Raw genomic sequence first — 288,358 nt, 5'->3', positions numbered from 1 at the left:
TGCTCTATGCCCCATAAGGTTGATATGTATCAAAAGGTTCCCTTTCTAAAATTCAACAATAAAACATTGATGATAAAATGGGCTCAAGGCCTTAAAGACATCTCACCAAAAAAAAAAATATACAGATGAAATACAAGCATATGAAACAATTCTCAATATCATAATTCATAAAGGAAATGCAAATTGAAACCACAGTATGATACTACTGCACAGCTATCAGTATGGCCAAACTTTGGAAACAGCCAAGTTGTCTTTTAGTAGATGAACAGCTAAGTAAACTGTAGTACATCCAGACAATGGAATAGTTATAAGCACTAAAAAGAAATAAGCTATCAAGCCATGAAAACACATGGAGGAAACTGAAATTCATGTTATTAAATGAAATAAAGACACATGCTATATGATTCCAACTATATGACATCTTAGAAGAGGCAAAACTATGAAGATAGTAAAAAGATCAGTGGTTGACAGGGGTTAGAAGGGAAGGAGAAATGAACAGGTGGAGCACAGAGGATTTTTAGGACAATGAAACTATTCTTTATGATACTATAATGGTGTCAATATATATTTGTCAAAATCCACACAAGATACAATGCCAAGAGTGAAACCTAATGTGGACTATGGACATTGGGTGAAGATATGTCAATGTGGATTCATCAATTTTAACAATGTATCATTCTGGTGGGGATGTTGATAATATGGGAAGTCATACATGTATGGGGGCAAGAAGTATACAGGAAATCTCTATACTTTCTGATCAATATTGCTATGAAGCTATAACAAGGGCTCTAAAAAATAAAACTGTTACTTAAAGGGGAAGATAGAAGATAAATATCTATCTAAAAGTTGTGACTGGTATGCCATTTGTACATGAGGACAATGTGCGTTAGTGAAGCTAAGTATCCTGCCCAAATTCACCCATTTAGTAATTGCTGGAACTGGCATTCAAAAACAAGCAGTGAGGCTTAAGAAACTGAAACAATAAAATATCTGACAAATGCAAACAAACAAACAAAAAAAATGAGGTTAAGTATTGCGAAAGCTCACAGAGCTTAAGTGTGGCTCAGTGGACTGAGTACCAGCCTGCAAATCAAAGGGTCACCAGGTCGATTGCCAGTCTAGGGCACGCACATGCCTGGGTTGTGGGCCACGTCCCCAGCAGGGGGCATATGACAGGCAACCACACACTGATGTTTCTCTCCCTCTCTTTCTCCCTCCTTTCCCCTCTCTAAAAATACATAAAATCTTTAAAAATAAATAAATATTTTTTTTAAATTTTAAAAAAAAGCTCACACAGCTTATAAGAAGCAGAACCAGCACCTGAATCTATTTCATCTGGCCCTAGAGCTAGTACCTTAATCCCTTCCCCATAACACTACACCTGCAGCCAGACAGTCATACATGCAGGTATAGAACATCAAAGATGTCAGAAGCCATCACATCTCCTTCCAAGTAGGTACACAGAAGCCTACACACAGGCATGCACAGGAGAACGTGCACATTAGAGGAGATATGCACATTAGAACACACATGTATACAGTTCACATGCATGTGCATGAACATGGCTCCACCCCTGCTGCTGCATGGCCCTAGTTCCCTTCCCAGGTAGGAAGCTATACCTCTGGAGCCCAGGTTCCCCACAGGCTCCTGGATGGAGAGTTACTGAGGGCATCAGAATTATTCTTCTCTCCTGGGAAGACCGCAGGTCCAATGCCCCCAGGGCTCTCGCTTGCTGGGAGGACATGCCCCTGGATTTCCCTTCCTATAATCAATTTCCTCAGTAGACAGAAGAACCAGCACATTTCTGAAGCTAGATGAGCACTACTAGCAGCCTCCGTCCTCAGAGATTCAAAGCCTGATCTTAACCCCCTGGCAGGCACCAAGCATGTTCAGAACTCTGAATCTCCTCTGTCAGCCCCACAGGTAGGCAGGCTGAGAGGTTTGGGGATCAGAGACTGTGGGGTAACATATTCATGTGACCTTCCTCTCTTTTCCTCACCCTATCTTCTCTCCTCCATTTCAACAGCCAGGACACAAGTAAACAAGAAAGTCAGGATAATGTAGGGGTTCAAAGTGCACACTCTGAAGCTGGACTCCATCCCACCTAGCTTGTTGGTTTAGGCAAGTCACTTCAATCCCCTGTACCTCATTTTCATTATATATAAAGTGGAGAGCTGTAAAGACTCAAAGACCTAATGAATGCAAAGTTCTAAGAGCAGTGTCTGGCTTGTGTAAGCACCATGAGAATATGCAGGGAAGGGGCTGCAATGGAGTGGGCATCTCCAACAGGAGACTCCTGGGTGAGGTGCTGCCGGCTCACAAGAGATTAGTTTCCAGCATAAATCCCACTTTATTTAAGCACCTCTCGTTGATCAGATGGAGACTAAAGGTATGTTGAGGTTGAGGGAAAACAGTTATTCATAAAAAGAATTCCAGTGGGCTTACTTGTATTTTAAATGTCCTCTTCCTTAGAATCTAGAACAGTTGGAAAGGGAGAGGTAAATGTCTAATCTGATATAGCTGTGAAACTAGACAAGAAAAGGAGATTTCAGAGAGCTGAAAAAGAGATGGACCAGACTTAAAAGGGCCCTGCACAATTCCTAAGCTGCTCAGTCATTCCTGTTCAAGTGCAAACAATATAACATAAAGTTAAATATCAAAGGGACTCCTCGCTCCATCCCGCCACACACACCCAAATATAAAGGTATTTTTTTACCAAAGTAGGGTTATTCTATAGACATTGTTCTGCATTTTGCTTTTATCACTTAAAAAATATCATAGATAGCTGTGTAACGGAAGTAACATAGCTTAGCAATGAGTAGTTTCCACTCTGCCATCAGACTGCCTGAATTAAAATCCCGGCTCTACCACATCCACACTGTGGGATCTGGTGAGTTACTTAAACTTTGCTAAATTCTGGTTTTTTAATCTGTAGAAGAGGGATAATGATAGCGTCTATCTCAGGATTTGGAGGAAATAAAATGACAAAAGACGTGCAAAGTGCTTAGTTCAGTGTGTGGTATGTATTAAGTGCTAATAAATGTTGGCCAACATTAGTATTTATTTCTTTACAGACTGCGTGATAAATAACACGACAGCACTATAAATTGTTAATAATTTATTTATTTGTGGATGTTTGGATTGTTCCTTCTAGGGGTTGATTTGTTCATTTGTATTTTTTTTTTTAGTGTTATAAGCAATGCTATAATAAAAATGTGTATGCATCTCTGGGCTACACATATATGATTATTTTTAAAGGACAGATTTCTTTAAGAGGAATTATTGTATCAATATACACTGATTTTCAATTCTGATATTGACTATCAATCAGTCTATACTGATTACCATCTCATTACCACTATATGTGAATAAATATTTTTTTTAAATTTATTTTCCCTTTAAATATTGTCCATAAATTGTGTTGATAATTTGATGTTTGAAAATTATATTTAAGTGCAATTTATATTTTCTGATTGTTAATGAGGTTAGACATCTCATTTTTTGGGGGGGGTAATATTTTCTTTGAGTCAATAGTTTACATTTCAGCTTCACTTATTGTTTCTTTTGGTGTAATTTTCACATTTTTTAGTATAGTATTTTGTTGTTATTGCATCAACATTTTCTTTCTTTCTTGAAATGGCATCCCCCTACTGAGACCATTAAAATATGCTCCTTCATTTTTTTTGGAAACTTACTTTATAGTTTGGAATTTTTACTTTTAGATTGTTCATTCATATGGATTATAATTTTATGTGTGGGCTAGACAGAAAACTAGCCTTATTTTTCCAAAGATTCAGCCAATTGTCATAAATATTATTTATCTAATTATCCATCCCCCCACATTGCAATGAAATCAATATGTATTATATATTAGACTCAATATAGTTTAAGATCTTTATATGTGTATAAATACTGATACACAAAATTTATGTTGTTCCATTGATTTGTCTTTCTCTGTGTATTGTTTTTATTCATGTGTTTTTATTTGCTTAAGTATATTTTATTGATTATGTATTACAGTTGTCCCATTTTTTTTCTCCCTTTTATACCCCTCCACACAGTACTCCATTCCCTCTAACATTCCCCTGCCTTCATTCATGAGTCATACATATGAGTTCTTTGGCTTCTCCATTTCCTATACTATTCTTAACCTCCCTCTGTCTATTTTGTACCTACCAATTATGCTTCTTATTCCCTGTAACTTTTCCCCCATTGTCCCCCTCCCCATCCCTGCTGATAACCCTCCATGTGATCTCCATTTCTGTGATCCTGTTCCTGTTCTAGTTGTTTGCTTAGTTTGTTTTTTTAGGTTCAGTTATTGATAGTTCTGAGTTTGTTATCATTTTACTGTTCATCGTTTTGATTTTCTTTTTCTTAGATAAATCCCTTTAATGTTTCATATAGTAAGGGCTTGGTGATGAACTCAACTTTAACTTCACCTTATCTGGGAAGCACTTTATGTGTCCTTCCATTCTAAATGATAGCTTCACTGGACAGAGTAATCTTGGATGTAGGGCCTTGCTTTTCATGACTTTGAACACTTCTTTCCAGGCCCCCCCCCCCCACCTTGCCTGCAAGGTTTCTTTTCAGAAATCGGCTGATAGTCTTATGGGAACCCCTTTGTAGGTAACTCTCTCCTTTTCTCTTGTTGCTTTTAAGATTCTCTCCTTATCTTTAATCTTGGGCAATTTAATTACAATGTGTCTTGGCGTGTTCCTCTTTGGGTCCAACTTGTTTGGGACTCGCTGAGCTTCCTGGACTTGTACGTTTATTTCCCTCACCAGACTGGGGAAGTTTTCTTTCATTATTTTTTCAAATAAGTTTTCAATTTTCTGTTCTTCCTCTTCTCCTTCTGGCACCCATGATTTGGATGTTAGAACATTTAAAGTTGTCCCAGAGGTTCCTTAGCCTCTCCTCGTTTTTCTGAATTTTTGTTTCTTTATGTTGTTCTGAACGAATGTTTATCTCTTCCTTCCGCTCCAAATCGTTGATTTGAGTCCCAGTTTCCTTCCCTTCACTGTTGGTTACCTATAAATTTTTCTTTATTTCAATTTGCATAGCCTACACTTTTTCCTCCATTTTGCAGTCATACTCAACCAATTCCGTTAGCATCCTGATTACCACTGTTTTGGACTGTGCATCTGATAGGTTGGCTATTTCTTCATTGCTTAGTTCTATTTTTGGAGCTTTGATCTGTTCTTTCATTTAGGTCATATTTTTTTTGTATCGGCGCACCTGTTATGTTGTAAGAGGCAGAGCCTTAGGTATTTACCAGGGTGGGACAACCCACTTTGGTGAGCTGTGGCACTGCATGTGGGGGAGGGATGAGAGAGGAAACAATGCTGTTTTATTGGCTCTCACCCTACTTTTAGTCACCTCTGCCACAACCGCAAGTGAATTGCACCCTTCAAGGTGCTGCTCTGGTGCTGATTCCTGGGTGGGTGGGTTTGTGTACATTCTAGGACCCCATGGGCCTCTCCAATGGACTCTCCTGTGAGACTACCAGTTTCTCCTGCTTCCACAATCCCCATAGATTTTTATAGCCAGAGGTTTTGAGGCCTTGTTTGCCCAGCTCTGGAACCCTGGATTGCACAGTTTGTCTTGCTCCCCAGCTGTTCTTCCCAGTTGATCAGCACACAACTATGGGACTGCCCGGTCCACCTGCCACCACCTTGACCAGTGTCCTCTCTGCCCCAGCTGCCTGTCTCTGCCCCTCCTACCAGTCTGGATGAATGTTTCTTCTTAACTCCTTGGTTGTTGGACTTCCATATAGTTCAATTTTCTGGCAGTTCTGGTTGATTTTTGTTTTTAAATTGTTTGTTACCTTTTTCGTTGTGAGAGGAAGCAAAGTGTATCTACCCATGCCTCTATCTTGGCTGGAAGCCTATTTAAGTACCTTGATTTTTTAAGTTAGAAAAGTTCTCTGTTTTTATTCTAAATTTTTTCTAAATTATTTTGTCTTTCTTTAGCCATTTACTCCACTAGATGAATTTCAGAATTAAAAATTCCTTTGGAGTATCATTATTTTACATTGCTTAGATGTATATATGGAGAAATGATGCACAGGATGCTACAATTCAAACTGGCCAGTAACTTTTAAAATACAGTATTATTTTAATAAAGCTAGGTAGATTAGTATAAACTTGTATTATTGAAATGTAGCAAGTTTTTTGTTTATTTTGTAATCAACTCTGAGTTCTTGTGAGTGAAAATAAAGTTTAAGGTGAAGATGATCAACAGGTTGGAAAGTTGTTTTAAAGGATTAATCTAAAATATTCCGATCTAGTAAGATATTCAACACATTAAAAAAATAAAAACCCTTGCAGTGGTATTGCAAGTGCATTAAATTGTATAATTTTTGGTTCACAGGCCGGCACTCAATCCACTGAGCCACACCAGCCAGGCAAATTGTATAATTTTTTAAAAATTGGCTTTTTTCCAGCTTAACTGAGATGTAATTGTGAAGTTAAGGTGTGCAACATGATGATTTAATACATTTATATACTGCAAATGATTATCACAACAGGGTTAGTTAATAACTCCATCACCTTACATAATTATTACTTCTTTTATGTGATGAGAATGTTTAAGATCTACTCTCTTAAGAAGAAACTGCAGTTACCAGGGGCTGGGGAGGGTGAGTGGGGGAAATGAGGAAGTGTTGTTCTGAGGTACAAACTTCTGATGAGTAGATAAATTAATCCTAGAGATCTATTGCACAGCATAGTGACTGTAGACAATTCTATACTATGAACTTCAAAGTTGCTAAAAGACTAGATATTAATGGTTCCCACCGCAAAAAAATATAATTATGTGACATAATATATGTGTTGTTAGCTAATGCCACACTGGTCATTCATACGGCAATATATAAATGTATCAAATCAACATTTTGTACACCTTTAAACTGACAGTGGTATATATATCAATTATATCTCAATAAAAATAAATAAATATCTATCTCTTGGCAAACTTGAAATATGTAATACACTACTGTTAACTTTATTCACCAAGCTCTACACTAGGTCCCCAGAACTTAATCATCATGTAACTGGAAGATTATACCTTTTGTCCAACATCTCCCCATTTCACTCATCTCCCATTCCTGGCAACCACCATTCTACAATCTGTCTATGAGTTTGTCTTTTTTAGATTCAGCCATGAGAAAGAAAATCCTGTCATTTCCAATACATGGATGGATTTTGAAGGCACTATGCTAAGTCAAATAAATCACAAAGAAAAAACTACTATATAAGTAATGCTATTAGTTAAATGACATTCTTTAATACTGAATCCTCCCTTTTTAGAAGTAGAATATCTCCATTTATTCATATCATAACTTTGTATTCTTGTACAGTTTTTTCAGATAGATCTTTCACATTTCTTTTTACTTTCCTTTTTAGGTTTATTCCTAAGTACTTTTTAAACTTCCTGTCATTGTCAACTGAAATTTTTTCCTTCATGCCTTGTCCTAATATAAGAAAAGTATTAATATTTGTATATTTATCTTGTATCTGGCCATTTTGGTGAAATCTTCATATGTTTAAAGTCTTCAGAAGTGTATTAGCACTTTCCTAGATTTACGAGTCACTTAAAAATGACAATTTTTTCTATCTAATGTTTATGCCTATTTGTTTAATTTTGCCTTTTCATTGGCTTAGACTACTATCAGAGCAATGCAGCTCAATAATGGTAAGAGAGGCCATCCTGACTTGTCTTTCCCATGATATTGGTGGGAATCATACTTTTATATTCAAAGTTGTTTTTTTTTGTTGTTGTTGTTGTTTTAAAGTATGAAATTTGTTTGTGAATTTATTTAGGTATACTTTTTTTTTTAATTAATTTATTTACTTTTTAAATACATTTGTCTCTGCCTTCCCCCCCCTTTCCCTTGCCCCCTCCCACTATTCTAGTATTTTGAATGTTTATAATGAAAATTTCATAGTTTTTATCATTAAAATTAATATATTTAAATAATTAATTTCAGTAAAATAGGCTATTCCTGGCAACACTCCTACTTTGAGTGACATCCCTAAACCAAAGCGTTATCATTTAAGTGGCCAGATTATATTGGTCAAACAGAAATATTTAAATACATATTAAGCAGATTTTTTCTGAAGATTTAAAAATTCTCATCTGACTTCTGTGGACATCAGCACCGATTAAATCTGATGCTCACTTGTGTCCTGTCCCAACTCCCATGACTTCTGGAACTATCAGCAGGAGAGGACCCTACTTAGAGGATCTCATTCGCTTGAACTCCACCTTTGAAAGCATCCTGACTAAAGGTGAGACCCAGAAGCCTCTTCCCCTGCAATTAAAAATAAGTGGCTAAGGAGTTGGTCAGAAAACAACCTCAGAAGAATCTTTAAAAAGAGAATGGAAAAGAACTCAAACAAATTAAGCTACATAGAAAGTCCTAAGAACACATGAGAAAACTTTAGTTTCTCACCTAGGAAGCAAGTTTGAATTTTCAAACTTTTCCCTGGTGGGATTTTACTCCCTGTTCTTCTGTAGTTTCTTGAAGTAAATAATCTCTAAAATCCTAACAAATTACAGTGGGCTTTTTTATAGGCTAGAGGTTAGGGAAGAAGCTGTCTTGATCAAATTGCCACTCACGTCACTTCTATTGCTTCTCCAACCCTGTCCAGGAGGCAAGAGACATGGAGACAAAGAACTCCAGCAGCAGCACCTCAGGATTTATTCTCCTGGGCATCTCTTGCAACCCTCAACTGCAGAAACCCCTCTTTGTCATCTTCCTTGTCATGTACCTGGTCACTGTAGTAGGAAATGTACTCATCATCCTGGTCACTTACTGTGACTCCCGGCTCCATACACCTATGTACTTTTTCCTCAGAAGCCTATCCTTCATGGATATCTGCTTAACAACGGTCATTATGCCCAAGATGCTGGTGAATCTACTGTCAGAGACAAAGTCTATCTCCTTTGTGGGCTGCCTGGTCCAGATGTACTTTTTCATGGCATTTGCAAATACTGACAGCTACCTGCTGGCTTCTATGGCCATAGACCGGCTAGTAGCCATCTGCCACCCCTTCCATTATGATGTGGTCATGAACCCACGATGCTGCCTCTTCATGCTGCTGGGTTCTTATACCATCTCCCACCTGCACGCCCTGCTCCGTGTGCTACTCATGTCCCGCCTGTCTTTCTGTGCCTCCCATGTCATCAAGCATTTTTTTTGTGATACTCAGCCTGTGCTAAAGCTATCCTGCTCTGACACTTCCTCCAGCCAGACTGTCATCATGACCGAGACCCTCACAGTTGTCGCAACCCCATTTCTATGCATTCTCTTCTCCTACCTACGAATCATCATCACTGTACTCAGAATCTCCTCTGTAGCCAGGAAGTGGAAGGCCTTCTCTACCTGTGGCTCCCACCTCACTGTAGTAATCTTGTTCTATGGGAGTGCCATCTATGTCTATTTCAGGCCTCTCTCCATGTACTCAGTGGTGCGGGACCGGATAGCCACAGTTATGTACACAGTAGTGATACCCATGCTGAACCCGTTTATCTACAGCTTTAGAAACAAAGATATGAAGAGGGGTTTGAGGAAATTAAGGGACAGAATTCACTCGTAGAAGGAACAAGACAACAGGATATCATAATTGAGAGATGACCTAAGAGATGATAGGTTATCCTCTTTCCTGAGGTTTGTCACATGGCACCCACAGAGATCACGACAGGTGGTGTTGAATAAGCAGGAAGAGCACTGACCAGGAAGCTAGAACACTTGGTGTCTATCAGTGAACTTGACGAAATATATGTTTAATCCCAGACTATGTATTGCTAGGAATCTAGATTTTAGGGAAACAGTTTCTTCCACCCAGATGGTAGAATAAGGCTGTCTCCAAGTAGGTTTTCTGTAAGTTTTACAGCAGCTAGCCCTCAAGGAATTCTAAAGTTCAATTAGTTTTTAGAATAAGAAATTGGGTGGATTTGGTCAGGGACTGGCAGACTCTTTGAGGAATGAACTAAGATTGTCCTTAAGGCTGGTTTGAATTTGTACAGATCAAAGTTCGTTTGACAAGGAAACGGACAGAGCATTTCAAACAGTGAAAGTCACCCAAGTAGGCAGAGGCAATAAATACTGGATTGTGCCCTGACCAGTGTAGCTCAGTTGGTTGAAGCATCATCCTGCAAACCAAAAGGTTGCTGGTTCCTCTCCCAGGCAGCATGTGCCTGGGCTGCAGGCCCGGTCCCCAGTTGGGGCATGTGAGAGAGGCAACCATTTGATGTTTCTCTCATACATCGATCTTCCTCTTCCCCTCTTTCTCCCTCCCTTTCTCTCTCTGTAAAAATAAATAAATAATATATTTTAAAAGAAATACTGTATTGTGTTTGAGAAGCAGTGAAAAGCCCTGTATGCCTTTTTCAATTAGAGAGCAGGAAGAATAACACTGGAAAGATAGAATATAGCAAGCAGATGTAAACTCTACCAAAACCAAAGTAGAGTCACAATGTGAATACTCAGTACTTGACTCCTTTCTCTTTCCTCTAATTCCTCCTTTCTCCACATGGCCAGAATCCTCACTGAAATGACCCTCATAACCTGGGGTAAGCAATGTGTATCAGTCAGGATAGGCTAGGTTGTGCTGTGGAAGCAAACAATCCCAAAAATCTTTGGAACTTAAAACCAAAGGTCAATTTTTTATTCACACTGCATGTCCACCATAAAAAAAATATAAGGATGCTGCTCATTTTAAACACTCAGGGACCAATGCTGATGGAGCAGTCACCTTTGTAAACATTAATCATCACTCTGTCAGGAGCTGTGAAAGGCTCGAAGATTTTGCTGTGAGAAATAAACACTCAGGTTCAGAAGTGACTTATAACACTTCAGACCACAACTCATTGTCCCCAGCTAATCTCATAACCCCGCCCAACAAAATGGAGCCCAAGGCACAATCCAACAGTGTATCTGTAAAATGGAGAGCCAAAGGCATTTGGTGATCAGCATTAATGACGGTTACACAACCCTAACGACATACAAATGCGTAAGTGTAAACTTGTTGCTTAATTAATCCTTCCCTGATTATGTTATTGTCAACAGCAATGGTAATGTAAGATATTATATATGCTCCCTGGAACCCCTTTGCCTTGATTACTACATCAAGTTTTTACAACTAGCAGATTTTATGGATCATAAGGTTGTGGATAGCAGGACCTAAAGTTGAATACAAGTCCTCTAGCTATTGAAATAATAACTCTTGAGGTACCATTAAAATATCAGTAACAGCTCTGGCTGGTGTGGCTCAGTGGATCGAGTGCTGGCCCATAAACCAAATGGTCACTGGTTCAATTCCCAGTCAAGGAACATGCCTGGGTTGCAGGCCAGATCCCCAGTAGGGGGCGCATGAGAGGCAACCACACATTGATGTTTCTCTCCCTCTCTGTCTCCTTCCCTTCCCCTCTCTAAAAATAAATAAATAAAACCTTTAAAAAATATATCAATAATAGAACAAAGAAATGATAAATGATCATTATTGTAGATATGTTCTCTTTAGAGAATGGTTGACTAAAACGTTTCTCCAATTTCCCGGTGGAAAAGTTTTTTAAAGAAGAAATAATTCAGTTTTGGAAGACTGCACATTTCTAGAAATTTGTCCATTGCAAAGGTGGGGAGGAGTTAGAACAACTGTAACCAAATAACAATAAAAAGTAATTTAAAAAAGAATTAGTTTTTTGAAATACAGCAAACTCTGAGTTAAAAAAAAATGAATAACAGAGACCAGGCCAATTTAGTCAAATAACATTTTTTTTATCCTCACCCAAGGACGTGCTTACTGATTTTTGAGAGGGGGAAGGGGAGGGCAAGAGAGGGAAAGAAACATTGACGTGAGAGAGAGAGACATCGATCTGTTGCCTCTCATATATGCCACAGCTGGGAATGGAACATGCAGTCCAGGCATGTGCAAGGAACCTTCAGCCTTTCAGTTTCTGGGATGATGCTCCAACCAACTGAGCCACACTGGCCAGGGCATTTTTTTCTTTTTTCATTTTTAAAAATGAGAATAGGAGAAGTTTTACTTAAGAGAATAAACAGTTCTTCAAAAAAGTGTCAAAAACCTGGCAACAAACTCAAATGTCCACCAACGTTAGAATGAACAAATATACTATGATACAATTCCACAATGCACTGTAAGTCCACAGTGCCATAGGTGCAATCTTAAAATCCAAAAATTGATGAAGGAATTTCAGAGTTTCAGCAAACTCATTTTGTAGCATGTGGAGTGACATGTGGCTATTTAAGAATATGTGTTCATCATACTTGGTATAATATTCATTATGGTAAGGTTTACAGTGAGCTCATTTAGCAGGAAAACATGACCTGAATTTACATGAAGCTGTTAATAGTCTGTATCAGTTGAACTTAGTGTGACTATTCACTCGTTCCGTTGTGGAAATACTATGTGTTTGATTACGGAGAGCTCCCGCAGAAACTGCTGAGGAATCGGAGACAACATACATAGAACCCCAAATCCTAAAAGTTCTGCAATCTGAAATCCTGCAGGGGATGCAAGTTTATAATGAGCAGCGGCGACCTCTACAAGACAACTGTGGACCCAAATGCCCTTCAGCTACGTGTATCCACATGAATAAAGCTCAATGAATAATGTTGAGCAAAAGAAGCAATTTACGGAAGATTACAAAAAGTGTAATTCCTTTCAGAAAAAAGGACAAAAAGAGGCAAATCCAACCACTACCGCGTACACTGTAGACACACACGTGTGTCAGAGGGCAAAGCGTCCCGGACCACGGAGGACGCTGAGCGCCGGCCGGCAGCCAGGCCTCTCCAGGTCGGCAGGAGGCAGATTGAGAAGCAAAAGAGTTTACCAGGCTCATCTCGGGCGCCGCAAGGCGACGGGGTCTCCGCACTTGCCCGCCGGAGTCTTCAAGTTTACCCAGGGGCTTTAATGGGGTTGAGTCACACTTACGGTCCAGATGGTCTCAACACCACGCGGCTCTCTCAAGGCTGCGTCCTTGAAAGGGCTCCCGTGGTGGGAGCGGCGCGAAGGACTTCCGGTTGGAGACGGGGGCGGGGTGACGCGCCGCTGACTGCCCGGAAGCAGCTCTCAGGCCAGCCCTCCACCACGTTCTCCCCGTGACCGCCCCCAACAAGGCAGATGATTTGAAAGAGGACCACACGAGGCTTCTAGAGGGTTGAACCATGTACTGCTTAAGCAGAGTGGCGGAAGAATGGGTATGAATTTTGTTGTTATTCTTTAAACAGCACAAATGCATTTTATACGCTCTTTTGTATGCAAGATATATTTACAGCAAAAATAAATCCAGAATCACACCCCGGGCCTTAGAGTCTACATATTATTCATCTCTCTGTTCTCTGGGGTCATAAAAAAATGAATGTTGTCTCTTGTACATGACATTTGAAGGCAATGATTGTGACCTCTGACCAAGTTTATCTTTATTTATTTTCTAGGACATAATGTATTTCACTCCCGAAGACTGGACTCTAATTAGATAGAGCAGACTTCATAAAAGAGATAGGGCTTATTCAGGGTTAAGGTTGGACGGAGGGAGCCGAACTGCACCTCACCTAAGGGAAAGACCAGGAGCACTCCCGCGGACCCCAGCTCTTATCATTCTGAATGGAGTCATCAGAGTCACTGCTGGAACTCAAGGCCACAGTCTAGAGGAAAGAGTTGGGGGTTGGACAATTGTTTGTTTCTAGCAAGGAGGTCCAAGCATGGGTCCCAGGAGACACTGCCTGAGAAAGTCAGCAGCTCCTCCTGGCTCCTGTGCCTGAGATATCATTGAAGACCTGAGCCTTCAGTCTGAGCTATTCCTACAGGCAGGGAAGGGCTCTGGTGCTCCAGCCATGACTTCTTGGGAAGACAATGAGATAGGAAACGCAGTCTGCTCTTTGGAAGTGTCAGAGGCTGAGTCTGGCCAGCGTTTCCAGGTAAGAACTGAGGCAAAGGGATGGAGAAAGAGAGCCGAGTCTACCTAAGGCTCACATGAGCACATGTGCAGGCGCGCATGCACACACACACCCACACACACACACAGAGCATAGAGCTTCCCCCTTTTTCCTTTTCCCTTTTCTTTCCTACATCCATGTCTGTCAATCATTTTCTGGCTCTTCTGATTACCATGAGGGGCGTCTAGTCCTGGTGTTCATCACATCTGTCTGGTGTTCTGACAGACCAGACAGAAGACATTGTGGAGAATGGGCCTCAGACCACCCTTCCCCAGACCCTATCAGTAACCGGGACATAACACTTGTGCAAAAACAAAGCATAATTCACTCTCAGTCCACTCAGATGGGCATGGTTCCCAGAATCACTCTCAATCACCGCACAAGGTCAATACCTGGTAATCAACTCCTCTACATCCACTTAAAGTTTACTAACCTCATTCACATCCTTTCTTTTTCTTGAAATTTGAGCCAGCACATAAGATATACTTATTTACTCCCATTATATGATTAATAATGTGGGGGAGGGGCTCTTATGAATTTATCCAAGTTTATACTTGGTTTCCAGATGCCAAAACAAAGGTTTTGCCATGGACAGTTTTGAGTAGTCATAATCCGTCAAAGGTGATGTTGATAATGATGATGATGATGACGACGAAGACAACTTTTAGTACTGACATCTCACAACTTACAAGCCCAACCTGCAGGTACTGACGCAATGACAAAGCACCCTCATTTTATTTAAAACAGCAGTAACAATAACAGATCATGTTATTGAGCACTTACTATGTGCCAGCTTGGTCTAAATATTATACGATCATTTTTAAATCTCATTTAATTATCACAACCATTCTATACAGTAAACCCTATTTTTATCCCATTTAAACATCTGTAGAAACTGAATCCCAAAAAAGGGTCATGTGACTTTTTCAGGGTCACATCAAGAGTAGAGTGGGAAAATTCTGTCAGATTCTGGAGGGTGTGTGATATTTTTAATGATGACACTAAACAAACAGGACATGAGCCCACGCTGCCACTGACAGTTCGTCACATTTATTCCTCCACACCATCACACAGCAATGCTGGAATTTCTCATCTCGATTGCACATCATGGTTCATGAATGAACTTCAACTGATTCCAGAATTTGGTTTCTTCCGCAGGCCTATCAGGTTGGGTTATTATCTCTGTCTTACAGATGAGAAAAGCCAGGGTCAGAAGGAGTAAACATTCCCCAAGTTCAAAAAGCACTGAGGAAAAGAACTGTAAAGCAAGTCATCTGATGCTTCTCCACTACATCGTGTGTCCCAGGTTCACAGTTCATCAACTACTGCTGATCGTGACAATCACACCACTCCCCTTAATAGCAGCGTAGTGTGCCCTCCATATGTGTTACTGTGATAATAACTTTCATGATTCTATGAAGTAGTTACACATGGTTACAAACTAGGAAACAGAGATTCAGAGTTAAGTAGTCGACCAAGGTCAGACTGAGAATAAGGAACAGAGGAAGGATTTTCATCCCAAAATCAGGATGCCAAAGCCCAGATACTAAATAAAAGATGTTGATGGTGATATTGATGATTAAAATGAAAATGATATGCCCATATCATAAAGTGCTTTTCAGTTTGCAACATTCTCATAACCACACTAATTGGAATAACCTTCAACACCAAAGGGGGCCAGAGCACTCCCAGCCCACCTAGAGATCCCTAAGTCTAAGCTGGCTCCTGGTTTCATCTCCCCAAATACGCACTCACAAACATACACAATGAGCACTTTGTTTTGCAGAATAAATCCTAGTGTATGCATAACCCCAAAATGAGCTCCCCACTAAGATGATGAAATTAAGACTAAAGTTGTTCTAAAGTTTTTTAAAAAGGGAATTACATTTGTAGACATTCTTTCAGGTGAATCTCAGTTCAGTGTCATTCAAACAATCCATGGGGAAAACCTGCAGGAATCTAGAACCCAAACTACATCTCCACACCGGTGCCTCATTATCATAGTTCATTGCCCTCATATTTGTACATATGTGCAAACCAGCAGTTACAGCCACTACTGAATCTCAGTGACCTCTTCAAGGAATAGAGAAAAACAGACCACAGCCCCTGGACTCTGTAATATCTAGAGCCTATCTTTATTTAAACAAGATCATTCTCTAATTTTTCTGCCTTAAAAGGAAATTAGAAAGTCAAATGGTGTCTCTAAACTTCTTGCTCCTGGGCTTCTCTGAACACCCATGGCAGAAGCCCCTCTTGTTCAGACTCTTCTGGGGCATGTACCTGGTCACCCTGATGGGGAACCTACTCATCATCCTGCCCATAGCTGCTGACCAGCACCTCCGCACCCCCATGTACTTCTCCCTGGCCAACCTGTCCTTCAATACCTGCTTCTCCTGTTCCATTGTCCCCGAGGTGCTGGTGAACATCCATACACAGCACCACTCCACCTCTCATACTGGGTGCCTCATGAAGATGTATTTCTCCATGGCGTTGGCCCTGCTGGATGACTTTCTGCTGGCCGTGATGGCATATGACTGCCATGTGGCCATCTGTCTTCCTCTGCGCTACCCCACAATCATGTGTCTCCAATGCTGCCTGGGGCTGGTCGCTGCATCCTGGCTCTGCTCCCACCTCTTGGCCTTCTCACTCACTCTCCTGATATTTCAGTTCTCTTTCTGTGCCCCCCATTCCATCTTTGTACCCTGTGACCATCTCCCATTCCTCAAACTGGCCTGTTCAGACACTCGTATCTTTCAGGTAATGATGTTCACTGAAGCCGCCCTTTCAGGTGTGGTCTGTGTCACCTGTGTCCTGGTCTCCTATGCCCACATCACCGATGCCATCCTCAGGGTACCCTCTGCTTGGAGGAAGCACAAAGTCTTCTCTACCTGTGGCTCTCAACTGTCAGTGGTCACTCTCTTCTATGGGACACTCTTTCTGGTGTATTTCCATCCCTCATCCTCCTATTCAGCAGACCCTGGAATGGTGGCACCTGTGATATACACAATGGTGACCCCCATCCTGAGCCCCTTTATCTATAGCCTGAGGAACAGGGACATGAAAAGGGCTTCGTGGAGACTCTTCGGTTGGGCAAGATGTTCCACCCCATAAAAATCCTTCCCCAGAGTGGAAGCCAAGTCTTTTTCAATAGGTCTTGTTCCAGGGACTTGACCACTGGCAATTTGAAAGACTCACATTGACGACAGGATGGATGCTTAGCCTTACAAGCAGATGCAATAAAATGAAGATTCTGACTTTGCAGGACTGGAATTGGACCAACAAGCCAAGGACAAGACTGTAGCCTAGAGGGAGTGAGTGACCAGCAGTCCCTATGGGGTGACTTGGTGAGCAGATATATGTTTCTAAGCAGATTCTATCCAGAATTGGGAACACCAAAAATGCCAGCAAACTCTTGGCTTCTAGGAGGAAACCCAATAGGAGCATAGTGTCAGATGATGAAGTTGTCCCTGATAATAAATGATGGCAAGTCTAGGCAGGTCAGGACCTCAGTCAAGTCACTAGGCTTCAGGGACCAATTCTGACCCTGCCTTGAAAGAAACTCACTCATTGGTCTTAACATGGAGAATATGACACCAAGTACGCAGAATCTGTGTGTGGTGTGAAAGGGCAAGAATATTCTAGAAAAGAATCCTAGGCACAGAAAGATTCAGAGATTTGTCTACTGTCACATGTCTGGGATTAGATCTCTGTCTCTGATAGGTGATTTCATTTCTTATTTGTGAGTTGTGACCAGTTTTTATTCTTTACTTTTTAAACTCTTATTTTTTTCTCCAACTGAGAACTCATTCATGTCATTACAGTAAATGTCTAAAATATATTTAAAAAATCCCTTCTTAAAATAAAAGAAAAAAGAATATGTGTTTGTGTAGAAGATAATAAAGCATAATAAAAACATCGAGTCCCAAAGAGTGGGCGGGGAAAGTGAGACAAAGAGACTCCCCTCATCAAGATGCATGACTGTCTTCCCCATGTAGAGCCTGGGGACCCGCTCAGCCAAACTTTTCCATTCTCTCCAGGCACCAAACAGTGAGTCTTCTCTGGCAGTCCCTTGCCACTAGCTGTCATGGAGTCCCCAGAGGATGTGGAGAGAGAGTCTCTATGGAGTTCAGGAGAGAGGGGAGGGAAAGAGGAGTCAGGAGGAAAACAGAAAGAGGCTATTCCCTCAGGGTCCAAGAAGAGTATAAGAACCCCTGTTCATACCTCTGAGATGGGGCATGTCCCTATTGTCTCCCCGCAAAGGCTTGTCTGCAGCTGCTCTTCCCCACCCACCTCCACCTTCTGGGTATCCAACCAACCCAACAACCCCACACCATCATGGTGACAGCAGCTGGTGTCTGGACCAAGACATATCCAATGTCTGTGAGCTGGGGAAGAATGAGCTAAGAACACAAACTTGATAGGAAATGGGCAAGCAACATATTGAGCAATGCCAGGCCAGCCTCAGCAGACTTACATGTGCTCATGAGTACAGTGGAGCCTAGAGAGAAAGGATGAGTCAAAGGAAGATTTCAGCAGAGAGAAAGGAGCTAGCAGGAAGAAGCTCTGAGAACCCTCCAGAAAACTAGAATCCTAAGATGTCAGAGCTGGAAACACTGTCCAATATGATCTAGGGTCTTGCTACTCAAACTGTGGTGCTCAAACCAGCAGCATCAGCACCACGTGGGAGTGTGTTAGAAATGTGGACGCTCAGGCCCCTCCCCAGTCCTTCTGAAACAGAATTTGTGTTTAACAAGAGCCCTAGGCGATTCCCATGCACATTGAAGATGGAGAAGCTCTGCTGCTCAGGGTCTCAAATTAAGCTGCATATCAGAATCACCTGGAAGATTTCTTCAGGCACAGGCTTCTGAGCCCTGCTCTAGATCAACTGAGTAAGAGTTCCTGGCCACTGTGCATGACCAAATATTTTTTTATGAAGCTCCACAGGTAATTCTAATGACAGAAGTCTACAGAGTAAATGGGGAACCACTGATCTAGTCCGTTGTTTTTTTTTTTTCAATCTAAAGGTGAGAGGTCTGAGGCAAGGCAGTGGCAACAACAAGCTTTGTCTCTATTAAAACACCCAAAATAGGGACTTTGCTTAGAGACAAAGAGAATTCAACTTGCAGCCAAATCTGAACTCAAGCCCCAACTCTATCCCTTCATAGCTGTACATCCTGGGACAAGCTCTTCCTTCTTTGGAAAGACACCCTACAATATCAGGATACTCCTGTGGGCAATAAGGAAACAGAGAAATTAAGGGAGAATTAACTCTCTATGTTTTGTGCCTAGGCACAGACTCACTTGCTCACTCACTCACTCACAGCTACTTCACTGAAGTTTGGGAATCCTTGTGCCCAAATTTTTCAAAATAACTTCAAAGCCCTGAAGCTTCACTGTTCCCATTTTACAGATGGAGAAATGGAGAGGCGCTGGAAGCAGCTCCACCCTTCACTTTTGTGAAGGTGAGTAGTGATTGCTTTTCATGTGGACAAACAGAAACACACTGGGGTTTGCCACCAACTGGGTTCTGGGTGGAGCTAGAACCCCACGGTTTTCTCTTCCCCTAGAGGCTGTCTGGCCTCCACCAGAGACCCCACCAAGGAGGAGGGGAGGATCCCTAAAATTCTGTATCCCTGAGGATAGAGGGAAGAATTAAGCATGGTCTCAAATACTTGATTAGGTGAGGGACATGCTTAGAAAGATAGAAAACAAGGGACTAGGGCTATAATACAGAGCCCAGTAAGCCAGGTTCTGACCTGAAAGTTTGGGTGGTTGGGTGTTCGATACAGCGTCCTGGAAAACTGACCCCTGAGCTGAGGCTTAGAAGGTAAGAAGGATCAGCTCTGGATTTGGGGATGGGCAACAACAATGAAACTCCGGGGCCCTTTAGCAGGGACCCTACTTTTGGTTGGAACAACCAGCCATGTGTTGTACATACATACACACAAAAAGGTATATTATGATTCTGTGCTTTTTCATCAACCTGTATATTTTTTCTGCAAATTATGTTTTTATCTCAATATGTTTTTGAGATTTATCCACATTGATACATATAAGTTGAGGCCATCCCTGTTTAGCTCCCATGAGCCTTTACTAAACATTTAGGTTTGGCCAACTTTTGGCCATTACAAACAGACAAGGGGTGCATGCACCCTTGTATGTGTCTCCTTGTGTACATGTGTGAGAGTTTTTAAAAGTAAACACCCAGAAGTAAAATTACTAGGTGTTAGGAACTAAATGTTTCTGCCCTGCCCCCCCCCCCAAATTCTTATGTCTGAGTCCTAACCCCCAGTGTGATGGCATTTGGAAGTGGGGCCTTTGGGAAGTAATCGGGTTGTCATGAGGTCATGAGGGTGAGGTCTTCGTGATGAGATTAATGCCCTTATAAGAAGAGACCAGACAGCGTGCTCGCTCTCTCTCTCTCTGCCATGTGAGAATACAGCAAGAAGGCAGCCATCAGCAAGTCAGAAAGAGGGCCTTCACAGAGCCCAGCCGTGCTGGAACCTTGATCTCATGTGGACAAAAAACACACTGGGGTTTGCCACCAACTGGGTTCTTCCCAGCCCCCAGAACTGCAAGAAATAAAAGTCCACTGTTTAAACCTCCCAGCCTGTGATGCTCTGTCACAGCCTCCCAGGCAGACTGAGACACGAGGGTACGCACAGTCGGGGATAGTGACTGCCAAATTGTCCTCCAAGTGTCCCAGTTTACTTTTCCACCAGCACAACCTCACTGACATGTGATACTGTCAAATTTTTTCATCCCAACTGTGCTCCGTAGGAAGACCTTCATCTTCATCATCCTCACCAGGCACAGTGCATCCCAAACATCTAAACATCCCATAATGAAAGGGGAAAGAACGTATAGCACTCAGCTCCATGCCCTGTGCTGCCGATCTGCTGCCTCGCAGGACACTCCAACTGAGATACTAGTATAGGGTGGGGTAAAAGAAGGTTTACAGTTGTTCCTATGGAAAAATAATACAATAATTAATAAATAATAATGTAAGAATAAACTCTGTGTTTTGTGTGCTCACAACTATAAACCTACTTTTGCCCCCCCGCCGAATGTGTCCTACCTAACAGGGAAAACCAGCAGAAAGAAATGAGGTGATCTGCCTGAAGTCGCACCCTGAAAAGTGATGGAACCTGGGCTCAAAACTAAGTCTGCAGGCTGCTAATGTTCGTATTCTTTTCACTGTTTTATACATTCAACTGGTATTTATTGAGTACTGTTTGTATACCAAACCCTAGAGGTACAAAAATGAATTGCAGGGCCATTCTATAATGCATAGTGCTCAATGAATGTTTGTTGAGTGAATATTGAATCAGGGAGCTCAGAGCCCACAGGAGAGGTGGACACAAAAATATGTGCCAAGGACTGATGACAGGCTGTGATGGATGTGAGTTCCAGTGCAGCAGGGAAAAGGTGAGTTTCCTTTGAGCACATCAGGGAAATCTGTACATTAGAGGTAGTTTCTGTCACACACAAAAGGGGAAATGGGTTCTAGGCAGAGGCAGGAAGTGTGGAAGCCCAGGGGTGTGAAGCAACATTACATGTTATGGAAGTTACGCTACTTTTGATTGCCTTAAAGTTGCTTCCTTCCAGCATCGAAGCAGGACATCTAGTTCAATGCAGTCCAATTCACTGGACCCTTGTTAAATGCCAGCTGGGCGCCAGGCCCTATGGGAGATGCCATTATTGCATTGAATCCTTGCAGCTTTTTTTTTCTCCCAACACAGATGAGAAAGCTGAGGCTCAGAGAGGTGAAGAGCTTGGCCCAGCAATACATGCAAATCATCTGTTCTTTCTACCTCTTGCTGGCTCCCAAAGATATCGGCCACTGCTGCCCTCTTCCTTCCCTAGCCTTGCTCCCGTGAAGGATGTCCTCTCAGTAAACGTCAAGACCCTCAGCTGTGCCCTTTAGAGCAGGAGACTCTTTCTGCCCATTCCATTGCCTCTTTTCCTCCTTGGGGAACTGGAGGGGAGAGTGCACATATAGTCATGGAGTTGTTAGCCCCTGGCCAGACACTATCATCCCATTCATCATTCATTCATTTAACAGATATTTATCGAGCACCTACTATGTGCCACGCAATGTTCTCAGAACTGTGAATACAAAAGTGAATTAGCCCTGGCTGGTGTGGCTTAGTGGATTGAATGCTGGCCTGCAAACCAAAAGGTCCCCAGTTTGATTCCCAGTCAGGGCACATGCCTGGGTGGCAGGCCAGGTTCCTGGCTGGGGACATGTGAGAGGCAACCAATTGATGTATCTCTTGCACATCAATGTTTCTCTCCCTCTCTTTCTCCCTCCCTTCCCCCCTCTCTATAAATAAATAAATAAATAAATAAACAAACAAATAAATAAATAAAACAGGAGACAGACAAGACTCCTGCACTTGTGGAGGTTAAATTGTGTGTTGTCTCAGAGTCAGCAACAAAGGTTTTGGGAGGTTACATTGCTGGTCCAAGGTCACACAGCAATTTTATCACACAGTTAAGACTGAAATCCAGGCGTAGCTGATTCCCAAAACAAAGTGCTTTGTCTTCCAAGAGGATCATGACCTTTCATCACTCTCTTGTTTTGCCTCTCCTCAGCCTCTGCCCAGCAGGATGACTCCAGAGAATGTCACTGGGGCCGGGGTGGTCCCTGCTGAATTCATCCTCCTGGGCATCACAGACCGCGGCGACCTGCGCCTGGCCCTCTTCCTGATCTTCCTGCCCATCTACCTGGTAAGCCTGCTGGGAAACATGGGCATGGTGCTGCTGATCCGCGTGGATGCCCGGCTCCACACGCCTATGTACTTCTTCCTGGCCAACCTCTCCCTGCTGGACACCTGTTACTCCTCGGCCATCGGCCCCAAGATGCTAGTGGACCTGCTGCTGCCCCGCGCCACCATCCCTTACGCAGCCTGTGCCCTCCAGATGTTTGTGTTCACGGGGCTGGCTGATGCCGAGTGTTGCCTGTTGGCTGCCATGGCCTACGACCGCTACGTGGCCATCGGGAACCCTCTCCTCTATCCAACGGTCATGTCCCGGCGTCTATGCCTGACGTTGCTGGGAGCATCGGGCGTGGGTGGCGCAGTGAGTGCCTTCATCCACACGACCTTCACCTTCCGCCTGCACTTCTGCAGCTCCCGAGAGGTCAACAGCTTCTTCTGTGATATCCCTCCCCTGCTGGCCATCTCGTGCGACGACACCAGCCTCAATGAACTCCTCCTCTTCGCCGTGTGTGGCTTCATCCAGACGGCCACGGTGCTGGCGATTGTCGTGTCGTACGGATTCATTGCTGGGGCTGTGATCCGCATGCACTCAGCTGAGGGCCGGCGGCAAGTGGCTTCCACCTGTGGCTCCCACCTCACGGCTGTGGCCCTGCTGTACGGGACCCTCATTTTCATGTACCTGCGTCCCAGCTCCAGCTATGCCCTGGACTCCGACAAGATGACATCTGTGTTCTACACCCTTGTCATCCCCGCTCTCAACCCGCTCATTTACAGCCTCCGCAACAAGGAGGTCAAGGCGGCCCTCGCGAGGGCCTGGAGCCGATCCTGCTCTCATGGGCAGGGGCGCCGGTGATGGGGCGAAGCCACTGTTCGGGACTGACTGTGCAGGGATGCGGAGGGCACTTTCTCACCCTTGCACTGTGGGTAAAGGTATACCTTCCTCTGGCTGGGGCGTCCCTTGTCATTATTTGAGGGGCTGAAAAGGGGGAGAAGAGCAAGCTTGCAGAAGAGTGGTCGGATCCCCGGGGCGATCTAGGGCTGGACAGGGGGCCAGAACCACGACCAGGTTAATGCTGCTACTGGGCTGACTGTTCAAAAGCTCCCCGATGTTACCAGTTTAGTGACACAAGTGTGTTTGCCCCTGTCCTTGTAAGAGGCTGATTCCTAGAAATGCCAGGTAAGAGCTGAGTTGGCTGCAGGTGTTTCTAGATTCTTGCCCTTTTAAGGTTCTTCATGACCTATGAGTCTGCTCCTGCTGTCCTTGATCCCAAGAGAGCACCTCCAGAGCCCACTCAGGCCAAAGAAGGGACTGACTGGTGAGGCAAAGGCCCCTCCCTGTGAACCTATGTCTTGCATCTCTCAGGGAAATGGCTGAACAGCCCAGATTTGGTCAAAGCTGGATTAGGTCAGGGCTACCATAGAGGTCAGGGAAAGATCAGAATTATGGTTATAGTTAGAATAGGTTACGATTAGGGTTCAGGTTACAGCCATGACTAGGGTTAGGGTTAGGGTAGAACCAGGGTTAGGTTTAGAATTTAAAAGCAATTGGGAGGCTCTGGCCAGCTAGCTCAGTTAGCTCGAGTGTCCTCCCAATATGCCCAGGTTGCAGGTTCAACCTCTGGTCAGAGCACGTACAAGAAGCAACCAATGTATGCATACATGAGTGGAGCAGCAAATCAGTGTTTCTCTCTCTCACTCCCTCAAATCGATAAATTAAATAAATTAAAAATAAATAAAAGCAATTGAGAAAACTTGGGATTCTATTAAAATTATGTCCATTTTAGGATTTGGGTTGATTTTCATTTGTAGATTTGGGATACATTTAGGAGTCAGAGTTTGGATAAACTTGAACTCTTATTAGAAATATTTTAGGATGAGTGTTAGAGTGCAGGACTAATTAAGATTGGAGTTCAGGTTTTATTTTTTTTTGCTAGATTAAATTTAAGCTAGAGTTTAGCTTGTGGCAGAGTTCTGCTGCACAGGACTTAAGCTGGTGTGTGGATAATGTTTGTGATAAGTTTAAGGCAGAGTCTAATTATGACAGTTACCCTAGTTTAAAATTAGATGAGAGTTAGGCACAAAACGAGCATTTTAAGTGACAAATTGACATGTTTGTAGCCTTAATTAGAGAATTATTTTAAATTGTGGATAATGGGGAACATTTCTTAAAGCTTGAGGGTAGGAGCTGGTTACTGGTGGATTTGAGTTGCGGAGAGTTCTGAGTATGCTCACATCTGCCGGTGAGCAGGTAGGGCAAACTGCTTTGTGTCAAGATGACAACATCCAGAGGCAGAATTGGGGTCAGGAGAAGTAATGTCACAACCTTGATCACTTGGACAAAGATAACCACAGTGCTCCAGGCCTGGAACCACCTGGGCCTTTCAGTCCTAATGCTCTTAGGCCCTTCATCCACCCCAGTTCTCAATTTTGACAGATTTTGTTTGTCTCGCTGACTCAGTGTCACATGGGCCCAAGGCACTGCATTCTGCCTGAGGAACTCTTCCTTGCAGGACAGGAATGGATCCTGGGGGTTGTGGAAGACATTTCCAAGGGGAGGTCGCACACAGCCAGGGTCAAATTGTCAGCTCCAGCTCTGACCAGTGTGGCTCAGTTGGGTGGGCATGACTTGCCCATGGTTACACCTGTATGTAGCGCCAGAGCTGTCTGACTCCATGATTTTCCTCATGCCAGAAAGCCTTGAGCTATTTAGTAGCTCCTCACCCTTTTCCTTAGACACTGGGGAGATGACCCACTGGTAAAAGGAACCCCACAAAGCAGAAGGTCGTGGGTCTGATTCCCAGTCAAGGCACCTGCCCGGGTTGTGGGTTCCATCCCTGGTTGGGGCATGTGCGAGAGGCAGCTGATCGATGTCTCTCTCACATCGTTGTTTCTCTCCTCTTTCTCCCTTCCAGCCCTTCTCTATAAAAATAAATAGTAAAATCTTTTTTAAAAAAAAATGTCAGCTTCAGTCTGATCCTCTTTCCAGTTCTCCCAATTGTGACTAAGATAAGGCCAATTCTGATAAGTATTTCCCTTTTAAACCTCTTTTCACACCATTTACTGAGACAGGCAATAAAGATGAAAGTGTTTGGGTGGGGAAGACAGGGGTCTGTGTGGGGCCGCCTGGGCCTGCGGCGTGGCCGGGCATTGAGGGAAAGGAGCATTCCGCGGGCAAAGGACGATGTCTGCAAGGGCATGGTGGCCGAGTGAGCTTAGCATGTGCAGGAGACTCTGCGGAGACCCACTTAACGGGCTTGAGAGGGAAAGAACGGAAGGGTGGTTTGAGGATGGAGGACCTGGGACTGGGGAGAACAGCCCGCAGGTTAGATATCAAACACCGCAATTTGGGCTTTATTCAGTAGGTCATGGAGAATCATTGAAAGTCCACATGTTCAAAATCAGCCTTCACGTCTGTTCCAACCCAAGTCAGGCAAAGCCACTTGCAACGCTACACACACAAACACACACACACACATGCAAACACACACACATGCACATTCCCTGATGCCACAAGACACACACAGCAGTGTCCACTCCAACACAGACCCAGGGCCCTGCCAGATACATTCATGCACAGAGAGACACTTGAGGACATGGCCACCCACTCAGACACTCACGCAGGCACATCTGGTTGCACAGAGACACAGTTGCTCTCTCTGCACCCACATGTCCAATCTTACACATACACATTCACGCACACGGTCCCAGTCGTTCGCACAGTCACAGTCACACAGGCATACCTACTGCCCTGTCACTGGAGGCACTATCCCCACCTGTTCCTAGGCTTCTTGCAGGGAGCCCGCAAAAGCTGAGGGCACAGGCGGGTTGGCCCCAGAAACTAGTACTGTAGCCCCTGAGCTTCCCAGAGCCCGGCACTGCCTGGGGTTCAGGAGTCAGCCCGACGCTTCTCCCTGGCCTTCACAAGGCCTGATGAGGAGCGACAGCTTCGCCGTGCATGGGGCTCCTGAATGTCCCCAGTTGGAAGCACGCCAACCACCCCCTCCCCATCAAATTGGGCCCTGGGGAGGAAGGATAACAAGCCTGGGATCCAGGCTGCCTCCAGCCCCAGGGGTGAAGGCCAGGAGAAGGGGGTGCTGCCTCTGGAGAGAAGGCGGGATGCCCCCAAGCCCCCAAACCTGTAACTGTGGCCGATAACTCCCTCCTTGGACCTTCCAGTGACAGGCTACACCAGGCCCCCGCTGCTGTTCCTTCCTGTGATGTGGAGAGGACACAGGGCACACGTGGGGCCAGGGCCCAGGCTGAAGGGTCTGCAGATTTGTCTTCCTGTGTGTGACTGTGAACGCGAGGCATACTGAGTGCGTGGATGTGGTTTGTGTGAAGCTGTGATTGTGCGTTACCATCACTGACTGTACATGGGTGTCGCTGAGCAAGGAGGACAGTGTGCATATGGATATGCCTCTCTAGGGTGGTACATCTCTGCCGTGACCCATCGCAAGCTTAGGAGTGTGAAGGTGCGAGGCTGTGGGCCCTCAAGCGTGGGCACAAAGGTGTGATTTTGGGATCAGCGAGGGAGTGGGTGTGACTGGTGGGCATGCCCCGGCACTGGGAGAGCGCACGGCGGGTCCCAGGAGCTGTCCCGGGGCTCCGAGCCTCTGCGAAGGGGGTATGTGAATGGCTATCACCCCCTGACCTCAAGGCTGTTTTGTGATTGCACCTGGCCATCTGATTATATGCATGACGGTCTGGGTCTGTGGGTCTCTGGTTAGGATGGCTGCTTGCTCAGGGCTCACGGTTTTTTTTGCAGAGGCCACACGGGTTCGCATGCCCACGTGATGTGTTTGTGATTACATGTGAATGTCCTGCAAGCAGCTCAGGCTATTTGAATGTTTACTGGGACCGATTTAGACATGGGTCAGAGCAGCGCCAGTTTTCAAAAGCCATTTTATAAGCAGGCTTTCCCCATCCACCCTGTCCACTCGCCCTGATCCTCTTTTCCCCCAGAAGGTGGAACATGATGGGCAGCTTCGGAAAAGGTGCTCCACTGGGCACCAAGGTCAGAGTCTTCTTCCCACTGGAGGAAGAAACGGAAGACACTGGGGTAGGGAGGGCATTGACGAGGTTGTTTCGTTGTTGTTGTTGTTGTTGTTTTAACAGAAAAGGACATGGAAAGAAATGAGATTATTCCGCTGCAGGGATGGCCTCAGCATAGCCTTCAGCAAACGTATGTCTTAAAACCCCTCTCCTTCTAAGGTCCCCTCTAGGAGAATTGTCCATGCTTCCTGCAATGAGATCCAGCCAGGAAAGGGCGGAGGCATTGCCCCAAGGTGCCTCCATCCTCAGGAGTTCAGCCTCTGTGCTTGGTAGGTGTGTATGGTGTGTATGTCTGTCTGTCTACACCGGTTTCTCAAAAGGAGTTGTACATCTGCTTGATGCTCAGTAAGTGTTTGAGTTCATGGGGAAATTTTTTCCAGGATATGGGGAGTCATCTAGATTCTTTTGTTCTTTTTTTGCCTTTTTTTTTTTTTTGCAAGTCTGAAAATATCTTTCTTCATCTCTCACACTTGATTGATATTTTGCTTTTGTATGAAATTCTAGGTTCAAATTTTTTTTCTTCAGAATTTGAAGATATTTATTGCTTGGCTGTGTTGTATCATCTACTGTTGATGATGAAACACTCGATGGCAATCTTGTTACCTGAATGTCATTAGGTGCTTGGGTTCCCAGCCCCTGGCCTTGGGAGGTATTGGGTTCTTCTCTTCATCCTCAATGTTCTAAAATGGCATGGTTTGGGTGTGTGGATTCATATTCATTTCAATGTAAATGTGTGCCCTTCAGCTGTGGAAATATTTCTTTGATATGTTCCTCCTCCCCATCTTGTTTTTGTTTTTTTCCTCACTCTTACTTTCCTGAAATAAATGTCTGTTGGTCAGATCTCTTACCTGCTGTTTTGATATTCTCTCTGTTTAATCTTTTCATTCCAATTTTCTTCCTTCTCTGGTCCACATCCTGGGCAATATCTTTCACTGTTTTTGCTTAAAATCACAGCATATCAAAGTTGGAAATGGCCCTGAAGGTCACCTAGTGATATATTACAGATGGGGAACCTAAGACCCAGAAAGGAAGAAGTTTTGGGAACTGAAATGACTTGCCCATGATTACACCTGTATGTAGCTCCAGAGCTGTCTGACTCCATGATTTTCCTCATGCCAGAAAGCCTTGAGCTATTTAGTAGCTTCTCACCCTTTTCCTTAGACACTGGGGAGATGACCCACTGGTAAAAGGAACCCCAGGGGTTCGAGGTGAAGAAGCAGCCCTGCCATGGATGCTGCCAGTGGGTCTTCAGAGGGGCCCCACTCATCCTATTGGGACTGACAACAAGTCCTGGACAGTAGTGGCCTCTCTTTGTGCTATTCTTGGTCCTGTATGGGGTGGGCATCCTGGCTAACAGACGCACTGTGGCCGCCCTCCGGGCCAGTCTGGCCCTTCATGCACCCGTGTCCTTCCTCCTGGCCCATCTGTCCTTTGCCGACCTCTGCTTTACCTTGGTCACTGTACCCAAGACGTTGACCAACTTGCGGGTGCATGGCTGGCTGTCGGACCCAGACGGACATCTTCTTTGCCCTGGGTGTCATGGATAGCTGTCTCCTGGCCATCATGGCTTATGACCGCTCCGTGGCCACCTGGCATCCCCTCCACTATGCCACAAGGATGTCCTGGGCCTTATACACAGCCCTAGTGGGGACCGCATGGCTGGAGTCCCATGTTCCCTCCCTCCTGCATATCCTGCTGACGGCCCACCTCTCCGTCTGTGCCTCCCACCAAGTGCCCCACTTCTTCTGTGACCCCCAGCCTCGCTGAGGCTCTCACGCTCCAACACCCACTACACCCAGTTGCTCATCTTCACCAAGGGCACCGCGGTGGGGGCCACTCCCTTCCTGCTCATTCCGGCCTCCCACAGGCCGTCTCAGCCACAGTGCCCCCAAGCGTCTTCCCCACAGCGCTGAGGGCCCCTGACCCAATCCAATCCCTTCGCTTGATAAATTGGGAAAATGAGGCCCAGAGAGGTTAAGGGACCTGCCAAAGTCATGTCAGTGGTAACCTTCAGGCTTCCTTGCTCAGCCTGCCAGTTCCCCACAGCTTGGCCCTGCGGTGACATCGAGACCACCCGTTCCTGACCCCCTCCTCCCAGCCGCAAGCCCATGCTGTGGAGCCAGATCCTGCTACAGCTTGTCCCCTGTCCACAGCCACTTCCTCCCTCTACCTTCTCTAAAGCGTCCCAAACATGCTGGTCATGATGCTTAGCAGCTGCGCCACCCTGTACCACCTGATCTGGCCTACGGGACAGGGCATGGCATCAGTGGACTATCAGGGACATTGCCTGAGTTCTTGCTGCGTCTCTAGCACCTGGCACAGAGAATACACGTGTGACATGCTTCTGCCTTGTCTGTCTTCTGCTCTCCTTCCAGGTGGTATTTCTGCACAAGGGGAGAGGAGCACAGTGGGGCTCAGGGGGTTGTCAATGCACCCTTTTTCTGGGCCACCAGCCTTGACTTGGTCAACTTGTCCAGGAGTCAGCCCCCCAAAAAGCTTACGCCCCTGGAGGATAAACGACGGGACTCTGATCTTGGGGATTGGTGGGTGCCCACTGCCTTCCTCTTCTTTTCTTGGGCCAGCTTTTCTCTCAAATTTAATTGGCCATGATAGGGAAGTGTATATATGTTGTATTTATAAAATAATATTTATTTTTTGTTACTCATTATTTAATCTAGTTCTATTTCCTAAAAACAAATTCTCTAAAATGACTCTTATATGTGGCTAGACATCAATTGTCCTCAGCCCCATCCAGTCTCCGGTTCCACTTACTTAGCAACAAAACTATTCATTTCCTCTCCTTTGCCGCCACCATGTGGTCATAACAGGTTATAACCAGTATTTTCAAATGCTTTGGCAGGGTTTGGAATTTTAACTTGTACTTCTGATCTGGTTCTCAGTGAGCACAGGAAAGTAACACTCCTCTGATCAAAGATATGTAACATTCCTGTCAGAGCAATATAACAGCCAGCCTTCTGCCCTAGGGCGGTGAATTCCAGCCTCCTTAGGAATTCTCACTTCAGCAGCAAACATTCACGCATGTCAACTTAGATCAGAGACCGGAAATGACACAGACCCTGTCCCCAAGGACTTCATAGTCTGATATGTGAACAAACAATTACAATTCATCTTTGGTGACCACATATGCCAAAGATGGGATGGCCCTACATGAAAGGGGGACACGGTCACGCAAGTCACCAGGACATTCACATTGCACACGTAGGGAAAACTACATTTTCCATCAAAGCACTAAGTGCATTACAGGTAACTCGTGGACCTGTCTTCCAACCAACTGTTATCCCACTGTCCAGGTGCGGACACCAAGGCACAGACAGGGCTAGAGCCAGGCTTTGCGCTCTCAAAAGTTTTCTTAACTAATGCCACCATAACCTGTAGGCACACACACAATTATATGATTGCTTCTTCCTGAAGAGGCGAGAAAGACTATAGAGTTCAACGAGGATGTGAGATTTGACCTGAGTTTTGAAGGACAAATAGGGTTTTCCCAAGCAGTCAAGGGAGATCCAGGGTCTTGGATAACGGTCTTTTTTGATGAGTAGATTCAAGGCTCTGGGGAGATGGATAGTAAATAAGCAGATGACATTTATGGATTGTTTACTACACGCCACAACATGTGGAGGACTTTAGCTCACTCAATGAATCCTTGCAGCAACACTGAGACAGCCACGGTGCTTTTCCTCATTGGGGAAATCAGAAGTCAGAGAGACCAACACAATAACAAATAAATTCTTTGGTTGGAAGGAAAAAAGACAGGAGTGAGCCTTCTCTTATACAGTGGTGGCTTCAAACTAGGTAAATGTTTCACATATTCAAAAAACGCTAAATTAGAAGGACAAATAACAGCAAACCCAAACATTGAACCAAGTAGAGATAAATGAATCTACTTCTATATCAAGTCCATAACATAAGTACAGAGGAAAAAAAATAAATTCAAATTTTTTTTCACTCAATATTCCATATATACTTAAGAGGGTACACTATAAATTTTTTTTAAATGGCAAAGAAATATTGAAATTTTTTCATAGCTATTATTGCTAGTGGCATCAGGATAATTATGAAGCTATTATGTGTGTATTGTATGAAAATAAATATTAGTAAGTATATGGATGTTGGGTATTGTGTTTCCATTGGACCATGAGTTCCAATATGAACTCATATATTTTTTAAAAGATTTTATTTATTTATTTTTAGAGAGGGGAAGGGAGGGAGAAAGAGAGGGAGAGAAACATTTATGTGTTGGTTGCATCTCATGCACCCATGACCAGGGACCTGGCCTGCCAACCCAGGCATGCGCCCTGTGCTGGGAATCAAACCAGCGGCCCTTTGGTTCACAGGCTGGCGCTCAATCCACTGATCCATATCAGTGGGGGGGGGGGGGGGGGTGTGTGTGTGTGTGTGTGTGTGTGTGTGTATTTTTTTTAATGTTTTTTCCTGCTCTGTCCACTGAGGGCCTTGAAGCAACAACATCCAGTAGCACCTAGATTTTAGTTCTAAATGCCATTTTCCACAATAGCATCCAGAGGGTCTGGGAAAGTGGCCAATTCCAAGCCCTAAGCAAAGAAAGGACATGATCTAGGAACATCTTGGGCCAGAAAGAAAGGAAGGGCCCCAAGACCAATCAAAAGGATGCAGGAATTGGCTTAAAAAAACTACTACTGGCCAAAAGCACACACTCACACACAGAAAAGATGGTAATAGACATTGAATTTATAAAAACCTGTCAGTCCACAGAGATACTGAGAGAAAGAGAAGGGAAGGTAGGGCTCTATTTTGCAGAAGGCTGCCAGGTAATAACTGTAAAAGAAATGACAGAATTAGAAAATGACTAATGGAATAACTTGGTTCAGGTAAGGATCATCAATAGACACTAAAACTAGGGGGGAAGGGATTCACACAGTCTCAAAGCAGCACATCGCAGATTACTGCTTACAAAGAGGAAAGTAACTGTAACACGGAGAGCTGGCATTCACCATGAACCAGGCGATTGACCTAGGGTCACCAAGCTGGCATCAGGTACCCTCTAACTGACGCAGTAAGAATGATATAACATCACTTTTGGTCACGTTATTGTAAAAAATGGGGAAGCAAATCAGAATGTGGGCCTTCTGTAGGACAACTGGCCTGGACTCTTTTAAAAGCCACTCACATGAAAAGTAATGATAAGGGGGCTATTCTAGGATTAAAGTAACAAAAATTCAATGTGTGAGAACCTTGACTGGATCTGGATTTTTATTTTAAGGAGAAGATTATTAAAGAGATTTTGAGAACAAGTAGTGAAAATTGAATATGATCTGTATTTTGGGTATTGCTGAATTATCATTAATTTTCTTGAGTTTGATGACAGTATTGTGGTTTTGAGGGAGAGTGATCTTAGGAGATACAGTGAAGTTTTAGGGGCAAAGTCAAGATATCTGCAACTTAGTTTCAAAGGGTTACACACACACACAGACTCAGTAAATGGAGCAAAATGTTAACTATTGGTAAAGCTATGTGAAGGATATATACAGGTGTTAATTGTAATTAATATTCTTTTAATTTTCCTGTAGGTTTTCAAGTTTTCAAAATAGAAGGTGAAACTTTTCAAAGTTCATTAGTTCATAAAATTGGAGACCCCCAAAGGGTCTTAAAAGAGCATCTAATTCAACTCCTTCTTTTACAAATGGAAACTGAGGTCTAGAGAGAGGAAGACACCTGTCTGAGGGCACATAGCTGGTTCCCAAGAGCTGGAGTTCCTGTTCACTGTTCTCCCTGCCACGCAGAGGGGGATGTGGGTGGCAGTGTGGTTGGGGAGATAGAGGGGCTTTGGGAAGGACGACTTGGTGGGGTCATGGCAAAAATGGGTTGCCCCTACGTGGGACACGTTGCGGGTCACAGCCACAGTCCAGACGGGAGGAGGTTCTGACATGAGACACAGGCAGGCCCAGGAGACTCAGGGTCCACCCCGCTCCACTCCTTTTTCTCTTTTAAAATTCTCTCCCTTATTTTCTTCCTCCAACCTACTGTACCTTTCTTTAAAAAAAAAAAAAGTATCTCTTTATTGCATTGTCAATGGGTCATTTTGCTTTCTCTCTACCACCAAGATGACATTACACAAATACGAATTTTGGAATTAGACCGACCTCCTTTCAAAACCTGGCCCTGCCCATTGGCTCTGCGACTTGGAGTAGTCACGTAACGCCAAGTTTTGGTTTCTTCATCTTCACAAAATTACTGCTTCCTACCTTGAAAGGATGTGGCAATGAGCCAACATGCTCATTTCAAAATTTTTATTGATTCCTTATCAAGTGCCGAGCAGTTGTGGACACTGGGGACAACAGCACTTACTTGAGGGCTGACTGCATTCTACGTATTCCATGTGAGGACTTGTGTAATTCCTCCCCACCTCACAGATGAGGAAACCGAGGCATGGGGGGGGGGGTCACTTTCTCACCCACAAAGCTAGTACAGCCTATTCCCAGAGCAAACACTGGTTATGCCACACACAGGGAGGAAAACATAGTCCATGTCTCGGTGGGGCTTTCATTCCAGAGGAACATGAAACCCAGAAAACTACTCAGAGAGTTTGCAAGAGACAAGTATTTGTTTCTTTCCTTCCCCCAAAGCCATGGCTGAAAAAGACAGTCATATGGATGAGGAAGAAAAGTGATCTGAGTCCTCTCCTTTTCCAAATCCTCCCCTCCCTTACTCTACAAATAAAGAAGGAAACCCACAGAAGCCAGCCCTTCTCTGACAGATGCTGTCACTCACCTTAATCCATAGGCCAGCGTTTCTCAAACTTGATCCTGCCCCCTGATCACGTGGAGAGCTTGTAAATGTGTGCTGAGCCTCTCCCCGAGTTCCCATGCAGTAGGTCCAGGGAGAGGCCTGAGAATTTGCACTTCCATCACGTTCCCCAGTGAGGCTGATGCCACAGCTCATGGACCACACCTTGAGAAACACTGTCACAGAACCACCCATGAAACAGGTATCATTCAAAGGTGAGGAACCTGAGCTTCAGGAAGGCCGGGTGCCTCACCGGAAGCTATTCTGCTAGTGAGTGCCAGCAGGATTTGAACCCTGATCTGACTCCAAAACCTGTGCTGTTTGCACTATACCTGAGCTGGAGGTGTAACACTAGGATTTCCCCCATTCCATGTCTGTTCAGTTTATTCTAGAATTTCCATTCTTGGAAGGCACAGTCGAGGCTATTTTCATTTCCAGAGAGAACAAACGATGGCTGGTGAAAGCTATTCTTAAATGCTCCCTCTGTTTACTACCCAATAATGCCTCTTCTAGAAATCTATACTAAAACAACTATGGAACATTTACACAATGGAATACTACTCGGATATAAAAAAAGAAAATTTTACCCTTTGTAACAGCATGTAAGGACCCGGAGAAGATTATGCTGCGTGAAATCAGTCAGTCAGAGGAAGACAAATTCCGTGACTTCACTCTACGTGAGATCCAATGAACAAACTCAACTAACACACAAAACAGAGAAAGACTCACAGATGGAGAGCCGATGACAGCTAGTGGGAGGTGGGGGGAGGGATCGAGCGAAAACGCAAAGGGACTCACAGGGATGGACAACAGCGTGGTGATTGCTGGGGCGGGGGAGGGTGGTGGTATAAGGGACTAAATGGTAATGGAAAAAAATAAATAAAAGTTAAATTTAAAAAAACAGAAATCTATACTAAGAGAATGACCAAAAATATAGCCCAAAACAGAAAGATGCTAAGTGTTTTAGCAAAAAACTAGGACTCTAAATTGTACTCCCAATATTAAGGGACTGGTTAATAAATTATGGTATATACAAATGATGAATATTGTGAAGCCATTAAACATGATTTATTTTGAGTTTTTACAGCATGTCAAAGTATTTATGATATAATATTAAATAAAACATAACACACAACTAAATTCAGTAAGTTCTCAATGTTATTAAAAACAATGAAAAAGGAAATAAACTAGTAAAACATTGACAACAATTGTCTCTGATTTTAATAATTTTTTGTACTTTCCACACTTTTACAATGAGTTTTTTAGTGAGAAAAACCAAGCACTTTCTTTTCTGTTGATTAACTACAACAGATATTTTCAAGGCCCATTGTATAAGTTAGTCAATTCCTAAACAGCCAGGAAAAGCTAAACTGTGATTTTTAAAGGTAATATTTAATTCCAAGTTACATTTTCCCTGACCTTCAGGGGGGGAAAAACAGGAAAAAACACAAGTGACAATCATTATTATACATATTCAGAAAGACTAGAAAGATAACTGTAAAAATGGTAACAGGGATTATTTTTGGTTGATAGAATTATAAGGCTTTTTAAATCTCTTTTTCACTTAATTTTTATAACACTTTCTACAATGAACATCTATTACTTTTGTAACAAAAAGTCTGTGCTATTTTTCTTTTTAAGGGACAATCAACGAGCAAATTACGGCATATCCATACAATGAAATATTCACAGCCACTTAAAAAATATTGTAGGAGTATTTAATAACATGAAAAAAAGTATGCTACACTGGCTGACCATACCATAAATAGTACGTTCAGAATGATCCCATTGTTCAACAACAAGATTTCTATGTCAACAAAGAAAGCACCCTGAAAGAAAAGTTGTTTAAAAATCCACAATAAACAAATTCTTTGTTAAACAGAAGAGACAGAAAAGGATTGAGCAGGAGTGCATCACTGAGAGGTCCTCCTTTAACAAGGCTTTCCAGCTCCCCAGGCCTCATCCGTAGCTGGTCTTCCAGCACCAACAGGGCGCTCAGGATGGATCCTTCCTCCTACTCTAGACTCAGTGCTTGAGGGACATATTGACTCCATCAGCAGAGACCACCCTTCTTGATGGGGCAAATGCACATCATCTGGAACCTTAAAGTAAGACCCCCAATAGCAAACAGGTTTCTGGAGGGAAAATTTTAACTGCGTTCTTGAACTATGAATCTGATTACAATTAAATATAACTTACAATCATTTGATGAAGGAAATGCACTATTTATGTTGCAAATAACACACTATCTATAGAATTATACTCCCGGACTGGCAGTGGCCTCTGAGATCATCTTTAGACAATTTCCAGGCACTGTCAATAGGATGTTATGTAAATATTGACTCGAAACAACAAGATGTCACGCTGGAGGATCTGAAGTAAACCGTTCAAAAGCTTGCCTTCCTGTTTATACAATTTTTAAGTCACTTTATTGCTAGTCACAAGGTGATTCGGCATTCTGATTGAATGTAAGAATTTCTTACTTTACGTATAATAAAAGGGACTACAAAGAACTGCTGCAAAGCCTGGAGACACAGGAAGGAATAAAAATAAACACAGAGACTATGTCTTCCAGCCCAAACAATGAGAAATCTATGCCAGTAGATTATCAGTTCAATCTATTTCCAAATCGCTGTCCTCACTGTGACATGTGGCAGAGTTACGCACAGACGTCAGCACCAAGACTTCCTTATCTGGGAGCAATCCAAATTCCTGTAGAAAAGCTTCAAGGTCCACAGCAAAGAAATCTTCACCCAGCTGGTCAGTGACTCGAACAAAATTACCAATCAGTTCGCCCCCCTTGTAGATGAGCAGGGCGGGAAGGGCATTCCTGGTGAACCGACTGCTGGCCCCGATAACGGAGCTCTTCACACGGCAGAATTTGACAGCTGGGTACTCGGCGGCAAGGCAGACCATGCAACCATGCATGGCGTCGGTCCCTGGGAGGCCGTCCTCGTAGATATGGACCATGATGAGGGTGCTTTTCTGTTCTTTATCAATCATGTCCAAAAACCCTTCCCCACTGGGGATCTCAAACACCTGCCTGAACTGCGGCCCCTTGTGAAGCTGCTGCCGCATCTCTTCCATTCTCTGCCGCCGGTACTGCTGCAGAAACTCTTCATCGTCTTGGTCCTCGTTCATCATGGCAAACTCCTTCAGGGCCATCTGAAGGAGGACCAGCAAGTGAGCATCAGAAACACACACTGAACACCTGTGGCAACAGTTAGTATGCATGCGTGCTCACGACACAGGCAGCACGTTGCTTGGCGCTCCGCATGCGTTACGTCTCACTGAATTCTTACGCTAACCCATCAGAAAGGGACCTTTATTACCCCCGCTTTACACACGAGGTTCCAAAACTTAAGATCATTTGTACAATATCATGCAGGTCACAAGTGTACTACGGCCAGGATTCAAACTAGATGATTTTAAAACCCAGGCTTTTAACTACTGTATCAATATTGCTTCTCAATCCAAACAGGCAGCGTTGGATAAGAGCACTTCACTAGCTTTTTCCTTGTTGTCGGTCTTGACAACGGATTAATTATTTTACCCGTGGGTTTATTCCTGCTGACTAGACAACAGGACATGAAGGAACTTCAAAAAGAACATTCATAATCCCTGCCTACCCTGTGCATCACACACATCACACACACAATACAGTCACATGCTAAAATGGCTGTTGCTTTGATAACAGCAGTTTACCCTAAGTTAAAACCTGCTTTTTTTTTTTTTAACCCCTTAGCATTATTATAGCCTAAACATTTCATGTTTCCAAATACTTTTTCTAAGATTAGACGTCATGTGCCACATGCTGCTTCACCACTCCCCTTGCTTCCTGCATCCAGGCTGCGTCCAGCCCTGTTCCCCGGCAGACGGCCCAGCAGGGCGCCTGCGGTCCCGTGGCGAGCTGCTTCCTCAGCGGGAGGAACCCCGTGAGCAGCGGGCACACGGCGCTGCAGCCAGTTTACGTTACAGCAGCGTCTTCCGTCTCCTGCCCTAGAGCAGCAAGCCAGCTGCCCCGTAACGAAGCCTGGATCCAGCTAGCCTGGCACAGATGACAGGGTGGAGGCCGAGGGACCACGAGCCCAGACCAGATGTCACTGCATCATAGCCGGCACCGCCCTGAATTCACTGTTACTTATCATTCCCAATTTTCGTCCCGCCTCAGAGCTCTCCACTCCACCTCAGCCCGCCACAGTGGCTCTTTCTGACCTCTCAGGGTCCTTGTTTCAGTCTAATGCCCTGAAATCATCTTTTGGGTCCAGGTAAATGGCTCTTCACTTCATCCTCCTATACGCTCCCTGGTCCAGCCTGGCACTTCCAGCCGAGAGCTGCTTCGGGCCATAGCCCAGTGATGTCAGGCACTCCTGAACGGCCAACCGTGGTCAGGGGGCATGGGATCAAATAGAGTCCTGATACTCAGAAGAGACAGTCAGTGACCTAGTTCCATGTATCTTTCAGTGTCTATTTCTTTCTATAGCATTGCCTCATTAGCATAAATTCTCATGAATAGGCTCTGGTGAACCAGCAACATCATGAAAATAACAGGAAAATCTGGCTTAGCATCCTAGTTCCTATTATGTTTTACTGGCTGTATGGCTCTGAGCAAGTCCCCTCCGTCTCTAAGCGTTGGTTTCACTCTCTCTAAAATGGAGATAATACCACCAACCTCAGGGGGTTATTTCTGGCCCAAGGTTACAGTTCAATAAAGGACAGGAAACTCACATTTACTGAGCACTTTCAATGGGCCAGGCACTGTGATGGGGACTGTACCCACATAGCCCTGTGAGCAGAGATACTGGCCTCACTTAATCCGAGAAAAGCCAGACTGAGAATGGAAGAGACGTCCCCACAGTCGTTAGTGGCCGAGCTGAGATTCAAACCCATGTGTCTGAGTTGTGACGTGACTCTATACTTCCTCCAACACTGCACAGCTTCTGGGAGGCCTCCTGAGTAGCCAGGGCAGCTTCTGAGAAAAACTTGCATGCTATGAATTACCTTCCCACTGATCTTTTCCTGGAGGTCCTTCTGTTTCTGTTGCTCCTCCTCCTCGTCCAGATGGGACCTGCAGGTCATTGAGAGCTTCTTGATCAGCCTTTCCATCTCCCGACACTGCTCCTCCCTTTGCTCTGTCTCCAACTGCTTGAAGCGGCGCCAGTCATTGATCACCCCCTTTGGACCTGGGTCAGGGGTGAACATGGAGATAACCAAGAAGAATGGGCAAGGAATTATGGACCAACTCACAATTGTCAAAAGCTCGTTCCATCAATTCCACAGTGACACTCACACAGGGCAGCATGGTCTACACACAGTGATGTCCACTGCAGCACGGTCTGCAATACTTAAAGGGCCAAACTAAGGGTCCAACGTTAGGAGATGCATTAAATAAATTATGATTCATCTACTCAAAGGAAAGCATAGGAACTCTTATTAAAAGAGGTGGCTGTTTCCTGCCATGAAAGATGTTCACATATATTAGGTTAAAAAAAATGCAGAGCAATATCAGGATATGATCCTCCAATTTTTAGAAAAAGAATTGTATGTGTATATTACATATTTATGGGTCTCTACATATGGTCATGTACATTTGTATGTTCATAGAAAAAGGCCTAGAGGGATGTGTAAACTGTTGACAGTGGTTGTCTGTAGGTAGCAGGATCTAAGGGCACTGGGGACAGAGAACTTTTACTTTTTTCTTTCTATACTTCTGTATGATCTGAATTTTTATAACATTATGGCAGCTTGTCCTGTTACTCAAGCTACCCCCATACCTCCTTGCGGTGTATGACTGGTAGTACCTCCTGTGGGATCAGTACATATATCCCCAGCCAGCTAATGTTGGGCTCGGCCGTGTGACTTTCTTTGATCAATGGATTCTGACCAAAAGCTTTATGAGCCATTACATGCCTCCAACAGCCCTCTCTTGCTCCTTGCGCTTGGGCATGAAAACGGCATGTTTTTGAGCTCGTTACTAGAAATGAGAAGACACGTGAAGTGAAAGCAGAGCTGCTGCTGCTCCACACAGGAGGCATGTAACATGGCTGAGAAATAAACCTTTGTTACCACAAGCCACTGAGATGTGCAGGTCTTTTGTTATCACAGGAAAAAATAAGAAGAATCTACGTGCCATCAAGCTGTACACCCGAAACCAATACATCATCATCATCATCATTATCATAAAAAGAATCTATGTGAAGAAAATGCTACCAAGAAACATTAATACTTGAACAGATGGAAAGGCAATACCATCTGCTGACTAGGAAGACCCAACATCACGTAAGGTTGTCCATTATCCCTAAATTAATCTATATATTTAATTCATTCCCCATGAAAATATGTGATTACACATGTGTGCATGCTCCTAAAATTTCTTTGGAAAAAGAAGAAAGCACAAGTTAGGACAATAATAACATAGGAGAGTACGGAGGAGGGAGCAACCCTATCAGACACTAAAACATGTTATAACATAATAATTAAATACAGTGTGATATACAGCACAGTAAAAGACAAATTAATGGGTGAAAAAATTTAAGTGTAAATAAAATAAAATCATAAGAACACTAAGAAAAAGGATGGAGTGAAGAAATGTTTTAAGTAAGAAACAAAATTAAGAACTATAAAATAATGCTTGTTAGTACATAAAAACACACAATTCTTACCAGGAAAAGAACATAAAAGTCAAAAGACAAACAACAAATTGGTAGAAATATTTACAACTCATACCACAGATTAATTTCCTTAATATATAGCTCCCTAAGAAAAAGACCAACCACTCAACTTAAAAATGAGCAAAGAAATATGACAGTATCTCTAAAGTTATGAAAAAGAGGCTCAATGTCGCTCTTAAAAAGAGAGAAAATAAAACTACGAGTTACCATTTGTCATCCATTGGATGGCAAAGATGAGAAAGTGTGAGCACACAGTAAGAAGGCAAACATTGGAGAAATACCATGCTGCTGCTTAAACTATAAAACAGTGCCCCCTTCACTTGACAGCGATCTGGAATTCCTAAAATGTAAATATGTCATTTCTAGACATTTATACTGCCAGTATACTCATACCTATGATTTATATGATATCAAACAACTACTAATTTGAGACACTTGATTCAAACCCAACCCAGTCTGAGTTCATTACTGTGCTGCTATGCATGCATATTTGTACTGTACGGAGACAGGGCCAGAAGCACACCCGGTGAAATGGCAACGCCAGGTTATCTCTAGAAGTGGGGCTGGAATTAAGAGAGACACGATCAGGAGACTTCCACCTGATACATATTTAATGGGCATTTCTAAACCCGTTCCCAGAGCTCAGGGATTTCCCGTACCTGTGTTCACTGAGATGCCTTCGCCTGCCAACTCAGCGTCTGCAGGCAGCGAACTGCCGGCCAGGGCACCCCTGCCTTCATCCTTGTCCTCACGGTCGCTGTCCTCGTCCTCACTGCTGCTGTAATAGTACTGCAGCTTCTCTCCCAGCAACTTATCATCCAGGGTCGTCATGGTGCCTGAAAGAGGGCAAGAAACCTCTTAGGCTCTTTGCCAGCTTCAACCAGACAGATTTGACTCTAAAGAGCAGGAGCTCACTTGTGCTGAGATACTACCATTCCGAGGACTCTAAAAGTGATCCTTTTTTCAGCAGCAGGATCTCAACAAATCCCTACCATGACCCTGTGTGATAGGGTCAATCATGCTCTTTCTGTAGGAGGTAAACTGAGGCTCAGATAAGGGAAGTTGCTTCTGAATAAGGGACACTAGTACTTACAAGTGTAGTGGCTTGGAAAAATCTACTTACTGATTGGAAGTTTTATTTGCACATACATTTAGGTTTTCTTAGCAATGAAAACTGCTAGGTAATTGAAATATTGGATAAGAACCCTCAGGAAAAACTCCAAAAAGAAGCATCAAGGGGATACTGCCGAGTCGCTAAATTAATCGCCCGTCTATTTGATGCCTTCGACCCAGGCCGCACACTCGAGGTTTGGATGGAGGGGGTGAGGCCCTACCAACTTTGGTTTAAAAAAAGGGCCCATGACAAGATTTTTCTACTTTCCAAGAATTTAAAGGACAACAGTTAAAGACCAATATTCTGCACCAGAAGCAGCTTGGGACTTTTTGAGAGAAAGGGACAGCTTAGCCCTCTAAAGCCCTACTAGCAGACCCAGCGGGGAGGGTGAAAACGGTAGCACCCACTCCTTCCACGAAGCGTAGCAATACTACGCTTCCTTCCTTGAAGACAACCCCGGGCCTGTTACACTGCGTTACACAGTGACTCTCCCACAGAGCAGGGAGCTCTAGAAAGCAGGGACGTCCACTGTCCAGCGCCAGGCCTCGGCAAGATTTGTAAGTCCAAATGGAGACAGCCAGGATCGGTGGGGGAATGTGGGGATCCCAGCAGTCAGACGGGAAGAGAGGGGTCAGGAGGCAGAGTTAATTAGAGAAATGAGCAGGTACTAAAACGGAGAGTAGAACCAAACAACCCAGAAGGTGCGGCAGGACGCAAGGGCGACCAGGCGGTGACGAGTTCGGCGAAAGCTGGGCCCGCCGCGGACCGGTTTCCGGAGGAGGCGGGTCGGCTGACGGGAGCGCCACAGGGGCGGGGCCGGCAAACGGGTTAGAGAAGAGGGCGGTGCCTGCAGAAGGTACGCAGAGGAGGCGGGGCCAGTGGAAGGGGCTCGCGGAGGGGCCCGAAGAAACTTCGTGGGAGCCCGAAGGAGGTGGGGCCAGCGGAGGAGGCGGGGCAGTGAAGTCGCGGAGCCCTCGGGTCGAAGGGACGCGCGGACAAAGCAGGGTCGCTCATCACCCCTGTTCCACCACATCCCACCCATTCCATGCCTGCTGCTTCTTCCTCCCTGACCCCAACGCAGTTACCCGGCCTACCTCGATCGGGATCCCTTCGGGCTGGCAGCTCCGGGTACTTGGGAAGAAAGAGTGCTCGGTTCGAGGAAGGGAAGTGGGTCAGTGGCTTGAGCACTATAAGAAAAGCCGCCGGAGTCCCGACTGCACGCACCAATGAGGCGGGCTTCCTGCGTAAAGGCAGACACTCGCGGCCCAATTAGAGGAAGCCGGCCGAGGGAGAAGCTATGGGTCCCACTTTGGGACAAAATACATCGGCAGAAGTTATACGCTCCCTGTTTGTTTAATTTCAACGAACAGCTGCATTATATATACCCAGCTTTGAACAGTAAGAGATATTTATTCGGTTACCTGTGAAGTTTCTGAAACTATTCTATATGTATCTTTTATTGTTCTTAATTACATGGCGGCTATTAGGACAGAATCAAAGATTAAGTTCTTTGCCCAAGAACACACAGCTCTTAGGTTAAATTTTTTTTTTAAAAAGCCAGGTCCATGAACTAAATGCAGTGAGAAATCCTAGGTTGCATCCAAAAAGAGGAAAAGGATGGGAATAGGACAACTCACAAATTTGAATAAGATTTATTTAATAAGGGTCTTGTATGAATAGTTTTGATAATTATACTAAGAGTTATGTAAGATGTTAACCTTTGGGGATTTGGCTTAGAGAGTACAGGGGATCTTTACACTATTTTTGCAACTCTTTCAAAACCTAAAATGGTTTTTGAGTTCTTACGGAGGCGTCCAATACACACCATGAAGTACCGTATTTTCTGGTGTAAATGCACATCCATGTTTTTGGCCCAAACTTGCAGGAAAAAAATCTTTCATTTAAATTATTTAATTCAATTATTTATTTATATTTAGAAACAAAACTGATTATCATATTCCAGAGTATTGTTTTGCATACGGATATCGCTATTGCTTTCTAGAGTTACACTTTTAATACATAAACCTAAGTAAAATTAAAAACATTTGTATGAATTGGGAATTAGTACTACCCATGTATAATGTGCGTCCTTATTTTTCCCTCAAAAATTTGATCAAAAGGTGAGCATTCTACACAGCAAAATACAGTAACTCATAGAAAACTTTATGTAACTTGATTCATTCAAAATATACTAAAATGAGATAAACTTTTTAATATAAGTTTCTTAATTAAAGAGATTCTTAATTTATGGGTTCTATGACCACCTGAAATTGTCTGCCAATTTGTCTATGTGCATATTTTTCTGAGAAGTTTTTTGTTCGGGCTATTAAGAGTGAACCCTCTCTTGTTCCCAAATTTAAGAACAATTCATCAAAAAGATCATATGGTGACTTTGTATTTTTGTTTGCACGAACTGCAGACTTGGAAATGCTTGTGATCTGCTTTAGGTGACAAGTCAGCACCCAGCAACAGTGCCTCTTCATGGGAGATTCCCTGTAAGTATTTATAAAATCAATACTAGATAAATGTTTTTGAAATTTATTTTTACTCACGGCTTCCTGAGTCAGGGGTCTTCTTCATCCATGGTGGTTTCTTGTCCTTCAAAATTAATTTCAATCCTGCCATCCTCATACTGCCCAGCAACCCTAACACCTGCTCCTCTCATACTCTCTAAGACAAGCAATTCACATCTCTTCTCCCAGATCTTCAACACTCCCTCCCCTCTCCGACCTTCCTTGATTCCTGTATTGCCTAAAAAATAGAAGCAATCAAAAGAGACTTGAACTTGAGCCCACACTCAAAATGTACCAGTAACCCCTGATCTGCACTTATTAAATGAATCACCAGTGCAGTGGATCACACCCCTCCAGCCTCGTAAAGTACTCTGTTCCTGCAATTACCTTCTCTCTCCCTCTCGCTCCCTCCCACCACTCCTGCCCTCTCTCTGTCCTCCCTGCATATTCAGGCTCGCTTTCTCTTTCTACAGCATACTAATATATTTTCCTAGTTCTCATCTCTACAAATATCCTCTCAAATGCCATTTCCCACTGTTCAGATTGTTAAAAATCAAAAAGTTTGATAACAGTTACACTGGGGAATATATTCCTGGTAAGAGTGAAAATTGATACAACTCTTACGGATGCCAATTGAGGAATATCTATCCATATTGCAAAGAAAACTTACCTTTAACCAGCGATTCCACTCCTGGAAGTTCATTCTACAGACATAATTGCGTGAGTATATTATTTAGTGTTTTTTTTTTAAAAACAAGGTAAAGAACATTATGTTTTAGCTTCCTGTCTTTTGCATAAAAACATATGAACAAATATTTGCTTATATATGCATAAAGAAAGTCATTGAAAAAATACATGTATAATAAATAGAAGGTCCTGGCTGAGTAGCTCAGTCAGTTAGAGCGGTGTCCTGATACACCAAGGTTCTGGGTTTAATCCTCAGGGCACATATAAGAATCTGTCAATGAATGCATAAATAAGTGGAACAACAAATCCATGTTTCTCTCTCTTTCTCTTCCCCTCTCTCTAAAATCAATAAATTTTAAAAAATTAAAGAAATAAAAAGTCATTTTTTAGGGACAGATGAGAAGTATGGAAGGGAGACTTTTTATATATGTGTGTAATTTTTAATCATCTAAAACTATTATCTATTCTGTTCCAAAAATATTGATTAAGCTGTAATTTTTTTATTTTATTATTTTTTTGTAATGTCATTGTGAAGTTTTGGTACCAGGGTTAATATTGGTCTAATAAAACTACTTAGGAAATTCCCTCCTCCTCCATTTTCTGAAATAGTTTTGGTAGACTCATAGGTTTTGTTTTTCTTTTAAATGTTTACTAGAATTCACTTGTGAAACCATTTGGGCCCAAGTTTTCTTTGTGGGAAGGTTTTCATAATTAATTCAATTTCTTTAGTAGATAGAGAGCTATGGCAGGCAGATTCTAATGTCTCCTGTCTCAATCAACAATTTATTGCCTCTCAGCTCCCAATTTAGCTTCTTGCTTTGCAATGATGGGCAGAATTCCTTTAAGCCTCTGCGTTTGCCGTGAGCACTGTGATAAGCTTGCAGGGGGCAATGGAGGGGCAGCGGTCGGTGCTATGGCTATATGGTCATCCAGTGGCGATCTTCCCCAGTCACGTGGCTTCAGTACATGCGGTCCCGTGATGGCCTTGCGACCTCAGTCTGGCTCAGCAATCATTTCTCCATGACCCTCTCCACAGGGAAATCGGGGCCCTGAAGGCCTCCTCCTCGCAGCGGCTTCCCATGGCCTCCAGCCCGCTCTGGTACCAGCTCCTTTCACAAGGTCATGTGCAGCTTGCCTGTGGCCCAGAGACTTGCCTTCCGCTGCCAGCTACCAGTTCCAGCCTGGGAAAACCAGCAGACGTCTTGCTGTCCAGTGGGCTGCACTTCAGCTTCTCAGATGACACCAATGAGATCTGAACCCCAGTCTTGGTAAGTGGACTCCTTTCCGACTTGGTCCCTCCTTAGGTTCTCTCCCTAAGCCACTGGGGGTGGGTGCCATATGGAGTTTCTTTTTACCTTATAGTCACTCATTTATTACACTTCAATAATTGATAATTATTAAATTAATCAAATGATATAATGATTCTTTAAACTTTGCCTGTGTGGTTTCTTTCTCGCAACTAGGAGATAAGGACACTAGGTCCAGCCCACACTCAGAGAGATTACACATGGACTTGGGATTTTTATTTATTTATTTTGATTTGTTTGTTTATTTTTTATAATTATTTTTTGTATTTTATTTTTAATTTATTTTTATTTTTTTATTTTTCAAATACATTTGTCTCCATTTTCCTGCCACCACTGTCCCCTGCCCCACCCACCCCCACCTCCCACCCTCCATCCTTCCCCACTTTGGCGTTGTCCATGGGTCCTTTACACATGCTCCTTGACTTGACCCTTCCCCTTCTTCTCCCCTTTACTCCTCTCCCTCCTCCCCTCTCATTACTGTCAGTTTTTTCTTTCAATGTTGCTGGTTATATTTTTCTTGTTTGTTTTTTTTTCATTAGGGATTTGGGATTTTCAAAAGATCCTGAGGTGATTGTAATGTGCAGGTTGGACCACTGCACTATTAAGTTTTCAATTATTAAAAAGCATTGTAGCTCTGCCTGGTGTGGCTCAGTAGATTGAGTGGCACCTGTGAACCAAAGGGTCCCCGGTTCAAGTCCCAGTCAGGGCACATGCCTGGGTTGTGGGTGGGCCAGGTCCCCAGTAGGGGGCATGTGAGAGGCAGCCACATATTGATGTTTCTTTCCTTTTCTCCCTTCCTTCCCCTCTCTCTTAAAAAAAAAGAAAAAGAAAAAGAAATCGTAGTCCTTGCATGATAATTATTCATTCTAGTATTAACTATAAAGGAAATAAAACTTCCTGGAATTTCATTTCCTTCATTAACCTGCCTCTTCTTTGCCAAGATCAACTATCCATGGTTCTTTGGGAGCTATATCAGGCCTTGAGTATGAACTGGACCTAGTGACTAATTTCTAATGAATAATGACAAAATGGATGGGCTGTTGCTTCTTAGATGAGATTAGACAAGATTTTTGACTTCCTTTTACCTTTCACTCTTTTCCTCTTTCTCTCTCTCCAGCCTGCCTTAGTCTTGGGCTCTCCTTGCTTGCTGCTTAGATGAACCAGGCTGCCACACTGATCGTGAGCTGCCCTTCCAAGGGGCTCATGTGGCAACAAAAAGCCGGGGTCTTCATTCCTACACTTCGGGAGGAGCTGGGCCCTGCCAGCGATCAGGGGCGTGCACTTGGAAGCAGACCCTTCCCCAGGTGAGCAGCTGAGGGGACTGCGGTGCCAGCCAACACCCAGACGGCAGCCCGTCCGAGACCCGAAGTGGAGGGCCCATCTGAGTCACTGCAGGTTCCTGACCTGCAGAAAGGGTTAAGCCACTGAGTTTTGGGGCAATTTGTTATGTGATAATAGGTAACCAATACAGGAGTTATTTCAATTGTTTTTTCATCTTTCATCTGCATTTTTAAGGAATTTATCTATTTCTTAGTTAAGTCCTTATAGCCCACATTATTTATTTCCTTCAGAGTAGACAAAAAACACCCGTTTATTTGCTCAAAAATACATCAGAAATAAAAAAAAACAACTTATGTCCACACAAAAAACATGTATACGAATGTTCACAGCAGCTTTATTTTTAATAGCCAAAATTTTGAAACAATCCAAATGTTCTTCAGCGGGCCAATGTTTTTTAAAAAAATACGGCACATCTGTTACTGAGGAGAGGCCCGAATCAGAAGCCCCCCCACTCCCCCCGCCCAGCCTGTTCCTCAGTCCTCGTCTCACTCACAAGAGAAGGAGTCAAGCAAGAGAAACACGTGTAGTGGAAGTAGAAGTGGAGATAGAAGTTAGTTTATGAGACACATGAGCACGGACCTACAGACAGGTGGCCAGCTCGTCTGCACGCCCCATGTATGGAGGAAATGAAGTTGTAACTTTGTTCCATACACTTGAGCCAAGGCTACCAGTGGGTCCTTAGCTATCTAAGTATGCCAGCTCTTGGGGTTCAGGGGTTACATACCTTAGTCAGCTTCTAGGTTCACCTTCCTTATGCCCCTTCCAAACCTTGGGAATAATGTACAGCTACAAAGGTTTTCTTTCTTAGTAAAGGCTTTCTGTCTAGTTAGTGAAGTTGTTCCAAGGCTCCCATTCCCAGCACAGGGTCTCACGGACTCCCTTCCTCCTGGGCTACCCCTGCTTGTGATGCTCAGAACACCTGGCAGTCTCGGTGAGCTTATTGCAGAAGCCTCCCTTTCTCAGCACAGTCTCAAGGACTTCCCTTCTGCTGCGCTATTTTTGCTTGTGATGCTCGGGACACCTGGCAATCATCAAACCAGACTAGGGGTTGCTGGGGTAATGGGTGAGACATGTCTCCCTTTTGCTCCAAGACTTCTGTGTTAAGTGCTTTGTTAGTTTGTAACAGCGGGGGCCCTGCTTTACTTCCCCTCGGGCTGCTCATTCCTAGCTGCGGCCTAACACATCCATAATCATGGTATACTGCTCAAGCAATAAGACGGAACAACTATTAATATATGCAGCAACTTGGATCTCAAGGGAATTATGTTGAGTGAAAAAAAAGCCAATTTCAAAAGGTTACATTCTGTATAGTTTTATTTATATAACATTCTCAAAATGACAAAATTATAGACATGGAGGACCAAAGAGCTGTTTCCAGGGATTAGGGATGGGAGAATGGGGCGGGTGGGGGGGATGGATGTAAATATAAAGGGGTAGCACAAGGGTCATTGAAGTGATGGAACAGTTGTTATCTCTTTTTTTCAGTTCTGTTATCTTGATAGTAGTGGTGGTTCCCCAAATGCACCTGTGATAAAATTGTATAGAACTACACACACACACACACACGTGCATACACATGCAAATGAGTACATGTGAAGCCAGTGAAGTCTGAATAAGGTCTGTAGATTGTTACTAATGTCAATTTTTTGGTTTTGATATTATGTTATAGTTATGTAAGATGCTGCCATTAGGGAAGTCATGTGAAGGCGACATGGGTCCTCACTGTATTGTTGTTGCCATTTCCTGTGAATGAGTAATCATTTCAGAACATACAGTTATTAAATACTTCAGTTGATCTCCTCCCCCCCAGTTACTCTCCATCCAGTTATGAGGTTGACTTTTGAATAAAGACCTGAAGAGAGTGAGAGATCTAGTCATGAAGATATCCGAAGGGGATGGGAGAAGCTTTCTATACTGTTTTTTTCTTTTTTAAGATTTTATATATTTATTTTTAGAGAGAGGGGAAGGGAAGGAGAGAGGGAGAGAAACATCAGTGTGCGGTTGCCTCTTGTGCTCTCCCTACTGGAGACCTGGCCACAACCCAGGCATGTGCCCTGACTGGGAATTGAACCAGCGACCCTTTGGTTTGCAGGCCTGTGCTCAATCCACTGAGCTACACTAGCCAGGGTAAAGCCTTCTATCCTTAAAGGACATAAGTGTAAAAGCCCTATGATGGGAACATGCCCATTGTGGTGAACACCAAGGCAGTGTGGCTGGAGCACAGTGAGCAAAGTATCAAGGCAAAGACTAGCTTTCACTCTGAGTGATGTGAGAAGCATTTGGAAGTTTGAAGCACACGAGTGAAGTGATCACTGAACATTTTGATGGGATCACTGCAGCTGCTGTGGGGAGACTAAGCTGAAGGGCAGAAGCAAGCCCTGGCTGGTGTGGCTCAGTGATTGAGCGCTGGTTTGCAAACAAAAGGTTCGCCAGTTTGATTCCCAGTCAGGGCACATGCCTGCGTTGCAGCCTTTGGCAGAGGGTGCTTGAGAGGCAACCACACATTGAAGGGCAGAAGCAGGGGGAACGAACAGGAGGCTATCACAACTCGAGTGAGAGAACTGTGACTTGAACCTAGGTGATGAGAAGTGGTCAAATTCTGAATGTTTTTGGAAGGATTTGCTGCTGGAATAGGTGTGAGAGCAAGCAGTCAAATGGGTAGCAACTGAAAAAGGGAAGACAGAGGTGTAGTTTGGGGGGTGGAGGCATCCCAGGAACTCAAATTTGGACTTGTTAAGTTAGAGATGTTTATTAGAGATCACAAAGATGTTCAGTAGACCGCCCTATCGAAAACAGTCACAGTGCTGAGAATTACTACTCCCACCTTACGAAATCTCATCATCTGGTTGCATTATATTCATTCTGGTTGTGTTACTCCTCCTTATCTAAATATACCTTTTACTTATGTCTTGTCTGTCCCTCCAAGTTTCATGAAGTTAGGGGGCTAGTTCACTCCTGTATCCTGTTGTCTAGTACATAGATTCTTAAAAAATATTTGTTGAGTCTCTGAGAACTTACATAGACCTGAAAACATTTGATGGTGGATATGTTTAACGCACCTGGGCAAAGACAGGCCGCAAACCCTTTCCCACTCATGCTGGCAGTAGTTCCCAAACTTTGCTGCACACTGGAAGCACCTAGGGGCCCCACCCCTAGAGACTGTGATTTAATCAGTCCAGGGTGCTATCTGGACTTCGGGATTTTTAAAAGATCCTGAGTTACCTCTGGGCAGGTGACTAAGTTGGTTGGAACATCATTCCATGCACAAGAGGGCTGTGGTTCAAGGCCTTGTCAGGGCTCATACCTAGGTTGTGAGTTCAGTCCCCAGTAAGGGCGCATATGGGAGGCAACCAATTGATGTTTCTCTCTCACAGCAATCTTTTTTTCCTCTCTCCCCCGCTTCTGCTCTCTCTAAAATCAATAAACAGCTTTGGGCAGTGTGGCTCAGTTGGTTGGAGTGTCGTTCCGTAACCAAAAGGTTGCAGGTTCGATTCCTGGTCAGGGCGCATGCCTGGGTTGTGGTTTTGATCCTCCATCCCTGATCCCGACCAGGTGCACACATTCCCCGCGTGATCCTGTCTGGGCAGTACGGGAGGCAACCAGTCGATGGTTCTCTCCCTTGCTCTCTCTCTAAAAGCAATGGAAAATATGTCCTCAGGAGAGGATAAGAATTTTTCTAATAAAATAAAATCAATAAACACATCCTCGGGTGAGGATTTAGAAGATCCCGAGGTGATTGGAATGTGCAGGTTGGACCACTGCACTATGGAGTTTTCAATTTTTAAAAAATAAAATAAACTGTAATCTGTGCATAATTACTACAGTATTAACTATGAAGGAAATAACACCTTCCTGGGATTTCATTTCCTTCATTAAGTTTCCTGTCCTTTGCTTGGATCAACGATATCCATGGCTCTTCCTCCTCATCCTGATCCCAGAGGTCAGTCAAGAATTAAATATTTCACAAATTAAGATTACGTTTCACAAATACCAGTCTGTTCTCAGCCATGAGGTCTGGGATTCTCAGCCAAATTTAACCCACCATAACATGTTGCTGTCTAATACACTCTCTGCAACAATTCGCATCAGTCGCGCTCCCCCGTGTTTCAGAGCTGTGCCTTTTCCTCCCTCTTCGCTTTGGCCATGCTCTCCACCTCTTACCTGCGTGGGCCTCGCCTCCCTGCTGACCCGTCTCCGGCTTCAGCTTGTACTACTGCCACAGTGATCTTCCTAAAACCCTAAAGTTAGGTGTTTAGACCACCTGACTTCCAAGACTCACTAACAGTGTCTTTCGTATGATACTCAATCCCCTTTATAGAGGTCCCTACCTACCTCATCTAGCTGTGTGACCTGGGGAAAAGTCCCTGGGACTATGCCTGGGTTTCCTCATCTGTAAAATGGTGGCAATAATGGTCCTAGATTGTAATGCACCTACGGTACCTAGAGCTGTCTCTGCAACACGTTAAGTGCTCTAGGAAGTTAGGTAAGCCATTGCTTAAATGTTCCTTCCACGGGAACATGTATGGCTAAAACAGGTCCCAACCACCGCCGCCACCACCACCACCCCCCCTTTTGGAAGGTAGAGCAATTCCACTACTTTTCTCATTTTGAGGTTGTGGGCAAGTCAACATCTCAAGTATAAGAGAAGGATCGTAATAGCTACTGTGAAGGGCTGTTTTCTCCCCCTTATCGCTGCTTGGTGAAATGTTACTCAGCCTACCGAGTCTAGCACAAGGTTATTTTTCAAAGCACCTCCTCCGGCTCAGCACCACCCCCATCCACCTCATAATTTCCCTTTTGGAGCTTCTGCACACCCTACATTGGAGCACAGTTCTCTGAGCTGGTTATTCAGATTGGCCTTTCCCATTTTCACAGAGCTTCTAGAGAAAAGGCTCGTGTTTCATTAACCTTTAACCTTACTGACAAGCACAGAGAGGGGCTTAAAATACATCAGCTGAGTGAATGAGTAAAATGTTACTCAAGGCCCAGTGAAAATGGTTTCTAGATTCACTCAGGCCATTTTCTATTCATATTCTGAGATCCCACAGAACTGACTTTACACTTGTGTAACATTACTTGGTATTAGTTATTTGTGTACTTGCCCTATTTTCTCCACTAGGAGAAATACTGTGAGTTCAATACTTTGAACTGCTGGTGTTATCTTTGTCTTCATTTTCCACTGAAGGAATAAAGTGACTGATTAAATTAAGGAATATTTCAGCCTCTCTGGCCTATTGATTTCTTTCAGATCCTTCCCAATGATGTATACATGTATAAATCTCAACTTAAGTATCCGGTAGCTTAGGTAAGCCAAAAAATAGACCAAGGAAATCAAGATAACGAAAATGCACCATAAACTTAATATTGACACTAAACAAACAACTTTTAAGGTGGACAAATAGTTTTATTTTGTGCATGCAAATACATGTCAAGTACTGCAAACTTTTTCCATCAATTTTCTCTCAAACACTGAAAATCATGATGCTCTATTCTGTGAACAGCCAAAGCTACTATCTCTTCACTTCAGTCCTACAGCAAACACACACAGAATTCACTCTTTGCTATTCACTATCATCACAACCCTCATTGTTCCATCTCTGCCCTCCCCCCATATACAGGCCTTATAAGTCCTAGCCTTCCCCCATTTATTCCTATTCCTATAGCACAAAGGGAAACATTACAATTTGGAAATTCAAATCGAAATAAATGGAATAGAATTTATTCCCATATATATCCCCCATTTCATTGTACAGAATTATTTTAAATTATAGTTTTAAATAGAAGCTGAGTATATGCCTTAAAAATGAGCATTAAATCCATCTTAGAGATGGTGCCTGCTTTTTACATGATGGGTGTACACCATCTTTAATTTCATTTACATTTCAATCGAACAATAGATTTGCAAAGAAAATGTCTAATACAGACGTAAAAATATTCACACTAGAGCTTCACAATCGGTTGTACAATTGACAAACAGGCCTCTTTTCCCAAACTTTCCAGCTAAGCAAATTTATAAAATGTAATCAATGCAACAAGAAAAACATTTCTCTTTCACTTCCAGGGAAAAGAATATGCAATAAACAGTATAAATGCAGACAGCAGTTGCTGCAAGCTAACCACGATACTCCCAAGTGGCTGTACAGTGGATATGTGCAGTACAAATAAAAGCCACATGTGTTGTATCACAACTACAGTATAATTGTTTGCCCAGCTAAGAGAATGCATGCACTTCCATGCCTTGGGTTATAAAGTGAGGCCTAATTCTTGACAGATCGATGGAATATATGCAAATGACCTTGGCTTTTGGCAGTACTAAGTGCAGCCAGTGTCTGTGTTCCACTGGTTTAAGGATATTTTAAAATTTTTATTAAAAAACCAACTGCCAATTTCAGACTTGGGGAATTAATTGCTCTTGGAGTAAAAATAAGACTCCACTCAAATGTGGAGTGTTCCATCAGTGGCCTTGACCCCTTGTATTCCCTTGCCAGCAAAGGGATACAAAGAAACCGCTAGTGTAAAGGGGTAACTAGCAAATTTATTTAATTTATCCAGAAAATGGGATACTCCATGAGCATATTCATTTTTCTGCTTGCAGAAGGGGTTCTCATGTAGGAGTTGTTACAGTAAGTGATCCCATCAACACTCTTCATTCACTAAAACACAAGAAAAGTTTTTCCAGTTAACAAATACATAGTTGCAATGTAACTCTTCCCTTTAATGTTTGATTACCACTACTGGTGACAGTCTGCTCAGAAAATGATTCAAAGAAAACTAGGGAAGAAATACTCAAGATTCAAAGCTGAAATCATGAAATCACATGCTGAATTTGATAATCACAAATTCCACCCGTTAACAAGACAACCATGGCTTTAACATCCAAAATGCAAAAGCAAGCTAGATGGTTTTTTAAAACAATGTTTCAAATGTTTAAAATGATCCCATTTGAAATTCCTACTAACTGCTGTGCATCCTGTAATTTTCTCAAGGCAGGATATAAAATTGGAATGTGCTTTGTATAACAGGGTGGGAGCAAAAGTAGAATTTACACTTGTTCAGAGATTTCTATGATCAATGGTGAGCCTACTTTTGCCCCACCCAGTACTTGAGCATCAACTTGAAATTTGAGTGAAAGTGACTAGATCTACACAAATGGAAATTTTCAGTCCTTGTATAGGAAGTTTCTTTTATTATTCCCTTGTGAGAGTAACTAGCTACTAGGAAAAAAATCAGTGCCACTGGGCCTGATGAAGTACCTTCCCTTGAAAAATTACAATGCACAATTCTCACGCCTGACACTGGCTTATCGGATGGTATCGAAAGTTTAAGTCATGGCAGCAAAGGGGTACCAACTAAATGAACATATTACATATGGAACTTTCTCAGAATTTACAAAATGAAATGAGACCACAAAAGAGAACTACTGATGCTACATTCATAGCATCTGAATGAGGCACATGGACTTTAGAATGAGACTTAGAAATTGAAAAGCAAAAACATAAAAAGTGAAAAACCCAACAACAAAACAAATAAAAAACCCCATCATTTCCCACTTTCCAGACCTCAGACTACTTTCTTCTAATTAGAATATAGGCAACATATGCAATTGAGTTACCAACATCACAAATTTCCTTTCCTATTGCTTTATATACTTTGATTTCAAACATATATACATCACATGTTGGTAAAGGGGTCAAAGGACAGGAATTGACCCCAATTTTAATGTCACATCTTGCGTCTGAGTTTTATTTTTTCCTCTATGACATCAGTGGTTACCAGTTTGAAGGAAGATCAGATACACTGAACTCTCTTCTAAAGCGGCAGAGAACCAATGTCTTTACTGCACATTAAATCCACCACGAGAAAACAGAAGATGGCTGCTACATAAAGAAAGCAATACAGAATAACCCCAACACAGAAACAATTCCTATGTTGTTAGAATGAGAGTAAGTTTTTAAGAACAGGGAGTTACTGTTTTATGGGATCACCTGCTGCAAGACAAGCATTATTTTAATATAAATGTTCTGAGACATACCAATAAGGTTGGCAGGTATATACATACACTGATGCAAATGTAATTTCACTGGACAAGTAGGCAAACACCTAAGCAGTTTATCCCAACCCCCTCCAGCAGAGCACAACCACGTTTCAAAATCTCAATTTTAAAATTAAAAAGATATGGTTAAATACACAAGATCAATTTATGTAGTATATATTCACCCTCAGAACGTGCTGAAGATGTTTTGCGTAGTTCTGTTGCACAGAGGGTTCTTTCCCTGAGGGCACATAAGGAGCTCTCAAACTGTTAATAGGTCTCTATTTTGTAACAAAATAGCAATTTTTAAATCTTAAAAAAAAATACATTACCTTCAACATGGAAGATCTCACTATTTAAATATCCATGAAATAGACATTATGGTTTGCATATCCTTTTTGGAAATACAAACAGCAAATAAAGTACATTGGAAGCATTTCAAATGTAATAAGCACATATTTATAGAAAGGTTCTGATATAAATTATATAACAATCATGTTCCTGTAATATCCTAGGCTAATTTATGTCAGAAATAAGTTAACATAACATGGTTTAAAACTCTTGTTCCTATTCATTTCAGGTTACAGAGTGAAATAAATAAAACGTCTGTAGGGATAGGGAGCACTGGCCATGGCAAAAAGGTACAGTACTAACCGAAGGAAACTAAGTCAAGGCTACTGTGCTGTTATGTTACAAACATCTTCATACACTTGAGTATTAAATAAATGTGTAAGATCTTCCATACTGACACCAGAATATCAAAACTACCCCTTTGTTTCTCAGGTATATTTACAACTTATCAGTCACCTTATGAGCATGTTCATTAAGACAGGTATCAAACACCAGTATTTACTCATTCTAATCAAGAAATTTCAGGGAAATGTTAACCCTCCCGCCCCTGGAAATGTGCACAAAACTTTTTATCAAAATCTTATCTGATACAATGCTGTGGTTTTGTAAAACAACTAAATAGCTCAGACGACCAATAACATGATCCTGTTTAAGCATTTTGCTAGCAGGAAAAGCCCTTACAGACAGTACACCTGGTGAAAGATCAGCTTGGCTTAAAATGTTCCAGTACAATTTTCAGAGTAAACAACTTCACAGAAGTTAATTAAAAAAATAATAATAAAAGTCAAACTAATCTTAAAGAAACAGGAAAAAAACAAACTATAGGTAAGATCATCAGGAAGGAATGCCCAGCTTTTGTTTTCAAATGTTGACTGAAATTTAGGTTTCAATAAACTACCTCCAACGAATCTGGGGCATGCCTGGTTGAACATACTGCATACTTTCAGATGCCACGTCAAAACACTTTTCAGTCACATTTTAGCAGGGCAGAAATTATTCATGTTTTAAAGTATGAATAAAGGTTAGCCAATGTTCTATTATTACATGGTTCATAGTCTTATCAACCTAACAGTCAGAAAAAAGGGAAAATTAAACCCCAACATGAAGTAACAATAAACAATATTTAACCAAGATAATGCAATGAACATCCAAAATAATTAGTTTAAATTAAAAACCCAGCAATACCATCTTGTTAGTCAGTGCAAACACTACATACAGGGTTTTCTCAAGAAAGCTGAAAGCACCTGATTCTTTGCCAAGTCATCAGATTCAATAATGTACAGGCTTAAATCTGCATTTTAAAAAACTGCCATTACATTAGTGCATAATTTATCAAAATTGTAAAAACGATTCTGCATAACTTAGGAGAATTTAATATCTAGTACATCAGCTGAAAGACTTAGGCACTTGGTTATATATTTAATTATTTCAACAAGTAGCCTGTATGTAAATATTAACAAAGCAGAAACTATTCTTGAAAAATGGAAAATTAAAAAAAAAATTAAATGCTACAGATAAAAGCACTGCACCACACTCCTACACATAATGCAGTAAAGAAAGCTAGTATATAACCCTGCAAAATTCTATGGTAAGAACATCTAACTCCACTCTTCAAAGTTAAAAAAAAAAAATTCATGCAAAGTCCCATGAAAAAGATAAATAAAGCAGCTGGAATGAGATGGAAATTTCTCTTAGTGAAACATAAAATAGAAATAAATAAGTTAATTAAGTCTACTTTCACTAGATGTATCATTGTAGGATCCTGCTAGTTAAATAACTGAGTTGTTAATTTTCTATAGAAGCCATTTAAAATAGGAAATGGCTCAGTTACTGCACCGGATTGCTACAAACTCATAAAAAGCTGCTTGAAGCTTAAGTTAAATGTCCAAATTCCAATCACTTCTGGAAAGTGAACGTGTTACCCTAGTAAATTTTCTTTTTTTTTTTTCATAATGCTAATGCAAGAGGGCTTGAAGTATCAAAGAGTCCACAGGAACTGGATGCCCCCAGTAATATCTTTTTTTTAAAAAAAATATACATTATATAATATATATATTATATATATAAAAAGCTAGTGTAAATGCTTCCATGGTATGGTCACAAATTTGAAAGATGAACCTCCTTTCAGCTGTTAACCATCTTCCCATTTGCAACAACAGGTTTTAAAAAGTCATTTTTATCTTCAGACACAACATGAGTTTTCAGAATGAGGTCGCCAACGCTGACGGATGTGGTGATGGGGAGGCAGCTCGCACTGCTAATGGACACTGGGAGTGGCTGGCTAAAGCAAGAAGTTACCGGCAGAATTGTTTTTTGCTCCTCCCTGAAAAAAATAAATGACATTGAAAACAAATTAGCTTTTGGTGAAAACTTAAAACAAAGGTAAGAAGTTGTACCAAACTTTAAGAGCCTTTAGCAAAGGTATGTTTTGTTTTTTTTTAACACTAAAAAGTACCAGAGATCACTAAAAAAAGTTCTATTTTCCAAAAATTAAAATAAAAAAACACTGATTAATTTCAGACTAATTAAAGATTAGCCCATATTTTTGGCAGTAATTATACAAAATGGCAATAGTAGAGCCACGAAAAACTCAGTAAGATTTTTAAAAAGGGAAACACTTCAGGTAGGTTTTAATTCTCCATTTTATAGTCTATAAGTTTGACTGATGCTGGAGCACAAAGACTAATTTTTATCTCAAGAAAAAAGTTTCAGGCTACTAAAATGGACCACTTTGTTAGTTCAAATTTAGCTCTATTCTTCTAAAAATTCAGACTGACCAAAACATTGCCTATTACACAAGGTGTTCTCCTCATGGGATAAAAAAGAGCAAAAATTGAAACTAACACTGCATCTATTTTGCTCTAAATATTCGTGGTTACGAATTTTCTGTCTAACACTCACAGAATCACATGGTCTTCACCTAAACTCTGTCTCTTCTGCTCCAGTGGCTCCTTTTGGGGCTGCTGCACTGGATGCCCATTTTCCACTGCCATTCCATTCAGCAGCTGATCATTTTGAGAACTGATACCAAGCTGTATGTCCAGGATCTCCTAGGAAAATAACATGTTAATCCTTCAGTGAGAAAGCATTGTACTTTAGTTGCCAGTGGAATAAAGCCTCCTGAGTATCTAACTGTGGGACTTACTTCCATTTGTTCACTCTGTCCATCTGGTTCATCAGTATCAAGTGCTGAAAGCTCTAACTCAATATCCCTATCAGGCTTAGTATCAGTTGCATCTTCTGTATAATCACTCTGTAATTTAAAAGAAATACTGATTTTATATCTGTGGAAACTGGGGCTTTCCTTTTAAATTAATTAGATTGATCTAAAGAATTATTTAAGAAATCTGGGACCTCCGTTTTATTGCTACTTTAACTTTTATAAGCAAGTATCTATCAGAAAAAGGCACACTAAACTACACTAATGGTATAGATCTACATGCAGCAACAGCACACAACAAATACACTGACCATGAAGCTGATAGGTTCTGTTTCTTTACCTCTCCATTTCTCAATTCAATCTCCTTGCTTAGAAGGTTTAAGGTAAGGTGGCGGCCTTCATCCAGGGAACTCCATTTCTGTTGCATGGCCAGAGCATTGGCCTCCCGCTGAAGCAGCAATGAGTTGCTCTTGGCCTACAAGGAAAGAAAAGTAAAGCTGACTTCCAACAACCATTCTATTTTTCCCTTTAAGTCAAAGCTTAGTGTCACAGAACCTACCTGCTGAAGTTCAATGCTCAAAAGGTCTCCAGTACTGGAATGCTTTCTATGACAAGATAAATCAGTAACAATGAATCTGTCCCTTTAAAGAGAAACACATTTATTGTAATAAAAGTGAAATAAGTGAAGCAACTAAAGAAGTAATGACTACATACTCTATCTGCTTTATGTAACAGATGAACCCTGAAAGTTTCAGTTATTCCAAATGTAAACCTTTTTTCAGAAATTTGTTATATAGTTAAAACTAGCAAAGCACACTTTATGAATAATTAGGTATAGAGTCTGTACTCTAAGGATACATACAAATCTGAGAATAGATAATCCTAAGGAATTAAGGGTAACCTTACCGTTCAATATAGTGGGCTGATGATGTGGACTCATTACCGTAAGAACTCCACCTTGAATCAACAGCACTGACATAAGGGACATAATCTATAGAAATGTAGAAAGAAACAATGATCAGAAAAGTGAAAAATCAGGATATAGATATAAATGGATACTTTTCAAAAAAGATCTATATTTTTTCCAACTAGTCATGTTCTCCTGGCTAAACCATTTAATTCTGAGTTTATTGTAGTTGTTAAATGGAAGGAAATGTTCTATACCTCACAAAATGAAGACTTAGCCCTGGCTGGTGTGCCTCAGTAGACTGAGCGCCAGCCGGGGAACCAAAAGGTCTCTGGTTTGATTCCCAGTCAGGGCACATGTCTGGGATGCGGGCCAGGTCCTCAGTTGGGGGCATGTGAGAGGCAACTGCTGATGTTTCTCTTCCTCTTTCTCCCTCCCTTCCCCTCTCTTTAAAAGTAATTAAAAAAAAAAAAAATGAAAGAGTGAGAAGCGCTGCTCTTTGTAGACCTCATCTCCCATTAAAAAAACAATGAGGACTTAAAAACACAGTGCTAGAACATATCAGGTGAGATATTAGTTAATGGATTACCTGATACGCTGATGGGCTTAGTTGCACTTCCTTGGGAAGCAGTGGCCTGGACAGGATCCGTGGTATGGTAACCTGTACGGGAAGATCTGGAAATTGCACCCCATTTTGAGATGATAGGTCCATCACTAAAAGGAATTATGGGGTCTTCTTCTTTTGTCCTTCTCTGAGTTTCAAATAAATGTACTCTTCTCTTAACATCCCCACTGTCTAGGTCCTGCATAAAGCAAAGAAAATCAGTAAAAGGACTGTTGGCAATTACTTCAGCTAGTACTAAAAGCATGTGCTTTCAAAAGGCATGTAATTAAGTTTTCTGGTAACTTTAACACTAGCTGTAGAGCTTAATGATAATCCAACATCTATCTTAAACCACCGAACTGGGCTCAGATAATTTAAACATTAAATTCTATTTAGTTCAGACTTGCCTAAATATAACTCTGCTGCTTACAGATGAGTTATATAGCAAGAATGAAGGTGAAAGCATCCATTCTAAAACCTGAATCAACATGCAAAATATTCTCCCAGCCCCCTGATTCATACCATTAACACAGCATTTGAATTAGCAATCACATCTCTGGGCTCTGAATCGATGACATTTATACAGGAGCCTATGGTGCCACAAGACCAGGGAGAATAATGGGAAAGATGATCTTCTTCAAATTTTGTCCCACTCACACTTTCAGAGAGCTGATTTAAAAAAAGAAAAAGGCATAGCCAATTAGTAAGAAACTTAAATTTACAAACTTGTAACTACTAGTATAGAATACAAAGGACTGGCACAGTGAACAATTAAATCTTCAGTAACTAATATAAAAAACTGTCATAAATAACAAATACTATTTTTACTGTTTGCATTTATATTACTTATTAATAGAAAATAGAATGCCTTCTCTTTTTACTTTGATATTTAAGTGTTCATAAGGAACCCCTGACTGATATGATTAAAACCAATCAACATATAATTTACAGCATGCCTATAAATTGGTATGAGGTGCTCCAGAAAATGAATTTAGGAAAAAAAAAAAGGAAACAGACATACTCAGACACATGTAGATTACAGTCCACGTCCTAAAGTAGTATATAATTTCGAGAAAAGAGTAATGTGTGTACGTAAGGAAACAACTGATAAACCATACAGCATTAAATAAAGAACAAAAAAATTTTAAAGAAGGCTCTGGAACTAGAAGGAAAACTGTATAAATTTTAAAAAGACTGCAAAAATGACTGTAAAACAAGGATAATAAAGTTGTAAGAATCATTAAATCTAATTTATTAATTATATAGATAAAAATACTCAAGGCCAAAAATGTTTAATTACTTATTCCAAGTCATATTACTAACTAATAGCAGATCTGAGTCTCAGGGAAATACTTATTTCCTAAAGCAAAGCACAAAACATATAAATACAGTTTTCTATTAAGCAAGTGGCAAATCTTTCACTCTGTTGTCAAGATGTTTACCTGGTCTGAAGAAGTCTAAGTTTGATGAGACAAATTTGGATCTAGTTTAAAAATTCAGTGGTTTATTGAAATATTCATGCATGAAAATATTTGATGTCTAGAAATAATCCAGTAGGAAGAGGGGGTACAAATGAAATAAGGTTTACTGATAATTGTGGAAGTAGGTGAGGGAATATGGAAATTTATTATACTATTCTCTCTACTTTTGTTTACAAGTTTTCACAATGAAGAGATTCAAAAAATTTTTTTATATTAGAACTTCTAGGGATGGAGAATAAACTGGAGGAACTGAAAACAAAATTAATGGTGTGCTCTATATATAACAGTACTGAAAACACCAAGGTATACTGAAATGATCCTGGTACAAAAACTTGTTTTGTGATGACAAGGACAATAACTTACAGTGCTTTCAAACAACAGGAATAATACAGTAGGCATTTCTACACCTTTTGTGAAGTAGGGAGGAAATATCTCAGACCAAGATTCAAATCTCAGGTACTTATAGACTGAATTTATTACTTGGGCAAATTACTTAACTTCTCTGAGTAGGATCCTAACCTACACAGTATGGATAACACCAACCTCCTAAAGTTTTTGTGAGAATTAAATAACATTATGTAAACGCTTAGTACAGTGCCTGGCACATGTAGGTGCTCAATAAATGGCAGATATAAATCTTCTTATTAATAAAAACCATAAAAATAATGGAAGCTATGCTGCTGAAAAGATTTTGAATTCTTGGTAAAAAAAGGACTGTGACTTAATGGTCTTCAGAGATTCACAACATCTAGCCATAGTCCTTACAGACTCAGCATTTATTGAACTAAACAGCTGCACACCAAACCACTGCAAAATATCCAATATGGCTAACCCTGGCTTGACTGCGTGCTTTGAAGTCAGCTGTTCGATCTATCCCTGCAACATCAAGAGACTAAAACCTTTCTTACATCAGTGCGAAAGTCTACACTGAATAGAGGAGAAGGTGGTGTTGAAGACTGTGTTGCCACAGGAAGAGTTGAAGAGACAAGAGGTGCTTTCTGAGTGTGGTACTGTGCCCACTGTTCTGGCTTTCTTCTTACTGGCTCCTCGCAACTGGTCTTCAAATGACCACAGGGTTCCTAAGGGGCGATAAAAGAAACAATCTTAATCATAAAGGGGGCGGTTCTGTGCAAATAATGTAAACAATTTATTATCTTTTGGGGGCTAAAAAAACTTACAATAGGGAAGTCATCTTAGCCTACTCTCCACACACTTAAATGAAAGGGTCAAGTTATGTTAAAAGTAAAATATGAGCACTTTTGGGGTTTTGGAAAGTTATTTGTATGAATGCAGGGACACTGAAAATAGATCCTGTTCCCTGTATTTTGATGATTCCTTTTTACCATCCCATCAATTTCTTATCCAAACATTTATTGAGCATTAATAATGTATCAGGTCCAGTTCTAAGAGCTTTGTTTTTCCCTGATTTAATCCTCACAACAGCCTTATGAAGTAGATACTACTATTATTTCCATCAAACAGATTAAAAAACTGACAGAGAAGTCAAGTAACTTCCATGAACCACACAGTTAATAAATGGAGGAGCCAGGATATACCAGGTCTGTCCGGAAAAAGTCCAGCCATTGTTAATATAATGAGAACTGTTTGCATGACATCGATATAACCTGGCAGCCAAGGATAGGAGCCTGGAATACACATGCATGAACAAATGACTTCATTGTACTAGTCAGTGGGGCCGGTAGATGCCATTGATTGAGCATGTGTACTGTGTGGCCATCACATTTAAAATGACTGAGAAGACCAATGAATCTGCATCAAATTTTGCATGAAGCTTGAACATTCCTCCATGGAAACTATCAGGATGATTCAGAAGGTTGCCGCTATGGGCAACTGGTGATTGGTAGCTTCATCACGACAATGTGCCCACTTATACATCACATCTTACGCAGAGTTTCTTGGCAAAACATCAAATCACCCAGCCCCCACTACAGCCCAGATTTGGCGCCCTGAGACTTCTGGCTTTTCCCAAAACTAAAATCACCCTTGAAAGGGAGAGATTTCAGACCATGGATGAGACTCAGGAAAATATGACGGGGCAGCTGATGGCGACTGGGAGAACTGTGAGGTCCCGAGGTGCCTACTTTGAGGGAGACTGAGGCGCCATTGTCCTACGTACAATGTTTCTTATATCTTCTATCTTCTTTAATAAATGTCTCTATTTTTCATATTACATGGCTGGATACCTTCTGGACAGGCCTTGTATACCTGGGTGGTCTGACATCAGACACTGGGTTCTTAACCATTACACTACAGCATTCCTATTTCCATCATCACTTACCCTTGGTAAAGGCACAGTTGTCCTCGGTTCACTTGGTTGCTGACAAGCCACTGAGTAATACCCATCTAAGGAATTATATCTTTCTCGTAAAGAGGTCTGATAGACAGACGAGTGCATCACATCCATTGGAGGTAAAGAATTGCTTCTAATAATGTCATCTCGTTGGTACATAGGTGGGCGCCAGATGCGCCTGCTGTCGTACACAGGAGCATACATTCCAGAAGGTACTGGAGGAACTGGTCCATATGGCTGCGGAGGAGGAGGTTGGTAAGGAGTATTCATTCGCTCTCGAGGGGAAAATGTACTGTAATGATCGGCATATGGCATGGAAGCAGGTGGGAGGGAGGACTCTGGAACATTGTTGGACCTCACAAAGCGAGGAACACAGGGAGCCACACCAGCTGGTACCGTTGGAGGTGGTGGGTAGTATCCTTGAAGATTGGAAAGAGGAATATTCAATGTAATCTTAGTAAAATCGAACATTTCATAATGGTTTAAGTCTAAAGTAGTCTTTAATGTGGGAAAATAAAATGAGCTTTGACCTTACTTTAGTTACCCCTGCTTCTGAAAGAAACTACATCCTTTCAAGACACCACTATATGAAAATCATTCATGTTCATTACTTGGTTAAACTGCTCCCTAAAAACACCTGACAGAGCTATTAACAGATGGTTGGTAAAGTTCCTTCTAGGTCATCTACTGCCACAGGTTTTGAATTAAGTAATTCGAGTTACATCATTGATTCTTAACCTTATTGGAAGCCGAGGTTAAAGCCTCTGTCAAAATTTATGTAAGTTGTGCATTGTCTTTCCAGTTACACCTAAGTATATAAACTAAACATTTTGCATATCACTTCAGAAGATTTGCAGAACTCACTAAAACTCATCCATGGACCCTATATTTGATTCATAAGATTGAGAACTTTGAAACTATTTGTATGTATAATTATACATTCTTAGGGCAGTTTCTCTATGTTAGTTATTTTTCCCTTAGAATTATCTAAAATTACTTACCTGTTTGTGGGTACTGTGGGACTTCAAAGGATATCTGAGTCCTTGGGTCTGGAAAATACTGAATGTTTTCAGAATGCTGAGGATATACTGGTACTCTAGTGATAAATGGGCTGGATTTTGGAGGCACAGAGTTCAGTTCTGTTCCAGCATTAGAGGGCCCAGCTGAGGTAGCCGCTACATTACTTACAGGAGTCTTGGGTGGAGAACCAATTTTACTGGAAAGAAAATTCAACAAAAAGCAAATAATAAATCACTGTCTATAACTCTTCAGTCTTCCTCAGTAGGAATTTTTCATAAAATTACATAGTGAAACTAACAGATATTTTAGATATTTCCACAGTAACAAATAAGGCAATGAATTTCATTGCTACCCTATACTGCTAATTCACAACATCAATAACAGATCTCTGATGAGAGCAAAAAGAAATCCAAACAAATCCCACAAATTAATGTAACCCATAAGTCCCTTTTTACTTGTTCTTTGAACAAAAATTTTTACTATTGGAAATTTAAAATTCTTTTTCAGTAAGTTCTCAACAGAAGCAATATAGTCTACCAATATTATTCTTTGGGACAAAGCAGACAGGCATGTTAAGGGAGGGTTGTTCTAGCAAGAGTTAGGTTAGTTGAAATATAAACACATTGAAAAATGGCCATTTTGTCCATTTTGTTAACTGCTATATCCCCAGAACCTAAAACAGCTCCTGGTACACAGAAGGCACTAAGAAAATATTTGTTGGACAAATGAAATTGTTTCTGCAACATAGTAAGTATCTGTTGGATAAACAAAAATGCCAATGAAATAGTTACTCATTAAATTAATGGAAAATACACACATTTTTATTTTTATTTTTTTAAATATAAAGGATTCGCTTTGTTGAGTCACCAAACAATCAGCTCCACAGGAGGTCGGCATGACTTTTAAGAAGTCAAACTTTTGGTGCTGGCCAGGTGGCTCGGTTGGTTAGAGCATAGTCCTGATATACCAAGGTTGCAGGTTCATTCGCATATACAAGAACCAACCAAATGAATGCATAAATAAATGGAACTTCTAAGAAATCAATGTTTCTTTCTCTCTCTCTTTCCTCCTTCCTCTCTCTCAAATCAAAAAATAAAAATTTTAGAAAAAGGTCAAACTCTCCCAGACAAGACTAAATTCCTAAAGTTAGGAATTCATCACCACCAAAACAGTGTTACAAGAAATGTTAAAGAACTTCTTTAAGAAAAAATAAGATAAAAAATATGAATACTAAAGTAGCAATAACTATGTACCTATCACCAATTACTTTAAATGTAAATAGATTAAATCCTCCAACCAAAAGACAGGGGGTGGCTGAATGGATAAGAGAATAAGACCCTTATACATGCTGCCTACAAGAGACTCACTTCAGATGGAAAAACACACAAAAACTGAAAGGAATGGAGAAAGATATTTCATAAAAATGAAAGCAAACAAACAAAAGCTACAGCAGCAATACTTACACCAGACAAAACATAGACTTTTAAAACAAAGTTTGTAACAAGAGACAAAGAAGGACCTAGCAATTCCACTCTGATGTTATCCAAAGAAACCTAAAAACACTAATTGGAAAAGACATATGAACCCATATATTTGTTGCAGCATTGTTTATAATAGTCAAAATATGGAAGAAACTAAGTGTACATAAACAGATGAATGGATAAACAAGTGGTACATATAGCCCTGGCTGGTATAGTTCAAATGACTGAGTGCCCGCCTGTGGACCAAAAGGTCACCGGTTCATTTCCCAGTCAGTGCACATGTATGGGTTGCAGGCCAAGTCCCCAGTTCAGGGTGTATGAGAGGCAACCAATGGATGTTTCTCTCTCTCTTTTTCCTTTCTTTCCCCTCTCTCTAGAAATAAATAAGTAAAATCTTAAAAAAAAGAAAAAAAAGGTGGTACATATGTACAAAAGAGTATTACTCAGTCATAAAAATAAATGAAATCTCACCATTGGCAACAATATCATTAGATTCAGAAGGTATTATGTTAAATGAAATTAAATTGGATATCACTTATATGTGGAGTCTAAAAAAAAATAAATGAACAAACACAACAGAAACAAACTCACAGATACAGAGAACATGTTGATGGTTGCCAGATGAGAGGGGGAGTTGGGAGGATGGGTGTAAAGGGGGAAGGAATTAAGATGCACAGATTGGTAGTTACAGAACAGTCACTGGCATATAAAGTACAGCAACAGGAAATATAGCCAATAATATTGTAGTACTGAATGGTGTCAGATGGATAGATTTATCCAGTGATCACTGTAAGTTATATAAATGTCTAATCACTATGTTATCACCTGAAACTAATTTAATACTGTATGTCAAGTGTAATTGAAAATTTTTTTAGAATTATGAAAAAAAGTCAAACTTTAGCAGAGCTTAGACATGTGGCGACTCAAGAAAATGATCTTGTTAATGATACAGGAATTCAACATGCTGTATCTAGATTAGAGATTAGAGAGGTTTTTTCAAACTAGAGAAGCTCTTTTAAAGCTGGGGTATAAACAATAAGGAGAATGGGCTGCCTTTAAGTCTAGTACAGTAGACTGGTCCAGCAGATGTTTACTTCTATGTGTAATTGTGTATTAAAATGTAGAAAATGAAGAACTGTGGTGTAATAATATAAGTAGAAATGTACTGGCTTAGAGTTTAAAGATACAGTCACATCTCGGTGCTTGTTGGCTTCAGGACTCATCAAACCCTGTAGTCACTACATTTTGATGAGAAAAAATTGTTTCTGCACTCAGTGCTTGCCCGAGACTTGTTGCACTTGCTAGAACTTGTAGGAGTCATGATGCCGCCCCATAAGAGAAAACGCTTCATCATTCGGCATTCGGTACTCGTGGGTTTTGGCACTTGTCATGAGTTCCGGAACAAATTAATGACAGGTACCGAGGTACCACTGTATTTTAGAGCTGCACTTAGTCTTTGAAGTTAAATAAACGCAACAAAGGAAATCATTAGGATTTCCTTATAACAATAATACTTACTGAGCAATTACTAAGCACATTCTAGGCACTATGGTAGGTGTTTATGTGGTCCTTCCATGTAAAAATATATATACTGCGAATACGGATAAGCACTTCGAGATGACAAACCCTTAGAGATATCAGGAAGAAGGCATCAAAATCCATGACAAGGTTTCCAGTCTTATGAAATCATGCAAGCTATCCCAAAAAGTCAGACTTAAGGGAAAAGTCAACTTTCAGTCAGGCGGCTGGGTCACTACAGCTCTAGGTGACTTACAGGACTGGAGGCTCTCCTTTGCAGCAACCCCTCAAATGTACATGCTTTCACCTGTGCCCCTTTCTCTACCGATGAAGTCCATTCTTCCTAACTGTCCATACTTTTGGAACTAGCTCATCATCTTAACCTCTGAGAATTCTTTCACAGTAACTCCCTGTAGAATTATTCTTTTTTAATGTTCCAAGAACACCTGGAACACAACTTAATGGCAGTACCTTTCAGAATATATTATATGGCATCTGTTTACATCTGTCTCCGAGCTACACTAGAAGACCTACAGATGCAGGGAGTATATCTAGTTCATTTTCATTACTATGCCAGTTGGCCTTATGTTTGGCACTAATAGTAGAAGATCCATAATTCCTGATTAAATAAATAACTTATTTATTTATACTAAATTAAGAAGTTTTTCCCTATCATTTAAAAAATGAGATATTATGTATCCTTTTAAGGTATACACCTAAGTGATTTTTGGTATATCCACAGGGTTGTGCAACTATCACCACTATCTAATTTTTAATACACTTCCATCACCCTCAAGAAAAACCTGTACTCATTAGCATACATTTTTCCATCCCCTTCTCCCCCAAGCCCTAGCCACAGAAACCACTGATCTACTTTCTGTCTACATGGATTTGCCTATTCTGGACAGTCACATAAACGGGATCATACACTATGTGGCCTTTTGTATCTAGCTAGCGCCAGTATTCCCTCATTTATGTAAACACTGTCTCCAAAACTGTATCATCATAAGTTTCTACAAGACAGAGATATCTCATACATATCGTGTGTCTTCAAGAGTGCCAAAAAAAGGATTCAGAATGAGTGTGCAAGTAACATTTGCTAACTAGACTATGTTCTCTGATATATCATTTGTAAAATCTCCCCCAGGGAAGACTGTAAGGACCCTTTAAGAAACAAATTCCCCTATCACATGCTAAATGCAGAAATAAAATATATAAATGTTTACCTACCATATTTATTATTATGGTAGTTCATATTTATTACATGAAATCATCAAAAGTTTGCTGTGTGCCTTTTTTCCTAGTAGGCATATAACAGACACACACTATGGATGACAAAATTTGAACATGCTTTAACTTAGCCTTTAAGATAAAAGAATACCCAAAGCATGAGATTTTAGAGGTGGAAGTGACTTTTCAGGTCATCTGAAAGCTTTAAAACTTTTTTTTTAAAAAAGCACCAAAGCCCCTTTGCCAAACTAAATCTCATGCTGAAGTCCAACAATAATGGAGGTAATAATAATAGCTGATATTTACTGAGTACTATGTGGTAGGTGCTGTTCAAAGCACATTGCAGTATTAAGTCACTTAATCCTCACAATAATAGTAGGTACTATCATTATCCTAATTTTTGGATGAATAAACTGAGGAAAACAGATTAAATAAGTGGCCTAAAATCAAACGTCTAGGAAACAGTGAGCCAGAATTTGAACCCAGACAGTTTGACTCCAAAGATTTCCCTCATAACTTCTACACATCATTAAATAGTATAAAGTACTGAATGGGTCAAAAAGTCTGTTTAATATTTCCATAAAATAAAAGATACATTTTTCATTTTCACCAATAACTTTACGGATTTGGATATTTTGAGGATGTCGGCTATCTCCCATGTGTTATAACGTTGACTGTTCTCAATTAATGTCTCAGTTTGATTCCTATCAACTTCACCTGGTCTACCTAACCATGGAGCGTCATCCAGTAAGAAATCTCTAGCATGAAACTTTGCAAACCACATCTGACACGTTCAATCAGTCACAGCACCTTCTCCATATACTGCACAAATCTTTTTTTTTTTTTTTGCGTCTTGGTTGTTTTTACCTTTCTTGAAATAATAAAGCAGGGTATGCCAAAAATACTGTGTATTTTCTTCCATTTTCAATATTAAAATGGCTACACAAAAAATTACCGATTCTGGTAAGTTTTTTTTAATGCATGCTGATATGAAAGCTGTCACCATACAATCTAACAAAATTGTTTTGAATGAAGTTAAAGACAACTAAGTGTCACTAGAGTCATCTTACGGAAAAAAACAAATGAACCTTTTGGCCAACCCAAAAAAACCTGTTCTGATTAAAACAGGGGCTGGTGCCTTGGCTGGTGTGGCTCAGTCGACTTGAGCACCGGCCTGCGAACCAAAAGGCTGGCAGTTCAATTCCCAGTCAGCGCACATGCCTGGGTTGCATACCAGAGGCAACTGACTGATGTTTCTCTCCCTCCCCCTCTCCCTAAAAACAAACAAACAAAAAACAGGGGATGGAGGCGCAAGCAAATCACCTGCTTAGATTTCTACTTCGTTCCTTTCTGGCACCTCTATGGACTGAATCCTGAAGTTCAAGGAAAGAAGGTGTGAAAAAACTGAATTCTGGTCCAACCCCTTCAGTTTACAGTTGAGGAAAACTGTAAACTTAAAAACCAAGCTTAAGTGACTTTCTAAGGTCACAAAGCTATTCAACTTCAGAACCAGGACTAGAACTCAAATTTTGCTATAGTTAGTGCTTTTTCTACATGAAACGTTCTGCATAAAAATTCTATTAACTGCTTTTCCTCGGGAAAAATAAAATACCTGGGACTTTCTAAAGTCTAAGTAACTCATATTGAGCATTTTTACCTAATACTTACTTTTCAGTTACAGACTCTGAGGAAGGCCCAGCAGCATTCTGACCATTAGTGCTAACTTTCCCCACTTTCTTCACAGTCTCCAGAGCTCTTAATGCACTGTCAGCATTACGTGGGATTAGCTGGGCAACACTGTTTTCTGCATTGGAAATTCCATTTGTACTTGGAACAATTTTCCCCGTTGTTTCAGTACTTCCTATGACAGAAATGACATTTCCGGCTGTGGTTGTGACAGTGTTGTTTACACCAACTTTATTTAGAAGAGGAAATGTTCTTACAGTTGCATTGATCTTTTTGTTCCTTAGTCGATACCTGTTTTAAAAACAATCAAATACACTGGTGAATATTTCATGGAATCTTACCTGGAAAAAAAAAAAACGCTATGGGAAAATATTTAAAAAGGAGGAAACAGCTTTGATAAAGTTTCTTCTGCTAAATATCATACACAGTCTACATCACACTTATGCTGTAAAACATGAAAATACATATATCATTCACTTATGTGTGCACACGCACATATATGTAGGCACATACTTAATATAGCAAGCAAAGTATAGATGTATTCAAAGAAGCTTTCTGAAGGGTTGGGAAGAGATCCTTTTGAAAATTTTGTCTAACTGGAATATGAAGTACACTCTGTAAAAATGAAAGAAACCATACAAAATTTAGTTGGAAATTTACCATGAAGAGAAAGGTATGCAAGAGTTGAAAAAATTCTCCGTTGTTACCAAATTGTTCAAGTATTATATAATTTTAAAGGAAAAAAAACAAAATGAAAACTATGCCCTGGCTAGTGTGGCTCAGTGGATTGAGCACTGGCCTATGAACCAAAGGGTCACCAGTCTGATTCCCAGTCAGGGCACAGGCCTGGGTTGCAGGCCAGGTCCCTTGTAGGGGGCGTGTGAGAGGCAACCACACATTGATGTTTCTCTCCATCTCTTTCTCCTTCCTTTCCCCTCTCTCGAAAAATAAAAAATAAAATAAAAACTAAAATTCATTTCTACATAAATAGATTAGTTTATGAGATGGTATCAGAAAGGTGGGTACAGACTAGAGATGTAGGGTCTTAAGGCCACAATCTAGATTTTATATCTTTATCCACAGGGTAATAACAAAACATCTAAGCTTTTCATTATCTAACAGCCTCACAGCAAAGTTTTCCCTATTTTGTGGGAAATAATGGGGCTGGGAGTGGACAACAGCAGCTTTAAGAAAACTAGCTGGGCAGCAACTATGGATGAAGAACAGAGGATGACAGCTTGGACTATAGGAATGGAAAGATGAAGGAAGAGTTGAGTAATATATAGGAAACTGAATTGATAGAACTTAGTAACTAAGACAAGCAGGTGAAAGAAAGCTGTCAAAGTTAATTCCTATAACATAACATATATTAACTGGCTGGACCATATGCCTCCAAGGCATACTGGGGAGAGCTGGTAGAAGAGGAGGATGTATAAGAGTACAAAATGAGCTCAAATTGCATTTAAAGTGTCTAAAAACAAAAGAGAGAGGTCCACTGAGAGCTGATACACAGACCACTTGTTCAGTAAAAAGGTTGGCATCAATTCTTTAGTGAAATCTCAGTGATGAGTGTTTCGGTTAAAAAACAAAACAACAAAAACTTAGACAATACATAATAAAGCTTATATCCAATTTACTTTTATGTTTGGGATAAACAGACATAGAAAAAGGAACTGCTAGTAGGGGAAGAGAAAAAGAAAAGGAGATATATAAAAAAGAATATTAGAAAGACCAAAAGTCAGCCCTTGTTGGTATGGCTCAGTTGGTTGGAGAGTCAACCCGTAAACTGAAAGGTTTAAACACAGGTTAGATTCCCAGTCAGGGCATATGCCTGGCCTGAAGGTTCAGTCCCAGTGGGTGCGTGGTCGTGAGAGGCAACCAACAGATATTTCCCTTTCCCTCCCATCCCCTGTCTCTAAAATCAATAAGCAATGTCTTCTGGGGAGGATTAAAAAAGACAATGTTGAAATATCTATAATTCCCCTTACACACTGTTTAAAAAAACTTCTTTTAAAGACTAAAAGTCATAAAAATAAAATGTAATTGCTTTACCATTTTACCTGGGCCTTTGTTGTCAATCCTCAACCGAACCTGAGCAAATAAGATTGCACGTAGGGGTATTTTCATTCTACAAAGGTGCTTAGCAGAAACATGTATTTCAGCTGTATAATGATCTAAAATATTAACCCTGAATAAAATAAGCCATTTATCATGTTAATCTTGTTCCCGGAAGCAACAAGTTACTTAACTGCACCTTGGAAATTCATCACAAACTTTAAGATTGTATCTAATTTTCATAATGACCAAAAATTAAACCAGTATCAAAGAGTCATAACTTACTTTTCAAGCTCTTCCTGAGAATGGGCAAAAGTACAATTTGTTCCTCGTGGACACCCTCCTTGCTGTCTTAGATCTCGGCACATGCTAGTTTTATATTTGCTGTTTGGCTGGGGCTACAAAAAGAAAATCAGTGTGTGGCAAGTGAAGATTTCAGGTGTTACTAACTCTTGGGACTTCAAAATTTCATGACTACACCTTCAATTTGTTTTCACACTAGATAAGTAATTCTTGTGTTAAAACAATGACTTATTCCATCATTTCCTGTTAAGAGTTATGTGGCACAACACTGAGTCGGCATTTTAGGCATTCTTCTGAGGCTTTTCTGAAACTGGTTCAAATGCTGTATCTATTTATTTGTCAGGCAACATAATATACATGAAAATAAAATATTTTCTCATCAACTCATTGCTGTGTTAAAATCATGATACTAAAATCAAACCAACAATTTAAAAAAACCAATCAAGGTCATTAGTTTCTTCACTTAAGCTTTTCCCAGGATATGTAAATATGATTTCCCCTGAAAGTGAAAAATTAAGAAATATGTATTTGTCAACTTGAGGGTACAACTCTCTTTTAGGCTTGGACTTAAGTTCACGCAAACAATGAGGCAAAATACAAAAACCTCATCATACCTCTATGATTTCCAACAAAATCTAAAATGTCATTGTTATTTTTGTGACCTGAAGATGAAAAGTTTATCTTTAATATTTGAATATCATAACGTCTTCTAGTAACATAAGAACAGAAGACTGGAAAGATCACTTTGAAGTAGATTTGATCCCTACTCTGTCACTTACAGCCACCATGACTTTAGATATGTCATTTAATCTCTTTAAACTTCAGCTTGGGACTAGGAATTACCTTGCAGGTGACTGCAAGAATCAGAAATAATATATGTAAAATATTGAATATAAAGAACTTAGAAAATAGACATTATCATTAGAATAAATGATTTACACCTTAAATAACTCCTTCTAAAGTACACTGAAAATACTTAAAAATTCAAATTCCACACACGTACAAACAGAAAATCATTGTGTGATGGCAATGAAGAAAATAGTGACAATTTCTCCACATTAGAAAATAATTAGGCAAAATGTTTGGAAGGAATCAGCAATCTATACTTGGTCAAAGACATCTGCAATGAACTTATATTCAAGATACTCTCAAAACTCTTTTTGTGCTATGAATTATTTATCACGTACACTAAACTTGAGTTTCTCCTAAAAGAACAGACAATGAAAACTTATGAGACAGTAGAGTCACAGAGTCCATTAGCCAAACAGCTTAAGTGTTAAGGATGAACTTTTGTTACAGATAACAGCACAAGTACAATAAAGGTGCTTACCTGAGGGGTCTCATGGCCTTTTCTACTATAATTCTGTATGAAGTCCACAAGGCCATGAACCACTGTTTTAACAGCTACCATTGCATTTTCTAGCTGCTCCCAAGTTGGTGAAACAGCATCTAAAACAAGGCAGCAAGGAGAAGGGAAGGAGTGATTTGTTAGCAAAAACTCTCTTTTGTTGTTATGAAAGTATTAAGCAAGCAACTGAGTATTTTCCCACATACCTGGATTGGGGTCTATGTTTGCAAGAAGCTCTAAATGAGGCCTCAGTCTATTTAAGTTAGCTGGGTCACCTGTTCGTTGCAAAACAATGGTCAATTCCTGGACACTCTTTGCAAATGATTCTGGAGACTGCAGCTAACAAACAGAAGACAAAATGGATTTTACTCTGGTTCTTATATGACACAGCTATATTCAAATGCTTTCATTTAATCAACATACTGAATAGGTTTTTCAAGTGTCTTCAGATTCCATAGTATGAGTATCAACGGTGAATCAGATTTTCACCTCAGAATCTGCCCTATGAAATTCATCATTAGACACTCGGAAAAATTATTTGTAAGATGTATTAACTCTCTGGAGTCACAAGAGAGGTAAATGACCGACTTTGTAAGCCTGGCTGCTTTTATGTTAATATCCTGTAGTTGCTTCTCTTAGTTCATTTTGAAAATTAAAAAAAGAATCTATAGGATTCTGATATTTAAAAACACAGGAAATCACCAACTGTTTGTCTCTTTAGTCCCTTCAGAAGATTCCAGTACTCTCCAAAGTAACAATATAAATCAGCATCTCTGAATTCACACACCTTATCAATAATAGATTGCATGTGGGATTTATGCGCCAAGTCACCATATAGAAGTGAGGACCACTGCTCAGGTGAAATACGGAGTCCTGCTTCCATAGCAATATGAACAATTTGGGCATCATGCTCTCTGCGTAATGCCTCATAACTCCGAAATTCCTCCTTTAGCTGCATCAGAGAAGAGTCTTCATCCCTTTTGGTAACCTAAACAATATAAAGGAGAGGAAAAAAAACACCACAACCCATCAGATCTGTTTTCCTCCTCCCCCGCAACTAAATCCTTTTTTGGGGGGTGCAGAGTTGGGGGAACCTACTGCATATCAGATACTACGCAAAGACAATACAAAGAAGAAAATGTCTTTACCACAAATTCTTTTTGGAACAAAGCAGAACACGTAACTTAATACATAGTCATACCTCCTTCCAATGAGCTCAACAGCTGGTAGGGAAGAGATATAAAATTATAGTATAGGTGCTATTATAAGGCTCTGCAGCAGTTTTTCAACCAGCATGCTGCAGTTTTTAAACATGCAATACCTGACTGTTTAGTCAGGGGCACTGATCTTTTTCCTGTAGATTGTTAAATTAAAAAATGACAACAGCCAACACAACGCTAGCCATCCAGTGTAAATGAATCAGAATTATATCTATTTTTTTGGTCATATCGGCAAAAAATATATTTTTTGGTGTGCTGCAGAATTTTAGTAATTATGTGTGCCATGAGATGAAAAAGATTGAAAATCACTGTTTTATGGCAATATAAAGGAAAGGAAATTAAATCTGATTGGTGAGAGAGAGAACGAGTATCAGGAGAAGGCTTTCCCCAGCTGAAACCTACATAAACTGAGTCTCAAAAAATTGAATAGGAGTTCCACAGGCAAAAAAGGGTAAGAAGCAGAATTCTAGAAAGAGTAGCAAGTGGTAAAACAGAAACATGAAAGAGCTGAGCACATAGAATTAAAGCCTAACATGGAGGAGGCTGGAAAAAAAAATCAAAGAGAGCCTTGTATACTATAGTTAGAAATTTGGATATTATTGTGAGGAAAATGGGAAGCCACTGAGGACATTTAAGCAAAGGAACATCATGATCATCCTAGCCAATTTGCACCGCCACATGATGATTAAGAAATTTCCTGCCACCACAAAAATGACCATTAGGATATTTAGACAACATTAATCTATACTTCACTTAAGTGCTAAAATAAATTCAAAAGTTACAGAGTTTCACATGTCCTAGTGAAACTGTTATTATCCAATCAGGTGGGTACATGGCCAAATAATTTCCACAAGAGATGATGCACACTTATTCCTGAATCACTAAAACCTGCTAATGGCCACAGTAAAATTTGAAACTTATGATTCAGAATACCCAGGACTGCTAGTTCAGGGTCTGGAACTTAGACTGGACAAATCATTTATACTTAAAACAATGATATTCTCTTCAGTACAATGGAAATATCCTAGACCACTTCACTGGTTATTTCTATTGCTGTTGTGGCACATGAGACAACAGTAATATGCCCCCCAAAACATGAAAATGGGGCCATCAAGCTATCATCTGGGAGTTAATAGCATTGGTTCACAATTCTTTTTGGGAATATGTAACTATTGTACAGTATAGAAAGTGTGGGGCACTCAGAGTTCTAATCGACATGATCTTAGGAATAATTTAAGAAAGTGCAGAGTATAACTGAGAAGTCACAAAAATCCATACTATTCCATAACCTACTTAAAGAAACACTGAGGAAATAAAAGGAGGAATTATCATTCTGAAAAGTATAAGAAAAGAAACCCAAAGAACCAGAGAATGTTAGCATTCTTCTAACCACCCTGTAAGCACAGTACAGGGTGCCTTCTGGGCAGCTTAAGCATCTGTCTACCTGAATAGTAAATATAAACACAGGTGTCTAAGAGAAACTGGTCTTATTAAAGTTCTATTAAGATGCACCAAAATCAGCCATGGAGTTTTGAAAACTGTAATTTCAGGTCTATTGAATCAGAACCCTTGGCCTGAAGACCACATTAATTTAAAATATATATGAATGCTCAAGTCCTACATGAGAGAAAACAAATCAGAATATCTGGGGATGGGACCCAGGAATGCATACTTTTAATTAAATCTCCATTGGTGGTTCTCATGTGTTTTTTCAGTTGAGAACTAATACATTAAACAGAATCATTAATTCCCCTTATCCTGATTTCATGCTAAAAGCAAGCAAAGGGTTGAGACTCTTTTACAGAAAAATATCTACAACATGAGAATTCAATTAAGAGTTGCACTTCTCAAAAAAAATAAACAAAACAACAACAACAATGAAAAAAGAGTTGTACTTCTCATTACAAATAAGGAAACTGACAATAGATATGTGACCTTAGTTAGGGTGATACTGTTCCTGAGGGAAAAAAATCCACTGTACGCACCAACAAAATTTAGGTCTCTAAGCCTAGAAAGTCAGGAAAAAGACCTTTGATAACAGTGAGTTTACTGGAATAAACGCCACCTGACAGAGAAGACTTCTGGCAATTCAGTCAGTATGATATCCTTGTATCCATCTAAATACTGCTTTAACATTTTAAACCACAGGGCCACAAGAATAAAATGAGAACATAAAATTGAAATAAACTTCTAAACTAATGTTATCCAAATGTCACATATCATTAGCAGCTATAGATGTGTATGCACAACCAAAACCACAAATCAGTATAATACCTATGGGTGAAAACTCCCATTAAATCACTAATACATAATGTGAGAACCTAGTCAGTCACTTCAGGGTGACAAATGATCTCTGTAATTTGGCTGCTTAGCTAAAAACATAATGTTTGAGGAACCACAGATTCATTTCAATGTTGTCCTAAGGACACAAAATCAAGCATTACAATAGCAGGCAGATAGTAGCCAAGCCTCATTAGTGGAGATAAGGGAACTTACTTGAACATATTTCCATAATCAATTAATTATTATCTCAAACTAAATACTCTGCCAAAAACAAAACAAAACTTTTTCTGTCTGTACTGTTTTATTCTTGGGGCTATAAAACCAGCAAAAATAACCTAAGTAAGTGTTGGTTTCAAATTTAGATGTTTCAGTTTCATAGAAGTCAAAGGATCTTTCTACTTCCAAGTCCTTCAGCCTTTCTCAAAATTCAGCCAGCAACCTTTATACTCCTGTAGCAGGCAGAAACTTCAAGGATTAAGCCTAGATTCCACTTCTCTCACTACTTGTCACCCACCACAGCCCCATTTTAGGTGATGAAACTGTGTCTAAGTTATCTTGGCATTCTTCCCTGCCCTCTCCACCAAAAAAACAAAACAAAACACCACCTAAATGCAGAGCGGGGAAATGGGGAAATCGCCTCAACATTTTACTCTCTAGTTGTCCCTAAAACAGCATATAGGCCATCTTCAGATTAAAAGCTTTAATCTCATCACACAGAGACTAAGATAAAAATAGTAACGGGGAAGTTAAAACATTTACTTACTCTTATGAAGTTTTCAGTGTATAGTTCCTTACTCCCTTTTAAGATAGTAAATACAAATGAATTGGGCTTTTTTACTCCACTTTCACTATCTCAAGAGTCATTTCCTATGTTGCATTGTGTTGCTGACAACTTCACATTTGTTCTCATTTCCAACAGGTAGTATCACAGATGCAATCAATGCAGAAGGAAAAGTTTCCCTTCAACTCCTGTAAACAGTCTCCGTTTGTGGGGGCCTCTAAACAGGTTAACAACCATTCCAGGAAGTCTCTGTCTCACATACAGGCATGTAATATTTAGAAGGTTGCATACTACCTACCTTAAAACAAGAAGCTCGATACAGTAATTGCACAACATGACCAATACTTGTTTTGGATGCCTGAGGAAATCTTGGTTCTAGTCTTTGCACAACAAAAAGTACCAGAACTTTTCTTGAGAGAGCAGAACCATCTTCTAAAGCCAGCAACACCAGTTTCAAGGCCTCTTCTTGCATAGCTGGAAGAAACATGAGTTAATGATAAATGAGAAACCCTGCAGATCCTATCTGTCACAGATTTTCTTGGTATTAGTTTACAGTGGTTCATTTTCCACAGTCTGCATTTAATTAGCACAAAAAAAAGACATCGCTACACAGTTTACCTAAAAAATACGTAGTCCCTCCTTACCTGCAGGAGATACATTCTAAGACCCTCAGGTAGATGCCTGAAACCATGGATAGTACTGAATCTTATGTAGAGGGTTGAGCAAAAGTAGGTTTACAGTTGTGAATACACAAAACACAGGTTATCCTTGTATTATTATTTATTATTGTATTATTATATAATACAACTGTATTTTGTTTTTCCTACACAATAAGCCCTCACTTAACACCATCAATAGGTTTTGAAACGTTAAGCAAAACCTAGGATGAAACCAGTTTTACCATAGGCTAACTGATACAAACAAGAGCTACGTTCCTCCTACATCTCATCACTATAATGAAACAATGTTCAACGAAATGTTATTCAAGAACCTGCTGTACATACATACATATCTATGATAAAGTTTAATTTATAAACTAGGTACAGTAACAGATTAACAAAAATAAACAAAAATGTAATATAACAATTAAATCAATATACTGTAATAAAAGTTTTGTGAACATGGTCTCTTTTTCAAAATATCTTATTGTACTATACTCATCCTTCCTGTGAAGATATGAGATGATACAATGCCTACATGATGAGATGAAGTGAGATGGAATGACACAGGCATTATGACAATGTCAGTCTACTCTAAGGATTAACTGAACGCAAGCAGTGAAGACACCTCAATAGTCTAATAACCAAGGCAGTTAATAAGTGACTAATAGACACTTAGAGTATGCAGTGTGGATGTGCTGGACAATGATGAAGGGGAAAAAAAAAGGCCTCATTTATAAAACACACAGAGATACTCTGACAATTAAATAACATGTTAAAGACACACAGTATCTTATAAATGGTAATTTTTTTTAAGGCATGAGACTGTTACTTTGCCTGTCAGAACTATTTTGTATATAATTTTAAAGTGATATTAGCCTCTGGATGCCTTATCTAAAAGTATTAATTTATGTTGCTTTCCAGCCAGGGAAACATTTAGAAAATAAATGGATGAAAATAAATGCCATGAAAGACACCCTTGGGATAACTGGAATATAAACTATAGATTGTAATATTGTATCAATGTTAAATTTCCTGAAATTGATGAATGCACTGTTGTTATATAAAACAGTATCTTTGTTTCTAGGAAATACACTTAAGGATGAATGGGTAAAGGGGCATGAAATATGCAACCTACTTTTGAATGGTTCAAAAAAGAGAAAAGAATGAATATAACAAATACAGCAAATTAAAACTAGTGAATGTGGATTATAAAGTACACAGGAATTCTCTGTATTATCTTTTTTTTAATTATTGATTTTAGAGAGGGGGAAGGAGGTGGCAGGGATCGAGAGAAAGAAAAACATCTATTTGTTGTTCTACCTACTTATGCATTCATGCTTTGACCAGGGATTGAACCTGCAACCCTAGTATACTGGGACACACTCTAACCAACTGAGCTATCCAGCCAGGGCTTCTGCATTATTCTTACAATTCTGGTAAATATGAAATTATTTCAAAATTGGAAGTTAAAAATACATTGGTTCTCTATTACAAGAATGGAACTTTAGAGCTGAGAGATCATCTAGAATCCAGATTAAAACTCAACACCCTTTTTTTCCAAATGAGGAATTGAAGTCCAGAGAAGTTAAGGGACTAGGCCAAGGTTAAAAACTAGGTAGCGGCAAAACTGTAATGAGAACCAAGGACTTTTTAAAAAATATTTTATTTATTCATTTTTAGACAGGGGAAAAGGAGGGAGAAAGAAAGGGAGAGAAATGTTGATTGGTTGCCTCTCGCCCTGACTGGGGACCAAACCTGCAAGGTGAAATTCCTGTAACATAGAGGAAATCATTTTAAATCACAACTTACCATATTGCACAACCATCAACTAATTCTATCTAGTGCTCAGACATTTTCATCACCTCAAAGGAATACCATAGCCATTAAGTCATCACTCCCCATACTCTCTGCCTTCAGCCTCTGGCAACCCGGTAGCCTGATGTGTGGGATGTGTGATTCCTACTGAATTTACTTTTGTGGATGTTTTACATGAATAGAATCATAGAGTATGTAATCTTTTTTTCTGGCTTCTCTCACTTAACATAATATTTTTGATGTTCATCTACACTGTAGCAAGTACCAGTTTTCATTCCTTTCTATGGCTGAATAATATCCTACTTATGGACCTACCATTTTTGTTTATCTGGATTGTTTCCACCTTTGATTATTGTGAATAATGCTGCTATAAACATTTGTGTACAAGTATTAGTTTAAAATGCCTGTTCTCAAATCTTCTGGGTATGCAACTAAAAATGGAGCTGCTGGGTCATATGGTAGGTAATTCTGTGTTTTAACTTTTGGAGGAACTGCCAAATTATTTTCCACAGAGGCTGCACCATTTTACATTCCCAAGTTCCCCACACCCTCATCAACACTTTAATTTTCCATTTTAAAAATTACGGAGAACTGTCCTGGCTGGTGTAGCTCAATGGATGAGTGCCAGCCTGCGAACCAAAGGGTCACCAGTTCGATTCCCAGTCAGGGCACATGCCTGGGTTGTAGACCAGGCCCCCAGTAGGGAGAGCATGAGAGGCAATCACACATTGATGTTCCTCTCCCTCTTTCTCCCTCCCTTCCCCCTCTCTAAAAATAAATAAAAATAAATTTTAAAAAAATAAATAAAATTATGGAGAATCTACTGAGTGTGAAGTGGCATCTCACTGTGATTTCGACTTGCATTTCCTTAACAACTAATGACATTGAGCATCTTTTCATTTGTTTTTGGGCCAACTGTGTATCTTCTTAAGGAAAATGTCTATTCAAGCCCTTGGCCCATTTTTTAATTAGGTTGTTTGTCTTTCTATTGTTGAGTTGTAGAACAAAGGATATTTGATACCTAGTCTAGAGCTTATTAGCTAAGTAATAAACATGAGGAGATATCTGAAGGTAGCATTCTTAAATTATATTTAAATGTGGATTTTAAAAATCATTTTTCAGCCCTTGCTGGGGTGGCTCAGTGGAATGAGCTCCAGCCTACGAATCAAAGGGTCACCAGGGTAGGGTACGTGCCTGGGTTGCGGGTCAGGTCCCCAGCACGGGGTGCGTGAGATGCAACCACACATTTATGTTTCTCTCCCACTCTTTCTCTCTCCTTTCCCCTCTCTAAAAATAAATAAATAGAATCTTTTTTAGAAAATCATTTTCCAACTTAACTTTGTATTATGGAAAATTTTAAACATACACAAAAGTAGAGCTAACACGCACCCATAACATAGTTATTACCAGTAAGGTTTCATGTAACTCCTTACCCATTTTTCTAGTTTGTTTTGGGCTGAAGTGTTCTTAAAGTAAATCCCAGATGACATAGCATTTCATCCTTAAATAATTAAGTATGTATTTCTGACACATGAGGATTTTTTTCAAATTTCATATAACACCATTACCACATCTAAAAAAAAAGTACTGTATTTCCTTAATATCATCTAATATCCAGTCCATGTTGAATTTCCCCCTGTTGTCTCAAAAATTTCTTATAGTTTCTTTAAATATCCAAGTAAGTCCATATGCCTCAAGCTTAAAAAAATAACTTAAAAAGAAGATCTATATCAATTCTTCCCCACACTCCACCCTTCTATTTAAAGGAAAATCCAGTTTATTTGTTGAAAAAATGATCACTTTTCTCAATAAATTCCTACATTCTTGATTTGGCTTATAGTATTTTAATACTTATAGTATTATAGTATTTTAAGGCTTAAAATACTATAAGGCTTATAGTATTTTAAAATGTCCTTTATCTGTTTCATGTAAACTAAAGGCTTGAGTAGGTACAGAATGTGGTTGTTTTTTCAAACATATTTCTTATTCCATGCATCACATCACAAAATACATAAAGCCAGGTTGTCTCTCTTTTAATAATAAGATTGATCAGCAGATTCAGGGCTTATCCATCTATTATACATTTTCCCAGCAACCTTTCATCTCATGGTTTTGACAAGCACTAATAATTCTTACCTACACCCATTAACTCGCTTTGGTGTTGCAAATTGGCGATTTTTCTAATTTTAACAATTTCTTTTTTTTTTTTTAAGATTTTATTTATTTTTAGAGAGGGGGAGGGAGAGAGAAACAGAGGGAGAGAAACACCAATATGTGGTTGCCTCTCATGTGCTCCCCGCTGGAGACCTGGCCCGCAACGCAGGCACACTGGGAATTGAACCAGTGACCCTTTGGTTCACAGGCTGGCACTCAATCCACTGAGCCACACCAGCTACAACTAATTTTAACAATTTCTAAACGTATTAGCTAAAAGAGGAACCTACCCTTCACATCCTGAGAAAATGTCCTTGAAAACAGTTTGCAAAGGAAGAAAAAATGCTTAATATTTTTCCAGGCTTTTTCAAATTTTTAGACTACTGTGTTTGGACCCAGGCAACTGCCAAAGATAACCAATTAGTTTTTTCTGCATTATCATTACAAAATCAAGGATTTTTATATGGGGGGGAAGACCTCCCAAAACCTGGAATTTATTTATAAAAATTTGTGTGTATTTATTCTTACATGTTTAAACTTCATTCACCTTCGACGTACTCTCTATTTGATGCAACTCCCACCTATTTAGACAATTTTTCAACTGCTCAAAAGTTCTCAAACTCATCAATTTTGATGCCTTTTAGTGCTTCTGCCCTTTTTTGTTTCATCTCTTCCACACTGGCCAAACATTCCCTTTGAGGACTTTTTTCAACCAGGGAAACAAACAAAAATCACTCCGGGCAACATTAGTTAAACAGGGAGGGTGGGGCACAGGGGTGATGCCGTTTTAGGTCAAAAACTGCTGAACACTCACCACAGTGTGCACTTGTAAATCACCCATCACGAAATGGGTGAATGCATTGAAAGAGTATTCAAAAAAATTCACCAAGGCCAAACAGCCTCCCCCAAGGCCAGCTGGTACACTGATACAGATGGGTTCCTACGACACTCACCTAGTGGGAGAAGTCTGTACTAGGGGCCTACCATTCAGAAAATAATTCCGGTTTTTTTTTTAGTCCTCCTCATATTTTATGTTTCAAACCTTTTAGTCATTATTCATTCTGATATTCAAATTATCCTGTTTGTCCAGTGGGAGCCCCTTCAAAATAATTTCTATGTCCTTTTGACAAGATTCCACTGGTTTTTTGATAGCTGTTTTGCTTTCCAGCACAAGACTTCCCTGGCTCTTGTTTTTTTCTACCATATCCAAAGAGCCCTGCTTCTTTTTAGTGGTAAATGGTATTTATTAAAGGCCGCAATCTGAGTGGCCTTTTACCCAGTGAATAGCAATGTGGCTATTCATTGCTTCTAAGTCTTTTCAGTGGACAGACTTAGGGAATAGGTTCTTTTTAGAAAAAGAAAAATGAATGAGTCTGTACTTACACTGCCAATTCAAATGTAAAGACTACAGAATTTTTACATAAATTCTTATATTTCATACCTGTACCTTTTTAAAAATACTGAAAATCTTGCTTCCTGATGGCATTAACAAAGTATCAATAGAATTATCAATAGTATGATGAGTGAATACAATTTAGGATTACATATACCACTAGGGATATAAAAATCAAAATGATGTACTCTAAAGTCACCTGAAAGAATTCCTTCCTGGTGAATGTGCTACCAACTAGATGTTTATCTTTTTAATTTTTTTAGGTATTGATTTTACTCATTTTATTTAAATTTTTAAAATGTACTTTTACTAATAGCTAAAATTTGTTTTATAGTTACATAAAACATTTATATGGGTCCAAAGTACAAAACAAGTTACATTCAGTGAGGTCTAGCTTCCATCCCTGTCTACTTTCTCCTGGTTTTTTCCTCCTCTATGTGAGTTTATTATTTTTAATTTTTTCTACCATTGTTTCTTTGGAAAATATAAACAAATAATAATTGTATCTCTCTCACTTTCTTAGGTAAAAGGTACCAAAATAAGCACACTATTTGCACCTTGTTTTTATTTTTTAACTTAATGGATCCAGAGATCACACCCTAGTAGAACATATACGCCTTCTTCATTCCTTACAACAGTGGCACAGAATTCCATTAGAAAGATATACCAGACTATTAAACCAGTCTCCTATTCATAGAAATTCAGGTGGCTTCAGGTGTTTGCTGTTATAAATAGACGCATCCTGTATTTTTTGCTGTATCTTTGGGATAGATTCCTAGAAGTGGGACTGTTGAGGCCAAAAGGTAAATGCATAAGTGATACTGCCAGATATTGCCAAAGTTCTCTAAAGTTTGTACCACTTTGCATTCCCACCACTACTGGATGAAAGCACCCGTTTTTTCACAGCTCTGACAAGAGAGATCTGTCTGGAGAAAGTCCAGCCATCGTTAATATAACAAGAATGGTTTGCATGACATCGATATAATCTGGCAGCCAAGGAGGGTGGACTGGAATGCACACGCATGACCAATGACGACTTCATTGCACTAGTCAGTGGGGGTGGTACAAACCACTGAGTGAGAATGTGTACTGTGTGGCTGTAGCATTCAAAATGACTGAGTATAGCAATGAATCTGCATCAAATTTTGTGTTAGGCTTAAACACTCCTCTGTGGACACTATCTGGATGATTCAGAAGCTATGGCTATGAGCATAGCAGCTAACTGGAGATCGGGAGCTTCATCATGACAAAGCGCCCTATGCATCATATCTTATGGAGTTTTTTGGCAAAACATCAAATCACCCAAGTAATTCAGCCCCACCTACAGCCCAGATTTGGTGCCCTGTGACTTCAGCCTTTTCCCACAACCAAAATCACCTTTGGAAGAGAAGAGATTTCAGACTGTTGATGAAATTCAAGAAAATATGACGGGGCAGCTGATGGAGACTGGGAGAACTGTGTGAGGTCCCAAGGTGCCTAATTTTGAAGGGGATTGAAGCGTCACTGTCCTACATACAATATTTTTTGTATCTTCTTCAAGAAATATCTCTATTTTTCACATTACATGGCTGGATACCTTCTGGACAGACCTTGTATATTGTCAAACTCTTGAATTCTGCCAATCTGAGAGGTGAGAGATAGTATTTCAGTATAATATTATGTATATTTCTCTTAACATGAAACTCAGTATCTTTTTATATGTGTGAGGGCCACTTACATTACTTTTTTCCTATGAATTTGCTATATATATATCTTTTGTCAATTTTTCAGTTGGGTGGTTGGTATTTTCGAGTTTTTACAAGTACCTTCTATATTAGTTTTATCAGTGTTTTTTACATGTGAATAATACAAATATTTTTCCAAGTCTGTCATTTTTAAAATTTTACTTATGATTTCTTTTATGATGTAAGTTTTAAAAAAATTATATATTCAAATATCAATCTTCTCCCCTGTTGCTTCTGGATTTGGAGTCAATAAGTGTTTATTACTCCTAGGTTATAAAGGAATTCACTCTTGTGTTTGTTTTATTTCTTGTATACTTTAATCGTAAGTACTTCTGACCTATTTGGAACTTATGGACCGATGGAGAGTATAAGGAATTCATCCAATTTTATCTTTTCCACATGTTTATTCATTAGTCCAAATGCCACTTATTAAAAAGTTTTCCTTTAAAAAAATAAAGCTTCCCTAAGATAGCACAGGAAAGTACATCATAACCTTGGTATAGGTAAAGATTTTTTAAACAAAATGTAAATGGTAGTAACCATAAAGAAATCATCCTTGATGCTCCTTTAAAAAAAAAATTTTCTATGTTTCCCAATTTTTAAAAACAAGAATTTTTTGTTGGGTTTTTTTTTTTCCATTTAAAAAAGTTTACTTCTCCTTTACTTACCACCTGTGTTATCTTAGGTCTCTCTCTAACTCTGCTTTCTATTTGTAAAGTTGGATCTGTGGCACCTCTTCTTATGGACACCAAGGATTCAATGAGAAATTTATGCTAGAACACTATAGCACTGTCTATCATATAGAGTACATCAACAAAAACTGGCTTGTTTATCTTTGATTATGTCAAGCTTTGTATGTATAAATAAAGATAGGTTGAGTCTGGGGACTCTCACCTACCTCTAGAAATTGGCATCCTCTAGCCTTGATAACCAATAAGAAAGGCAAGATCGTGATCTATCTTACCTGGCCCTAGAAACTGGCATCCTCGAGCCCTGACAGCAGCCCATAAGTTGGCAGACAATTGCTGAGGGTTCTGGTGCTGTAATATTAGTTCCGTTACAGTTCTTTCTCCAAGTGAACGGGCTGCTCGCATGGCTCTTACACGACCTTCTTCCTCTACCAGTTGACAATTTACAAGTGTCACCAGTTTCCTCTGCATTGGACGGCTCAGTGCACTCTGGTTCAAACTAGCTACACCTTTAGAGAAAAAAGGAAACAAAGAAAACTAAAGTTTTTTCAATTAAAAAAGACAAGCCAATTTTTATTATTTGTATTTAACTATTAAGCCACAATACTTAATGAGTCCCCTGTAAGGTAACTTCCTTGCTTTAAAAAAAAAAAAAAAAAATCAATCTGTGTCTGTTTATTACTATTCTGTGGTAATAGGAGCCTAATTCTTAGTCACTTCAAATTGTATTTAGGTATTCTGTTCTCTGAGTTATATGTATCCCTCAAAAGAGAGTACCGTTGGTTTATTTAGTCTGTTTATTTAGTGTCTACTAAAACTACTGAAGGCAAATATAAAGTAGAATGAATGAAAAATTTAATCTGAAAGCAATGATTATTAACAACTCTTTTTATTTTATATACAAGACATTAAGAACACTGCTTAATGGCAAGATCTTAGGTCCTAATACCTTTTCCTGACCCAAGGATACCACTCCAGCAATTCTTGTCTCTCTCCCATATCAATTTTTCCCTTCCCACTTGATCATTTCCATCAGCATTAATAAGAACAAGCAAGCTTTATTTCTTTCATCTTAAAGACAAATCTTTATTTATCCCTCTTCTACCAGCTCTGCCCCATTTCCTTCCTCCTTTTTATATAAAGTCCTCTAAATCATCTATATTCACTATCTCCAATTCCTTTCTCCACAATCTTTAAAACCTATTCCAATTAAGTGTTTGCAATTATCCCTTGACCAAAACTACTTGTCATGACAATTTCTTCTACTTTGCTAAATCAATGGCCAATTCTCAATCCTTATCTTACTTGCAAGGGCACTCAACACAAATATCATTCTTGACTTCTTTGAACACTTTGCTTTGCGTGGCTTTCTAGACACCACATTTTCTTTGTGTTTTTTTCTTTTTCTTTTTCCAGTCTTACTTTCTGATTTTGTGTTTTTTTTCCTGCCTTTTTTTTTTTAAATTCCTCACTGAGGACTTTATTGATTTTGGAGGCAGGGTGAGGGGGAGAGAGAGAGAGACATGGGTTGGTTGCCTCTCGCACGTTCCCCAACTGGGGATTGAACCTGCAACCTAAGTATGTGCCCTGACCAAGAATCAAACTTGCAACCTTTTGGTGTACAGGACAACACAGCACTCCAACCAAGTCACCTGGCCAGGGCGACTTCTTTTCTTCTGAATGTTAAAGGGCCTCAGGGCCCAGTTTTCATTTTCTCCTCTATACTCACTACTTAGGTGATCTCATTTAGTCTTACTGCATTAAATACCATCCATATGTCAATGACTCCCAAAGTTATAGCTCCTATACCTCATTCTTTAATATATACCAACCAGTTACTCAATAGCACTCAAGTGAAGATCTAACACCTCAAACTTAACATGGCCAAAATTAACCCCCAAATCTTCCTATCTAAACCTGATCTCCCTATGGTATCCCTTATCTAAATTGATCACAACCTTTCTTTTCTTGAGCTCAGTCCTCAAACCCAACAGTCATACTTGACTCTACTCTTTCTCTCATGCCCTATATCCAATAATTTAGGAAAGCCTCTTAGCCCTACCTTCAAAATATATCCAGACTATCAAGTCTCACCACCTTCACTGAGTATTAACTCATAACCTTGACTTTTATACTGAATTCTCAACAGAGCAGCTAGAATGATCCTTTTAACATTAGTCAGATTGTGTCACTCCTCTGCTCAAAACTCTGGTGTGACTTGCCAGTTTCACTCAGAGTAAAAGCTCTAGTCTTTAAAATGGCCTGTAAGTCTAAGCATCTGGCCTCACTGTTTCTTTCTTCTATCTCACTGTTCTCTCCCTCACTTTTCTGTTTTGTTCTTTGAAGATACTATGCATGCCCTGGGGACTCTGCTATTCCCTCTGCCTGAAACAGTCTTTTCACAGGAACCTGCATTAGCTAACTACCTCACCCCTTTCATCTCAGGTTCAAAAGCGTTCTTACTGAGGTCTATACTAATTATCTTTTTTCAAATTGCAATCTGTCCTTCTCCCCTCACCCTGACATTTCTGATCCCTCTAAATGTATTATTTTCTTTCCATAGCAATTATAGCAATTATCATTTATAACATACTACATAATTTGTTTTTTTAAACTTTACTTATGGTTTATTATATGTTCTCCCTGTTCTGAACATAACTGCTACGAGGATATGCATATTTAATCATGTATCTCAAGTACCAAAATCGTGCCTGGTACTTACTACATGCTCTTTAGTTATCTGTTCAATGAATGAATGAGACGGACAGGGTAAGTCTCTCAAAAAAATCCCTATGTACAAAATACCAAACAATGCAAAGCATAGAAGAGGTACAAAATAAATGATTGATTGATTTTTTCATTCAACACTTTATTACATCTGTGAATTGCTAACCACTGGGTAAGCAGTCCTATACAAACAGAATTTCACCTCTGCCACAGAACTTAACATAATTTACTGAATTTACACGCCTATCTCCCCCAATAGACTGCAGGCTCTGTGAAGACAGGGACGGTAACCACTGAAGTGCTCAATAAAATTTGATAAATGATTGAATTAATATAAGAAAAATAAAACTATCTTAATAGGGCTTATCAAAATTAATATTCTGCTATAGCACTATTAATTTAATCAATAAATACAAATATTACATAAAACTCAGTATGTTATGTGTCTAATTCTTAAATGAATAACAATATTGCTTATTTTCAGAAAATAATATAATAAATGTTTACAATCAAAATGTTTTCCAAGATCTCTCCAAGCAAACTCATTTTCCAAAACTCAAAATGGTTATCAAGGTATCAGCATCATATCTGTCAAAGCAAACTATTTGTTACCAAGTTCTCTCACCAGTAAAAACACTTTTTAGGAACTTACCTTTACCTCCACTTAGTGGTTTTAAGTAGAGTGCCAAGTCTTCAACACATTTCTTTGCAACTTCATAGTGTTTGTTCTCACCTAGATTACTTAACTTGATTGACTGATGGTCTGGTACCTAAAAAGAAACAAAATAATTGAAGAAATACATTTATCCATTTATGTAAGTATATAAATACAGATATATGTATTTATATATTTGATAATAATCTTGGTGAGGATAAAATTATAGCACAGAGACATACATCAAAGTAGTTTAAATAAAATTAAAGCCAAACACCTAGTCAATCTGCTTTCCAAGAATCAAAAATACCATACTTAATAGCAGGAGCTAGGTGAATTAATGAATGAAAAAAAGAAGCAGGCAGTTAATAGTATTGTATCAATGTTAATTTCTTGGGGTTGATAACTATACCATAATTTTGAGAGATGTTAATATTAGGGAAAGCTCCAGAAAGTTATACAGGTTCTCCACATATTTTTTGCAACTTTTTCTAAAAGTATTTCAAAACGATAAGTAGAAAATAAGGACAAGGATTTTTTCCCCCTTAGCACTTAGTTCCTTATCATGTACTTAATATATTTACTGTCCCCCCTTGCTAGAATATAAGCACCACAAGACACAGTATTCTCAATGAAAGGCCAAAGCTGCAGTTCTGCCACTAATACAAGTCATCCTCAGTAAATTATTTAACTGCTCTAAGTCATGTTTTCCCTATCTACAAAGATAAAAATCCCTATTTTATTGTACCATTATAAAAATTCAATTTAACTCAACAAATATTTATATTTATGGAGTGCCTACCATATGCCAAGCACAGTTTTAGGCAGTAGGTACCTATCAGTGAGCTAAATGGAAAAAATTTCGTACCTTTTTGGAGCTTACATTCTAGCGAATAAGAGAGAAAGCAGCCAGTATATAAAAAATATGTATGATGGAAGGTAATCAGTAAAAATTATAGAACAAGAATAAGGGGAATTGGGAGTGCGAGAGAGAGGCTGCAATTTTAAGGGGATGGTCAGGATAGGCCTTCCTTGGAAATCAGTACATTTGAAGAAAGACTTAAAAGAGGAGAAGGAATGAGCATTCTATGCAAAGATTAACTGTCACTACAAAAGCACTCAGGTGGGAATACTTATGGGCATACTTAACAACTGACTAGGAGGCCAGTGTGGCTTAAGCAGAAAGACTGAGAACAGTAGCAGTAGATGAGCCTGAAGAGATAAATCACACTGTATAACCTACAGCCTATTTTTAGGACCAACCCAGATAACATTTATTTAAAAGACAAAACCCAATACCTGACCTATAGCAAATGCTAAATAAATGGTAGCTGGTATTATTACAAAAAGTCTACGGTATTTTTGGATCTAAGATGCCACTGTTTGCAAAAGGCATCATTAGGAAAAAAATGTTGCCAATTAAATTATGACACACTACTGATTATAGATGCATTTGGATTTCAGAATTTCTAACTGGATTATGAACATTGAGAAGAAAGGCCGTGCTTTAAAAGGAAAACTTCAAATTCAAACATACTATACAATGGGGTATTTTAATTCACTGAATTTTCTAAGACATGATCAATTAGAAAAATCTTTACTTTCTCGCTTTAATATGTAGTGCATGACATACAGAATCTTCTTCCTCACCTGTAAAAATGGGGATAATAACTACCTGAAAAGCCACAGCAAAAATTAATAATAATAGATGTTGAATGCTTATCATTATACCTACACAAAGCAGGCCCACATTAAATGAAAATTACAATAATACTGTAGACTTGTTCTGATTTGATAAAATAATTATAAATAAGGAATAGTAATTTTATAGCACCTGAGCATAAGAAACTGCAGAATTTGACACTGCCGGTCTGGAAAATGGTTTTCAATACATACATCCCTAAGGAGAACTTATTTTCTCACCTATAATACTATCCTAAAGGTCAAGTGAAATTAAAAAGAAAACAAAAAAACCTCCATTTGAGGATTCTATTTGGTTGCTTTCTGGCTAAAACTTTGATTACGTTTCTTCTTATATCACCATCCCTAGTGAATAAATATTTAGGTATGCTTATATAAAAATCTTATCAAACAAACTTACTTATAAGCATAAATTTTGACCACAGCATTGAACACAAAGAAATACATAACCATAATAAAATTAAGTAATGTCATAAATCCTTATGCAAAATCATAAAGAAAATCTTTTGCAGAATACAATCATGAAAATCAGGTACACTGAATATTTTTTATGTCTCAAACATAGTATCATAAAACATACTTTGTCCACCTTAATGAACAAGTTCTATAATTATTACATATACCAAATTAGTACAATCTTGAAAGCTCACCTGGGCTCCAACTAACTGGAGAAGTGCGAAGTTGACAGGAAGCACATCAATGTCTGTGTTGATGGCAGTCTGGTCAAAAGGACAAGCTTTTCGGTGAAGTTTATTCAAGCAAGTCTTGCAAACAGTGTGTGAGCAACCTAAACTGATGGGTTTGTGCACATTCTCATCGAATTCATTATAGCAGATTGGACAGGACAGAAATTCTGTCCACTGAGCTGCCTGCACAGGCATTGTGGAAGCTGGATGCTCGGGTTAGCAGTCTAGCAGATCATTATTTTGCTGTGTAGTGTTTTGTAAGCTGCAAATGGACAAAAGTAAGAATTAATCACATATTACTCATTAACCTTTCAAGAGCTAACTGTAAAGTCAACCATCACAGCCTCAAAACCTAAAACACTTGTGAATAAATTTAAATGTTTTGGGTGTCTTTCTCTTTAAGTCTATTTGCTGAATTAATTTCTGAAATTTTGTCCAGAAACAATATTGTACTAGTGTTCCTTTCAACTAAACATATTTATATTGGTTGCTAAAATAAGTCATCAGAGCTTTCATGTATTTTTAATGACTACATCAAATAAGCAGATTAATGTTCCACATCTCATTTTTAGGAACACAAATTAATGTGCATTGCTGGTTTTTAAAAAAGTGTTTCCCTTGGGTATCTACTACCCCAAAATATATTAAGGTAAGGCCTGAGAGTTAGTGAACTTTGCAAACTATTGATCCAAATAATATCATAGTGAACCAAGTGTGAAGAAACAGCTTTGCCACCTGAATGACCATGTCAGTCAACGATGTACGTTCAACTTGGCAACTTCACCAAAGAGGAAATCTCTGGTTAGGACTTGATTAGGAAGCTGATGGACTGAAAATAAAAGTGTAAAAGAACATCATGATGACAGAGTTGTTTATCCAGAAATTAAAGAAAGATGCTGACCTCTAAATACATTGCCAAAGTAAGAAAAAGAAAATACTGCCTTACAAATGTTGAGTGTGGTTCCCTACAATACTTTTAACAAAAATGTATCATTTAGTGATTAATAAATATATATTACCCAAAACTGTCAGGTCCAATGAGGGAGGTATAGAAAAATAAAACAATAATAGCATCTAATAATTCTAAATTGAAAAATGAAAAATACAAATTTATATTTTTGCTATGATTACAGTGTGAGAAAAATTATACTTGCATATGACTAAAAGGCACGTAGAAAAAAAAAGCCATGAGTTTTATTCTTATTTCCTAAGATCAAATTGTCTGTTCTATAATTTTTAATAAAATACAATACTTAGTATCAAAACTATACTGTCCTCTAATTAAAACTTTTAAATACCTAACTTGAACATTTTACATTTCACAAATTTTCTGTATCTTCCAATACTAAACTTATATAAGTCTGACAAAGACACTCTGATGAACAAGGAATCTAGGTATTTAGGGCAATTAAACAGCCAATGGTTTATTTCATAAGAATGTTTACTAACCCAAATATATTAGTTCCCCAGAAATCACATGTTTAAAAATGAAGTCAGATTCAAGACAGAAAGGTACATAACTGATCCTTCACTATCTCTACATCAAAATGAAGACATTTTATTAGCCTTTATTGTGCTTTTATGTTCACAAAAACTAAGGTTTTTAAAGTACCTTGTTAAAATTAATTATAGGGATTGCTGTGTATAAAGCACCCTATACAAACTTTTCCTCAAACAGCTCTAATGGAATGCACCTAATATACATTGCCACATCTATTAATGCCATCAATTTTAAAACCAGTTAGTTGGCTTCCAGCTTTAGAGATGAGCACAGGTGAACACATCACTCCCTGAAACTATTTAACATTTTTAATGTTCAGCTTACCAGACTGAAGAATTTTACAAGGAACGTGCCTCAGAGGAAGAATAAATTTTATCTTAAATCTACTATGGAGAGCCACGTGAACCGATAAAAATACTTATCAAAACAAGACAACTGCTTCTATTTTTTTTTTTTTTTTTTTTTTTTAAGTAACAGCCACCTGGTTGGAAATGCTAATTTGGGGGGTTAGGGATCAGAGGCCACTTAATAATAAAATAGTAGTAGCAAATACTTTTTCCTGACAGTTTTCCAAGATCATCTCAAATGCTGTAAAGTTAGTGTGGGGCGGGGGGGAGGAATGGGGAAAAAGACATTCATGTTTGAACTAAACAAAAAAAGTTATCTTTTGTATTTTCATCTATTAACTTTGAAGTGTTTCAAACTATTCCAGAATACTCTTATAGTTTTAAAACACCAGATGTTTTAATATTACTTTCTAGTAGAAATTTAATTAATACCTTCAAAAGACAAATTCTGCCAAAATTTTGACAGTAACTCTGTAATTTTCCTTCTGCTATGTGTCAGATTCTAACTTTCTGACAGGAAAATTATGAACTAAATTTCCCTTATATAAGGAATGGTTTGATGTTTTTAAAATGTTTTTCCTCAATTCTATTATCAATAAATTCTAGATTCCTCAATAAAGATAAAGACAAAATATAAATTTATGTAAAATAGAGAAGTTTATGTAGTCCACTAAAATGTTTAACTGGTAATGACAAAATAGGACTTTCATTTATTTAAAAAAGGCATTTTGTAAATATTTACCTAGAAAACATTTTTATAATTATCAAAAATGATAGCCTATTGTCTTTATTTTTTAAAAGCATCTAAATGACCAATGGCAAGCTAAGATTATATATTAATTGTAAAACTTCTAAATTTATAGGAATACATTCCACAGTAACTTACTGAATCTGTGGAAGCCTAAATTGCTAATAACATTTATAGTTAATATTGAAGTATGCATTCTAAAGATGCTCCTAAAACATCCCAAATTGAAATAAAATGGATTAAAAAGCTCACAGCTCTGGATATGTAAAGGGACTACTTAAGGAAAACATTTTAATTAAACTATTTGTATTAAGTGATTTCAGTTACTAGCTACTAAAATTTGAAGAATAAAAAGGTAAAGCATAGAAGTGAGAAACACTAAATTAAAGGTGAGACCTCAACATACTTTTTACTCAAGCAATTTTTCAGACTATAAGTCCCTGCTGTGAATACTAACTCATAAATAGGAAGAGTATTAGATATCTCTTATACGATGCAAGTTACAAACTGCTCTAAGGGCAAACTGCATACCAGCTAAGTACTTTCACTTTCTGATAACAGACCGCCATGATATTATGCAGTTTAGGACTATGACATCTAATTTTAAAATGCCAGAATAAAGCTTACATCTCTTTCACTTTCGTGTAACTTAAATATATATAGTATTTTACAGTTCTCTTTATAAAGATGTAAACATTAGGACCCAGGCCTGTTAATTAATACTCCTTTTCATTCTAGCTCACCTATGTAAAGAATGTAAGCTACTGAAATGGACTTTAATTAGTTTTGGACTTAAAAATTATATTACAACATCCTAAGTATAATTTAGATCTTAAACTAAAAAACAAACAAAACCAATTAAAGAAGTCTGTAAGTTCTAAAACAAGCATTCAAACATATCAAAAGGATTGGAGCAAAAGGAAATGAATTACACTTTTAAAGACTGTTGTCTATGTAACTTAGGGAAGACTTTGACTCGTTTTACTTCAACCCACTATAGAATTGAACTGAGGTTTATATTAAGTATGAAGTTTTTGTTTTGTTTTTTTAAAATCCTCACCCAAAGATATGTTTGAGTTTTTAGATAGAGAGGAAGCGGGTACGGGAGAGAGAAACAATCATCGGCTCCCTCCCGGATGCTCCCGGGGATCCAGCAGGGACCCTAGGTAAGTTCCCTGAGGGGGAATTGAACCTGCAACCTTTTGGTGCACAGGACATCAACCAACAGAGCCACCTGGCCAGGGCTTGAGTATGAGAACAGTAATCAAATAATTTTCTATTTTAATTAATATTACCAATAAAGTTTTGCTTCTTTAGTGACTGACTAGACTTGAAAAATACTTTTTTGAGAAGGAACTTTCTTTTGCCTACCAAATAATGGCTGGTGTATAATTTTTGAGTATTCTGACTTAAAAGGATACTCTATCAGGAAATATTTGGATTTCATGTCTTCTTTTAATTCAGATAATTTATTTCTTGGAAGAGATCCTCTAGAAAAGCACTGTCCAATATAAATGTAATGCAAGCCACAAGTAATTAAAAAATTTCTAGTAGTCACGTTAAAAAAGGGAAAAACGAGTGAAATTAGTTTTAATAATATCTTTTCTTTAACCTAATTTTACCCAAAGTATCACTTCAGTATGTAATCAATGTAAAATATTATTGAGATATTTAAAAAAACTTTGTACTAAGTTTTCAAAATCTAGTGTGCCCTTTACACAGTCAGCACACCTCAATTCGCACCCGCCACATTTCACGCATTCAACTGCTACATGTGGCTACTAGTTAGTACTGGACAATGCAACTCTCCTTAAAATTAGAAAGTAATACTCAAAACTAACTTTTATTGAGAACTTGAGGTGAAAAGTCCCATCTACACCTAAGAAGGCTTTCAGAAAACTAGAAAGCCCTGAAGATCATAAAGAGGTAACTTACACAGTTATGGTACTGGGTGCAAAGCATTATTTTAAATTTTCAGCTAGCTTTATTTTACCTCATGCTTCCTTTTTTTCATCAGCAGAAAGTGAAACTTCAACTCAGTCCAAAATAATAAGTATTTATTATGATAAGACCTTATTGTAAGTTTATTTAGTGTCCTTAGGTATTACACACAGTGTATAAGTTCTATTTTTGAATATAAAATTCTATATGAAGAAAAATGCTTTCCCTCCCAAAAGAATTTTTGCTAACTTTTTCAAACTAAAAGACATAGCAAATTACACAAGCATAAAGTGAATTAATGAAAACATGTGAAAAAAAGGACAAAGTCTTCCTGCATGTCAGGTTAACACAATAGTAATAATAGATCAGGAGTAACGCAAAGGATCCACTAATTAACACGACAGCAATTAAATCCTCAAAGAATAGGAGCCAGTTTGAATTACAACATGTTTTTGCAATATTAACATTTTGTTCTTCTAGCAATTTTCCAAACTCTACAATTTTTAAAACATGAATCTCCAAAAAACTGGCAATATTAAAAAATAGTCTTTGACAGGTTGTAATGGTCTTTGTATTTGTCAGGAATTGAGTGTGTGGAAGTAAACAACAGACAAGGGATGCCATGTTACAACAGTGGTGTAGCTCTTTACAGAGATAAAAGGTAGTAATGGAAGAATCCATGAACGCTTAATGTTTCAAGAAGCCTTAACTAAATTTGTATATTTAACTACAAAAAGGCTCCACGGACTAATTGAAACATTTGTTTCTTCGCTTTTGGGAAATTACAGCAATTTAGTGTAGCACTATTAGTGTTCTTGGGTTAATCAAAAGTTCCTACTGGAACTTAGAAGTTTGACTAATACAAAAATGGAAAAGATTGCTTAAGCACTTTATTTGGGATACAAAGTCATTCTAATCACAGCGGGTGGAAGGGAACAAGGATTAAAAAGAAGGGAGCTGGGTAAGTAGAGAGCAGGAATGAAAAGGGGACGTAGGTGGTTATAAAAAAAAGAAAGAAAGAAAGAAAGAAAGAAAACAGGTTGGGGATCCTGAGATTAGATCCACTTTCTGTCAGTGATTACTTGAGACTATTTTGGTGTCAAGGTTCTGTCTGCCGGTATCTTAAAACTCTTCTGTGATTCCGGAGATGTAAATGACAGCTACCCTCATCTTCTACTTTCCCGAAAGCCAAGGACAGAGAAATGCAGATCTGCATCTGAGAAACAAAGATGCTTTCTACCATTCTTCTAAGATGGTGGCAGAGTCTCTTATAAGAGGCTTCCCCAAGAAGGAAAAATGAAAGAGGGAGAGAAGAAAGCCATAGCAGAATTCCCTGGCTCCGTTTCACGCCAGTGCTCCGTCACGTCCACCGAGCAGCCCCTCCGGCCCGGCTATCTCCCTCCCTAGAGGTTAAGCCCTCCCAGGGCATTGTTTGGCCAGGGTCCCTATTTACCCCTCCTCGCCTCCACCATCCCTGCATCAGGATCTCGGGAAGCCCCCGGGCAGAAACCCGAAAAGCTAGGAGAGTACTTGGATTCGAGAGCCTCCTCCAAACCCCCTCTTACTAACTGGTGTAGAAAGGGAAGGGAAGTCTGGCCTTCGCTTGGGTGGATTCCTCCGGGGTCAGAGACGTCCCCTCGGCCGGAGTCGAAAGGAGGTGGCCATTTGCGCCAGGCCTCGGTATTGAAAAACCCCAACCAAGGCGAGGGGCCTCCTTGGTCCCCGGACTCCCGGTCCGAGTGTCAGGTGCGGCCCTTAGTTCCCAACCCTCGGGGCACCGGCAACGACAGCGCACAGGCCCCGGGCTGAGACCGGTCTCCCGCCCGACCGCAGGGAACCAGGGACCCGGACTGGGGCCCGAGCCGCATCGTGCCCGCCCCCGCCCTACCTGAGGGGGCCCGGGCGGGGTCGCTAAGGGCCGCTCCCGGGAGCCCCGCGACGGCGCGGCTCGGCGACAGAGGCGCCTCGTCTCGCCGGGGCAGAGCTCGGCGGCGGCTTCACGACCTCAAACTCCATCGGGAGCTACAGGGACAGCCCCGTTGGCGGCGGCGGAGGCCGCGACGGGGCCTCCTCCTCCTCCTCCCACCGCCTCCTTCTCCTCCACCTCCTCACCACGGAGGCGGACCTGGAGGGAGCCTGACCTAGCTCTCGCGAGAAGATACTCCCCACTTCACGCGAGATCACGCAGGACCGGCAGTAGGGGCGGTGGAAGAGAGCGTAGTAGCCCCTGCCACCTGGACTGCGCATCAGCTTCCCTCTAGTGGAGCCGAAACACCCCCATCACGTGACCGGGGAGACCCGGAGTACCGTGGGAGGTGCTGCTAAGATGCCTAGGCAAGCCGAAGAGGGTTATGGGAAACTCCCCACACATTCATCTGCGCCTTGAGCCAGCCTCTTGAATATTGGTTTGAATCAGTGTCCGTCTGACTCCCCTCGTGGAAAGCGTGGTATCCATTTAGCAAATCTTATCCATCTGTATTACATTCTATTCACTCTCCCGTAATCAAATGCTGACCCCCCCCCCCCCTCAGGCCCTGTAGCTGACAAGCAACCTGTTTAAAATTAAAAAAAAAAAAAAAAAAAAGCATTTGTTTGGCAGGCAATAACATATACCTACCTCTCTATTAAAAGGAAAACTGAGCTCCTCAGAAGCTGGCCGGCATCAATATTAAAGAACAAACTCTGGCATTAATAGCTCCATAACTATTTAAAGGATTTTTCACAGTAAACTGCAAAGCATAAATTACCCTCATCCTCACTGTTTTTATATCAGAAGAAGTAGACCGGGGATACCAATAAGGGAATTAATGTTTATGGACTACTATGTGCTAGGTCCTGTATTAATAATAATTTCATTTTTACTTTCATGTATATTTCACGTGTCCAAATAATCCTAAAAGGCAGACACTATTACTCTGTGTTCCTGATGAGGTGAAAAACATAGATTAAGAAAGACACTTTCCAATATGAAACCAGATGTCCAACACAAGCATCTATGGAAGTAAACTCGTGAATTAGAAGACATATGAAAAGCAGTTTATAATCTACAATGAGCTTACAAATATGGTTGCTTTTCTTAAAAATTCAGTAGCTACATCAAAGACTTTTCTCCCATACGTTATCTTTTTCATACTCTTCTTTTTATGAAGTATAAGCCAATCCTAGAGAAGGTTCCCAACAGTGGTTCATTTGGTTGTTTTACATTCAACTAGATAGTGTTGGGTGTATGTATGTATATATGTGTGTGTGTATATATATATATATATATATATGTATTTCTCCATTTAACTAGACAGTCATACATCGTGATATAAAATATTTCAAAGGTGGCCTGACCACTGACTATATTGAAAATTACGATCAGAATTCTTCTTTCCTGGCATTCCCTGCTTTATTTTCTCCAACTCCATTTCCAAAATCTGACATATATTAATTTTACTTATTTGTTTACAATTTGATTCCCTTCACTAGAATCTAGGTTTCATGAGAACAAGAATTTTTGTTGGTATACCTAACCTCTACATATTTTAAGGACTCCATTTAGTATTTGTTGAATGAACGATTAAATGAATAACCAGGAGAAATGGTTTCCTTCTTTAAAATTCACAGATGTAGGCAAAACACAAAGCTCTCCATTCCCACCTCCAGTTTATTACCTCTTGTGTAAACATATAGGATAGTTACATCCAAGGAAAAAGGGAAAGGATTTTCTCTTGCACCAAAGTAACAACTACCTTTCCAAGACATTTTATACAAAAACGCAGTAAATGAAGAGGCTGAAGATAAACATATTGCATTTTCCATCATATCAAAACACAACTAAAAGTGAATGTTTTAAATGAATCAATTCAACATTTTACTTTTGTCATACCTGCATTTTAAAAAAGATTTTCCTGAAATTGTTTAAGCACGTCATGCAAACAGACATTCTCCTAGAAATGTTTTGATATCACTCTGTGCTAATTGAACAGGAATAAATAATAATAAATAACAACCAACACTTGCACAAAACACCCCTTCCCCCCACGCAAAATTCTCAAAGTGCTTACAAAAAATTTCACAAGATTTTACCTACAAGGCACACATAAAACTTAAACATAGTTCAACCATAATTTTTAAAACATCAAAGATAGATAATTCCTAAAAAAAAACCCAAAAAAACAAAAAACAGTTTACTACTATCTGTTCATCCACCCCTATCTGTATCCCTCCCCAACAAAATTTCACTCTAGGAAGCAAAAGTAAAAAAAGTCATTTCAATCACAGACTATTTCTGATAGGAAAATGTGTTCATGCCTACAAATGGCCAATCATAGGTCAAATGGGAAAGAAAACTAAGCACTGCCACTATCATGTTCTTCAGTAGAAGAAAAACACTATTTGCTTTAGAAAAATTATGTCTCCAATGGAGTACGCAAATAGCAACATTCATAAAGACACCAAACTCTCCTTTTTTTCTTTCCCCTCTTCTTTGTTGTAAGGAACTCTGGAAGAGCTAAATATAAAATCAGGTAATTTTAGACCTGGAAATGACCTTACAAATTAACAATACTGAAGTTATTATTTTGCATATAAATTTAAGAGAAGTCAAGAAGAGGTGACCTATCCAATGACACTAACTGGTGACCTGGGGGGTCATGAAGTTGGCTTTTTTATCTGAGAGCTGGATTCTTTAAAGTCTCTTCCAGAGTTAAAATTCTATAGAAAATATATTTTTCACAAGTATCACAAAAAAGATAACATTTATAACAATCAACATGTGATTATCACAAAATTCTTATAAATGGTACAAAGTATACTACATATTAAAATATGGAAGGGCTTCAACAGACACTCAATATAGCAGAAAATGTACATAAAGCTGAGGTGAGTATAAGAGGAATAGAACATCCAGTCAGGCTTCTTTACTAAAAGTAGTTCCTGTCTTTTAGATAATATGATTTTCCCTGCAATATATTTTAATCTGTGTTATGACAACAAAAAAGTTTTGTGTTATATGTTGACAAGGATACTAGAGAGCAATGGCTCATAATGCAATCTGAAATATTACTCTTGGTAAAATAACCATAGTCACGGTTTTGCTTTTGGCACATTTCTGGAAATATACCATAAAACTCTAAAGATAATTAAGATTTTTGTCAACACATATTAAATAAAAATCACATTAATGTTGATGAAAAGTTACTATTAAAAAGGGGACACTAATAGCTACCCATGTTTAAACGGTTCATCTAGTGATAGCAAAAAAATTACATATTGACAATTCAAAATACAAAAGGGAATGAACTACTGATACACACAAAATGGATGAATCTCAGAGGCACAATGCTAGGTGAAAGAAGCTTCTCAAAAGGGAGCATACTTTGAGGTTCCACATATGACATTCCAGAAAAGGCAAAATATACCGATGGAGAACTGATGGCAGTTAGGAGGAAATGACTACAAAAGGGCTGCCTAAAGGAGTTTTGGGGGGTGATGGAATGTTCTGTATCCCAACTGCAGTGGTGGTTCCACAAATTTATACCTGTTAAAATTATGAAACTGTATACCAAAAACAAATCACTTAGCCGAGGGCATCACTGTTCAAGAAAGGAAACAAGCAGTGAGAAGCAGCTAGATATGGGAAGTGTTCCTTTGTCTGACAACCTCAGAGAAGTTTGCAAGTGTTTTAAGCATATCATTTCTTTTACATAGATACAGAATTGACAAAGGTCAATTTTACTGTATGTTAATCAAAACAATAAAATAAATTTTAAAAAACAAAGGGTTGAACAAATATCTTTGGTAAAGTTTTGATTTCTAAAAATATTTTTTTTAGAGCTTCATGCCAATGGTTTATTTTACTGGCCACAAAATTATTAGATGCCACTGCATTAAATAAAATCAAGGCATTTAGGCCTAATTAATCATTTATAAATTATGTATATCAACAAACTATGGAAATAATATTTTAAGAATATATAAGAAAATTCTGATATACCCAAGTGAATACGAATTGTGCTCCTTTTAAAACAACAGGTACCTTGGGGATTAGTTTGTAATCCAAAAGCAGTTGATTAAAAAAAAAATTCCTATCCCTATTCCAATTATTCCTATCCTCTGTTCTTAGTGACTAATAATGGATAATAGTATGTTTTATATTTTATTTTGTATTGCCACTATCCTAATTCATGAAAGATATTACATGGGTAGATTATTTTACACTTCCATCAATTATCTAGAGACTCAAATCCAAATATGGAAATACTGCTGGATCCTCTGTCATTAGAATCAAGAATATTTAAGAAAAGAGTATTTCTCTAGGTATACCATGGGGATTTATATATAACATATGAGATGAGATAGCATTCCATCAGCCCAATCATGCCTTCCACTTCAGAACTTATACAGTATAAATTCAGAAAAAAATGTGCAAGCAGACAAAAATAAGACCCAAAGATGAAGAGGAAATGCAACGTTACAAATGATGCATTTCCATAGAAAGACTTGCCTAACAGAATAATATCTGGCTCCCATAGCAAGGTGTGATTCTAATTATAATAAATTTTGCTTTTTGAGATCATGAATGGGTAGTTTTTCACCACTGCTCCGGCCATGGACAGAGGTTACGTGCTTTTTGAGAGCAGATTTGTGCTTGAAATCCATGTCACAACAATGGCATTTGTATGGCCGATCCCCACTGTGTATGTTCAAGTGGTCCTGCAGAGTGCTTTTAGCAGTAAATGTCTTCAAGCACACAGTACACTGGAAGGGCCGTATGCCCATGTGCCCTCGGATGTGTCGGTTGAGATTTTTCTTCTGCGTAAATGTTTTCCCACACTGTAAGCACAAGAACAGTTTATGCATCTTAAGGTGGCGCAGATAATTTTCAACATGAAGAAATCCTCGTGGACACCTGGGGCACTGGTGCCTCAGTGAATAAACATCCTCCAGATTCTGAATCTCATTTGCTGTACTATGACTTCCTTCAGCATTCCCACAAAACGAGCCTTGGTCTTGATTCCCAGGAACTTCTGCCCCTCTGCTCTCAACTGTAGAATTAATAAGTGAATGCTGTGTTTCAGGGAAATACATGCTTGCTTTTGAAGAGGTACAAGGCTGTGAAAACTGCCCATTTTCTACACTGGCGGTACTGATAGATTCCACATGGAGGATACAAATTTCATTGTCTTTAAAACCCATATCGACTGAAGACAGCTCTGGTGACTTCATTTCCTGTCTTTCTGATGTCAAGCTCTCTACAGTAGACTGTAAAGCACTGCTTTCCTCTTCTTTAACATGTAAATCTATGTTTACAGGACTATCTTCTGAAATTTCTATTATCTCACAGTCTTTATCTGCATTTTCTTCTTCATTCTTAACATCTGGGTTAGAGGATTGACAAAGGTCAGTATGTTGATTGTTGTTTTTCATAGAAAGATCAATTTCCAGATATCCTGACAAAGCTTCTGTACACTTTTCCACAATGTGAACCATCTGGAGGTAACTAGCAGCAGTCAAATATTTCAAAAGCTCTTTTCTTTTAACTTCAAGTGCTCCAGTATAGCAAGAAAGCAACAATTTTCTGCCAACTTCTGCACTCTGCAAGATGGTGATTCTGACATGTTTTGACTGTGTGAGTAAAAACTGATCTCTCATGAAAGTGGAGCAAGCTGCTAAAATCACCTTGTGTCCCTGGAACTCAGTGTCATTAATATAAATTGACACATCACAAAATAAATTCTGCTGTCTCAAGAGATTCATTTTCTGCAAGACTACATCTCCTTGCTGTTCAAACTGGAAGTGCAGAACATCAGACTCAGCAGCCATGGTCACAATCTAAGCAAAATAAAATACAAACATTGATGTAAAAATAGGGAATGCTTTGCTACACTGATAGTAAAAACAAACAAACAAAATCCAAAACCTGGATAAAAGATGACTCAAATTATAATCTGGGTGCTAAGAGTGAACCCCTACACCACCAACTCAAAAGCCAGAAAATTAAATTTCTCTATGATCTCATGGCACATTTTTCATATTTTTGTTACAGCACTTATTATATTGAATTGTACTTAACAGTCTTTATGTTTTTCTCCTTGGCTAAATTTATGTGCCTTGTGGTGTTAATGCACACTATTAAACGGATTTAACAGTTTCCCAAATTAGAAACCTTAACGTAATCTCTAAACTTGCAATACCGTTCACAACTGCAGATATTTATTCTGTTCACCCGCGCCACTGCCATGTCTTCCAACAGTTCTCCTTGATACCAGTCTCCTATATTCCAAATTACCCTTCTAAGGTCCTGCCAGAATTGACATTTTAAAACTTTTCTTTTTTTCCCCTTTCTCTTCCGCTTTCCTCTACCTTCAGGACAGTCTAACCTTCTTAGCAAACACAAGATCCTTCATGATTGAGCCCTAAGCACCTTTATAACTTTATCATTCCTCTCTTTCATCGAAGCTCCTTCTATATTCAAATTTTCACCATTACCCAGACGAGAAGACCCAAATGCATCTTTGCACATGCTACACTTGTGCTTCCGGTTGCTTTTTCTAGCTAGTGATTTAGCTCCTTTAAGGCCCAAATCAAGTTAGACTTCTGTGACCCCTCCTTCTGTCCACCGCCCCCGTCCCCGCTCCCGCCCCAAGAGTCGGATCCTTCAAGAACATCACAAAATTGTGCTTAGTTTATCTGAGTTCCTGCAGCGAGCAATGGGGACCGGCACAGAGCAGGAGCAGCTTAGAGAATATCTGATGAACTGAATCGGGATCCCCAGTGGCCTGGAAGATCCGCCGCCACAGGTTTTCCTGAGACAAGCCTGCCATGACCAACGCCCTGTCGGCCAGGTGATTGCAGCACCAGTCTAGCCACTCCCGGGCGGCGCCCGGCTGCCCTCCTCCTCCGGCTTCCCCACCTGTCCCAGTCTCCCTCGCGCTCGCTCACCCTCTCCGAAAACGAGAGCCGAGGTTTCCGCGGCAGGGGCGACCCGGACCGGAAGGTGGACTTATTCTGGGAGGAAACACATCCGGTGTCAACTAGCTTTATTCCCTCTGGAGCGGGCTGGGCGTCCCGGAAGAACATCCTGAGATGTTCTCCGTTCCTCCCTCTCCTCATCCCACCCTCCCGAAAAGACCGAAAGGTGCCCGAGTCCCGGCAAATTCCATCTGACGTGTCCCAGTATGAGTACACGAGCCATTCCCTTTCCTGAGTTCTCCTCGACATCCAAATCGCAGACGGGCTGTGAAGTTGGAATACGAGGCGTCTATCAGAATACCCCGCGCCTGGACTACTGGGGAGGTCCTCACGGATTATTATGGGCCGAGCCCTCGCCTTTGCTGGGACATCTACAATTTAAAAGGTGGCGGAGAAAGAAAAAGAAGACTGCCGTAGGGATCAGTACCCCAGATTTCCTAAGTGCCTGCCCCGTTAGGATTTGGCCCCAACCTCTGGATCTTTCTTTCTTTAGTCTATCGCTTCCTTCTCACCTGCCCCGCCCCTCTTCCCCCTTCCCGGGGAAACCCAGGCCTTCCATCGGAACTGTTGGCCCTCCCGTTTCTCGCAGGAGGCCGAACCTCCCTCCCAGTTATCCCTCAAAATCCCATCATCCTTAAAGCCACCGTGAACTGGCCTGAATTAGCCGGCTGGCAGTAGGGAGCCTGTCAACCCTTTGGCAGCCTTCATTATTACAATTATCATCCTATTATTGAAATCTGTACCCTGTCTAGGCAGAGGTATTTAGGGCAGTGCTTTACTAATCTTTGCATTCCTTAGTAGACACCCAGGTATTTGCCAAATGAAGGAATGTCTGAACCAATTTTCTTTTTCCTCCTGGATTTTAGAGAGGCAGGAAGAGAAACACCCCATCAATTGCCTCTCACATGGCCCGCCTGGGGGAGAGCGAACCAGCAACCCACGCATGCGCCCTGACTAGGGACCGAACCCCTGTCCCTGGTGCACTGGTCGACGCTCCAACCAACTGAACTACCCTGCCAGTGCTGAACCAAGTCTTAAAAGTAGCTGCTCAACCCTGGAGTTCTCATGGAAGTAACTGACCCTAGTAACAATGTCTGGTTAACCCAATAGTTGCTTCTGAAGTCAGGCCCAGCATATTTGATTAATGTGTTTTAAAGAATAGGAATGAAGAAAGCATTACTGTATTTAAGTTCAAGCGATTGAAAAGGAAAGGAGGGGAGAGAAAATAAATCACTCACACCAGAGTGTTTATTGTCACACTTTTATTAAGGAAACTTCCCCATAATAAGTGAAGAGGTAGTTCATAGTATGTCTAACATACAACAGTTTTAGAACAGCTATTCACCAGCTGAAATAAAATGTTCTAGGTTGTTTGTTTAGGACAATATTTAAAAGTAGTGACACTGGTCACCCTCCACTTACAGATTTTCTAAAAAAGAAACTAAAAAAAATTAAAACCACATCTGATTTACCTCAGAGCCGCTTCGATTTGGAGTTTGTCTTTAAAATTAAATAAATAAATAAATGTGATACAGTAACTTTTTTAAAAAAACAAACTGGTAAAAAGAGTGTTCTCCCCTTTTTAGTTATCCTGGGGATCCATAGAATACAAATGCTGAATAACTAAGGTTTTTAAAAATCTTCCTCTATAAAACTTATTTGATATCAATAACTTGACCACTTTGCAATACAATCTAAGAAACGTGTATAAACCAAGGACAAAAGTCAAACCCCACCAAAATCAAGGAAATGTCTCACAGAAACAGAACACCTCTCCAGCCAAGAAATGGAGGAGACTGTAAATCACTTCAGTGGTTTGCAGTTACAAAAGATGAGAACTATAGCTTTTACTGATACAAAACCACCAAGATGCTGATTTTAAGTGATCAAAGAAAGCAAGGCAGTTTCTTTTATTATTCCTAGTATAAAATCAAATGGATACTTTAGCTTTCTAAGACCCCATGAGGCTGTAAGCTCTGTGAGAGCAGGGACCATTGCAATCTTACCTTCATATCCTCTGCATGTAGCATAGTGCCTGGCAACAGTAGGCGCTCAATCAGTGTTTCTTGAATGACTAATTGAACCCAGAAATAGTCTCCAACCAAAGAGACCAATCTAATTTGAACCCATGCCTTTTAGTCTTCAAACCAGTAACAAAAACAGGGCATGAATATAAGCAAAGGAAGCATTCCAACATGAAATTTCTGTGATAAAATGAGGTTCAAAGGAAATAGTGAAATGGTGGTTAACATGGCAGTGTCTCACTGTTGCATAGAATTGGTACTCTTTGGCTGGGTCATATACAAACCAGCATGCTAGGCAGCATCATTAGACCATATAATGAGTGACCTGAGGCATAAGATAACTATTAATCTTATCGCTCAGTTTTATTCTCATTTTAAATGTTTTAACAAAGGTAGAAATTATACCTCAAGTCAGATTCACATATAAATGTATCAAAGTATTAACAACTGTAAGAATTCCCTCTGACTACTCAAGTTAAACCTAATTTTTGGTTTATTTGTACATGCACTCTCATAGCTCAAAAATAAAAATGGAAAATCCTGATGGAAACTAAACACACACTGTTACCAGGTAAAATCAGTTTCACATTTAGATCCTTCTCACATTTATTCTAACTTGTCCTTTCCCTCCCTAACCAATACCCAGCAAATCAATCACTTGCTTGGGAAGAATGTAATATTCATTCTAACTAAATAATAATTAACAAAAATAAATCCTTCTGTGATATTTTGTTTGCAAAATCCAGGCTGTCTCAGAAAGCCAATAGGGATTCACAACAGTGAGCTTTTTCCTAATGTATTCTTCATCATGTACTAAATTTTTTAAGTCAAGAGGAGTGAGAAAAAATAAGAAGACAATAGCTCATAGTTTGTCACTTATCTACTTTGGCCAACCTTGACCAGGCTACCTCTTTGGGCTTTGGATACCCCAACTTAAAAAACAAACAAAAAAAAGAGGTGGAATAAATGATCTCTTAAGATTCTCTAAAGACTCTAACACTCTTATTAACTATATCTAACTCATGGGTCAGAAACTAGTAAGACTCAAAATTTTATTTCTGAACTATAACATGTGCTTTAGGACAAACAGTTGTCCTGTTTTACCATACTGGAAGATCAACTTCGTATTAGCAATCTCTCAAACATGTCAAGGTAGGACTGTGTAGGGATATCTGAATGCAAAAGCCTGATTGCTCATTCCATGACCCACTTTTTTCACCCATTTCTGATATTAAGGTACATGAGAAAATGAGAATTCAGAGACTATTAGAGTACTCCAGACAAAACTCTGAAGGCCTAACATCTTTCTGATGGCTAAACATCTTTCTGATGATTAACTTCCAAAACAGAATCCAAAGACTGATTCCAAAATAGATTCTTTCTAGAGAGACCATTACATTTTAGCACATTTTGGTATGTTGGAGCCATGCTAACTTTTAAAAAAAGCAACAAAAAATAAATTACACATGAATTATAAGCATTTGGCTTCTTTTGAGGAAGACTTCCCATGTAAAACTGTTGTACAATTGTACTTCTATCCTTTGTTGACTATGCTCCACCTGGTGATACGTAACTATGCCTGCAGGTGTTGCCGAAAAGACTGCACTCTGGTCTATGTGAACAATTCAGTGACATGAAATTGGGTCATAATACTGTTGAAAAGGATGCAGAACAACCAAAAACATCTCTTTATAGCTAGCTCCAAGAAAAGTACAAATGATGGGAAGTAGATTCTTCCATTCATCAGACATAGGTAAATTATCAATAGGCAGCCACAGTTCTATCACATATTCAGGCCAATAGGATTATCACTTTATATCTCCATCTATTTCCTGCCAAAGAAAAACATTATTCACTTCTCTGAATAGCATCGATTACTGGAGTGCAGGTGATGTTATTAACTTGTTGGTTCCTTCAGAATGTGCCCAGTGAAAAGCCTAAAATAATGTCAGTCTAAAACGTAAGTCAGTATTAGGTAGACAAATGGAATATTCCTTGGGAAAGGAAAACAGAAGTCGTAAGATAATTCAAAACAGAAAATGGGAGAGGGCAAAAGGAAGGCAAGACCACTCAAGTGATAAATTGCCTGGACTGTTAGTACTTTGATGCCCTCCTACAACCTGCAGAGAGGCTATGGAGAAGTCAAACTAGCAAAATCACTCCTAAAAAGACTCAGACTATTGCCACGATTTCGGTCAGTTCTAGTTTTGAGCATAAAGCCCCTAATTTGTTCAATTCACACAGGTACTATCATTCCTTAAGTTCAGGACAGCTTGGGCCAGTTTACCTGCATCCAGGACCTGTGTTGCATCAGGCTGTGGCTGACACCCTTTAGAGTCTGTGACTGTTGTACATGCAAAAGAATCAAAATCCACTGTGAGGTCTTGCACATTTCTTTCATTGGCATTATCAAAGCTGTTTTTGCCATGCAGTTGTTTAAGGTGTTTCCTCAAAACTGGCTTATGTGCAAAAACCATGTCACAATAGTTACACTTATGGGGCTTATCTCCACTGTGAAGGTTAAGATGATCCTGTAAGGAACACTTCTGAGAAAAGGTTTTCCCACAGATCTTACACTGGAAAGGTTTAATGCCGGCATGCACACGCATGTGTCGATGAAGATTGCCTTTTTGAGTAAAAGTCTTGCCGCAGAGTAGACACATAAAGAGTTTGTGCATTTTTAAATGGTTGGCGTAGTTCTCCAGGTGACGGAACACCCTGGTACACTTTGGGCATTGATGATGCCACTGTAGGCCTTTGTCTACACCTCGAATATTAGGCCCAAAGACATCTTTTGAGGCCATGACGATGTTATCACTGCCTGTGTAAGAGAGGGCATAATTGTGGAGATGGTTTTGTTCTATTTCACTTACTCTGTTTTCCACAGTTGAATTTATCAGGGAGTGCTGGGGCTCTGATGAATGTAAAGCAGTGGGTTCAGAAGAAATAAACTGGTTCTGATCTTTTTTACTTCTAACCTCTGATACATCCCCAATAGATTCTACCTTAACAATCTGAATATCACTGTCCTCCATATCCATACTGTCTTCAGATGGATGAATACAAGGTGAGTCCTGCTTTGGGGAGCCTCTGGCATCTCCCTGCTGTTCTTTTGACTGGGGAGAAGCACTCTGCGGTTCACATCCCTCTTTACTATCCATTGGTTGTTTTGGCTTTATAAACTTCCACAAGGCCTGTGTGCACCGTTCTACAATGTGGCTCATCTGAAGAAAACTCGCAGCAGTCAAGTAATTTACCAGTTCCATTTCAGGGAATTCCAGCACACCACTATAACAGGATAAGAGCAATTGTCTCCCCACTTCAGAACTCTGTAATATGGAGATTTTCACCTCTCTGGAATCATTCAGTAAAAACTGGTCTCTTAAGAAGGGGGAACCTGCAGCAAACACAATTTTATGTCCCTGTACCTCAATATCATCTATGAGAACTGTAACATCACAAAATTTATTCTCTTCTCTTAATTTGTTCATTTTTTGTAACATTGAATCTCCATAATTTTCAAACTTGAAGTGAAGGAGATCTGATCTTTCAGACATTTTGGCAGACCTGAAGAACAGAAATGTAAAAAGGATGAATTTAAGAAAATTCAAACAATGAAGAAACCTGGATTTTTCTTCCAAAAGCAAATTTGTGTTGTCATATCTATTTGTATGTAACCAAGTGAAATTGGCCTTGAAAGAGGAAACAGTGTAACAGCTTTCAAAAGCTGTTAAAAATTACTCCTTGCTAACATCAAGTGTCAAAAGCACCTAAGGAATGGACTTGTATCAGTATAAATAGCTTGGCATTTATTCAACTTTTTAAGAAACTTAATACAAGAATAGGGCTTGAGTTACTCCAAGAGCTTTTTTTTTCCTTCTCAAATAAGAATTCTTTCAGGTTTCAAAAATGAACTAAAACATCCCCACAAGTAATAGTGAAGTAACTATTTTCTTTTGCATGACACTGTGAACCTGATTCTTTGAGGACTAAACACTGTTCCTTTTCTTTGTGTTGTAAAGAACTGCCGTGACATTGCTTTGCCCCATTCCCAGATAAACCTTCTTGTTTAAACTGATGTGTATTTATTCCTACAAGTGATAAAATGAAAGTTATTAGACCTAAAGGGATGTTTATCCTGTGTATTTTAGACAAGTCTAATTCTCTCTCAAGAAACACTTCTTAATATAGAAAGCAAATAAATTATTTGATATAGAAGAAAGTTGAGCCACTTGGTCTGAGTAGGAGTAATGATCTAATTAATCCTTACTAGATTCTGTTCTTTATTCTTTGCCCCTGTGTATCTATCATTACTCATCAACTGGATAACTAGAACTGATTCATAAATGTTCCCTGGCTTCCAGGTTCTATTCCCTCTAATCCAACTCCTACACCACCACCTGACATCTTTTAAAAACACAGATCTGATTATATCCAACCCCTGCCTCATATCCTTCTGGGATTTCCCATTGTTTCCTGGAATAAGACTAATCTCTTGAGTATAATTAACATAAACATTGGCATAACCCATTCAACTATGGAGAAGGTGTCTTTGCCAAAACTTTCTGCATATTTGCCCCTTTATAGATCAATTCCTTTGGAGAAGGTCCCCATATTCCAATTCCATACTTTTCAAATAATTTTCTGATAATTTGACTTCCCATGTGCATCTCTAAAGGAAAGGCTGAACTAGCTATGCCACCATAATTCCAGTCTACCAGCCATTGTAAAATTAATAAATTGGCACATGTCTGTATGCCAGTCTTCTTTGAGATCAGTAGGTATATAAGGTCTACCCTTGAGAAATAGCTCTACAATATCAGTGCATCAATAAATTCACCTTGAATTTTGAGCATTCATTAACTCTGTAGCTGCGAATCATATGAAACAGCTAGCTGGTCCTGGCCACATCTGAACTCTAAAGCTCAATCTTTGTAATCTTATCTATTGTAACACTGACACAAAGGTTCACAGAACACAAGCTCCTGAAGGCAGAGTCCAGGCCTTATATTGCTCAGTGCCTTGCGCACAATAGCACTCTACTGACTCCAAGGGTTAGCACAATTATTTCTTTAGTCTAGAACACTCCTCCAGGCCAATTCTGAGTCCTTTATTTCCTCTGAGAGGCCCTTCCCTGACCCCTTACACTAACAGTTGTCTCTACTGGACCCATAGCATAGTACTTCTACCATAACACTCAAAATCCTTTATTAAATGCTTGTTTCTTGCCCTCCAAACAGCAAGCTTCATGGCATTAGAGGGAAATATCTCCATCCTAATCAATGGGCTAATGCTGGGAATGTGCATCTTCTAAAGCAAAACACTTTTTGCTTTTGCTTCAAATTCTACTTACTGCAGCCACATAACCGGCCAAACCCTCTCCTGTTGAAACCAGCATGTACTCCTGCCACCTAATATTGTACTAAACAAATGGCAGTGCTCAGTTTGTGTTTGTTGAACTTACAGGATTTGTATGGCAGTGATTAGAAGGAGAAATTGCTGTTAGCAGGACCAGCTCAGTGTCTGCAGAAGCATTAAAGGTCTGAGACCGTGAGAGCTTAGAAAAAGGAATGAAAATGGGAACACAGGGCAGGGAAAAATAACAAAATATATTTCATAGCACTTGGTAACACACCGGGTACAGAAAATGAGAAAAAGGAATATGTAGGTTCTGAACTTAGGAGTTCAGCTGAATAAAACCATCATTGAAAGAAAGGTAAAATTTAGTAGGGAGAACTGGTATGGCACAGGTATGTCAACAAAAATATACAGCACAAATTAAAAGCTTTTCCCTTTTATGGCATTCTGAATGTACAGATAATGAAAATCACTATAAATATGAGAGAGAAGGGATGTAGAGAAGCAAATGTTGCATCAGAGAAAAGATGGTGAATATCAGGGAAAAAAGGAAAAAATCAGTGAGAGACAAGGAATATATCAGTAAAGAAAGCAGCAAAACTATACTACCACTGGTCAGTTTTAGCAATTACAGCATCTTAGTATATTCACTCTGAAAAGGGTGAATGTTCCAATTTAAAACAGAATTATAAAAATAGCTACTGTTTCAAGTAAGCAAACAAAAAGGGCATTTTTTTTTTTTTTTTTTTTTTTTTAGAGTTTAGCTTGTTCTTAACACAGCCTCAGGTTAGTTTCCAGCCCCCCCCCCCCCCCCCGCCACACTCACAATGAGCATTAATGGCTTCCATCTAGAGTGTGACAGTACTGACCATGTTTTATTTTATTTTTTATTCTTACCAGAGGGCATGTTTTCACTGTTTTTAGAGAGACAGAGGGGGAGAGAAGGGAAAGAGAGAAACATCGATGCAAGAGGGAAGCATCGATTGGTTGGTTGCCTCTTGCATGCACCCAGTCTGGGATGGAACTGCAACCCAGGCATGTGTCCTAACTTGGAATTGAACCCACAACCCTTTGGACACAGGATGATGCTCCAAAGCCAGGGCCACAGTGCTTTATTTAGGCAACTATCCTAAGGGATAATTGTTCCTAAAAGCTCCAAAGATGAGGAGCTGGAAGTTTCCTTTACTTCCTCCTACCCATTAGCCTCAAGAAACCAACAGGAGCAGCCAAACTGGTATCCCAGGAAAGTGCTTACATTGATTGGTCTGCTATAGTCCAAGAATACGAGGAAAATTTATTCTGTTTAAGAAGTTTTCCCTAATATGTGTCAGCACACTCTATTGTTTCCCCTTGATAAACTCATTTCCAGGCCACACAGTTTATCCCTCAATTGTTTCCTGCCACTAGTTTCCCTTTCCAATAGACTGTTAATTATCTGAGGGCAAGGACCAACTGTTACTTTTTATACAGATCATTCAACAAAACCCAGCAGAATAATGAACTCTGAATGTCTCCTGTGAAATTATTGTGAGCTATGGTAGAAATGCTCTTCATTATCAGGATATCATCTCATGAGTGCCCTGGGGAAAATTTCTTTTCAGGGTTAGTTTTGACAACATAAAACCAATTTTTTTTTTTTTACAGTAGCTTTATAGTTGTGAGTATAGGAAACAGTTTATTCTTATATTATTATTTATTAATTTTTGGATTATTTGTATTACAACTGTTTAAAAATCTTTTTTAAAATAAAGGTCTTATTTATTTATTTTCAGAGAGGGGAAGGGAGGGAGAAAGAGAGGGAGAGAAAAATCAATGTGTGAAAGAAACATCAGTTGGTTGCCTCTCACACGCTCCAAACCAGGGACCTGGCCCACAACCCAGGCATGTGCCCTGACTGGGAATCGAACCGGCGACCTTTAAGTTCATAAGCGTGGTGCTCAGTCCACTGAGCCACACCAGCCAGGGCAAAACCAAATTTTAAACAAACTTTTTCCTTGTTTTAACTTTTAAAAAATGACAAAATAAAATAATTGTCTTTTTTATGAACTGGTTTAATTTTATTTAAAAATTAGAGGAATTATAGCTAATTTTTACTGAAGGCTTGCTATGTACCAGGTATAGTGCTAAATGCTTTACCTAAATAGACCCACTTAATCCTCAAAATCCCTGTCAGGTAGGTATTATTATCGCCCCCACTTTGCATGTAAGGAAACTCAAGTTTGGAGAACATGAATCCTTTTCTCAGCTTGAGAGATAGTGTTCATGTTAAGCTGGAACTTGTGCCCAAGCCTCATGATGCCAAAATCGTGTGTCAAACAGCTAGGCTAGCTGAAGTTCTGTCGTAAGGATAATGTTAACTGTTGAACGGTTCAGATTTCCCTTCTCATATCCATTCAGCTGTACACATTTGATTTGTATGCTTTTCTGTATTTAGTTCAATAAAAAGTTTATGTTTAAAAAGAAAAAATACAACGTAAATCTGTGTCAAGTCTAGAGGATTTTAATAGTAAGTTATTTACGTATTAGTCATATTCCTGATTGCATTTTATTCCCTTTGTTTTACCTTGGTTTCTCACTTATTTTAACTGTTATTTTTCCATCTTTTGTGGATTTATCTTTTGATACTGAAACTTAATGCCATTTGCAAAAAAAAAGAGAGAATAAAAATTACAAGTATATCTGATTTAGAGAATCCCCAGTGTAATTACCATCTAAGTATAATAGTAATTACTCATAATTTTCATTAAAACCACTCACATAATTCTAGATTATAGCAGAGCTTCTAGTAAATTAAAGAAATGATCAGAAAGAATAGCAACTTGGTCACCACATCCTGTTGATTCTTTTCTCAGGATGATTTCCAAATTTTCTCTCTCTCTCTGTCTCTCTCTCTTTCCTTATTATCATTGCCGTGGTTTTGGTCCTAATCACTTATTGCCTAGGATACTGTGATTAAATATGAATTTTGCCCAGTTTCTATTGGCAAGTTCTGAATGACCTATTTTTCAAACATCAATGTAATTCTCACTTAAGATCACTTACTTTCTCTTTGTTTATACTTACACAATTCTTCCATAACTATTTCCATCACAAATGTGTCAACTGAGTTGAAAATGTCCTTTTGTTCAAACATGCATAACCAAAAAGGATCAGTGACTATTCTAGGTTGGTTGGACAATGTTCACTGGTATCCTATGGGCAGTGAGGAAATACCCCCGTTTCTTATCTCAAATACCTCTAATAACTACTGATAAGGAAGACTTTTCTATTCTGTACAATAATCTCCCAAGCTATATGTCAGTCTGTTTCCTCATTTACCTCATAACTTACTACTCACAACTACTTGGGAATCTTTATCTCTCACTAACACCATTTGCCATTTTAAAAAGATGCTGTAATATACTAGTCTGTCTCTCCATAAACCTCAATTCTCTTTCTCTTTTGGGTAACTTTTATAGCACTACATTCTCCAAGTTTTCACTCTCTTTTTTTTTCTACTTATTATTCTACATTATATACAGAAATATATCATTTCTGGAAATATTTTGAATATTATAGATAAAGTAAAAGTCCTCTTTCCCAACTAACTTTCACTTAGTACTCAGTCTGTTGTAAGTTTGGCCCTTGATGACCCTACCTCCTACCTCCCCCAGTAATTTTTTTTTTAAATTTACTGATTTTAGAAAGAGAAGAGAAGGGGGGAGATAGAGAAAGAAAAACATCAATTTGTCTTTCCACTTATTTATGCATTCTTTGGTCGATTCTTGTATGTGCCCTGATGGGGGCTAGAACTCAAAAACTTGGTGTATCCAGATGACACTCTAATTGGGCTAGGGCCTTCCCTCTATTTTAAAAACTTCTATATGCCTACCCACAGATAATATAAAGTAAAATCATGTTTCTTACACATAAACTATACATTTTTTTTGCAACTTTCTTTTCTCATTTATTGTTTTTGAGAGCTGTATATATAAAATAATTATAGATCTAGTTAATAATTTTTTTAAACTGTTATACAAAAGTGGCCAACTTATTTAAATACTGGACTTAGTTTTCCAACATTTGCTTGCTGGTCTGTTCTTCAAGGGTTCACAATTTGTGTAACAGTAAGTATATCCTTCATAGCTTAGCCCTTGATTTTTTCCATGTTTTTTTTTCGAGGCTTACTTCCTCAGAAAGCCTGTCTGGTTTCTCAACGTTTTATTACGACTCTATTCTAAAAGTTCCTAAATCTCCATCCTCATGGCCAACCTTAACCAAACTTAACCTCAGTTGAAACTACCCAAAATACCAGACCTAGGCTACTTATTCTGTCACTTGAAATGCATGATGTCTAAACTATTGCACTAAAACTCAATTAGTCAAAAATTAAAATGTATGGAGAATGGCTCTAAGAAAAGTGGATATAGCCCTAGCTGGTGTGGCTCAGTGGATTGAGTGCTGGCCTATGAACCAAAGGGTCACCGGTTCGATTCCCAGTCAGGGCATATGCCTCGGTTGTGGGCCCGGTCCCCAGTAGGGGGCCCTCAAGAGACAACCACACATTAATGTTTCTCTCCCTGTTTCTCCCTTCCCCTCTAATAAATAAAATAAATAAAATCTTTTTAAAAAATGGATGTAGAGGCAAGGAAGCCTGTTAGTACGCTATTAGTCTAACAGATAAAGATAGAAATGATGAAGGCTTTAATAGAGACTAATAATATGGATGGAGAGAGGAAACAGAATTGAGAGTTATTTCAATGAACTGATGGACTTGGTGATGTAGAAGAAGAACAAGGAAAAAAGGTCAAAATGACTTCAAGATATTTGCATAGAGTCGCTTGGTGTCTTTGAGAGTTCCATTCAATAAGCTAGAGAATATTGGAGGGGACAATCATGGGTTTGGTCTTAAATCCTTTAGTCAGAGGACCTGGAATGACATCAAGGGGAAGACCCATTAGTTGGCTGGATATGGGTCTGAAGTTGAAGAGGAGACTTGATGATAAATAGTAAGTCACAGATGGAAGCATGACATAAATTGACTTAATTGTGAAAGAAACTGACCTAAAATGGCACAAATTAGAAGAGGATCAAAGACAGAAGGAAAGAAACAGAAAGCAAATACTAACAAACATAAATCCATTACTTATCTTCTCAATCTAGATCTCCTTACAAGCCTTTCTTTCTTTTTTTTAAACCAATGAGCCTATCTTTGCTGAAAATTTTCCCATTCCTTTGACTCCCATATGGAGTCACTGCTTACTGCAGTAGTATAAAACCATGGATTCTGGAGACATGCTTCCTTGGATCAAAACCCTGCTCAACCACTTACTAGCTGTGTGACCTTGGGCAAGTTATTTAAAAAATTCTGTGCTTCAGTTTTCCCATCTGTAAAATAGTAATATTACTTCATAGGGTTGTTATGGAAAATTAAATTAATTTTAAAATAAATTAAATTTAAAATTAAGTTCATTTGAAAAAGAGCTTAGAACAATACCTGGAATGTGCTCCCATAAGCATTTCTCCCATAAATAAACAAAACTTGTCAATTTCCTCCATGAAATCCTTCATATGTGGCTCTTTCTCTCCTCTTCTCTCTTTTTGCATTTTATCATTCTCATTAACACCAAACCAGTTGAGGTCTCCATTATTTCATGTATCATCACCTCATCACTATGCAAAATTGCTTTTTAAAAGGTCACTAATGATCTCTTAATAAAAAAATGCAGTCTTTTTATTTTTTCTCATCCCCTCAATACAGTACATTAATTAATTGTCCTAGTGGCTCCTTCTCAAAATTCTCTTCTCTTGATTTCTGGGTCTTTTTGGTTGTAGGAACTCTGCATTATAATATTTTATTTCCTATCTCTGTTTCTGCTATTACACCAACTGCTACCAGCTTCCATTCCTTTCTGTTTCATAAATGCAACCATCCCCCCAAATTATTCCATTCTATCTCAGTAATATCTTCTTGATGCTAACTATTCCCATGGGTTCCACCTCTATGCTGAGGACCCAAACCTTTACCTCTAGCCACAACATTTAGGCTCAGCTGCAGATATGCACTTCCAACTCTACACTGGACAGTTCCATTTGACCTTTAATTAAAAAAAATACATTTGTTATCTACAGTGTGCTTATGGCTCAATATTGCTATCAATGGCATCAATGGTCTTCAAATGCCAAAAGCCTAAAACCTATAAATCAGGTTTGGGACCTCTGTCGCCCTCAACAGCCAATTTATTATGAAGTCTTCACACCATTCACTACAACACTCGTGCCTTCTTTCCAGTAATACTTTAATAACTTGATTCCAGGACTTCATTACCACTCACTAGGCTGGTCTCATAATTCCTTCAAAAAATTCTCCAATAAGCTCTGGCCGGGTGGTTCGATTGGTTGGAGCATTATCCTGTACACCAGCAGGTTCCATCCCTAGTCAGGGCACATGCCTAGGTTTTGGGCTCCAACCTCGGTTGGGTTGTGTATGGCAGGCAGGTGATCGATGTTCTTCTCTCTCTCTCAAATCAATAAACATATCCTCTGGTGAGGATATTTTTTTAAAAAAGGAAGAAACCTCTATTAAGAATATGTAGACGTTAGCTAAAGAGTCCAAAATCAGTTTATAGAAATTCCTATTCTATAGGTTGGCATCCAGAATAGCATGGCTTTCTACAAATATGGAATATTTGACCAAATCGTTCTCCTCTTTAAAACTCCAGAAACTATCCATCTCCTTTAAAATTGAACCTTTCACCGTCTGGACCCTGGTATACTTTCCCAGTCCCATATCTCCTCTATGCACAAGACACCATCCCCTCTTCCTCCTTTTTCCACACAACATATGCTCAGTCATTCTTTCACAGCTCCGCAACTGCTTCTTTGGCCTGAAAAGCCCCTCTCCACCTCATCTTCCTCAAGAAGTGTAATTCAGAAGTCACTTTCTTTCTTCAGCCTTCCCAGCAACTGCCCCTCGAGCAGTTCATACATATATAACTCATACACAATATATTGTAAGAGCACTTATTTGTTTATATCTGGCTCCCATACTTGACCCTAATAATTGAACCGATATAATCCCCCGTGCCTGGCACAGCGCCAGTAATATAAAAGGTGCTATAGCCAGTAACCGATTAGCAGGAAACCCCAGCAAAAAGGTAACCTCATAGCGATTCCCGGGGGCTGGCACTAAGGCCTTGCTGGGGCCTCAGCTCTGGCACTTTTTGCGAGATGCCAAAGTCGGGCGTCCAAACCAACTGCGGGCCCTCGGCTGGGGTCCCAGGGGGAGGTCCCAGAAGCATCCAAAAGCTCCCCACTCCAGAAGAGGGAAGGGAAAGGGGCGGGGCGCAGCGTGGGCTGGGCCAACGGCTCCTTAAGTCCCCCCGGGCCTAGGCCAGCCCCTCGGCCCTGGTCCCAGTGCAGGTCCTGGCCAATCCAGGGCCCCAAGGGGGCTCCATCCTGAGAGACCCCGTACCCCTGCCCGGTTCTCCGGCCGCCGCCACACTTACAGACCCAGGGGAAGGCCGCAGTCAGGGTTCGGCACCGCCAGGAGCTCCGGCCCCTCGGGGCTCCGGAAAGGGGGAGGGGCAGGGAATCCGAGCCAAAGGGGGACCCAACGGAACCGGAAGGGCAACCCTCACCGGACAGGTACAACTTCCTGGTCCCATGGACCTCTCCACCAATCGGAATGCTCGAAGGGCGCCGGGGCCGCGAGAGAGACTTTCCGCTCTGCGGGAGGAGTGCGGACAGAGTCCCTGGGACTCCGGGTGCGAAGATTTCTTAACGTTTGGGGTTCAGGCTTCTCAATATATCCTCTCGAGCTGGGCCTTGGCCTGAAGGGCGCCTCCGCAATGAAGCTTTGGTAAGTTCCTACTAGGGATATGGGCTCACCTCGTTGAAGCCCTGAAAGCGGGTTTACTTGCTTTTGGTGTTGGTGTTTCCTGGGGATCTGGCATTCAGTGGTTTCCGTTTCTTAGAGCGTGCTGACCCTTCACGTATTTCGCTCGCCGGCCCAGACGGCTCTCCAGGGCCAACTGCCTAGAAGACATGCATACATCTTCAACTGATTGTCCTCATGTTTATGTACTTCTTAATTATCTCAGGTTCATCTTCGGACCTGCTTCTTGTCTCCTGTAGTCCCTGCATAGGTGAACGGCATCATCCACGAAGCAACCCTGCGGACCCAAAAACTTAATTATCATTCTAGATTCCTTTTCTTTCTACTTGCCAATCCAGTTGCTCACTGGGTTCTTCCTACTTGGGGGTGGGGGAATGTATTGTGGTAGAATACACAAAGTATTTATCATTTTTAATAATTTGTCAATGTAAAGTTCCGTGGAATTAAGTACATTCACAGTGTTGAGTAATCGTTATCTCTGCACTAACTTCATTCTTTTACATGTGGATAGCGTTTTTCCATCACTATTGGTTGAAAAGACCGTCCTTTCCCATTGAATGGTCTTGGCACCTTAGTTGAAAATTAACTGACTATATACACTTGAGTGTTTATTTCTGGGCTCTCTATTCTATCACACTGACCTCTGTTTCTGTCTTTATGCTAGTAACGTAATGTTTTAATTGCTGTAGCTTTGTAGTAAGTTTTGAAATATCAGTACTCCAATTTTATTCTTTTTAGAGATTGTTCTGGCTATTCTGGACCCTTGAAATTGCATATAACTTGAGGGTCAGCTTTTACATTTATGAAAAAAGAAAAAAGGCTGTTGTAATTTTGATATTGTGTTGAATCTTTAGATCACTTTTGGTAGTATAAACAGCTTAATGTTAAGTCTTCCTGTATGTGAATACAGAATTACTTTCCCTGTACTTAGCTCTTCATTAATTTCTTTCAGCAGTGTTTATTAGTCTTCATGGTATTTAATTCATTTTGATATCATTGTAAGTGGAATTGCTTTCTTCCTTTTTTTTAAACTCTTGCTTGTTAGTGTATAGAAACAATTGGTTTTTGTATGTTGATCTTATACCTTGCAACTTTGCTGATCTTCTTTCTTAGCTCTAGTAACTTTCTTGTGGATTTTTTGGGATTGTCTCTATTTACGATTATGTTGTCTGTGAATAGAGGTAATTTCACCTCTTCCTTTCCAATTTAGATGCCTATAATTTTTCTCCCACCTCCCCTCCCTTCCTACCTATAGCTCTGGTCAGAATTTCCTGTATAATGTTGAATAGCAGCAGAAAAAGTTCATGACCTTAAAGGGGAAGCTAAACTATTGAGTATTGTTGGATGTGGGTTTCTCACAAATACTTTTATCATGTTGAGGAATTTTCTCCCCTATTAACTAGTTTGCCAAGAGATCTTATTATGAAAAGGGATTGTAAATTGTTGTGCCTTTTCTGTGTCAATTGAGGTAATCATGTGTTTTTCCCCTCATTTTTTAAAAAATATGATATATTACATGGATTGATTTTATGTTGAACATCCCTTGCATTCCTGGGATAAATCTTGGTTGTACGAATAATGTTTACAATATGCTGTTGGTGGTGGGGAGAATGTACAAAGTGAACTGGGAAAAAAATATGTATTCTGTTTTTGGGTAGATTGTTCTTTATATTTTGGCTAGGTTTATGTACTTGGTTTATTGTAATGTTAAAGTCCTCTATTTCCTTATTCATCTTCTACAGGTTGTCCTATTCATTACTGAAAGTGGGGTATCGAAGTTTCAACTATTGTAGACCTCTTTATTCCTCCCTTAAATCTGTCCACTTTTTCTTTATATATTTTGATGGTCTGTTACTAGGTGTGTAACAGCTAGTCACAATTTTTATATCACCTTGCTTAATTGAACCTTTTGTTAATATGTAATGTCCTTCTTTGTCTGTTGTGATCTTTTTAAAAAAATTTAAAATTTGCTTTGTATTATATTAGTGTAACGAAAGATATACTTAGTATAACTTAGTGTATCTGTTTTGCATTCTTAGTATAACTCTCTTTCGGTTACTATTTGCACGGAATATGTTCTTTTTAATCCTCACACTTTTCAGCTATTAATATCTTTGGATCTAAAGTGAGTCTCTTCTAAACTGCATATAGTTGGATCATGGTGTTTGTTGTTGTTGTTCTTTTTTTAAAATCTATTCTGTCCATCTCTATCTTTTGACTGGAGAATTTTAGCAATTTACATTTAAAGTAATTACTGATAAGGAAGAACTTATTTTTACTATTTTGCTATTTGTTTTCTATAGGCCTTATAGCTTGTTGCCTCCATTTTCTTTATTACTGCCTTTTTCTGTTTGATTTTTTTTTTTTTTTTTTTTTAGTGAAATATTTTGACTCACCTGTCATTCTCTTCTGTGATTTTCCATAGATATTTTCTTTGTGGTTGCCATGAGAATTACTTTTAACAGCCAAAAGTTATAACAATCTAATGGAATTGATACTAACTTTAATACAATACAAAAAACTCCTATATAGCTCAGTCCCCTCTTCCTGTTATTGATGTTAGAGGATACATCTTTAAACATTGTGAGTCCATTAATACAGATTAATATTTTTATGCACTTGTCTTTTAAGTAATGGAGAAAATAAAAAATGGACTTACAAACTATAATTACAGTAATACTTGCTTTTATGATTGCCCATGTATTAATCTTGAAAGAAGAGCTTTATTTCTTCATATGGCTTCTAGTTGCTTGCAAGCATCTTTTCACATCAACCTGAGGATTCCCCTTAGCATTCTTGAAGGGCAGGTTCATTGATAACTAATGGTAAGAAATCTCCTTGGCTTTTTTTAAAATTAGGGAATTTGTTAATTTCTCCCTCATTTTTGAAGTACAGTTTTGCTGGATACAGAATTCTTTGTCAACAGTTTTTTCTTTCAGCATTTTGAATGTTATCAACCTACTGCTTTCTTACCTCCAAGGTTTAGGATGAGACATTGATTATCTTATGGAAGATCCCTTGTATATGATTAATCAGTTCACTCTTGCTGCTTTCAAGATTCTTTTCTTTAGCTTTCTGCAGTTTGATAATTATTCTTCCTCCCCTTTCTCCCTTCTTCTCCTGGGGCTCCCACAGATCCCTATGCCTCTGTTCATGTTTCTTTCTTTTTTTTCTGTTCCTCAGATGGTGTAGGAAGCACAAGGAACTCATCTCTCAACCTAGACAACAACTGTCCTGGCAGGAACTGAACTAACTATTTTGGAACTCGGGAGTCTATTTGGAAACTTCCATATTCCAGGGGAAAGCTGGTTGGTAAATTAGATTAATTTCAGTCAGTGTCAGCCTTCAGTGTGATAGCACCTACCCATCTCCTACTCCTCCAACCTATGGCAGGCAGCCATGTTTACATTCAAGTGAGCTTGCTGGAGCCAGGATGGGAAATAACAGCCTTGTTCTCTAAATACTGGGGTTCTGTGTTATGATTGCTGATTTTTGCTTTTCAGTTCTGAGGGGCAGACACAGAGCCTGGCTGTTATTCAGTATACTAGCTTCCAGGAGATTTAAAGGAACATAACCTGTTTTGCTCGTTTGGATATTTTTTCTTTTTTATTTCATTTGGGAGCCAGGATTAGGACACTCAAAAGCAACCACTTAATGGGGGAAATTCAAAGCCAAGGAAAGATGCAGGCTGAGGTAAACCTAAGAAGAACTTGGCTTTTGGAACCTGTCTATATAAAAACATAGGTTTACATGGACAAGATCAGTCTCCTGTGTTTAGTTGAGCTGATCTGCCATCTTCATGTCAGAGCTAGAGGAACTGAGCTCCCAGGAGGTTGGGAGACTTGCAGGGCAGAGAGGCCACCCCATTAGAGCCTGCGGGCTCAGAGCTCGAAGGCAAAGGCAAAGAGCGGAGTGAAGGGTACTGTCTCCAGCCCTCTACAAAGACAGTCTTGGCTACAAAGGGTTCAGGGGATTCCCTCCAGAACACTAAACAAGACCGTCTGTCAACTGGTGGCTGTCTTGATAAGCAAGGATATGGAGAAGCTGATGGATCCAGATATTCCAACAGGGATGAAGGAGTGGTTGACTGGGGAGCTTGTTGAGCATGGAACAGCGGAGGATCCTATCCTGACTACTTGGGTCACTGGAGTCATCAGTTAATGTGTTGTTCGCATTTGTTGGACAGGTCTTCAAAAAGCAAAGAGAGTTTGAGTATTTTGCTACTAAGAAAGATAGCCAAGTTTTGAGTGACAGTGTATCCAAGTTTGAATCAGAGCTTAATATAATTGGAAAGACATTGGAGCTTGTTCTCAAGAAGTTAAACTATGTCCATGCCAGGTCAGCCAGTCATGATCCCGTACCCTAGATGTGACCCACAACTAGTATTACTCCAAGTGCCCCTTCTGGGGCACCACTGTGTCCTACTGCTGTGCTTACTGTGGCTGTTGCATCATACTCTGCCAGTTAGTCCTTGATTAAAAAAAAAAAAAAAAAAAGAACTTGGCTTTCACTTCAGGCTGATGCTGATCTCTGGCACAGAGACACCCTTAAAATAATTTTTAAAGAAGGCGGGTATACAGCATATCCTGGGGAAGGGCGAGAATCTGATTGCTAGAGCAACATTTCAAATGTGTAGCTTTCAGTAAGAATTGCAAAGGCATACAAAGAAACTGGTAAGTATGACCTATTTAAAGGAACAAAATAAATCAATAGAAACCATTTTTTGAGAAAGCCCAAGTATCAGATTTACTAGACAATGACTTTTAACCTATCATTAAAGAGATAGAAATTATAAAAAGGAACAAAAATGAAATCTGTAGTCAAAAAGTGTAACAAATGAAAAAAACAGTAAAGGGGATAAAAATACCAGATTTGAGTAGGGAAAAGGAAGAAGCAATGAACTTGAGGCTATTTCTTTTTTTAAATAGCCTTAGAAACCTGTTCCTTTTTTTCCCGTTTCTTTCCCACTGGTCGAAGCCTTTCTCGTCTTAGACAGCCTCCAAACTATTTTATATACACTCCAGCCCCCACCCCCATTTTGCTTCCTGTACTCTACAAGAATGACTTTTCGAAAAACCCGAATCTGACATTAGCACTGCCCTTACGAACCTCTAAGAGTACCCATGCATCTGTATATTGAACTTCATTTTCCTTACGTTAGCGTTCAGCGACCTTCCCATTCTGACTCCAGCTTGCCACAGCACTTTCAGACCATTCCCATATTCCACTGACATACCCTAACCGTACATTCTAAGGGACAAAGTTACATACTGTAAAAAGTTGAGCATATTTGGCCTTGGCCGGTTTTACTCGGTTGATTGCAGTGTCATCCAATGCACCAAAAAGTCGTGGGTTAGATTTCTTTGTCAGGACACATACCTACGTTGCGGATTTGGTTCCCAGTTGAGACATGTAAGGAAGGTGTTCTCGTTGATGTTTATCTTTCTCTCCCTCCCCCTCCCTCTTTCTCTACAGGCAGTGAATGTACCCTTGGGGAAGGATTAAAAACAAAACAAAACATATTTGTAAATCAAAATTAGTTTTCTGTGGTTGACTAAAATATTAAGATACATGGCATTGTTGGGCATTGAGATAGACTATTTAAAGTCTATTTAAAACGTGGACTCCCAGATAAAAACTGTATGTATGCCATCACTAACCCAGTGGTCAACATTACATCACTAGTGGTACTGTATCTAATGTAATGGAATTGTGTCTAATATAATGGAGTATAACATATCATCTGTCATGTGTGCTAGCCCAAAATGTTTGATTTTAATCCACTGAGCCTTGAGATACAAGGAACAAACACAGTGCCCTCTTGAGGAAGCAATTACTTGGTACCAGAAGGTGGAAAATTCATATACAGGGGTCTAATCTCTTCAGTAAGCTAATATCTTTAATTTTTTCTTTAAAAAATGTTTTTTATTGATTTTAGAGAGAGAGGGAGGAAAGGGGAGAGAGATGGAGGGAGGGAGGAAGGAAGGAACAGATGGAGGAAAGACGATATAGAGAACACTTTTGTTGTTCCACCTATTTACGCATTCATTGGTTGTTTCTTGTACTTGCCTAGATCAGGAATCGAACCTGGAACCTGTGACCTTGGCGTATTGGGGCAGCTCTGACCAACTAAGCTACCTGGACAGGGCTAAGTATTTTTTTAAGAGCTAGATTAAAGAATACTTAGGGACATAACAACCAGATGTGGTGTGTTGCCCTAGATTTGATACTAACTTGGGAAAAGTAGCTGTTAAAAAATGTATTGCAGGCAACAGAAAACCTGACTATAGCTAGGTATTAAATGAGAGCAAAATTTACCAAAATGTTACTGATTTGGGAAATCCAGCAGTAAAAATATTGTTAGGTTGATAGAAAACTTGAGTATGACCTAGGAATTAGAAAAGAGGAAAATTTACTGGAATAACATGGGTGCTGTTTTTTGAATAAAGTAGATTTCTAGACTGTAATCTCACTTTGAAAAAGAATATGTTAATATACAAAGAAGGATATGTATTAAAGTATTAACATTGGTGGTGAGAATGTGATGTTCTTATTTTTAATTTTAGCTTGTCTGTATTTTTCATTTTTCTCTAAGGCATACTACACTCATTCTGTAATAAAGTTTTGTTTGAAAAATTTATGTTAAGATCTGCATATTGGGGTGTACATATGAATCAAGAAATACATGAATGTATGGTCACCAAAATATGAAAAGTGGTTTGGTCATGGTGTCAAGAATTCAGGGCATTTTACTTACTAGTACTATACCTATTATTTGTATACTTTTAAATGGGTGTATATTATTATAAGTGTATAAGGAGAAAAGGAACGAAACTTTTTCCTGAGGGAGTTGAGTAAGTCTATTGTAATAGACAAGTCACAAAGAGAACTTAACAGAGCAGTTTTTTCTCTGGTTGTTTTGGATCAGTATCCACAGGAATGAGTCATTCACCAGGAAAAGAACATATGCTATGTGAACGAATAAAGTAAAAGAACAAGGAAGAGGTTGTAGAATGATTTTTACAAATTATTAAGACTTAAGTAGCATTTTTAATAATCATTGTTTTTATTTACAACTGTGTTGTAAATTTAGTCAGGAAAGGGACTTTAAAATTCATTATATTGTCGTTGCTCTGTATACCACTTTTGTATGTTTTGTAAATAAAATCCCAGCCAAATTTTCGAGTAACACTCAACCTTGTGCATTTCTGTCGTATTCTGTGTGTCTGATACAATCTCAAGGCAGTTGTATTGTAGCCAGTGACTCTTCAACTTGAGAGACAGAAGTTACATCTAGACTAAATTCTTTAACTTTGGCTGGATTCCTTAGTAAAACAAGGAAAATCATATTCTCATGTTTGTTGTAAAGCCAAATCAAGATACCCGGGACCCATCACAGTCCTTGGCACATTCGTGCGGCCTCAATAAAGGCCAGGTAAGTTGAGTAACACTGTTAAGTGCTGCTTTTTTAAAGCACTTAACGTGACAGGTGAGCCCCTGGCATAGTAGCTGTCTCAGACTCAACAGGTGCTACCCAGCCTGATCTCCGCCTTCATCCCCAGATGCTTTCAATCCCTGATGCCGTCGCGTAGCCACTACCTGTCTGAGCCCAACCACCGACTGAGCTCAGCGTTGTTTCCCAGTGCAGACTCCGCGCAGGCGCAGATTCCTGATGCGGACTGAAAGCTGAGGTTGGGCCGCCAGGAGAGGAAGTACGCCCTCGCCGTCTGTTGTGGGGCCAATGGAACGGTGCAGCTCAGCCGCGGACCTATAAAATGGGGCAGGAGGCGGGCAGAGGGCGGAAGAAGCCGTCCTCACGTGAGTAGGGGGCGGGGAGGACGGGGGCAGGGCGGCTGGGCGGCTGGGGAGGCCCAGGCGACGGAGCCTCCGGGAAGGCGGGCGGCGTAGGAGACGGCGGGTCGGGTAGGGACGCGTTTTCCCTCCTCCTCCTCCCACTTCCCCTCCACCAAGCTCGGGGGGATCCTCTGACGGCCTCTGCCGGGAGCCAAGCTGCGTGCTTATCCCGCGGGGCTGGGCCGGCGAGACTGCGCTCAGCTCCGTTGATGAGCCGGGTTGTGAGGGGAGCTGTGATTGAGGGGTGGGGGAGGGAGAGCTGCGGCGGAGGGGAGAGGGCGCATGCGCAGGTGGGAACGCTCGTGGAGCCCCTGCCCAAACCGGTTCCCCCTGTCCTGGGTGGGTGTCTGTCTTCCTGAGTCTTGCGCTGGCGGCCGTCTTTCTGGGTCCCTAGCAAAGCTTGTTTGTTTTTTGAGTTTATTGTTTTGCGCGAGGTCCTCTGCGGGAATCTGGCCGTTCCCTCCGCCTCAGTTTCTCCTCATTGCCCGTTGGGCCTGTGTCTGATTTACGCTGGCCTCGGGCTCGGCCTGCCTTACTGGGCTGCGCCTGATTTGAAAGACTTGCTTTCATGTAGTGTCGATCTGCCTTCTCGTGTGGGCCTTGCCATTTCATTTTCCCCGCCTTCTGTTAGAGTGTCCCCGGCATCCCACTCGCCCATCTTTAAATATCTGCTCCCGGTACCTCCTTACTGTGTCTTGATTCTCAGCAACCTTCAGGGTTTTAGGTGCTGAGCCCGAGGGATAAAGCGACTTCCAGGAGTTCGCTGTCCATTGCCTGGTAGTACTTCGGTTCATAACATTCAGACTGTTACCATCTGCTCCGGCTTTTACAGGCGTCTCCGTACTAGGGTTACTTGAGGATTCCTTTATCTTGAAAGCAAAAATGTTCTCCGTTAGTTCAAAATCCTGTACCAATTTGAGTGAGCTCTTTTAGCTTTTTTAGGTCCTTTGTCATTTTTATCAATGGGGAAAACTGTCAGGTTTCAAAATTCATTTGATAGTTTTCATTACAATAAACACCTGTATTCACATATGTGTAAGTGGAGTAATAAGTCCGGAGTGAGTGAGTGAGAGAGAGAGAGAGAGAGAGTGTGTGTGTGTGTAGCTGCTTTATGTAGGAAGTAAAAAACAATGGAGGGTGAATTGAACTGTGTCGCATTAAACTGATGTTTGAAAAGTAGTTGAGAAAAGCTTAAGTGTCGAGGAAGTACACATTCAACTTTTTTTTTTTAAACAAAGGACCTGTTGGCCTTAATCCAAGTGTGTGGAGCGTGCTGTTTTATGTGTATAGAAGGCTTTTAAGTTGGGTTTACTAAAACTGCAAATGAATAGGGGAGAAAATTGTTTATGGTCTTTCACTGTAGAGCTCAATTTGCATTAGTAAAATTTGAATTCATGAGTGATTTGTATTGGTAACATTTAAAATTCCCAAGTCGCTTTTATAGAATTTATCAACACACATTCGTGATTAAAATTGAACCGTTGCTATTTTTAGTACACTTCTTGTTTTAGTTTTATAATTCAGTTTACAGTTAATTAACTCTTCGGCATTAAGGTATATATTTGTCTGGATAGTTAACCTATCTATATGCATTTTGGCGTAGTGTTCTAATAGCAGCTTAAAGGTGCTTTAATGAGACTGTAAAACTGGAGACACCTGCTTCCTATCTTTTTTCACTGCATATTGAAAGAAGTGTATTATGCACAGTAGCTACTTGAGGGGAACATGATTTTCCACAAAATATATCTCTGCATGACAGCTCGGATTCTTTTACAGAAGTCATTGTCTTTTAGTGAGTATGTTTCCAGCTGAAATAAAGACTACTTTGAAGGTCTCATCATTGCACAGTAATTGTTTTAACAAGTGACCTTTGATTACAGCCTTCAAAAAATAATTCGTTTTAAATTGGTGCTATTGTTGAGTGTATCAATGTTCTGACATAGACTGCCCATAATGTTTTCTCTGTAGTTTTCAGTTTTTCAATATAATCAAATATCATCAACCTTCTCAACCACGTGGAATAAATGGATATAAAACATATCATCTTTCTCAGAGATAGAACTCAAATATTAAAAAAGTGCTAATTTAATCAACATACATAGAGTTGTGCATGACCTTTGGGTGCTTTGTATGTAACTGCCCCAAAGAAATGCAAAGAAATAAAATCCAAGGCTAAGGACTCATGTTTATTGGTTTATATGGGGGAAAAAAGTGTATCAGTTAACAGCTGTTTCTTTTTGCAATAACTTGGTTACCCTGTTCTGTCCTTACCACGCCCCAGTTTTCTGATGATCCTCAGATCATTATTCTTTAGAAAACTTCTGAGTCAGAAAACAATACTCGGCAGACATTTAAACTTGTATTGTAACCACTCTTGTTGACCCTAAAAGTCATGTTTCTCTTTGTGTGCAAAGACTGTCTGACCAAATATGGCAGTTTGCAAGTCATGAACACTTTGTAGAATTTAGCCTGGGAAGTTTTTCTCTTTCCAAAGCAACTGTAATACTTTGAAGTAGTCAACAGTGAGAATTTTTGGAAGATTGTTTTGTCATACTAGAGTTCTATAAGGCCTAACTTTCCCCCCAAATCCTCTTTTCTATGGCTCAGGAAATAGTTAAAATAAAACTTGTTTTTAAATTAATGCATGACATTAAATAGTATATATTACCTTGGCTCTAAAACATGAGAAATATATGTTAATTATATGGTTATGCTGCTGACTTTGGAGGTTTTAATCTCTGTAAGAGTTAATAAATGAATATGTATCTCCAGTTAAGGTTGTATCAGTTTATAAATCACTACTCCCTAGTATGTGTTAATCTTTGTGGTAATAAATTTTTCTCCATACTAAAATGTTACATTTCTTAAGGTACATTAGCAAGTTAGATCCTGTGGTAACTTTAATAAAATGTTACTTCTTAAAGCTTAACAATAACTTGACTATTTTTAAACATCTTTTTCCCATTTTTCAATATTTAAAGATTTTATTTATTTTTAGAGAGAGGAAGGGAGGGGGAAAGAGAGGGAGAGAAACATCCATGTGTGCTAGAGAAACATCGATTGGTTCTCACATGCTCCCATCTGGGGACCTGGCCTGCAGCCCAGGCCTGTGCCCTGACTGGGAATCCAATGGACGATCTTTCGGTTCACAGGCCAGCACTCAATCCATTGAGCCATAACAGCCAGGGCCCATTTTCCAATATTTATACATTTTGATAATTATAACCATCACCCTATGGTTATAATCTTGTTTTCCATTTTCTGAGGATGACCTTTGTAACAGGAAAAGAAATTGATATGCAGAACCTTTCTTCTGGGACATATTGTAAATATCATCAAGGGTATTAAGAGAGAGCATTCAAGGCTAGATTGGATTAAATGTTGGGCATTTGTATAATACTAGTGTTGCAAAGAGCCTTGAGTTAATCATTTTAATATTTTTACTATAGTGGTAATAAACTCACATATGCCCTTGAAGTATGCTGATAAATGGATTCTGGCAATGTAAGAATAGGAACATATCACATAAATCCCTTTTGCTGTGATACATGCTTGTCTATGAATAGGCCTCTTGACATATCCGTAGAAAAGAAATGGTTACATCTTTATTGTAGATCCCCAGCAGAAAGTAGTTTGCTTTTGCTTGTGAGTAAAGAATCTTTTCAGATAGAATTAAAAACACCTGTGGGTGTAATTAAATATTTGATTAAAAAAAAAAAGATCTTATTATTTATTTTTAGAGAGAGTAAGAGGGAGAGTAACATCGATGTGCAAGAGATACATTGATCTGTTACTTCACACCCAGCTGGGGACTTGGCCCACAACCCAGCCATGTGCCCTGACCAGGAATTGAACCAGCGACATTTTCGTTTGCAGGCCAGCACTCAGTCCACTGAGCCACACCAGCCAGGGCTGTTTTTAAAGATTTTATTTATTTATTTTTAGAGAGGGGAAGGCAGGGAGATGGAGAGGGAGAGAAATTTCAATGTGTGGTTGCCTCTCACGCGCCCCCTACTGGGGACCTGGCCCACAACCCAGGTGTGTGCCTTGACTGGGAATGGAACTGGCAACCATTTGGTTCACAGGCTGGCACTCAATCCTTTGAACCACACCAGCCAGGGCCTCTTTTATTATTTTTTTTAAATGTTACGTAGTACCTATTCTAGTGCTGTTAATAAAGTGCTCAGAAAATGTTTATTGATTGCCCACGCTTACCAAATATCTCACCATCCTTGTGTAACTGCGGAGCAGGGCCGCTGCCGCCCTTTTTTTTTTTTTTAAAGGATTTTTTTTTTTAATTTTTAGAGAGAGGGAGGGAAAAAGAGAGGGAGAGAAACATTGCTGTGCCAGAAATACATGGACTGGTTGCCTCCTACACACCCTCAACCGGGTACCTGTTTCACAACCCAGGGACATGCCCTGACTAGGAGTTGAACCTGGTTTTGAACCTTTAGGTTCACAGGCTGGCACTCAGTCCACTGAGCCCCACCAGCCAGGGTGACTGGGGCCTCCTTATATTAGAAAGTGCAGAAGATGTGTGTCTTCTGCCAACCATTTCTGGTTTGCCTATATACATTCCCCGGAAAATCAGAGGTCATAGAAAGGAGAACCCATACTTACTGCTTTTGTCTTAGCCTTTGGTCATCTGTCAGATAATTTGCTTGCATAACATTAAATTTCCATAGTTTAAAGAGAAATGAATAATGTAAAAGTTTCAGATCTAAGTGTAGATAGGTAGATATTCTAAGTGGAATAGATTCATTTTCTTCACTGTGGATGAGAAGAAACATGATTACTTTTCTGAAAGAAGTTTTTGGATGATCTTACAGTGCTTAAAAATACTCATTTTTATATTCATAAAACACTAATGTGAATTATACTCTGCTTCAGAAATTCATTCCAGGAAAAAAAAAAAAAAAGACAAAGTTACTTTTCTTAAAAAAAATCTACACTAGCAAGGTCAGAAATAATAATCTGACCTTGTGAATGAGTAGTATGTTACTTTTCCTGTATTCACAGAGATAGGTTTCTATTGTGGAAATGGCATCCAAATAATTTAAATATTTAGTTTCAGAGATACTGTGCTGAAGTGAAGCATGCCTAGAGTTCTGGAAAAAATTACTGTTTCCTGAAGTATCCACAGGAACATGGGGAAACATATGGGTTATTTTTTTCAGGTGTCAACAGTATTGAACTTAACAGTGTAAAGTAAGTTTTATGTGCATTTCATCCCCTTACATCTTTCATTAGAGGTATCAAGACACAGAGAGGAGAGTGTAAAGATACAGACTTTCCAAATCTGGCACTTAACTGAGTATTTAACTGAAGTTAACCTACTTAATGACTCAGACTCAATTTCTTCACTTGAAACTAATTAGGCTTACATCATGGATTAAGACTGGAAAGCACCTGGCATCTCCCAGACCCTTTCTTGGATACTCTTATTCACAAAAGAATAAAATGAGTTAAGTCCCCTCATTTTATATATGAGAAAACTGAAGCTATAACATCACCCAATTCATATAAATAGGACTGAGAAGTTCAATTCCCAGTTTATTATTTTAATTGTTTTTAAAAGATTTATTTATTTTTAGAGAGAGTAGAAGGGAGAAAGAGGTAGAGAAACATCGATTGGTTGCCTCTCACATGCCACCTTGGCGACCCAGCCTGCAACTTGGGGAGTGCCCTGACTGGGAGTCGAACTGGTGACCCCTTGGTTCACAGGCCAGCACTTAATCCACTGAGCCACACCAGGCAGGGCCAATGAGTTTTTTAAAAAATATTATACCAGACTGTTAATTTTTAAAAGTCTTAATGAAGCTCGATTACTCATGAGGCAGTGAGAAATAACTCTGAAAACATTGGCTGTCTTATTTAGACACTTTACCATGTTGATTTTGTGAGTTTTACCCTAAAGAGCATTATTAAATTACAACCAGTCTTAAAACTTGTATTGACCAATGAATGGATAAAGAATATGATATGCAAGGTCCAGCATAAATAAACGCCCCTTTTTTGTTACAAAATTTTTTATTACAAAATCATAAGCATGTAATTCTGTAATATGACAGCATCACACTCAGGTACATCATATGACATTTTAGGTGACATGTTCAAGTTGCTGTCCATCTCGTGAGAGACATTCACATACCCTACCAGCCACACTCAAGTAAGACTGACTTCTGCCAGACCCTTTATATTGGGTTGGCCAAAAAGTTCGTTTGGCTTTTTCTGTAAGATGGCTCTAGTAGTGCTTAGTTACTAGTAGAATGTCTTCTGCTTCATTCGAAATAATTTTGTTAGATTGTATTGTGACAGCTGTCATATCAGCATGAGTTTAAAAAAACATCAAAATTGGTGAATTTTTGTGTAGCCATTTTAATATTGAAGATGGAAGAAAATACTCAACATTTTCAGCATATAATGCTTTATTATTTCAAGAAAAGTAAAAATACAACTGAAATGCAAAAAAAAAGAGTTGTACAGTGTATGGAGAAGGTTCTGTGACTGATTGAACATGTCAAAAGTGGTTCACAAAGTTTTGTGCTGGAGACTTCTCCGTGGACGATGCTCCATGGTCAGGTAGACCAGTTGAAGTTGATAGCAATCAAATCAAGACATTAATTGAGTACAATCAATGTTATACCATGCGGGAGACAGCCGATATACTCTCTATATCCAAATCAATAAAGTTATTAGTGAAAATGAAAAGTGTGTCTTATATTTTGAGGGGAAAAAGTATATGGAATTTTTCGCCAAACTAACACATACATTGGAATGTTATTCAGCCTTAAAAAGAAGAAAGGAAATTCTGACACACACAACAACATAGATGAACTTTGAAGTATGTGAGCCAGCCACAAAAAGAAAAATATTGGTATGATTTCACTACTTATATGAGGTCCCTGGAGTAATCAAATTTATGGAGACAGAAAGTGGAATGTTGGTTGCCTGGGGCAATGGTGGTTACTGTTTAGTGTGTGGAGTTTCACCTGAAGAAGATGAAAAAGAGCGATGGATCATGGGGGTGGTTGCTCAATAATGTGAATGTACTTGACGGCCCAGAACTAAAATGTTAATGTTTTGTATATTTAACAACAATTTTAGAAGATTAAAACGTTAAAAATATTTTAAAACTTAAAAAAACTTTTGTCTTCAGAGTCTGTTATTCCTAAAGTATCCTTTTTAGTTCATCTGGAATTGAACTAAAACAGTAACTTCATAGTTTAAGAAAGTAAATTGTCACATGCATTATAGGTTAAAATTTGCCTAAGACTGACTTAGATAAACTGGTTTATCTTGCCTTTAAGTGCAGTAGGCCCAATATGAATGTTTTGTTTTGTTTTTGCTTTTTTTAAAGCTAAGCTAAAGTTCTTTGAAAAGCTTATATTAATACGGTTTTCTTAGCTTGCTAAAGTAATTCAAAGAAATAGCCCCCAAATTCAGAGTAAGACTTCAAGGGAGACACTATTGTTTAGTAATTAGTATAGTGGTGGAAAGTAATTTATTTTTACAAAGAAGGAATTGTTTTCGACTGAGTTTTGTTAGCTTTGTCCCACCCTTTCCAGGGATAGGCTATGAAAAATTAATGTGAAAGCCAATGTAGGGAAACAAACTTCAGAGCGGGGGGGGGGGGGGGGGCGGCAGAAAAAAGCTGAAATTAACATAGTACAATTTTTTAAAAATACTGTGTCTTCTTTGCATTCCCCTTAATTAATTTTAAAGGACTACAAACCCACAGGAATTGGCCTGCTACAGCATCTTTGAAATTTGATTCTTTTGCCATTTCCGATCTTGTTCTATTTCTGAGCAGAGAGTAATCTTATCAGATCTGTGTTTTAAAAGGGTGCACCTGGGAGCAACATAAGAGAATGGATTTTAATGGGGAGATAATGGAGATAGGAACACAAAGGCAAAAAGATGTGCTCCAGAAAAGGACAATGGCACCTAGATACTAGGGTTTGGATTAAGTATAATACATAATTTTCTTGGTGTATTTAAGCAAGGTATCGAACTAGTTTAACCTCAGCTTGTCCTATGAAGTCAATACCTATCTGGCAAGGTTAGTGTAAAGATTATTATTAATGCATGTAATGTTCCTTAGTATCATGATGGATGTAAAAGCAGAACTCTAGATTTAGCAAGGTGATTTAATTATCTTCCTTATGATTCCCTAACAGTGTACTCATTTGCTCACTGGTTTAGCAACAAAAATGATGGGGATTGGGAGAAGTGATAAGAGAGTATTTTGGTCCACAGGGAATCCAAGGTGTGTTTTGTGGCTCAGTGTTGTTTTTGGCTGTGACAGTGGGCAGCTTGCCGAAGAGTCAGGCACACTCAGAGGTGTTACTCTTTTTCTTTTCATCCTCATGGAAGGATATGTTTGTTGATTTTTGAGAGAGAGAGAGAGAGAAACATTGATGTGAGAGAGAAACATTGATCTTCTGTATGTGCCCCAACCAGGGATCAAGCCTGCAACCTAGGTTTGTGCCCTGACCAGAGATCAGCCCGCGACCTTTTTTGGTGTACAGGACAGCGCTCCAACCACCTGACCCACCCAGCCAGGGCAAGGTGGTTCTTTTTGAGCCTCTTCATTCTAGTCATCATTCATATCAGTATCCCTAATCATGTGCGTGTAGTATAGCATATTTGCCATTTGTCCTCACATTGCTTAGACCTTACCAATTAAACACTGATGAAAGAATATTATTCAACCCATCAGATTTATTGAGTGTTGACAGTAGGCAAAGATAGGATATGAAGATAATATGAATAAAATCTAAGATCCCTGTCCACAAGTAGTTCAAAGGGTCTGTGTGTGCTCATTGTATTCCCAGTTACCACGTGATTTGTACATAGTTGTTTCTGGAATGATCAGCCCGTACAGTGGAATAGAAAAGAGGTACACCATTTTACGATGTGATAAATGCTTTAATTCTGTGGTAGAATTAAAAAGCAAGCAAAAGCCTTAGGAACCCTAAAGAGAAATAAAGAATATCGCAGAGGGAAGTGGGGAGGTTGAATGCTTAATTGTATCACCAGATTGCTGGTGTGGGAGAAGGACCAACTGGGGAAGTGAAGACACATTCCTAGCTTAGCAAACAGCAAGAGCAATGTCTTGAACACATAAAAATGCATGACATATTTAGTGAGTTGTCGGTATGGTTTGATAGAAGAAGATAAGAGTAAAATGATATATTGGGTCCAGATTTTGAAGAGCTAATGATAAAAGTAGTTTGAATTTTTTTCTGTTTTCAGTCAGGAGCAATCAAAGGTTTTGAGGAAGGGCTGGGATATATGATCAGATTTGAATTTTAGAAAATTAATTATCTGTGGGAACTTGTTATATCTAGAGAGTCTAGAAAAGGATACTTAGGTTGTAGCAAAGTTGAAGGAGAATGAAATGCTCACAAATCACTGACATGAAGGAATAGATTTCGGACATATATTTGGAAACTAAAATCTTTTAAAGCTTTAAGGGAGAATGAGAAAGGAGTTAAGGATTTTTTAACATTTCTCTCTTGGATCAGTAGTTGTTAACCGGGATAGGAAACCTGTGAGAAAGAATATGCTTGTGTGATGAGTGGGGCTCTGCGTCGCACCACGTGGAACTGATTTTGAGATGGCCGGCCATGGGACACATGTAGCGGAATCCTATGTGTTTTCATAACACCCTTTGCATTCCTGTGTTATACCAAGCACTATACTGTACTACATTGTAAGAACTTGCTTGCTTGTCTTTTTTTTCCTCTACCACTGTAAGCATGTCAAAGGTAAAGGGAAGTTATGAACACGTGAGTTAGTGAGATAGCTGGGGAAAATGTGGAAAAAGAAGAGGAATGGGATGTAATTGAAAAAAATGGACAGAAGAGGAGGAGCCAAAACGACAGCTGAGGAAAGGTAGTCAGAGGTCGAAAATGGAAGCAAAAAGAAGACTTTGAGGATAAGAACATGGTCAGCACTTTCATTTATTTCAGCTGATAGAAGTAAGATGAGAACTGAAAAGAATTCTTTAGATTTTGAAATTGTGTTGTTGATTTTTAGAAGAAGAGGTTCATGAGGGTGAGAGGTAGTGGGGCCGGGTTTTTGAGAGCGACTACTCTGTGAGTAGGGAAACTCATTGACCTGGTAGAGTTGGAGGCAGTTAGTACTACTCCTTCAGGAAGAAATTTTCAGGAAAACCAAGGGAATAAGATGAACCAGAGCCCTGGACTAGTGGCTGGACTAGCAGAGTTTATTTGGCTTAACCGTATCAAATCAAGTTCACTTAAAAGTACCACTCATACCTCTTTTATCAAGTTGGATAGGTCACTTAATGGGGTGTGATTTTTGCCTTTACTAATTGCACATTAGCAAATATCCATGGCACTGCAAGTTCACTTTATGTTACTGCTCTGAATGAGGGTTGTAACTAGAAACAACACAAATATGCAGTAGTATTTTGTCAAAAAAAAAGTTCCAAGTTTTTAAAAAGTAAACATTGATTATCCAGGAATTGACTGCTTTCAAAGGACTGTAAGAAGAGCTTTTGTCAGCTGGGTCTGTAGTATTTTAGGGGAGACTGAAAATGAAAATCTTCATTTGGCAAGATTGAGGTAAAGTATTTGCTATGACTTTTGCACAAGTGCATAATTGAGTGTAACATTGTCACTTGGCACAGAGTAGTTAATTTGGGCAAAAGTTTATAAAGAGTTTTGATATCATGAGACTCACTATTTTTAATCATAAAATTCCTGTAGTAATCTTTTATGGGTTGATAAGGATACTACTAACAAAAGGATGATGTAATGAACAGTATAACATAACTGAACTTCCAGGTTTGATGTAGGGGGCTGCATAATTCAACAAAACTGCCTATCATTTTAACTTACTTCACTTATTAAAGGAGATGTGGAAAAGGAAACATCCCTGAATTTGCACTGACTAACATATCCCTGTTGGTAAATGGACATGTTACAAGAGTCTAGGTTTATCGCTTGTATAAAAGAAGGAAACAGCACTGGCTGATGTGGATTGAGCACCAGCCTATGAACCGTAAGGTTACTGGTTTGATTCCCAGCCAGAGCACATGCCTGGATTGTGGGCCAGGTCCCCAGTCGGAGGCATGCAAGAGGCAACCAATCAGTGTATCTCTTGCTGATCAATGTTCCCTCCTTCTCTCCTTCCTTTACCCTCTCTCTAAAAAATAAATAAAATCTAAAAAGAAAAGAAATAAACCATGAGTACTTATCAAGTACCAGGGTGTGCATGTGTATATTATCTTACTTAAAATGGTATAAAAATACTTATTCTACCTTACAAAATGAGGTTTAAAAAAATGTACATTTTAGAAATCTGTAAAGTATTATACAAAGATATGACCTTCTTCATTTAAAGTATTTCTTTGTATTTATTTGCATATAAACAAATTAGGATGTGGAATTAAGAAAGCTATATATTTTGGGCCTCATATTTATTTCTAAGTTGGGTTACCTGAAGCAGGTAATAGTTGTAAATTCTTTTAAAATTGAAGGTTTTTGAAAAGCTCTGTGTTTAAGATGTTTTATGTGTACTGATAAAAGATACACACACATATACCTTAGTAATTTTTATGCTAGTTTTATGAGGTAGATAATATACCACTTTCACTTATAGAAACTAAGGCTCAGTGTGACCAAACTCACTATTCGTAAGTAGTAGAACCAGTATTCTAACCTGAGGTTTTCCTAACTCTTATTTGCATGCTTTTCCATCACAAGTATGAGTTCTTATTGTCAGTTTATAAAAGGTGGTCTGGTATGTCTTTATCATTGGGTGGCTCTTGCTTTTATTTTTAAAGTCTCTGTTTGCCATTTATCCTATTTTGTTAGCAAATGTTTGAGCACCTACTATTCCAGGTGTTAGGGGCACAGCCATTAATGAAACACAAAAATCCCTGCCCTCCTGGAACATAGGTTTTAGTTTCCATGATACTTAAAAACATGATTAAAAGGGAAAGTGTGTCAAAGGGTGATAAGTAGTATGAAGAAAGGTAGGAAGAGGGACAGCAGTATCCACGTCTTGGTCCATGAGAAGTTAGACAGATGAAGAATTAAAGTAGAGGGCTTCTTCTGGTAACTGATATTAAGTAGGGATTAGAAACAAAATTAATCCTGATGGTCTTGAGACAGAGGTCGTGAATACTCTAGAATTTTGCCAGGATTACACCAAGTTCTGTGCACTTTTTTTTTTTTTTTTTTTTTTTTTTTTTTTAAATTGAAGAGGCCCAACAAGAGATGGTCTTATCCTGAGCCCTTGGTGCTCCTGGACTCCTCCCCCTTCACTTCTGCCTGTGGAGGACAGAGACAGGGAGTTTTATTATATAACTTATCCTGTACTGCTTAGGGTATTAATAAACCTCATTTCTACTTCAGTTACTTTCAGGTGCCAAAACTAACAGTAAAGTATCTTGCAAAGTCTATTTTCCAGTCACCTACTCAAAGAAAATATGTTGAACTTTGAGCCTTCCAAATCTTCTCAGTTCCACAATGTAAATACCAAAGTATATTATTCTTGAGTCTATTATTTTGAGTCTATTTTTGAGTGTATTATTTTTGAGAAAATTGTCAGTGTCTCTAAGATCATATAGCTTTAGAGGACTTTCCCAGGCCCTCTGCTATCATACTATTAGTCACATTTTTAAAAATGGATAAAAGATTAAACATGGAAGCATTACCTAAAGTACAAGTTCTAAAAAAAGGTAAAGACCTTTACCCAGTACTGAGTGTTTTGGGACAGGGCCCAAATTTGTGGCATTAGAAAGGCATCATAATTTAATGGAAAGATCAGAATCTCTGGAATCATAGATAACTAGGTTCAGATTTTGGCTTTGCCTCTAACCAGTTTTACAACGATTATGTGGAATAAGTTACACCATTTGTTTAAGCCTCAATATGATGTGGTGATTAAATTAAGAGACACCAGCAAATTATATATGATACAACATAATAGGCACTGTAAAAAAAAAAATGTAGAATGCTATGGGAACAGAAATAAGGCGAGTAATTCATTTGGCTCTGGGCTGAAAATCGGCAGGCTACTAGGAAAGTGAGGGTTGGTTGTGAATATTAAGTTGTAATTGATGGAGAAACAAAGGAAACCACTTTAGGAAGAGGATAACTGTTGAGTGCAAATATAATATGTGGAGGTATTAAAGTACAAGTGCTTCTTATGATGGGCTTATGCCCTGTTAAATCCATCATAATTCAAAATATCCTAAACAGAAAATGCATGTAAGATACCTAACCTACCAATCATCATAGCTTAGCCCAGCCTATTTTAAAGGTGCTCAGAACATTTACATTAGTATATAGTTGGGCAAAATTATCTAACACAGGACCTATTTTGTAATGAAGTGTTGATTATCTCACGTAATTTATTATGTGTATTGCTTTCGCACCATCATAAAGTTGAAAAATTGTTAAGTAGAACCATCGTAACTCAGGGACTGTCTGTACGTATCCTTAGCAAAGACATTATCACCTCTAATATACTTCTTAACTCCATGTCTAAGCCCCTCTCCCAACCTGTTCCCTTAGGGTTTCTTACCCTGAATCAGTACCTATTAAAAACCTGTGCAATTTACCTTTGTTCCCAACTAAGCTATAAACTCTTTGGAGACAAGAGTTTTTCGTTTACTGTTTTCTGTTAAACACTAGACAATTCATTGAATGGATAAAGCAAAGATATGTTTTTAAAAGTTTTCAAAAGTACATTTTGGAGCATACTGAATGCCACACTCTGAATTTAGATGTGGTCCTGTGAAATGCAGATCTGTGATAGCCTTTCAAGAAGAGAGTTTAAGTAGAACAGGATTAGAGCCGTAGTTACACTTAGTTAAATGACCTTTTCTTGGGGTTGCCATTTCCTTATTTGTTTAATATTATTGGTGATTTCTAAGTTTCCTTCCAACTATAATATTCAGAGATTGTGTGATTCTTGCTGCCAGGTAGTTACCCAGGTATGAGCCTTTCATGGGAAAATAGTGCTTGACATATGGTATATATCCAATAAATATGTTCAATTAAAAACCCAAAGCATAAATCAGGATTTCTTAATTGAAGAAATTAAACAGACTCCCAGAACCTTTACTTATCAGAGGTACAAGATGAGTGTAGAACTAGAGCTACTCTTGCTAATTGGTTAAAACTCTAAGTATAATAACACTGTATTGTTTGTTTTGTTGCTGTTTTGGCAACCAAATGGGAACATTGCCACAAAGTATGCAGAACCAGGTATTTAAATGGTAGATGAGTTTGAGTTTTATTCCAGGAGTCAATAAATAATTGAATGGCTTTTCATACCTGACACATTTTTATAAACGTTTGGCTTGAAACTCTTTTATTAGTAATGTTCATATTGTGTGGGGTTCTAAGAAACTGTGAGATGGGAAGATTGGTTTTTCATGGACTTCTGATTTCTTGCTATGTAAGGTGGAATTTATAATTGTTCTACCTTGAGTTCATTTCTCTTGGGTATTACTATGAAATTTTCTTTCTTAAAAACATGTTAATATTTAAATTTAAGTATCAATAATGTTTGAAAAACATTAGTTATTGACCTAAGTGCTTTGAATATCATTTATGTGTACAGCTTAACAAATTAAAGAATAGAAAACAGAAGTTTAGTACTCTTATCATTTTAAAGGCCAAGAATAGAGTTGCAACATATATCAAATAAATTATTGTAGGTAGACAAAGTTATTCTTGAGGGAATATGTTTTATTAGTTAAAATCTGAAATAGCTCTGAAGAGCATCACATTCCCTTATTATCTGGAATAGAAATCCTAAACTGTAAGTGGTAAAGTCTTGGGAAAATATTTCAGAAGTGTTTTTTTAAAGTTTTTCCATATATATTTTGTAAGAATTAGAGCATAATTGAATATCTGGCAGACATCTATGTGAGTATCTTTATGGTTTTTGTTTTTCAGGCATTTTAAAAATATTTAATCATTCATGAGTTGAGCTTCATTCTTGAGTCATGGATGACAAGGCTTCTGTTGGAAAAATCAGTGTCTCCTCAGACTCAGTATCCACTCTTAATAGTGAAGATTTTGTCTTGGTTTCCAGGCAAGGAGATGAGACACCATCTACAAATAATGGAAGTGATGACGAGAAAACAGGACTCAAGGTAAAACTCCATAACCAAAGTTTCTGTTGCTTAGCCTTGCTAAGCCCATTGCAAAACTCAGACTTAATGGGAAGGTAAGGTATATGGAGTGCAAGTGTGAACATGGAAGTGATATCCTTTTTAATGCTAAAGAATTTTGTTTATAATTAGTGATAGTGACAAATTTATATTTAAGGACTTTTAATTTGATTGTTTCTAAACTTCTGTTACCCTTATCAAAAGTATTCGTCATAATATAAACATTTGTCATTTTAGTATTGTTTTCACTTTCCCATTGAATTAGAGGTGATTGTTTTGGTTTATGTAATATATGGGCACAGTGGCAGGTCAGTGGTGCTATTTATTTTAAAAAAAACTTTCAGGATTATTGAAATGAAACTTTAAATTTTTGGGGTTTGGCCACTTTTTAAAAAATTTTATTTATTGATTTTAGAGAGAAAATCAAAAGGAGAGAGAGAAAGAAACATTGATTTGTTGTTCTACTTACTTATGCATTCATTGGTTGCTTCTTGTATGTGCCCTGACTGGGAATTGAACCTGTAACCTTGACGTATTGAGATAGTGCACTGACCAACTGAGCTACCAGGCCAGGACCTTCTGTTTATTTATATTTTCTCATCAAAACAACTGTTCTTTTTCCCACACTCTATTATTGTTCTGCTCTTTATGGCTATAAATAAAGTTTAATTGTTGTCATTTATAATGTAAATAGCTTTGAAAACCAATTCCTGTTTACATCTTTTCATTCAACAAGTCTTTATTGAGTGTCAGCTGTGTGCAAAGTACTATTCTAAATACTGGGGATACAGTGGTGAATAAGACAGGAAAAGCCTGGTGTCATCCTAGAAGCTTTTAGACTGATCGGAGTAACAGACTCTAAGCAAATAAGAAAATAACTATAAGGTAAATTCAGGTGCTATGAAGAAACTCAAAATGGAATACATAGGTAAAGAGTGAAAAGGCAGGTACTATTTTAGAAAATGTCTTGAAATGACCTGTGAACAGAGACCTGAACGAAATGAGGAAGAAGACCATGAAGAAATATGGGGAAAAAGAGCTTTCTGCAGGGAACAGAAAACAAAGACCCTGAAGGAGGGTCACCCTTATCAGGACAGAGATAGAACATTGTGAATAAAGTAAGTAAAAATGGCAAAGGATGAGATCCAGTGATAGGTAGGGGCTGGATTATATAGAACTTTTCAGAGCTTAGTAGGAATTTGAACTTTGTTACAAATGTGGAAGGAATTTTTGGAGAGTTTTGAACGGGGACCTGATCTGGTTTACATTTTTAAAAAGCTCACTGGCTGAGACACTTCCAGCATGACTGCATGAGGAGCTCTGTGGACCTGCTCCCCAGCAAAACTGGTGACAGTTACTAAAAAACAACCATTGAAAGTCTATGGAAATGTTCTAAAGGACATAAAGCAAATGAAGAAACATTTATTTGAAGAAATTTACTAAAACTTGGTTAAGAATCTGTGGCATTTGAACCAAGATCCATTTCTTTTCCTCCTCTATCCAAGCTACACAAGATGGGAACTCCATTCCAGGTTGGTGCAGTCAAGAACACAGGGTTCCCTCTCTCCTCCCAGCTCACAGTCAGGTCCGTCTTACAGGGAAGAGCAGGACAACAGCATTTCTCACCATTTCCAGCTACTTTTTGCTGGTCAAGTGTGACTGAGAGGTGAAGGCTCCCTTTTTTCCCCACAGCCCTTGCTCTTGGCCCAGAGGCTATTTTTGGGCATGGTGCTGCTGAGTATACTGGGAGCCCCGTTGCCTTTGCTTTGACTTGGGCATGTAAGGTAGTGGTTCCACGCCTCTGGAGGCAAGCCAAATAGACTTGAAGTTACTATACCATCTTGCATACCCACCAAGTGCTCAGCTTCTGAAGATGGGGGTATTGCTCAGAAGCATGCTGTTTGTCCATACTTTCAGCCTTAGAGCTATGGCTCAGAGGTTTTATCCATAGTGAGAAGTGGGCCATAAAACAGCTCCTAATCTCTTTTCAAAGGAACTGACTTTCTTTACAACAGAGTGTGGAGAAGTTCAGTCCTAAGGGTACTCTTAAAAACGGTGGAGATTGTGGTGAAAGGTAGTTGGGAGGAGATTGGTAGATTGATTGGACAGGTAGACTTAACTGTAGGATTGCTGGGAGGAGACCATCTAGGATCAGAACAAAATTCAAAACATTGACCTCTGGAACTCTCCCTTCAAAGTAACCTCAATTTAATTGGTATATTCTCTAGAGCAGTTTATATCTGAGTGCATTGTTGAAAACTATGGAGCAATCAGCACAGTTGCTGGAGTTTAGCATCTATGTGTGGTCAGAGAAAGAGAAAGAGCACGTTGCCAAAACTACTCTCATCCCAGGATGACTGTGAGGCATATCCAAATCAGAGCGCCCAGAGGGGCAACATTAGAGGCTTAACACTATAGGAATTAGGGGAATGGAATATACTAAAATAAACCAAACAGTCACTAGACAAACAAACATGAGATATACTACGTCCCAGAGTGACCAATACTGGAGATCGGTATATTACCGCAAATACCTTGTTTCCAACAACAACAAAAAATAGTGAGAAATACAGAGGAACATACTCTAACCCATACATCAGAAAAAAAGGCAGCATATACTGTTGTGAGAAATGATATATTGGCTTTAATATGTAAACTCTTGAAAGTAGTTATTAATATGATCAATGAATTGGAATAAATTATGCTTAAAGAAATAAAGGAGAATACAGTAATAGTATCAAAGTAAATAGAGAATATCATTAAGGAGACAGAACACTGATTTAGACAGTCACAGATGAGCGTACCTTTGTGGAGATCCAGGAGTCTAGCAGGCAGGTTCCAGCACAGTGTTGCGGCAGTAAACATCCTTTATTGGATCTATTGAAGAACATCAAAGGAACAGTTTCTATAATATTTTTTAAGTATTAATTTTTAATTGGCTCTTTAAGAGGGGGAGGATGGGAGAGAAAGAAACATTGATTTGTCGTTCCTTTATTTGTATGTATTCATGGTCGATTCTTGTATGTGCCCTGACTGGGATCAAACCTGCAGTTTTGGCGTATTGGGATGACACTCTAACCAACTGAGCTACCCAACCAGGGCAAAGGAACAGTCACTTTAGGTGTGTCATCCCTACACCAAGGTGGCACAGCTCAGTGCTAAGAGAGACTTCCACAGCTTGTGATTCCTCCCCTAGGGTAAAAAGCGAGAGTGTGAGATTGAGCAGCTGGCTTCCCCAATGGTATAAAACACTCCCAGGGAGACACATTTCTTTCTCATCCTTTCTAGAATACTGAGTTGTGAAGTGCATGACCTGGGGGCAGATGGTTCTGAGAGAACAGCAACCAGGGCTGGGAATGAAACACATCCTGGATCATATTAACTGCTTTGGAGACTCCATCAGGGAGCCAACCCATGAGCCACTGGGGATGCCTTCCTGCTGATTCCCCCAGCTGGCCCATGGGTATGTCCAAGTGTTATACCCCTCACGAAACACTGCCCCTCCCCAGTCCGTGGCTGTCTCCTGTGCATGCCTCTGAGGGCAAGAATGGTGAGAGTGAGCCTTTGCAGATGACTGGTAAGCATGCCCAGGAAGTCTAGTTGTGCAGGATTGAGAGAAACCACACATTTGGGCACTCATTACCACCTTAGGGAAAGCAAGTGCAATGGAGAACATCAGCAACAGACTGGATTAAGCAGAAGAAAGTACTCTTTTGCAGTTATCTAGTCTGAGAACAAAAGTAAACATTTAAGAAGAGTGAAGGGCCCTGGCAGATAGCCCAGTTGATTGTCATCCTGATACAGCACAGTCACAGGTTTGATCCCTGGTCAGGGCGCATACAAGAATCAACCAGTGAATGCATAAATAAGTAGAACAACAAACTGATCTGCCCCCACCCCCGCTACGCCACCTCTTCCCCACCCCCTCTCTAAAATCAATACATTAAAAAGCAGGGGGAGGTGCTGGTTTTGGCAGAAGCCACATTTAAAAAAATAAATAACAAGAATGCAAAAAGCCTCTGCAAACAATGGCATAACATTAAAATAGTTTATGCATTATTTGAATCCCAGAAGGAGAAGAAAGAGGAAGGTAAGAGAGCTTATTTAGAGACATAATTATTTGTGAACTTCACAAATTTGAGGAGAGGTTTGGATGTCCAGGTTCATGAAGCTTGTAGCTTCCCCCAAAATTTCAACCCAAAGTGATTCTAAGACTCATTATCATAAAACTGTCTAAAATCAGACATCATTTAAAGCCACAAGAGGAAAAAAAAACCTCACAAGGGAACTGCCATAAGATAATATGCAATACCTTATAGGTGAGAAGAGACTGAGATGACACAAAGTACTGAAAGAAAAAAAGACATACAAACAGCCAGCGAAGCATACTTTCTTCAGCAAAGCTGTCCTTCAGAAATAAAGGAAAGAAAAAGAAATCTAAGTTGAAGTAGTTAATCATCATTAGACCTTACCAGGAAATGCTGAAAGGATTCCTTCAACCTGAAATGTAAGGATGCTAATTACAATCACACTCACTAATTACATCTCATGTAGGCACCGATATAGGGACAGGTGTATAATCACTGGAATACACTTGAGAGTTAAATAGAAGCTTGTTTCTGTGGTCAGCTGATTAAATGGTACCAATACCATTTAGCTGGGATTTTTTTTCCCCCCAACAAATTGTGTCAGGACAACTGGATAGCCTCCTTTAAAAGAATGAATTTGTACCCTTACCTCACACCATATTTAAAAATTAGCTCATAATGTTTAAAAGACTTCAGTGTAAGAGCTAAAATTATAAAACTCTTAAAAGAAAGCATAAGGGTACATTCTCATGACTTTAAATTAGTCAATGGATTCTTAAGATATCACACCAAAACACAAACCACAAAGGAAAAAATTGATGAAATTGGACTGCATCAGTATTATCCTTTCTTCTCTAAAGGATACTGTCAAAGTGAAAAGACAACACAGAATGAGAGGAGATATTTGAACATCATAAGGTATTTTTATTTAGGATATATAAATATATCTAACATAGGTCTGGCTGCCTGCAGCAACAAAAGCCAAGCTCATGAGACAGGCGCTGGTGAGAAGGAAAGGGATTTATTCGAGTGCTGACATCTTGAGAAGATGGGGGGCTCTTGTCTCAGAGCCATCTTAACATCTCAGTGCAGGCAGAGTTTTTATAAGGAAGGAAATGGAAAGCAGAACAAAGATCAATGGGAGGTTGAAAAGTGCTCTGTGTGCAGACCAGCACAGTCCATTCTGAAAAAGATCTCAAAACTGGTCGCGTGATGGCCTGGTGTGTGTCATCCCGGTTTTCGTCATTCTGGTTTTATGTCATCCCGGTTTTATGGTTAAAGGTCAGCAAACCTCCCATCGCTGGGTTGACTGAAGGTCAGAGTCTGTATCTTTCTGAAGTTAGTTCTTAGGATTCTTACACAACCATGTTGTTTATCTACAAGCTACATGTTAGAGGCAGTGCTTATAGAAACTCAAAAGAACGGTGGGGGTAGTTACAATTCCCCACTGTTATATAAAGAGCTAAACAACCTGAATGTTTTATCAGCTACTAAATGGACGAGTAAAAGGTGGTAAAAGGGAATGAAGTGCTGATACATGCTATGGCATAGATGAAACTTGAAGGCATTGTGTTAAATTATGAGTAAGTTATAAAAGACCACAGTTAACCTTTGAACAACATGGGTTCCAACTGCATGTGCCCACTTACATGTGGATTTTTTTCAGTAAATACATAATTGGCCCTCCCTAGCTTCAGGTTCCAACCAACAATGGTTCAAACAGTATTTTTTAATCCATGGTTGGAAAAGCATGGGCGCAGAAGGCTGACTATGCATTGTTCTGTGTCATTTTATACAAGGGATTGACCCATAACAGATTTTGGTATCTGTGGAGGGGTTCTGGAACCAACCCCCACAGATACTGAGGGACAACTATACTTAGGTTTTTGGGGAATTCAAAGCTATACATGGATTTTCAGTTGCACAGGAGTTCAACCCTAGCCCCTCCATTGTTCAGCGGTCAACTTTATGTGGCTCTATAAATATGAAGTACGTAGAAAAATCAAATCTTCAGAGACAGAAGATAGATTAGTGGTTGCCCAGTGCTGGAGGTGTTGGGGGAATAGCTATTTAATGCCTAAGAGGGTATGGTGTTTCTTTTTGAGGTGATTCAAATATTTTAAAATTCACTTTGGTGATGATTTTTCATTTCTGTGAATATACTCAAATCATAGAATGTACACTTTAAATGGGTGAATTGTATATGAATTAGAGCTGGCTACTCTGTGGAGAATTGACAGGAAGGGGCAAGGCTGGTGGCAAGAACAGAAGATAGGAGGCACTTTAGTCACAAAAGGTTGAGGTAATGTTGGTTTTGTACCAGAGGATGAATGTGCTCTGATTCAGAATATATATATTCAAGGTAGAGCTGATGGTATTAGGGTGGGCAAATTAGATGTGGGATTTGATGCAAAGAGAGAAGTAAACAGTGATTTCCTCGATCTGGGCCTGAGCTGGTAGGTGTATGGTAGTGCCATTTACTGAGATGGGAAAGAGATAGGAAGACCAGGATTGGGCAGGGGGGATCACAGTTACAGTTTATATTTGAGATGACTACCAGATGTCTATTTCTAGGTGTCATGTAGTTAGCTGTATGTATGAGACTGATGCTTGGGAGGGATTGTGGCTGGCATCAACAGTATATAGATGGTATTCAAAGCCATGGGGTTAGATGAGATTACCATAGATTAAGTGTAGGTAATGGAAAGATGAATGATAAGAGTTGATTCTTGGGGTACTTCAGTATTTAGAGATTGAGATGAAGAGAAACCAGCAGAGAAGACTGAGAAGAAATAACTAGTGAGATACAAGGAAAACTAGGAGATTGGAATGCCTTGAAAGAGAATTGAAGAAAGTATTTCAAGAAAGGAGTAACCAGTTATGTTTAATTCTGTTGAAATATTGCTTTAGATGTTGACTGAAAAATGATAAGAAACCTTGGTAATCCTTAGGAAGGTTGGTTGGTTGGTTGGTTGGTTGGTTGGTTGGTTGGTTTTTCATTTTAAAGAGAGACGAGAGCATTAGTAGGATTAGTGTGGGTTGGGTAGTAAGTGGGAGGTGGGAAAGAACCAGCAATAAGTATAGACCACTGTTTCAAGGATTTTTTTCTTAAAAAAAAAAAAAAAAAAAAGGGAGTAGGAAATGGAGTAGTAGCTGTAGAGTGATAATGGATTTCAGTGCAGGATTTTATTTATAAAATGACAAAAATGACTCACTAAAGGGGGGTACATTGTTGGTACAAAATACCAGACACCTTGAAAAGATTAGGGAGAGGGGTTTCCTGTGCATAAAGGGTCGGTGAGGTTAGCCGAAGAACAGTTTCTGGGGTATGAAGGAAGACAGCATAAATCTTTCGCATTTCTTCCATTTGAAATCTTTCTTATGAATTTTTTAAGTACTCTTTGACTTACTCTTCCTGTTTCTAATTTGATGAACCGTTTATGCTAAATGGGAAGGACCCTCAGGACTCCCCTGGAGAACTTTTTTCTTGCTCTCTCCTCCATTTTATTTACCAAAAAGAGATACTTCTGTTCTTTAGACCAGGAAATTGAGCAACATGTTCTACAAATTAAAATGTTCCCTTTATATATTTTATGTCCATATAGTTTCAGTATATCTATACAGTGTATCATTTGTTTGTGTGAAGAACTGGCAAGTGAAATAGTAATAAAATTATTATTAGTAAAATCTATGAACTCTATCACCAGAGGAAAATAGAACGGGATTACTGCAAATTTCTTACTCAGTTATGCCTACTCTTTTTGAACTTTTTTCTCAGCCCCTAGTAGATTTTCAAATTACATTGGATTTAGAAAATACGTTTAATAGATCTATCACCCTTCCATCCCAAAGGTCCTAATAGAATGGTTTGTTGAATATTCAGGTGATAGATAGTAATCTACCAAGTAGTGTTTTAGGCATTGAGGATAAGAACTCCTGTTTTGAAAATAGGGTGACCTACAGAACCTCAAAATGCCAGTATAAAATACTTAGCAAAGCTGGATGAAGTATAACGAACACCCTTTTAATTGTGTAGCTGTGTTCATAAGAAAGCAAAGAAAATTTCTAAAGGAACAAAAGCCAAGAGGAACTCAAAGAATATATATGGGCACTGACATTGCTGACATTGGGACTGTCCTGTTCTTCATAACCAGTAGACTTTGGTTTTCGTAGCAGCTAAATTGGGAAGAGATAAGGACTTGGATTTTACAGAGAGATTAGTTGGGACTGAGATTTCCTTATGAAGTACCCTGGCTACTCCTAACTGAAAGGATAGACTGGGAGAAAGAAATCTGCCTACAGTCACAGGAAGACAATAAGGAAGCTTATGTATCTCAGCTTGAACTCTGGTTTGGAGGAGAGTCTTGTTGAGAATTTGTACCCATAGCCTTGCTGTCATACATGTTTGGGGTTTGAATTTACACTCCCTGCATGTTCCTATGTTGGTAATACTCCTGGGCCACCTAATAGAGTCAGTTGCAAAACTACTCGGAGGGAACATACTTGCCATCCAAGCTGCGTGGCATTCCCACAGATAACCGTAATAAAGAAGAGCACATGTTCCAAAATGTATAAATATGTACAAAGAGCAGTTCATCATGAGCAAGGGAAAGCAAACCTGAGCAGGATCAAATCTCACCAAAATTCAGGCATTTGAATGATTAGCTGTAACCTTAAGGTAGGTATGGTTAAAACGATTAAAGATTTAAAGAAAAACTTACAAACATGAGAAAAGAACAAAAATATCAAAAAATTGAAAAGATTAGGCAAACTAAAAATAGAACTTCTACAAATGAAAATTAAAGCCAGTGAAATTAAACGTGCAGCAGAACAGACATGGCTGAAGGGAGAATCAAACTCTTGCAAAGTGTGTCTTAGGAAATTACCCAGAAGATAGTACTGAAAGATGATAAAATATGAAAGGGCAATTAAGAGGCATGAGGACTTGGAGGAGGAAGACCAGCATATAATATACCTAAGTGTTCCTTCAGAATGGGGGAGGGGGAAGTACTTGCGATAATAGCTAAATATTTTCCAGAAGTAATAAAAGACACAAATCCTCAGCTTCAAAACACAGTGACCCCCAAGCGGGATGATAATGAAGCTACAGAACATCACAGCCAAAGAGAAGCTCTTAAAAGGCAGAATGAGAATAGAGATGACTTGAACATAGATCCTGTTCAAAAGATGCTTATAGCTTAGGGTAGATGACTGTTATTAAAAATCTTGTTTCTCTCCTAGTCTTTGCTTTGTAACAAACTATGTTAGAACTCAGTGGTTCAAAATGATGTATTGTTTGTTATGGTTTTGTGGACTGACTGGGCAATGTTGCTGCTCCTGCTTCAGTTCCCACAACTTTATTTAACTTGTATGTTGGCTGGGGACTGGGCTTCACTGGGATGGCTAGGTCTCCATGTGGTCTTTTATCTTAGGCTTCTTCACAGCATAACCGTCTTAGGGCAGATGTGGAAGCTGTAAGGCCTTTATTAAAGATTAATGTTTAGAAATTACATGGTGTTGCATCTAGCACATTCTTTTCATCTAAGCAAGTTACAAGGCTAGTCCAGATTGATGGATTTAGGGAAATAAACTGTACTTTGTGATGAAGGAGCAGTAGAGATTTTATGGCCATGTTTATTTTTAACATCAGTATAGTTAGATAAATGCGATGATAGAGGTTAACAAAAGGTGCCATAGAGCAGAAGGGATGGAAACCTATCTCAGCTTGGGTGAGGAGTCAGGAAAGGCTTCTTGGAGAGGATAATGCTTTAGTTATGGCTTTTGAAGAAAAGCTTTATATAGTGGTGTAGTTATAAAAAACACAGGTATTTTTATTCATCAAATATTTTGACAACTCACATCAAAATCTGAGAACTTTGCATAAAAATTCAGAACATGTGTTTTTGCTATTGACTCCTGTGATGTAGGAATCTTACACCTTTAGGTCTTAGCCAAAGATACTCTATAAATGTTGGCTCGGGTACAATGATAAGCTAGTACTAATCAGGTGGAAAGTTGAGTTAGAGAATTTTTAAAAACTTTTTAATCTTCACCGTTTTCTCCTTAAAAAATGCAATTGACATTATTTTAGTTGGAAAAAGTTACCAGGTTTTATTAAAATAGCAGATACAAAAATTATTCCATCTCCTTAGTATTGCTTAAGCTAATCTTCTGACTCAGTTTCTGATATTCCATGTGTTAGAATCATGTGATCTTGTCCTCTGTAATGCTGAGCTTTTATTCAGCAAGCAAGGTTACTGAACCATAAATGAACAGTTTATTTAAGGGGATCAGGGTGGTGGGGGAGACAGATAAGTAAATATGTCACCACAATAAAATTTATCAAGTGCTGTTACAGACATAAGAATTACATGAGAACATAACTGTTGCCTGAAGAACAAAAGAAAGGTTTCATAGAATAGGCAGCAGTTCAGCAAAGCCTTAAAGAATGATTAATAATTTCCCAAAGAAGTGAATCTGTGACATGTGGAAAGATCAAACAAAGTCTTGAACGGGCCTGGGAGTCAGGACCACTGCATGCAGTAGAATTGTATGTGCTTGCTCTTCTTTTTCTCCCAAGATGCAAATAGCTTTTTGTCATTTGTTTTCTTTAATATAAAAAGAATGTATGCTTAATGCAGAAATTCAGACAATGAAAAAAGTAAAGCCCAGTCATTATTCAGCAAAACAATCACAATTATTTGGGGTATTTCTTTAGTTGACTTTTTAGGGATGAATTCACAGTGTTCTATTCTTCCCTCTTCCTTTTTATTTTAAATTAATGTTAATAATTTCTAACAGTAATTTTAGGTATTTTCTCTGGTCCTTCCTTCATACAGTTAAGATAAAGAGATGGATTATCAGAAGAGCTGCAGTTTATAAATGAGGAACAAAGAGATTTAAGGTTTTATTAAAGATCCCAAAAGGAGTATGTGAGTGGATTTGAAATTAATAACTATACCTTCCAGTGTCCAAATTGGACTTCTGGGTCTTTGTGCCTTGCTTTTGATTATTGTAATGTACATACTTGTTTCGAAATGGCTCAGCTTTTACACTGAAGTTGAGCAAAATTACTCCATTTGAACCATTTTGATTTTTATTTTCTTGCATTATGACACAAGTAGTGGAAAGTGTAGATCATCAGGAAATTGTCTTTAATTTTTTGATCATCTATGGATTTCTTAAATACACATTGCCATTTTCTATTGAAGACGTAAAATCTCTGCTGGCAGAGGGTCCCAAACTGCCTAAACTAAAGTAATTTGTACAACGGGAGGATCAGGTGGGGCCTAGTTTGTATTGTTGCAGTGAAGGGAAATGAGGGCTATAAAGTTAGAACTAGAAAATTGAGACCAGGAAATGACGCTGCTGGATGTCGCCTTCGGGACACTTTGTGCTTTGGTCCCATAAATGTACCTTTTGCTCTCAAGGAAATAGACCTGTTGCCAATTTTATCATATAAGCTATTGCCTTTAGTTGATATATTTAGAAAGGACAGATGTTATTCCAGTAATGCTTCTTTTGTACATGAATAGTAGATGTGTTCTTAGTTTTTCTGGACCATGGAAAGTGAAAGAACTTTTTCAAAAAAAGTCATTTGCTTCTCTGAACCTCAACTCCAGTAGATCAGAGTTTGTTTAGAAATAGCTGAAAGTCGGGTAAGGAAATACTAATTAGATGCCTACTAGATGCTTACTAATTGGGAGGTATTGTGAAGAAATGAGATAATCCTTGTAAAAAAAAATCACAGTGCCTGAAATAAATAATTGCACAGTAATCATATTATTGTATCATTGAGCCCTCATGACAATCCTGTGAGAAACATATGAATATCATTTTAGAGATGAGGCAGTTATGGTTCCTAGAAGTTCATTTGTTCACAACCAACAGAAATAATGTCAGAGCCATGTCTCAAACTCAGATCTGTCTTACTGTGGAGCCCAGGTAGGGCCGCTGAGGGCATTTGCATAGGCTGTACTCCGTACAACCCCAGGAGGGTGCAGTCCACGTGGTTCCTGTTGTGAATGTGTCCCCTGGAGTTGTTCCCCAAGCTGTCTTTTGTCCCCAATATTTTTTCCTACCACCTGCTTTATAAACAATTATGAACAAATCATTTACCATGAGGTCTCTGTTCTTTTAAACATTTATGTGTGCATTTACAATGGCTGTTAAATTGGCTACCTTATACTTGTTTTTTTCTCTCAGTTCATGACTTTCCTAACAAACTGTCCTGTCCTCTTCAGGTAGATAGCATGAAGAAGAACACAAATCTAAATGTGACCCTTAGTTGTATTATTCATACATTTTTGCTTTGCTTTTTTATTTTTATATTTGTGCTCAATTAAGTTAGAAGTCTTTGTTAGACTTCAAAGTGAAGTTTATTGTTTGTGAATTGCAGCATGCCATTTGGTACTGTATTTTTTATTGTAAGTGTTAAACCTTAATGACACTGTCAGAATAATAGGAAATGATGGTATTTGGTTTTGTTTTTTTTTAACAAAGCTAAAATAAATCATTCATTTTAGATTTCATTTTCTGTAACTAAATCAAAATCTGTATCCAAATTGATTAAAATCCTATTACTTTGCCTTCTCTTTTTTACATTTACTTACAAAATTCAATTCAGTAACAGTGTATTGCAGATATACTATGCATCAGACACTTACCTTTGAGAGTATAAAGATAATTTAAGAAACAGACTCTACTATCTAATAATGTCCAGTCTGGTTCAAGGGACTCACTAAATATTCTCTAAATCAAGTCACAATGCTAGAATAGATATAGATATATATAGATATATAGATATATATAGATATACACTAATAACATGGTAGCACTCCCTAAGGAGGGAGCAGTTAAACCCAGAGAAGGTAACAGAATATAAGCTTGGTCTTAAAGAAAACAAAGGAGAAGAGGAGGGTTTTTCAGGAAAAAAGGAAGAGTCCATGCAAAGTCTGGGTGCTTGAATGTTTATGCTGTGTCCTGAGAACGTTGAGTATTTTGATATGACTGATAAGAGATTGAAAAGTAGATTGGGCAGAGTTGTGGAAAAACTCATAGGAAGTAGTTATGAATTTGGGCTTTATCTTATGGGCATTGAGGAAACATGGAAGAGTTTAGATTTATTATGTTTTTAAAGATTTATTTATTTATTTATTTTAGAGAGAGGGGAAGGGAGGGAGAAAGAGAGGAAGAGAAACATTGAGTGGCAGCCTCTCGCACGCCCCCAGCCGAGGACCTGGCCTGCATCTCCTGCAAATGCCCTGACCAGGAAGTGAACCAGTGACCTGTCAGTTTGTGGGGTGACGCCTAACCCACTAGGCCACGCCAGTCAGGCCGAAATATGGAAGGGCTTAAAATATAAGACAATGCTAAATCAGAACTAGAATTTGCGATTATAACTTGAATGGCACCGTGAAAGATAGGTCACAGCAGAGAGAAAGAAGGCATGGAAAGTACTGTCTTAGCAGTAGGGTTGTGTAAAATGAAAGAAGCTGTCGGAGACAGGAGGAGGAAGCACACAGTTGAGCAAGGATCAGTAGGATGTGTCGGTGTGGGACTGAGAGGGGTCAAGGATGATCATGGTCCTTCGTTTGGCCACTGAGTGGATAGTAGGGCAATCCATTGATTTTTTTATTATTTTTTTAATGATACAGGAGGGCAATCAGTGAGTTAAGTTTTGGTGCTCCAAGTTTGGAGTATCTAATTGAAGTTGCCTCTCCAGTAGACAGTTGAGGAAGGGGTTGTAGGCCCAGATTAGTGATTATCTGTGTATCGTGGGGAGAAGGTGAGATGGCATAGGAGAGTCTATAAAATGAGGCTATAGCCAGGAACAGAATCCTGGACGAACACCTTTTGAGCAGCAAATAGAAAAAAAGAACAGTTGTAGTCTTAAATTGCATCTTTTGTAGAAACCACATTTTTTCTATTTCGTAAATGAGTTTTAGATTTGTGGCAAAATTGAGAGGGAAGTACAGAGATTTCCCACATATTCCTGCCCCCACATATGCATAGCCTCCCGCACTATCAATATATTCTTTTTTTTTTTAATTTTGATTTTGAGAGTAGGTTTATTAAAGCTGGGACCGTGAAATAAGGAAGGCGTAGGGTAGAAACAGCAGCGGGGGAGAGCCTAGGCAGGACTGCTTTGGCTCTAGAAATGTTACAGGGAAGAAGTGAGCCTAGGTGGGGCTGCTTTGGCTCACTAAGAAGTCATCAAAAGTGGGCCTGAGAAGACAGTTTCAGGGGGTTAGTCTGGGACAAGCTCCCACTGCCCATTACTCCCCTGATTGCAAGTCTCATGGGGTCCCTTAGAGTTTAGGAGATGTGCACCTGTTGGGGAAAAAGACGGGGAAGGAAAAGATGTAAGGATGCTCCCAGGAGGAAGAACATGCTCAAGATATTCTATTTCATTTCAAGTCAAGTTTATTGAGGTAAAGTTTACACACAGTAGTAGATGTGTAGTTCTATGACCTTTAATGAATGTAAACTCTTGTCACTATCACAATCACAATCAAAATGCAAAATATTTTTATCACTCCAAAATGTTCCTTTGTGCCTTATTTTAGTCAATCCTCTTTATCCTTCCCCAGCCCCTGGCAACCAATGACAAGGTCTGTCTCTCTGCTTTTGCCTTTTCCAGAGTGCCATATAAATGGAGCCAGACAGTATACATAGCCTTTTGTGTCTGGCTTATTTTACTTAGAGTAAAACTTTTGGGATTCATCCTTGTTATTGTGTGTATTGTAATTTATTACCTCTTACTGCTGTGGTATATTCCATTCTATAGAGATGTGTTCTGTTGTATAGATATGTGACCATTTGTTTATTCATTCACTAGTTGATGAATATTTACTTTGTATTCAGCTTTTTGTGATTATGATTAGTGAGTGCTGCTATAAACATTTGCATACAGGTCTTTGTGTAGACATAATGTTTTTAGTTTTGGGGGGTAAGTACCTATAACAAGTCATACAGTAAATGTATATTTAACTTTATGAAATTTACAAAAAAACTGCTAAAGTGACTACCATTTCGCCTTTCCACCAGCAGTGCAAGAGAGTTTTTCAGTTGCTTCAATTCTTGTCAGCTCTTGGTATTGTCAGGATTGTTTGTTTTTTAATTTTATCCATTATATGTGTCTAGAGGCATGCAATTTTGGTTTCAGTTTTCCAAATGGCTAATGATACTGACTTTCATGTACCTACTTGGTATCTTCTTTGGTCCAAAAGACCAAATAAAAATGTTCTTTTTATTTTTAACTAGTTTGCACATTTTCTTACTGAGTTATGAGAGTTCTCTATAGATTATGTATATAAATCCTTCATAAGATATGTAATTTGCAGATATTTTCTGCACATCTGTGGCTTGTCTTTTCATTCTCTTAACAGTATCTTTTGAGCAGTTTATAGTTTTGATAAGGTCCATTTTAATTTTTTTCTTTTATGCATACTTTTTGTGTCCTAATTATTGTATCCCAAGATCACAAAGATTTTCTCCTATTTTTTTCTGTAAGTTATATAGTTTTAGAATTTGTTTAGATTTGTTATTCATTTTGTGTTAATTTTTGTATATGATATGAAGTGTTGGTTGAGATTCATGTGTATGGATGTCAAGTTAATTGTTCTAGCACCACTTGTTTTATTTTATTACCCTTCTCCATTGAATTACCTTGTCAGCTTTGTTGAAACCAGTTGGCCATATATGTGTGGGTCTGTTTCTAGATGCTTTTTTTTTACGTTTATCTATATATGTCTGCACTTCCATTAATACCAGAGTGTCTTCATTAGTTTACCTGCAATTACATTTATTTAGAAACGATTGTGGTATTTGTTAGGAATGCTGTTGACAGCAGGGACTGCAAGCCCTACTAATTGTGGGTTTATTTTCCTGTTACAACAAGAAATCTAGAGCTAAGCAGTGCTGGTTTGTTTAAGCTGCACATCTATACCAGGTGTCAGCAAACTACACTCTGCTGGCTTAATCTAGCCTGCCACCGGTGGAGTTTCATGAAAATGCATTTACCCAGGCTCTACTTCTGAGAATGATTTAGTTGTCCAGGTGAGCGGTAAGGGGACAGAGGGAGGAGCAGGTGTTTGAATTTTAACATGGTCCCTGGTAATATCCGTTATCATGTTTTATAGTCATGGTTAAGAACCATTAATTTCAGGTTGGTGGTTAGAGTATAGTCATCACATTAGCAACATCACCATCTGCTGGAAATTTAAGATGCAGACTGTTGGGCCCACCCCAGACTTAACTGATTTGGAATTCTGTTAGGGCCCAAGAGTCTCTGATTTAAAGCTCTCCAGGTGACTCTGATGCATACCAGTATTTGAAACCTTGAAAACATGTTGCTGAATGCTTCCCAGATAGACCTAGGGAAGACTATCTTTAAAAAAAATAAATAAATAACTTAATGGATTTAAGTATGTATATTATAAGTTACAGATAGTATTTTGAAATTGGATTGAAGCTTCACAAATGATCTAATATGACAATTATTGAGTACTGTATTGGGCCTAATTATTTGACATATGTTAGGTTACTACTTTTTATTTTTATTTTAAATTATATTTTATTGTCTGTGCTATTATAGTTGTCCCATATTTTCACCCTTGGTTCCCCTCCACCCAGCTTCCCCAACCCCACTCCCTCAGGGAGTTCCCACACTGTTGTCCATGTCTATGGGTCATGCATGTGTGTTCTTTGGCTACTCTATTCCCTATGCTGTACTTTGCATCCCCATGACTATTCTGTTATTACCAATTGGTATTTCTTAATTCCTTCACCTTTTTCACCCATGCCCCTGGCGCCCCCCCGCCCACCCCATTCTGGCAACCATCAAAATGTTCTCTGTATCTATAATTCTGTTTTTGTTCTGCTTATTTGTTTTTAGAATCAACTGCTGGTAGATATGTATTTATTGCCATTTTATTGTTCATATTTTTTATCTTTTTCTTAAAGAAGATTCTTTAACATTTCATGTAATACTGGTTTGGTGATGATGAACCCCTTTAGCTTTTTCTTGTGTGGGAAGCTATCTGTCCTTCGATTCTAAATGATAGCTTTGCTGGATAGAGTAATCTTGGTTGTAGGCCCTTGATTTTCAGCACTTTGAGTACTTCTTACCAACTCTTCTAGTCTGCAGAGTTTCCTTTGAGAAATCAACTGACAGCCAGGGTGAGGCAAACAGTGTGAGCCCAGTAGATGAAGTCTCAGATAGCTGTGCCTACCTGCCAGCTCTGTGGCTCTGTGGGGGAAGGGCTCAGAAAAGGAACGATAGTCTCTGCCAGCACTTCTGTCTGGGAGAAAGCTGCCCCCCGGCTCTCACCTGATACCGGACGATTCGGTTTCTCCTTGTATGTCTCTGATGCTGTTCAACCTGCTGCCCCCACCCTGGAGCTCAGAGGGAGTGAGTTGAAGTAAGTCTGTGCACAGTCACTGTCTGAGACTCCAGCAGTTTCTCTCTTCCACCGCCTCAACCCCCACTGTTTGTTACAGACAGAGGTATGGGGACTTACCTTCCTGGCACCGAAACCCTGGGCTGGGGGTGCCTGGTGTGGGGCTCCAACCCCTCATTCCTGAGATATCCCTCTCAATTTTTATCCGCCACACGTGTGTGTGAGACCATTCCATGTCCTCACCTTCCTACCAGTCTTGATGGAGTTTCTTTAATTCTGTAGTTGTAGGACTTTCATTCAGCTCAGTTTGGTTCTGAATGTTGGTTGTTCTGTAGTTTAGTTGTAATTTTTACGTGCTGTGCGAGAAGGCAAGCTGTGTTTACCTTTGCCACCATCTTGACCAGAAGTGATTGTGACTATTTGTCTAGGTTGCTATTTTTAAGCAGCTTTTAAAGCTCAACATTTTTGTGTGTGTACATTACTTTTTTCTAGCCTTTGAGGAAGAGTTAAGGAAACAGAAGGCAGTTCTTATGTTTATAGACTTTTATAAACGAGGGAAGAATGCAAGATAAACATATATAAACACAAAAGACAAATGTATAAATATTTTCTTTCAGGGTTAGGTATATTTTCATGATTGGTGAATGTATTACAATGTAGGCAGCCAGTCTAACCGAAAACTTAAGTTCACTCCTATGTTGGAAAAAAACCCAAAATACTTCATAGAATGTGAAATGTCTACTCTTTAATTCAGTTTGCTCTTTTATTGGCAGTCTTTTCGTTATAATTACTAATTGCTTAACCGTGGAGTCTAATAGCTTTTCTCCACCTGTTTTCAGGGTGATCTTACCTCTCCTTAAGGTTAGTTCTCTGTCCCCTTAGAAAACAGTGTGGGTCCATTTAGACCATCTCTGTTGTTTACTCCAGGTGATACAGTATTTCATCGCCAGTTCTGAAAGAAAAAGGTTAAAAGTTTTTTAAATTTATTTTTAGAGAGAGGAAGGGAGGGAAAATGAGAGGGAGAGAAACATCAGTGTGTGGCTGTCTGTCACACTCCCTCCACTGAGGACCCTGCCTGCAACCCAGGCACGTGCCCTAGACTGGGAATCGAACTGGTGACTCTTCAGCTCAGAGGCTGATACTCAGTCCACTGAGCCACACCAGCCAGGGCAACAATAAGGTTATTTGAAACTAAGCCGTGGTTTGTTTTTTTAGGTGCTTCATAAAACACAGTTTCTGAAACAATAAATTTGATTGCCCTTGTGGAGGTGTAGGATCAGACATAAGAAAGAGTTAAAATTACTTGACTGAATCACTTGTAGTTCCATTAGCAGTAACTGTAAATATAAAATGAAGTTCACAGGAACAGACGTGTCGTTGAAGCTAAGAGGCTGAACATCTGTCTGGCTCTTATTTCCAAGGCAGAAGTAGCTGACATGTCAGAATTTCCTTGGGAAAATATCAGCAAAAAAAGACCTCTAAGACTCTTTGTTTTTCAATCTCAATTTTCAGCCAAAGGGTAAGTTATAAAAGATGTTTGAACTGGGTTCCTTGGTAGTCCAGAGGTGCCTCTGTTTTACTGGACTTCCCAGCTTCTGTGTTGACTCTAGTGGGAAAACCTCACTCTCCTTTAACTCTCGCATAGCCCTACCTCTTGTAACTTTTTGTCAGGTTTTTAGGTGTCACAAAGCCTCCAGATCAATCCCTTTTTGTTATCATTACTTTCCTTTTCACAAATTCTTTTAAATTTTCTAGTATTCCTTAAATAAGCATTTAATGGCCATGCTGAGTTTTGTCACTTGTGGTTTTCCTTAGTATTGGGCAGCCTCTACTTGAATTTCCTCTTGTTTATTTCCTTGTTGAGCAACTAATAATAAACCATCATGACTCTAGAAAAATACTTGACATTATTGAAATGGATTGCATCTGTTCCTCAGAAACATTTTATACATGCATTTCCCCAAATGTATTCAAGTGTCTCAGAAGTTTAAGAACTTGTTCATATCAGAGAAGTCTTACTCAGAAATAAGAGACTTACTAATAACAGGAATGGTAAAATACATGTGAAAATGTATTACCTAATAAGTATGTTTCTATTGATAACTTCTAGAAGCAAACACACTTTTCCTTTTTCTTAATGAAATGGTATGCTGCTACAAATATTCCTCTTAATAGCATTATTTTTCACCAGACAGTAAATTTACAAATATTTTAATTGTTGTTAGTTTAGGACACTGTAGAAAATGTTTAATAACATTGGCAAACTGTCTCCTATATTTCTGGGTATTAGTCTCAAATTTACTATAAACTTTTTCATGGAAAGGACTATGAATTAAGAGAACAGCTGCAGCTCTTATGGCAGATCTCGATTTATTTAATTTGTTAAAAATGTTTAGAATAGTCTTTGTATCAGAGGAAATGCTGACTTTCTCTAGAATGTGGACCCATTCAAATCAGCCTTGGCCTCTCTCTGTCACTTCGCTGATTGCATGTATTTGTGACCCTTAGATTATAGGGAATGGAAGTGAGCAGCAGCTGCAGAAAGAGCTAGCAGATGTGCTGATGGATCCTCCAATGGACGACCAGCCAGGGGACAAGGAACTTGTGGAAAGGTCGCAACTGGATGGCGAAGGAGATGGGCCTCTTTCTAATCCGCTCTCGGCTTCATCCACCATTAACCCTGTGCCGTTAGTAGGGCTCCAAAAACCAGAGATGAGCCTGCCAGTGAAACCTGGACAAGGAGGTTAGGATTGCTGCATTGCTTGCGTAACTGAAGGTTATTGTTTTTAATATTTGAGTGTTTACCCAGTTTTAGGTTTGATTCAGACTGAGAAAAAAACTATTATGTGTTCTCTAGAATCTCCAGGTTCTAGATTTAGGGAAATGTGAAAGAGTTAAATTGATGTATTGTTCTGATTTCCTTTTAAATGTGTGTCCTTTATACCAAAGAAAGAGAAATAGTTAAATGACACTGAGGGAATCTTCAGAATGTTTAAAGGTTCTTTTAGGGAAAAGGAGTTTATATACAGGGTTGGGCACATGGAGTAGCAATGCTTGGTAAAGGGATGTTACATCCAGGCCTGGTTCAGCACTGTGGGCATAGCTGCCAAGTGTAAAAAGAGCTAAAGGAAGAAAAGGGCAATTGGAAAGGTTCACAGGGAAGAGTAGGGTGTTAAAACTATGCATGTTTATTGGGAAAAGTAAAGCAAGGGGATTGAGAAAATGTAACAGTGACTAAGATGATTGATGAGAAAATAATTATGATAGTGCAGATCAGAAAGAAGATACAGTATTTTTCAGAGGGGTGAAATGTTAAAGGTGCTTCTGGGGTTTTTTTTTGTTTGTTTTTTGTTTTTAACCTAAGTGTAAATTACAAAGTTAAAACAAATTAGAAGAAGAAAGGTAAATTGGATCTGAATCTCGGGTCGCCATTTAGATTTGGATTGATACTACAGCAATACCTGAAAATTCTGGTGTTAATGACAGTTATAGTGTTAGATTTCTGGCTTTAGTGGACACTTCTTCTATATTCTCTCATTACTACTTCATTTTAGAACCTAAATGTAACTTGTAGACTTTTACTTGGTTTTAATGTCAACAAAATATCAAATAAAATTAAAATAACCATCTCTATCATTTCTATCAGATTCTGAAGGGTCAAGTCCTTTCACACCAGTGGCCGAGGAAGACAGTGTCATCTTCAGCAAGCTGACTTATTTAGGCTGTGCCTCAGTAAATGCTCCCCGGAGTGAAGTGGAAGCCTTAAGGATGATGTCCATCTTAAGAAGCCAGTGTCAGATTCCACTGGATGTAACCCTGTCAGTGCCGAATGTGTCTGAAGGAACTGTGAGGTGAGACCAGCTTCTTGAAACATTTTGTTAACACTTGATCAGATTTCTGATCTGTAGTTTTAGAAATAAGCAATAGTGAACAAAAGACATAATTACTTTATGTAATGTTTAATTCTTCTGGCACTTACGTTATGCTTTCCACGTATTGTGACCCTTATGAAAAATAGTCATGCGTTTGAACAGTTTTCATACTCTACTCCAGTTGTGTGTGACATATTAGACATGCAAGTGTTTGCAGGATAATTAAAGTATGTTGATATGAGAGTCTGCCTAACAATTTGTATTTTCTGTGTTTCCCCAATACAAATGCTAGTTTGACACATTAGTTCAATATGGAGTTTAACACTGATTTTTTAAATTACAAAAACCTGTTGGGAAGTATTAACTATTCCAGTACAGTCCCTTTTTAGGATGAGGAAGCTAAGGCCCAAAAAAGTCTCTAGAAATAGCTGTTGTTTATACTAACTAGAATCAATGGCAACAATCAAAGGTCTGTATTAGCTAGCTAAATATAGAATTCTAACTAATCAGGTAAAATAACATTTTCCCTTACTACAAAAAGTACATGCTTAATTAAGAAAAATCAACATAAAACAAGCAAAAATTCAGGAAAATACTTAATTCTACTCTCATTGATAAACGTAGCTTATATTGGTTTATTAAGACCCTCTTTATATATCTGTATGGATATATGTTGTGTGTGTATATACCTATTTATGTGCATGTATAATTATATAACTTAGAATCAACATTTTTAACAACAATGGAAATATGCAAACCATCTTATAACATGCTTTTTTCACTTAGTTTTATATTGTGACTTTGTCATATCAATAAATATTAAAATTTTTAATTTATGGTGGCACATGATGGATTATTCAGAAATAACCAATTAGACATTTTAGGGTTTTTAAATGAGAAAAATACTATTAATAACAGCTAATATTAAGCTTTTATTGTATGAGCACATAAGTACTTTATCTGTACTTTTTTCCCCTTATTTTTCTTATAAATAGATCTTTCGGAACTACATATTTTTTTCAATTTCCTGAGACATAGACTTGTAAATTTCTAGAAGTAGACTTCTGAGTCAAAGGTTTACCCATTTTTATTGCTTGTGAAACATTGCCAAACAGCCATCTAGAAATATTGATCCAGTTTATACATTTATCAGTGGTATATGAGAATATATGTTTCTCTACCCTCAAAAGCATTTAGGTTTTTCATGGTAGTAGAATTGTAGTTGTATGTGGATATTAGTAAGTTAATGTTTTAATATTCCAATCATCTGCATATGTGTTTCTTCTCTGAGTATTTAAGGATTTCATGGACTCACGAACTGTAATGTTACTTATATTTATTAATGTGAATTTATAATAAAATTTGTTTAGCACTCATTTCTGTATGCTTCTTAATCAGTAGTCAGTCCCCCAACTAAAGTTGTGCTTTGTTCTGATATATTTTAATTCTATAAAGATATGAGAAAACCAGTTTCTCTTGCCACATATTCTCCAAATTTTTAGTCGAAGTGCCTTTGAACCTGGATTAGATCCCCCTCTAAGTATGTCCATTATGCACAGGGGCTCCTGGGCTTTCCCCATCAATGGCCATGCCTAGTGTTGAAATTGCATAGTTTTTTTTTAGCCCTTTTATATTTGTGTTCTCAGTGCTCAGAAAGAGCCTGGAATGTTGTAGATACCACATAAAAATTGGTTGAATGAATGACATACTTTTGATTTTTTCAGTAAATAGCATTTTAAAAATTTTATTAATGATCTTTTTTTCTTAAGTATTAACATTCTGTACAATCTCTCTCCCTTTATATGCTGTGAATCGAAAGAGCATGTTTTACACTGACAAATACATCAGCCTTTTTGTTTGTTTGTTTGTTTGTTTGTTTTTTAAGTAATAAAGGAGATTAGGTCATTCTTTTAGGAGATGAGAAGCACAGCTTTAATCATGAATTTTGGTAGTCTAGTTTACCCATTATTCTAGTCTTTATTTAGTTACAGAGTATGTAAGAAGTGTGTACTTACTGATACTATATATGCCTTTCTGATTGCCTCCCTAAAACATGGGGATTATGTAGTTTTTAATACCATGGAATTATGTAATCGGTAACTTCAGGAATCCACATATGACTTAATTATCAAGTCTTAAGAGCCTTGGATGGTGTGGCTCAGTGGATTGAGTGCCACGCTGTGAACCAAAGAGTCACGTGGGTTGCGGGCCAGGTTCCCAGTGGGGGCCTTGCAAGAGGCAACCACATACTGATGTTTCTTTCCCTCTCTTTCTCCCTCCCTTCCTCTCTTTCTCCCTCCCTTCCCCTCTCTAAAAATAAATAAATAAATAAAATCTTTTTTAAAAAAGACTTAATAAGATTAATATGGTTAGCATCCCACAAAAGGCTTATATGAACTTCTTGCCAGAAAGATGAGTCTCAAATCATACAGTGAAAATAGTCCATAATCCTTCTAATCTTTATCTTTTGTCTTTCTGGACAGACTCTTAGATCCTCAGACAAATGGTGAAATAGCAAACTACCCTATCTACAAAATCCTCTTCTGTGTCAGAGGGCATGATGGAACTCCTGAGAGTGACTGTTTTGCTTTCACTGAAAGTCATTTCAATGCAGAGCTCTTCAGGATACATGTCTTCCGTTGTGAAATACAAGAAGCTGTAAGTCCTTGAGAGAATACTGTCTGCACATGAAATTTCACATGTGTTGAAATTATCGCTGTCTTTATTATGGTCACTTAAAGCAAAATGAAATTCCATGCAAGTGTTTTACTTATTCCAGCCCGATGGACTGAAATATAAATGAACTAAAAGTTTGCTTAACCAAAACCTGGTTGCTAAAAGTATCAGAGGAGACCAGTTGGCAGCTTCTTGACTGAGTTAGAGAGGCATTGATTCCAGCAATGACACATTTGCAAAGTATTCTCTTAGAGCTAAAATTTTGGAATTATGTTTATTGTAATAAATGTATTCAGATAGTTTTTAACAATTTAGGAAATAATTTTTCAGTTGGATTTTTAGTGTTTATAGCCATTTTCTTTTTTAAAACTCCTTTATTGGCCATTTAATATTGCCTCCTTTTAGGCATAACAAATTAGATAGTTAACCAAAAGAAATCAATAGGAAATCTAAATAACAAAAGTGTCCAACTCATAGAAACAGTAGAAGAGTGATTGCTAGGGGCTGGGGAAAATAGGGAGAGGTTGGTAAATGAGTACAAACTTTCATCTATAAGGTGACTATAGTTGATAACACTGTATTATACAATTAAAATTTGTTAAGAGAGTAGAACTTAAATGTTCTCACCAAGGGGGAAAAATGATAATGTGAGGTGATGGATATTTTAACTCATCGATGGAGGGGAATCCTTTTACAATGTATACATATATCAAATTACCGCTACATACGCTTTAAATATCTTACAATTTTATGTCAATTGTATCTCAAAGCCAAAATAAAAGAACTTAAAAAAGAAATCAGTTGGGAAAAAGAAAGGAATTACTACCCCCAACCAAGTAGGTAACATTCAGCCTCAATAAAAGTATTTTATTTCCTGCGATAACAGCCTGTTCCCTAAACTGTCTGGTTGCAGGTAAGCCGGATCCTTTACAGTTTCGCCACTGCTTTCCGCCGTTCTGCCAAGCAGACCCCGCTTTCAGCTACTGCTGCACCCCAGACTCCTGACAGTGACATCTTTACCTTCTCTGTGTCTTTAGAAATAAAAGAAGATGATGGTAAAGGTTATTTTAGGTAGGGCATCTTAATTTTATTTATTTATTTTTTGAGTTTGTATTACCATGCTATATTATTTGTGGTTCAAGGGAAACTCCAGGTCCGATTATATAACTTTCATACTATAAAATGATTGCTTTTATAGGCGGAGTTTGTTTTGTTTTGTTTTTTAATGTGAGAAAGTAAAAGAAATAGGCAAATTTACAGGGGCAGCATTTCAACAATTAAAAATGTATGTGGGAAAATTTCACATTATGTTCTTTTAGTCAGACTCAATGCAGTCAGTCAGCTGGAAGCTGATGTGGAAAAAAATGAAAGAAGTTAAGTCACCTGTACTTGTAGTTGTATTTGTTTTGCTGAAGGTTTTTGGTTGGTCGGTTTATTTATTTAGTTTTTAAACAATCTAAAGATCTTAAGGCTATTGAAATCAAGTTTTACCACTAAAGTTTATCTGAACAGTTCACGTTAGAAGGAGAGAAATTTGATTTGTGTCTGAAATCCAACCTTGCATATAAGGTCAGAAAAAAATGGTTTGTGGTTTTAAAGTAAAATGATACTTTTTGGAGTAGGGAAAGAACCCTGGAATAGAAATAAAAACTTAGGTTTAGTTTAGTTATTGCTACTATTAACAGTGTAACCTTTTCTAAGTTTCTTTACATTTCCAGGTGGTAGTTCTTATCAAATGAGGTGGGTGGACTGAGATCTTTTCTAACTTTGAAATACTATGATGATTGGGTTTTCCCCCTCCATGGTCCATATCACAAAATGGGGGCTTCTTGGGATTATAATTGATAGTTGCTCATAGGAGTCTCTTTTCTATACAACTACTTCATAAAATGGACATGTGAAATTACATAAAAATATTTCTAATGTTTTGCATTTAAATCAGAAGGCACAAGGGCACTAATTCTTTTGGAAAACTGGTAATTCTTTACTAGTCTCCCTTCAAAGATTTTGGAATTGTCATGCCATCTTGTGGCCAATTTAGTGTATAATACAGCTTCAACTTTGATTTGTGCACTAAAGTGTACGAAGACATGGTGCTCTGTGCTTTCTCTTTAGCGTTATGTCTATTCTCAGAGCAAAACTGTGGCGTGGTGCTTCCTACAGTATGTATTCTTGCCCTGTAAACTTTGTAGTATTTTTTTTTCCTTTTTAAGAAGCAAAACAGTTTTCTTACTACTTTGTTTTCCTTTATTGAAGATATTTATGTAGATTCTTTTGTAGTTTCCACTTACGAACAAGAAAGATTTCTAAGATAACTCAGAAAAGGTGCACTAGAATAACTTCCTTCTGCAATCAGGCATAATCAAGGTAGAATGATCACAATTATAGCACCCCTATTATATTCACCCCTGTGCCACAGAGACACTATACAGAAAACCCCTGCATGGTCAGATTTGCTTGTCACATTTGTTAGGCTTTTGCTCTCTTTCTGTTGCATGGTTTTACCAGATTTATAGTTTATAGCAGAAAATAGTGTTGTGTAACATAATAGTGAGGAAATCACGTGGTTTTACCATTACATGAATATAGGGCAGAGTGCTGTGGCAAAGATTAATGCTCTTTTTTCCATTCCTGAAAAAGTATAATTCTCACATAATTAAAATCAGAAACCTGCCTTTCACTTTAACCCTTATGAAGGCGGAGCATTTTCATTTATACCATTCAAAGAACTTTTTTGTCTTATTTAATCTTACCCTGTTTGATAGGCTGGGCTGTTTAATATATTTTTAAAAACCCCAGAGAAGTTAAGCCTGGACCTCAGTTTCTTAATTCATACAATAGGAATTAAATGTAGAATTACCTGATTGAATCCATTGATACAATGACAAGACCAAAAATATAATCTAGATCCTCTGAGATCAGTGAGTAAACTTCTACTGCTTACACTGCACACTCTGCTTCCTTTTAATGTGATTTTTCCTTGCCCTTCAGACTCAGGTCTTCAGAAACAACTGTATTTCCATTGTTGATATTTTATATGTAGCTGAGAGATGAGATTACAATTGACCCTTGAACTACATGGGTTTGAACAGTGCAGATATTTTTCAATAAACATAACAGCCCACAATCTATCACCAAGTTTTGTATCCATTGGCACAACAACTATGAATCAAAAACAGTATTTTCAGTCCATATTTGGAAATCTTCATATGTAGATGGTCAACTCAAGTTGTACATGTATTTCCCACTGGGGGGCAATTGTTTGGTACCGCTAACCCCCATGTTAGTCAAGAGTCAACTGAATATTTATGTATGTTTCAGCATCCACTGAACATAGAAAACTAGTGTACCAATTATCAGTTGAAAATTGAGACCTATGTATATTGTTATAGATGAAAATTCTGTCAGGCACAAATATTAGTTTGGTATGCAGAAATTTTTCTTTGTACACGTTTGTCATCTCTAGACTTTGACAAGATTCTTTGATTTTTTTAAATCTCAGTGCTGTAAAATATTTTCAAAATGGTTACTCTATAAATGTAGAGGAGCGTCAAACTAATTTTATTTCTTCAGAGCCGCTTTTTAGTTTGAGTAGGTACTCAGAGTGCTCATGTATGTAGCCTTTTATAGTATCACTTAATGGTTCTGTTGCTATTATTTTGAAGTTGCATAGTAATAAGCACAATTTAGATTTACTGCATATTGGCTGATTGCCATAGACAGATGTTTACCTCTGAGAACAAATGAGCTAGAAAAAGTGTGTGGGAGATTAGGGGATTATTTTGGTAGAATGTCATTTTAAGAATATTTACAGCTTTCTCCTTAGGCTGATTTAAACTATCTCATTAATACTGTTTTTAGAGTTACAGGAATGCCTCAGAGATATGCAGGTTCCATTCTAGAACATTGCAGCAAAGTGAATTTTGCAATAAAAGCCACGTAATTTTTTTGGTTTACCAGTGCATGTAGAAGTTATGTTTACATTGTATGTAGTCAATGTGTACAATACCGTTATGTCTAAAAAAAAAAAAACCTGTGTACCTTAATTTAAAAATACTTTATTGTATAAAATGTCAACTATCATCTGAGCTATGCCATTATCCTTTTGCTGGTGGAGGGTCTCGTCTTGATATTGATGGCTACCGACTGATCAGGGTGGTGATTGCTGAAGGCTGAGGTGACTGTAGCAATTTCTTAAAATGAGACAACCATGAAGTCTGTTGCATCAATTCACTCTTTTCATAAATAATTTCTCTGTAGCATGTGATGCTGTTTGATAGCATTTTACTCACAGTATGAACTACTTTCAAAATTGGAGTTAGTTTGCTTTCAAATCCTACCACTGCTTTTACCATAAGTTTATGTAATATTTTATATCCTTTGTTGTCATTTCAACAGTCTTCACAGCATTTTCACCAGGAGTAGATTCCATCTCAAGAAACTACTTCCTTTGCTAATCTATAAGAAGCAGTTCCTTACTGATTAAAGTTTTATCATGGGATTGCAGCAATTCAGTCTCACCTTCAGGCTCCACTTCTAATTTGAATTCTTGTATTATTTCTACCACATCTGCAGTTACCTTCTCTACTAAAGTCTTGAAACCGTCAAAGTCATCCAGGAAGGTTGGAATTAACCTTGCAAACATTAATATTTTGACCTCTCCCTTCTTAATGAATCTGGAATGGTTAATTCTTTCCAGACGATATTCAGTTTACTTTGCTCAGATCCATCAGATTAGTCACTATCCATGGCAAATATAGTCTTACAAAGTGTGTTTCTTAAATTGTAAGACTTACACATTAAAATTACTCCTTGATCCATGGGCTGCAGAATGGATGTTGTGTTTGTAGTCGTGAAAACAACATTAATCTCATTGTATATCTCCATCACAGCTCTTGGGTGACCAGGTGCATTGTCAGTGAGCAGTAATATTTTGAAAGGAATCTTTTTTGTGTGCGTCGGAGTTCTCAACAGTGGGCTTAAAATAATTCAGTGAACCGTGGTATAAACAGATGTGCTGTTACTTAGGCTTTATTGCTCTATTTATAGAGCACAGGTAGAGTAGATTAAGCATAGTTCTTAAGGGCCTTCAGGTTTCTGGAATGGAAATGAGCATTGGCTTCAGCCAGAAGTCACCATCTGTATTAGTCCTTTGAAGCATCGAAGCCAGGCATTGATTTCTCCTCTTTAGCAGTGAAAGCCCTAGATGGCACCTTCTTTCAATGTAAAGCTGTTTCATCTACATTGAAAAACTATTGTTCAGTAGAGCTGTCCTCATTACTTATCTTAGCTAGACCTTCTGGATAACTTACTGAAGCTTCCACATCAGCACTTGGCTGCCTCATCTTGCACTTTTGTCATGGACATGGCTTCTTTCCTTAAGCCTCACAAACCAGCCTCTGCTAGCTTCAGACTTCTGCAGCTTTCTCACCTCTGTTATCCTTCCTAGGTTCGTGCAGGGTTAAGGTCTTGCTCGGGATTAGGCTTTGGTTTAAGGGAATGTTTAGGTCCTTAAGCTGTTTCCATATCAGCAATAAGGCTGTTTCGCTTTATCATTCACCTGTTTACCGAAGTAGCATTTTTAATTTCCTTCAGGAAGTTTTCCTTTACATTCACAACTTGGCTAACTGTTAGGTGCAAGAGGCCTGGCTTTTAGCCTACCTTGGCTTTCAGCGTGCCTTCTTCACTAAGCTTAATCATTTATAGCTTTTGATTTAAAGAGAGAGATTCTTTTACTTAAACACTTAGAGACCATTGTAGGGTTGTTAATTGGGCTAGTCTCAAAACTGTGTTTCTTAGGAAAGAGAGAGTCCTAAGGAGAGGGAGAGAGTTAGAAAATGAGGCATGCCTGTATTATACAGGTTTACAATCAGGATGTCACTGCTTAGGGAAGTGATAGTCAACAGCTTCCTGTTGGCCATATCTTCTTCATCTCTGATTGAAAAAAAAAATTATTTTTAGAGAGGAAGAGAAGAAGAAAGAGAGGGAGAGAAACATCAGTGTATGGTTGCTTCTCACATGCCCCCTCCTGGGAACCTGGCCCTCAACCCACGCATGTGTCCTGACTAGGAATCAAACCAGTGACCCTTTGGTTTGCCGGCTGGCACTCAATCCATTAAGCCATACCAGCTAGGGTCATCTCTGTTTTTGAAGGTATCTTAAGAATTTCAAAGTACCTGTGATGAAGTATCTTTTCTTATATGTTTAAACAAATAAGACAATAATAACCTGTCAAAACTAGTGACTAAAGAGAAAGGAAACTAACATTTTTTTGAGCAGACATGCTGGATGCTAGGTGCTTTACAAATATCTAACTTTTACAGGAACAAAAAAGCCACATTTTAGGGGACAGTAGAGTGGTTTTACTAGCTTTTACAAATGGTTTAGTGGATTACATATAATAGCGATGATATTTTCACATCAAGAGAGAGGTGATAATTTAAAAAAAAATTCTTTTTTTTTTATTTCTGTTAAAATTTGAAAACCACACCTGATTTTCATAACATAACAAAAATTGTTCTAATACATGTCACAAGGCAATACTTTGCAAAATTAATGAAACATGTTGTTCTACAGTGCAGTTCCTAAAGATAAAGACAGACAGTGCTTTAAACTACGCCAAGGAATTGATAAGAAGATTGTCATCTATGTACAACAAACAACTAATAAAGAACTTGCCATTGAAAGGTAAACATTTTTTGTAAGTTTAGCTTAAATATAAATTTTAGGTTTTATCAATCTGATGGCGTAATATACTATATTCAAAAATGTATTTACAAATATTTAGTTCCCTTGGAAATTCTTTTGGTTATTCAAGTGGCCACTTTGCACTAACTCCCATAAATCTTCCATAAACTTCCATGAATATGCTGACTTCATGTGATAATAAAAGGCAAATAAAGAATTTGTTACCTCTGTTTGCCTTTTATTATGTTATATGTTAATATTTATTAAAGAAGTAAGGATTATTTTGGCAGTACTAATTTATTGATAATTTTAATGTATCCATTTTTCCTTCAGTAAAAATTTTTTTAAGTGATCTAATTTAAACATCTTTTTTATGTTCTTTTTTCCAAATTTATGTCAGTTCTTTTTTTGCAGGTGTTTTGGTCTTCTTCTTAGCCCTGGAAGAGGTGTACGGAACAGTGACATGCACTTGTTAGATTTGGTAGGGATTTTTTTTCCTTTTTTTAAACTATACACCATTTTCTCATTAAATGTTGTTTCACTTTATCTCATCTGAACCTAAAATTAAAGCACATTTATGAAAGTTTTTGTAAGTGATAAAGCAATAATAAAAGTAAGGGGATTTATATCCGAGTTGATATTTACTACCTTCTTGATTATGTAATAGTGAATAATTCTTGCTTATCATGTAGGGTTGGAGAGGGGAACAAAAGAGAAAAGTTGCGAGAGAATCGTTTGAGAACTATCATGAACTTCATAAAAGTAGGCAGTATCATTTCTATTACACGAAAATATTTTTAAAACTAAAACTTATGTAGTAATTAGTCACTTCACAGAAGAATTCAGCATAGGTTTAGGAAGTAAATTTCTCTAATGTTTATACAGGTTGATATGATTTACAAGCATTTACTTTATGTGTAAGTTTTTAGAAATAATTACATAAATAATTGGCACACCTTTAATTTTAGTTGAAAGGATTCAGATACACTCCCACCCTTAAAAAATAATCGGGTTCTCTTTCATATTTTTACATTTTTGCAACTCCTAATTTTAAAGACAGCAAAGTGGGGTTGAGCTGTTGTCCCTTTACTTTGGCATTAATGTTTGTTTTACTCTTTTCTTTAGGAATCTATGGGCAAAAGTTCAGATGGAAAGTCTTATGTTATCACTGGGAGCTGGAATCCAAAATCTCCACATTTTCAAGTTGTAAATGAAGAAACTCCTAAAGGTAATGCAGGTTGCTGACATCATAACAGAAATTAGTCCCAACAAGCTACTGAAACCTTCGGACCACTTATTTGACCAGCATCCAGTGCTTACCTAATTCTAGTGAATCAGAGAATTTTAATAGTTCTTTGAGTTTATTATTAAATTTGACCTGTACACAAAGTATCATTTTTTTCCACTTATTTTTTCCTTCCTGCTTCCTTTTCTACTTATGTACTTATTTATTCAGACTTCTAAATTTTATTTACTTTTTGTGGAGAGATAATATATGCACATGGTTAAAAATTCAGAGGATATATAAAGAAAAGCAATAATTTCCCACAGTCCCCAGGGCCCCACTCCACAGGGCGCCACTGCGACCAGTTTCTTGTGCAGCTTTTTAAATATTCTATGCATAAATAACCTTTTTCAAGCTATTTCATACTCCCCCAAATGTCTTTTAATGGCTGTATAATATTTTATCCTGAAAATGTAACATTATTTGCTTAACTAGTGCCTCTTATTGAGCATTTATTTTTCCCCTTCATTTTTTCTTGTTATTCATAGCATTATGGATAAACAAATAAAGGATATAAACAGTTACTGTTGTTAACCAAGATTTAAAAAATTGAGAACTCCCAGTGTTGGTGAGAATGATATAAAGAAGCCATATGTCACTATTGTAAAACAGTTTGAAAGTACATTTCATGAGCTATAAAGTGTATGCTGTTCTCACTAATTCCATTTCAAAGAATCTACTTAAGAAAGGAATTCTCAATGTGGAAAATAAATTTCCAGAACAGCGATTTACCTGATTATTTTAGATTCTTTGTTAATGGATTACTTCAAGATATCTTACAAGTTTATCATAAAATTACTTTTACGTTAATCATATGAGCGAATGTATTTCCATTTTTTTAATTTGCTTCTCCCCTCTCTCTCTCTAGATAAAGTGCTGTTTATGACCACAGCTGTTGATTTGGTAATAACAGAAGTGCAAGAGCCTGTTCGATTTCTCCTAGAGACAAAAGTCCGAGTTTGCTCACCTAATGAAAGGTTATTCTGGCCCTTCAGCAAACGTAGTACTACTGAAAATTTCTTTTTGAAACTTAAACAGGTACCAAACTTTTCTGTAAATATTGGAGTGGAGGAGGGGATAAGAAAAGAGAAACCAGTTCTGAGTCTGATTGATCACTAATCTAAGCTATCAATTAGATGATGTGTATTTTAAATGTATTAAGATGAAAAATTGTATATTTTTACCCTTTTATCAGTTTTTTTGCTCTTCACTTATTCCTCAAGAGCCAAGTTTCCATCTGATCTTACTTGCCTTCTACCTGTAGAAATTCTCTTAGCTTTTCTTTTAGTGTAGATCTACTGAAGACGTAACTCCTAGACTTAGACATCTGAAATGTCTTTATTTCACTTTTCATTCCAGTTCTACATTTTCACTGGATATAGAATGCTGGGTTGAAAGTTGTTTTCTCAGCACTTTAAAGATCTTATCCCACAGTCTTCTGTTTCCCTTGTTTTTGATGAGAAGTCAGCATACATTTATATTGTTCCTGTGTATGCTGCTTTTAAGATTACTTTTTTATCTTTGGTTTTCAGGCATTTAACTATGATGTGACTAGGTGTGGTTTTTTTCATGTTTGTCTTGCTTCAGATTTTGCTGGGCTTCTTGAAATTTTAAATTTATGTTTTTGGTCTTTTTTTTTTTTTTTAACAGTTTTGGGGAAAATCTGGCCCCTTACTGCTTTCAAACTTTTTCTTGTACCCTCTCTCTTTCCTCTCCTTACGGGCTTTCAGTTACACATATTTTAGACATTTTGGTATTATCCTGCAGATCCCTAAGGCTGTATTTTTTCAAAGCATGTGTTTTTTTCTTAAGACAGGATATCTGTCTTAAAGTTCACTTGACTCTTTCTTTTGTCATCGTAATCTGCTCTTAAATCCATTCATTGAATTTTTTTATTTCAGATTTTATATTTTTCTGAAATTTCCATTTTTTAATAGGTTCTGTTTTGTTATGAATTCCCTCTTTTATTTTCAACAAATTTTATTTTACATCCTTGGGTAAAATTATAATATATGTAACTATTTTTAAAGTTCTTGACTGCTAATTCTAAATTGTGGTGAGTCGCATTTTCCTGTTTCTTTCTCTGTCTAGTAATTTGAGATTATGTATTAGACATTTTTAATGATAGATTATACAGATTCTGTTACAGTGTTTTGAATATGTTTTTTTTTTAATCTCTCTGTTAATTTGATCAGCATTAAACTCCATACTCTTCTTGCGATGGGGAGCAGATGAAATGTTTCCTTCATTTAGCTTTTCTTGGCCCAAGTTGCCTGAATTCTGGTTTTTTTCCTTTCCTTTTTTTTTTTTTTTTTTTTTTTTTTTTTTTTTTGCTATCTTTTGTATCAAAATGCCTTGAAAGAAATCAAGTTTACAGTGACCTAAATTGGTAAATCCAGTGGTCAGTCTGGGTCTTTATCTTACTTGACCTGTCAGTAGCATTTGATATCAGTGATCGCTCTCTCCTTAAATACGCTTCTTTCATTTAGCTTTCAGGACATCTCAAATTTACCATATCTAAAAAAGTTTTATAATCTCATCTCCCACCTTTAAAATGCTCTACGTTTGTGTCTTTACTATCTCAGTACATGGGTACACTCTCCTAATAGTTGCTTAGACCAAAAATTTTGCTCTCCCCCCCGCCACCTCATTACCTATTGTCAGGAAGTTGTTTACTTTCAAAACATCTGTAGAATTTGACCACTTTTTACCACCTAGATTATGTTAACATCATATGAATCAATGTTTTTCTCTTGATTAATTGCAGTAGCCTTTTCACTCATCCGCCTGCTTTTATTTTTGTCCTTTCTTGATATATTTTCAGCAGAGTAGCCTAAGGTCAGATTACATAATTTTTCTGCTTAAATCCTTGTAACTCTATTGTACTTCTTAAAAGCCAAAGACCTTACAGTGGCTTATAAAACCCTACCTGATCTGCTGCCTCTTTCATTTTAAATTAAGTACCCTCCTACTGCTCATCCTTCTTGTTTCCTTCCTCCTACCTATGCTCTTAGGGCCTTTGCTGTGAACTGTTTCTTCTGCCGAGAATACTCTTTCCTTGAATCATGCTTGCTAGTATTCATCTCCTTCAAACCCTAATCTTCTTTAAGTCTTTGCTCAGACTGACTTACTAGAAACTCATAAACCCCCCCCCCCCCCATCTAACAGTGTAATTTGCCAGCCCTTTCTCTGGTACTGCCAGTTCCCCCTCCAACTGAAACATTTTTTATTTTTTTACAAGGCTTTTTCCTTTCAGTTTACTACATAATATACATAGTTTTATTTTGTTAATCTGTGTCCCATATATTGAAAACTCTAAGGCAGTATTCCTAGCCTGTCTTGTTCACTAATTTATCCCAAGCATGTAGAACATAGTTCTCAATATTTGTTGAATTTATATTATTTACATAAAATTTACAGAATTACAGTGTTGTATGTGGATTTAGTTGAATATACTTTTCTATAATAATAACTATTTTGGTTTCAGTGTATTCATGGTAACCCTTTTGGTTATAGTTTGGAAAAGGTAGCAGATACAACAGGAATAGAATCCTTTTTCAGTGTTGTCTTAAGAGATAGAAGGTCACCTCGATTTCATTACCATTCTGCCACTTCTTTACTATGGGAGGAGCAAAGGATTAGCATAGGGTTATATCATCTAGAACCTGGCTTTGGAGTCATATCTTACCATGGACTAGCTTTATGACATTGAGCAAGTCCTTCAACTCTCTGAGCCTCAGTTTACTCAGCTATAATATGGCAGTGATAGAATTTTCCTCATGGCTTTACTGTAACATTAAGTGAGAAACTGTACAACACATGGAGAATAGTTAGTTCCTGGCACATATTATGTTCTTCATACATTTTAGCTATTGTTATTGAGAGGGACTGTGGAATCTCAGTGGGACAAAGGAAGAACATAAAACAGTAAGTGATGGAATCAGAATAGCATTGATGAGGATCTACCCCAGGGGAAGAGTGCTTCAGAAAATGGAAAACCAATTTATAAGCATCATTTAAAAATTCAGGGCATGGTCCTGGCTGGGTGGCTTGGTTGGTTGGAGCATCATCCCATACACAAAAAGTTCACGTTGTTCAATCCCTATCAGGGCGCATACCTTGGTTGCAGGTTTGATCCCTGGTCGGGGTGTGTGTGGGTGGCACCTGATCTATATGTTTCTCTCTCACATCGATGTCTCTCTTCTCTCTCTCTCCCTCTGCTCTTTTCCTTCCTCTCCATCTCAAATCAATAAACATATCCTAAGGTGAGGATTTAAAAAGAAAGTTTAGAGCGTGAGTGAGAATAATTCTTAACAGTTTCTAGAATAAGAGATGATAAAGAGAAATTAATTGTGTAATATTTTAACATGAATTTGTACAAAAGAGGTATCTCTTTAATTAAAAAGAATATGAAGAATTATGTCTCTTTAATCGTACCTTAGTGAACATAAATAAGATTTCTCTGATCTTGCTTTTCCCTTGAGGTCTTATGTTACATGGCCTTGGATTTAAAAGTCTATATGCGTTTACAGGAATATTAGTTCTGTGGTTTAGTCTAGAATAGTATAACTAGTTGGTCTAACAAATGATTTGGCAAGGTAAACTAGCCTGAAAGATACGTATACCTGAGACAAAGCCTGATAGGCTACTCTCCAGACTCTCTGTGAAGGTTACAGCTAAACATAGGCCGAGCTGTAAGTATTTTCTTTGCAGAAAACCTGGAAGTTTATATATGGTACTGAGAGGAGGGCTGGGAATTCCTGAGATTAATCTTTTAATTTTTCTCCTTATTTAGGGAAGTTCTATGGAGCTTGGGGGTCGCTTGTGCTAAGGGGGGAAGAAGTGGGAAAGGAGAGAGAGAGAATTATGACAACTTTTTGCTATCTTAGAGAAATAGAGCACTGTTAGTCTCATCCTTTGTAACAGTAAGTGACGTTTATGTATATCTTCTTTTACATTTGTGACATTAAAAAGTAATAGCAACAGTAGAGAGGATCCTCAAAAAATTAAAAATGGAACTCCCTTATGACCCAGTGATTCACTTCTGGGTATACATCTGAATAACCCCAAAACACTAATTCAAAAGAAAATAAGCTCCTCTGTGTTTACTTCAGTGGTATTTACAATCGCCAAGATACGCAAGCAGCCCAAGTGCCTGTCAGTAGATGAGTGGCCAAAAAGCTGTGGTACATGTATACAAAGGAATACTATGGGGCATTAAAAAAGAAAATCTTATGTTTTGCCACAGAATAAATGGACCTGGAAATTATTATACTAAGTAAAATAAGCCAGTCAGAGAAAGACAGCTGTCATATGATCTCACTTGTATGTGGAATCTAAAGAACAAAATAAATGAACAAACAAAATTGAAACAGACCCTTAGAGAAAAACAAAGTGGTTGCCCTGTTTGGGGGACTGGGTAAAAGAGGTGAAGGAATTAAGAAGTACACATGGGTAGTTACGAAACAGTCACGAAAGTGTAAAGTAGGACATAGGGAAAATAGTAATACTATGGCAGCTGTGTGTGGTGTCAGGCGGGCACTGGAAACATCAGGGGACCACTTTGTAAAGTGTATGATTATCTAACCACTGTGCTGTACATACAAAACTATACAAAACAATATTGAATGTAAACTACAATTGAAAAATAAAATTAAAAGTTCTTTTAAAAAAAGAAAACAGCCCTGGCTGGTGTGGCTCAGCGGATTGAGGGCTGGCCTGCGAGCCAAAGGGTCGCCTGTTCCATTCCCAGTCAGGGCACATGCTTGGGTTGCGAGCCAGGTCCCCAGTAGCGGGTACATGAGAGGTTACCACACATTCATGTTTCTCTCCCTCTCTTTCTCCCTCCCTTCCCCTCTCTCTAAAAGTAAATAAATAAAATCTTAAAATGTTTATCTAAAAAAAAAAAAAAAAAAGGAAAACAAGTCATAGCAGCTACCATTAATTGAGGCCCTATTGTGGCCATCACTCTACTAGCCGCTTTCATTTTTTTCTGCCTTACGTAATTTTCATAGTGATCCAATAAAGATAGAGTTCTCATTTTACAGATCCTAAAGTGTAAAAATAGCAGATTTTATGCGATGTTGTGTGAAAAAGATACATAGCTAAGTTTTTTAAGAGTCTCAGTCAGGGTTCTTTCCATGGAAACATATTCCCTTTATCTTTCTCTAAAAGTATTTTTAATATTTAATTCAAATAAAGTGTAATTTAAATTTTTAATCACTTTGCAATTCTCATGAGAATAAGAACAACAGACAAAATTGTAAAAATATATATGTAGTTTCTGTTATTGCTGTAAGTATGGAAAAACAATCATAGAACTGTTTTTAAAAATATGTTTACAAATTGAATCTTTTTTCTCTTACTATATTTATCTGGTGACTCAGTAACTTCTTTTTAGCCTGGAAGCCTTCCCAATTGTGGGAATTGTTATACTAAGATGGCATCATATCAGAGAAGAAACTTAAAAATTAGTGAGGAAAAAAAGATTGCTTTCTTAGATTTGAATTTTCAGATATCATTTACTGAAAGAGGAAGAAAATGGTCCTAAAGACTCGATTTTCCAACAGGAACATAAGGTGAAGAAGAGACCAGCTAAGCACTCTTAGAACTATAGAATTATGGGACTTTTATTGCCGAAGAGACACTAAAATCTTTTATAAGATTATTATTATTTAATAAATAGTTAAGCTGAAATGGATATCTGAAAGACTAAATGATGTGGCCAGTGTCTTATAGACCAGAAATTAATATAATTATACTGGAACCCTGAGCCTCTTCTTTGTATTTGCCCTGTCTGTGTGTGTACAACCATGTGCAGACATGCACTAAACCACTCTACCTCACGAATAAACAGTATGAAAATGCTTGCTACACTAGAGCTCTTCAACTGCTAAATCAGAGCACATGTAGTATCAGTTGTTACACTATTCCCGGGAAGTGTAATCGTTTGGCAAAGGTGGTAACCACTGATTTCTCCTTGTGAAAGGAGAGTTTTCTCTTTGCATTTACCAAGCAATCTTTAGGGTGGTACTTGGGCAACTTCCACATATCCTATCTCTCAGCAACTTTCTAACTCAGGGTTTCAGCATTCATTGATGATCCTTGCCTAAATCACTTGATTCATTCACGTATTTTCATTAGTAATTTAACATTACAGGATTTTCTTTTTTTCTTTTACATTGATGTATTTTTAAATATTGGATGTCTACGTTGTAACAACAGTAATATATTTAATTTATTCTTCATCAAAGAATTTTAGAATACCTGTATTGCAGGAAACACCCTTAATATGTGGTCTTTATTTTATTGTTCCCAGCAAATGTATAACAAAATCTTTATAAATGTGTAAAATATCTGTTGAGAAAAGGTATTATTATATGGATTTATGAAATACAGATTTCAACTCTTTAAAATTCCACTGAAGACAAGCTTGTATTTTGATACAACTACTCATGGAGATAATTAAGCATCAGTCAGTAAACTTGCACTGTTTCTAAAATATATACAGTGCCACACTGCAGCTCATGTACAACTTAGGCCCCTCCCTCCTTCATTGATTTGTTGTTCCACTTATGCATTTGTTGATTGTTTCTTGTATATGCCCTGACTGGGGATCAAACCTGCAACGTTGGCAGATGGGGACAATGCTCTCATCAACTGAACTACCCAGCCAGGGCTACAAGTTTCTTTCAATTGGAAATAAAACCTGTACTTTAATATCAACATATTAAAATCAGTATGTAAACATTTGGAAAAGGATTCCAAAATATTTAGTGTATTCTGACCTTTTCTATAGATGCTTAAACAAATTTTGGGAGAAACATCTATTAATATACCCATAGTGCCTATGTATTTTTGAATGTTTTTCATTTTGCATTTATGAAGATAGAAGCATATAATATGAAATTATTCGAATCTGTATAGTTTTAATTCCCATTTGTTCATGCTCATTCAAAAAATATCAGTGTTACAGTTAACTGAATGAAGTTTTAACATTTCATAGAACTTCTTTTGTTCTTTGAACATGTTCCAGTAAGATTATAAAATCAATACTGCATTCAGAAGTTATTTAGAATAATTTTTCATTATGTTATCTTTTGACATATAATTAGGTTCACTTATTTCCATACTTTCAAAAGTCCAAATTATGATACAAAAGTCAATTATACTAAATTTTATACTATTTTATAATTTTATAAAAATTATACCTAAAATATATACGATGAAGTCTTGGTTTTATTTATGTCTCCTGCCTCCCATCCCCACTGGTAACCATGATTATTAGTTTCTGTGTTATCTTTTCAATGTTTCTTTTTGTGAAAATAATAAGATATTGATATACAGGGGTGGAACAGAAGTAGATTTATAGTTGTGAGGACATAAAGCAGTTTATCCTCCTATTATTATTTTCCATACAAACAAGTGTAAACTTACTTTTTCCCCACCCTGCATTTCAACCCCCTTCTTAAACAAAAACTAGCATATTAAATGTATTGTATTGCACCTTGCTTTTTTAATTTCCTATATCCTGAAGATCATTCTCCATCAGTTCATGGAGCTCTTCCTCATTCTTGTTTAATGGCTGCATAGTATTGTGTAGTGTGGATGACTCATGACCTTTTCAGCTAGTTCTCTATTGATGGATACTTGGATTTTTTTCTCAATCATTTGCTATCCAGGTACTGTTGCTGTATAGAACTTTGTGCATATGTTGTTTTAATTTTATGAAAGTGCATTTGAGAGTAGATTCCTATTAGAGTAGATTTCTGTTGGCACATGAGGTAATTTTGCTTATGTAATTTTCTTTTATTTGCCAAATTCCTAGGTATGAGAGTGTTTATCCACAGGCTTTTCAAGGTTGTGTTATTAAACTTAATCATATAATGGTAGTTTTAATTTACCATTTGATGAATGCAAACAAGATTTTTATCATGTTTAAGAGTGATTTTTTTATTCTATGAATTGTTTCTTCATATTTTTTGCTGTTTGGTTTTGATATTTTTTCATTAATTTTTAGAAGCCCTTTATATATTTGAGAGAGTAATGCTTTGTGATAAAATTTGCAAGGATTCCTCCTGTGTTGTCACCTGTCTTTTGACTTAAATTGTGATGGTCTTTTGGGTTTTTTTGACACAATTTCTTGTATGTATTGTACGTGAATTTATCAAGTTTTCCCTTTAAAGTTTCTGGATTTTGGATCATAATTAGAAATGCTGTCCTCCTCCCAAGTAGTAAAGGAATTTATACATTTTTAAAACTATTACTGGGGTTCATTTTACTACTTTTAAACCTCTGATTCATTAGTATTTTATTCTCATATATAATGTAAACTATAGATCTTATTCAATATTTTTTCAAATGGCCATCCACTTGCCTCAATACCATTTATAAGAAAGTCTTAATTTGCTTCCATTGATGTGAGGTGTCACCTTTATCATATATCACATTTTCATGTGTATTTAGCCTTCTTTCTGGTTTTTATATTTTTAGTTAATTTTTACATTATTCATGGACCAGCACTACACTGTTTGTTTATGTATATTTCATAATATGTTTTAATATTTGGTAGGGCTGCCATTCCTCCCCTGTTGTTCTTTTTGTGAGTTTTGCTGGATGTTCTTAATTGTTTATTTTTACATAGTCTTTAGCTTCCACCTTGTAACTGTGGAAAAAATTACTGGTATTTTTATTGGGGAGAAGTGACATCTTTATAATGTCATTTTATCCAAGAACATGTGGCATTTTTTTATTTATTTAACTCTACCTTTTTTGTCTTTTAAGAGTGCTTTTAAAATTTTATTTCAGTAAATTAAAACACAAAAATGAAAAAATAAAAACATAATATAATGAACCCCCATGTACTATTACCCATCGTTAACAATGAACATTTTTAAAAGCTGAGTACTCGACTTACAATTGGGGTTTAGTTCTTGACTCTGTTTATCTGACTTCAAAAAGCAGTGTTGCTCTAGTCACTCTGACAAAAGAGTTTCTAGGTAAAAGCATTTCTAATTATGACTCAAAATCCAAGACTTTTTTTTAAAGAGAAAAAAAGCTATAAATGACCTTTCAGCTGTTTCAGGTAGTAATTAACTAATGTTCCAGAATAATTTTTAACAACCAAAGTAATACATCCTTTTCCTGTCAAAGTATAATATATAAAAGTTAAAAATCATTACAAATTTAGAATGAACATATGTAAAAGATTTTATTTCAGTTCATTAAGTAATGAGGGAACCAGTAAGATGATAAAACTGGTTCTAAGTTTTGGGGAACTTGAGTTTTTATAATTCTGCCTTTAATAAAAAACATTAGAAAAAGATTGGTAAGTTAGAAAGAACCTGGTAATATCCTGTAGGTAACCTTTGGGTTATCTTTTCTGTTGGACAGAAATCATTTGCATATCTACGGAACACAAATCTACAGGTTAATATGTAACTTCACAGAATCTGGGTCCTTAATTAATAGTAAGTAGCTAAGTCAAAGTTGGTATTTATAGAGAAAATTAAATAATCCTTGGGTGGACATATTAAAACAAAGTCGGCAAACTACAGTCCGTGGGTCACATTTGGCTTGGTGCTTTGTTTTTATAAAATTTTTTCAGAATAGAGCCACACTCACTTAGTGTGGCTGCTTTTGCACCATAGTAGCAGAGTGGAGTAATTGTGGCAGAGATTACTGGTCCACATAGCCTAAAATATTTGGTATTTGACCCTTTATAGAAAAGTTTGACACTTCGTGTTTTAAACATTGCTTCAGGATGATATTGAAAGGACATATTGCCATCATTATCTTGGCCTTCCAGGTCTCGGGTAATTTTTCCTTTGAACCCAAGTGAACATTGAAATGATAGAATCTGCTCTGCCTGGTATTTCTACACCTGATGTACTTCTTACTTTTCCCGTTCTCTATTTCTGTATTTTTACTTTATGTGTGTATGTCTTTCTCTGTGGTGTAGCCATCTTTCTAGTTGTCTCTGTGTCTTTTCCTACAGTTTGGCCTTTTCCTACTGCTGTGTATTGCACTCTTTTCCTTCCAGCTCCTTAAATAGGCTATAATATGGACTGTTAATATATGTAAATGTTGTACAGGAGAAGATTTATACTTCCTGTTCTTAATTTTTAACTTAGGTCAATTTAAACTGTTCTGTGTTCACCTCAAAATAAAACTAAAATATAAACAAATTTTAGTTATCAAAAATTTTCTGGATTGTGTTAGTCTTTTTCCTGCCACTCACGTTTTCTCCCACCCCTCAGTTGTAGCTTTCAGTTGAAGAAAAGTTTCCTATATTGTTTTAAGCTGAAGGAGTGGGGAAAAAACATGTAAATATGACTACTTCCTTAGTCCTAAACTTTTTATGTTTTAGAGTATTTTAAAACATTTTTTTCACAGTTTTATATGGGAAACCTTAAAAGACACCTTAAAGTAATTTGGAAGATACAAAATTGTTAACTTTTTAGTTTGCACTTACTAAATATTGGTTGGGTGTTCAATGATACAGTCTTAAGATAATAAAATTGCAGAGTGAGAGTCCCCAATAAATACCCTATTTTCCTAAGGGTTTTAAAATATAAACATATACTTTTCTACTTAGAAAAGGGTACATTTAGTATAGATATTTAAAACAATACTTTTTATTCTCACATCCCGTGTGAAGCCAGAAGTAGTGCTCAGTTACAACTTCCAATCAAGATAGTGGCCAAGGTAAACATGGCTGGCCTCCTTGCACAACCACATCAGAATTACAACTAAATTATAGAGCAACCATTACTCAGACCCATCATAAATCTGGCTGAATAGAAATCCTGCAACTATGGAATTAAAAAAGAAACTATGAAATTAAAAACAACAACAACACATTGAGACTGGTAGGAGAGGTGGAGACGTGGAACGGGCTTGTCCCATACCCATGTGTGGCAGATAAAAATCAGGAGGGATATCTCAGGAGTGAGGGGTCTCAGCCCCACAATAGGCTCCATAACTTCTGGCTGTAACAACCAGGGGAATGAGGCTGTGGAAGACAGAAACTGCTGGAATCTCAGGCAGTTCTTTTTAAAGGCCCACGTGCAGACTTACTTGGACTCACTCCCTCTGAGCTCCAGCATGGGGGCAGCAGATTGAGAGGCATCAGAGACAAGAGGAGGAACCGAGTTGTCCAGCATCATGGTGAGAGCTGGGGGTCAGCTTTTTCCCAGGGAGAAGGGCTGTCAGAGACCATTGTTTCTTTTCTGAGCCCTCCCCGCACAGAACCACAGAGCTGGCAGGTGGGCACCATTATCTGAGTTCATCAACCTGGCTCACATTGTTTGCCCTACTCTGGTGGTTCCCTGAGGCTTGCCCTACCCAACCTTTGGGCCCACCCAGGCTGTTTCCAGTGGCTTTTCCATAGGAATGGCTTGTCTTGGCCCTTGCTTTAGATTTTCCTAAATTCCCTCAAATAAGCAACACCTGGCTTCAGTGACCCCATCCCTCTCACTAAGCTGCCCCAGGCCTGTCACTAGCAGCAGCCTGCCTTGTTTCACAGCTTGGCCTTTCCTGGGCACCTCCACGCCCAGCCGTCTGAGATCACTTTGTAGCTTATGCTCTGTGACCCTGGGCACAATACAATCGGTAGCTGACCTTGTATGTGCCAACAGCAATCAAGGCTCAACTACAACAGGAGGTGTACACAAACAACACGAAGGGCGCACCTTGAGTACCCACCCAGCTTGGGTAATAAGGGAGGCTGTCCCACTGAACTCTACAGGACACCTACTACATTAGGCCACTATGCCAAGCCTGGGAGACCTAGCAGCTCTGCCTAATACATAGAAACAAACACAGGGAGGCTGCCAAAATGAGGAGACAAAGAAACATAGCCCAAATGAAAGAACAAAATAAAACTCTAGAAAGAAAACTAAACGAGATGGAGAAAAGCAATCTGTAAGAGGCAGCATTCAAAATGCTGGTTATAAGGATGCTCAAGGAACTTAGAACCTCAACAGCATAAAAAATCCATTCAGAAACAAAGGGTAAAGTAATTGAAATAAAGAACAATGTATAGGGTACCAGTATTAGAGTGGATGAAGTCAAGAATCAAATTAGTGATTTAGAATATAAGGAAGCAAGGAAAAACCAATCAGAATAGCAAGAAGAAAAAAGAATCCAAAACAAAGAGGATAGTGTAAGAACCCTCTGGGACAGCTTCAAGCATACTGACATTCACATCATGGGGGTGCCAGAAAGAGAAAGAGCAAGAAATAGGGAACCTATTTGAAAAAATAGTGATGGAAAACTTCCCTTAACTTAGTGAAGGAAATAGATACACAAGTCCAGGAAGCACAGGAGTCTTCCAAACAAGAGGAACCCAAAGAGGTCCATTCCAAGACACATCATAATTAAAATGCCAAGTGTTAAATATAAAGAGAATCTTAAAAGCTGTTAGTTACCTACAAAGGAGCTCCCATAAGGCTGTCAGCTGATTTCTCAAAGGAAACTTTGCAGGCCAGGAGGAGTTGGCAAGAAGTATTGGCAAAGTGCTGAAAAGCAAGGACGCACATGCTCTACCCAGCAAAATTATCATTTAGAATCAAAGAACCAATAAAGATTTTCCCAGGCAAGCAAAAGCTAAAAGAGATCACCACCACCAAACCAGTATTACTCAAAATGTTAAAAGGCCTTCTTTAAGAAGAAAAAAAACATAAAAAATATGAACAATAAAATGGCAATAAATACATGTCTATTAACAATTAATTTTAAAAATAACAAGCAGAACAGAAACAGAATCATAGATGCAGAGAACATTTCGATGGTTACCAGATGGGAGGGGAGTTGGGAGGATAGGTGAGAAAGGTGAAGCAGTTAAGAATTACCATGTGATAGTTACAGAATAGTCTTGGGGATGCAATGTACAGCACAAGGAATAGAGTAGTCAGAGAACACATGCATGACCCATGGATGGAGACAAGTATGGGGATTGCCTCAGTGAGTGGGATGGGGCTTGGTAAAGAGGACCAAGGGGGAAAAACTGGGACAACTGTAATAGCATAATCAATAAAATGCATTTTTTTTTAAAAGTACTCTATTAAAGAATTTTACTGCTTCATAAAATATTTTTTCATCTTCAAGATAAAACAGAAGGAGAGAAAGAGCAATACTGACACGTTATACGAAGTGGTGTGCTTGGAAAGTGAATCAGAAAGAGAGAGGAGGAAAACTACAGCCAGTCCCTCCGTGCGCCTGCCACAGTCAGGGTCTCAGAGCTCAATGATACCGTCTCCTCCGGAAGATGATGAAGAGGAAGGTAAATTGAAGGGAGAGCTTCAGTTCTGTTTTGGGGTGGAGGACTTAATTTTATTACAGAATTGATAATGTGATATGAGGTTTGGAATTCTTTCAGTAAATACTCATGAGAGTCTACTATATGCAAAGGACTGTGGGAGATCAAAAAAAGATTACCGTATTTTGCCACATGTGCTTCCACGTATGTTGTACACCCATGTTTTGGGGCCACACTTCCAGGAAAAAAATTTCATTTTAATTTTTTAATTCAATGTTTATTTATACTTAGATACTTATTTTTGTATTTTAAAGGAATTATAGCATTTATTTTTGAACATACAGTTATTGCTTTCTAGAGTTACACTTAATGCATAAGCATAAGCATAAATAGAAGAATTAAAAACATTTGTAGAGATAGTGAATTAATACTACCCATGTATAATGTACATCTTTATTTTTCTCTCAAAAATTTGGGCAAAACTGCACATTATACATGGCAAAATATGGTAACTTGTGACCTTCTTTAAGATAATTGTAATCAAGTTGGACAAAGTGAGACTTAGTTCTTTTTTAAAGAGTCAGTCTAGCACTACCTTAATGTATTAGCACATTTTTAAAGTAAAATTTACACAGCTTTCACTTGCATGGTTCATTTCATTGGCTCATTTTACAGGGCCAAGTTCACTTGCCAAAAGTGGCTTCCACTTATGACCCTGTCACAAAATATATATTTTAATATACAAGTTGATATTTATATATTATTGGGTTTTTACACTGATAAACATTAGGAATCAGCCAGTTGGGTTTTTCCCTCTTTTTTAATGGTTATATCTATGAACTAATCTGTCAGTCTGTAGATATCTATTAAGAGATGCTACGTAGCAGTGAGAAAGGAAGGAAGGAGCACAGGATAAGTGAAGATTTGGGAGGTATTTTCTAATTTATAATTTTGTACCAGGGCTTTTTTTTTTAAGGGGGAGAAAAGCCAATTATGCTAGAAGGTCATATAAAGCATGTGTCCGTGGGAAGTTCACAGAAGTGTTCTGGGAACATAGAGGAGAATCCATTTTTCATGGTGGGGAGTGTGATGTGGGGCATATGGAGACTAGTTTTTGAGCTGAGACTTGGGAAGTTCCGGGAGAATTCAGCAGGGCTCTCTGGGCTGGTTTTGGCACTCCTGGATAAGACAGTACATTAACAGTGGCAGAGAGGTGGCAGAAATGATTGATTATGTTAAAGGAAATAATATTCATGATTATATGTACTTCAAGTTTAAAGCAAGCTCAAACTTTCCACTTCCCATTGTTCTCTGTGATTCCCACTTTTCCTATGACGAATCCACTTAAGATCATGTATTAGTAATATTAATGGCCACCAATTACTAGATGCTTGATACGTGGTAGGCAGATACTTTGTTTATAAAATGAAGTAATACTCTGTTTATATAATCCTCACAAAAACTCTGAAAAATAGGATTCATTATTCTTATTTTGCACATAAGGAAATGGAACTTCAGAAAAGCACATTTGCCTGAGGTGACAAAGCTAGAAATAGCAAGGAAAATTTAATTCAGTTCATGAGTTAAAGGTCCGAGCTCTAATTCTGTTATCATTTTTGTGCGTTTAGTTCACATAAAGCATTTTGAAGTGCAAAGAAAGCACATGTATTGTTTTTGGAGAAGTCACAGATGCAACTTAGCCTCCCTGTAGAGCCAGTTCAAGTCACATGTTAAAACTGGGAAAAGTGGACTTGTTCCTGCTATTTGACATTGTCTGTTGTGTAACTGATAGTCCTGAGACTTGTCAAAGCAAGTAAGAGTTTACAGAACTCTCCTTCACTTAGGCTCAACAATAAAAACGTAAACCACCAAAAAATTGAGAAAGACTATTTACTATGAAAACAGAGAATGTTCAAATCTCCACAATAGAGATTTTAAAGAACATCTACCAGTTACAAAGAAATTTGGGCCCAGCTAAATGATAGCATTAGGACAGACATCTCGTTATAGCATATACTGAATAGTAGGCATAGATTTTTAAGTATAATTGAGGGGATTCAGAAGGCCTTTACTGATAATTAATCAGGGAGCCATAAGGAGGACAAGAGACATCATGGGAGAATCGGGAAACACTGGAACACGAGCTCTGTGGAGGAAGAGTGTGTGCCCTTTTTGCCCCACATTTTTTCCCTCGTGTTTAATACAATTCCTGGTATATAATACCATGATGACTGGGACTGAAGAGGACCATGTAGCCATGCCATCTTTTAATTCTCTCTGATCCAATATACAAACCAGAGAAACAGCCCTATAGTGACCCGTCCGCTCCCTGGAAAGAAATGGCTGCAGTCCTGTAGAGTGGCTCCTTATTTCGGGCATTTGTGCTTACAGGGCAGGAAGTCAGCAGTGAGAGAGGGCGGCGGGTTCAGAAACAACATCAGGAGACTGGGACTGCATGCTCACTCCCCACCCCTAGGTTCATGGAGTACTAAACACAGATTTCAAACTACTGCTATTCAGATTTGTTGAAAGCATCGAAAACAGTAAAAGAGATTTTGTAAGATATGTCTAATCTCTTTGAAGGAATTGTCACCTCTTGTAAATTTTAGGACATTTTTGAGGCTGCCTTCCCTGAAAGAGTTGTATTATATTGACATTTTAATGCGTAGAGAATTAGTTGAGGCATTAGAAAGTAGGGCCAATTTTGGCAAAATCATGAAGTACAAGTTTATCTTAGTGCCCTCGAGCCTTTCTCTGTTTCTTACTCATCCATCTACAGGAGATATCTCGCATTCAGTGTGACCTCTTCCCTATCTCACCATCAGAATTGATGACAATGCCCAAGGCAAGTGTAAGAAAGTTTAATAGGAAGTATCATGTATGTCTGAGTCATAAAAATCAGTTTGTAATGTAATCATCAGGTGTGGTTTAGGTAAGTTAAATCAGAAAATCTAGGAACATCATTGGTGAGGACTTAGAAAAACAAATACTATTGTACTCAACTAGTGGAAACATAATTGGTAAAACCATTTTGGAAAGCAGTTAAGTTTCAAAACCCTGAAAAGTTTTGTTTTTTTTTTTTTAAACCCAGGAAGTTCACTTCTGGGCATATACCCAATGAAAGCAACAAGACATGTTCATCCTGATTCTATTTGTAGCAAAAAGTTGAAAACTCCCCAAGTGTCCAGCAAAAGAGGAGATACTGAGTCCTTATTTTCCCCCACTTTCATTACACTTCCCAGTGCCTCTCACATGCCTTTACCGGTGTCATTTTTTTCAGTGTCTTCATATCTTATAACCTTTAAATTCATATTTGAATTTACTTCTCATAATTACTTGAATTAAATGTGAATGACTCATTTTAGTCCTTTTTAATATTTTTTTGCTTTCTAGTTTAATGTTTGCCATTGTTGAAAATTTAGAAAATCATCCAAAAAGGAAAGAGAAAACACAGCTTGAGAGAAAAAATACAACTCCGTCATTCAGAGTCAGTAATTATTAATATCTTGGCATAGTTCATTCCAAGCTATTTTCTGTTTTTTAACATAGATTAGGTCATAATGAAGATTTATTAGCTCTTGATGTTTTTATATGGTATTTTGCCATATCATTATGTAAACAAATATAAACGTGCAATTACATTGTAAACACCTATCATAATTTACTCAGCAAATTTCTGCTCTCTTGTTGTCAGGCACTTAGGTGGTTTGTAATTTTTTCAGCTGCTATAAATGCGACTGCTATATATTTTCATGCATAGAGCTGTTTGCTTTGGAAAATGAGAAAGAACATACCATATTTTGAGTCCTATCATTTTATAATTAAATGAGTCTTTTCTGCAGTTGACATAACGTACACCTACATGAAAAGCAAAAGAGAACGAGATTACAACATCATTCATTCCACATAGGACCGTTTTTATTTTCTTTGTATTTATACTTGTATCCTAAAGAGAAATTATGCCTTTATACTTCCAGTAAAATCTTTCAAATTTGACTGTTTCATTTCCATGTCATTCTTTTGGCTAGCATAGACATCTCTGTTATCTTTTTGTGTTTGTTTATTAAAGATAATGATGAACCCCTATTGAGTGGATCTGGTGATGTATCTAAAGAATGTGCAGAAAAAATTCTTGAAACATGGGGAGAACTGCTGTCAAAATGGTAAGTTAGAATAGTTTTTCCTTTCACTTGTGATTTTATTATGTTCAATTTTGGAACCAATAATAGAAACCTAAGTATGAGTTTCACATTCTATCTTCTCTTTTAGAGTTTTATGAGGTTTTTAATGAAGATCTGAAATTAACATTTAGAATATCAGAAACCTAGTAAATTCTCATTGCTGCAGAAAATATTTATTCAAAGATGGAGTCCATAGTGAGAATAAATAAGAACAGAAGTCATTTATATCGAAGAGGTCAGGAACCACTCACTGGTTAAGATAATACACAATAGTTAGACAATACACAATAATCAGTGAAGTACAGAGGACATTCATGCAACACGTAGAGCCACAGATGAGACCCCAGGTGGGATTTCTCCTTATCTATGTTACTTACGGTGACAGCAGAATGTTACAAACATTGTGTGTATTAACTGCTCTTCCAGTTACTCTTCCTACTAACACTTTTAAAATTCAGGAACTTATCAGCTCAAGAGATAACTCGACAACATGCCCTGACCCATGTGGCTCAGGTGGTTGGGCGTCATCCCTCTAAGCAAAAGGTCGGTGGCTGGATTCCCCGTCAGGGCACATGCCTGAGTTGCAGGTTCTGTCCCCAATAGGACACATGCAAGAGGGAGCTGATTGATGTTTCTCTCTCACATCAATGTTTCTTCCCCTCTCTCTAAAAATAAATAAAGTCTTAAAAAAAGAGAGGGCTGGACAACAGTGTTAACAAGCAGTGTCCCATGACCAGCAATTTTCAACTGATGTGTCACAAGAATTTTTAAAACATGCAATACCTGACTATTTTATCAAGGACATGACCTCTTTATCCCTCAGATAATCAAATAATAAAAGGACAAAAGCCAGCGCGACAATAGCCTTCCAGTGTGAATGAATCAAAATTATACCTATTTTTTTGTTGGGTTAGCAAAAAAAAAAAAATTTTTTTTTGTTTTTGGTATGCTACAGAATTTTAGTAATTAGCTTATGTGTGCCAAGGTTGAAATTCACTACTATAGACTGTCTAAAAAGAATACATGACCTTTAGGCATTTATTAATTAAACCAGAGGCACTCTGGTAAGTCAGTTTGGTGAGACATTTATGTTTCTTTTTCCCTCTGTGTAGGGCGCCAGGATTTGCTGAAAAATAGCTGAGATTGAAAGTGATCAATTCTCTATTTCAGGCCCTCTCGTTATTAGGGTTGTCATATAAGTGCCCCATAGGCCTACTACTTTGGGGTTTGATTTTTCTCAAAAGTCTTAACTGTTGAAGCCTTTCACTCTATTCTTAGTAAAACTGTGTCTCAGCATTTAAAAAAATCTTCATGCCCTTAAGGGATAGGACTACAAATGGGCATCATCTGCTCCTAGCACTCTCAAAACGCCTTACACTTTTGGTAAAATGCTCTTCACGTTGGGAAATGTCAAATGTGTACAGGAATAAATGCAAGCCAAAGCACAGTTTGTCTTTCCATAAGTGGTTTTAATAAATGAACTCTGCAAAAACCCCTCAGGGGAATAGTTCTCATTTATTTTTTATATTCCTTTAGCAATCAGGAGGCAAACCTGCTGATGTTCTTGTCACAATTATATTTTCAGTTCAGTGACTTTGGAGTGTTTGGACTGCTGCTGGCAGGAATTTTATCGGTATAAAAAGGTTTCTGCTCTAAAATAGAAATGTAATTGAGCCTTGAGGTTACATAATAGTGTATTTAAAATCATTTAGATACAGCAGTTAGATACTAGATTTCATTTAATGAACTCACCAGCATTTTTTACACTTGCTTGGAATTTGTTTTGTTATCAAGCATTATTTATTAGTTTTGTTAATTCATTTAATTAAATATGTCCTTCTTCTACTCTCTCAGGTATATTAATTGAGTTTCCATCTGTCTAAACTGTCTACAGGGCGTTTAAAACTGTTTTTGCTGATTTCAGTCATGTCTTCAGAAATAATTACGCAGTTTCTCGTCGATTCAATTGTATTTTCTATCATGATTATATGTGTTCTATAGATAGGAAGATTGGGCAAGTCACCTAACTCTTCTAAGTCTTTTTATTTATTTACAACATCCAAGCCTAGAAAACTGCCATTCAGAATTATTGTAGATTAAACATAATGGGTGTTGTGGTAGTAGTAATTACTAATGAACGTATCATATGCCAGGCGCTGTGCTGTTACACACTCTGTCTCAGCCATCACAGCCTTGTGAGCTAGTATCCATTTTTACAGATGAGGAAACTGGCTCAGAGATTGTCAGCAATTCCAGTGAGTAAATGGCAAGTCCAAAATTTTTAACACCATCCCCAGGTCCATCCCGAAAGCTGGTTTATTTCACTCTACATTCGATTTTAGTGGCACTGTTAGTATCTTTTGAGCCCTAATTTTCTTTTCTAAGTTCATTTTAATGTGACTCTTAATGGGTAAGAGGTCTAATGTCAGTACGAAATAATGCGCTAAGTTAGATAAAGTTAAGGTATCAATGACATAAAATTATACTGAAAATTTTATCAATATAAATTAAGCTAGGGTTAGCACATAAACCTAGAGTGAGATTTATATTTTTCTGTAAAGGGCCAAATTTACATACATTAGGCTTTGTGACCAGATAGTTTCTCTCACAGCTACCCAACTCTGCTATTGTAGTGGGAAGCAGTCATAGATAATACATAAACAAATACAAATGGCTGTTTCAATAAAAGTTCATTTATAGAAACAAGAGGTAGGCTGGATTTGGCCCATAAGCCATAGCGTACCAATCCTTGAATTAAGTAGCAGAACTGCTTTTGTTCCTTCTGCTCTCAGCTCTTCGATATGCATATATACAGAGTCCTGCAGATGTAAGGCCTGCTCAAATGTGGTTGGTAGGATAATAATATGGGTGTGATAATTGATAGCTTTATTTTGAACATCTTACCTAAAATGTCCTATGGTGTGCTTGAGTATGTTAACGTTACATTACAGAATTACATGCTTATGATTTTGTAATAAAAGATTGTGTAATAATTCAATAAAAAAGCCCTGGCTGGAGTGGCTCAGTGGATTAAGTGCCGGCCTGTGAACCAAAAGGTTGCTAGTTTGATTCCCAGTCAGGGCACATGTTTAGGTTGCAGGCTGGGTCCTGGATAGGGGGTTCATGAGAGGCAACCACACACTGCTGTTTCTCTCCCTCTCTTTCCCCTCTCTCTAAAAGTAAATACATAAAATCTTTTTTTTTAAGTCGGGGCGGGGGGGTACATTATTTGTGCCGGACCGCGCGTGCGTGCGTGTGTGTGTGTGTGTGTGTGTGTGTGTGTGTGTGTGTGTGTGTTTTCCTAAGCAAAGACAACACTAAACTGAATTATCTATAGCTTTCATTAGGGTACTAACATCACAGAATTAACCATTTTTAAATGTACTATTCATTATTCTGCTAGAATTTTGGGAACATTTGTGAAAAGTCTTGGACCTTTTTGTATTTTGATGGTGGTCATTCTTTATCAGTAACTTCTGCTTAAATCCGGTTGTCCCCGGAGTTCTCATGTCCGAAGCCTGCTTTATTGACTCAGTAATGGTGGCTTTCAAATCACAAAGCAATCGTGAGTCAACAGATAGAACATCTATTAGTCTTAGACTTTGAGGATTACCTCAATCATTTAATTGACTCTCCTGAATTTTTTTCTTCATTTGTAATACTGTAGATACTACCACCTACCTCAGATGCTTGTTACAAAGATCAAATAAGACTGTATGCAGAAGCACTTTCTATGTTGTTACCAACATTTCAAGATGTTTTATTTTTCCGATTTTATAGATGAAGCTGAAATACTTTAAACTTGTTTTGATGTTATAATATAGTAGAAGCTGTCTTAATCAACAGTCATTCAGAAAAGTCACTTGAAGGACGCTTTCATAAAAACTGCTGAAAGCATTTATTTTTATATTTATTTTAAATACTTATTTTAACTTAGAAAAGATATTTATTTTAACTTAGAGCGTATAAGAACACAGTTTGTCAATTTTGATTCGGGGCCAAGCTCTTATCTTTGACTATGTGCCCACTGATGGGAATTTTGCTTTGTTTATCTCACAGAAGCCACAACCATAAAACTGTTTGGTTTCCAGTTTTGCTTTTTATTTTTTTAAAAAGTAGAACAATAATTTAAAGATACTTAGGAAGTAGTCGGATTGTAGAATCGTTTCCTCCACCCAATCTTCTATAGTTATCTTGGCCACATCTAATTGAACAGCTTTATTTATTTTTTTTATTAGTATGTGACTTTTATTAAGTCTTTGTAAATCACTAATTCAGTTTTCATAAAAATAATACTCTTAGAGAATCCCTCTCTTAACGTACTTCTGGATTATGGCTTTATTTTTAGGCATCTCAATTTGAGTGTGAGGCCAAAGCAGTTGCCATCCTTGGTGAGAAGCGGTGTTCCTGAAGCTCTTCGGGGGGAGGTCTGGCAGCTGCTCGCAGGCTGTCACAACAACGACCACCTGGTAGAAAAATACCGAATCCTCATCACAAAGGTAAGGGGATGATAATTCAGCTTCAGCGTTAATACTCTTAGAAGTTTGTTATGAAAAAATCATTGTGGCTGTTTGATTTCCCAAAATTTTTATAATTCCTTTATCTAATACAAGAACAGAACTTTTATACTGCTAGCCCAGAGTTATTTCTAGTGTTGGCACAAAGGAGAAGGCCTAGGTTTTTTTCCTTGACTGACTTCACCTCAGGCAAAAGATGTCCTCTCCCCATTGTGTTACTAAATCCTTTTTAACCGTAATTGCATTCCATTGCATTTTTAGTTATATCAGTTGTGCTTTGCAATGTGTAAAAACTTTCTTTTGTTTATTTTAATCCCTTTCACATGTCACAGAAATGGACTCTTGGTAGGTAAGGCCTACTTCTAGTTTCTACAATTGGAAGAACATACTGGTAGTTCTGATATCTTAAACCATATTTCCTTTTAGCTCATTTCTCTAAAGTGAAGAATTCTCATTTTTTATTGTATCCCCTTTTCAAGTCCATGCATTCCTAAAGGTTTTGCAAGCAAAGTAAGAAAAACTATTCCTTGTAAAAGCATATAAGAATTTGAAATAATTTTCTGCAAGGTTAGGCAATGTTTTCTGCCTTTGTAACCATGTTACTGGTTTTAATTTTTGTTTTTGTTTTCTCAAATTCTTGAAATGTTTATGTTTAGGAAGCAGTTTTTCCAGGGGTATGCAAATCCCAAACCTGGCCTATGAATAAATTTCTCAGAACCCTCAATAATGTATGAGACTTTTTCAATGTGACAAAAAGTGGGACTTCTTTTAAAAATGTATCAGTGCCTTCTAAGAGATGAATAATACCTCTATAACTTTATTTTAAAAACTTTAGACAAGAAGAACAGCATTTGAACATGATACTGAATCTTTCCTTACAGAAAATAACACTGATTTGCTCAAAATACTAGTATTTCTTCTCATTCTATTTCTAGACAGACATGTTTTCTTTCAAGAACTAATATTCTGATTCCCTCTGTTATGTTGATATAATTGTTTAACCAGCTTCTGTTAAGTACCTGTATTACAACCATAATGCTGGAGCTAGGAAGTCAAACACAAAAGCAATTAACTGTCATGTGGTAGGCATATTTCATAAGCTAGTCTGAAAGAGCACAGTTGGAACCATCAAAAGTAGTGGTAAATTCAGCCTGGGAGAACAGGAGAGTCTTTATCACAAGTACAACACTTAGGTGGGTAACACTGAAGATGGGTTCCTGAAGAGAACTCTCAGGCGCAGAGGGATGGAAGAGCGAGCGTTGTGCTCAGTATGAATGGAAGATGAGGGGTATAACGCGTAGAGCCAGCAGAGCTGCACTTCGTTAATTGGTGTACCCCTTATTGGAAAATCATATTTTGAATGTATAACTCTGAGTTGTAACTGTATCTTTCTAGTTCCCCTTTTGAAGTCCTTTGTAATGTTTGGCCAATTGAATGTTTTTAGGGTTGCTTTTCATACAGATAATTATGACATGAAATATTCTACTTTTCTGGCTCCATTAAAATGGTGATGTCCAGTTTCTGGGTTTTGGTTTTTGGCTTTTTTTTTAGATTTTATTTACTTTTAGAGAGAGGGAAAGTGAGGAGGGAGAGAAACATCACTGTGAGAGAGATTCAGTCAGTTGCTTCTAGTATGTCCCCAATGGGGACCTGGCTCACAACCCAGGCATGTGCCCTGACTCGGAATTGAACTGGCGACCCTTGGATTTGCAGGCTGGCACTCAGTCCACTGAGCCACACCAGCCAAGGCAGATACCTTTTTTGAATAGGAACTTGATACTTACATGACACTTAAAAGATCAGCTGTTCACAAAATGTGATATACTTGATTGTTTTATATGTGCTGATGTCATGTGCTTTATATTTAAATTAAACTTTTACTATCATGCAGATGGCTAGAACCTAAAAAGATCTCTAATGATGTATATGTTATTTCCAATTGCTGGTAGATGATCAGAAAATACCAATTATTTAACCATTATGATACTGGTGAAAGCATTTTCTATTGGTTTACACTACAGTGTTATTTAATGCAAGGTGGTATTGCTTTAAATGCACTTATACAGTCATGCAGCACATACTTGTTTGTATCAGTAGCTCCTTTTTTGTTTGCTTTCATTATTTTAATCACTGAGAGTATTCCACTGCATCGTAAACCACACTTTTAAAAAATGTATTATGCTATTATAAATGTTTGTGGGAGTTTCCCCCCATTTTTAGCTATTACAAAGAAAGTGACTTTTGAGCATTCCTACATATAGGAGGTGCTATGGTCTGAGTGTTTGTGGCCCTCAAAATTCCTATATTAAAACCTAACCTCCAAGTGGCGGTATTAGGAAGTGGGGCCTTTGGGAGGTGGTTAGATCGTGAGTGCAGAGCTCTCTTGGTCGGGATTAGTGGCTTTATAACAGACTCCAGACAGATCCCATGTCACCTTTCACCATGTGAGGACACAGCAGAAAGCTGGCAGTCTGCAACCCAGAAGAAGCCCTTCACAGGGACCCATCGATGCTGGCAGCCTGATCTTGGCCTTTCAGCCTCCACCACATCGAGCAATAAATTCCTGCTGTTTATAAGTTATCCAGTCTGCAATATTTTGTTATAGCAGCACAAACAGCCCAAGACAGCAGGAATTATACGTAGTATTATACACATATAGACAATAATACTTATATGTGTATATATTACTAATTTTTGGAAGTTATTTATTCTGGAGTTGGGTTCTTTGCCAGATATATGTTTTGTGTTCTGAAATTTCACATATAATATTACCTTGGAGATTTTCTTTGGCTTGGCTTCTTAAAAGACTAAATTTAAAGGAGGAGAAAAGAATTACATGATTTATAGAGTGAAAACCAAAAAAAATTAACTTGCAAACAAAACTGATAAAGCCTTTGTCGTTATTTTACTTTAATTGTCAAGCCTGTCTTGTAAGGGGTATATGTAAGAATTTTACCATGTGGCTTTTGTAATCCAGGGACAAGTGACCTTTCAGTAATATACATAGATATATATTGTCTAAAGGTATTTCTTATTTTTTATAAGCTGTGGAGTTTGGAGGCATTCTTCTCTCTGTTTGTTTTAAGTGAAAACTTTTTAGCTATTTCATCTCAAAAGGGGAAAATGTAACAATAACTGCCCAGTTTAGAACACATAGTATATGTCAGATACTGTATTAAGCACTTAATATCCATTATCTCGTTAATTCTAAGAAAATCCTTGTGAGATGTAATTACTATTTCTGTTTTAAAAATGAAGAAACAGGTTCAGCGATGCTTAGTAATTTGCTTACAGTCACTTCAGTAAGCAAATAATAGAGGAGATAAATGATAGAGGCAGGATGTGAACTCAGGACTGAATCCAAAACTGGTTCTTTTCTATTACCCTCCGTATCTGTCTGTCCTTGAACATAAATAATTTCTTTATACAGATATGTACTTACACAGAATTACATTTAAACAAATGTGATTATATATTTATCTGTTTGTTTTTAAGTAGTCTTTTAATCTCCCATTCTTCTATTGGTAAGCATTTACCTTGCTTCTGCTTCTTAGCCTCTACATAGTGTTTTATTATAAACACCCTTACACATATTCTAAATCTTTTAATTTTGTGAAGTAGTCTCAGAAGTGTAATTGCTGGATCAACGGGTGGCATGTTTTTTAAATTGGTATTCATTTTTTTCTATTTAATTTACTTATATCATTTTTGCTTCTCTGAAAGGCTGTAATAGTTTACAGTTCCACCAGCAATGTAGGAAAATTATATGTTAACCCATATTCCAGTTATCACTGTATTTAATTTTTTGCCATCAGTGGGTGTAACTGATGCCTCCCTATCTTTAGTTTGTAGCTCCTTGACTGCTAGTAAATTTGAGTGATTTGCTCTTCATGTATTACCTCTTCATATTCTTTGTACATTTTTCTATTAGGTTTCCTTAGATGTCAGTTTGTAGAAACTCTGTGTTATGTACATTAATCCTTTGTATCTTTATTATAAATATCTTCCTAAAACATTTTTATTTTATTTATGGTTTCATATCATACAAGACATTTTCCAATTTTTATATAGAATATTGTGTCTTAAGGTCTCTCATACCTTCAGATTTTGTAACTAGTTTCCAAGATTTTGTAACTGTAGTTTCCAAGACTTTCTTGCAAGGTTTTTATTGTATATGGTACATTTTTACATATTTAATCCATCTGGAACTTATTTTTGTACATGGCATATGATGGTAGTCCAATTTTACTTCCTCCCAGATGGATAACCAGGTGTTCTACTTCTGTTTTCCTAGAGCTGCGATCTTTGTTATATCTGAAATTCTCATAGATACTGGGATTGAGTTCTAGATTGTTCTGTTTATTGATCTGTTTGTGTTTTTCTATACCAATACTATTTTGGTTAAAGTGGCTTTGACTTATGTTCTGATATCTGGTAAAGCAAGTCTTTTTTCACTGTTTTTTATTTCATATTTTTCATATCTGTTCTTGCATATTTAAACTTCCATATAATCCTTAAAACTATTTTCTCCAATTTTACCACCACAACCATAGGTTATAAGAGGATTCTAATTTGAATCACAATTTATTTACATATTAGTAATGATATGTTACATTGTTATAAAATTTTACATCGAAGAATGTGATATGTTTTTTTCACTTGTTCAGATCTTATTTTATGTCTGATAAAGACTTCAGAGTTGCCTTCATTTATGTCTTGTGCCTCTTCTGTTCAGTTTATTTCTAAGAATTATCATAGAGTGTTCTTACTATAGCAAATGAAATATTTTTCCAATTCCCATTTCTAGGTAGTAATTGATACTGTAGAAAATGGACATTGATTTTTAAAGATCCTCTATCCATTTACCTCTTGATATTTTGATTAGTCCTCCTAATTTCATACGAGCATCTTTTGATTTTCAGGCATCATTAATATAAGCAGCAAAAACAGTTCCACTTATTTCTTCACTGTTTATGCAAGTTACTAATCTTTTTTACTTTGTTTTTGTGTTTCTTAGAAGCATTAAAACAACGTTAAATGATGATGGTCATTACTAGCATCTCTATCTAGGTCCTGACTTTAATTAAAATGGTTTTCATTTTTTAATCTTTTGGAAAGCATGCTATTTTGGGGGGTTTTGGTCAGGAGGGTTTTTTGTAAATTATTTTACGTGGTTTTCTGCTATCTCTGGCTTTGAGTTTTTACTAAGAATATCCTGAGTTTCAATCAGAGCTTATTCAGCACTTAATAGGATTTTCTTTAATTCATTGATAGAATAGATACATAATCTATCAACATATGATAGACTTCTTGATATTGAACTACCCTTGGCTTCATGGAATAAGTTTCTACACACAAAATACTCCTAGATTCTTTGATTTTTGGTCTTTAACCAAGGGCTCCTCATCCTTGATCTCTAGATAGAACTTGTTGGACAACTGCAGGTGAAACAAGTCTTAATAAGAAATCCACCGGGACTCCCTGGCTCCTCTTACCTTCATTTCTAAGACCTGTATTTGTTCATGACTGGAGAATCAATAAACGAGTTGAGAATGGAGGGCACCTTTTTGGTGTCCCAATTTTTAGATTCATCCTGTAGCCCTTCTATCTTTGGGTTATTTTTTACCGTTATGTCAATCAGTCTTCTGTTCCTTTTATTTATTTTACCTAGTACAAACATTTACATCAAAACTGCCTTAAGGAATTCTTTTAATAGTAGAATAATTATGCCCTGGCCTGTGTGACTCAGTTGGAGCGTCCTCCCATAAACCAAAAGGTTGCAGGTTCGATTTCAGTCAGGGCACGTGCCTAGGTTGTACGTTTGATCCCTGGTCAGGGCATGTGTAGGAGGCAACCAGTCAGTTTTTCTTTCTCACATAGATGTTCCTCTCCCTCTAGTACCCTCTCTCTGAAATCAGTAATCATGTCCTCGGGTGAGGATAAAAAAAATAAAATAAAATACACTTGGCTGGTGTGGTTCGGTTGGTTAGAGCTTTGTCCTGTGGACTGAAAGGTTGTGGGTTCAATCCCTAGTCATAGTGTATGTGAGAAAGCAACCAGTTGGTGTTTCTCTCTCTCTCTCTCTCTTCCCTCTGTTCCCTCTTCTGTCCTCTTTCTGAAAGCAATGAAAAAATGTCCTCAGGTGAGGATTTAAAAATAAATGAACAAATCAAATAATAATAGGGTAATTAAATAGCAACATACGAGGTCTGTCCGGAAAAAGTCCAGCCATTGTTAATATAACGAGAATGGTTTGTGCAACATCGATGTAACCTGGAGCCAAGGAGAGTAGACTGGAATGTGTATGCGTGACTGAGCAACTAGAGCGACAGATCTGCATCAAATTTTGCATTAAGCCTGAACATTCCTACATGGAAACTATTCGGATGATTCAGAAGGCCACAGCTATGGGCAACTGGTGATTGGCAGCCTCCTCATGACGGCGCACCCGCTCATGCATCACATCTCATGCAGAGATTTTTGGTGAAACATCAAATCACCCAGGTGACTCAGCCCCCCTACAGCCCAGATTTGGCGCCCTAAGACTATTGGCCTTTCCCCAAACTAAAATCACCTATGAGAGGGAAGAACTTTCAGATTGTCGATGAGATTCAGGAAAATACGATGGAGCAGCTGATGGTGATTGGGAGAACTGTGTGAGGTCCCAAGATGCCAGCTTTGAAGGGGACAGAGGTGTCATTGTCCTATGTACAATGTTTCTTGTGTTTTGTATCTTCTTCAATAAATGTTTTTCATATTACATGGCTGGATACCTTCTGGACAGACCTCGCATTCTGATGTTTCTCTTTTCTTCCATTCAGTCAGCCTTGTGTTTTCTGAAACCTATATGCATTGTTTTCTGTAGTGATTTTAGCAATAAACTTTAGTATTGAGACTCTTTTGCCATGTTTTTTAAATTTTTATATAGAACCTAAAGTAAACTACATAACCAATATTTACATTTCTAATTGTCCAGGGGAAGCCCTGGAGGCCCAGCCACATTTTTCCAATCTAGAAAGATAACTTAAATATACCTCATAGTATTTTATTACTGTACACATTGTTTTGTATTTAATTAAAAGTATCTCTTTGGTAGGTTTGGAGTCAGGGATTCAGAGTACTTAATCATGAGAACTTGCCTGTCAATACCAAATAGGACGGTGGTCAATTTAGTAAAAAGAACACTGGTCATGGAGTTAGGAAGCCTGAGTGCCAGTTTTAGCTCTGCCACTAGCTTATGTGACCCCAAATGAGGTTCTGCACCTGTGACCATTCATTTCCCCTTCTCTGAAGAGAGGATGTTAAAGTAAATGGTGGATCTTTCTTTAAGCTTTAACATTCTGGAAAATCAGTGTGTTTGAGTCCAGCCCTCAACCAATACCTTGAACTTCCCAGTCTTCAGAACCATGGGAAATACATTTTATTTCCCATGGACTGTTGTTTATAAACCATTCAGTCTGTGGTATTTTTGTTATAGCAGCCCAGGTGGACTAAGATAAGGTTTCTTCAGATTGTTATTTGTGAAAATAATTTTAAGTCCCCTTAAGTATTTGTAAATTCGTGTCTTCACTAGTGAGTTTCTGTAAGTCATATCTGATCAGAGAGTTAGAAATGTTTCATAAATTACAAGACTAGAAACATAAATTTGATCCTATTAAAATTGCTGACAGTTTTTGATCTATAGTAGGTAATTTCGTGTGCATCAACCTAATAATTAAATGCGAATTAAACAGTTATCAAACTAGGGTTTCACTTGAAAGATTTTTCCATCTAAAAACAGAATTGCTTGTTGTTTTATTAGGGATTTGTTATTCAGTCAAAAATACCTTTTAAAATTACAAAAAACAAGGGGGAAAAAAGTACATTTCAAAATCAGCTTTTTGCCATTGCTGTGCAAGGTCTTACGGATATGCCCATGAATAAAATAATCCTGTTCCCTGATTTGGGGAGTCTACAATCTAATGAGGAAATAGGCAGTTAACTGACCAATTACAATAGAGTTTTATGAGAGCCATACGTATTGCTGTGTGGCAAATGACACGAAAAACTTCTCATCTAAGAGTTCTAAAAGATGTCTTGTTCAGAAATTATCCAGGGAGGGAGGTCTTTTGGGGTAGATGGCGTGCTGCATGGCATGTGTGGTGGTAAAAGTCAGAGGGAAAAGCATGTGCTCAAGGGTGAGAAAGCGTGGCAATTTCATAGTGTGCAGAAGGAGGTAAGGCCAGAGAAGGTAGGTGGGGACCAGATCTTCAAAAGCCTACACAAGGCATGTTTAAGATTTTAGGCAGTAGAAAGTCATTGAAGCTTTTTAAGCAGGCAGATGATATAGTCAGGTTTGGAAGGCAGTATGCAAATTGGTTTAGAGTGTCCATCTAAAAACAAATTGTCTTGATTCAAATCCTAGTTCTTCTGCATTCAAGCCATTGACAGTGGGTGATTTAACATTAGACTTTTGTTTTCTTATCTGTAAAATGGGATAATGGTATATTATTTGTAGAGTTAAAATTAACATAGATAATGACCATTGTAAGTATGAATTACTGTTTAGTTATTGTTATTATTTGTGTTACCGTTTTTAATTTTAGAAAGATAATTCTGGCTACTGGAGTTAGAATGGAGTAAGATTAATGTAGCAAAACCTGTTAGGAATTTAGGCAACACATGATTGTGACTTGGACTGGAGTAGTCACAGAAGGGATAGAGAAAAATACTCTGAAGAAATTTCAGAGGTAGAATCCTTAGTTCTTGATTGAATGAATGTGGGAGATGAGGAGGGAGGAATAAAGGATGAATCAGAGTACCTCAAACTGGTTTTGTAATAATGTTCCTATAAATACACCCCCATCTGCTGCACTAAAATAATATGTTAATTAAATAAACACTTTAAGCTCACTTTTACCTAATAATAAGTGACAGTGCCCAGAAGTGAATCTGATGAATTTGAGGAACTGAGATTGACATTTCCTTGTGCATAACAAATAGTTAAGCCACTGAGTAAGTTGGAAGAAGGACATATGTAATATAAAAAGTATTCCTTTTTTGTTTCATGTTTCCTTTCTCTTCTTTATTTTCTTTTTAGTTCCGTTGTTATTTTAATTTTTTAGTCTTAGGTCAAATCATATATATAAAAGTTACCATTTTTGTAGGTCAGGAAAATACTTAACCAGAAATGAAATGGTTAAATAGTGATAGTTTCTTGTTTAGTCCGTTCTAATTCTGTAAGAATTTGTAACCAGGGCCCTGAGGGTTCGTTCTGAGTTGAACTGCGGGCCAGTGACTCTGAAGGAGTGTTGCTGTGATGGCATAGGGACAAGTGGAACTGAGCCCCATGAAGTGGGTGACTTTATCTGCCATCACCCATTCAGGGAGGCTCAGACAGGGCATCTCGCAGCCCCGTGTTCTTGTTAGCTTTACCCAGAGGGATGTGTTATATATTATTTTGGCTGTTTGGTTTTTTTTAAACTGATTAAATGATATGTAGCAATAGTATATAGAAATTGGGAAATTCATAAAATAAACCATAAAGAAGAAAATAAAAAATCACTGTAATCCAACCACCCAGTGAAAAATAGAGTTGAGTTTTATTTTTTTATCTTCACCTGAGGACATGCTTACTGCTTTTAGAGAGAGGGGAAAGGAGGGAGAGAGAGAAAAACATCAGTCAGTAGCCTCTCATGCATACCCCAACCAGGAGGACTGAACCCGCAGCCTAGGCGTGTGCACTCACCAGGAATTGAACCCACGACCTTTCAGTTTGCAGGACAACACTCCAGCCAACTGAGCCACACTGGAGTTGAGGGGCTAGAGTTGAATTTTAATGTATTCTCTTTCAGTCATATATATGCAGAAATACTTCTCTCTTTTATAAAAATCAAATATATAAGGCTGCATTATTTTAAGAAGGAAACGAATGTATACATTTTTGTGCAGATGTAGACTTACTGCCCCCATGTCATTAATAAGTTGCCCCTTCTGAAGAAAATACTTTTCTTCAAAACAAAACATTTAGCTCTTGACTGATTTTATGAAGTGTGGCTATCAGGCTTTTTTTAAAAAGTTTTCTGTATGAATATTTTGATTATAGCTCCAAGAGTGATTTCACTCAAATAAAAACAAAGTTGGAAGACCAGTTATTGTACTAATGATGATAATATAACAGCTTATAGTTTTATTACATTTTTAATTCTTTCAAGTTATCAGCCAGTGTAATACATTTTTATCAGCATAACTATCTAGTTTCAAACACGAGTAGCCTGGGGTTAGAATAACGGCATGCCCAAATTCACAAGGATTTGGAAAAGCCTGGGCTCCTCACTTTGGCAAGTGCCTTTTCTGTTTATTGAACTGTGACTCTCAGAAAACATTCCTCATTTTCATTTGATAGTCATTGAGCCCTCAAAAATGTGAGTTTAAAAATGAAGTGTATGACAGATGGTTTGGCTGAAGGGCCAGGTGTTTGGGGGACGTGGTATCAGTTTGGAAAGGCAATAGGGAGCCATTGACGCTTCTTGAACAGTGGCGTACTAAAATAAAGTATGTGGTACTAGATACAAATATATTTTTAAAATACATTAGAAAAATGAATAAGACTAGAAGTCTAGACTATATTTAATGATGGACTAAAGTAAAGCTTAAACCCTGAAGTGGGCATGAATTTGAGAGCTGTTGTGGAAACAGATTTCCAGGGCAGGGTGGGGTGCCTAAGAACAGTACATGGAGGGAGAGAAGAGTGGTCAAGATGATTCCTTAGTTTCATTCTTGAGTGCCTGGGAAAATGTTGGGGGAAAAAACAAGAGAGGCTTATTTGGTGAGCAAACTGTATTTCGGACACTGTGGTTGAAGTCTCTACAGGACATCCAGGTGGTAGATTTGTGATAGTCAAATTTTAGATGGAAGAGGGAGGGGAGTGAATTCATGGCTGGAGACACAGACACAGAAATTATATGTGGAGATGGAATAATTGATGCCATATCATTTTCTTTCTAGGCCCCTTCATTGAGCTCAGCTCAATGTATCCACGTAACTGTTGTGTGCCTAAGAACTGGGCAGTCAAAGTAAGAGAGGGCACTTCAGGGTTCAGGAGTCCAGCCTCAAGCAATGTGACCTAATGAGTTGGAAAACACAGGCTATTTTCATTGTGTGAGAAGAAAATAAAGTTTTATACTTCCTATGTGATAAGTAGTGGTAAATCTATTTCTCAACAACCCCATGAAATAGGGAGTATGATACTCTTTATACAGGTGATGAAACTGAATCTAAGAGAGGCTAAAGTTTTAGAACTAGGATTTGAACAAGATGAGTGTTCAGTGCCATGATCTTTTTACTGTGCCACACATTGCGTATTCCCTAGTAAGACCTGTCAAATATGGCTACCAGGCTTTGTATAGTCAGTGTAGTGCCTCAGATCTTAAAATGTAATTAATTGAGTTCTGATTATGGGTGGTCATTTGCCTGCAATGAGAAAGCATGTGTATGAAACAAATGAAAAAATGCAAGTTGGGTCACATAACATACTTTTCCACCCAGGTGTGCAGACTTTCTGGAATGCTTACAAATAACCAACATTTGTTTATTTTCTTTTGCAATATTGGGTCTGTGGAACTTCATTTAGAAGGATGACTTGAGAATCCAAAGACGCCTGGAGGAAAAGATAATAAAAACATACATTTTCTAATTAGCTGAAAATTATTATCATTTATGACGTTGTCAGAGAGCCACAATAAAATCCCACTTTGCATTGTTTTAAGTAGGCACAAACAAGATTGTGTATTCTGAGGTACAGAGGCTAATTTGTACCATGTAACTTCCTGTAATTTTCAAGCCCGGTAGAAATGGTAGCTTTACTTTTCCATCTTTTATGTATTTGTGTACCATGTCTCAGGGAACTAGAGCAAGACATGGCATCTCATAACTATAAGAGAGTGTTAAATACAGGAGAAATTAATTTTTCTTCTGTGTGTATGCTATTTCTGCAGTATTCTGACTGAGATTTTCTTTGTTTTTCTCTTGAAAAACTGATTTTTAAGTATGCTTGTTATTTTGGTCCTCTTTCTTAATATTGGCCAATATCCAGTGAATCATGAGAGGAAATTAATTCTGAATATTTAGCCTTCTGGCTAGAACTTCATGTGCTGCTGAATTACAATTCCTCAGTTGCCACGTACTGGTAATGCACTTGCATGCTTTAACGTTGTTCTTTGTTCCTTGGGAAAATGCTACAAGAAAATAGGAGTTTCCTTTCTGCATTACCCCTCTGGCAGTGTGTTTCAGTCCAGTTCCTGGCTGGCACTCTCCCATCTACTACCTCTTTTCCTTACTAGCAGTTTGAGTTCCGTTCATCTACCAAAAGGGGGATTCCAGACAGACGAGGAAACAGCTTTGAAACCCTGCACTGCAGGCGTGTTCAGTTAGTCCCCCACTATGCAGTCTGGAAATCTGGTGATGAATCCTAATGAGCTGCTGAAGATGCCCGTGTGTGTGCCTGCTTAGGCATTTTTCTTCCCCTCCCCCGCCGCTTCTCGTTCCCAAGCCCCCTCTCTCCCTCTTTCCCCTCCTACTCCTTTATCCCCTCCCTCTGTGTCTCAGTTCTGCAGTAAACCCGGCTGAGGCACATTCCTGCTTTGCGAGGCTTTCTGTTAAGGATGTTTTGTGGCTTTTGTTTGGATTGCAGCATGCAGAATTACAGGTAACACTTTGAAATTGAGCTAGACAGATAAATTCTGTTGAAATGTTTTCAAAGAGGCAAAATATTACACAGGGATCAAGAAAATAAGTTATTTTAGCTTATTTTATTCACGGTAATTATAGTAAAATGTTTTTAGACATGCAATAAGCGGATTTCTTTTCTCCCCCAAAAAGGCTCCAGTGAAAGGATAATGGGGGTAGATTGATCTGACTACGATTGATTTTGTTTTATGTTGATCATGAAAGCTTGCTATTGCTGCGCCTCCTCTGGAGAGCAAGGACAATTAGTTACATGGGGTGCTACTGAGGGTAGTTCTGGGTGGGGTGGGGTGGGACGGAGTGGGAGGGGTGATACCAGCCTCAGCTAGCCAGATTCTTTGATTTTTGTATTGGGATGCAAAATATAAAATGCTCTCTCCTTTTCTTCTATCAGCTGTTCAGAGGAGACTCATTGCAACTCCTGCTGAAGCTCCTAATTTTCTTCCCTTCTCTTCTGCCCCTCCCCCTACCCTCATTGGCCTGAAGACATTGCACTCAGAATTGGCCTTACTCCCCTGGCATTATGCGTACGGTAAACCTGGTACTGTGGCCGCATCTGGGACTGGCCAGACAACTGCTGCTGGCTCCCCCTGTTCCAAGGACTTAAAGGGGGATTGCGCTGCAGGCAATGCATCAGAGCAGCAGCATCACGAGCCTGGGGACTGAGGCTCCTTGGGCATTATTACAAACACACAGAGCTGACCGCAATGACAGCAGCTGCGCCTTTGAACTGTTGGCAGCGGCCAAGCGGCAGCATGAAGTGAGAGATCACTCCTGAGCTCAAGATGAACTCCACCTTGGATGGTAATCAGAGCAGCCACCCTTTTTGCCTCTTGGCATTTGGCTATTTGGAAACTGTCAATTTATGCCTTTTGGAAGTGTTGATTATTGTGTTTCTAACTGTATTGATAATTTCTGGCAACATCATTGTGATTTTTGTATTTCACTGCGCACCTTTGTTGAATCACCACACTACAAGTTATTTTATCCAGACTATGGCATATGCTGACCTCTTGGTTGGAGTCAGCTGCCTGGTTCCTTCTTTATCACTCCTCCACTACCCGCTTCCAGTAGAGGAGTCCTTAACTTGCCAGTTGTTTGGTTTTATAGTATCAGTTCTGAAGAGCGTCTCCATGACCTCTCTGGCCTGTATCAGTATTGATAGATATATTGCCATCACTAAACCTTTAACCTATAACAGCCTGGTTACACCCTGGAGACTACGCCTGTGTATTTTCCTGATTTGGCTGTATTCTGCACTGGTCTTTCTGCCTTCCTTTTTCCACTGGGGCAAACCTGGATATCATGGCGACGTGTATCAGTGGTGTGCAGAGTCCTGGCACACCGACCCCTACTTCACCCTGTTCATCGTGATGATGTTATATGCCCCAGCAGCCCTCATTGTGTGCTTCACCTATTTCAACATCTTTCGCATCTGCCAACAGCATACAAAGGAAATCAGCGAAAGGCAAGCTCGGTTCAGCAGCCAGAGTGGGGAGACTGGGGAGGTGCAGGCCTGTCCTGACAAGCGCTATGCCATGGTCCTGTTCCGGATTACTAGTGTGTTTTACATCCTCTGGTTGCCATACATCATCTACTTCTTGTTGGAGAGCTCCACTGGCCACAGCAACCGCTTCGCATCCTTCTTGACCACCTGGCTTGCTATTAGTAACAGTTTCTGCAACTGTGTCATTTATAGTCTCTCTAACAGTGTCTTCCAAAGGGGACTAAAGCGCCTCTCAGGGGCCATGTGTACTTCTTGTGCGAGTCAGGTCATAGCTAAGGACCCTTACACAATTAGGAACAAAGGACCTCTTAATGGATGCCATGTCTGAAGTAGTTCAGATATTGGGTGGGGGGCGGGAAGAGTGAGAGAGAGAGAGAGAGAGAGAGAGAGAGAGTGTGTGTGTGTGTGTGTGTGTATCCTTTATCTCTCTTTGTATTCCTTGCTCACTAGAAAATCTGGGACAAAATAATTTGACTCTAAGCAATAGGAAACAAATGATCGATCCAAACACCTTCTAAGTTTGCAGAAATGATTTTCTTAAAAAGTGCTTTTGTATCAGAAGAATCAGGACCATGCAAATAGATTGCTCTTGATTCCAGTTTTTGTAATGTCATAGAAATAACTACACTTCTGAGATTTAAAATGAATAAAGTCATACCTAACACCTCTCCAGTTGGCACGACTGAACCTGGGTGTGAAAAGTGTCAGCATTTTAAAAAGTCATTTTCTTGTTGCTTTTCTGGGTTCTTTCCAGTTGTTTGGGCTTCATATGCAAGTGATTTCTTTTAACAGGAGATATTAAAATACAGTGATGCATTAACAGTGTTTTAAAAATTTTGTTTATATATGCCAAAGGTAGAACACTACAAGTTTCAACACTGTCATTTAGAAATACATGTGTTTTATATCTTATTCCCTTGAGAGAATAAGTACAGTGAATAGTATGGACACTTAAATATTAATTTTAGAATTCTGCAATGAACCGTGATGCAAAAATATAGTCAAATACTAGACAATTTATGTAAAACTGAGCTATGTTTTGTGCCATACTTTACAGAGGTCTAAAGAAATCTGTGCATAGAAAGTGATTCTGTTGCAGTATTTTTGCCCATGCTTTTGTGTATGTGTGGATTGAGAATATTTGAATTGAATTAGCTTTCTCTTTTACAGTAAAATGTACAGTTCATTTTTAAAATAAGGGGATTAGTTGAGATAGTCTCTCTGTGGTTAAATGGAATCAATTAATAAAGAAGTAGCAACTAATTCTCACAGCTTCTTCTGGTTAATGTTAAGGAATCCACATTTCGATGAGAAATTCTGATTTATCTGTATCTCTTTTATTTCCGTTCTCTTTTGGGATACAGTTCTTTCCTTAATAATCTTTTTTTTTCTTTTTAAGCCAAAGCACTAGCAAAATCTTTAAGTTTTTTTAATTCTCTGGAATTATTATTTGAGAATGCTGTGTATTTGTATGTAGTAGTGATGTTTTGTTCTTAAAGTGAGCAAGAAGTTTATTTTTCTAAAAGAAAAGGAGGATTTTTCAACAGCTCCATGGATGAGAGTATTTCCTCTTTTTTTTTTTTTTTTTTTTTTACCTGTCTTTAATGTTTTGAAGTCTTCAGGAGGCTTACATGGTCTCTGCCTTTGGCTAGAAGTTGTAATCTGGATGCGGCAGTGATGTTCAGGGAGATGGAAGATAGAAGAAACCCAAGGGACGTGGGTGAAAGTAGATTTTTGAATCCCAGAAAGGACATGGATATTTATAAAACAGGCAGATAGACTTTGGTTTTCCATCATGATATGAGGAAAGTTTCTACCCCTTTTAAAATAAAGGGCAGCTTTATTATCTTAGGTTTTATATGTCAATTAGATTTTAAACTCAAATATGTTCTAGTTAAACCTTTTTAAAATTTTAAGTGATTAAGTAATAAATAATATTTAAACTTAAGATTCTGAATTCTTCCCCAGAACTTGCTTGCTCTTTATATTTAGTGTTAGAAATTTGATTGAGTTGTTTCAAAATTTAGAATTCATACTGAGATTATAAGTTACGTTAGCAATGTCCTTAAATTGCCATTTCAAGTGGAAAACCTTTTCTGTTGGATTCTAAAAAAACAGTATTATGCATTTCCTCTTTTTTTAAGTAGCACAGTTCTAAAAAAAAAACAACATTTTTTTCATGTATGTTGGAGAACGTAACCTGTTCAAATTTGCACACCTTGCTTGAGAATTTTTAGAGTAAGCAAATAATGGAAATTTTAAAGATGTAGTTTTTATAGAAAATAGAAGTTAAATCAGTAGGTTTTACTTTTGGGGTGCTGAGAACACCCCAAAAATCTTTTAATCTTTTCCTCTAGTAGGGTACCATCTTGTGAGAATGGAAAAGAGAAAATTTCTGTTTTAATATCCTGGAAATGGCTAATCAAGCTGGTCTTCAAGTGACTGGAAAGACAACTCTTTTAATAAAAGTTTTTGTTAATAGAGTTTTACATTTTTTTCCTAATGCCAAATTTAGATGTTAGTAGAAGCATATATTTTTTTGACATTAGAGAAACTGCCAATGTCTCAGTCTAAAACTAAAGGAGAAACTAAGTAGATAGAATAATTTAAAGAAAAATGAAGCTCCCAACCCTCTCACCAGCTAATACTTGCTTAATATGAGCTGTTTTTCCAGTTTATCTTGTCTTCATTGGACTGTATATACTCTAAGGTTTCTTCCAGGTATCAGTTCTGTTCTCACATTCATTGTCTATATTGCTTTTAATTTTTATTTTCGTGTGTGTATTTGTATGTGTTGGAGGGAAGGGGACATGCTTGATGCAGTCACACAGTCTTCTGTGGCTAGGGGCGTTTCTGTATGATACACATTTGGAGAGTTTGTATTTAAGGAATCTTTTCTTCCTGGCATGTTTAATGCAACATTTGATGACGTTTGGGTTAAATACCAATCTGACTAGTTCAGAATGAGAAAAAAGTATATTTTTAGATTCAATTACCTTGGGCTTTGGCAAGACAGCACATTTAGCTTTATATGGTATATGACTGATATCAGAGGAAGCATAGGCTTTTGTTGATTATGTTGAAATTTCATAGTACACTTTAAAATAAGACCATACTAATTGTTATATTTGTAAATTATTTGTATGTTCTTATACAATGATGTATGTTAGCAAAGATGTGGGGATTTTTTTGGTTTTTGTTTTTCTCCTGCCAGAGCAGAAAAGCAGTTACAAAAAGACAAGTGCTCCATTTTAATGAAGAACTACCTTAAACCAGAATGGATATTTGAATTTTTCATGGACCTGTTGAATCACCCTAAATTCCATTTGGAAAGGGTTTTCGTTAGGCTTTATTGCTGGATAAATTCCTTTTTATAATGACTTTTCCTTTTTACTTGAATAATGGTTTCAGTGTTTTGAAGATTGGGAAAACTTGAATTTTTGTGCTATGAATGCATTGCCCACCTCTTTGAACTTGAAAATAAAGCAACAAGGTTGCAGGTTCTCAGATAATAGAGTGGTTTCTGAGAGCATTCTAAGCTTTTCAGGATTGATTTAAAAATCTGCACAGTGGCCCTGGCCGGGTGGCTTAGTTGGTTGAAGCATTGTCCTGAGCACCAAAAATGTTTCAGGTTCCATCCCTAGTCAGGGCACAAACCGAGGTTGCGGGTTTTTGATCCGGACACGTACAGGAGGCAACCAGTCGTATCTCTCTCTCTCTCTCTCCCCCTCCCCCCTTCTCCTTTCTCTAAAATCAATGAATATGTCCTCGGGTGAGGATTTAAAAAAATCTGCACAGTGATATTGTATGAAATGTTTTAATTTCACTGACTATGTGGTTTTGTATTATAAAAGATTTGTTAAATAAATTATTGGCAAACCAAAAATTACTGTTATGAGCAGATTTTGGGAAGTTTAAGGATGGGAGAGTTGTGCACTGTGAGATTTGATAAAAGTCTTCATTTATCAGTCTATATGTTGATTTTTGCATAATTTGTCTATTTCAGGTTGAAGAAAGACTAAATATTATATATTAAATGTATCTATTATTAATAGATTTTTCAACCCTGAGAATATTCTAGACATTTTTTATGGTTGTAAATAAATCATTTGGCTTTTTTATTTTTTCAAAATTTGGGAGACAAAAAGACATCACACTATGCTTAAAATGAACTTTGAACTGAGAATCAGAAAGTCTAAGTTGTTGTTACTTTAATACTAATTAGTTTTTTACTCCTTCGCTTTTAATATTAACAGCCAGCCAGAGATCACTGGCCTTTTAAGATAATCATCTCATAAAATGCAGAACCTAGAACAAAAGAAATCAGAGGAAACAAAAACAATGCAAGTCACAGAAGAAAACTTCAAAAAAAATTCAACTGTAACATTTTCAGAGATTTTGTATTCATTAAAAGAAAATAGAATGCCATAAAAAACAAACAAAAATAATAAGAAGAAAGAGCTCTTGAGATTTAAAGTATAATCAGACTTTTTAAAAATCAGAAAGTTGGAAGATAAAATTGAAGTAGGCCAGATAGTGAAGCAACAGACAATAAAGTAGACAAAAAGCAAGAGAAAGTAGAGGCTCAATCAAGGAGGCTTAGTACCTAACTAGCATGATATTTAGAAACAAAATAGAGAAAAAGAAAGAAGGAAATTTTCAAATGTCACAAAATTTTCCAAAACTGAGGGATAGGCATTTTCATAATAAAGACCAGCTTAATGTAATAAAAAGACTGATGGCAAATCATTATCAAATTTCAGAATCCTGGGAATAAAGAAAAATCCTAAAAGCTTCCTGGTCGGGAGTAGGGATGGGAGAGTGGAAACATACTCAGTTATAGAGATCTGAAAGCATTAGACTTTTCCACCACAATAAAGCAAGAAGATAATAAGGACTAACTTCAGTATTTTGCAAAGTGATTTTTGGCTTTGAATCTTATGCCCAAACTTTTCATTTAAGTGTGAGGATTAAATAAATTCATTTTGAAATATGCAGGGTCTTAAATATTTACCCCTCTTACATACTTTCTCAGAAAGTGACTGAAGGATATGCTTCCCCAGAATGAGAGCTGAAACCAAAAAAGAGGAAGATACAGAACCCAGAAACAGGGAGAGGTGAAGAGAATTCCCACAGTGACAGGAAAGAAAGCCATAGCAAGTTAGATGTGCAAGAGACCTAGAAAGCAACTAGTCCAAATGGGAGCAGATGGAAGGAGGGCCGTAGGAGCCATGTCTTTAAGAAAAAATAATTGGGAGGAATTTACAATTCTGTCAGGTTTATCATGGAAGAATTGGTGATAGATACACAGAATACTGAAGGGAAAAAAAAAGAATTTAGGCAATTAGTAACTTTAGAAAAACAGTTGAAAAAAAGGAAATCTGATTATGATATAGTGTGATTCAGTTATGAATAATATTGGTTTAACTAAAATTGTAGCAAAAATATGTTGAGAGTCACGATGAGGGGAATGAGCTTGGGTATCAGCCAAGCTAATCCCCCATACTAGAAAGTGTGGGAAAAAATGGAAAATAGCAATTTAATTATTTTGTTCAGAAATACAAAGAAAAAACAAACAGCTAAAAAAAAAAAAAAGATGGAATGGAATGGTAGTCTTTGGAGAGCAGGGAGCAGGGCAGGAGGAGTAGGAGGTCTGCTCTTTTTCATTAAGTTTGGTACCGCTAGACCTTTAAAACGATGGAGGTGTATGATTTTTTATGAAAAGCATAGACCACATTTAGGAAAAAGCAAATAAATTTTAGCAGAAGAAATCCAGGAAGTGTAGGTTTAAAACATTACTGAAGAAGAAAATGAGGGCTGGTAGCACTGTATTACCTGCGGCCCTTTACAGAGCGCTTTCCTCCTCCTCGTCTCATTTTACCCTCCCGGGAGGGCAGGCAAAGCACATTTCTCATTCCTCTTTGACAGTTGCGGAAACTGAGTTTTTGGGCTGTAAGACCTTTTTGATTCCTAATTTATTATGTCACTATGCCTTGTAAAAGGCACAGTTTGGATCTTTTTAGATTTTTAAATTTTTTTTTTTTTTTTTTTTTTTACCAAGAGAAGGCAGGTATAGGAAAGTATCTTTTTTGGCAACATGGGAAGGAATACATGAAAGCAAACAAGTGTAAGTGGTGTGTGCACGTGAGAGTGTAATGAGTATGTGTGTACAAGTATCTGCTATGGAGGACCTGGCACTGTGAGATCACAAGAGGAATACAGGTTACTGTAGGGCGTCCATAGGTAACTTAGATCCATTCCCCTAGAAAGCAGTATGTGAGATGGGCTAAGTCCTGGGTGAGCAGGATTCTATAGTCTTGATCTCCCCCTGCTGTCTCAGTCAGATTGGCATAAAGTATCCAGCAGGAGAGGATTAAAGACCCCCGATGGACCAATAGACAAAAGGCCCTAGTAAAGTGACCGAAAATCTTCAGACGATATATGACATAAGAAAATCCATTGGAAAGTGAAAAGCACATCTTCATGTCAAATTACCATGACCGTAGTCCCTTAATGAAAGATTTATTAGTTTGTTACCAGAAGATTGTATTGGTTTGAACAAAACACAACAGTAAAATCTTTTCAAAGTGAAACTTTCAATTCTGTGTTTATTAGCTTTCAAGAAATACTTGTTGAATTGAATTAGTAAGAGTATTTTGGGGAGAAAGCAAATACAGCATTGAACAGCATGATTTATTTCTGAAATTTCTTCCAGAAAGACTGGGGAAATCCCCACTGCCAAAGCCATTTATTTATAGCTAAACCTTAAAAAAAAAAAAAAAAGGCATTTATGGGTCTCTGTCTTCATTGGCTTTTGGAGAACAGAATCTGACTCAAGAAACTTTTTCATATTTAAAAGTTCTCTTTCTTTATGACAGATAGATATAAGGGTTGAAACCATTTCTACTTAGATTGTATTAACATCATATGTCATTAACATCATCATACTGATGATGTGTATTATACCCTACAGAGCACTGGCAATAAAGTTAAAACAAAATCAGATTCTACTTATGGCAATTTATTAGGTAATCTCAATCTGTCTGAACTTTCAGGAAGTTTCAGCCTGTCTTTAAGGAAGATGACACCAGCATAGGAGTCAGTTGAAGATCAGGTGCCGATTACATTAATAGCAAAGCTCTTTGCATTGTTGTGGTGATTACATTATGCTGTGGGTCACTTTTTTCCCCCCTGAGATAAGAAGAAAGGTAGTAAAAAGAACATAAATCTCTGGCCCTTGGTTTTCTACTTTGTAAAATGGATTATACCCCCTTGTTAGAATTACTGTGAAAATCAGATGCTGTCACATCTTAAGTCTGGAGAATGGCGCACAGTGACATCAGAGAAGCTCAGTAGCAGATTGCTGCTATTATTTCTTCATCGCACAAAGGTCAGAACCCTGCAGGGACTTCCAGGGCCTGCTACAAATCAACATTTAGCCTCAGAGGAAGGGCCCTAGGTGGATGTGGAGCAGCTTGGTGGGTTCCCTTCTCTTGGGGATCCTAAACCCCTCAAGTTCTGTCTTGATCGTTTGCTCTATGAAGATACTGATGCCTCTGTATTTTGTCCTGCTTTTATAGATGTTCTGCAGGAGAATTAGTCCCATACGGTTCCTCGGACATGAAGGTACACATACTTAGATGTACTTCATCAGGGAACTAGCCTTTGGGGCTTACAGTAAGAGCTGTAACAGGTTAGAGGTAGAAAGGAAATTAGGGACTGAAGTGGTGAAGAAGTAGCACTTTAGTTGAATTTTTTAAAAAAGAGTTGTACTGGGAAAGTATAAGGGGACTAAATGATAATGGAAAAAATACAATAAAGATTACTGTAAATCAGAACAATTTTTTTAAAAGTTTTATTAGGAAAAAAGTAAAATTGTAGCAAGAGGTATTTAAAACTTCAAAGGCCTGATTAAGAGAGGGGCCATTTATATACTTAAGGAATAAAGAGACCATGTAATATATAGTGATTAAAAGTGTGTTCTTGAGAGGCTGCCAGACCTGGGTTTGAAATGCAGCCCTGCCACTTTCTAGCTGTGAGACCTGCGGCAAGACACGCAATCCCTCTTAGTCTCCGTTGTCTTAATAACACTGTTTTATCCAAGTATTATAAAGGTTAAATGAAGCAGTGCGTGTGGCACTCAGTGAACAATCAGTACCTGTTAGCTGGTCCTGCTTCTTCCTAGTGAACCAGGGGTTTCCAGGTATAATGGAGAGTCAGATCAAAAGATAAATTGGTCTGGAGTAAATGCTGAGGGATTTGATTCTAATTAGGAATTGGAGGTGGACTTAAGGTTTTTGAGTAGGTGAATGACATAAATACAGAATCCCAAAGTGACAGACCCAGAAGATCACATAAAGGTCAGAATCTAGACTTCGCGTTTCACAGACGGGAAAGAGAAACCCAGAGCAGTGGCAGAGTTCAGCAGTCACAGAATGAGGACTAGAACCAGGTCTGAGACCTCTCTCAGATTCGGTCATGCCACCAAAGTCAGTCCCAAGGATTGTTCAACATGTGTCAAGTGCTTAGAAAATGGGAGTTCCAGCAGGATTGGAAAAAAGAAGAGAGTTTAAATTTTGGTGTATATTAAATAAGTAGAAAGAGTCTTTCACTGGTACTTTGAATCAGATACCTTTTTTTTTTTTTTTTTTTTTTTTTTTTTGGTAAAATCTTAGTTAGAAAGTTCTTTTATTCGCTGGCAACCACCTCAGAAATGTTTGCTAGGGGAAGTAAATATGAATGGGTTGAATGGGTGGTTCTAGAATGGCTTCATTGGAGTTTGTAGTATTTGTACAGCTGGTGAGATTAGAGGGTGAAGCTTTTGCTTAAATAAAATTGAAGATTACTGCTGTTCAGTACGTTTTAAAGTTGCTGTTTCTCAAGAATTTTAAACAGAGAAAAATAATTGAATACCACAAGAACTTTTACCACCCATGTAGTAAGGAATTACTACATAGATAGTAAGAGAATTTGGTTGGTATTATACTTAGGTGCTGTTAATTTTTAAGTCTTTAAATTAGCAGAAAAATCTAAGTACAGCTTGATACATTAATGATGAAATAAGATAGCTTTTAAATACTTGTTTCTTGATAATTGTTTCTTAAGATTTTTATTAGAAGAATTGAAATCTCAAACATATTTTTATATAGTAGGGCTCAAGAAACGTAATTTTTGCCTGAAAGCTGTATAATAATATGTAACGTAAATAAAGGTCGAAACCCGGAACATAAACCTATAGCCTGTGAATATGTGTATGAATGCAGACCGTTTACAGACTTCCAAATGCAGTTCAACTGTACACTACAAGAGATGTTTGGGACCAATAATATTCTCTTCTTAATGCTTGTTAACTGTTTATGAGCAAGGAACTCTATAGCGTTCTAAAGTCATATTTTAATATATTGAGCCATTTTACAGTTCTATTTATTTGCTACTTAATAAGTACACTTAAATCTGATTTAAGACTTATTTTCAGAAGAAACTAATTTTTTAGAATAAAACTGAGTATCAAGCATTATGAAACAAACATTTTCTTAAAAATCATAATTTGATTTGGTTATATAAAAATGTAGCTTGAGGAATGCGGGTGTTGATTATTGTGGTGTATTATGACTGAGTGATTTTGAGAAGATTTTATTTTTAGCACATAATGGTTTATAAAATCTTTAAGGAAATAATAAACAATACAATCTGTATTAACCTGTATCGAGAGGGCATTTGATATGCAATATTGCTCAATAATATAAAAATATTACCGAAATAAGTATTTGAAAGCCATCACAGTTACCAGAAACATTTATTTGAAATATGACTGGATGTAATAATTTTGTGGCTTCTAAGTTAGCTGACTCATAAATTACCTCTCCTACCATCTTTTAACTCCGAATGACACTTTTTGTGTTCATTTTTGTCTTAAGCACTTTCGTACTCCTTGGCCTCTCCATGATGGATTACTGTGATGGCAAATCAACAATAGCAAAGCAGGAAAACATTGACAGTGCAGTTAGCATTTATGCCTTATCTATACATGATTTGGGACAGTTTTGCCAAACATTGAATAATTTTCCTGTGGGAAACTTGAGCCCTAAAAGGAAATGAACATAGCTAAACGGCTGCATATCACATGGGACTTAGAGTTATTTTTAGAATGGCACTATCATGCCGTATTTGGATTGAAACAATGTGATAGCAGTACATTATTTTATTAAAGAGCTATTTTTTCTGAAGAAGCCACCTAATTTTTTATTACGTTTGTATGCTGTAGATTCAACATAATAAGTATATTAACTGTTCAGCTGGTATAGTGCTAAAGTGTATGTTAAAGTTAGAGGCACTAATTTGGCAAACATTTCTGGAACCTGCTTTCTGTAATAAAGATTCTGTGGTAGTTCATTGATTATCATACATAGCTGTCATGCTTGGGGTCAGTCGTTTTCTCCTTTGGAAGATAAAAAGAGAGTAAATAAGGATTGGTACCAGTGGGGGGTTGGTATAGTTAATTGATTGTCTTGAAATGGAACAGCTCTCTGCTAAGTTGAAGCAGTGATAAAAGAGAAATCCAAATGGATTTTTGCCTCTCAGAAATGATGGGGTTTTTTTTGTTTGTTTGTTTTTAAAGATAAAGATATTTCATACTGAGCTCTATGGTGTTTTGTTTTGGTGTTTAGCATGGCTTATAGGTTACCCAAAAAAAACATTTATTGCACTGTGTATATTTTGTGTCAGTTTTTCTGTTGTCTGATTTTTCTTCTTCATAAGTTCATTTGGATAAGATAAATTATGATGTTGATTGGTAAAATACAATGGATTTCTGAATTACATGCTATCTGGAATTGCAGATCTCCAGCTGGGCACTAAGTCCCAAACATGGGAAAATCTGCCAAACACATTTTGTCCTTTGGCCTCCATCCCAAGGTTGAAAATATGCCAACATCATAAATCTCAAGTATGATGGGAAAGAGTTACCACTGATATATAAGACCTCATGCTACCTGCTTTCCATGTAGTGTCTCATTTGCTCTCATAAACGCTGTGAGAAAGAGACCATCGCATAGGTTTTACACAGAAGGACATTAAGGTGCAGAATAAGCTAAGAGACTTATCCAAGGTCATAAAGTTTATCAGGGAGGCTGTATTCAGAGACAGAAGTGCCTGACCCCAGAGTTAGAGTTCTGCTCAGGATGTTGTGTGATCTCTGTAGAGCACCTAGATTCTGTTGTCTTCGTTCTTGGTCACAGGTCCCTCTTCAGTGTCCACGTGGCTGTGGCCAGGTTCTGCAGCGCCTTCAGTTACTTCCGTGGTTGCGGAAATCTAGTTCCAGTTTGCTGTGTGGTGTGTTGGGACATGTGTTGGGAATGGAAGTGTTAAAGCATTCATTATTGAATACCTACACAATATTTCATTTATTTAAATATGTTAATCAATTTCTTGTCTCCCTTTGGGTAAACTTTTGAAGTCTTTTATTAAGCGTTACTCAGTGACAGTTTTACTGGAATTATTATTTTTGCCTTTAAGAGCAAACCCCCAAGATAAATATGCAAAGCAGTATCTACCCACAATCAGGCTTCCACTAAAATCCCTGCTGTTGCGTTGGTGTGAGAGAATAGCGTGCAAGCGAAGAGGACGCTGATTTGAAGAGCAGTGGCGCGGGCCACACGGGGACCGGGGACAAGTACGAATCGGTGTGCCTAGGCACACAGGCTCTATTTTCTTGAAACCTGAGTTTAAGATAAAGATGCTTTCGCAGTTTCAGTATTAGGTTATTTAGAGAATTCTTACTGATTAAACTGTGAAATGGACTTGAGGGGCTTTTTATACAGATACACTGTACCTCGTTACTAAGGTATGGGGGTACTTTATTAGAATGCTTATAATTCAACAAAATAGGAGAAGGCAAATAAGAAAGAAATGTGGAAAATAGAGGTAGAACAGGAAGATAATACACAGATACATAGGCCATGAGATCCAGTGTTGTTTAAAGTTGGGTTGTGAATTTGCTTCTGAGCTTCTAGGAGGCCAGAACGAAAAGGGACATTGAATCATTGTCGAGGGGAAAATCCCCATACGTGTGTGGGGGAGAGAGAATTTCTGATCAGAGCACTGCGTAATGTGATAGGTGTCCTCACCTACCTCCCCATCCAATACAAGGTTTCCCCGGGGCGGGGGCGGGGGGGTGTGCGTGTGCGTGTGCGTGTGTGTGTGTGTGTGTGTGTGTGTTTTCAAAACATACCACAATTTTGTGAGGATGATTCTTTGAGAGGCCAGGATACTGCGGTCTAAAAATATATCTATCTATATATTGGTCAGCCCTAATGAAAGAATAAAAGCCAGGGTAAAAGGTTACTGATTATCATTTTGATGTGAAATAATTAAGATACATGTTGAAGGCCACCTAGCATTTACAGAAAATGCCCCTTTTGATTAACTTATAGGAGGGCCACATGTTGGTATTTTTTTCTTTTGTTTTATGCTTAAGAGCATGATATATTTTTCTCTGTCATTAGGGCCTTAGTGATTTCTGCTTTTTCATAAACAGTGAACAGCCCTCATCCATGGAAATTCTTTTATATGAGTAAAAAGATAAAGCACATTATCAAAGCCCGTGTTGTGTCAGTTTTAGTTACAAGAGTCTAGAAAACAAAAGCATTTTTTTATATATTGGGAATTATAAATGCCACTGACTACTGATAAGAGAATTTCTTCACTTTCACAATATATTTATTTGAGTAAAGAATGTGGACTAGAAAGGAACCAGTTGGATTCCAGTATCAGCTCCTCCCTTTCTTGCCAAGTGATTTAACTTCTTTCTTCTGTGTCAAATGGGAGAAATAATAGAACCCACCTCAGAGGGTTGTTAACAGATAGATCTGTGTGATCTATCTGTATGTAAGGCGCCTAACAATGACTACAGGTCTGTCTTAGGTCTTGTTATTGTTGCTTAATTATTTCTAAGTCTGGCAAGTGAATGCCACAATTATTTCTGACAAGCTGTAGGTGACTTTTTAAGAGCAAAATGTAACCAAAGATTATTTTATTTCTGTGAAGCATAGTATAAACATAGGATATGGTATAATGGATTTAAGTGGGGTTTTGGTGTTTCTGTTTTATTCTTTTTAAGTATTGCATGATAGCTTTTAACAAAGCACATACAACATTTCGGACTAGTCTTAAGATTTAACTTCTTCTTTAGGTATTAAGATACTGTGGAAATAATAATCTTCCCTGTGCTGGTTATTTCTCATGGCAACCTTCCATTGCATTTTCTTTGTTTGGATACTTTCTTTTTCTTCCTGCCATTCTTAGCTTTCTATTTTTCAACTTGAGTTTACAAAGGGTGTGTATTCAAAGGGTTTCCGCCAGTTCCCAGTACCTTGTTAATCCTGAGAAGTTACCCAGCGGGCCAATTCTCACAGTAAGGTATAAAAATAGTCATCCAGAAAAATTACAGAATGTGGTACCGCTGTGTTTTGAACTAATGGCCGACTTTCAAAACCAACACAAGGAGAAGAAAACAGCACAAACATTAGCTTTTGCTTAGGTTTTTCTCTGAGCAAATTATTTTCGAAGAACCTTAAAATTTTAAAAAGAAACAAGGTCTTACTGTTGCTTTATCATATACACTAAAAGAGCGTAAGAATTGGGGCCAAGAAAGAAATCATTTAGAGTCAGCCACATGAACACAGCCTACTTTTGATTTCTGTTGAGCTTATACCCAGTGTTCATTTTACCAGTTCTAGTCCACAAATTTAGTCCAGCATTTTACTGATTGCCTAAAAAGTACAAATCATTACTGGTATGTGAACTTGGGTGACTCAACCTCACTAAACCTAAATTTCCATATTGTATGATAAGGAGGTAATAATGCCTTTTTCTCTTTTAATAAACTTTATTTTTAAGAACATTTTTAGATTTACAGAAATACTGTGAAAATAGTACAGAGTGTTCCCATACACTCTGCACTGTTTCCCCTGTTACTAACATCTTACATTGGTATGGTACCTTTGTTATATGCTCATAATTAATGAACCAATATTGATACATTATTATTAGCTGAAGCCCCTACTTTATTTAGATTTCCTTCGTTGTTATCTAATGTCCCTTTCCTGGTTCCGATCCCATCCAGGATACTGCATTACATTTAGTCCTCATGTCTCCTTCTAACTGTATCAATCTGTTAGACTTTCCTTGTTTTTGATGACTCTGCCAGTTTTAAGGAATACCGGTCAGGTATTTCATAGAATGCCCTACACCTGGAATCTATCTGATATTTTTCTCAGGAGGTTTATAATTTTGTAGGAAGAATGTATAGGTAAAGTACCATTTTCATTATCTCACATCGAGGGTGCATACTGACAACGTGACTTACCACTGTTGATGTTGACCTTGACCATCTAGTGGAGGTCTTGTTTGTCCGGCTTCTCCACTGTCACTCTTTTGTACCCCTTTCTGCTCTGTGCTTTTCTGAAGGAATTCACTGTGCACGGCCCACAGAGGAGTGGGCGCCCTCCGAGAGTGTGGGGTGTCCACATAAGTTGTTCGAAATTCTTCTGCATGGAAGCTTTGTCTCATTTCCCCATTTATTTATTTGTTCATTTATTTATCTAAATATGGACTGACGGATATTCATTTTATGCTTTAGATTACAGTCCAGTACTACTACATTTATTCTGTTGCTCACCTTGTCCCCGCTTTGGCCACTGGGAGCTCTTCCACTTAGCTCGTGTGGACCTCGGACATACCCCTGTGGTAGTGGGTTTGTAGTTTTTTGTGATGGGAAACTGGGGAGGGTGTCTTTTTACTTGCTGGCCCTTCTCTGTGTTCTGTGTGTATAACCTATCCCAGTCCTAAAATTAACCACTTCTCTAAGGAGCTCTGGTTCCTTTTATTGGTAAATTAGAAACCAAGATCCTGACACCAGGTATGTGTATTGCTGCTGGGTATTACTACTTTTAAGCTGACTCGACCGACAGAGCAAAAAAATATGTGTACGGTAGTACCTTTTTTTTAATCAGTCAGCATGTGGGTTCAGCATTGGAGTTAGAGTGGGATGGAGTCACTAACTTTATATGCAGTTCTTTGCAACTTTAGATGCAGTTCTTAGTTATATAGAGATTAGAAGAGGACAAGTACATTAATATCCAATCCAACAGGATAATTGCTGTAAGGGTTCTTCCACTAGTGTGGTGTCTAAACTGATGCAAATTTTCTGGGGGACAGATTGGCAGAATACCTCAAAATCCAAAACACAGGGTTATGCTGGATCTTTAGGGGGAATAGAGTGGTTGTGGGAACCACCACTGGTCCCTTAAGAATCACAGCTCTACTTTTCAGCCTTGTTTATGATGGCAAAAGAAGTAGAACAGCCTGTATATTCCAAAATTGGAGATTTGACACAGTAAATTATTGTATACCCATATAACAAGTTACTGTGTATTAAAAATGCTAGGGCAGGGCCATGGCTGGTGTGGCCCAGTTGGTTGGAGTGTTATCCCTGAAACGGAAAGGCCAAGGGTTCAATTCCCAATTTCTGGTTAAGGCATATACCTAGGTTGCGAGTCCAGTCGTCCCCCCCGACCCCGGCCCGGCCCCCACCCGGTTGGGGCACATTTTAAGAAGCGACTTCTCACATCGATGTTTCTCTCTCTCTCTCTCCTCCCTCCCCTCTCCCCCCTCGCCTTTTCTCCTCTCCTCTCTCTAAAATCAGTAAGCATGTCCTCCAGTGAGAATAAAAAAAAGTGGTAAAGCAGGATAACTGTCAGATAACAGGAAAAGATGCTCACAACATTTTGCATTTAGTAAAAGTTAATTTTCAAAGCAGTGTAAACTTATAAAAATAATTATGTAAAAAGTTAAGCATGTGCCCACATAATTTCTGAGTTCTGCAATTATTTTTATTTCCCCTAGTAGTAGTATTATAAGGAAACAAAAAAGTCTTATTAAAATAGGAAGACAAAAAGGTTTTGTTGTTATACTAGAAAACAAAAAGTTAGGTTTTTCCTTTTAAAAATGCAATAAGGTTATTAATTTGGGGTTATGTTTGGCGAACAGTGAGTAGTTCCATTTGGCAGGAGTATGGATGGAAAGGTGAAATAAAAAAGATTTGGAGTTTAGTGTGAGGTATTAATTCTCAGTATTTGGTTTGTGAGTAAATTTTAAAAGTGCTGATATTTTAGAGTACAATTTTTAATAATTTCCAGCAATGTATGTATTATTCCATTATATGAATATACCATAATCTATTTTCTGTTACTTGGGGTGTCTAGTTTTTGGCTAATGCAATTAAGTTTATGCCGAACATTTTTGTACATGTTTGTTTCTCTTGGATGTATTTTTTTTTCTCCTGGGTAATACTTAGGAATGGAGTTGCTGGGTTTGGGTAGGTGTGATTTTAACTTTATTGCCTTGTAATTCGCCAAATTGTTTGTATCATTTTACACCTCTGTTAGCAACAATTGAGAGTTCCAGTTTCATACCCTCACCAGCATTTATTGTCTTTTTATTTTAGCCAGTCTAATATGTTTTAATGTGTGTGTTTATAATTTCTGAACTATATATACTATTTATGTTGCTGGATGAAATGTAAGGGACAATGTACCACTACAATTAAAGGATTTTATTTAAAAGTTTACTACGTAAGAGACACTGAAATAATTGTATTCAGACTTTGAGAATTGACCTTTGTAAAATGTAGCAAACATTAGTATGTGGGGAAAAAAGTATGTCCAAAGGAATATGCATTTTAAGTTATTGCAGCTTATTTGTTATAGAATTTCTGCAGGTAAAACATGGATGGAATTAATCAGAAGTAGCATGTCGGTGTCGGTACAAGCATGATTTAAAATCATGACAAAAATCCCTCCCGCCGCATTGCCCATGACCAATTACTGTGCTGTTGTGTATTTGAAGCAGGCGTCGGCACACGTGGCCTGGGGCTCGGCATGCTCCTTGTTTTTACAAACAGAGTTTTATTAGAATACAGAAATGCATGTTTATTTACGTATTGTCCGTAGCTACTTTTGCTCTACAAAGGGAGAGTTGAGTAATTGGGGCACTGAATGGCCGACAAAGCCAAAAATGTTTGCTGTCTAACTTTTTACAGAAAAAGTTTGCAAGATTTTAATACTGCATAATCATATGGCAGTTTAGTTTTTTGGAGGTTAAAGCTGATTTTCTTGGGATTAAGTGAAGCAGCCAAAACACAAAACCAGCTGATCAAAAAAAAGAACTACTGCCATAACTACAATAATTTTCTGGGCCTATCAACTGACAGTAATTTTGCCATTACCTGTTCTTTTAATTTTACATCTCCACATGATTGTCTTCAGTATATTTGTTAAAGCTCGTTTGTTAAGCCATTTTACCACCGGTAGTCTGGATGAGAGGCTGTATGTGGCTGATATGATCAATTTGCTCATGAATAATGTCATCCAGTTTGCACTGCACCAGTGAGTTCCTGTGTCAGCTGTGTTAACTTCTTAGAAATAAAAGGCGTATGTATTGTATAGACCCTAATTTTATAAGCACTTGGGTTTGAATGTTTAGCAAAACTCCTTGCTGTATTCTCTTAGGAAAGAATCATCCATAATGTTACTGTGATTTGTTTTCAGAATCTGTCAAATTTAATGTCAGTATTCTGAAAGGAATTTACTGAATTTGTCATTAGAATTTCTGGGCCATTTTTGTACAGTTTGGCTTCTGGTAAGTCGAATGGATTTATTCCTAAGTTCTTCCACATATTTTCTAAGACCAAATATTTCAAGCAAATGGCTCACATGGAATTTATTATCATTCTTGAAGGCATCAAAAATTCAGCATGTGAATTTTCAAATTCACCAGTTTTCAAGGGCATTTTACACCTTAATTCTTTGGGGACTCCCGTGATCGATCAGTGGATAAGAGATGAAAGATTAATGAAAAACTGAATAGTTACAGGATGTTACCAGTTTTTTGTTGTTGTTATTTTTTCCATTCTATGTGCATTTGAAATTTCAAGTCACCTATCTAATAACTGTGCATCCTTTTCAAGTTGTCTTCATAATCATTCTGATATGACTGATTACCTGGCATAAAATATTTTAAAGTTTCCATATTCCTTTCAATCCTTAATTTAATCTTCTAACTTTCCTGCTTGTCTTAAGCCACTATGTATCATTCTTAGCATGTTTCAGAATTTTCATTGTTGTTGTATAGAATTCCTAGAGTAAATTCATCTGACATTTTAAAAAAATCAGAATTCTCTTTAGAAACAGAGATACATATTTCAAGTGCAGATATAGTTCAAGAATAGAAGTAACAGTTTTTCCAGAATTTCTTATAACTACATTCCAAATACAGGTTAATAACACGTCTTTCATCATTTCTGGAAAATCTTGTCAATGTGAAATTTATCTTAATCATTGTTTTAGTGCTTTAAATCCCCCGTCTTTTTTCAAGTTCCAAAACCATTCAGAAACTGCTTCCTGCTGCTGTGGGTCACCTTCCTTCAATACTTTGAAATCAGTCATTCTGATTTTGCAAGTCTGTTTGAGTAAATCACTCTGTTTACAGAGTTCCAGGTAGTAGCCTCTGTCATTGCGCAAAAAGTCGTTTTCCTTGGCAGATGTTTTGGCTGCTGTCTCATTGTGGTTTTGATTGACATTGCCCTGCTTTTTTATTTGTTTGCCATTTGTGTAATTTATTTTATGAAGTGTCTTCTCAGATGTTTATCCATTTTATTAGATTGTTCTTTTCTTTGAGTTCTGTATGTATTCTAGATACAGTTCCTTTTCAGATATATGTACTTCTTCCCTATGTCTTATTAGCATGTTTTGTTAAGCAGAAAATTGTAATTTCAATGAAATCAGTGTCATTTTTTCTTGATGATGGGTGAGACAAGTTTCAAAATTGATGCTGCAGTTTCAAAATTGATGCTGCAGTTTCAAAATTGAAGCTGGGACTCTTTGTGGTCCATTTGGTTGTTTGAGCTATTCATGAAAAATATTTATTAACAATAAACATTTCTTAATTCCCTAGCAAATAATATATGCCTATTATTTCTTTGTGTTACTATCTCACACTCTGTGTTTGTTAAAATTAAAACTGAGTTTAGGAGAATTCACATGTCCTAGGACTAACTTAAAAACAAATTCTTAAGTCACAGTAATATAGCATATTTTTCTGATATAGACCCCTTTTCCTTGTTATTTCTCTGGACAATGGCAGGATGATTTGACTTATTTTGTTTTGAGTTAAAAGACGTGTTTAAAAGACATGTAAAATGACATGTTATGTTTTTCCTGTCGTAATTGGAAATGAGTTCCATATATAATTTATGTACAGTAAAATTACCAATTTTAAATGAATGGTTCAACACAATTTAACCACAGGTGTGATAGATAATACTTGAATCACTTCAAAGTCTTTACTCTGATCTGCTTCTCATGACAGTTATTTTCTCTAGCCTGTATTTCACACTGTTTGGAAGTTATTAATGAATCAATTGTAGCTTTTTTTTTTAAAGATATTTATTTGGAATGTCTTTTAAATTATTCAGTTAATACGGTTCTTTCCTGATTTTGTTTTGTGCCTCATTCACATGGATCTTGACTTAAACAGTAGCTCTAGAGATCGCGCTTGGTGTGGGTGGGGCTGTTGAGCACATGAGCATTGTGCTTTGCTCAGTCTCAGACAAGCATCTGGACTGTCATGAGGTGTATTTCTCCAGCATGATTGGGTGCCATGTGCTACGCTAGGCTCTGTGGAAGTTACAAGACTGAATCGCTGTTTCTACTCCTATGTGAATAGTTTTATAGGGAAGACAAGAGATACAAAAATGGAAAAAAAAATACGTTCTAGATACCATGGATGTGTGCTTTCTATACGTCAGTTGCGTGTGTGTTCAGAGGACAGCCCCAGCTCTTGGCGCTGCTGGAGACTCTGCTTCCCTTCACTGTTATCAGGTGGCACCTGTATACATGTCAGGCACTGCTAGAAGCTCTTTTTATCTTTAAATAATTTATATATACATTTAATGTAACCCTTACTTAAGCTTTGTAAGGCGGGTGACATTAGCCAGAGAAATAAGAATCTTACTTAAGGTTGTTTAACTAGTAAGAAACTGAGCCAGGGTTCAAACTCAGATACATATGACTCTAAGCCATGCCCATGGTTTTTAAGGCCTTGAGGTAAGTATGGATTTACATCATTTTCAGCATTTAGGTATATATTTTTGAAGTAGTACTGAAAACTCTTAATCTAAAGCATTTGAGCCATCCTGGGTCTCTTTTTTGTTTAAGTATCCTTTTTTTATACTTCTTTCCCATTGTAATTGGAAATGAGTTCCGTATGCAATATATTTACAATAAAATTAACCAGTTTTAAGTGAATGGTTCAATACAATTGAATCACAGATGTGACAGATATTTCCATCACTTCAAAAAGTTCTCTGCTTTCTATAACCTATGATTTTGCCTTGTCTAGAATTTCATATACATGGCATTATAGGTAATAGTCTTTTGTTGGCTTCCTTAACTTAGTAGAATGTTTTTGAGATCCGTACATGCTGTGTATGTCAATAGGTTTTCCCTCTTTTGTAGTATTTCACTATATGGACATAACACCTTTTTTTTTTTTTAATCCATTTACTCATTGGAGCACATTTGTATTGTCTCCAGTTTTGGTTATTATGAATAAAGCTCCTGTGAACATTTGAGTTCAAGTCTTTGCACATATTCATATTTTCATTTCTCTTGGATAAATACCTAGGACTAAAATAATTGAATTGTATGGTAAGTGTATGTTTAACTTTACAAGAAACTTTCAAATCATTTTCAGAATGTTTGCACCATCTTATATTTTCACCAGCAACATACAGGAGTTCCAGTTGTTTCACACCCTTTGCCAGCTCTTCTTAGTACGCTGAATATTTTTAATTTTAGCGTTCAGTGGGTTTGTAGCAGAATCTCATTGTTTTGGCTTTTTTTTTAAAGATTTTATTTATTTTATTTTTAGACAGAGGGGAAGGAGAAAGAGGGGGAGAGAAATATCAGTGTGTGGTTGCCTCTCATGTGCCCCCTGCTGAGGACCTGGCCCACAACCCAGGCATGCGCCCTGACTGGAAATCAAACCAGCGACCCTTTGGTTCACAGGCTAGTGCTCAATCTACTGAGTCACGCCAGCCAAGGCTGAGCTGTCTTAACTGTTGTTAATAACTTACTAAAAACTAGAAGTCATATACGCCAGTAAAGCTCCTTGGAAAGCAGTTTGGCAATGTCTTTGAAGGTTTTAATAGTTTGCTGGTTAAGAAAGAGCATAGACTTTAAAGTTAGTTCGAATCCCACAGCTGTAAAGTATTTATGGCCCTGGAAACATAATTAGCTGAAAGGCTAGAGAAATTACTGGACAAGAGAGGAATATCACTTTCATTTTTCATCTTGAAATGGGAGTGTCAAGCTCTTGGATGATGTCCTGAATATGATATAGTCTCTTCAAGGAGAATCAAGGCTATTGTCTCGGCCGTGAAGACAATGCATTTTTCAAAAAGAAAGTCTTGTTTCTGTGCTCCAGTTCCTTATCATGTCAACAAATAAAATTTAACAAAGAGGAAGATACTGGAAATAGCTGGATGCTTGGTACATTTTAGGAAGGACTGCTGACATTATTGGTACTTACTCGGTTTTGTTTAAGTCATGACAAAAGAGGAAACATTTTTTTCTCCATTGGCAAAAGGAAGGGATATTTTTGCATAGCCTGTTTGCATCCCTTGGCATTTGGTTAACTAGCTTCATATTGAGTCAACTGCTATGTACATTTTTATGCCATTTGCCTTTAGGATAAATCCCAGCTAAGGGACTTCTCTTTTCTATTTGAGAACCTGGCATGCAGGATTCATGCCAAAGGATCAGTTAAAGCAACAATTTCTGTACCCAGTGTTTTTTTTTAATCCTCACCTGAGGATTTTTTTCTTTAATGACTTAAGACAGAGCGAGCGAGCAAGCGCACACACAACATCAATTGACTGCCTTTCACATACTCCCTTTCCGCGGATCAAAACTACAACCTTTTTGGTGTACAGGATGATGCTCCAACCAGCGGAGCCACCCTGCCAGGGCTGTATCCAGTTTTTTTTAGCAGGAACAATTTACCTCCTTTGGAGATTAGATTCCATATTTTCCTATGAGAAGACTGCTTTGAATAGCACATTTTATCTATTATAATGGAAATGTCACCAGCTATACTTTCTTGCAAAAGGGATGGCGTATACATGAGGTGTATAGAGTAAAACAGGTTGCTTTTCTTCAATCTTTTTTTCCCCCTTAACATTTGATTTTGCTTTTGTTTGAGTGGTTGGTCCCTGAAGACGTAGTAACTCTGGGCATGCATCTCTCCAGAAAAACTCCAGCCATTACTAATATAACAACAATGGTTTGCATGAAGTTGATGTAACCTGGCAGCCAAGGAAAGGGGACTGGAATGCACATGCGTAAACAATGATTACTTCACTGTACTAGTCAGTGGGGGTAGTACACACCATTGAGTGAGTGTGTGTACTGTGTGGCCATCGCATTTAAAATGCCTGAGCAAGTAGAGAGCAATGGATCTGCATCAAATTTTGCTCCTCTGTGGAAACTGTTGAGATGATTCCAGAGGCTGCAGCTGTGGGCAGCTGGTGATTAGCAGCTTCATCACAACAACAAGCCCACTTGTGCAGCACGTCTTGTACAGAGCTTTTTGGTGAAACATCAAATCTCCCAGGTGACTCAGTCCCCACTACAGCCCACATTTGGCACCCTGCAACTGTTGGCTTTCCCCAAAACTAAAATCGCTTTTGAAAAAAGAGATTTCAGACTGTCGCTGAGATTCAGGAAAATACAACAGGGCAGCTGGTGGCGATTGGGAAAACTGTGTGAGGTGCCGGGGTGCCTACTTTGAAGGGGTCTGAGGCGTCATTGTCCTGTGTACAGTGTTTCTTGTATCTTCTTCAGTAAATATTTCTATTTTTTCATATAACATGACTGAATATCCTCTGGACAGACCCCGCCATATATGTCCCTGGAGCATTTAAAGCATGTAAATCAGAAGACCCTGTTGTAGAACCCAAACAAATAGGTACATGATTGACCAACAAAGCCTTTCCTTTGCTTATGTTTCCACAGGAGTCTCCCCAGGACAGCGCTATCACCCGGGATATTAACCGGACATTTCCAGCCCATGACTACTTTAAGGATACAGGAGGAGATGGGCAAGATTCCTTATATAAAATATGCAAGGTATTTCATGCCAAAACACAAAACAGAACTCAGTTTTGAATGGTCAGTCTGGTTCTTTAAGATTATGCAAAAGGTAACTACAATGTGTAATTTGTATTAAATGTTCAAGAATGGGGAAAAAAACAGAAAAGACTTTATAAAATCAAAGGGTAAGACACAATTTTAGACTATAATGAACAGGAATTCATTGGAAATAAAATGGTAGGACTCCGCTTGTCCTTTTAATCAGGACTTTTGATGACAGTCCCCTGGCTCCACATTTAGACGTTCAGAAACTGATTTTGTGAAACCAGTTGAGCTCTGTAATATTGCAAGCTCCTTTTCAATATGCACAGTGTGAGTGATGAACTTGGCACCTAGGACACACCTAATAGTAGCAAGTGCTGATGCTCGTCCAGGTGGACTTCTAACACTGCAGCATAATAAATGCTGGGAAATACCGGTATCTGCCACAAGGTCTGTACCTGGAAACCACAAAGAAAATGATACACTGTTCACCTTCAGTAACTTATTTTCTAGTCAATTTTGGTAACATCAGAGCCAAAAGGAGAAGTTGGGACCAGAGTTCTTCAGCCTTACTCTGTCCTCTGTCTTTCCCCCCCAAAGCTAATTAAGTACCTATTTAATATTGATATATAAAGTGCAATCAAGGCATGAGACATGTACTTAAGGAACTTACATATTATGATTGAAAAGGCAAAACAACTAGTTTTAGAACAGGCTAGAAATAAAGGATGATTGTCCAATGATAAACTAGGTGCTTTAAACTACAAAGGCAGTTAGAATTTAGAGAAATGTTTCTTGGGTTTAATTTTAATTTCCCCGTAAGATGCATAAAACTATGATTTTAGTTATAACTCCCTTCTCTGGTCATCCTTTTTTAGCCCTTGCTCAGTTGCGCTTCCCAGAAGCGGTCAGCCCAGCTTCCCAGAAGGGAAACCCTGCGCTCACAGCCTCTGACCCCGCTGCGCTCCAGTTCCCACCTCACGGCGATCTTTGCGCAGCTCTCTCTCCTCTTGACTTCTCACGCCCTGGTTGTGCTCTCACTTCTCACAACTTCGCTCACTCCCTCATTCTGTCCGCTCTGCCTGCCTGCTCCTAAGGCAGGCCCTGCTCCTCAGACAGAGGTGCTGTCTCCCCCGCCTCCGGAGCCTCAGCTGTCACTGCTGCACAGATGCTCCCAAATCTGCATTAGCTCAGGGCCGAGATTTCCAGCTGCCAGTTGGTCTCCATGTAGAAGTCTGTCAAGTAAATCAAACAAAACAGATCTAAAAATAGAGTGTATTTATAAACATGTTTTGCACTCAGCCCTCAGTGTCTGCGGGTATCGCATCTGCTGATTCAACCAATGGCAAATCAAAAATATTTAAGGAAAAAATCCCAGAAAATTCCAGAAACCAAAACTTGAATCTGCTGTGCCCCTAGCATTACGCTGAATCACGGAGAACGAAGTGGTGTGTAGACATCCCCTGCTGTAGCCTGTACGGGAATACAGGTTATATGGAAATACTACATCATTTTATATAAGGGACTTGAGCATCTGCAAATTTGATGTCCATGGGAGTCGTGGAACCAATCCTCTGGATGCTGAAGAACAACTATATTATGAAAACCTTATGAAAATTTTCAGACATATATTAAAATATAATTATATGCGGTTCCTGTCCAGAAGGTATCCAGTCATGTAATATGAAAAATAGAGACATTTATTGAAGAAGATACACAATATAAGAAACATTGTACATGGTACAATGGCACCTCAGTCCCCTTCAAAGTAGGCACCTCGGGACCTCACAGTTCTCCCAGTCGCCCATCAGTATCATTCAATAGCCACTCCTTACTCAGATTTCCCTGAATGGCTATAGCTTGGTTAGAATCAGGATTCGGCAATATCCATATTACGTTTAGTTGTTCTATCTCGTTTAATTAAGAAGTCTTTCTTTTCCCCCCATGCTGCTGTTTGGCCAAAGACACAGTCATAGCCCTCTTCATTGTCAGTTCCTCCCCTTGGCCATGTCAAGTTTGATATGATTGATGTGTCTTGTAGCCTTACTTCCCTCTCTGTCCACTGCCCTGGCACAAGTCTCCGTCATACGGTGCCAGCTCTTTTAATGCAAGATGCCGCCGTGCATTAGTCTTTCTGCCTTTGGATTCTAGCCTATTTATTTTTTTCTCTTCGTTGACCCCAGAATTGAACTACTTCAGTGGCCCCTACTGAAGCCTTTAATGCTTTTCCGCAATCCACAAAATGAAAATTTTTTTAGTTTATTTCCTGGTCCTTGATTCCTTAGCTTAGCACTAAAGGCCCTTTATAATATATCCTGGCCTAACTATTTTATGTTTTAGCCACATTGAACTTTTCACTGTCCTCTTGTTGATGTACTTGTCAGACTTCCCAACTGAACTGTAAAGTTCTCAAGGGCAAGAACCATTTCTCATGTACGTTAGCATGTGTGGCACTTGGCACAGCACGGGCACCAAATGTGGGAATAATGAAATGCCTTTTCTTCTCCACGTTTTTATAGCTGCCACGAACCATATATTCCAGACATTTCCCAAATGTATCATGTACTTTCATGTGGGTAGGCATGCCTTCAAGCTTTTCCATGAGCCTGAAAAACATGCTCCCCTCCAGTCTTTATAAAAAATCAATACATTTTCATCCTAGTGCATAATTGATTAAGCTATGTGCTGAGCATTTGACATGAGAGGAGTGAAAATAATACATCAGTTCTATGTTATAAATACTATTATTGTTCTCATCTTACAAATAAAGAATAAAAGTAATGAGTTTAGGATCTAGACCTAGACATTAGCTGTTATGAGATCTCAGCCCAACTCCAACTCTGAAGCCTGTGTTCTTTCTTGACCCATCAACTGTTGATTGATACCTTGACAAACATTGAACTGTGTTTGCATATATTACTACCAGTTTGTAACACGATCTTATCAACATTGCTATTAACACTTGTTCATTTTTACAAATTTGAGTGTGTCTTGTATTGTGAACAGGCCATTTCTAAGCCCTGTGCCCATCTTGTCTTTGAGAAAGCACGTGTTTCTCATTGTGTTCCTCTTATCAGATAAGCTTTGATGAAATGGGGGATATAATGGAATTATATTGAATTTTATTTGAATTTATGAATGCATGATTACATTATATACATTTAAAAGCTAGAGTTTCACCAAAATCTAATTATAAAACCTGTGTATATTTATATATTGACTTAATTTTCATTTAATAAGCATTGGCATAACACTTTACTAAGTGATCTGAATTCTAAACATATCCAATTCTAAATTGCATTCTTGAGACACAGAGGAACCTTGCCACAAAGGAAAAAAAAAGTAAGTGGACAATAAAAGGAGTGTACTAGAAATAAATTTGTCAAACAGGAAATAGCATCTTGAATCTATAGGAATTCCCCTTTCCACCACAACTTACATGAAAACTAGAAAGATTAATCATAAAAACAAGACTGAAAAACAGCTAAACAACCAAAGAGTGAACCACAAGGAATGTTATATGTCAATATTCTATTAAACATAATGTTCAGAGAGATGGGTAGTAATCTACCACCGCCAAGAAAAATACAGAATAAGAATTCCAGAGGAACCCACAAACAGTTTCAGAGTAGTCCCTCTTATCAGAAAAGTTATTACTGGCATTGTAGAAAGAATTGTATTTTGTTGTCTTTGCCAGAAGACTTTTTCCCAGAAAGAAAATGAATAACATCAACACTGCTTGGTGAGGTGCTGGCTTGGTCAGCTAGGACATTGCCCCGGCTCCTGAGAAGCTCCCGATCCAGTGAGAGGATGAACATTGAGAATGCAGTGAGGCGTAAGGGCTGTAATAACCATCCATGTGGAGCAAGTACCATCGAAGCACAGGAAAGAGAGGGAATTCTGGGGGAGTGAAGTATCTTTGGAGCCTGAAAGAAGAGCATATTTTTCAGATGGAGGGAAAAACATGAGCAAAGACAAGGAGATAGGACAACCTGTTTTTAGTACCGAAGTGGTGTTTGCTTAACCTTCCCTGCTCCTTGGCAACAGAAGGTAGTGTGGTGACAGATTTATTTATTGTGAAATAAAAAAATGGGATTGGCAAGAAATGTTTGCATTATTCATTGACCATCAGAATGCCACAGTGGAGTGTGGGTAGCATCTTTCAAGTTCCTGTGTTCAAGGTCCTGTAGAGCAGCTGTGGCCCACAAGTGACTGCATTCTTTGACACCGCGTGATTTTTTCCCCCAGGCTTATTCTGTGTATGATGAAGAGATTGGTTATTGCCAGGGCCAGTCATTTCTCGCTGCTGTCCTGCTGCTCCATGTGAGTAAATGTGTCTCTGATAAGACTTTGACGTGGCCTGCCTCAGTGTATATGATCCGTAGACTTGAACATGGTTTTATATTGGCTTTGGCCAGACTCTAGGACATGAGATTTAACTCCTATATCTGGAAACATTTTTCTTAACTTAATGTCTTATGATAGAAGAGAAACATGGCGAGCGTAAGTGACAGTGTTGGAAACTGGAACAAGGGTGGACTTCATTCTTACTGCTAGGATGATTGGAGAGACATCAGTCTTAGTTGGATCCTTGGGGACATTTTATCATCTCTAAAGTAGCCACTGTGATTAGAATTTGTTTTGGGATTTACATTTTGGAGTGGGAGGCTAGGAAGTTGGCTTTCTTTAGTGCCATTTTCTTCCATTCATTCATTCAGTAAAGACCTTTACCCTCCAACTTACTGATATTTTTTTCAGATCCACAGCAAACCTGAAGAAATCTTAAAGTGTATACTCTTCACCTAATTTACCAATTAATATTTTTCCACACTGATTTCTCTGTCTCTCTGCATTTTCTCTCTTCTTCTCTTTTTACACACATACACACTTTATTTTTTATCAAAAACCTTTTTTTTTGGAAAATCTGTAGCAAATATCAACATACTTCGCTCCTAAATACTTGAGTGTGTACCTCCTAAGGACATAACCATAATACCACAGTCACATCCAGGAAATTCCACACTGATTCAGTATTGGCTGACACACAATTTACGGTCCGTTTTCCCCAGTGGTTTACTCAGTAAAGTCCTTTATAGCTTTTGTTTCCCCTAACCCAAATCAGTGGGTTGCATTTGATTGATTCAGGCATTGTAGTTGATTGTCACTTCCCTTTATTATTGTAATCTAAACTACCCCCTTGCCTTTTCTGTGTATTTCTTACCATTGACACTTTTGAAATATTTGAGCAAATTCTCTTGTAAAACACCCACATTGTTGATTTGTCTGATGATTTTTTATGATTCAAGTTAAAATGCTTTTCTGAAATACACAGGTGATGTTAACAGAGTTTTTGAGCACCTTTTACCATCTGTACCGGGCAAGAGATGGGGCGAGACTGCTGTAGACGCAGCGCCAATCCTTGTGCGTATAGAGCTCGCACAGCTGACCGCCTGTTGGCAGAAAGCCACACAAGTGTGTCAGTGTCGCTGTCAATGGCACTACGAAGACAGAGTAAGAAGTTTGATGCAAGATGACAACCAGGCAGCCGCATTTAGATTTCAGGCTTCTCTGGGGAGGTAACCTTTAAGGTGAACCCTGAAAAATGAGAAGGGTTCTTACTTCACTTTTTTTAACATTGTTATGAAAATAATTAAAAGTACTTAAAAAGCAAGAGAGTAGAGAGTAGAGCGTTCCCAGGAAAGGAAATAGTACAATATATAGAAGCGCTGAAATTGGGAAAACCTTCCCGGTGGGAGGAACTGCCAGCAGGGCAGGAGGGCTGGAGCGCCATGAGTGATAGGGAAGAGGAGGGGGCCGGGGGCGACAGGCCTGCCCGGGGGGCCCATGGGGGCCAGGCCGCAGAGTCAGGGTTTTGTCTCTGAGCGAGGGGAAGCTTTGGAAGAGCTTTAAGCCTTCTAATGTTGTAATATAAGTAAAATACAAGGTTGCAGTACAAGGAAAACAAAAACCACTATCTTGTTACCATTATTGAACCTAGCTTATTGGTATTGGTAGGCAGGTAAAACTATGGTAAAGCTGTGAGATTAATAAAAAAGACCAGGTGTGTGTGTATGTGTATATATAATGTGATTTGATATACATATACATTGTGAAATGCTCACGCAATCAGGCTAATAAACACATCCATCAACAGGTAAAGTTGTTTAAATTTTGTTTGTTGTTTTAGGCAGAATTTATATCTCAAAGTCTCACAAGCCTATGTGGTTTGTCTTTGTTCTCAACTTCAGTCCAAGGACATCAATGTCCATATAAGTATCACAGCCCCTTTACAGTGAATTTCCTGATCGAATCCACAATGTCTTAGTTTGAATCCTGTGCTGTTTGCCATTGTGTTAGATAAATGTCAGCGTGAGGGCAGATGGCTGCCTAACGGAAAGGCCGCTCTGGGTCAGACCGCATCTCACTCAGCATGTGAGAGAGTCTGGTCCTTTGCCTGAAGTCCTTAACTTTCCCATAATAGTATGCTGTATTGTCCTCATTTATTACTCAATAGGATTTTCTCTTAGCTTTGCTTTATCCCAGTGATTCCTGTGCTCAGCCCACCTCCATTGTCTTGTTCCACAGAAGCCCGCTCATCTTGTTGACATTTTGAAGGCTTGCAGCAATCACACCAAGCCTTAAATAACATTTCCAGTGTTTTCTTTCTATTTTGAAAACTAGACATTTTGCTCGGTTTTCGGGGAAGTAGTTTTCTATAAAGCTATGGAAGACGTAGGCATTATAAATGGGTGACATCTGTAAACAGAAGTAGGGTTTTTTGCAGTATTTTTAGTATTACTGTGAGTGTTAACTATAGCACTTTAAGCATTACCTCAAACCTCAGAATATGTAAGATTTCTCTAGCTGTCTTTTCGAACAATGAGGAAGAAAAACATTCTTACGAGCAAGATATGACAGCTACAGAGGTAAAATGATGTACAAGGTCTTAAGATTTGCGGAAGATGAAACCTACACCTGCGTAACAGCCTGTCCTGCTCTTTTCCAGTCCTGTCCTCCCTGCAGGGCCTCTCTCCGTCTCCCCCAGGCAGATACGGGCTTTCCCGTTCTTGTGTTCTCACCATCTTTCTGCCTAAATCTGTTTTTTAAAGGTTCTATTCATTTATTTCTAGAGAAAGGCGTAGGGAGGGAAAAAGAGAGGGAGAGAAACATCAATTGGTTGCCTCTCACCAGGCCCACAACTCAGGCATGTACCCTGACTGGGATTCGAACCAGCGACCTTTCTGTTTGCAGGCCAGCACTCAGTCCACTGAGCCACACCAGCCAGGGCTTTTCTGCCTAATTCTTATTACAGTTTCTGTGCCCTGGTTGTGTGGGCAGCTCATGAAGGACAGGAACAGTATCTGACATAAAGTAGACATCAATAAATACTTCTTGGTTGAGTGAGTGAATGTTAAGAAACACGGCCACGGGTATGAGTTACTGCATATCACTAAACTTCCTGGCATCCAGATAAGAGAATAGAAGGATGAATGTAATAACTGAGATAACTTCTGTATACGTTTTGTGACTTTTCCCCCACTCTTATTCCCTTTCGGTTACAGATGCCTGAAGAGCAGGCATTCAGTGTTCTGGTCAAGATCATGTTTGACTACGGTCTCAGGGAACTTTTCAAGCAAAACTTTGAAGATTTGCATTGCAAATTTTACCAGTTGGAGCGCCTCATGCAGGTAAAAAGGGAAACCAGTTTGCATTTGCCAGTTAGATTAGAGCGTGGTCTGGGGAGAAGTGGATTGATGAAATGGGGCCAAGGAGCAGCAGGACTGCCTTAGCAGCCAGGGTTAAGGACGGGTTGGTTGGTTGGTGTTCATTTCTCACTATGTGGTGATGGTGCCAAGGTTAATAAGGTGTGAGCCTGATGGGCGTGAGCTGGGCGTTCAGTCTCATAAAGCTCTCGAAATAGCAAGTGGCTTTGTAGGGGCCTTTAGCACAGCACACCCAGTCACTCAGCATTCACCAAGGCTCTGGAGCTGGCTGGTTACGAATCTTCTGACAAAAGTGAGACAAACTCCCAAACATTTCATAACTTGGAAAGAAAAACTCTTTCCAAATACTTGACATAATTCTGGGTATTCCTCTTTAGATCTGGTTTATGGACAAGAAAAGAGAGCTGAGTGCCAAATAATACCAGATGATGTGTTCTTCTGAGCACTTTGGAGGTTTTTAGAAAAAACACAGCTATGTGATTTTTTTTGGCCTATTCCTGTTAGATTTATGAGCCTCCTGACTGGGACCTGAATAGCTGCATATGTGCCTAAAACTAAGGAGTTTGCTCTTTCAGGAATACATTCCCGACCTGTACAACCACTTCCTGGATATAAGCCTTGAAGCTCACATGTATGCCTCCCAATGGTTCCTTACACTCTTTACTGCAAAATTCCCTCTCTACATGGTCTTCCATATCATCGACCTGCTGTTATGTGAGGTATGTATCGGAGGCCACGGCACTTTGGGATTGTTACAGTGTCCTTCCTGTGACAGCAGTCAAGCAGAATTTGTTCTGCTCAGTTTTGTTTCAGTGCTGGGAAATCCAAGTTTAAGTGACTCTCCTTGGGCTGAAGCTAACGATCATGTTTTTTTAAAGGCGCTCTCTGCTAAAATAAAAATATGTATATGTTAGGCATTTGTATTAGTCTTAGGTTTGCCTGATATTTTTGAGAGAGAGTGACTCTCATCCTTATGTGTCTGATTAGAGCTCTGGCCACCCAACTATATTTTCAGCCAGAAGGGTTAGGGGAAGGGAGAGGTTGCATGCCCTTTTCTTATAAGAGACTTCTGGAAGTTCCACCTGTATTTCCACTTACCTCTTACTGGTAAGTGGTAATGAACTTAGACGCAAGAGAGATTCGTTTTTTTCAAAGATTTTATTTATTTATGTTTTTAGAAAGAAGGAAAGGGAGGGAGAAAGAGAGGAAGCGAAGAAAGATCAATCATTTGCCTTTCGCATGCACCCCAACCAGGGACAGGGCCCACAATCCGGACACGTGCCCTGAATCAAACCAGTGACCTTCTACTTTGCGGGACGACGCCCAACCAACTGAGCCACAGTGGTCAGGGCAAGAGAGAATTTTTTTTTTTTTTAAAGAGCTTGGTAGGAATTTGCTATAAATGGGGGAGGGGGGTTATTACTAAAACAATGTAGATATTAGAGTAAATAACAGCCTTTGTCACAGCATAGTTTTTGATTTTGAGAGGTGGGTGTAAGGAAAAAATAATTTCAAAAATACTGTATTTTTATTATAGAAACTGTAGAAAATGTAAGCAAAGAGATTTAAAGATACTTCTGCTCTCACTTTGGTATATGATCTTTCAGCCTTTTTTTAATGCGTGTTTATATGTGTGCATGTATAATTTCTATATGGAATAGTTTTTTTCTTGTGGAATATTATATAGTAATGTATATTACAGGTCTGTATATATGTTAAAATATGATTACACTATATATATTATTTTTTAACCTCTTTTTCATTTCATATATCTGAACATCTATAGATACATAAGCATCTACACCATTTTTCTTTTTGTTTAATCTTAACATATGATTACCCATAAAACATGAAACAAGTAAACATGTTTACTTCATAAAACAAAACCCATTAAAGAATTTGTACCTTCTCCCTAGCTTGAAACATTACAAGAAATAACATTACCAAATATACCATTATTCTTACTTGCTGCCAAGCATCCCATTATTTGGATATATCATAATTTATGTAACCAATTCCTAACCTCAAACCTTTGAGTTGTCCAGTTTTCACTATTTTTTAATTGATTTTATTTTTTTTATTTTTTTTAAGTTTTTTTATTGTTCTGTTACCGTTGTCCGCATTTTTCCCCCATTACTCTCCCCTGCCCTACCCACCTCCCAACCAGTTTTCACTATTAAAAACAACCGTTTGTTTAGTAATTAGAAGCCGTGTGCTAAATAATTTAAATGAACTTTTCAAACTACCTAGCTCAGAAAACCCTTGGGAGAATATTGGTTACAGAAACTGAGGTCCCAAAACTTATATAGTTTAACTTGATTGGCAGATGTTAGTGCCTCCCCTCATTTGTCCTTTGCCCCCACCTCCCCCAGAACGGTGACATGGAGGGAGGCCGATGGGAAGGAGCCCAGAGCAGACACAGTTCTGGGACGGAGGGCTCCCGTGATGGCCGCTCCTCACCGGGGCTGCGCAAAGTAAAACTCCACCAGGAGCTACTCCCTGGGCAGGATTTTATGAATCTAATGTTTGGGTTTCGAAGTTTAGAATACTTCGGAAAAGTGCTCTTGTTGAATGTGAGACTAGGGCTAGAAAAGCTCTTCTCTCCCAAGAGTGAGAGGCTGGGTCTAGTCTATTTTAAGTACAGCTTCAGTGGTGACTCTGTAATTTCTATTCTCCAAGGTATTTTCAAGATATTCCATTTCTTTCTTTAATTAATGTTTTACAATTTCTCTACATTGGCGGGGTATTCTGAAGACAAATGGCTTTGTTGTCCAGGTATAAACATTGAAAATGTTGTTTTGTGTTTTCTTTTTTAGGGAATAAGTGTTATTTTTAACGTCGCCCTTGGATTATTAAAGGTACGCATTTATTCATAAGCTGAGTTATCTGGCATCCTCTGTTGCAATAGCTTGGTCTTCATTTCGTCCTTAGTAGCCACTATGCTCTGGCGTTGGCCCTGACAGTGGAGATGTGCAGGTAGTTCTGACAAAGCTAAGAAGTGTCTTCTGGAGGTTATAAAGCTGCTGGGATTGTAAAATGCTTCTGGTGCATCTTTAAAGCAAGGAGCCTTTCCTACACACGGTCGTATTTTCTTTCTTTCAAGACCTCCAAAGATGACTTGCTATTGACAGACTTTGAAGGTGCCTTGAAATTCTTCAGGGTTCAGCTTCCTAAGAGATATCGGTCAGAAGAAAATGCAAAGAAGCTAATGGAATTAGCTTGCAACATGAAGGTAAAGTAATTTCTGCATTAATTTGAATTTTTGTTTGTTCAGTTACCGTATCACTATTCCTGATCAAAGTATCAACATTTATAATACATTAAAATGACAATTTTTTTCCAAAAATTTTTTAACAGATTTTCTCCTCATTCAGGGTAATTCTTTCTTTACTTAATTTATGTAATACAATATAGAGAAAATAAAACTCTTCTGGTTTACAAAATTAAGGGTAACAACTTTCCACCCATAAAAAATAAAAGCACAAACACATCAAAAGTGCCAGATGTACAATGTGTATCAATTCATAAGTTGTAATGGATATTTTTTGATACTTTGCCTTTCCTTCACAGTCTAGGCCTAAAATGATGGCCCTTATAGGATCCCAAATTAAGCACTTCCGTTTTCCCCAGCTTTATTGAGACATAATCAACATATAATGTTATGTAAATTTAAGGTCTACAGAGTGATGATCTGATACAGGTATGTATTGCAAAACGTTTACCACAATAAGACTAGTTAACACATCCCTCATCCCACAAAGTCACCACTTTGTGGTCGTGACGGAGAGAAGATTGAACCGCGCTCGCACAGCAGCTCTCCGGGTGTCGTGCAGCCTTGTTAACGAGCGCCTCGCGGCTGCGCCTTAGATTCCTGGAGCTCGCTCATCTTAAAGCTGGACATTTGTACCTTTTGACCAGCATCTCTCCCTTTTCCTTACCCCGCAGCCTCCAGATGTGTTTGTACGTATTGTATCCTGCGCGTTCAGTCTTCCTGCCTCCCCCAGCCTTTGAATGCTAGGAAAGATATTATTATTCCTATTGAAGATAAACCAAAACACAAAGGAGGTGTTGCCCCGGGGTCCTGCAGCTAGTTAGTGGCAGAGCACAGGCTTCATGGTTTCTACTGTATTGTTCTTTAACTTTCGGTGCTTATTGTTATGGTCAGAAATTCCCTGACATGAAACCAACAATACATGAAGGAAACCCACTCAGTTTTTTTCGCTTCCAGTGGCATTTATGATTTGTACAGTTTTTAAGGTAAAAAAATAGGATTTCCTGTGTTCACATTATAATACAATTTTTGTTCTTAAAGAAGAAGAAAAAGTCATTGAAGGAGTTTAGTTTTGGATTTTCAGCTGGAGGCAAATGGGAGACAAACTAAATAGTTGTATTCAGACTGTATAGGGCACATAAATAAGACTATCACTTTTACTGTAAAACAGGAGTTAGTGTGTCAGGGCCGATGGCGGCAAGAAGCCTCACTGCTGAGGAGAGCGTGGGCTTGGCCTCAGGGAGATCTGGATTCAGAGTCACTTGGTTGTTTAAGGCCCAGTGTCCTCACCTGCCAGGTAACACTGGACTTCTGGGCCTAGTTATACATCAGACTGGGCTAACTCAAACCACCCTTCTTTAAACACTTGGAGATGCTAAATAAAATATAGCCCACAAAATGTTTAAATACCTGGATGAATTTGAAAGAAGAAAGAGAAATGCCCAGGTGAAGCAAAGTAGCTCAGAGCTAGTGTGTGTGAACTGACAGTACGTCCAAAGGGCCGTGGAAGTGTAGGTAGGTGGTTCGTGCTCACACGGACACCGGTGCGACTCTGTGCCTCCGGCCGGCCGCTGAGGCTGAAACCTCCGCGTGAAGTTAGGGCCTTGGGATCACTGCTCTGTTTTTGAAAGGGGGATACAAAACTACCTATTAGCCCAAGAAACTCTGGAAATCATAAGATAATTAAATGGGGTATTTTTTTTTTTAAAGGAACTAGAACTTCTAGAAATGAAGATAGTCATTAACATTATCATTGAAATTAAAATGTGACGTATTTCAGAAGTACTATGTGTAACATTTAATGATGTTTTACCACGTGCCAGGCACTGTAGTTCAGCGCTTTCATGTATGAGGATTAACTACAGTGTATGTAGCGTGCTCACGGACCACAGCGCCTGGTGTTCAAGATATGATGGCCGCTGCTGTGGTCACTTCCTCTCTGGTCCTGAAGCAGATATGAAACACTTCAGTGGCGTTTTTCAGGTGCTGGGTTTGTGCACGAGCAAGGAACCAGGTGAGCTCTGAGGGGCTAAGGCGCTCTTTCAACCTCAGCCTGGTGCAGCACGCAGGAGGCTCTGCCTCTTGCTGGTGATTGCTTCCCCTCCACAGTGCTGCTTTCTCGGTGTCCCATCTCAGTGTGTGGTACCTGGCTGATTGCTTGGGCCAAAAAAAACTTGATATCATCCTGGACTTTCTCTGTCTCACTCCCCGTCTTCATGCGCCACATCCAACCTTATCATCAAAACACATCCTGAACCTGAACGCTTCCTGCTCCCTCCATCACTGACATCCGAGTCTAACCATCATCATCACTCCTCCCCTGGAAGATGCCAGTAGACTCCTTCGTCTTTCTGTTTCCACAGTGGTTTTCTCCCAGGCTTTTCTGGATCCTCTCTCTCCCTTGCTTAAAACTCTTAATGGTTTCTGAGGACAAAACTCGAGTTTCAGCCTTGGCCTGACAGCATCTTATCTCTTGGTCATCTCTCTGATTTCATCTCCCACTACTTTCCTCTCCTACTTTTTCCACTTCAGGCATCCTGGCCTTCTTTCTGTTCTCCAGCAGGCCAGCATGTCCACTCCTCAGGCCTCTGCACTGGCTAGTCTCTGCCTGTCATGTTCTCCTTGGCGTCTGTGTGGCTTTGCTGTTGCCTCATTCAGTCTTGGGCTCGGACGTCATGCCATCAGAATAGCCTTCCATAGAGACAGTGTCTGAAGGGGCAGCTCCCTCAGCCCTTACCTTCCTATCATTTCCGCTTATCACTGCTTGACGTCATCTTATGTTTGATTCCTCCTCACACTAGAATTAAGCCTGTGACAGAGGGGACTTTATCGCTTGTTTACTCCTGAATCCTGGGCACAAGAACAGTATCTGGCATATAAATATCGGTTGAATGAGTGAATAAATGAATATGCTGTTGAATTTCTACCAGGCGGTTTACAAACAAGAGTTAACATGGATTTGGGCAAGACTTAAAAGTAGGTTCCAGCTGAAGGTTTTACCTTTTGGGTTTTCATTAGCTTGAAACACTTTCATAATATATGGATCCTTTATTTCCGTCGTCCAGATGGGAGGTGTCTAATGTCGTCTTTTTCTCGCCTGTGCTTTCAAGAAGACAAGATGGTCCAAGCTGCAGAGCACACACAGGTTGTCCTTAGATGTGTAATGCCTTCAGGCCCTAGGGAACTCTGCATGGCTGGGGTGCCCCTTGGATGAGACCCCTACTTGCACTCAGTTCCAGGGTGAGAAGGAGTAATTTTTTAAAAAGTTGATTCACAGCATGGAAAGCCTACCGATTCGCCAGAACATGAGAGAATGTGATCTTTCTGCTGAAAGGTGGGACAGGGTGTGTACAGTTCAGTCAGTGATGAGTAGCTCTGCTCTGGCAGCTGCGCTCAGTACTGGCAACTAGGAAGGGAGATGGAGGCAACAGCTGAGCCAATTGTTGGCGAAGACCCTCAGTCACGGTATAATTGCCAGCTGAAAAATAAGAAAACTTTTGGCAAGCCCTGCATGCGCGATGCGGGCTGCAGGAGGTCTGGAGTGCCCCCATCAGCACAGGGGCTGCGTGGGACCCCGTGGGGTCCTACTGTGGAATGGTTTGGAATCTAGCTTTTGAACTTTGGGGTGGAATTTCGAAAGAAAACATTGACTCTAACGCACTGAAATTCCATTCCATTGTTTTAATTTTTTAAAAGCTGTGGCTTGGTTTTCAAAGTTGTACTTCCTAATTAAGGTATGAATTGGAAATGCTTTGCCTAACGTGCTAGTCCAGGAAACAAATACCTATTTTTCTTGTTGTCCTTGAACAGTTACAATGTTGTAATTTCTGGTATTTATATAGTTCCTAGAAGTGTCTCATTTCTTCCTCCCAGTACCCTGTGAGGTAAGTAGGGCAAATCCTCTGTGGAGCCTGAGGCTTATAGAAGTCAAGTAACTTACCCAACTTGGACTGGGCAGTGACAAGCCCTTGGCCTCCAGACTGTATGCATTCCCAGTGCCTTCCATGCCGTTGCCCTTGCCTCTTATTGCAGAACAGGAGTTAAGTTTGCTGTGGCAATACCTGAAATAGCCACAAGGTGGGGGTGTTGCTCAAAAAGGTCTTTATCCTCCTCTAGCATGTGTGCTTGTCTTTTCTCTAAATCTTTGTGTCCGTATTTACTCTTTTTTGCCCTTTTATTTCTCCCCTTCTCCTTCTTTTTCCTTAGTTTATTATGGGACTGAAATATTTATTTTTTGAGGATTTCTGATCTCCTGCTCTTCATCTAAAATTTAACAGCGTACATTAGAATTCATACAGCTGTCCATTGACTTTCTCTTTCTTTATGGCTCAGAGTCCCATAAAGAAAGAGAAAAAAATTGTTTCCACTTCTGATATAAGGTCTAAAGGGCATTTTTGTTTTTAAAGATTGTTCCAGGAATTCGTGAATGACCCAGTAGCTCCACAGCCCTTTCATATTCATAAATGTTCTATGTCTTGTTTGGGAGGGGGAACACATTTAGGTCTTTTAAATTTCTGATTCAAGAAATATGTGAGAGCAATTTTTTCTTTATACCTATACAGATATTTTAGGGAACAGTCAGATGTGTGAGGCTAGTTGAGAAAAGCAGGAACCATGCTCAAAGAGATGGCACAGTGGGTTTCTTAGATCAAGCTTGAAGAGTTGACCCTTTTGTTGTAGAATCCTGCCTATGGTGAAATGTGATTTCTGAACCATTTTTTTCATTGGAATTTATTATTTCAAACATTAAGTGATTGTGCTAGACTTCAGACTACCTATAAGAAAAGTTATTATTACAAAAACCAAATAGCAGTATCTCCAAATTAATGTAATCCTAATCATTTGCTATTTAGGGGGGGAGAAAACTCTGTCATTTGGGAATATTTGCCCTTGGAGGATATTTTTATTCATGAGCTAAAAGCCACACTAGTGTGAATTTCATTCTCTGCTCAGATCATTTGTGGAGTTAATGTGTTAGGATTGTAAACTCTATGATTGCAATGGCTTAATCAGTCTTCTTGACTATGGAAGCCAAAATCTTCCATAGTGTCTGCACATAGCAAATTAATCCTTACAGTGACCACATGAGGTCAGTTTTCAACTGTATATATAAAGCTTAGAAAATTAAACAAAACTCCCACAGGGTATAATTTTCATAAGTGATAGAGTGGGGATTAGATCCTGGGAATTTCAGGCTCTAAAGTCAGCGCTTAGTCTCCCTGTGCTTTACTGCAAATGAGGGACTGAATGAATAGGACAAGGCCACTTGTATTGGTGAGTAACTCAGTCTCCATGTCACCTTTGAGACTCTCGGTCTGCCCTCCGCCTAAGATCAGTTTCCCGTATAACTAGACCAGGGTATCATTTTACTTCTTTGCTTGTCCTTACCTTTTAGAATTGGGCTTCGCGAGGAAGCTTCCGAGTGGCTGCTCTCTGTCTCTGCCCTGTTCCCTAAATTTTTCAGTGTCGCAAGAGCAGCAGTCGTCTCTGCCTTCTCGTTTAGTAAGTTGGTTTCGCTTGGTCCTTTTCTGTGTTTGGGTTCTCTGCTATTAATTTACTTCTGCATTTTAGGGAAAAAACTCTGATGGTAGGACCAGAATGCCTAATTCTATTTAGTGATCTTTGAGGGAGTTTGAGTCCAAACTGAACAAATTAAATAAAAAGGCTCAGACATTAAATAGAATGTTGATTCGTTTCAAGTGGTTTCAAGAGCAGGCCTTGGCGTGGCACGGGCCGTGGCTCCCGTCCTGGCCCTGCCTCTGCCACGTGGCCTGAGGCAGGTGACATAGTGGGGCGCACGGGGGCGCAGTGCGACGGTGCCTTTAGTGTGGCCACTGCGCTTCTGAGGGCCGGTGTTGTCCCTCAGGCACCAGGGATCTCGCGGCCACCCTGTTCTGACCTCCTGGCCCAGGCTCTGCTCTCCTTTAGTCACTTCAGGTCAGCAAACATTTCTGGATCTCTTATGTCCCAGGAACTGTGCTCAGTACTGAGCCTGCTGGAGAGATAGATAAGAAACAGAAATCACCCCAGATATTGTGTCCTTGTGCTGGCGTTGCCACTTAACAGACTGGGCCCTTGACTCTGGACACTTTACCTATCTTCTTGGTCTTACTGCCCCGTCAGTAAAATGAAGGTGACAACCCCTGCTTTACCCATCTCAGAGAGTGATTTGGAGGATGAAATGAAATAGTAGGTATAGAGGTATCTTGGTATCTTGATGGTCCTATGTAAATCTCGGGTTCTTCTGAAGAATAACGGAAAAGCAAAGTTCTTGCTCCAAGCATTCTACAAAAGGGAGATGGGCTTGGGTCATATTTCTTTATTTATCAATGAGGACTTTGAGGTCAGGATCTCCTTAATGCGCAAGGCCTCTTCCTGCCTGCCACTCACCCACACAACACCCTTCACCCCTCCCATGCAGAGCTACTCATGCTCAGCTGGCTCCCCGTGACCCCAGCCCAGGAGGCAAAGTGTTCTGGACTTTGCAGCAGCTTCTTAGTCCGGACTTGGAAATCAGCTCCTGTTTCCTATCAGCAGCCTGTCCCCTGCTCTCCTGTGTTAAATGGGCTTCCTTTAAATGGCTCATTGTTTGCAGCGCATGTTCAGAGGGTCGTGTGCTCTGACTCAGGGCAAGAGTGCAGATGTTGATGTTAACAAGCAGCACCTACTGTTAACCTCACTGTGTGCTGGGCACTCTTCTGACCTCCTTAAATGTTTTATATCTTGTGATCCTCATAACCGTAGTCCTCATAACAATGGTCCTCAGAGGGACCGTTGTGACTTTCACAGACAAGGACCCTGAGGCTGAGGTAGGGCAGCCTGACCTCAGTCACACAGCGAGCCATCAGCAGAGGGGGGACTGGAGGCCTGGTCTGCCTGCCTGCCTGCTGACCGGGCCACCTCACTCCCACACAAGTCAGGGACCGCCTTTCCCAAGGCAAGTAGCACGTGTTTAAAGAGAGAGCACTATCCAGTTCCTGTCACACATTGGTGACAGGTGAGTGGTCAAGGGGAGACATTTGGGACTAACTTTGTACTTCTACCAAACTATCAATCTGGCATGTTCCACGTCTCCACTTTCTAGTTCAGGGCTTTTTACCGGGGTCTGTGGCTGGACCAGGGGAGCCCGTGAGCCCTCCTAAATGGTTCTGTTGCTGCGGGTGGGGCGGGGCCAGAGTTGGCGTCCATGCTCTTCTTCGGGGTCAGTACCTCTAGGGGAACGGTGACTCTCGGGTGTCTTTCAGAGGGTTCTGTTCCTCACAGTGTTAAGACTCGCTGTACTAATTGCAGTGGGGTCTAAAATTGGTTTTACTTAAATTGTAAACTCAGTCTTATCCCAGGAAACTATTAGAATATTTTTTCCAACAAAGTACATTTAAACAAAAAATTTCAAATATAATCTTCTCTGAGGGCAAAAAATGCCACTCACTGTGTGTGCGGCTGTGATTTCCACAGTCTGTGACAGAGGTAAGCCAGCGGTGGGCGTGATCCAGGGCTGTGGGCCCACTCCCCAGCTGCCCGACTTCCTGGGGGCAGCTACGATGTCCTTGGAGTACGGCCCAGATGAGGTGACCCTGGCGCTTGACGCATGGGGGCTGTGTGTCTGCTCACTTCGTGTTTCCATGCTTACGCGGCAAGGCAGTGGGAGCTTCATGTGGATGAGAGTTCCTGCCCTGTGGACTTTGCATATTTTGACCTCTTCATCTTTGTATACTAGTGTATGAGCAAAATACACTACTCACAGCCATGCCCAACAGTTGGGTAAATAAATGCCCCATCTGCATCCTGATTAGTTTAAAAGGAAGGCCTGGCTTTGATTTGTTCCACATCTGATTATGGAGTCCCGATGGTGCTCCAGACATTGAGCTGGGCGCTGGAGGTGAGGCCTGCTGTCTGGCGGTAAGACAGGCAGTTGAGTAAGCACATACATAAGTAATTGTGGACTGGGACAGGTGCCATGGGGGAATTGCCCTGACGCTGTGAGAATATACAACGGAAGACCTGGCCTCATAGAGGGAAGGTGTCAGGGGAGGGCTCCCACCGAAGTGACACTGGGGCTCTGATCTGAGAGGTGAACAGGGCGTGGGCTCGTCCAGGCAGAGGGACCAGGCTTGCAGTGTGCGTTCACTTGGAAAGGGTGGCGTGAGGAATGGTCGGTGTCCGTTAGCGCTCCTGGGCACTCTGTGCGCTTGGGCAGGGACAGTGACAGAGGAGAGGCTGTCTGACTGGGGGGCATTGATGACTGATGACGGGGCGGGCAGGCTGAGAGGCAGGCGCTGCTCTCCCGGGGTGCGCCCCCATGTGGAGGTTTGGGTTGGTGCTTTCCTGCGGTGCCTCTCGGTGCCCCACGCGGGTGTTGGGCGTCAGTCTCTCTCGTGGGGCCTGGGCCTCAGGCAGCCTGAGCTAGTCAGCTCTAGTACGCAGCTCCCCACACCCAAAGTCAGGCTCTGTTGCAAGCCCGTTATAAGCGTTGTTGTTTTTATTTATTTTTTGTTTGTGATGGGGATAGGGGGAGGAGTTTAGGGGAGGAAGGGGGTAAGAGACGAGAACCAGTGAGAAATGGGAAGGAGGCCGCGCCGGTAAAGACGGCAGGGGCGGCTGTGAGCTGACCCGGGGCGCAGTGGGGACCCGCACGGAGAGAAGCGAGCGGAGCCTGCCCTGGAGGGCCCGGAACCCGGAACCGGCGAGGGCTCGTTTTAACAGGGCCGGCTTTGTTTACATAATTACACAAATAATTTACGCTCAATGCAGAACCGTTGGAAAACATGAGAAACACATAAAGAAATACCCACATCCTATCACAGAAATCTCAGAACCCAAGTGTGGTAACCAAATGTAAAGGGCCTGGCATTTATCAGGTGCCCGTTACACATGAAGAGCTGTTACAGCGCTGAGGAGAATCAGCCCTTTTGCTGTGAGAATGAAGCATTTATAATAAGGGATAATGAAAGGTAGAAGAGATTATTTTACAATTAGCCTTTTTAAATGTATGTTTATAGGGGAAAAAATGTTAATTCTCACCCTAGTATGAGAATTAAAAGTGGGAGAGCCCTAAAGATTTGTGAGACTGCTTTGTAGGATTTGGTGTTAGTGCTGTTATTTTTTCCTTTATTTATTTTTTTGGTAGAGCACTAAGGGGTCCTCACACCCGCTGCCGCCTTTGTCGCATACCTGGTCTGTGCTTGCCTCCCACAAACCTCATTTAGTTTCTCTTCCTCTACGAGGGATCTGTGAGGATTGCTTATAAATGTGCTGATCACACAGATGTTTTATATAGGTGCTTTCTTTGTGCATCACATACACAATAAACATCGTGTCCCCCCCACCTCCCCGCGCTAGCCTTTAACCGCAGAAGGTCTGTGTGGGAAGGTGTCATGCTGCCGCCTGTGGCCTCACCCCTGCCGTCCGGTAGGCGTAGGCGTTGCTGTAGGCGGCAGCCAGGGCGCGGTGCTGTGCGCTGGGCCGTGCGCTGGGCCGCCTCCTGTTGGGCGGCAGCCACACCCCAGAAATTGGCTCCGGTTGAAGCAGACCTAGAAACATCCCGAGGAGGACAGGTATCCCCAGAGCCTGGGATGGGAAGGGAACGATGGGACAGAGCATCGGTGGCACCGCGGACTGGAGCCCATCCCGTGCCCTTGAGGTCTCGGTTTCTTCATCTGTGCAGCAAAGTTGGAGTGGACTAGCTCGGGGTTCCTTAGTCACCCACAACTGGCAGCTAAAGTTTGAGTGTCAGTGTAGTGCTGGTGGTTGAAGCTTTGGGAAGGGAAAAGCATTAGCTTTGTATTCATTCCTTAAGTTGCACATACCTGTTTTATCAGGTTTGTATTTCTTAATTATTAAGAATGTAATTTAAAAACAACCCAAGAGGTTGAGTTAGTGATTGAGAGGAAGGAATCAAACAAAAGGCGAAGAGTTGCATCTTGAAAGGATGCCCTTGGTTATGGTCCAGACTGAAGGAGAGCCAACCAGTAAAAGAGGGGGAATGACCTGTTAGGGAGAAGGAGAGCCAAGAAAGGGCTATTTCCTAAAGAGAAGGGGAGTGGGTCGGTCACATTAGACGGTACTTTCTATAGAGTAGTCAGAGCAAAAGCCTGATCAGAGAGACTGAAGAGAGGCACAAAGCAACGGAAGTCAAAGGTATAGACCTGTGGCTCGCAGTGGTTGTTGGTGAGAAGCGGCTTGAGAGGAAGAGGGCAGAGGTGGGACGAAGCGGAAGAGCAGCCTAATAGGCGGCAGCAGAGCTGTGTGCCGAGGGCAGAGGGGGTTGTGCCTGTTTGAAAGCGGCACAGAAGGAGCTGGTAGAGAGGAGCGGTGGTAGGTGGTAGGAGAGCAAGGTGGCTGCAGCTGGGACCTTGGGTGTAGTCTAGCTCCCTGGGTTCAAATCCCAGGCCTGCCAGGCCCAGAGGGACCCTGGTCAAGTTACATAACCTCCTTGTACCTCAGTTAACCTGTGTATAGAATGAGGACGGGAATGCCATACTTGTAGAGGTGGCATGTGGTCAGAGATGTGAAGCACCTTGCAGCAGGGCTGGCACGCGCGAAATAAAAGGGTGACGGTGATGATGATGAGGGACAGTAAGACTCAGAACTCAGGTGGGAGGAGCTGTCTGTGGTTGCTCCTTCTGACATTGTTAGTGAAAACCTTAGGAACTCACTGTCTGCAACACGACCCTGGACACAGTAGTCACTAAGAATTTTGGGTCCCGGGCTATGCCCCCCTCTGATGATTTCCCTCCCAAAATGGGCAACAGTACTTCCATAGTGACTGGGGACACCCCAGTCTCTACCCTGAACCACCCACCACTTGCTGATACTTTTTAATATGTGCTCTGATTTGCCCTACAGATTAGTCAGAAGAAGTTGAAAAAATATGAAAAGGAGTATCACACCATGAGGGAGCAGCAGGCGCAGCAGGAGGACCCCATCGAGCGATTTGAGGTTCGTTTGCTTGCAGCCGACGATCTGCAAAGAGCTTTCAGCCTTTCACGTAACTGTGCCTGTAGCAGCTTTGTGGAGTTATTTTTAAACTTCAGTTCCACTGCTTTTGGTTCAAGTTTCAATTTGAGTTTGCAAATGAAAGAAACAAGTTTGTTTTGCTTCAAACCAGATGTCTGGTATGTTACAGTGCCGTGGCCTTTTGGCACAGCTAATAAGACATAGCCGCTTTTGCAGGGTCACTTGAATCAGTTAAGCATTTCTCGATGAACATAGAAAATAAGTTATTGATTGGTAGCCCATTAGGACCAGCCATGTCTCCCACAATTTCCATAGGACTCAGGAAGTAGTGTTGAGGGTTAGCCCTGAGAAATTTTCCTTTTCATTTGATTTTTATGTGTGTCTAACTGGTCCCTTTTAACCCTTCAGCGGGAGAATAGGCGTCTACAAGAAGCAAACATGAGGCTGGAACAGGAAAATGATGACTTAGCCCATGAGCTGGTGACCAGCAAGATCGCGCTGCGAAAGGACCTGGATAACGTGAGTGTGACCCTCCGGAGGGAAACATTGTGTTCAGTACCCTACCTCCCCCATAATCACAGGATGTCCTTGACATTTAGTGCTGTTTATTCTGCTTAGTTCCCTGCCTTGGACTGGATATTGTCGGCCTGCCTTCTTCCTTTCTTTCCTTCAGGGATAAGCGAAGGCGCCCTTCGCTCCTTAGACACACAGTCCTCGAACTTCTTTCTAAGCATTGCCTGATTGAGGGACCATCTGGCTGATTCTCATGTGTCACAGTTGGCAGTAGCATTTAATCACTAGGACTTTATTAACCTCCCCCTAAAACAAGAGATTTTGTTATCTTGCATACTCTGTGCTTGGTGGCTGAGCGCTGCCGACCGTAAGAAAGCTCAGTGCCAAAGAAGTTTGATTTCGTCCGTAATTTCTGTTGGCAGATGTGCTATTTTTCTTTGCTTCTCCTGATCCTAAAACATTGCAGGTGGCGGCTTTTCCTGGCGGGGGTGTCCATTTTCTATACCTCGGCATCCCTTAGACGTGTAGTCTCTCACTCATCGTTTGGGTCAGAGGTTGGCAAACTCCCTCTGTAGAGGGAGAGCTAGTAAGTATTTTAGTCTTTGTGAGCCACACGGTCTCTTTCGTGACTGTCTAACTGCCGCTGGTGTGGAATTGGCCACAGACAGTGAGGAAACGAGTGAGCGTGGCTGTGACCCGCCCGAACCCCATCTGTGAGAACTGGGAGATTTGGCGCATGGGCCGCAGTTGGCCGGCACCTGACGTAGATTCCCTGTCAGGCTCCTAAGATTACTTTTCTGCTCATTGGTTTCCTGAGGTTCTAGAAATAGGCCCAGGCTGTTGAGGGTTTATAGGAGACTCGGATGGTACAGTGCACCCTGTAGGGTCTGTGACCCTCGCAAGGCCCTTGATACGCACCGGGGGGCGTGGAAATACTGTGCACTACTGGTTCTTACTCCTCTTGAGAAATAGAATAGTGGAATACAAAATTTTAAACAGGCCTGGATTCTGATAACAACTACTCTACTTTCAAGTAGAGAAAAATGTTGGGGAGGGGATGCACAATAAATGCCAGGTTCCAGGGTACAGTGAGAATTACACGATTTGGTGGCTGTGAAAAGCCCCCAGCCCCCCAAAAATAATACCAGGCATGGACGATGTCAGTCCCTCTGCTTGTCTCTTGTCAGCTACAAACAGCCACGCAAGGCTGGCAAGGCTCCTTCCAGTTTCTGCAGGGAAGGCATTTCAAGGTCATGAGCCCACAGGAACGAGAACCTGACGACCTCAGCGCTTTAGGTTCCCCTGGCCTGTTCACCAGGGGCGCGGTCCCTCCCCATGGCCCAGATGAATCGCTCCCTCCCCGTCGGGCACCCTGCCAAGTGAGTGGAGGCGCCCGGGGCTCACCGAGCGGGGGGCTGCTGAGGCAGGGCCTCGGGGCTGCTGGCAACGGCCCGCAGCGGCTGCCGACCACGCCAAAGGGGGGCGGCAGACAGTGAGTCCCGGACGGGAGTTGTGTGTTCTACAGTGACCTATGTTGGGAGACAACGCTAAAATCCCAGGTGGATTTTGAGCTGCCATCGCTATGTCTCGACGTCCCCTGCTCCCGGAGCCCAACCCCAGGTAGTGTGAACCCTGTTTCAGGTTGTCTCATCCGGACATAGCAGTCAGAGAACTAGGTTACATTCCTGACACCGGAAGTGAGGACAAGTAAAGATAGCATGGGTTTCTGTTCCCTGAGGATCTGTGTGTGGGCGCTGTGCTAATAAGCACTCGGCTAAACTCTGATACCCTTATCTTTACCTCAGCCTTGTAAGGATGGTAAGTGAGCCCCACTGATGGATGAGGATTTTTAACAATCAGGAAAACTTGAGACTCAGGGAGAGGAAGGCCCCCAGGAAGAAGCAGAGCCAGGAGTCTAACCCAGCGCAGGCTTTTTCTCCAGTGCCACACTGTCTCCAAAAGAAATGTGGAACAAGGAGCTGTGTGTGATTCAGTGTCAAAACTACGTCAGAAACATGAGTCCAGGAGGACCAGTGATACTGTCACATAACAGCTGACGTTTCTTGAGAACCAATGACTAGGCATTGCTCTGAGTGCTTTGTATTTACCATCTTATCAAATCTTCAAAATAATCCATATTGTATGAGGGGTACAATTATGATTCCCCTTCATACTGATGAGGAAACTTGAGGCAAAACACTGTTAGCGGCAGAGCCTTCAGACCGGAACCCAGAAGGTCTGACACCGAAGCTCACGGCCTGGGGTCCCCTCCTCGGGCCATCCACAGTGCTGTGAGGATAGACCTTCCCCACACTCAACGGTCAGCCCCTTTCCAAGTTCTTGTCTTAGTTTTCTTTTTTCAGTCATTACTGAAAATCAGGTTGTGAAGTCCTCTCACCGTTTTTTTTTTTTTTTTACTTCAGGGACTCACTTTATTGAAAGAACATCATTCCTTTCAACTCTTCCCTTTCTGCAACCCAGAAAAAAGCTCTGGTATGTGGCTTATAAGGTTTCCAGAATCCTCTTTGTATTTCCCATCAATTTCACATCCCTTGTGTTACTCCTCAGCTGTCACTTTTCTTCCTCTGCACAGCAGCTGTTGAGAACGTCCAGCTGCAAGAGAACGTGTGCAGGGGCCCCGCCCAGGGCTGCCGGGCACGTGCCTGGCGGGGGAATCTGGTTGGCGCTCCGCAGGAGCATGGGGCCCTGGCAGAGTCCCCCGCCCGCACTGGGACGTGCGCCCCTCTGCTTATCCTTCTGTGACCCTGGGAAGGTTACTAAACTTTACCCATTGAATTGCTTAGGCCTCTTTATCAAAAATCAGTTGTCCCTGTGCACAAGGGTCTCCTCAGTTCTGCATCTGCTCCTTTGATGCATGTGCGCCCTTACGCCCGAACCACAGCCTTAATTGCTGGAGCCGTACACTCTTAAAACTCAGGTCATGTGAGCCCTCCAATTTGGTTCTTTTCAAAAAATAGTTTGCCTATTTTAAATCATTTGCATTTCTCTATAAATACTAGAATTAGTCTGTCAACTTCTAGAAATAAAAGCCTTCTGGGATATTGAGTGGGGTTGCTTCTATAAAGCAACTTGGGGAGAATGAACATCTGAACAATAGTTGAACTTTCCAATCTATGAATATGTTACATTTCCCCTTATTTAGGTTATTTTCAATTTTACTTTTTTTTTTTAGTTTTCAGTTTACAAAATTTGTATATAATTTTAATCTATTGTAAAGGGCATATTGGTTTTTTAATTGCATTTTCTAATCCTTTATTGCTGATTTTTAGGAATACAGTTGAGTTTATGACCTTGTGTCCTATGACTTCACTAATAAAATCACTTACTCTAGTAGCTTTTTGACATACATCTTAGGATTTTCCACATACACAATCATATCATCTCTGAATAAAGACAGTTTTACTTCAAGTCTTTATCCCTTTTTCCCTTGTCTTCCTGCCCTTGACTAGGACCTTCAGAGCAGTGTCGAACGGCGAGTGGCCTCTCCGCCGTTTCGCACGTGTTCGCTGTAGCTTTTTCATAGGTTGGGCTGAGAAAGTTCTCCTTTTTCTTACTCTTGGCTGAGAGTTTTCAGATATTCTTCCTGTATCTATTGAGGTGATTATTTGCTCTTTTTCCTAATTCTGTTAATATAATAAAAATAAATTGATTTTTCAGTGTAAACTACCCTTGCATTCCTACGAAATGTGGAGTTTCTATTTTTTTATTAAAGACTTCTGTTTATATTAAAGACTTTCATGTTTATTAGGAATATTTGTCTAGAGTTTCTATAATAGTTTGTCTAGTTTTAATATCAGGATAATGAACTGGAAAGTGTTCCCTCCTATTAAGTACTTTATGGAGAATTGTTTCTTGATTAAATCTTTTATTTAATTCCCAAATGAAGCCACATGGGCCTGGACTTCTCTTAGGAAATTATTTAATTATGAATAATTTTCCACAAGTTTTTTCATTTTATTTTCTCATGTGGTGTTATTCAAATTTTCTAATTCTTCATGTATCTATTTTAATAACTTGTGTCTTTCCAGTAATTTATTCATTTCTTTTTAGTTGTCAAATGTGGAGGCATGGAGTCACTGATATTTCCTTATTCTTTTAATGTTTGAAGGACCTGTCGCGATGTCCTCCCTTTCATTCCTGATAATTTGTGTCCTTTTTCTTTTTTTCCTTAATCAGTCTAACTACTAGGAGTTTATCAGTTGTTTTTATCTCTCCAAAACCCAGCTTTTGGTTTCATTGATTTTTTTTTTTTTTTGGTTTTATTGATTTCTATTATTTATTATTTCATTTTACTTTATTTTTTATTTGCTTTTTCTAGCTTCTTAAAGAGGAAGCTTGAACATTGATTTTGGACCATTCTTCTTTTCTACAATTAGCATTAAGTTATAAGTCTCCCTGAAGCATTGTTTCAGCTGCATCCCATATTCTGATATGCTGTGTTTTTATTTTTATTTAGTTCTTGTGATTTCTTCTTTGACCTATGTGTGAATTAGCAGTGCATTGTTTAGTTTTCAACTATTAGGGATTTTTCTGGTTGATTTCTGATATATTCAGTTGTGATTAGAGTGTATTTTCTCTCTGATTTTAATCATTTTAGACCATATGCTTATTTTAAGGCCTACTATTGGGTCTCTTTGGGTGAATTTTTGCACATGTACCTGGAAAGTGCTGCGTGTGTGAGTTGCTAGTGATTGGAATGTTCTATAAACGTCGGTTCAGCCCAGTTGGTTGAGTGTTGTCAGATCTTCCCTGGACTCTGGTTTTCCCTCCTCTCGTTCTGTCACTCACTGAGGCAGCAGTGAGGATGTCTCCCATTGTGCATCTCCCAAGCTGGCAGTAGGGCTCACCTTGTTTGTTTTCTTTCTCTTAATTATGTATACTAACTTCCAGGGTCTGAAAACAGTAGTTTCATACATTCTGCCCAGCTTTTTGTTTACAGTGGGGTCGGCTGGGGGGCGGGGGGGGGGGCTGTAAATCTGGTCCCTGTTAGTCCTTTGTGACCAGAAGTGGAAGCCTGGAGTTACGCTCAGCACTGGCCATTCTGCCCTCATGCTCATGCACCGGGAGCAGACCGTGCAGCATGCGGTGCCCGCCGTCAGCAGGCCCTCGCTGGGCCGGCCCAGGGTCCCTGTGCCCGTTCCCGGGGGCGAGGGCAGCGCTTGGAGTGACAGCGCCAGTGCGGGGCGTGGCGTCAGGCCACCTGCTTTTGGATTCTGGCCGGGCTGCGCACCGTGAGCGCGCGGGGAGTCCGGATGGGCCGGGAAGACTTGCACTGCAAGAGTCCCTGGCCTGGCTGGCCCATGCTTCCGAGAGTCGGCCTTAGCGTCTTCGCCATCTCCCGCGGCGGTGACCACTGGTAAATGGGAGAACAGCAGTCTGCCCAGGAGACACGAACGGCGTCCAAGGGAGGGAAGGGAGAGGTAATAGGTCGTTCTCTTGATTTAAGTAAAACAGGATCTTTAACAGGGCTTCATTCTCCTCGCTAGTTATTTCCTGTTGTTTCTCACTTCCCTTTTGATCTCTCCTGGGGACTGGGGAGATGATAAGCCACCCCTCAGAAAGGACAGGCCGTATCTGTGGGACCCTGTTTCATTGCACGCGTGACAGTTTGCCAGTAATTAGTGGCCTTTGGAGTTTTCCTGTCCTGCCACTCTCAGTTCTCCATCTAAGGCCCAGCCCTCTGGAACCTGGTCCCCCCAAAAAAGATACTTCAGAGGACCCGTGGCCCCGGGGAGAGCACAGGGCTTAGCTCCACTGCGTCAGCTGGGTGTCCCTTCAGGGAAACCTCCACTCCCTGTGAAAGGCGGTTGTGCATGAGGGGCCTGCCGAGACCGTCTGTGTCCAGTGCTCTGTGCCTGGGAGCCACCACCCCGTTTCCTGGACTGCCTCTACCGTGCTGCGGTCGCTCGTCCTGCCGTGACCCTGGAGCTGTCCCGTGTCAGGGGCCCATACTGTTCTCACTCGGACCCTCATGCGCAGGTCTGCCCTCCAGACCTTTGCACGCTTTAGGAAAACACTGGGGTGGAGGAAGGCCGAATCACGTAATAAAATCAGAGTGGCCCCTTTCCTGTAGACCTTGTTTGATGAAGTAGAGAAAATCCTAAGAGTTTGGAGGAAGAAAACCAGCATTTATGACTAGTGTCAATGTTTTGCTGAGCGTCCCCTGTGCCAGGCACCAGGCTGAGGCCTGGCCTCGCGGTGCTCCTCAGGGGCAGGGCCCGAGGCTCTGACAGGCTCCCGGGGCCTTGGCCAGTGGCACGGGACCAGGGAGCGATGGGAGTGGGGCCCACGCTGTCTGGTGCCAGGGGCCGTGCTCCTAACCACTGCCCTGCACTTCCTCCGGGCCAGACGCTGGGCCAGGCCCTTGGGCACGAGTCTGGTCTCCATGGGAGCTGGGGCGTATTGTTTCTCCTCACTGGATCACCGCTTCCCTTTCATCTTAAAATGGGATTGTGCTGCGTGATTCATGCCCCTTCCGGTTCTCGATTCTTGTTTGGTAACAGCACCTCGTAAATGTTTCAGGCTGAGGAAAAGGCAGATGCACTGAATAAGGAGCTGCTTATGACCAAACAGAAGCTGATCGATGCAGAAGAGGAGAAGAGGCGGCTGGAGGAGGAGTCCGCCCAGGTAAGGGAGCTTCCTCCGCGCCCAGGCCAGGCCCCCTGTGCCATGCAGACGCCCAGCAGTTGGCACTGGCGAGCCCAGTGGCAGCTGGCTCCCGTTTCTCTCCAGAGGCTCTTTTATCGACTGTGTAAAGATAACGGCTCTTAATAATTAAAGCGTAGGCAGCGACAGTGGGGCACAGACTGCCTTTGGTTGGGGCAGGAGAAATTCCTGTGTGTCAGCATCCGAGTGTGACAAAGGATAGGGCTAGCATTTCTGCAGAAGGAAAGCAGGCCAGAAATGCCTGGCTCGGCTCTTCCCGGCCTGTCGCTGACATGCCCCCAGAGCAGACGCTGGCAGGCCCGCGGGAGCCAGCTCTGCAGCAACTGGGGCACAGATGCAGCCACAGGAAGGGCTTTGGGGCAGTCCCCTCCCACTCCCCTGACTTGTCCACAGAGGTAGCTCCCTCGGCCTCAGTCAGGGCTGCCTGAGGTGCGAGCCCGCAGGGCACTGTCTACACCGACCTGAGGCCAGTTCCTGAGGAAGCCGCGTCCTCAGTGAGTTCGGCTGGTGCTGCGTCTTCAATGGGCCCGCAGGCTGGGCTGTGCACAGGCAGGGAGGCACTTGCAACAAGAGCCCGGTCCCGAGTGGGGGTGGGTGTTTCTGGAAGTTTTGACTGTCTCTCCCTCTCCTGGCATCAAGAGCCGGGGTTAGTGCTGCCAAGAGGGAAGGAAGAGGGGGGTGAATCGGAGCTCTTCCAGAGTTAGGTGAGGCACTTTTTGGAAAGCCTTTTATATATCCCTTAAAACATTTTCTGTTTTTTTAATGTATGCAGTTAAAGGAAATGTGTCGACGGGAACTCGACAAGGCAGAATCTGAGATTAAAAAAAACAGCTCTATCATCGGTGACTACAAGCAGGTGGGTCTGTGCAGCCCAGCATGGCCTGTGCTCCCCCGCAGCCCTGCGTGTCCGTGTGACATGTACCCCCTCCTCGCCCGGGAGCTTCCAGCTCTGCCGCCAGCACTGACAAGTCCCCTCACTGCCCTGGACTAGTCACCTCGCTGGTTCTCACTGTAGGATAAGGGAAATCACCACGGCCTCAGGTCGTGCTGGTAGAGCACCAGGCATAGTGAGAGCCCGGCAGGCACGCAGGCACTCAAGAGAAGCCACACTGTGTTCCTGGGAGCATCTCAAATTCGCGCCGTGGCCTTGTGGTCCTGTGTGGTCACGGGATGCAGATGCAGCGCTCTCCCTGGCTGTCCGCATTTTAAGGACATAACTGGGTTGGTCTTGTCCCTTTCTGCACTGGGATCCCGCGCTAGCGCGCGAATCCGCCGGTGTTTGGAAACCGGTGTCCACCAAGTGTGGCGCTGATAGGTTCCTGCAACCTATCAGAGGTGGCGCGGCCCGAGGTGGCACGGCCCAAGGATCCCCAGCTCGCCCGCAGCCCTCAGTGTCCCCGAGCAGTAGCAGCCGCTGGGGGCCATCTTCACCCCGCATGTCGCCGTCCAGCTGCCACCACAGAACTCACCCCTGTCCCCCAGGGTGCAGGTGGTGACACTGCTCAAGACACTGTTTGTTTCTGTAGATTTGTTCTCAGTTGAGTGAAAGACTGGAGAAGCAGCAGACCGCTAATAAAGTGGAAATTGAGAAAATTCGGGTAAGTCTTCCTTTACCGAAGAAATTTGTAGAGCACCTAGTTCAGTTTATGGCTGTAACCAGCACAACAGATTTTGGTGGGGGCTGGGGAGGACTTTGAGTTTTGGAGTACCAGCCCAGGCAACGGTTGCAGCCTTGCTCACTAACTGACATGCCTCTTTCCTCTGGAGGGGACACAGATGAGACCCAAGGTCTCAAAATACAAGGGCCTTGTTCTTATAGATGTGTATAGCGTCCTCCTCTGGATAGTTCGTGAACCAAACAAGCGCCACCAGGTTTCCAGGTGTTGTCACATGGGGAGTAAGTGCTGTGAAGCACAGGAGTCTGAGTTGTGGACCTTGCCTGAGGTGGGTACAGAGGACCCTGTGGTGTGACTTGTCACTCCCGCCGTGGTGTGTAGAGTGAGGACACGCCCTTCCGAGCCCAGATCCTTCTGCTGTGAGATCTAATGTGCTGTTGTTTCCAATTTGGGGACTTTAGTAACTTGGCGCTTTCTTTCTTTAATCTGTACTTGTATTACAGAACTTACCAATTTTACTAAGGTGAGTCATTTACTGAAAGATGCTTTTCTAAATATTTACAGCTCAGTGGGCAGGAAGGTGGGAGAGTTCTGTGTTCGCGGCCATGTTTGCGCAGATCAGCGTTTTACCTAGAGCAAGATGGCACCGGCCCTGTCATGAGGAGTGTTTAATCAGCAGTCGCTGTTTGTTAAATATAATTTATTTGCTGATTCTAAAACTAATAATACTCATTGCAGAACATTTGGGAAATAGGAGTAAATAAGCCCTGGCTGGGTGGCTCAGTTGGTTAGGACACCGTCCCGCAACATTTTGGATCCCTGGTCAGGGCACATGCAGGAGACAACGGATTGATGTCTCCATCTCCATCTCTCTCTGTCTCTCTCCCCGCTTCCTTCCTCCCCCCATTTCCCCCTCCCCCTACTTCCTTACTGCCTTCCCCCCACGTCCCCCTCTCCCTGTTTCTCCAGAATCAATAATAAAATATCCTCAGGTGAGGATTAAAAAAAATAATAAGAAAACCCACATACTCTTGTTACCCACAGATAACATCACCATTGTTTGTTACTTAAAATTTTTTTTCATTGTTCAAATACATTTGTCTCCATTTTCCCACCAACACTTTCCCCTGCCCCACCCACCCCCACCTCCCACCCTCCATCCTTCCCCACTTGGGCTTGGTCTCTGGGTCCTTTACACATGTTCCTTCACTTGACCCTTCCCCTTCTTTTCCTTGTTTCCCCACCCTCTCTGGTTACTGTCAGTTCGTTTTTTCTTTCAGTGTTGCTGGTTATATTTTTCTTGCTTGTTTGTTTTGTTGATTAAGTCCCACTTACAGGTGAGATCACATGGTGCCCTCGCCATAGTTAACGCTTTGGTGTGTATTCTTTCAGTCTCTGTTCTCTGTTTAACAGAAAATTTCATTCATTCTAAGATGCATTGTTTCACATTTATATCTCTGAAATTAGGGCGTGTTCTGTAACTTTTGGGCTTTTTGTGGTTTAGTTGGCAGAATATTTTCTTAAGGAGAAATAAAGATGACATTTTTTACAGTCAGAGTTTGATGAACTGTGGTATATATTTTAACTGTACTATAAATACATTTTTGTGCCCTAGTTCACCCAACATTTACCATTTTACCACGTTATGAAAAATTCCTCAGAAACTTCATGGAGGTTGCATACTTCCTGTATAAGCACAGCACAGTGTATTAAATTTCTCCCAGAAGTTGGGTAGTTTATCCCTTTTTCCTTACCTCTCATTCTGCAGCAAAAATCCTAGTCCCTAAATCTTAGCTAGTCACTGCTGCTGCACTTTTCGAGCCCAGGTTCCTAGATGTGAGATCACTGGATCAGGACGTCAGAGTGGCTCTGCCGCTTTCAGGGCAGAACCCCAGGCGGCCCTTCCCGGAGGCGGCCCGCCGGTCCCACGGAGAGCAGGCTTTCAGGAGCCGGGGGCCTGCTGAGACGCCGCCGCTCAGCTCCCCAGGACGGGGACACTCACCTCTTCTGAAGGGCCGGTTTCTCTTCTTGTCTCTTCACATCTGACCTTCAATTTCAGCAAAAAGTGGATGACTGTGAGCGCTGCCGAGAGTTTTTCAACAAAGAAGGGCGCGTGAAGGGCAGCAGCTCAGCTAAGGAAGCTGTAGATGAGGACACAGATGAGGAGAAGGAGACACTCAAGAACCAGCTGAGAGAGATGGAGCTGGAGCTGGCACAGACCAAGCTGCAGCTGGTGGAGGCCGAGTGTAAGATACAGGTACCGGCCTCACCGCACCCCCCCCCCCCCCCCCCCCCCCCGCCCCTGGCCAGGGCTGCTCCTGTGGGCCCTGGCCCGTGTGGGAGGGGTTTCCAGTAGGGGCTGGAAGCACCAGGAGTGATCGTTATGGGTTGGGGTTCTTTTCCCTTTTGAACTTTGAGTGTGACCCTCATGGGAAGAAGCCTATTACTAGTTCCTCACCAGTGGATGTTTATGTACTATTTGGCCTAGTCTAAGGATTGGCCTTTCTCGTAATGAGATATGTCCATCAAGCTTGGAAGCTTTTTGGTGGAGCAGAGAGATGTGCTTTGAAATCACAGATGTACTCTCAGGCTCTTCAGCCTGGGGGTTAGTCAGTAACCTCTTTCCCCTTCCGGCTCTTCATCTGCAGGTGGAGATGATGAGGGTCCCTAGCTGATCGTTTGCCCTGAGGACTGAAGAAGATAATGCACAGAAAGCCTTATTTAGCACAGTGTCGGGGACTTGATAAATGCTGGATTTTATGCTCCAACTCCCGTCACTTAACTAGCTTTGTGACTTTGGGCGTATTACCTAATTTCTCTGAGCCTCCATTCCTGATGAAGGAACTGTAGCTAGTTCCTCCAGCACCAGCGCTGAGCACAGGGAACCAAGTTCAGGACTAATGTTTGGGCCTGGCCCCCCCGCATCATCCACGTTCACTGGACTCTGGCCGTTCTTTGCCAGGCCCTGTTCCAGATGCGGGGGGTGCAGAGCTGAGACTGGGCTGACGGGCCTGTCCAGAACAGTCGGAGAGTGGACAGGGCTTGCAGCTGGGAAGAGAAAGAAGGGTGGGCATTCCTGGGGGAGAGGGCGGCCTGTGGAGCCGCAGAGGGAGGTGAGGGCTGGCCCAGCGCAGAGCCCCAGGAAGCAGAGGGGTAAGTGGGTGCTGAGCTAGAAGGGTCTGCAGGCCCAGACTGACATTTCAGATGCCCTGCTTGGGAGTGGAAACTTCAAAAGTGCGTTCTGGGAATCCGTGATGCAGCCTCCGCTCGGGCAGAGCTCTGCCTGGTGTGTAGTGGGCAGGCAGGGGAGAGAGATGCTCATTGAGGGGATGGTTTTAAGAGATGAGCAAGAAATGAGGAGGGCTGAACTAGGAAGCTCCTCAGCTCGAGGCATTCCAGATCTTTCTGTACCATTTTGGGACTGGGGGAATTTCCAGAGGCCTCTCAAGAGTGAACAGACTGAACTCTGGTTTTGGCTCAGCTGTGGGGAGGCAGTGCCCTCACGTCGTCTCCCTTCCTCTCGCAGGACTTGGAGCACCATTTGGGCCTCGCCCTGAACGAGGTGCAGGCAGCTAAGAAGACATGGTTCAACCGAACACTGAGCTCCATAAAGACAGCAACTGGCGTTCAAGGGAAAGAGACTTGCTGAGACACCTGCGGCCTGCAGACACAGTCAGAAAACACGACACCTTTTGTTGCCTTCTTTGGCCAGATGTGTGATTCTGTGACATGTCCAGGACCAGAATGTACCTAAGTCAGATTCCTAGAAACATATTGGTAGGTCGTTGGACCAGAGCTCATGAAGCAGGGGGCCTCGGAGCGAGGCTCCCCTCACTGCTGACACTAACAGGCCCACTAGCCGGCCGGCGGCGCCACACCCACCCAGAACCGCTCCTGGGGCGACCCCCGGGGCTCCCTGGCCCCGGGCGGGGCTGACACTGTCAGTGGGCGGACGGGGGTCCTTTCAGGCTGTTGGTTTTTTCCTAAACCTTTAATTTTTTTAATAGATGTCTTATTATATATATAAATATATATATAGTGGCGGGGTGGGTTGGGGCAGAGGATCAGTAACCCAAGTAACTCTTCCTGCATCAGCGCCAGCCGAGGGTCCTCGGGTAGATAGTGGAGAAGCACTTTGTTTTAAATAGGAGGGTTTCGTGGTTGCAGCTGAAGCCACCTAGTCTTGCTAAACTATACGACACACAGGTTTTTGGTTTGGCATTACTCATGTTTCTGATCAATTCTATGCAACTCTCATGGTTCCTGTTGTTTTTTAGTGTTAGCTGCCAAAATGACTTCACAAGGCGGGGGCGGGTGACTGACTGTGAGACTGGATTAATCTTAATGTGGGGACATCCTATTTTGCTCAATGTGTCATGTGTGTATGTGTGTATATATGTATATAATACCTTTTCCCAATGCCCCAAATGACAGTGTTTGAGTCCCAGACTAGGACTGACCTGCACAACCTTATTATATGGTTATTTGGGCACTTGATTTCACACAAGGTTTGCTGGGCTCCACGCCCCTCCCTGCCGCTGGGAGTGCTGTGCAGAGCTCCCTCACTTCCAGACGCCAGGTGTTCCGCACAACAGCTCATGTGAGCGACAGGAAGGACCCTGAGCTGTGTGTCCGGGTAGACGTGTGGCACACACGTCAGCATCGCCACGCCGGCCTGTGTCCCTGCCTGCTGGGGCCCTCCCCACGGTGTGGCTGGCTGCAAACCTCGCTGTTCACATGGGCTGCAAGTTCTCACTTCAAAACTACGGAATGCAGGTTTTAGCACCTTTTTTTTTTTTTTAAGATTTATAATTTATGTAGTGATGTGCTAACAGGCTGTCTTGCAGATGGTTCGTTGTTGTCTTCGTGTGGTGTGGAGGGAGCTGGTTACAAGAGGCGCTGGTTTGTACATAGACACTTGGGTGGTTTTGTATCTTTTCCTGTTGGTGGTACTGACACTTGCCAAGGTCACCTGTGACGACAGGGAGGTAACAAGTGGCAGCCCCTACTCCACACACCATCCCCTCCACCACTTCGTGTCTTTCTTGTTTAGTTACCAAAACAGCTGTAAGCCCATCTAAAACTAGGTGCGTGGACATTGTGTTAGGGTAGTTACAGTGTGTTAACTTTATGAACTGAAATATAAACCAGTAAAATTGTATTACTATTTCTTCTGTTGGTTTTATTTTAACAGCATATTCATTAAATATTTTGGTACAAACAGCACTGCTTTGTAAAAACCAGTCTTATCATTATGTGCTCCTACCCACTCCCACCCCCCGCCCCCACCAGTCAGAGAAGACCGCCGCTGTGCTGTCACACGGGGCGGCTGCGAGCCTCTGGCGGCACCTCCACTCAGGCCCTCTGCAGGCAGCGGAGCAGGACCGGGCCGTGGGTGCGCAGCGGGGCTCTGTCCCCAGGGAGGCTGGTGCCCATGCTTCATCGGGCGCTCTGCGGCATGGTCACGGGTGAGGCACTGTTTGTGTGTTCCAGGCTTAGGTTTAGGGACATCGTAAGGGTGTAGTTAAGCCTTAAAAGACAAAAGCACCTCACCAGAATGAGATGGGAGAGGGAATTCCCTGCCCCAAAATGTGGATATGCTGGGGAAGCAGCTCAAGAGCAGTCAGAGCGCGGGGGTCCAGGCGTGCGTGCTCTGCTAAGACCTTCCACAAGTGGCTCTTCTAAGACCTTCACAAGTGGCGGCCCAGGCAGAGCCACCGCTAAGAAGTTCCTTTCTGTTCACAGGTGCCCCTCCACACACACCTGCACCAGCGGGATGAGGCTCCCAAACCCTCTGCTGGCCTTATCACTTCGTCCCCTTCCTCTACAGCAAGAGGAAGAACAGTGTCCCCAACCCACAGTTCCCCTCTCTGCCTGGCCTGCCTGCTCTCCAGGACCCCAGCTACGCCCAGCCTTTGGATGGAAGTGGGTTGAGATGTGGAAGAAGGGGAGGTGGTGAGTGATTCCCCGGAAGCTGGACACATGCCAAGCAAGGGGCCTGGGCCATGCCAGAGGCTCCAGAGCACAGCTGGGGATCTTTTTGCCACTCCTAGGCTGGTGGGTCTGTTTCTGGGATCCACGTTCCTGGCCCACCCGGGCAAGAATCCAGGCGACAGCCTTTTCTAGGCTTTTCCCATCCCCTAGATTCCCAGTATTTAGGAATTAGGGATGCAGCAGGAATCCTAGCCACCACCATGGCGTATGGCCCAGACAGTGCTAACACGACTCTGGCGGGTCCTGTTCCCAGGGAAGGAGCATTAGACCCTCCTGGTTGAGACCCAGGTAAAGAAGAATAATTGCACCTGTACACTAAGTGCTGTAGCAGGTGCCTGGGATCCTGCAGGAGCAGGGGGGCGGGGGGCAGGGGCGGCGGCGTGTACCAGCAAGGAGGCTGCTCCCTGCACTGACAGCTAGGGATCTGCTGGATTCTGACGCAAGCAGCCAGTGTTGAAGTAGAGAAACAGCAGTTCACACTGTGTCGCCTGTTGAGGCAGCACGATGGGAGGTGAGACTAGGCCTGTAGGTGAAGGCCAATCAGGCCAAGGCTTTTAAAGGGGAACTGCTGGAGAGGTTAAGCCAACTTCCTTTAAAAAAATCTTTGATAAGTTCCCGGTCAGTCCTTGAGGAGGAAATAGAAAAAATTTATTCTGAAAAGAGGCGATAGATTAGGGAAGTCAGATTCAAGAAAAACTCGTGGAGAGCTGAAACTTGGGGGAAGGGGAGGAAACACCAGGAAGATAAATTGAGTTTTCAGTGTGTGGATTTGAGCTCACCTGGGACATCCAAGTTGGAGATGTCTAGAAATCTCCACTCTCGGGAACTGCGGGGGCACCCCCACTGCAGCAGAGGCTGCAGATAATTGTTTGCGGGGGGGGCTGTCCTGTGCACCATAGGATGTTGAGTAGCGTCCCTGGACTTTGCCCCCTACATGTCAACAGCACAGCCCCTGCCAGCTCGGGGCTTATTGTCGGTTATTGCCAGATGTTCCTGGGGTGGGGGTCACAGACAGGAATTCCCCTGGTTCAGAACAACTCCTCTGGCAGGTAAGCGGATGCTAGGAGGGTGGGAAACACTACCCAGGGGGTGTCCAGGACAAGCAAGGGCAGGATTAGGGTTAGGGACTGCCATTCGGGGAAGAGAGGCCGTGGAGCAGGGAGTGAGGCTGTGGACGCCCAGAGGAGAACAAGCAAGCTCTACCCTGGGGGGAGGGCAGGACCAGGGAGGCAACTGGGAAGTCGCTGGTGCTCAGGGTGGGGTGCAGAGTGTTGACAGGTGGGAGGGGAGGAAGCAGAGAAGCAAGTGTTTAAAGAAGCCTGGCTGTGAGGAGAAGTGGGGGGATGGTGGGCGGATGGTGGGCACTCAGGTAGGAAGAGCATTAAGGTTTTGTGCTGGGAAACTCAGATCCTGGTTCTTACCATGACCGCCCTTCTTCCTTGACTCTGCGCTCGGGGCTGCTCGCAGGGGAATGAAGATAGGTGACAGGCCGAGCCGCCACCTGGCAGGCCCTGCTGGGCCTGGGCGGCACTCTCAAGCCTCAAGAGCACTTGGGGAAGGAGGCAGCTCAGAATGATACACAAGCAATGTCTGCCGTAAAGTTTCCCAGGAGCGCGGCTGCCTGGTGCTCTGAACTCTAACCAAGTCCCAGTGGCAGGAGCAGGGAGAGGCCCTCCCAGCTCCCAATTTACTCAGCAGCTGTAAAGACAAGGGCCTACCCAGAGGGGCGTCGCTTGGTCTCAAGGAGCCTATGTTGTCACCTGTCTGATGAATGTGTGAAGTTGATAGTAGTCACTGGCTCAGACATGTGCCTGATGCTGACACTGGGATTCAAATCTAAGAAAGATTCACGGACTGGGGCTGGGGAGGAGGGCAGGGAAGAGGAAGAGAAGATGCAGGCTCAGGACCACACAGCGGCTGAGACACTCGCTCCCCAAACGAGAAGGCGGAGAACTGAGTTCTCTACCTTTCCCCATTTTCCAGGTAAAGAAACGGGGCCCCCAGGGAGCCTCCTGACGCAGGCAGCAAGGTGGGTGGTTAACCCACACCTCTGCGTGGGCAGCAGGTGGGTGTGAGCTCTGAGCACCTCACTGCCCCCTGGGGCCGAAGCCCTGGGCTGTGCAGGCTGCCCCGAGTGCTCCCCTCGCTGAACCTCTCCGTCTCTGCACAGCGTGTTCAGTGTCCCGCTCCTGGGGGTGGGTGAGCTTCTGCTAAGCTCTGCTCTTCTCACGTGCTCCTCTCCCTCCAGCTGTGAGACCACCTCTCTGCATTGGGATGTTGTTTGCAGGTGTGGAAGGTGAAAGGCTTGCCTGTGATTTCAACCTTTTCTACCACCAGCACCGCCATCTTTGTTTTCAGGGTCCAGCAAGGAAGTGTGGCTCCCCTTCCAGCCCACGAAGGCAGGCGTGAGGACGGGGGCAAGGGGCCTGCCCTGTCCACTCCGGCATTGTTATAAATCCAAACTGATGGTGCTCCATGGAGGAGGTGGGCCCTGAGGTATAAAATGAAGCAAAAAACGCCCAGTGCCTTTGTCCACGCAGCTCCCGGCTTAGCCGCAGGGCGCAGCACTGTGATCTGGGCTCCAAGCTGGCCTAGCTCGACTGCAGCTCGGGAGGAGCGGGAGGAAGAGCTTCAGCTTTGCTTTCAAATTGCTGTTGCCATTTAGCAGCTCTACTCTTGGGCACGTCCCTTTCTCTTTGAGCCTCAGTGTGCTGAGCTCTACCACCTGGGTAACGCTGATCCTAAGGAATGGGTGAGAGGATTCATAGTGGGGTGTGTGACAAGCACACAGTCGGTTCTGAGGTCCAGTGCCCATAACTCACTGCCCGCTGTGCTGGGTTACAGGTTGAGGCTGTGTGAGCCTGTGGCGCCATTAGCAAAGAGGGCCGTGAACAGGGAGCATGCCCCTTTGCCTGATGGGAAGCTCCTGCTGCGTGGACTGAGCCATTGAGTCTTAAGTGCCAGGAAAGTAGCCGTGCACTTCACCCTTTTTATCAGAGTCAGCACCTTCATTTAACCAGAGAAGGCCCTGCTTAAGACAGAAGCTTTTATTTTTAGTCATTCAAATGGGGAAAATGCGACATGTCAGGTCATTACAGACAGACTGCAGCAGCCAGACAAGGGGGTCAGTCTATGGCAGAGTCCAACATAACCAGTGCGAAGGCGCTGCCTGTGGGAGGTGGGGTGGCCGAGAGTCCCTGTGGAGGAAGGCCAGGCATCTCTGGGCGAGGCACTGGTGACAGTCCACACGTGCAGGCTGCTGCTTTGACCACGCCGACAGTTTCGAGTTCAGAGTCCAACACGTCATTGCCCCGAAGGGGAGGACAATCCATGGTGCTTGCGGCTGTGTGTGTGTGTGTGTGTGTTTTAACATAGTACACAACAAGTTATTGCCAAGGACTTTGCACTGCAAATTACACTATTTACACTTGGGTAGTCAGAGAAAAAAAAAACAGTAAATACAGGTAAGTATTTTAAATTTCTAAAAACTACCGTGGCCACCACCAGACCCGGTAAGAGTGTACGCTACAGCTGAGTCCACTGGTATGTGTGGCTCTGTGTACCACGTTTTCTCCAAGCCTCCAGAACCCCCAGCCGCCGGGTCTGAGCGAGGCCACCTCACTCCTTTGTGAGGCAACCCCTTCTCAACCAGCCCTGCGCTAGACTGGCTGCCTTCTTCCCAAACAGAGAGCTGTGTGTGGAGGGGGCGAGGAGTAAGCCCTACAGGCCCTCTCCAGGAAAACCATGCAGCAGGGAGACCAGGATGTGTGGGGGGCTAAGAGTCTGGACCAAGCCCCAGGCCAGCCCTTTTCCCAGCCCACCCTTGTCCCTCAACGTGCCCTCACCCAAATGAGGACCACCTCAGGAGACCTGTCTTGTGAAGACGTAGCTGGGTTCCGACTAGCCACTTACACAGAACAAAGGTTCAGCACCACAGGCCAGTGGGTCCCTGGTGCAAGGCCTGAGGTCAAAGACACTTGGGGAGAAAACAGGGTGAACACTGCTAAGGGCTGACATATATGAAGTCTGCCATGGGAGGTGGCTCCTGACTCATTAGAAGATCTAACGAGGGACTAAGGCAGAAGGCTCCCACCTCGACTGAGCATTCTCTTAGCCTCTTCCAGGTGCTGGAAAGGAAATCTGCCTAGAGGCCGATTCCTCAGGGATGACAATCAGGCCCCCCGGTTAGGGGCCCTGAGGATGCCTGCAATTTGGCTCCCCGGTTGTTTTCTAAAAAAATGAGCCCCTCCGCGCGCAGGGAGGTCGGTGATGAACAGAACCATGGTAGGGCCCACAGCTGGGAAGCCACCACGGTGAGTCGGCGAGAGAACAAGCGATGCTCAGTGTCTGTTACCTCTACAAAGTAGGGGTGTGCTGTGAACCCCACCTGATGGCATTAGCCTGCTGCACTAGGTTCCTTTAGGGTAAGGGAAAGGGATGTGTCTAACAGCAGCATGTCGGGTGAGAGGAGAGATTTCCGGGACCCTAAAATCCAAACGCTAGCTGTGGCCGCCTACAGGGGGAGGCAGGGGACCGTGTCCTTGGGGAGCCTGGGGGCGGCCCAGAGCAGACCTGGGTCCGTGCGTCTTGCCACTGACCCACCAAACCAAAACTCAAGCCCGAGGGGCGATGGTGGCAGCAGGAACCCAGTTCTCACAGGGGACAGGAGCACTGCTCAGCCAGGAAAAGGGCAAAGGCGGCTGGACACTTACGTTGCAACTTTCTCAACTCCCTGTGAAGGGGTGTCTTAATGGTCATCATCCTTGCTCTCTGCAACTCCCAGTTCTATTCTCAGTTCACTTCCACGAACAAAAAGGAAAAACCTGACTTCCCAGAACAGCAGAAATATTTAGGCTGGAGTCAGAAAAAGAACTTTTTGACCACTGCCTGTTCCCCTAAGCAGGAAAAGGGAGACAAAAGATGGCAAGGGCCTTGCATTCCAGACTGTCCCGGGGCGGCGGGGGGGGGCGGGGGGGGAGCGGGCAGAATCGCAGCACAAGACTGAGCTGCCCAATGCGAGGCCACAGCCGCCAGGCCCAACCTCACCTTTGTCTTCTCTCTCACACGAGCCCAGAAACACCTCTGGAAAACACAAGCAGTGCTGCTTCCTAGAACTTAAGTTACCCACCTACTGTCAGACTCTGAGAGCCTCCTCCACACCCCAAGAGAGACAAGGCCAGGCAGCCAAACGCAACAGGCACATCCCCAGTGAGGGGGAGCCAGACGAAGCCCACCGTGAAAAGTCAATGTACCTCAAAGGCACAGATTCTCAGCAAAAGACAAGCCACAACTTCACTCAGAGCAGGTGGCATCCAGTTCCTTAAGGTTGCAGTGGTTTCGCACCCAGACACCTCCCAACCAAGTGCTGGAAGGCTGCCCTCCAGATAGGGTGCACCTGCCTACTCCCCTCTCCTGTCTGTCTCCTCGGGGCAGTGCCTAACCCCTCACCGCCTGGTTTGGCCCCCGAGAGTGTCCACAGGCCACGTGGGAGCCAGTTCACAGTAGCAGCCGGGAGAGCCCTGGCAGAGCTAGCGCGCCTGCCTCCCCACCAGGCCCCTCAGTGGCATGTGGAACTCACCTACTTCCACAGTTGAGGGTTCAGGAAATGCAGCATCTGCAGGCCCTCATATCAAGTCTCCTTTCTCCTGTCCCTGTTGGTCCATTCATGGCAGCTCCCACCACTGCAATGTGAAGCGCACACCCCTCCCAACTGCTGCTCCCATTAAAGGGTGTTGGCAGCTGATTCACTTGCCTAGAAACCTTTCTGAGGAAAAGTACGATACTTCAGGAGTAGAGAGCACTATATACATTGAAGACTTTTTCCACTGCCCCAACCACTTTGAGCACCTAGGGGCAAGCACCATGTCTGGTGTGCCTCAGTCTCCCCCTCACCCATCCGGAGGCCGGGCCTAGAGCTGCCCGTGGTGCACCTGAGCAACACCTGCTTCGTGTGTGAGCCACACGCACCGGGCCCCAGGAGTTTGTAGGTTTCTTGGAGCTACAGACTGCTGACCCCAGACCTGTCCACATACAGAGAGGAAGCAAGCGAGTCGGCTCCATAAAGATTTCCTGCCATGTGACTCCATCTGAAGCAAGGGATGGGCTCCCCTGGCATTTTTTTTACCCTCACACACTAAGGCTCCAAGCCAAAATTAGATTTGAGACGGAATGTTTCATTTGTCTTGCCCTTTAAAATGGTTTTAGGCTAGCAAGAGAAAAAAGCCTGAAGATGGAAGATTTTGTCAAACTGCCTGTTGGAAAGCGTGGCATGCACTGGCCCACTAACGCCAGTGGCCGGAAACACCATGCAACTCTGGACCTCCCATACTGCCAGGAACCAAACCCTTGGCCAGAAAGCCCAGACTGAACTGAAAAGTACCATTTGGAACCAGAGGCCTGGTTTCCACGAACAGAATGACGTTTCAAAAGTGCACTTGTGGTCACTTTACCATCCTGAGCAAAACCTTTCACTGGCTCCCTACCCTCCCCCGCACAACGAGTCCTCACTCCTCAGCCCAGTCGGCACTCACTCGATCCTTCCCAGGCTGCCCCCAACGTGCCCCTTCAGCAGGACAGCTGTGCTCCACGTAGACCATCTCTGCCCGTCCCCTGGGCCCATTCCTCCTCTCGAGCTGCCTCCCCACTTGGCTCTCCTGACTCAGCAGGCCGTTCTCTCCTCTGGACCCATCGCCTTGGACTTCCCTGAACCCCCGTCTGCATCTCATCTCCTGCCTCCCACTTAAAACCAAAGGCCTGCCTTCCTCACGCTCAGCGCGCACTCCGATCAGTGTTCGGAAGCCTCGGTGGGAAGCTGGACTAGTCCTAGCAGATGGCAGGTTTCCAGTCAGGAGTACACAAAAGCGGACCACTACAGCGTAAGGGGAAACACAGCCAGACACCCGTGCCGTGAGCAGACACTGCTGGCAAAGGCAGGCTCATCTCCGGCCCGAGCTGCGTAGCTGCGGCAGTGAATGTCCACAAGGCCGCAAAGCTTCACTGCGGGCCCTTTACAGAAACAGTTTTTCTGTGGAGTGTCCCCACACATTTCCACACTGAGACTCCGAAAAAAGGAGATGATACCGCGTGGCCCACGGGGGTAAACAAAGCCACTCTTGAAGTAGAGACTCCTGGCCCGGAGGTTCTGGCCACCCCCCAGAGGCTGACAGGATCTGTGCCTCATGTACCTGCGACCTTTCATAGCTCCTACCTAAAGACTCAAAATCACAGCTGCCTCTTCAGTCCGACTCCCCAGCAGAGCCGTACAAACGCATGGGACAGGCACCCCCCCGACCCCCCGTCGCGTCTCCCTGCCTGGGCCAGGATGAACCCACGTGGCAGGACGGAGACAGACACAGGCCTAAGTCTCAAACATTCTAGTGATTGTACAATTTTACGTTTCTCTCCCTCCTTCAAGTACTCTGTAAAGCAAGTCTACACCTTCCCACTAGCTGAAGACCATGTCCTACAGATGTTGGATCAAATGAGCTCCAGCCCTTGTCCAGGTTAAGAAACCAAAACATCACTTTTTTAAATAGCACAAGGCCCCTGTAGGAATGAACATCTAGTATCTGTCATTCCCTTTCACCGGTGAGCTCTGCAGAGCAGAAACTCAGGAAAAGGATAAAACGCTGACCAACGAGCCAACAAGCCTGTCTGCCTGTTGCCGAGAGACACTTCCCAGAGAGCATGAGCGCCCCTACCTGAGAGCACTGGGCCCCGCAACCCCCCCCTCCTGGCCCCGTGGAGACGGCCCTTCCCATGCTGCCACCTCCCCTCTGCCCTGTCACTCCCTCCTGCACTGGCAGCATCTTCCTCCCTGGCCTTCTCCACCTTGGTCCCAGTCACTGACAGCACAGCGGCTCTAGAGAAGGGCTTGGGCAGGCACCTGCTCCCAATCATGTGGCTCCCCGGCCCCTGGCTGGGTGATTCCAGGCCCACCTACCTGCTTGGAGCAGGAGAGACCCCAGCCTATGAGGAGACATGATCATCCCTGCCTCTCCCACCCTGTGCGGCCCTCCGTCAGCCTCCTTCCAGCCTCACCAGGGCACCTGCAACAGCCTCTGCCGCCTCCCTCTAATCCTTCCAAACCAACCCTCCTGAATTCGCGCCCCATTTTGGAAGATGGTCATCACTGAAGGACACAGCACCCAGGGCCTTTCATGACGTGGCCCTTCACCCTGCATCTCACCTCCTACTTAACCCTTCTAACCAGACAGCTGACAGTTGACAGCTTACGTGAACAAGGCCACGCCCCCTCCGGAAGGCCCGCCACTCCCAAGTCGGCGCAGGCCCAGCTCAGGGGCCTCTGACCCAGCGCCTCTCCTGGCGGCGTCGCGCTCCACAGCCTGGCCCATCTCCGGGACTGAGTGGGGCGCCTGCGCAGAGCTATTCCTGAGCCCTGAGCATCCTCCCCCCCGCCCCCTGCTCACCACCTCATGCTGTCTTGGTAGGTGCTGTCACCTTCTAGTCAGTTGTCTAAGCTGAAAATCTTGACATGTTCTCTAACTGTTCCTTCTCCCTAAACACAGAGCCTGGTAAGTAGCTGTCGGTGACAGTGAACATTTCCCAATAAATCCACGTGCCCAAGAGGGGACGTGGTCTTGGCAATGTCACCAGTCACCCAATGGAAGACATTCCTCTGTACCAGCCAAACAACTGGCTTCTCGCGCCAACACCCTGGAGTGCCCGCCTCACCACACCTACACTCCCAGGACAGCCCACTCCAGCAGCACGGGAGGCACAGTGTGGGTCAAAGTGCCCGGCTGGCTTCCGGTGACTGCCTTTACCCTTCTGGAGCCACATAAAACAAGCAGCTATAACCCCTTAAAAACAGCAGGCGGACAGGTCCATGTTCTCCCCAGCCTCACTGAATCTCGTTCTGAAGGGCCTTCAGCTTTCCTGGGTTTCTCAGGTGCCGCCTCCCAGAGGGTTTCACCACCGGCCCCCAAAATTAACGGAGCCTCCACAGCATGAAGGACTCTGGAAAGAAGAGCAGTTTCTGAGACTACGTTGATGGAAGGGTCCGGTGAGATCCCAGCATCAGAGCACATGGGGAAACGTGTCCTGTGAGGGGGGCCTTTTGATTTGTGCATATAATGAACACCTAGCCGGGAACAAATGAAGGCCACCAGCTAAAACGTGGAAGCAGCGGACCTAGAAAACACTCTCCCACGCCATCCCAGCCCTGGGCGCTCTCTAGTGGCACCTGCTGGTGTGCACCTCAGCGCAAGGTTCAGGCTCCGCACAAAGACAGTCCGTGGACACAGACCAGCTGTGAGGCTGGCACCAAAACCGCAAAAAGCCCCCACACAGGCCACCTGACCCAGGGCCAACCAGTCCAGGAGCAAGTAAAAGAACTGCTGAGCCTGACATCTGGATTCTTTTTTTTCCCCCATGGGAGGTGGCCAAGGCAAGAGGTGAGTTGGTTTTGCTTGTTTTCTTTCAAACCAAGACACATAAGTAGAATACTTCATGGGAGAGGAAACTTGCCAAAGGGTTTTGGAAATCAGGACAGGCTGCAGTCTGGACCAGTAACACACCACCAGTACTGAGCACAAAACCATCACAATGGGTGGGCCCAGCCACTCACTAACTGGATAATTTTAGGCAAGTTATTTTGTCTAAGCCTACATTTCCCCATCTGTAAGAGGAAAATTTCTAGATCCCACATCTATGGTGGAGTTCAAATCTCATGCCTAAGAAAGGGCTTTCTATTAACCCAAAAAAATGGCAGAAGAAATGTTTTCTTCCGTGTGGTTAAAAACTTACTAATGAGGAGCCACGAAATTTGCCACAATCAAGCTGGGCGGTTGGGAGGTCTCGGGCTTCCCTTTTCCTTGTCCACGCAGTGGGAGCAATCTATGCACTGCTCCTTCTCCAGGCTGCGTGGGTAGAGCAGGACATGCAGAGGTGACTGGAGGAGGGCTTTGATAAAATGTCCCCTACAATGTCACGTACTCAGCGTCCCTCACACACAGGTACACTGCTCTAGGCCTCATACCAGCTGGGTTTAAAAGAAGGGAGGACAGGATATAAGAAGACGAAGGAATTAGAGAAAATGTATCAGACACAGACAATGGTGTGGTGATGACCAGACGGAAGGGGCAGTGGGGGCTGGGAGGAGAGGGGCACAGGGTTGGGGAATGGGGACTTTTCAATAGTTCCAACAATAAAGAGAAATTCCTTTTTCTTGTTTCCCTCCAGAATGACGGCAGGTGACTCAGAAAAAAAGGTCAGCTGCCAAGGAGGATGCTGAGCTGGGGTGAGGGAGGATCTCTTTCCCTAAGGAGGGTTCTGTGTCCATTCCCGGCCCACCTAGCCCCAGCAGAGACCCTGCTGGTGCTCACCAGCAGAGGAGCTGGGGGAGCGGTTTGCAGGAAAGCAGGCAGTCACTCAGAGACCTAAGGCCCTCTGTCCAGGCAGGGCTCCTCAAGCACCGCCAGCCCAGAGGGAAGCCTCCAGACCCCAGGCTGGCAGCCCACCCTGAAGACCGGACTAGGAAACCTCCTGCCATCAGACCAGGCCACTGCAGCCTGTCCATAGTGCTTGCTCGGGGACCCCCTGCACTCGCAGCCCAAACCTGGGCTGCCGCCCCTCTGGGCCCCTCTTCCTGTTACCCAGTGAGACGAAGCCTCACCGGCCTTCCTTCAGAGTCTGGCTCAAACCTTCTGAGACATCCCCACCACCAACCTCAGGCCAGACAGGGAGGGTACTCAGAGACTAGCTTAAATGAAAGCCCACCTCAATTTCTCACTGACATTCAAACAAAAACACGCTTCAAATACAAAAGCTTCCTCAGTTTACATAGCCGCACCGTAGTCTTCCAGTCTACCTTGCTAGTTTGTTAAACAATCTTTCTTGATTGGTCTGAAAGAAGATAACCCTATTTTAGACAAGGCCATCTTGTGTAAAATGGGGGGAAGACAGAGCGCCTAGATTCCAGCCCAGGCATCTGGGGTGGCTTCTCGGCCTGGGAGCTCAGAAGACCCCGTCAGGCCCCCAGCTGGTGGCCCAGGCCCTCACAGGTGCGCCAGGCCCTGCCCCTCTGCCCAGACACCCCCTTCCTGTCTCCCGACCTGCCCCCCACTTCCATTCCCCGACTTTTAATCCACAGCCTGGTGCAGTGGGAAGAGTCTTTGGCACTGGAGAGGGCTGAATTTCCTTCTTGACTCTAGCATTCCACTCTGAGCCTCATTTTTTCCATCTGTAAAATAGGGATAATACCACCTCCAGCAGGCTGTTCGAGAAGACGACTGTCCACATGCCTGGCACACACAATATACCAATTTTAGCACCTTTCCTCACTCTCTTTCCTTTCTTCCGTTCCTGCTTCTTCGGTCTACTGCTGCCCAAAGCCCAAAATGACCTAAACTGAAGGCTACTGTTAACTTAATTACCTGGGACAATTAGCGGACATCTGAATGGAGAGACCAGTCATCCAAATTGTACAAGGGAAGAATCAAGACAGGAGAAACTGAAACAAAGCCAAGAAACACTGAGCCCCTAGGCGGTGCTAAGAGAATGTCTTCACAGCGGCCAATCGAATTCCGTTCCTTCCTGCAGCCCATAAGCAGCAAAACACAGGACCTGGGACCACACACCTCCAGCCAGGACACGCCAGCCGGGCTTGCTCAACACTGCCCGGGCAGCTGACGGCAATCTCCATGCTACGCGCCAGCAGAGCCAGCACAGTTTGCAGAAATGGCAAAGTGCTGCCAAGAAAGACCAAGACCCTCTTAGAAGGAGCAAGTAATTAAAATACGAACTGACTGGTCGAGGTAAAAAAGAGTCCCGCATTCAGTCTCGGCTCCAGGAGGCAATGAATCCACCAAGCAGCTACAGCTGAGGAAAGGAGTAACTTCTACCAGTTCATCAGTTATACAAATATCTGAGGTTTAAGAAAATCTTGAACAGAATGCAAATCTACTATTTCCTTTTAAAGGTAACACATAGTCCTTGTCTACGCAGTTTTTTATAACCTGAGAGCATCACAGAACTCAATCTGTATTCCTCACTTAGCTCATCTACCAGCAGACAGGGATGCACCTTCTCTCCTTTCCTCAAAGGCTCCTGAAGTCCACGGACACATGCTAGTCAGAAATGGACAGAAAGATGTATATCCTTTACTCAGTTCAATAGCATCACCATCTACCCATTTCCTTATGCTGAAAAGCAACTTACCAACTGTGTCTATATAGATAGATAAATGGATAGATGGACAGACACAGATATAGGTTGGCAGATAGGTTTTTTCTAAAATTGACAGTCTCTGGCCTGATAGCTCAGTTGGTTAGAGCGTTGCCTCCATACACCAAGGTTGCAGGTTCAATCCCCAGTCAGAGCACATACAAGAATCCACCAATGAGTGCATCAATAAGTGGAACAACAGATCAACGTTTCTCTTTCTAAAATCAAAAAACAAAAATGTTTTCAAAATTGTGACAGAAGGGAGGCTTTATGTAGTGATGAGTGTAGATTTTCCCCCCAAAGTGTTAAAGGAAACTGGAAGAGGAAGTTGCAGGAATGCTATTCAGAGAAGCACCTGAGTCAAAAAACCTTCTAAGCATGCCACTCAAACTCCTCTTTTTTGTCTGTGATTTGTAATAACTTGTATTCTACCTGCCAAACCCTCGTGAGCTCCAAATGCTGGATTCCGAAGCTGGCTGTAATCAAATACACTCTTTTTTCTTAACTGATAACACCGGTAGGAAGCTTGGAATCAAGAGGTTGATATTTTAAACTCGGCCGTTTTAAACACACTCCTGTCCCAAAGCAGGCAGTTGTGAATCCCTGGCAGCAGACTGACCGATGGTTTGCCCACCGCACAGAAAAGGGAGCCTTTCCATTCAGCACGATCTGCAGTAACTTCCCAACCAGCTCTCACCCAATGTCTGCTTTGTGTTTCCTGTCTAACCTCCAGATGGTAAGAGAGGCCTCTGCCAAAGGCCGGGCACACCCCAAACCTGTGAGCATTAAGGAACGAACACAGCTGCCCCCTGAGCAGGCCACACACTTGCTCCTAAGCTACCAAGCTACCTGCCAACACAGCCTTGCCTGCCTCATGTATTTTGTCACCTCAGCCAACCATGGGAAGGACAGTCAACGGTTCCTGAGTACTTACCATGTGCCAGGTACTATTCAAAGTACTAACTCATCTAATTCCCATGCCCTACGGGAATCTGCTGGAGGGGGAGAAATTCTTTGGTCCAGAATCCCACATAGTTTCTATTATGTACTTCTAGCGGT

The 288,358-nt window shown here is 40.0% G+C and overlaps 9 protein-coding genes, 1 long non-coding RNA gene, 1 other non-coding gene and 1 pseudogene across 19 annotated transcripts; 7 read left to right on the top strand and 5 right to left on the bottom strand.

The window, feature by feature from the left end:
* The first annotated feature begins 8,648 nt into the window (after nucleotides 1–8,648).
* LOC129079608 (olfactory receptor 1L4-like) lies at nucleotides 8,649–9,599 on the top strand. The gene has a single exon (XM_054584889.1). The coding sequence runs from the start codon at nucleotides 8,664–8,666 to the stop codon at nucleotides 9,597–9,599; it is 936 nt and encodes a 311-aa protein (XP_054440864.1). The 5' UTR covers nucleotides 8,649–8,663.
* A 6,554-nt stretch (nucleotides 9,600–16,153) lies between these two features.
* LOC129079482 (olfactory receptor 1G1-like) lies at nucleotides 16,154–17,071 on the top strand. Its single transcript, XM_054584729.1, has one exon. It carries the CDS (start codon nucleotides 16,154–16,156, stop codon nucleotides 17,069–17,071), a length of 918 nt encoding a protein of 305 aa, XP_054440704.1.
* A 5,502-nt stretch (nucleotides 17,072–22,573) lies between these two features.
* LOC129079607 (olfactory receptor 5C1) lies at nucleotides 22,574–23,536 on the top strand. The gene has a single exon (XM_054584888.1). The coding sequence runs from the start codon at nucleotides 22,574–22,576 to the stop codon at nucleotides 23,534–23,536; it is 963 nt and encodes a 320-aa protein (XP_054440863.1).
* Nucleotides 23,537–28,962: 5,426 nt separating this feature from the next.
* LOC129079481 (olfactory receptor 1K1-like) lies at nucleotides 28,963–29,648 on the top strand (annotated as a pseudogene).
* Nucleotides 29,649–35,669: 6,021 nt separating this feature from the next.
* On the bottom strand, nucleotides 35,670–43,525 carry PDCL (phosducin like). Of its 3 annotated transcripts, none has more exons than XM_054584421.1 (4): nucleotides 43,398–43,525; nucleotides 41,849–42,025; nucleotides 39,520–39,701; nucleotides 35,670–37,683 (listed from the first exon to the last, which is right to left on the bottom strand). In XM_054584421.1, the coding sequence occupies exons 2-4, from the start codon at nucleotides 42,018–42,020 to the stop codon at nucleotides 37,132–37,134; spliced, it is 906 nt and encodes a 301-aa protein (XP_054440396.1). In that variant the 5' UTR covers nucleotides 42,021–42,025; nucleotides 43,398–43,525; the 3' UTR covers nucleotides 35,670–37,131. The 3 variants fall into 3 exon arrangements, with proteins under 3 accessions (XP_054440396.1, XP_054440397.1, XP_054440398.1); XM_054584422.1 differs by lacking the exon at nucleotides 43,398–43,525 and adding an exon at nucleotides 42,711–43,089; XM_054584423.1 differs by lacking the exon at nucleotides 43,398–43,525 and adding an exon at nucleotides 42,105–42,683.
* LOC129079287 (uncharacterized) lies at nucleotides 43,184–48,178 on the top strand. 2 transcript variants are annotated; one of them, XR_008530061.1, is made up of 4 exons: nucleotides 43,184–43,234; nucleotides 44,723–44,798; nucleotides 46,540–46,771; nucleotides 47,928–48,178. It is a non-coding gene; the product is annotated as an uncharacterized LOC129079287 (long non-coding RNA). The 2 variants fall into 2 exon arrangements; XR_008530060.1 differs by lacking the exon at nucleotides 43,184–43,234 and adding an exon at nucleotides 43,594–43,701.
* Nucleotides 48,179–53,548: 5,370 nt separating this feature from the next.
* On the bottom strand, nucleotides 53,549–100,808 carry RC3H2 (ring finger and CCCH-type domains 2). Of its 3 annotated transcripts, XM_054584418.1 has the most exons (22): nucleotides 100,791–100,808; nucleotides 100,554–100,741; nucleotides 94,093–94,390; nucleotides 91,739–91,856; nucleotides 88,635–88,868; nucleotides 80,221–80,396; nucleotides 76,426–76,626; nucleotides 75,845–75,977; nucleotides 75,621–75,739; nucleotides 74,273–74,385; nucleotides 71,915–72,223; nucleotides 65,999–66,213; nucleotides 64,986–65,416; nucleotides 63,595–63,765; nucleotides 61,728–61,874; nucleotides 61,191–61,404; nucleotides 60,601–60,685; nucleotides 60,254–60,335; nucleotides 60,035–60,169; nucleotides 59,680–59,787; nucleotides 59,436–59,584; nucleotides 53,549–58,857 (listed from the first exon to the last, which is right to left on the bottom strand). In XM_054584418.1, the coding sequence occupies exons 3-22, from the start codon at nucleotides 94,321–94,323 to the stop codon at nucleotides 58,659–58,661; spliced, it is 3,570 nt and encodes a 1,189-aa protein (XP_054440393.1). In that variant the 5' UTR covers nucleotides 94,324–94,390; nucleotides 100,554–100,741; nucleotides 100,791–100,808; the 3' UTR covers nucleotides 53,549–58,658. The 3 variants fall into 3 exon arrangements, with proteins under 3 accessions (XP_054440393.1, XP_054440394.1, XP_054440395.1); XM_054584419.1 differs by lacking the exon at nucleotides 100,791–100,808 and having other exon boundaries at nucleotides 60,254–60,299; nucleotides 100,554–100,771; XM_054584420.1 differs by lacking the exon at nucleotides 100,791–100,808 and having other exon boundaries at nucleotides 58,706–58,857; nucleotides 59,455–59,584; nucleotides 100,554–100,771.
* LOC129079737 (small nucleolar RNA SNORD90) lies at nucleotides 76,068–76,178 on the bottom strand. Its single transcript, XR_008530098.1, has one exon. It is a non-coding gene; the product is annotated as a small nucleolar RNA SNORD90 (small nucleolar RNA).
* A 1,500-nt stretch (nucleotides 100,809–102,308) lies between the features above and the next one.
* Nucleotides 102,309–122,550, bottom strand: ZBTB6 (zinc finger and BTB domain containing 6). Of its 2 annotated transcripts, none has more exons than XM_054584416.1 (2): nucleotides 122,493–122,550; nucleotides 102,309–106,483 (listed from the first exon to the last, which is right to left on the bottom strand). In XM_054584416.1, the coding sequence occupies exon 2, from the start codon at nucleotides 106,472–106,474 to the stop codon at nucleotides 105,200–105,202; it is 1,275 nt and encodes a 424-aa protein (XP_054440391.1). In that variant the 5' UTR covers nucleotides 106,475–106,483; nucleotides 122,493–122,550; the 3' UTR covers nucleotides 102,309–105,199. The 2 variants fall into 2 exon arrangements, with proteins under 2 accessions (XP_054440391.1, XP_054440390.1); XM_054584415.1 differs by lacking the exon at nucleotides 122,493–122,550 and adding an exon at nucleotides 107,594–107,699.
* ZBTB26 (zinc finger and BTB domain containing 26) lies at nucleotides 111,819–122,544 on the bottom strand. Its single transcript, XM_054584417.1, has 2 exons — nucleotides 122,493–122,544; nucleotides 111,819–113,214 (listed from the first exon to the last, which is right to left on the bottom strand). Exon 2 carries the CDS (start codon nucleotides 113,202–113,204, stop codon nucleotides 111,879–111,881), a length of 1,326 nt encoding a protein of 441 aa, XP_054440392.1. The 5' UTR covers nucleotides 113,205–113,214; nucleotides 122,493–122,544; the 3' UTR covers nucleotides 111,819–111,878.
* Nucleotides 122,551–130,727: 8,177 nt separating the features above from the next.
* RABGAP1 (RAB GTPase activating protein 1) lies at nucleotides 130,728–274,338 on the top strand. 3 transcript variants are annotated; one of them, XM_054584410.1, is made up of 26 exons: nucleotides 130,728–130,804; nucleotides 145,684–145,883; nucleotides 165,901–166,135; nucleotides 167,039–167,243; nucleotides 169,748–169,922; nucleotides 170,854–171,011; nucleotides 176,517–176,627; nucleotides 177,042–177,108; nucleotides 177,753–177,855; nucleotides 178,781–178,950; nucleotides 192,022–192,196; nucleotides 196,242–196,335; nucleotides 200,702–200,852; nucleotides 238,233–238,346; nucleotides 242,601–242,675; nucleotides 245,915–246,040; nucleotides 246,652–246,795; nucleotides 248,893–248,934; nucleotides 249,180–249,308; nucleotides 260,193–260,285; nucleotides 260,712–260,822; nucleotides 267,360–267,464; nucleotides 268,276–268,359; nucleotides 269,030–269,101; nucleotides 271,179–271,376; nucleotides 272,646–274,338. In XM_054584410.1, the coding sequence occupies exons 2-26, from the start codon at nucleotides 145,734–145,736 to the stop codon at nucleotides 272,766–272,768; spliced, it is 3,210 nt and encodes a 1,069-aa protein (XP_054440385.1). In that variant the 5' UTR covers nucleotides 130,728–130,804; nucleotides 145,684–145,733; the 3' UTR covers nucleotides 272,769–274,338. The 3 variants fall into 3 exon arrangements, with proteins under 3 accessions (XP_054440385.1, XP_054440386.1, XP_054440387.1); XM_054584411.1 differs by lacking the exons at nucleotides 130,728–130,804; nucleotides 165,901–166,135 and having other exon boundaries at nucleotides 145,769–145,883; XM_054584412.1 differs by lacking the exons at nucleotides 130,728–130,804; nucleotides 145,684–145,883 and having other exon boundaries at nucleotides 166,052–166,168.
* Nucleotides 214,007–215,428, top strand: GPR21 (G protein-coupled receptor 21). Its single transcript, XM_054584414.1, has one exon. It carries the CDS (start codon nucleotides 214,379–214,381, stop codon nucleotides 215,426–215,428), a length of 1,050 nt encoding a protein of 349 aa, XP_054440389.1. The 5' UTR covers nucleotides 214,007–214,378.
* Nucleotides 274,339–288,358: the final 14,020 nt, after the last annotated feature.

Source organism: Pteronotus mesoamericanus, unplaced genomic scaffold, assembly GCF_021234165.1.
Source record: "Pteronotus mesoamericanus isolate MK-2021 breed Mesoamerican mustached bat unplaced genomic scaffold, CSHL_Meso_final contig_78, whole genome shotgun sequence".
Taxonomy (NCBI): domain Eukaryota; kingdom Metazoa; phylum Chordata; class Mammalia; order Chiroptera; family Mormoopidae; genus Pteronotus; species Pteronotus mesoamericanus.
This window is presented reverse-complemented; position numbering and strand designations above follow the sequence as displayed.

Excerpts from the sequence above, each read along its gene's own strand:
- LOC129079608 (XM_054584889.1), top strand. The coding sequence starts at position 8,664 with ATGGAGACAAAGAACTCCAGCAGCAGCACCTCAGGATTTATTCTCCTG.
- LOC129079482 (XM_054584729.1), top strand. The coding sequence starts at position 16,154 with ATGGTGTCTCTAAACTTCTTGCTCCTGGGCTTCTCTGAACACCCATGG.
- LOC129079607 (XM_054584888.1), top strand. The coding sequence starts at position 22,574 with ATGACTCCAGAGAATGTCACTGGGGCCGGGGTGGTCCCTGCTGAATTC.
- PDCL (XM_054584421.1), bottom strand. The coding sequence starts at position 42,020 with ATGACGACCCTGGATGATAAGTTGCTGGGAGAGAAGCTGCAGTACTAT. Across the intron at positions 39,702-41,848 it reads AGGCATCTCAGTGAACACAG|GTCCAAAGGGGGTGATCAAT; the intron begins GTACGGGAAATC and ends CCCCTGACCCAG. Across the intron at positions 37,684-39,519 it reads AGGAAAAGATCAGTGGGAAG|ATGGCCCTGAAGGAGTTTGC; the intron begins GTAATTCATAGC and ends GTCCTCCTTCAG.
- RC3H2 (XM_054584418.1), bottom strand. The coding sequence starts at position 94,323 with ATGCCTGTGCAGGCAGCTCAGTGGACAGAATTTCTGTCCTGTCCAATC. Across the intron at positions 91,857-94,092 it reads TCCAGTTAGTTGGAGCCCAG|GTACCAGACCATCAGTCAAT; the intron begins GTGAGCTTTCAA and ends GTTTCTTTTTAG. Across the intron at positions 74,386-75,620 it reads AAGGCCATGAGACCCCTCAG|CCCCAGCCAAACAGCAAATA; the intron begins GTAAGCACCTTT and ends TTCTTTTTGTAG.
- ZBTB6 (XM_054584416.1), bottom strand. The coding sequence starts at position 106,474 with ATGGCTGCTGAGTCTGATGTTCTGCACTTCCAGTTTGAACAGCAAGGA.
- ZBTB26 (XM_054584417.1), bottom strand. The coding sequence starts at position 113,204 with ATGTCTGAAAGATCAGATCTCCTTCACTTCAAGTTTGAAAATTATGGA.
- RABGAP1 (XM_054584410.1), top strand. The coding sequence starts at position 145,734 with ATGGATGACAAGGCTTCTGTTGGAAAAATCAGTGTCTCCTCAGACTCA. Across the intron at positions 177,856-178,780 it reads AAATGAAGAAACTCCTAAAG|ATAAAGTGCTGTTTATGACC; the intron begins GTAATGCAGGTT and ends CTCTCTCTCTAG. Across the intron at positions 192,197-196,241 it reads GGAAGATGATGAAGAGGAAG|ATAATGATGAACCCCTATTG; the intron begins GTAAATTGAAGG and ends TGTTTATTAAAG.
- GPR21 (XM_054584414.1), top strand. The coding sequence starts at position 214,379 with ATGAACTCCACCTTGGATGGTAATCAGAGCAGCCACCCTTTTTGCCTC.